This window comes from Trichosurus vulpecula, chromosome 8, assembly GCF_011100635.1.
Source record: "Trichosurus vulpecula isolate mTriVul1 chromosome 8, mTriVul1.pri, whole genome shotgun sequence".
Taxonomy (NCBI): domain Eukaryota; kingdom Metazoa; phylum Chordata; class Mammalia; order Diprotodontia; family Phalangeridae; genus Trichosurus; species Trichosurus vulpecula.
This window is the reverse complement of record NC_050580.1, coordinates 168,076,767-168,365,124: the sequence shown is the minus strand read 5'-3', so window position 1 is coordinate 168,365,124 and position 288,358 is coordinate 168,076,767. Positions and strand designations below refer to the sequence as shown.

At 38.5% G+C, this 288,358-nt stretch overlaps 4 protein-coding genes and 1 pseudogene across 6 annotated transcripts; 3 read left to right on the top strand and 2 right to left on the bottom strand.

Annotated features, from left to right (window-relative positions):
• The first annotated feature begins 7,960 nt into the window (after nucleotides 1-7,960).
• Nucleotides 7,961-11,766, top strand: LOC118829659 (annotated as a pseudogene).
• Nucleotides 11,767-48,079: 36,313 nt separating this feature from the next.
• On the top strand, nucleotides 48,080-129,113 carry GLDN (gliomedin). Its single transcript, XM_036736940.1, has 10 exons — nucleotides 48,080-48,442; nucleotides 81,227-81,278; nucleotides 88,456-88,473; nucleotides 88,864-88,971; nucleotides 105,792-105,947; nucleotides 108,925-109,062; nucleotides 114,039-114,122; nucleotides 114,216-114,341; nucleotides 120,383-120,533; nucleotides 128,628-129,113. Exons 1-10 carry the CDS (start codon nucleotides 48,080-48,082, stop codon nucleotides 129,103-129,105), a joined length of 1,674 nt encoding a protein of 557 aa, XP_036592835.1. The 3' UTR covers nucleotides 129,106-129,113.
• A 9,361-nt stretch (nucleotides 129,114-138,474) lies between these two features.
• On the bottom strand, nucleotides 138,475-264,311 carry DMXL2 (Dmx like 2). Of its 3 annotated transcripts, XM_036735670.1 has the most exons (43): nucleotides 264,186-264,311; nucleotides 261,759-261,830; nucleotides 260,198-260,276; nucleotides 258,847-258,994; nucleotides 258,119-258,185; nucleotides 250,467-250,642; nucleotides 247,339-247,522; nucleotides 228,903-229,077; nucleotides 226,574-226,810; nucleotides 225,913-226,184; nucleotides 222,684-223,365; nucleotides 222,117-222,238; nucleotides 220,418-220,507; nucleotides 214,982-215,099; nucleotides 213,239-213,358; nucleotides 200,956-201,177; nucleotides 196,373-198,043; nucleotides 194,122-194,232; nucleotides 191,591-191,760; nucleotides 190,082-190,179; nucleotides 189,474-189,639; nucleotides 188,112-188,376; nucleotides 180,693-181,741; nucleotides 180,225-180,416; nucleotides 177,842-177,918; nucleotides 175,723-175,853; nucleotides 170,609-170,857; nucleotides 169,171-169,349; nucleotides 167,060-167,190; nucleotides 164,788-164,873; nucleotides 161,799-162,000; nucleotides 160,074-160,191; nucleotides 159,037-159,099; nucleotides 158,105-158,191; nucleotides 157,895-158,016; nucleotides 153,548-153,686; nucleotides 149,297-149,357; nucleotides 148,836-148,963; nucleotides 148,139-148,216; nucleotides 144,709-144,800; nucleotides 144,013-144,065; nucleotides 141,916-142,133; nucleotides 138,475-139,962 (listed from the first exon to the last, which is right to left on the bottom strand). In XM_036735670.1, the coding sequence occupies exons 5-43, from the start codon at nucleotides 258,161-258,163 to the stop codon at nucleotides 139,753-139,755; spliced, it is 8,589 nt and encodes a 2,862-aa protein (XP_036591565.1). In that variant the 5' UTR covers nucleotides 258,164-258,185; nucleotides 258,847-258,994; nucleotides 260,198-260,276; nucleotides 261,759-261,830; nucleotides 264,186-264,311; the 3' UTR covers nucleotides 138,475-139,752. The 3 variants fall into 3 exon arrangements, with proteins under 3 accessions (XP_036591565.1, XP_036591566.1, XP_036591567.1); XM_036735671.1 differs by lacking the exon at nucleotides 159,037-159,099; XM_036735672.1 differs by lacking the exons at nucleotides 138,475-139,962; nucleotides 141,916-142,133; nucleotides 144,013-144,065; ... (7 more) ...; nucleotides 159,037-159,099; nucleotides 161,799-162,000 and having other exon boundaries at nucleotides 160,070-160,191.
• LOC118828805 (60S ribosomal protein L27a) lies at nucleotides 246,099-246,620 on the top strand. Its single transcript, XM_036735673.1, has one exon. The coding sequence runs from the start codon at nucleotides 246,140-246,142 to the stop codon at nucleotides 246,584-246,586; it is 447 nt and encodes a 148-aa protein (XP_036591568.1). The 5' UTR covers nucleotides 246,099-246,139; the 3' UTR covers nucleotides 246,587-246,620.
• Nucleotides 264,312-274,141: 9,830 nt separating the features above from the next.
• On the bottom strand, nucleotides 274,142-274,649 carry LOC118828806 (40S ribosomal protein S19-like). The gene has a single exon (XM_036735674.1). The coding sequence runs from the start codon at nucleotides 274,618-274,620 to the stop codon at nucleotides 274,183-274,185; it is 438 nt and encodes a 145-aa protein (XP_036591569.1). The 5' UTR covers nucleotides 274,621-274,649; the 3' UTR covers nucleotides 274,142-274,182.
• Between the last annotated feature and the right edge of the window lie 13,709 nt (nucleotides 274,650-288,358).

The following is a 288,358-nucleotide window of genomic DNA, read 5'->3' as shown; positions in this document are numbered from 1 at the left end:
GGCCACCTCTTTATCCAGTCTAGGGTTTCTTAACATGGGGTGTATGACTTTTAAAAAAGTGCTTTTTAACCACTGCATTTCAACATAATTGGTTTCCTTAGTGGTCCTATGTATTTTATTTTATTCATTTAAAAACAGTATTCTGAGAAGAGGGCCACAGGCTTCACCAGATTGCCAGATGGATGACCAAAAAAAAAAAAAGTTAAGAAGCTTTGATATGGAGCAGAGGAGGAAAGGATGGGGGATGATTACAGAGAATTCTCTTTCAAGAACTGATTGGAATAGATGGATACTGAGATCCATTCCAACTCTGAAATTCTATGCTTCTGGGACCTCAACATACTATTCACTTTTAGTGATTTTGAATCCTAAAAGAAAAGTTCCTCCTTGTTCATCTCAGCAGCACATACATTAAAAATAACTTTCTTTTGAGCATTTCAGTACATACTATGCTTACTGCTTAAATAATAATAATTGTCAAAAATTACAAAGCATTTAATATTAAAATCCTACCTACAATATGTCAGGCACTAAGCCAGGTGCTAGTGATGCAAAACCAAAAATGAAAGTCCCTGCCCCAAAGATCTTCCATTCTATCACCACAAACAACATTTCTACCTGCTTGCCTAACTATATTGTTCAAATTAATTGAAAAATTAATTACCAATAAACAAATGATATTTACAAATCTACTCTATCTCCTGTAATATTTGTACCCAGAGGATTTTCAAAAATAATAAAGCATATTCAACCACATTGCTATCACTAAAAAGATTGTTAATATTTTATATCAATAATAAATAAAATATTTTAAAATATTGTTTATTCCATTTTAGTTCATGCTTTAAAAAGTTCCATATGTTCTGAAATATGTATATTAGTACAGTAACAAATATACATAATAAATATCTGTTAGGGAATACATGCTCAAAAATATTTTACTGATTGGGGTATGTGATCAAAAAAGGTTGGAAACCACTGCTCTAGATTTTTCAACCTTTTCCATTCTGTAGCTCATTTGTTAATTGTTCTTTCAATGAAGACAGCCAATGAAAGTCATTTGCAGCTTGATTGGTCCAGTGATAAATATCAGGAAGCTAGAATATAAGTTCTTTGAGTGCAGGGACTATTAGTCTTTGTTTCCCCAGAACGCAGAGTAGTACCTAGCACATCTTAGGTACTTGGAAAATGTTTATTAAATTGAGTGTGCCCTTCATAATGCTAATAATTGCAAGCATTTATATATTACTTTAAAGTTTGCAAAGCACTTTGCAAATGTTACTTCATTTTATCCTCCTAACAGTCCTAAGAGGTAGGTGTTATTATTGTCTCAGTTTTATAGATGAGGAAACCAAGGCAGACAGAGGTTAAGTGACTTATCCTGGGTCACAGCTAATAAATATCTGAGGTCAAATTTGAACTCAGGTCTTCCTGGTTCCAGATCTAGGACTTTATCCAGTATGCCACCATGTCTGGAGGATATTTATTTCTGCCTTCCACAGAGACCCATATGTATATTTGGGGTTACCTCTCCTTAATCCTAATGCTAGGAATTATCACATTAAATGGAATACTAAGGATTCATAGCAATTATTCTTCAAAATACAATAACTCTAATCATTTTCAAAGAAATCTCTTTCCAGTTCCCTTTTAAAAATTATTTGTTACAAGTATTTATTATCTCATCTTCCCACTGTCTTTCCTGCCCCACCACTAGATACTTTAAAAAAGGAAAAGAAAGGAAAAGAAAACCCTCAAAACAAATATACATAGTCCAGAAAAACAAATTCCCACACTGGTCATGCCAAAAAAAGTGTTCCATAAGTCCATCACTTCTCTCTCAAGAGTTTAATGACGTAGTTAATCTTCAGTCCTCTGGACTTCTGGCTTATTATTTAACTGATCAAAATTCTAAAGTTCTTCAAAGTCGTTTCTCTTTATAATGTTATCATCATGGTACAAATTGTCCTCCTAATTCTGCTTCATTTGTTCTCATCTATTCTTAGAGATCTTCCCAGTTTCCCCTGAAACTATTCATTTTGTCATTTCTTTTGGTGCAATAATATTCCACCACATTCCAATACCACAATTTGTTTAGCTATTCTCCAATGGGCGGGCAGGTCCATGGTTTCCGGTTTGGGGCTACTCTGAAAATAGCTACTATAAATATTTTTGTACACATAGAATCTTTACCTCTTTCTTCTTTTTGCAGTTATAAGCCTAGTAGTGGTCTCACTAGGTCAGAAGGTATATACAGTTTAGTAACTTTTAGGGGATAGTTCCAAATTGTTTCCCAGAATGGCTGGAATAATTCACAACTTCACAAACAGGGCATGAATCTGCCTGTTTTCCAAAGCCCTGCCAACAGTTGCCATTTCCTTCTTTTGTAATCTGTGCCAGTCTGATAGGTGTGAGGCAGAACCTTATTGTTTCAAGTCTGTTTGTCAAGTAAAATTTGATTTAAAGTCCTATTGAGTCTCTAGGTCCTGGGAGAGTTTGGTACGATGGGAAGGATGCTAAATAGAGAGCCAGAGGACATGAATTCTCATCTCAGTCCTGGATGACTGGGTAAGTCAAATAATTCTCTCTAGGTTTCAGGTTCCTCATTTTTAAAATGAGAGGGTGGGAGTAGATGATTCTAAGGTCCCTCTTAACTCTAAATCTCTGACTCACAGTAGTAACCAAACATGCTCAACAAAGAAGCTTGATAACAAATTGATTCGAAGTGTGAAATCTACATTTTTTTAAGGAGGAGGGGGCAGGAATGATTGAAATGATGCTTTTGGAAGGGCTAAATATAAACACTTACTATCTGAAAGAAGCAATTTAATCTCTTCAGTCATATAAGATAATTTCATTGGTGGTAATATTGATAATGCTTCATAAGAACTTTGCTGATTTTGCCTTTACATATGAACACCTAAGATATTTCCATTTAAAACTGGTTGCTGGGATACAAAATTAAGGTTTAAAAATTTGTTAAGTTCACTTTTTGGTTTTTTTTTGAAGAGGGTATTGGCCTTACTAATAATGTTGCATTAAATTTCCAAGACAAAGGTAACCAGAAGTAATTATTATACAAATATGAAAGTGTGATGATCAGAAAGGATATCTTGCTTTAAACACACATTTTAAAATAGTCTCATTTCTCAGTGATCTTTTTTCCCCATCTATGAGTCTAGCAAGATGATATAGCTAGCTTCTGAAAGAACACCAAACAGAAAAAAACAAAAACTTAGGCAGCAATTCAATTTATTTTATTAAGATATATGTTATATACATATTAATTTTATGCTTGTATATATACATATATTAAATTACATATTCTAAAATATATTACTGAGTCTCTCCTTGTGTTATTGCAATAGCCTCTATCCTGTTGCCACTTGACCTCATGCCATGTCAATACCTTTCTCTCTTACCTGGTCTCTATTACTATACATACTCTCTATCCTACCTAAAAGGTTATATACCTTTTACCTAGCTCCCTCCTTATGGCATGAACTCTTACTACAGACCAGGGGTTCTTAATCCTTTTTTGTTTTTTTAGGAATGGGCTCATTTGACAGCCTGATGAAGCCTATGGATTCCTCCAAATAATGCTTTTAAATACATAAAATAAAATGCATAGATAGGACTACAAAGGAAGTTATTTATATTGAAATAAAGATGTAATTTTTTTCTCTAGGTTAAGAACCTCTGCTGTAGAATATTCCCATATTGTGGAGACAACAGTGGAATGATGATCTAGTGAGTTTAAGAAGCAAAGAGTAATTCATTCATTGTTTAGGCATCTGTCTGTGGGTGTATTTTTAAAAATTGGATATATCATTATAGGGAGCTTCTGGTGAGAAACTTCCCCTCCCTCTGTCATTTGTAGTCTTTGAGAGTTACCTGAAATATTGAGAGGTTTGATGATTTGACAAGGGTCACACAGCTAGTATGTGTCAGGAGTGGGAATTGAACACAGATCTTCCTCAATTCAAGACCAACTCTCTATTCACTCCGCCATACCGCCTCTCTTAGGAGAGATAATAACCGACTAAATTGAAGTGAGGCTTGTTCTTTGGGAAAAGTTGATCATTCATTGAAAATAGCAACTATGGCACTCTTGCTAGGAAAAAAATAAATGGACAATTTGCTTAGACCATGAAGCTCAATCAGTATGTTTTACTTACAAACTGTAATTGTGATAATTTGGTTTGACAAACATAGATAAAGTCCCTACTCTGTGTAAGACACTTTGCTGGATGCTGGAGTAAAGGAAGCAGTGTGCTGGTGAATATTTAACAACCAGCTCTCCAAGGCGGTGGGGAGGGGGAGGGAAATGTACACAGGACATGCTTTTAAGTTTAATTTGCATTATGAACATTCTCTCCTTTACTTTCTTAACAATAAAGAAAACAGTAAGTCAAGCTCTGGTCTGTAGCATTTACCAGTTTCTGGCAAATATTTTGGTAAATTTCAGTAAATCCGGTAAATAAATGCTTACACTGAAAATCCATAGTTAGCTCTCAGGAGTCTTTGTTGAACAGGCTTTAACTCATTACTGTGTAAAGGATATGTTTGCTATGATAGATACACAGTCCCAGTCTGGTGGGATCTGAGGGATCTGTACCTAGATAACTATGACAAGAAAGGAATGAGATAAGAGCAAAGCAAAGGTCCTGGCAAAGAACTGTTAGAAATTCCAAGAGGGAATAATCATTTAAAATCCCAGTACTGCCCCTTATTGTCAGCTAGACAGTGCAGTAGATGGAGTGTCAGGCCTGGAGTCTGGAAGATTCACCTCAGACACTTCCTAGCTGTGTGACCCTGGGCAAGTCACTTAACCCTGTTTGCCTCAGTTTCCTCACATGTAAAATGAGCTGGAAGAGGAAACAGTGAACCACTCCATGTCTCTGCCAAGTAAACCCCAGGCAGGGATATGAAGAGTTGGACATGATTGAAACAACTGAACAACATCTTTCACTTATTACAGGTGAGACCTTGGGTAAGACTTACAAAAAAATAGAGAGGATTGGGCTTGATAATCTCTAAAGTCTCTTCTAGCTCTAAATCCTATACATGTTGGGTGAGAGCCAGGCAAAGGAAGTGCTTGGATTGCAAGCTGAGGGTCACAGAATCACCTGCCTCAGGTCCTGCCCCTACCTGAACAAGAATCCTCTGTAATTCACATGACAGTCAACCAACCTTTGCTGGAAAACCTCCAGAGAAAGGGAACCCACACTCCCTGAGACAGTGCATTCCACTTTGGAAGGCCTGTTGTTTTACTTTTACCAAGCTTAAATTTGCTTCTTTGCAACTTCTATCCCTATTGTTTCCAGTTCTCCTTTTGAGGTCAGGCATTTTACAAGCATTTAAGTGCCTACTGTGTGCCAGGCACAGAACTAAGCACTGAGGACAAAAAGAAAGGCAAAAAACACCAAATAAGTAAATGAATAAATAAAATACCAAAGAACAAAATTAAATCCAAAACAGTCCCAGGTCTCAAAAAGTTCCCAGTCTATTGAAAGGACAACATGTGAGTAACGTCATACAACGAAGATATGTTAAGAGTAGAACTGGAGATAATCCACAGAGGGAAGGTACTAACTTATTAAGGGGGAATCAGGAAAGATTTCTTGTAGAAGGTGATGTTTTAGTTAGCACCTGAAGGAAGCCAGGTAGATCAGGAGACAGAAATTAGGCAAGAGAGATTTCCAGGGATAGGGGACAGCTGGCAAAAATGCCTGAAGTTAGAGATGGCTGAATAGCAAGGAGACCAATGTTATCAGATTAAGATTACATGGAGGGAGGGGGAGTAAAATGTAAGAAGACTGGAAAGTCAGAAGGGCCCATATTATGAAGGGCTTTGAAAGCCAGAGGATTTTATACTTTATCCTAGAAAGGATAGAGAATCATTGAAGCCCTACAGAACATGTTTAATCTCTCTTCCATGTGAAAACCCTTCAAATTATGACTGATATGGAGACCAGAGAGAGCTCCCTATGCATCCACTTCTATGTCTTTAGACAACCCCTTCTTCCTTTTCTTGAGAATTGCTTTCTTTTAGAATTTTATTCTGGAGAGCTTCTAATTCTTCCTATGCTGACTTTCCATGTCCTATCCTTTCTCTGAACTTCAAGAATAATATGGGGGAAAAAATTGGTCCCACTAGTAAAGGAAAATACTGAAGAGGCACACACTTTGAAATTAGCCCTCCTGAAATCTAGGCTACATGACAGGCCCTACCTGACAATATATCTGACAAGTGTGTATTTGGACTTTATTCTACATGCTGAGGTGAATCCTTGAAAGTTTTTGATCTGAGGAGTGATGTAACCAAGACTGTGGTAGTGAGATGGTGAGGGTGTGGTTATGGGCAGCTAGGTGGCACAGTGGCTTGAGTCCCAGTCATGAAGAACTGAGTTTAAAACTAACTTGAAAAACTTACTGGGTGACCTTGGGCAAGTCATTTAACCTCTACTGGACTCAGTTTTCTCATCTATAAAATAGGGATAATAATTGCACCTTCCTCCCAGGGTTCTTGTAAGGGTCAAATGAGATAGTAAATGTAAAGCACTTCGCACAGTGCCTCATACATAGTAAGTGCTAGATATAGATGCTGACTGTTATTATTAGCAGTTCTGGGTTTGAGGGGGAGAAGGTGAAGGCATTTAGGGGCCCATTGCAAATGTACAAGTTTTGTGCAGCGGTGATGAAAATAGCAAGAGATGAATGAATGCAAGAGGAAAAATTAACAGGATCTAATGACTTTAAGAGAGGAAGATAGTGAATCCAGCCAACCTTCTCTGGGCTTGGCATGAGCCCTTGCATGGTACTAGAGCTAAATGAATAGTAATGATAATGTTGGTAGTGGACAAATGGGCCCATAGATAACTCTTTTGCCTTACAGAGGGATGTGATTGTACACAGGCTCACACTGACATTTTCACAGAATTAGTTCATGACTAATTTGAGCATTTCAGATCTAAATTGGTCACATCTGGAACAGTTCATTGTAATGCCCTGAAAAGGCTTCTCCTCTCCAGTGGATGCCAGGGCTTTAATAATAACGGAGCCAGGAGGCTGGTGTAGGCCAACTTTTAAAGACATTCTTTAAATGTAAATTTTGTTATCAAGAGAGTATGTCCAAGTACAAAGTTCTAAAGCAGGAAGTTGTAAATTATCTCTCAAAATGCTTTTCGATGCTATTCAATCACCCCGTGAGCTTAGGGCTGCTAGACTTCTCAAAATCCCCTCTAATAGAGCCATAGAAGGAAGGACATTGGGGAAAGTGCTTGTGTCAACCCCTATTTCTCTGTCAGTATACACGTGACACATATGGGCGTCTACCTATTCTACACCAAACTATGTTAGTTATCACCCACCCACAATCCCAGACCTTGAATTAGATAGCACTTGAGCTGCGCCATATTCCATTGGAGTCAGAGGACCTCAGGTCAAATCCTGACTCTGCCATGTACCAGGTGTAATTTGGGCAAGTTGGTTAACTTTTCTAGGCCTCAGTTTCTTCATCTGAAAAATGAGAGAATTGGACTAGATGACCTCCAAGTTTCCTTCAAACTCTAAATCTGTAATTCTATGACATTTATAACCATCAAAAATGACTGGCATGAACATTATTTTAAAGTTTGCAAAGCACTATTTGAGTCTCACAACAACCCTGTGAAATGGGTGCTACAGGAACTATTATTTCATTTCATGAATGAGGAAACTGAGGCTCATAGAGAGAAATTGACTTGCTCGTGTTCATACAAACTGTATGAGTGAAAAATAAATTATTGTGTTTGTTATGTGCCAGCCACTGTCTAATCCCTGAGGATATGAATACAAAAGTGAAACAGTCCCTGCCTCAAGGAGACAGCACAAATGGGGGAGTGGCGGCCAGAGAAGGGAGATTTTGTCTGGGAAATCCTTGGGATGGTTAAGTGGAACCCTAGGACAGCCAGCTGACATGCCCTTTCTAGAGGCAATAGTGGTATTGATTGATTACTATGCCCAGAGAAAGATGTGGAAAGAGGGATGTGGCATGTGAGTGGAAGCAGAGCAGATGGCAAGTTCTCTGGGTGGATGGCCCTATGGGAGGCATGATCTGGTCTGGGGCCATTGAGAGTATGGACCAAGTGATTTTGCACTCACATCAATAAAGACGGCTCAGGGCAGAGTTGAATGGATTAATTCCCCTAGGACAGGCATGGTTTCCGGAGGGTGCTATTTTAGGTAAGAAGTGGGGCATTAGAAGGACAGATAGCAAGATAAACAAATTGGATAACTGACTGGGGTGTGGAGCTTGGACCAATCTGAGGCTAGGTAGATTGAGTGCCTAGATATAATGAACATCAGAAGTGAGGTTTGAAATCTAGGTCTTGTTTCAAGTTCAGCATGCTATCCATTTAATCATGTTTCATTTCTATAACCAATGATGATATTTACTCCAAGAACACTGAGTATATTTTATGTGCTAATGTCGAATTATTTGCATACACAAAACTTCAATTATTTGGGGCTATTTTCCAAAAAGATGGTACAACACGAACCCATATAAATGGTGCTATTTACTCCATTAAAAACCATGGTGATTACTCAGTGTTCTTGTCTCTTTGGGGCTTCTTTTCCCAAGAGACTCTTCTTGATCTGTGGGAGGCAGTGGACAGAGCCCAGCCATGTCCAAAATATAAGTTCATTTCGTAAAAGAGAACATTAGAAATAAAATATCATAATGGGAATATTTTTTTGTGAGACCCATGTTTTCCTTGGTGCTCCAAAACTCCCTCCATGGATAGAATCAGATATTTATTTGGAACTTATATATATTAGTTGGCTGAGGCACTGAGAGGTTGTCTTGCCCATGGTAACTGGTAAATGTCGGTTAGTAAATGCCAGAAGAGAACTTAAACCCACGTCTTCCTGACTCCAGAGTTGGTCTTCTGTCTACCATGCTGCCCCTCAATAAGACTGGCCTTATTAAATTATTTATTATTAAATAATTGATTTTATTATGTTATTATTAATAATTATAATACAATAATATTATTAATATTGTTTATTATTATTAAATAATTTATTAAGTTTACCAAATTTATGTTAGTAAATGTTAAATTATTTAGTTATTAATTAAGTTATTTACCAATAAACAAAAGAGGATGCTAGAAGATAGGAATGGAATGAATAAAGGGAGGTAAACAAGGTGTTAAAAGATAAACCTTATGGCTTCTTACTTTTCCATAGGTCAGCCTTGCTCACAATCTTCTACAGACCAAGCAAAAAGTCTTTCTTCCTTTTAGGAAATGAAGCCCAAAATAAACAAGAAAAGTGAATGCTTGCCCTGGGGAGCATTGAAAGGCTGAGTTGGGGGTGGGGGAATAGGGAGTGAATATAGAAGTACAGCAATATATATCTACCAATTAGAAATTTTGAAGGATGGAACACTTTGGAAGAGATTATGCTGGGGTGGGTTTCTATTATTTGCTTTTGAGAGCTATGTGGCATAGTGGTTAGAGTGCTAGACTTGGAGTCAGGAAGACTTGAGCTCAAATTCTGCCTCAGACACTTATTACCTGTGTGACCCTGGGAAAGTCATTGAACCTTCCTCTGTTTCCATTTCTTCATTTGTAAAATGGGGATAGTAATTGCCTCCCCACCTCTCAGGGCTGTTGTGAGGATCAGATGAGGTAATATATGTAAAGTGTTTTGCAAACTGCTATGTAAAGATATATTTTTAAAAATTGCTTGTTATATATGTATGCTAACTCATTTTCTTCTTTTGAAAATCATAGAGTTGGGAAATGCCTGAAGGGAGAGGAGCAGTAGAAAAATGGGAGAAAAGATAGAAAGGGAGGAGGGAGAACATCAAAAATTCAAGTTGTCCATCTATTATCTAGGCTTTCCTCTTATTATGTGATTGTCCCCCTGGCTTTTCCAATTGTACATTTCCTGGACAATATCTTTATGACACTTGTGTACAAATCATGATTGGTAATATACTATCGATGACAAATCCTAATTGGTAATATGCTATTGATGATTTATACCCACCATGCATTGCTCACCTTTTGGCCACCCATAACTTTGATCCCTCAGAGAATGTGATATTCCATGATTCAAAGTCCTACAGCATCACTAGAAGAATATTATCCTCTTGTGTTCATGGGTCTCACTGTCCTTAGCAAGCAAAAAAGTGGCTTAGTTGCTAACTAGCTATGTGCTCTATCTAGTCTCGGCCCAAGTCCATTGGTCACCAGCTGTGGAGCTGCAAAACTCTTCAATAATAGAGAGAAGAGCCCCAAGGACAAGGAGGAGAGTGTGATCTGCAACTGAGCCTTGGTGAAGGAGTTCAAAGAGATCTCCCAGACGTTTAAGGCCCAACAAGACCAGCTTGTCCTGATCTTCATTGGCAAGATTCTCAAAGTGGCAGACACATTGAATTAGCATGGGGTCAAAGATGGGCTCACTTTCCATTTGGAAATCAAGACCCCGCAGAAGGCCCAAGATCATGCTGCTGTTGCGATAGCCACCCTGCTGCTGCTGCTGCTGCTGCTGCTGCTTCCTTTGCCCCAGATACTGCTTCTGTTCTAACCTCAACAACTGTTTCACCCACTGCTCCTGCTCAGACATCCACCTCAAACAACACTGTCCCTCATGCTGCTAGTGGAAACCAGAGAAGCAGTGGTGGTGGTGCAACCTGGGGATGGGCCTCCTAGTGATCCTGCATTGGGAGATTCTAGGGCTGAGCAGCATAGGCTTGGGTTCAGCTCATTTCATGGAGCTACAGCAGACTGCAGAGGTAGCTGAAGTCCAATGCTAAGATGCTGTCCCAGATCATGGAGAACCTCCTTCTGCACGACATGATGTCCAAGCCTGACCTGATGTGCTACATGATCATGGCCATGCAATAGATGCAGCCCTGATGGAGAGGAATCTGGAATTGAGCTGCATGCTCAATAACCCAGAATTAATGAGGCAGACCATGAAACTGGCTTGAAAGCCTGCCATGATGTAGGAGATGATGTCCAACCAGGACTGGGCCCTGAGCAATTTAGAGAGCATCCCTGAGGGATACAAAGCCTTGAGCCACATGTACATAGATATCCAGGAATCCATGTTCAATGCTGCTCAGAAGCAGTTTGGCAACAGTTCCTTCTCATTGGTAGGGAACTTTGACAGCTTCTCCTCCCAGCCTCTCTGGACTGAGAACAGGAGCCCCTCCCTCACCCCTGGAGCCCCTCAGCCCCCACCTTTCAGGCCCCAGGGCCTGTTGGGGAGGACCCGGAGGCTCAGGTACCAGCCAGGTACACCCAACATTCTCCAACCCCTTTGGGATCAATGCAGCTAGCCTGGGGTCAGGGAGGGTTAATAGCTCTGAGATGCAAGGCTTTCTCCAGCAAATTTCAGAGAATCCCCAGTTAATGCAAAACATAATTTCTTACCCATACATATGAAGTATGATGCAGACACTTGCCCAGAACCCCAACTTTACTGCTTAGATGATAGTGAATGTCTCGTTGTTTGTGGGAAATTTCCAGCGGCAGGAGCAGTCTGGCTCCAAACTCCCTGTCTTTCTACAGCAGTTGAAGAACCCAGACTCAGTGTCCATTCTCAGCAACCCCAGGGCATGAAGGCCCTGCTTCAGATCCAACAGCTATCCAACAGCTGCAGACAGAGGCTGCAGGATTGGTGCCCAGCCTTGGCCATCCCAAAGAACCCCAGATCCCTCCTCCCCCTGCAGGAGGTTATTCCCAGTATCCACAAGGTCCCTGTTGACTACATAACCCCCAAGCACAGAATGTTAACACCCTTCCTCTTCCCCTCTGACATACCTACCATACCTACACAGACATAAACATATTCTCTATGTGCTCAGGACCTGCCAGGGGTTTCTCCAAGTCTGAAGTGACCAGTACCTTTGGCCTTCACCTGGGAACTAGGGTTTGTCCTAGAAGGGGACTAAGGTTTCTTCCCTGTCCCTCAGGGATGTTGTAGGAAGGAGGGTCCTATGTTCTTGTTTTAGAACATCTCCCCCAAAGAGAAATGGGGGTTTTGCTAGTCTGGGGGTGGGATGGGAGTAGCTGGCATGCAGAAGTCTTGATACCAAATAAAGATGAGCATGCCCCTTTGAAATGGGGCAAGGACATCACCCAACTATTCCCAGCCCCCTCACATATGCAAAATCACCAAAATGCTGAGTACTAGTATACACTTTGAGATCATAGGATTGCATTTCAAGTTTGGGAAATAGCAAACTAGGTAGGTCAATGTGGCTGGAATACAGAATTCATAAAGGTGAGTGATGTGGAAAAAGTCTGGAAAAGATAAGGCTGGGGCTGAGTTAAGAAGAACTTCCAAAGATAGAATAAGGAGGGGGTATTTTTATCTTACAAGCAATAGAATGCTAGAGGAGATAGATAAATTGTCATCTGTGAGGTGGGGGCAGTGTATGAAGCAGATTAGGAGCCAGAGGAGTCAGGGAAGTCTTCGTGTATCCTTAGGACCATTAGAAGCCTCTAAGTGAGCCCACTAATTTTACAGATGAGGAAACCAAGGCTCACAGAGATCAAGTAGAGAAGACTCTTGTTTGTTAGCATTAGATTTTGTTCACAAGTTAATAAGTGACCAGTCCCTTCTTTCCAAATGCTGTGCTCTTCAATGTTAAGAGAAACAAAAACAAGACAACCCTTAAGTGAGACGATTCTGAGTCATTGAAAACTGTAGCCGTTCCAAAACACACAAAAGCCCAGAGTTTCCTCTGGAGACTCTTAAGGACAAAAAGAGGCTCCGAAGCAGATCCAAGCAGGGGTAAAACGAAAGATTCAACAAACCATATTGGTGCATTGGAAAGATCATTGTGGCTTGTATTCATCTGTCCCTTTTGCTGCTTGTAAAACACCTTCGCACAGCTACCCTGGGAGGTGAGCTGTGCAAGTATTATTATACTCATTTCACAGATGAAGAAACAGGTTTGGAGAGGTTCGTTGGCTTGCTCACAAACACTTGACTCGTCAGTGCCATTTGGGACGCAAACTCAGGTCTCCTTTCTCCAAGTCCAGAGCTCTTTCTGACATCCTACTTCTGGGCAGGAGCCAAGAGATCTGAGTTCTAGGACCTTTTAAAAAATTATTTCTTTTTACCAACCAACTATGTGACCTTGGGATGGTCACATCACTTCCTTGGGTCTCCACAATTTCCTGTCAGATGGGAGGGTTGGACTTAGAGGCTGAACCTCTTAAACTCTGTGTCTCTCTAAGCTAGTGACTTGTGCACATGACCTTTCCCCAGGCCAAAGTGAGAAAATTATGGCAATAATTAAAACCTAATGCTAAGAAACAAGAAACAACTTTACTGCCAAGAGTCTTCTCTACCCTTTTGTAACAGAGCGGGGGCCCAAGGAGAATGGCAACAGCTCAGAACCAGAGATGTGAGTCTCATAGCAACCAGAAAGAAAGAATCTGTATTTCCCCCATTAGCCAGGCACACAGTTTTCTAAGAACCCGAGGAGGCCTGGAATTCATCCCAAGGAAGACTAAGCCCAAAAGAAAACTTTACACTATAGAGAAAAGCATTTTCCATTTTATTCTTTAATTTCCCAATTGCTGAGGAACTAACAGTAATGAGCCATTGCTTCAAATTCAGAGCGTGGTATCTGAAAGAATCGTTTGGGTCCATTTTTCCTTATGCTTATGGATGTAAGCACATTAGGTCTCCAACTTTCTGAATGAGGAAGGTGAAAAATAGAATCTTAAAGTCAGAAGAGACCAGAGGGATTATTTAGTCCAAGGGTTCTTAAATTTTTTGTGTCATAGTCCCCTTTGGCAATCTGGTGGAGCCTATGGACGCCAACTCAGAATCATGTTTTTAAATGCATAAAATAAAACACATAGGATTGGAAAGGAAAACAATTATATTGAAATTTAGTTTTGTGTGTGTGTGTGTGTGTGTGTGTGTGTGTGTGTGTGTGTTTGTGTGTATACCACCAAGTTCACACACCTCAGGTGAAGAACACTTCATCAACATCAGCTTCCCACCCAATAGAGAAATCATTTCTAAAGGATCCCTGGCAACCGATTCACGTCCTTGCCCATGTGCAGTGGCAGGAAACTCACTAAGGTAGTCATTTGCTGTTGCTCTGAATAGTAAATATTGATGCAGCCATCAAAAATATATGGGGCACCTATGATTGGCTAACAGCTATAAGAGCTATAAAATGAAATGAGAAGTTGTCCCTTCCTACAAAGAATATATAATCTTTTTTTAAACTTTAAATTATTTTTTATTTATTTAATATTTTTTTGTTTTCAGCATTGATTTCCACAAGAGTTGGAATTACAAATTTTCTCCCCATCTCCACCCTCCCCCACACTCCAAGATGCCATATATTCTGATTGCCCCATTACCCAGTCAGCCCTCCCTTCCATTACCCCACTCCCCCCCCATCCCCTTTTACCTTACCCTCCTATAGGGCAAGATAGATTTCCATGCCCCATTGTCTGTACATATTATTTCCCAGTTGCATGTAAAAACTTTTTTTTGAGCATCTGCTTTTAAAACTTTGAGTTCCAAATTCTCTCCTCTCTTCTTTCCCCACCCACCCTCCCTAAGAAGGTAAGCAATTCAACATAGGCCACATGGGTATCATTATGCAAAACCCTTCCACGATACTCATGTTGTGAAAGACTAACTATATTTTGCTCCTTCCTGTCCTATCCCCCTTTATTCAACTCTCCCCCTTGACCCTGTCCCTTTTCAAAAGTGTTTGCTTTTGACTACCTCCTCCCCGCATCTGCCCTCCCTTCTATTGTCCCCTCTTTTTTATCTCTTTCCTCCTTCTTTCCTGTGGGGTAAGATTCCCAGTTGAATGTGTATGTTATTCCCTCCTCAGGTCAAATCCAATGAGAGCCAGATTGACTCATTCCCCCTCACATGCCCCCCTTTCCCTTCCAATGAACTACTTTTTCTTGCCACTTTTATGTGAGATAATTTACCCCATCCTATCTCTCTCTTTCTCCCTCTCTCAATATATTCTTCTCTCATCCCTTAATTTGATTTTAATTTTTAGATATCATCCCTTCATATTCAACTCACCCTGTGCCCTCTCTCTCTCTCTCTCTCTCTCTCTCTCTCTCTCTCTCTCCATATATGTGTGTGTATGTATATGTATGTGTATATATATATATATGTATATATATATATATATTCCATTCAGCTACCCTAATACTATGGTCTCATGAATTATACACATCATCTTTCCATGTAGGATTGTAAACAAAACAGTTCAACTTTAGTAAGTCCCTTATGATTTCTCTTTCTTGTTTACCTTCTCATGCTTCTCTTCATTCTTGTTTTTGAAAGTCAAATTTTCTATTCAGCTCTGGTCTTTCCACTGAGAAAGTTTGAAAGTCCTCTATTTTATTGAAAATCCATATTTTGCCTTGGAGCCTGATACTCATTTTTGCTGGGTAGGTGATTCTTAGTTTTAATCCTAGCTCCATTGACCTCCGGAATATCATATTCCAAGCCCTTCAGTCCCTTAATGTGGAAGCTGCTAGATCTTGTGTTATCCTGATTGTGTTTCCACAATACTCAAATGGTTTCTTTCTGGCTGCTTGCAGTATTTTCTCCTTGATCTGGGAGCTCTGGAATTTGGTGACAATATTCCTAGGAGTTTTCTTTTTGGGATCTTTTTCAGGAGGTGATCAGTGGATTCTTTCAATTTCTATTTTACCCTCTGGTTCTAGAATATCAGGGCAGTTCTCTTTGATAATTTCTTGAAAGATGATATCTAGGTTCTTTTTATGATCATGGCTTTCAGGTAGTCCAATAATTTTTAAATTATCTCTCCTGGATCTATTTTCCAGGTCAGTGGTTTTTCCAATGAGATATTTCACATTGTCTTCCATTTTTTCATTCCTTTGGTTCTCTTTTATACTATCTTGATTTCTCATAAAGTCACTAGCTTCCACTGGCTCCAATCTAATTTTTAAGGTAGTATTCTCTTCAGTGGTCTTTTGGACCTCCTTTTCCATTTGGGTAATTCTGCCTTTCAAGGCATTCTTTTCCTCATTGGCTTTGTGGAGCTCTTTTGCCGTTTGAGTTAGTCTATCTTTTAAGGTGTTATTTTCTTCAGTATTTTTGGGGTCTGCTTTAGACAGTCATTGACTTATTTTTCATGGTTTTCTCACATCACTCTCATTTCTCTTCCCAATTTTTACTCCACTTCTCCAACTTGCTTTTCCAAATCCTTTTTGAGGTCTTCCATGGCCTGAGAGCAGTTCATGTTTTTCTTGGAGGCTTTTGATGTAGGCTCTTTGACTTTGTTGACTTCTTCTGGCTATATGTTTTGGTCGTCTTTGTCACCAAAGAAAGATTCCAAAGTCTGAGTCTGAATCTGAGACCATTTTTGCTGCCTCTTCATGTTCCCAGCCAACTACTTGACCCTTGAGCTTTTTGTCAGGGTATGACTGCTTGTAGAGCAAAGAGTACTTTGTTCCAAGCTTGAGGGGATGCGCCGTTGATTTCAGAGCTATTTCTACACAGCAAGCTCTGCCACACCAGCGCTCCTCCTCCCCAAAAGAACCAAGAACCCAGACCAGAACTCAGATCTAATCAGGCTCTGCACTCCTGCTGTGATCAGCCACTTAATTCCTCCCACCAGGTGGGCCTTGGGCTGGAAGCAACTGCAGCTGTAGCTCTGTAAGCAGCCTTAGAGCTGCACCACCCCTGCTGCCCCAGGGGCGGACCCCCGAACTCCTTTCACTCAGTCCCCGCAGTTTTTTCCCACTAACCTTCTCTGTTGTCTTTGGTGTTTGGGGGTTGAGAAGTCTGGTAACTGTCACAGTTCACTGATTCAGGGCACTAAGGACTGTTCTGCCCAGCTCCTGGTCTGGTTGGTTTGGGCATGGCCCATGCTGAGCTCTGCTCCACTCCCAGTACATACGGTGCAATAGACCTTACCCAGTGACCATCCAGGCTGTCCTGGGCTGGAGCCCTGCTTCCCTCTGCTATTTTGTGGGTTCTGAAGTTCTAGAATTTGTTCAGAGCCATTTTTTATAGGTGTTTGGAGAGTCCTGGGGGAGAGCTTTAGGCCGGTCCCTGCTTTCCAGCTGCCATCTTGGCTCTGCCTAAGAATATATAATCTTTGTTCTCCTTCTTGCCTTACTTGGGGAAATGTTGGAATTCTGATGGTCCTTGAAGAATGCTCAGACTCTAGGTAGAAAGTTTTTGAATCTCTAGTACATAGCACAGTGTTCTTTAATTTGTAAGCACTTAATAAATGCTTGTTGATTGATTGATTGATAGTCTGAGGATTTGGAATGAGGATCATTTAATACCATTTCATATCATTTTTGTAATTTCAATAAGACACAGAGCCTTTTACTAATGATCAGCTAGAAGAAGAGCTGAACCCAAGCTTCTTTGTTCTCTGAGTTTGCCCAGAGAATGCCTCTTCTTATGTCAACAAGCCCAGATGGGACTGATTTAAGAGCATTCTTCCCTCTGTCCATGGCCATTGAGGGTGAGAACCTTGACCCCAGACACTATCTTGAATTATGTGACTTTTTCTTATCTTAATATCTTATGGGAATATACTATGTTATGGAATGTTAATGGTAAATTAAGCACAGAGATCCTGGGTTGTAATTCCAATTAACACTTTGTTAACTATCCTGACTTACTGTATTTACAACCTATTCCATTAAGGAAAATCCTTGTCTTGTATCATGGTTAAACATATATGGAGGTCATAAAAGTGAAGTAATACAGACATGCTGAATTGTGACTGTTCTAAAATTGTATATAGGCTTTCTCATCTCCTTGTTCAGCAGTCAGACTTCATCTGGCTCCATGATCGTGTCTGTCTGCTACGCTTAAGGGAATAAATGAATAAGTAATATAAATTTTTATATCATCAAGCTCTGTTTGCCTCCTTTAACCAAACTCTCAGGTCAACAGATAGTATGGTCTGTTATTCTGGCTTATCATGAATGGCTATGGGCACTGTCATACTCATACCTAGGACCTTTACTTCTTGAGTTAGCGGAGTGGAAGGGAAGAAATCCTTGTTCACATCTGGATTGTTAATCATTGAAACACTTACTTTCATGACTTAGGGAAAGTCACTTAACCTATACCTCAGTTTCCCCATTTGTAAAATGAGAAGGTTCAATTCAATAGCCTCTCAGGACCCTTCCTGCTCTCAGTCTATGATCTTACGAATGGCAAAGCCATCAGCATCTGGAAAGCCACAGACAGACTGACAACTAATTCCTCTTTCATCCAGAGGCTGGAGTCATTAAAGATCCACCCACCCCCTCTTAGCCATGCTTTCTGGCCTGCAGCAGCAGCCCCATTTTCAATAGGGCTGGTGAAGACCCACAGGGGTCCACTCTATTCTACTTCCACTATATGAGGGCCATGCTACTTTCTAGAGGGGGAAGGAGAAGAGAGATTTTCCTTTCTTCGGACATAGCTAGCATTCCTTTCTGTGTGTATGTTTCTCCTCTCACTCTGCCCCCTATTTAAATGTGCTTAATGCTAGATATTTTTATTTGCTCTCATTTTGCCATTACATTAGTCTTTTTATATATTTTTGTTGTTTTAGCCCCTGATTCTCCTTTTTTTGGCAGAGGCTCTTTGCTGCTAGCTGTCTTTCTTTTTTTCCCTCACAGTTTTTGTCATTTAACTCAGCTCCCATTTTGTGTTTGATTTTTGTGGGGTCACAACCCCCTTCCCCCACTCCTGAGCCATTTTTGGCTCATTTATTCACACATTTCCCCTTAGCATTTAAGCAAAATGCAAAATAACCTTCAAGTGAGTTGATTCTTAGTCACTGAATACCGTATTAGTTTTAGAACAATAGGAAGCCAAAAGGTGGGAGGCTTGTTTCAGCAAGCAAATGAATAGTCTTCCTTTCTTCTTTTTCTTCTTTTTTAACCAGTGATGATTCACATTGTCTTAGTCATGGCTGCCTAAGGTTGGCTGATTCTAGTACAACCAGACAGCAGTTTTCTATTGGCATCTGGGTAGAGCAGCTACTTATACGTGGTCAACAGGTCTCAAAACTAAGTGTTTGGGACAGGTGTGAAGCCATAAAGTTGAGAGACTGAGGAGGAAGGGACAGAGAAAAGGGGGCCTGTGAGTGCACTCACCATTTCCAAGTCATCAAGCTCTTCCCTAGGAAGCTTTGAACCTCAGCCTCAAACAGGAGTTGGAAATGGTTGATTTGGCCAACTCACCCCCATGCTGGAACAGAAACCTCCAGTTTACATGCTTCTGCCTCCCCATCAGGGCTCCTCACTAGGATCAAGGACAAATTAGTTTGCTAACTGGCCCCTGAGCAGCCTTTGTTCTTTCTTGCCTGTTTGCCTTTATGGAGAAGGACTGTCATTCTGTCCATATAGAATGTCTTCTCAACTCATGGTCCAGTAGAAAGAACAATGACCTCAGAGTCAGAAGATCATAGATCACAGACCTAGAAGGGATATCAGAGGCTAACTCCCTAATAAGTCCAACTCCCTCATTTTAAAGATAAGAAGGGACAATCTAGGTGGTGTAGTGGACAGAGCACTGGCCCTGGAGGCAGGAGGACATGAGTTTAAATCAAGCCTCAGACACTTAGTAGCTGTGTAACCCTGGGCAAGTCATTCAACCCCAATTATCTCAAAAAAAGATGAAAAAACTAAGGCTGAGGGACTTGTTCAGTCACCCAAGGAATAAATATCAAAAGAGGATTTGAACCCAGGTCTTCTGACTTATGAATGAATGCTCTTTCTATTACACCACATTGTAGTTCTTTCCAGGTTATTATGAAGTCTGTATCTTCCCCGTTTCTTATAGCACAATAATATTCCATTACATTCATATACCACAACTTGTTCAGTCATTCCTCAATTAATGGGCATCCCTTTGATTTCCAATTCTTTGCTACCACAAAAAGCTGCCATAAATATTTTTGTACATATGGGTCCTTTTCCCCCTTGTATGATCTCTTTGGGATATAGCCCTAGAAGTGGTATTGCTAGTTCAAAGAGTATGCACATTTTTATAGCCCTTTGGGCATGGGTCCAAATTGCTCTTTAGAATGGTTAGATCAGGCACAACTCCACCAACAATGCAACAGTGTTCCAATTTTCCCACATCTTCTCCAGCATTTATCATTTTCATTTTTTTGACATGTTAGCCAATCTGATAGGAGAGATGTGGCACCTAAGAGTTGTTTTGATTAGCATTTCTCTAATCAATAAAAATTTAGAGCATTTTTTTCATACAAGTATAGATTTCTTTAATTTCCTCTTCTAAAAACTGCCTTCATATCCTTTGACCATTTATCAATTGGGGAATGACTTGTATTCTTATAAATTTGACTCAGTTCCCTGTATATTTTAGAGATGAGGTCTTTGTCAGAGACATTGGTTGTAAAAATTCTTTCCCAATTTTCTGCTTCCCTCCTAATCTTGGTTGCATTGGCTTTGTTTGTACAAAACTTTTCAATTTACTATAGTCAAAAGTATCTATTTTGCATTTTGTAATGCTCTCTGTCTCTTGTATAGTCATAAATTCTTTCCTTCTCCATAAGTCTGAAAGGTAAACTATTCCCATCTCTCCCAAATTGCTTATAGTATCAGCCTTTATATCTAAATCATGAACCCATTTTGACTTTGTTTTGGTATATGGAGTAAGATATTGGTCTATGCCTGATTTCTGCCGTACTATTTTCCAGTTTGCCCAGAAGTTTTTGTGAAATAGTGAGTTCTTATCCCAGAAGATGGACTCTTTGGGTTTATCAAAAAGTAGATTACTATATTCATTAACTACTTTGGTTTGTGGACCTAACCTATTCCATTGATCCACCATTCTATTTCTTAGCCAGTACAAAGTAGTTTTGATGATTGCTGCTTTATAATACAGTTTAATATCTGATATGGCTAGGTCTCCTTCCCTGGCATTTCTTTTCATTAATTCCCTTGATATTCTGGATCTCTTGTTCTTCCAGATGAATTTTGGTATCATTTTATCTAGCGCTATAAAATAATTTTTTGGTAGTTTGATTGTATGGCACTAAACAAGTAAATTAATTTAGGTAAATTTGTCATTTTTAATATATTAGCTTGGCCTAACCACAAGCAACTGATATTTTTCCATTTATTTAGATCTGACTTTATTTGTATGAGAAGTATTTTGTAATTGTGTTCATATAGTTCCTGGGTTAGTCTTGGCAGGTAGACTCCCAAATATTTTATAGTGTCTACAGTAACTTTAAATGGAATTTCTCTGTCTATCTCTTGCTCTTGGGCTTTGTTAGTATTATATAGGAATGCCACAGATTTATGTGGGTTTATTTTATATCCTGCAACTTTGCTAAAGTTCTTTATTATTTCAAGTAGTTTTTCACTTGATTCTCTAGGATTCTCTAAGTAAATCGTCATGTCATCTGCAAAGAGTGATAACTTAGTTTCTTATTTGCCTATTGTAATTCCTTCAATTTCTTTTTCTTTCCTTATTGCTAAAGCTTTCTAGCACCAAATTGAATAGTAGGGGTGATAGACATCCTTGCTTCACCCTCGATCTTATTGGAAATGCATCTAACCTATGCCCATTACATATAATGGTTTTAGGTAGATGCTTCTTTTCATTTTAAGGAAGACTCCATTTATTCCTATGCTTTCTAGTGTTTTTAATAGGAATGGGTGTTGTATTTTATCAAAAACTTTTTCTGCCTCTATTGTGATAATAAGGTTTCTGCTAGCTTTGTTGTTGATATGATCAATCATTGATCCAGCCTTGCATTCCTGGTATAAACCATGAGTTTTACTTCTTATAAGGATTTCTTATAAGGCATATTTATTATAGGGCTTTTCTTTCTCTCTTTTTTTCAATGGCAGGAGAGTGGAAGGGAAAGAAAATATATTTTTGTTAAAGAAAAAAATTAAAGCCTAAAAAACCTTCCACTAATATAAGTGGGTTGGACTAAGTGATCTCTGAGATCCCTTCCAATTCTAAATCCTCTCCAACTGTCTAAATCTTACCCACCTTTCAAGGGCCAGGTTAGGTCACCTTAATGAAGTCTTTTTCTTCAAAGTTCTTCTTCTGATCTCATAGCAGTAATAGTCTGTACCACTCCTTCAGCATATAATCAAATCCACGATAGCAGAATGATAGGAAGCAATTCAGGGAACTCCCCCCCCCACATACACTTCCTCTAACTAATCTAGAAATTCCTCCAGACTGAATCCAGATAGGGAAATCCAGAAAAAGTCATAATTAGTCCTTTGTCTAGTCCAGCTCAGCATAGTGAGACAGACAGGGATGTCTGTGGACACTGGAGACAGATAATGTTAGCAACACAATGTGTGCAATACACTCTAGCACCTAGGGAGAGGCTGTGCACCAGGGCAAGAGGAAATCTCAGACCCACAATGGCACCCCCAACCCACACTGGGTACTACTTTGAGTGACAGGTGCTAACTGGCAGCTGTATTTCTTACTATCTATTACTGGGTTGCAGATCCAGGGCTGAGTGAGAAGGGTACCTGAGTGGCAGTGGTGTTCCCCAGTCAGGAGGTCCTGGGTGGTATTAAGGAGAAAGGAGGCAGATCAGAAGCCAGCAGCAACAGCTGCAGTAGCAGTGATATAGCTCAGACCTTGGGCCCAAAGTAGGGCCTCACTTTCAGTGTCTAGTCTAGCATGCAGAGGAATAACCAGATCAGAATTCTACTCTTACTCTGACCCAAACCCAGGTCAAGAAATTGTGGAGCTCAAGCCATGGTGAAGCAATTAGACTTTGCCCTGGATCAGACCACTTTAGAAGCACTGAAGGCTTGCAGGTCCTTAGCCTATCCCTGAGATCCTAGAATAACACAACACTCAATACCCCAGAAAGCAATAACAAGACCAGCACAGATATTCTCTCCAGAAGTGATACAGAACCCAGAAAACAGAAGAAAGGACCCTACCATAATGAGCTCTTATGATAAAAGGGATGCTCTAGACACAAATGCAAAAGAGGATGACTCCAAAACAGTTACAAGCACTGGCTCAGAGAAAAACAGCTTGGGCACAAACCCATCTAAAACTCCTGGAAGAGATAAAGGAAAAGTTTTTTAAAACAGTTATAAATATTTTTACAAATGGAATGAAATCATTTGATTAGAAAAGAAATGAGAAGAATAAAGAGCTGGAGTAAGAATTAACAGCTTGGCACAAGAGGTACAAATCTTGCCCAAGTAACAAACTCTCTGAAAATTTGTATGGAACGAATAGAAGCCAATGACTTCATGAGTCAACAATAAATATTAAAAAATAGAAGAAAATCTAAGGTATTCAATACTGAAAGCAGCTGACCTGGAAAACAGATTGAGGAGAAAAAAAATCAGAATCATTAGGCTACCTGAAAGCCATGAATATATATCAAGATATCCTGCTCAGATCTCCTAGAACCAGAGGACAAAATAGAAATAGAAAGAATCCACCAATCACCTCCTGAAACAAATCCCCAAATTAAAACTCCCAGGAACCTCATAGGCAAAATCCAGAGTTTTTCAGTGAAAGAAAAAGTAGCAAGTAGCCAGAAAGAAAGAATCCAAGTACTGAGGAACCACAGTCAAAATCATTCATGACTCAATAGCCACTACTATAAAGGAGCAGAGAACTTGGAATTTGACATTCCAGAAGGCAGAGGATATGGGCTTGTAGCCAAGAATAACTTACCCAGCAAACCTGAGCATAAAGCTATGGGGAAAAAAATCATTTGATGAAATAGAGGACTTCCAAACATTCCTGAAGAAAAAAAAGACTTCATGACGTAGAAGATGGTCTTTGCAAGTGAACTTGTTTTTTCAGTATTTTGGCAATGAGATTTCAATGTAATTAGTTTCCTTTATGACCTTATATATTCTATTTTATGCATTTTAAAGCATTATTTTGAGAAGGAGCCGATAATGTTCATCAAACTGCCAAAGGGATCCCAGACATACAAAAAGGTTAAGAACTTCTGTCCTAGAGATATTAAAACAGTACCATTAGTGCAATAGGAGCTTAATAATTTTTTTGATTATACGCTTTCAACGAGAAGGTTGACCCAGGTCTTGCTTTGTTTGTTTGCACTGCAGGGACTATTTTCTAATATTATTTCCCTTAAGATTTATGGCTCTTTGAACTATATGCATAAAGACCCAAATCAGTAAGACCTGGACCAAGTACTGGCTTATCATTGAGTCTAAAACATAGGGAGACCCAGGTCCCTCCTTCACATATGAATGGGACATAGCTTCAGAGTTATTAGTTGGGAGGAGATGGGCCAATAGCTTGGATGGCAAGGGGACCAGTCAGTTATGGGAAGCTTAGTTATCTCAGAAGCTTCCCACTTCTTCCAAGCTATCAGTTATATGACAATTTGGTAAAGATCCTAGGAAGGTTCATGTAGCTAAAAGAACAGTAGACAGAGAATTGACAGAACTGGGCTCAAGTTTTATTTCAGCTTCTATGTGAACAACATGATGTAGTGGAAAGATACATGTACTAGAGGCCTAGATTCAAGACCCAATGTTGTCATTAATTAGCTATGTAATTTGGGGTAAATTATTTCACCTCGTGAGCCTTGGTTTCTTTGTCTATAAAATGTATTAGATTAGGTGACCTTGTACCTCTAACATTTTATGTTTAAGTTAGTCTCTCTAGGACTTAACTCTCCTCTTTAAAAGTAGAAGACTAGACTAGATCAGGGGTTCTTAACCTGTAGTCTACAAACTCTTATGGGGTCCTCTGTAGATGTGTACTAGAGCCATCTCAAACTGATTCATGAGAGCTGATTGCTAAATTTCCAGTATGAGCATTTACACCTTGGAAATTGGAAAATGATACAAACCAGGGATTGATTTATCATCTTGTTGGTTTCTTTAAGAAAGTGATGGGGAAAATGTTAATAATGCATGTTAAACTTAAAAGTATGTTGCAGGTACATTTTTTTTTCTGGAGAGCCAATTGTTAAACATTTACCGGTACACCACTGGTTCCTGGTTAGATTTCAAGGGAGCCCTGAACTTAGATGAGAAAAAAAGAAATCTTGATTTTCACTAATCTCTAACTGAAATTTAGTATTTCTTTCAATTTTGAATTTAAGCAACAAACATTATTCTGAGAAGGGGTCTGTAGCTCTGCCAAAGGAAATCATTAACATGTAGAAAGTTCAGAACACCTAGACTAGATGAACTCTAAAGTCCATTCCAGTTGAGATTCTGTAGTTTATTCTTCTCTACGACAAAATCTTGGCTTTGGACTGTTAAGTCTCCAAAAAGCCAAAAATCAAGGTGCTCGCGTCTTATCCCATAGAGCAAAATTATATTATTTTTTTTGCTAGGGTCCAAGAAGAGAAGAATGGTGTGTTAGATTGGTAATTTAATACTTTGACAGGAATGACCAAAGGGAATTTGGGTAGCTCAGAAGAATGCTAGGACAGTTGTCAAAAGCTTCCAGGTTTGCACATCCTCACCCTGTCCCAAAAGTGGTTACCCGTAACAACAATTTGAAGTCTGAAGGGCTCTTAATGCAAACCAGGGAAACCTCTTCCATCAGTGGCCATTTTAAACTCTCCACAACCTGTCAGAGAACAAAGCACCTTGCTTGTCCATAACCTCATTTGAAGTGGTTTTAGGTGCTAGTGACTTTCTTCCTGACTAGGTCACAATTACATTAGCTTCTCTCCAGGTTCTGCTCATTTCATTCTCCATCAGTCTTCAAAATTGTTTTTATAAATATTGATATTATAATATAAATTGATCTCCTGGTTCTACACACTTCACTCTGCATCAGTTCATAAGCATCTTTCCACATCTCTTTTGAAATTATCTATTTCCTCATTTCTTATAGCACAATAGTATTCCATCACATTCATATACCATAATTTGTTCAGCAGTTCTCAAAATGATGGGTATCTCCTTAGTTTCCAGGTCTGTTGTTTTGGGGTTTTTGCCGCTATAAAAAGAGCTTATAAATATTTTTGTACATGTGATAACTTTTCCTCTTTCTTTGATCTCTTTGGGAGAAAGACTTAGCAGTGCTGTAGCTGGCTCAAAGGGCATGAAATGTTTAGTAATTTTTATGTACAATTCTAAATTGCTTTCCAGAATGTTTGTATCCATATAGAACTCCACCAGCAGTGCAACAATGGCCCATTTTCCCATAGCCCTTATCACATTCATCATTTTCTTTTTTAGTCATCTTTGCCAATCTTATGAATGTGAGGTAGAACTTCAGAATTTAGTTGATTTGCATTTCTCTAATTATTAGTAATTTGGAGCATTTTGACATGAATATTGACAACCTGGGGTTTTTCCCTTGAGACCTTACTGTTCATATTTTTGGATCATTTATCAGTTGGGGAGTGGCTCTTATTCTTATAACTTTGAATGTGTTCCTTACATAAGTTGGAAATGAGATCCTTATCAATGAAACTTGCTACAAAGATTTTTCCTGGTTACTTATTTCCCTTTTAACCTTAGCTTTATTAGAGTTGTCTGTGCAAAAACTTTTAAATTTTATGTAATCAAAATCATCCACAATTTATGCTATCACAACAACATTGTAAGAAGAATTTTTAAAGCTGTAAGAACTTATCAACACAATGGCTATCTATGATACTAGAGGATCAATGGTGAAGCATGCTGTCTGCCTCCCGGCAGAGATGTGATAAATTCAGGGTATAAGATGATGTGTGTGTGTGTGTGTGTGTGGGCATGTGTGTGTATACACAAACATATATACATATAGTTTATCTATATTATATATATATATATACACACATATATAAATAATCTGTTATAATATATAATTTATTATGGTTTTTTTCCTGGACATGGTCAATGAGAAAATTTGTTTTGATTGACTATGCATATTTGCTATGAGGAATTTGTTTTCATTCTTTTCCCAATAGGGTAGGGAGTTAAGGAAGAAAATAGGTCTATTAATTTTAAAATAAATTTTAATTTTAATTAATTTTTAAAATTTTAATTTAATTAATAAAGCTTTGATGTCTCAATTAGGGTAGCAGCTTCCTATCTTAAGAAATTATTCTACATAGTCCCCTGTATCTGATATGAAATCAATGGTCTCCCAAAGAGGCATGGCTTCCAAATCTCAGCATGCATATGTTACCATGACTACTTTGGCAGAGGCATCCTGCTGGCTATGTTCTTTGGGTAATTTTAGGGCATCCCACTGAGTTTGAAGTTTCCTAGAGTCCCCAATGTTAGGTTTAGAGTTCATTGACTCCAGAAGTCTGTTTCATGGATTGGGGACACTCTTTTCTTTGTTTTCTTCCCATTTTTGAAGTGGTTGGAATGCATTTGTTAAGTCTCTAAAGCACATTCTTTGAGCAAATTAATTCCTTATTGTTGCCAATGATAGGAATGTAGTGTTCTAATCTGTGGTTCATCCAGTAAGCTTTTTTCTACTAAAGTAATAAGTTCTTTAAAAATTCCATATCCCTTTAAATTGGCCATAATAATTTCTTTTCTCTCATTTGCCAAAGAGAGAAAGAGAGAGAGAGAAAGAGAGAGAGAAACATACAGCGTGGAGAGAGAGGGAGAGAAGAGGGAGAGAGAAAGAGAGAGAGAGAGAGAGAGAGAGATGATAAGTTCTAGTTGGTAGAGTTTATTTTCCTCCTGATCACAGATATAGAGCTTGGAAGGATGTCAAAGGCCATCTAATACAAATCCCAAATGTAATAGTTGAGCAAATTGAAGTCCAGGGAAACTGTGACTTGCTTTAGATCACACTTAACTATTAAGTGTCAGAAGTGCCATTTGAACCCAGATCAATGGGAAAGGTAGGCATCGTCTCTGTTGTCCAAATTCTTCCCTTTTCTAGGTTTAGTTTCAAGTCTACTATAACACTGGGAGTGGAAGGGGATCCCTAGAAGAGAAAGTTCTTTGCCAAAGCCCAAAGATACACAGAAGATGAGATGAAAAGATCATTTTCAAAGAAGTACGGAGAATTTACTGTTGTTGTTGTTCAGTTCTGTCTGACTCTTCATGACCCCACTTGGGGTTTTCTTGGCAAAGACATTGGAATGAATTGCCATTTCCTTCTCCAGCTCATTTTATAAATGAGGAAACTAAGGCAAACAAAGGTTAAGTGACTTGCCCAAAGTCACAGAGCTAGTAAGTGTCTGAGGCCGATTTGAACTCATATCTTCCTGACTTGAGACCCAACACTCAATCCACTGTGCCACCATGCCCTATTTCTACCTCAGTAGATTGGACTATACTTGTCATGCTTGCAAGCGTCATGAATTTATGGGGCTACAATCTTTAAATGCTGTTGGGAGTGGGGTAGGAAAAATTGGAGATGTCTGAAATGATTGATAAATTTTTAGATTTCTTTTTGGGGACAGCTAGATGTTGTAGAGAACCCACTGGACTTGGGTTCAGGAAGACCTGAGTTCCAGTTCCACCTCAGTCATTTACTAGTTGCATGATCCTGGAAAAGTTGTTAACCCTTTGAATTTCAATTTCCTCAACTGGAAAAGGAAGGGGTAGAACTCAATCTCCTCTAAGGTCTCTCCCAGCTCTAAATCTATGATCCTAATTTGGTAATATTAGTTCTTCTTGTCTTCTTTAATCTTATCTTGGTAGCAAGAGACTTTCTTGTTATTTTCTCTCTGACAATGGAAATCTTCTGAGAACTTGAAGATGGAAGTGGAGGTGGGGATATGTTGGCAGTATTGAGAAAGGAACACATTCTTGGAGCACATTACCATTCAAATAGTCCCTGGGCATGGAAGGTAGGAGGAAAGGGACTCACAGCATCCTATTCTCTCTCCATGGGGTCATCCTTATACACACATCCCACAGGAAGCCTTCTTTGAGTAGGAAGAAGAAAGTTCCTGTCCCCACTTGGCTTGAGCACACTAGTGCCTGCTGCCACCCTTACTCATAACTGTGTAGTTTGTATCTCGTCAGCACCAGATAATTTAATCCTTCACTTTGACTTGGTCATTCATTTCCCCTTTCCTGTGAATCAGCACTGAGTCACCTCAGATGGGACAAACACCACTGAGGCCTTTAGTGTCTAGAAGGTGACAGTGAGCCAGCTGAACTAAAGTTAATTCATTAGTTAACAAAATCATCCTTGTTCACTAGGAGGACACAGGGAAGAATAAGAAAGTCTCTGGCCTTAAAGAGGATATGATCTATTTGAGGAGACAAGATAAAATATATATTTGGAGGAGGAGAGTGACAGACCTAAGATTTCACTCATGTAGGGAAAGCCCAATGAGAAAAATATCTTTGGTCAATGCAGATCTATATCTACCTGGGAGCTTACAGTCTAAAACGGTTACCTGGGTCACTGAGAGATAAAGTCAAGTCAACAAGCATTTATCAAGCATTATTAGGTTGTGACTTGCCCAGGGTTTCATGGTCCCTTCTTCTCAGAGGGAGAACTTGAACCCATGTAAGTTAAAACACACCCTTTTTGTTCAGTGGAGGTAGGGCATGTAGATAAACAGCTAAGGTGATTGACAAATATCGATGATTACATTGCCTGACTTCAAAGGAATTCTGCCAGTCCTCACACTTAGATTAACTCAGTATAAACTTGGAATAGTGGATAGAACAGTGAACTTGAAGTCAAGAAAACTTGGCTCCAAATACTTGCTATGTATATAGCCTTGGGCAAGTAACTTAACATCTCTCAATCTCAGTTTCCTCATCTGTAAAATGGGGAGAATATTAGCACCTACCTCAAAGATAATTAATCCAAACCTTCTGCAAAATACCAAGAAAAGTTCCAAAAGGATAAATGACATAGATATAAAAGGTTAAACTATTAAAAAATTGGTAGAACAAAAAGACATTTCCTTTCATATCTATGGATAGAGGAAGAATCCATGACCAAAGGATAGAGAGGCTCATAGCAAACAAAATGACAATTTTCATTACATAAAATTAAAAGGTTTTTCTACAAATAAAACAAACCCCATTAAAATTAGAAGGGGAAAATATTTTTAAAGTTTTTTAAAATTTTAAAAAGAGAAAAAAAATCCTTGCATGAAGTTTCTGTGATAAAGGTCTAATTTCTCAGATACAGAAGGAATTGATCCAAATTCATAAAAAGTGATTGCCATTTATCAATTGGTAACTGGTCAAAGTATATGAGCAAGCAGTTTTCAAAGGAAGAAATCCAAGCTATTGATAACCATATGAAAAAATACTCCAAATAATTAATAGAGAAATTCAAATTAAAGCAACTCTAAGGTTCCAAAGTCATTCTCACAAATTTGGTAAAGCAAACAAAAAAGGAAAATGGCAAATGTTGGAGAGATGGTGGGAAAACAGGCACATTGATGGACTGTTGATAGAATTTTGAATTGATCCAGCTATTCTGGAAAGTACTTTGGAACTTTGCCCCAAAAGTCATTAAACTGTATGTACCCTTTGACCCAGCAATACTACTATTCAGTCCATACCTAGCAGAGATCGAAGAGATCAAAGAAAGAGGAAAGGCACATTGTTACAAAAATATTTATAAGGGCTCTTTTTGAAGTTGCAAAGAACTGGAAATTAGTGGCAGGGGAGATGTTCATCAGATGAGGAATGGCTGAACAAATTATGGCACATGATTGAAACAGAATACTATAGTGCCATCAGAAAAGATGAAAGGGATAGTTTGGAGTAACCTGATAAAACTTATATGAACTGATGCAGAATGAAGTAAGTGGAACCAGGAAAACAATCCATACAGTAACAATAACATTCTAAAGACAAACAATTTTGAAAGACTCTCATCAATGCAATGACCAATCACAATTACAGAGGAATGATGATGAAGCATGTTACCCACCTGCTGACGGAAAAATGATAGACTCAAGATGCAGAATACAACATATATTTTTGAACATGGTAAATGTGGGAATTCGTTTTGCTCGACTATGCATATTTGTTACAAGGGTGTTCTTTTTAAGGGAACAGTTGAAGGGGGAAATGCTTGTTAATTTTAAATTAATTTAAATATCAGAGAGGAGGATGAAGGAGGGAGGGAAAGAGTGGATATTCATGGACCTAAGAAGGGAACTCAAAGGAAGATTGATTTAATCACAGCTTTGTGGAACTCTCCATGGTCAACAACAGTTAATAAGCATTTATTAAGCATTTGTTTTGTGTCCTGCACTGTGCTAAGCATAATGAATAAAAATACAAGCAAAAAGACAATCGATGACCTCAAGGAGCTTACATTCTAATGGGGAAAAGCAGCATATAAAGGGAAGCTGGAAGAGTAGACAAGGGAAAGGTACCCAGCATAGGGGCATGATGGAGAAGTAGTTCAGAGTGGGCCTGGACACCTTCTTACATGAAGATATTGGGAGGAACCTGTACAATAGAAGAGGGAGGACCTCAGGGGTGGAGAGTACTTTTGATGTGTGAATTCCAGGACTGAATGCATCTTCCAGTGTAAAGAAGTTTTTGGAGCAAGATGGAGCTGTCCAGGGTGTAGCTCAATGAGAAATGATAGGACTAAAGGAGGAGTCCCTCAGGTTCCCTAAAGGGAATGGAGACTTAAAGGCAGAAAAGCACAAAAGTTGGCAGAAGAACCACAAGGGCCATTGAAAGTTGTATCTGTCTCAACTTCTTGTATGAAAGTGGTACCCAGACTCATGAGTGAATTGTAATATTTCTTAGACTTTCAGCCAACAGCTCAAAGACTTGAATTTCTAACCTATGAACCCATTTTCACTCCATCAGAGGGGTTTGGGGAAAATGCTTTACTCTGGTGTCCTGACCTCTTCAGAGTCACTTTGTGTGAGGTGTTATTATGTTCTCCTACAATCTCCCTCTTAGATGGATAATCAGAATAGCAAGTGGATAATTTTTTTCCTACTCAACCGTGCTGTACCTTTACCTAATTTGAGAGCACAAAGAAAAATTAATAGATGGCCACTTTATGTAAATGCCTCTCTCTTTTATATCTTATTATATTTCAGGGAAAGGAACAGCTCTGACATTTAGAGAATGGAGAGGTTTTTCTATGGAAATTTGTTAGAATGTGCTTGGCAGTAATGGTTTTCCTTTGTTAGGGTTTTCTGGGAGTCTGTGAGTGTGTGTGATTTTGGAGACCTGAATCAGCTCAGGGTTAAATTGATGCATCTTTGAGGAGTAGGAGTCTGGAAGGGACCATTTGCCAGCCTTCAGGATCATCTGTTCCTAAACCATCATTAAAAGAGGGTCAAAAACTGTGGTTTAATGAAATTCCAAGTGTTCTTCCCCAGTTAAAGCTGGTTCTTGGATTATGAAATGAAGCAAGATGCAAATGAGCCTGGTAGCTTAGTGTTTCTCAAAGCAAAAGACTTCAGCTACTGGGGTAAGGATTCGCTATTTGATGAAAACTATTGGAAAAATTAGAAATTGGTTTGGCAGAAATTAGATTTAAACCAACTCCCTAGCACCAACGGTCTAACCACGACAGGCAGGGTATACTATATATGCTATATAGAGACAGGTAAACAAGACAGATATAGGGGTGTGCTGCAGCCAACTCTAATCACATCAAGAGCCTACTGCTAAATTTTTAGTGTGACCATTTTTACCTTATAAATTGGGAAGTTGGCAAACACTGCAAATCAGGGCTTGATTTTTTTCATTTTTGAATGTTTAGACTTAAGAAAGTGATGGATAGAATGTAAGTAGTATAGATTAAACTTAAAAGTATGCCTCATGTATATTTTTTTCCCAGAGAGCTAATTGTTAAAACATTTTCCAGCATACCACTGTCTAGGTGTGATGATTTTTTTGTTGTTGTTCAGTCATATCTGACTTTTTGTGTGACCCCATTCGAGGTTTCCTTGGCAAAGATATGGAGTGGTTTGCCATTTCCTTCTCCATCTTATTTTATGCACAAGGAAACTGAGGCAAATAAGGTTAAAGTGACTTGCCCAGAGCCACATGCTAGTAAATTTTTGAGGCCAGATTTGAACTCAGGAAGATAACTCTTCCTGACTCCAGGCATGGCACTCTATCTACTGTGCCACCTAGATGTCCTGCCATGGTTAAGGGAGGTATCGTATATTCTCTGGTCCCTCTTCCTTTCCTTTCCTTAGATTTTTTTTGAGGTTATCAAGTCCAAGTTACTTAATCTTTTGGTGGCTCACACAACTCTAAGACTCTATTATATGCATGTATTTACATATATATCCATACATATATAAATATTTATATACATATATGCACACGTGTATATATGTATACGAATATGTGTGTATATAATATATACACATATATACATTTATATATACATACACACACATATATACCTCTGTGTGTGTATGTGTATGTATATGTATATCAGCATTTTAGAATCAAAAAGGAGACAAGCTCTGAAGTACCTTCTTTGTCCTATTAGAATTTCCCCTTCCCAGCGAGGTACCCAGAATTCTCATGCCTTTCTTTAGTCCTTTTCAGGAATGCTTACTGTGCTACCCTACTCAAGCCTACATAGAAAGCTCTCTTTACACTCCCTCAAACTCATAATCTTTTGTGCACACACATATGGATATATATATATATCCACATGTGTATATATAAATACATGTTTCTACGTGTACATATAAATATGTGTAGGTATATATGTTTACACATACATATATACAAAATTCTCCCTAAAACCAACCTGTTCCCAGCCCTAACTTAGAAAAGAGGTGATGAATTCATTCATGGTATGGTTCTAATAGCTAGTGAGAAATTAAATATACATAAAAGAAATAATATTTTAAGCCCGAATAATCTGAATGACTGAAACTCTAATTTGGGAATTTCAATAGAATTCCGGCAATGGAGAAGATACTTTGGGGCAGGGAGTGTCTTTCCAGCATCTCACATAAGACTGTTGTTTGTCCTTTGTTTTCGAAGAGGACCAATGATATCACAACTTGCACATGAAGCAGATTTAAGTGAGGCAGAGTTGCACAAAGTCATCAGCCTCACTCTTTCTTCTAGAGTCATCGAAGTCCAGTGGCAAGACAAAAGTCAGGAAGCTGGATGATGGCCCGGGATTCAGTGGATGACGTTGGCGTCTTCGATGTCTGACCAAGGTCTAAGCGTTCAGCACCTGCTTCCACCACCTTTGTGGTTGTCGGAACAGGTTGTTCTCATCTGCCCATTCTGCTGGGGGAAGTCTTCACACACTTGGGATAGACATTCCCCTAACACACCCACGGATTCGAGGCCCATCAGTTATCCTCAACCTGGCTTAGCCCATCTGCTGAGATGGTTTTACTGGGGGTGTGGCCACTGCACATGGTTCCTGGAGCCACAGATGAGAGTTCAGGGACAGGTGGACACCAAAGGCAGATGACAAGCCCTGCAAAAGGCTCAGCAAGCCCTCGCACCAGAGGCCCCAGGCTTCAGAGGCCATCTCATTCAACCTCCTCATTTCACATCTCTTTCACTTTACATAGAAGACAAGGGAAAGAGGAGAAGCCCATGGTGGCTCATATAGTGCCCATTATGTACCAGGTACTGTGTTAAGCACTTTTACAAATATTATCCTATTCGGTCCTCATAACAACTCCATGAGTAGATCCTGTTATTATCCCATTTCACAACTGAGGAGACTGAGGCAAACAGCAGTTAAGGGACTTGCCAAGGGTTATCTAGCTAGTAAGTGTCTAAGACTGGATTTGAATTCAGGTCTTCCCAACTTCAGGCCTAGTACTCTATCCACCGGATGACTTAGCTGCTTGAAGGAACCAAGGTTCAGAGATTTTAAGCAACTTACCCAGAGTCACACAGATAGTAAGCAATAGAACCTTGGTCCTTTGATTCCCATGTCAGTGTTCTTCATAGTAAATCATGCAGCCTCACTGCCTTTCTCTTTCTCTTTCTTTTTTCTTCCTTTCTCCTTAAGCTTCCTTTCTCTTTCTTCCTTCCTTCCTTCCTTCCTTCCTTTCTTTCTTTCATTCTTTCTTTCTTCTCTCTGTATGTCAGTCTCTTTCTGTCTTTCTTGCTTTCTTTTTAAGCTCTCTTCAGGCCTAACTTACTGCCCTTAATATTGCTAAAAACAAAAAGAAAAAGAAAAAGCAGGAAAAAAAATAAACATTCTATTCTTCTTTCTAATCTCCAGCTCTTTCTCTCTGTCCGTTTTCCTCCACCCCCACCTCACCACAGGTGTTCTGGATGTTTTTAGCAGGGAAACATTCAGCATCCCTTAAAAATCCCAGGCTGAACTTCGAGTCACAGTTTTTATGTGCCCCTGCTATCTAGTGGAAGTGGCCTCCAACAGATGGGAAAGTGTCCCACCTCATAGCCTTTGGAAGATTAAAATGGAATGATTAAAACAGAGACAGAAGCATCCACAGAACCTCCATGGGTAGATATTGTTCAAGATTTGATCTTAATACAGAGACAAGTAGCCTGTCATTCCTAGTCAAATCCCAGTATCAATCAATTCATCAACGATCATTTATGTACCCATTATGTGCCCGGAGCATTCTAGGCATGGGGGAGACGAAGAAAAAAATAAACAGTTCTTGTTCTCAAAGAGTTTGCAGTTTATGGAGGGCAAATAGATCATACCATGTCTCAGTCCCTTTAAAAGGTATTGAAGCAAATTGTAGATTTTGCATATTCTATACAAAGGCAAGATGCTGATCCTCTTATCTTAAGAAGAGAGCAGTATGGGTTAGTGGAGAATCAGAGGACCTGGATTCAAATTCTCCCTCTGATACAACCTGCATAATAGTCACTTAATCTCACTGGGCCTCAGTTTCCTCATCTTTAAAATGGGGAGGGATTGCACTAGATAGCCTTTGAGGCACCTTCTATCTTTAACGCCATGATCCTATAAACTCTCAAACATTTATAACCATCAGAAAATGGAATGGATTGCCTCCATGACTGGTGGGGCAGTGAGTTCTCCTCCAAAGGAAATGTTCAAGTACAGACTAGTTGATCATCTGTCAGTGGGACTGTAGAGAGGGATGTGGCTCATATTTCAGGTATTGATTGGACTAAATGACCTCTGAGGTCATTTATAGCTTTGATTCTGTGACTCTGACTTTATTGCACAAAGCCATGTGACCCTTCCAGCTCTACCTTCCATAGTTTACCCTCTGAAAACAGGATTGGTATCAAAACCACCAGAAGTGAAAGACAAATTCATGGCTAGAGCCAGTGGCTAGAAAGACAAAGGGCGGAGGTGAAATAGTAGGCAGCCAATTTTTAATTGTAAATATGGATTCTAAAGGAGAGCTGCTGTACCCCAGTCACCAATTCATGTTGCCAAAAAAGGAACCAAACAATCCAATTGCATTTTAAATCAGTACAGACACATGAAGCAATTTAGGAAATCGCTAAATCCAAATCTTGTCTCTAATTGTGATGAAAAAGCAGGTGACCACACAAGGTTGCTGTGGAAAATTCTTAAAAATCGCTGCTGTTGTAAAAATCATGCTGGAGATAGTCTCTGAATCCAATTCAACAAGCACTTAATAAAAAACTACTCTGTTCCAGGCACTGATGACATAAAGACAAAGCAAAACAAAAAAAAATCAATTACTGCCCTCAAGAATTCTACATTCTACTAGAAGAATACAGTAAGGTAGACAGATGTGTATATACTGTATAGTTGATTCTTTGAGGAGGGAGTGAGCACCAACAATCGGGAGGATCCAAAGAAACCTCCCATAGGAAGTACTACATGAGCTGAGTCTTGAAGGAAATCAGGAATTCTAAGAAGTGGCAGAGAGAAGAGTGTATTCCTAGCATGGGACACAGCCTGGGCTAAAGCACAGAGGTGAGAAATTGAATATTGTGTTTGGGGAACAGCAAGAAGGTCAGTCTAGCTAGAACATAAGAGTGCATGTAAGAATATAAGCTTAGAAAGGTAGACTAGAAGCACACTGTGAAGAGCTTTAAATGCCAAGAAGAGGAGTTTGTATTTTATTCTAAAGGCAGCGGAGAGACTTTAAAATTTTTGGGACGGGTTAGTGATAAGGCATATCTTATACTTTACTTTGGTAACTGAGTAGAAGATGGAGTAGAGGGAAGAGACACTATTGGGCCATCCATCTGCTGCTCTGCCTGATTTCAACTCCAGGGGCCACAATGCCCTTCCCAATTTAAACCCACCACATCTAGTCTCATCACCTTGTTTCTCACTCAAACCTTGACTGACACCACCTCCTTCAGCCTCATCTTCCTTCTGACTGGAGGGCTGGGGATGGAGCATCAAACTCCTCCCAATGCCTTCCTTTACAGAGGACAGAAACTGGAGTTGTATTTTTGTTTTTTTGTTTCTTTGTTTGGTTTTTGCTCACTCTACTCTGCATCTACTGTTCCCCTTGGTTTCAACTCCACAGATAAGATGCCCTTATAATGGATACCCCCTGGTGTCCTCCTTTTTACCCCCTTTTCCCACCTCCTTTTGTGTGTTGTCTCCCCGCCCCCCAATTAGTTTGTAAGCTCCTTGAGAACGGAGACTGTCCTTTTTATTAACTATATCCCCAGCACTTAACACAGTGCCTGGCACATAGTAGGCACTTAATAAATATTTATTGGATTGGATTGGAACCTGGGAGTCCAATTAGGAAACTGTCACAATAGTCCAAGCAAGAGGTGATGAATACCTGATTGAAATCTTTTATAAAGGATCTACTATGGTGCATTTAAAAAAATAGCAGAGCAGCTAGGTGGTGGAGTGAGTAGAGCACCAACCCTGGAGTCAGGAGGACCTGAGTTCAAATCTAGCCTCAGACACTTGACACACTTACTAGCTGTGTGACCTTGGGCAAGTCACTTAACCCCAATTGCCCTGCCTTCCCCCATTCAAAGAACAAAACAAAACCAAACATAAAAAAGCACTAGATTTGGAGTCAGGGATGTTGGGTTGGGGTGCCAGTTCTGCCACTTCATATTTATTCTCTTTTGGGCAAATCACTTAAATTCTCTGAGTTTCCGTTTCCTCATCTATAAAATGAGAGGAATGGACTAGATCAGAAGTGTCAAATTCACTGTTCACAAAGGACCAGAACCAAATCAAAAAGTAAATTTGGGAAATGTTTAACAAAAGGAATTTTAAAATACAACATAGATAATGTTAATTTGTCAATATGCAGCAGCAGGTAGGTGGCCCAATGGATAGAGCACTGGGCCTGGAGTCAGGAAGACTCATCATGTTCATGAGTTCAAATCCTGCCTCAGACACTTGCTAGCCATGTGACCATGGGCAAGGCACTTAACCCTATTTGCCTCAGTTTCCTCTTTATAAAATGAGCTGAAGAAGGAAATGGCAAACCACTTCAGAATCTTTGCCAAGAAAACCCCAAATGGGAGTCAGATATGACTGAACAACAAATATGAGGCCCATAGGAGTCCATTTCTATTTGAGTTTGACCCCACTGGACTAGACAATTTCCAAAGTCCTTTTCAGCACCACCTCTATCATCCTCACATCTCACTAAAATCCTTCCTCCAGATCTTTTAATGCTCCATGAGTACCATTGCAGGATTCCAGCCATCCACTTGTTACATGATAGGCCTATCCTTTTTTTCCAATCATACATTTACTTGATTGTATGCTTTACACAACCTGCTATATGCCCAAGTCATGGTTGGAGATGAGCCGCAGATTGCTAAAATCCACTACTCACCTCTTCATGGTCCTTTGTATCACATGCAATTTTAATTCTTTGGAGATTAACAGGATCCCATGACTCATATTTCTGCCTAGCATCACTAGAGAAACAGTGAGGTTAAAAAGAGATTATTATCTCTTCAAAAGAAGGTTAGCTCTATTATATTTTAACCAATGTAATAGTCCTGAGGGAGGCTTGAATTTCAATATTGTAGCTACAGCTCCCTGCCTTCCCAGGTCCCTACAAAATGAGACTTAGAATGACTGAGAAAGATCTGAGCCTGAGACAGCTTTGTTAAAGCTTAAGAAAAGCAATCTGGAAATAGGAAAGAGATGTCCACATATACCTCCTCAGACACATTAATCATGGATCCTAGAATGCCAGAGTCAGGAAATCAAGTCAGATTGTCTAATGAATCACTATCCTCATTTCACAAGCAAAGAGACTGAGTTTCAGAAGGACCAAGTGATTTCCCCAAGGGCTACAGAGCCAGTAAGTGGCAGATCTGGACCTAGCATCCCTCTCTCTCTGGCTCTTTCCATCATTCTCCATCTTAAGTTCAGCTAGGCCTTCCTGTGAGATTGCAAAGCTTCAATTAATAATAACAACAAAAATAACTAGCATTTCTATGGCACTTTAAGATATTATCTCATCTGATCTTCATAAGAACTTTGGGAGGTAGGTACTATTATTATCCCCATTTACAGATAAGGAAACTGAGGCAGATACAGGTTTAAGTGACTTGACCAAAGTAACACAGTCACGTCGCTAGTTAATATCGAAAGCTAGATATGAAGTTGATCTTCCTGACTCTAGGTCCAGTGCTCTATCCTCTGTGCAATATCAATTCAATCTTTATCCACCTTTACCTTTATTGTCATTGTTTGGTGGTTTTTCTGTCATGTCCGACTATTCGTGATCCCATTTTGGGCTTTCTTGGCAATGATACTGAAATGGTTTACCCTTTCCTTCTCCAGTGCATTTTACAGATGAGGAAACTGAGGCAAACAGGTGTAGGTAACTTGTCCAGAGTCACACAGCTGGTAAGTGTCTGAGACCAGATTTGAACTCAGGAAGATGAACCTTCCTGACCCCAGACCTGACACTCTATCCACTGCACCACATAGTTGCCCCGACCCAAACATTAATCATTAAGGAAATGATTATCCAAGGGATAGGGGCAGCTAGGTGGTAAAGTAGATAGAGTACAGGGCCTGAAGTTGGGAAGACACATCTTCCTGAGTCCAAATCTGACCTCAGACACTGTGTGATCCTAGGCAAGTCATTTAACCCTATTTGCCTCAGTTTCCTCATCTGTAAAATGAACTGGAGAAGGAAATGGCAAACCACTGCAGTGTATTTGCCATGAAAATCCCAAATGGGGTCACAAAGACTCAGACATGACTGAAAAACGACTAAACGACAAACATGCATGGGGAGGCTATGGCTCCTTCAGTGTTGGAAAGACAGTAACAATGTTTTTGATTTTGTAGCAGTGGATGTTGAAGGAAAAAAGATTGGAAGTTTAGGAGCTGTGGTAGAAGAGGGAACATTTTAGCAAATGACAGAGGGATTTTCCACCCACCACTTAAAAGGAGGAATGAGTGGCAGACAGATGCAAAGAGGCTGTATTTCCAAGGCCCATAGCTATTCAACACTTGTTTGCTCATCTCAGAACAAAATACAGAGAGGCCAGACCTTAAAGGGAATAAAAATTACTCAATTCACAATCAAATGAAAATGCTATGGGCTCAAAGCCAGAGAATGTTCTTGAATTGGACTTTTTTTAATGCCCTAAATTTAACCAGCTGGATTTCTTTTTAAGTACCATTCTATTTAACCTTTTGAAATGAAGCATCTGCCTTTTAATGGGAAATCTACATTTCATTGTAAAGATAGAACAGAAAGTTTTTGACTTAGTTACTTTACAGAAAAGTGATTTCAGATACTTCCTCCTGCCTTCTCTGTGTCTTGAAGCCACCATTACAGTGAAACTGGCTTAAATGGCAACCACTGTTTGGGGAAGAAGGAAGAAAGAGGGGACTAGGATTCTGGCCATTACCAGACCAGGCAGCATGTGTAGATGTAACTACTGCCTAAACAGTCCCTTCAAGGCTCACAAGTCTAGAGACTGTACTGAGTGAACAATTTAAAGCTACAATCATAGTATAGCTCAAGGGTGGGGAACCTGGAGCCTCAAAGCCACGTGTGGCCCTCTAGGTCCTCAAATGCAGCCCTTTGACTGAATCCAAACTTCACAGAACAAATCCTTTCATTAAGGGGATAGACTAGCTAGACTCTAGCTCTAGCCTGCTCTTATTCCATTCTCTAGGGCATGGGTCACAATTTGGGTATGATTACTAACTCAACCATTCTGTTGATTCAGAAAAGATACTTACAAAACATTAGTAGAAAATGAGAGGGAGAGAAGAGAAAGGAAGGGGTGGAGGGAGAAGGAGAGGGAGAGAGGGAAAGAGAAAGAAGGGGAAGAGAAGGAAGGAGGGGGAGAGAAGGAAGGAAAGACAGAGAGAGAGAAAGAGAGAGACACAGAGAGAGAGAAATCAAGTATTTCTAGAACTCCTACTAGGTACAAAGTGCAATATGCTACATAGGAGAATGAGGTCCCTTTCTTTAAGGATACTACAATCTGATTATATGATAATGACAACAACAACAGCTAGCATTTCCACAGCACTTTAAGGTTTTAAAAACATTTTACATATCTTATTTAATCCACACAACAACCCTCTGAGGTAGATATTATTATTATCTCTATTTTACAGACGAGGAAACTGAGGCTGAGAAAGATTACATGATTTACCCAGGATCACACAACTGAGGCAAGATTCAGTCAGTCAGTCTCGCTGCTAGGTACTATGCTCAGCACTGGAGATGCAAAGAAAGGCAAAAGCCAGTTCCTGCTCCCCAGGAGCTCACAACATACAAACACCCAGGTACAAACAAGCTTCATGCAGGATAAATTGGAAACAATCAAGAGGGAAGGCATTAGAACTAAGGGGGATAAGAAAAGGCTTCCTATAGAAGATAAGATTCTAGCTCAGACTTCAAGGAAGCCAGGGAAGACAAGGAAGCCAGGTAAAGATGAGGCAGAAGAGCATTCCAAACATGGGGCATAGTTATTGAAAATCCCCCATCAGGACATGAGTTTTCTTGTTTGAGGAATAGCAAGGAGGACAATGTCATTGGATGGGGGAGAGGGGGCCCATAAGGTGTAAGAAAACTGGAAAGGTGGAGGAAGTGCAGGTTATAAAAGGCTTTGAATGCCAAACAGAGGACTTTCTATATGAGCCTAGAGGTGATGGAGAGCCACTGGAATTTATTGATTAGGGGAATGACATGGTCAGATTTGTGCTTTAGGAGGACTAATTTGACTGCTGAGTGGAAGATGGACTGAAGTGGAAAGAGACTTAAGGTAGGGAGACCAACAATCAGGCCATTCTAATAGTCTAGGGATGAGGTAATAAGGATGGGCACAAAGATGGTGGCAATGTCAGGATAGAGAGAGGCATCTGCAAAAGATGTTACACAAGTAAAATTGACAAGTTTTAGTAACAATTGGATATGGGGAGTGAGAAAGTATGAGGAGTCATGGATGAGACCTCAGTGGTGAGCTCCAGTAACTGGGAAGATGGTGGCACCTTCTATAGAAATATAGAGAAGTTAGGAATCAAACTAGGGTCTTCCTAATTCCAGTTCCAGCTCTCTATTCTTTCTACCACCTAGCTGCCTTGAATGACATCTCACTGGGGAGATAAAGCATAGACACATGGGAAGATAAATAACCAAACAAGGCTTGTATGATAAATGGCAAATGGTGGCACAATTACTGTAGGAGTCTAGAGAAAGGCAAGATTACTTCAAGTTAGATTGGGTAGAGGGAGATTCAAAGAAGAAACAGGATTTGAGATGGCTTTGAAGGAGGGCATTATAAGTATGTGACAAAATAGAGTTGCTAAGGCTATATAGCCTTAATGGCCATAGTAAACAAGCAGACTTTAAGTTATTATCCTCTGCCCTTCTATGTGACTCACCTAAGGGAGCCTAAGATGTCTGGTATGCAAATGAACTAATCCTAAGGTGACTTGGAGAAGACTGTTGGGCCCCCTACAGCTTTGACCTGTAAAAATCCCCCTTCTCAACCCAGTTCTTGAGAGTGATAAAATCTCCCAAGGCTGGCATCCTGAGGCCTTATAACTTACACCCGTTCCTCATGAATGGTCCTACGTGTCTGATGTGCTATCTGTGTACTTCTTCCTTCTCCTTCCTACCTGCTAACCCCATGTCACTTCTACACTTTTGCTTATGCTATGTGCCATGTAATAATAAATTGAGTTGCAATTGAATCCTGAAAATGCATTCTCCCTGAATCCTTGATTCCCAAGTAGGCTGAATCTTGAGCTTGAGGCATGGAACCTTGGTCCCAGTCCTCTAGCCTTGGAACCCTTTGACTCATTCTAATTCAGAGGGAGTTTGGATTTTAATAGGAGAAAAAAAGAGGAGAGTACTCTAAGAATAGTAAAGAAGAAAAGGGGGAAGTATAAAGGGAAACAGCCAGCTAGGTAGCAAGGTGGATAGGGCACCAGACTTGTAGTTGGGAAGACTTCAAATCCAGCTTCAGACACTTTCTAGCTGTGTGACCCTGGACTGTTTGCCTCAGTTTCCTCATCTGTAAAATGAGCTGGAGAAGGAAATGGCAAACCTCTCCAGTGCCTTTGCCAAGAAAACCCCAAATGGGGTCACAAAGAGTTAGATACAATTGATGTGACTGAACAACAATAAAGGGAAACAAGTAGAAAGCATAGGAAAAAGAGGAACTGGAGAGAGAGGTAGAAATATAAAGAAGAGAATAAACCATCACGTCCCCATTAGCTGCCCCCATAATAATCCCAGAGACCCACACCTCTCATCCTTCTTAACCTTGTTTTCCCCAAACTGCCTAGTAGCCATTTATCTTATGGCCATTTCCAAGTCAGAGGCCTCTGCAATGTGCCTTAGAGATGCCTGATTCTGTGGTACTGCATTAAGAAGGGTGGACCCCAAATCCTGAGGCTGGTTGGCTTTTTTGCTCTAATGCATCCGGGGGAGGTGGCAGAATCACTGGATTTCTTTGGCCACCATTCTTTCTCCTTCAGATGGATTAAAGAGTGAACTTTCCTGAGGAAAAGATCCCAAAGGAAGAATAGTCAAAGCCTACTCTAATTGCCTTTACCTGCCCCTTATTCTGTTCTCTTGGGTGCGGGCCTCAGTTTGGGAACCATTGCTATAGTTTTAATTTGGGAGTTCACAGACAAAATTCTACACAAGGGTTCTCTTCCTAAAACATACTAACTAGTTACATTGGGGGAGGGGCTCCATCTCCTATATTTCTAGGCATAGCAAGTAATTTTGGGGCAGCCATCATATGTTCATGGCTGAAGTATATATCCTTAAAGCTAGGAGGAGCTTACACAGGGGAAAATACAGTAAATGTTGTTGCAAATACTTTCAGATCAAGTAATATGTCTCTAAAAAAGTGCTCTTTTTTCGTCTGGGAGCCAGGTGGGGGAGTAGCTGAGATTATAGGTAGGGCATCATTAAATCAAGATATCACATTAGATTCAACGAGTCTTTTATGTGTCTAAAGAACCAAACAGCAACCAAATTACCATTCTAAAAGTCTGCCTAAAGAAAGAATTTCTTCACTGAGAAATCAGGCAGAAAAAAATCTGCAACAACTGTGACCCCCTAAATGAGGAATTTCTTTCTCAACCCAAGTCTCGGTGCTGTACAAAGCAGCAGTCATGCAAATTAGCTCATAACCACTCAATAAGGGTATCCAAAATTAGCCCCTAGGAAAGGAGACAAAGCAAAGGTTATCTCTTCCAGATCTGGGAAATTTTAGCCTAAGTAGAAGAGTTATTACCTTAGTCATTGGCTTCTTTTCCTTTTAATCAAGTTGCAGCCCTTTGGTAGAGTGTAGTCATAGACATAATAGAATCTGGGGATAGGAAGGCACTCATCCTCTATCCCAGTAAGATGGCCTATTGACTCTACTTTTTTTTTTCAACATTCTGTCTTCTTCCTCTGTAATGGTCCCTTCCATCTGGAGCGCACTCCCTCCTTGCCTTGGCTTCATGGCACACTTCAGGTGCCACCTCCTCCATGATGCCTTTCTGCTCCTCCCAGTTGGTAGCTTTTACTTCCTCTTGACATTGCTTTTTATTTACTTATCTACAGATATGTTCTACTGTTCTTTCCCCACCTCAGCTCCAGTAGGACTCAAACTACTTTAACATAAGGACTGTTTTGTTAATCTTTGTTTCTCTTAGGTCCAGCATAATCCCTTGCATCTAGTAGGTGCTTTGTTATTGTTGTTGTTGTTAATTCTTTGTTTTCAAAGAAGACAAAAGACATCATGGGGTAATGTCTTGACTTGCATGTGAATTGGATTTAAGTGAGGCCGAGCTGAATAAAGATGTCTCTTCCAGAGTCATCAAAGTCCAGTGGCAAGATAAATATGGTTGATGACCAGCAATGCAGTGGATGACCTTGGCATCTTTGATGTCTGACCAAGCTCTAAGCACTCCACAGCGCCTGCTTCAGCCATCTTCTTGGCTGTTGGAACAAATTGTTCTCATCTGCCCATTCTGCTGGGGAAAGTCTTTGCTTGCTTGGGGCAGACATCTCCCTAACTCACCAATGGGTTGAAGCCTGTCAGTTATCCTCAGCCTGGTTTAGCCCACTTTACCAGGGGGTGCCTGCTGTTCATATAGTAGCTTCTTGGAGCCATGGGTGAGAGAATTGAAAGAATTTTACTTACAGGTCATCTAGTCCATTAAATGCAGGAATCTATTCTATTTCATCATCTATCCTCCGCTTGAAAATCTCCAGTTACAGGTAGCTTATTACTTCATAGATTGGTCCATGATTAGACAGCTCTAACTGTTAGGACACTTTTCCTTAATTGTTTTAATTTTACTTTCTGGGACAAAAAGAAGGAAGGAAGCTAAGCATTGTGCAAATATTCACCAATATTATCCAATTGGATCCTCACAACAACACTGGAAGGTAGATGCTATTATTATCCCTGTTTTACAGTTGAAGAAACTGAGTCAGAGAGAGGTGAAATGACTAGCTCAGGGTCATACAGGTAGGAACTGTCTGAGGTTGGATTTGATCTTAGATCTTTCTTATCCCAGGTCTAACACTCTGTCCACTGAACTTCCAGCTGCCTCTAGTCTCTGGACACACCATTCACATGTTTGAAGAGATAGGTGTATCACTTGAGCTTGAGGGTTCTGAATAGCAGTGGGACTAAAGCCAATCAGAGATCCATACTAAGTCTAGCACCAATGTGATGAACCCCTGGGGGTAGAAGTCTGGTTGCCTAAGGAAGGGTAAACCAGCCCAAGTCAGGAACAGAGCAGATTAAAGCTTCCATGTCAATCTGCATTGGGATCAGACCCTTGAGAACCCTCTCCACTTCCGGCCTGGGTGAGATAGGGAGACCCAGCCTCCAAAAAAAGTGAAGCTCATAAGTCAACACAGTGCTCCTAATTTCAATGCATCTCCAGTGTTCCCTTTGTTCCTCAGTAACTCTGGCTTATATACATACTCACAGACCCAACTGCTATCATTGGGGCTTCTCTGTGTTCAAGGTCTACCTGTAAGAAATGGAATTTTTATATCTTAGAGGGATATGGCTTCCGAGTCCTAACCAACCCCCTGAAAACATTCCCCAAAGTATGTATGCATGCTAGCATGGCCTTGTCCTTCCCACTCCACTTGTGCTTACTGTGATTTTTGGATTCCAACTGCTTTTGGCAGCTGCAAACCTCTTGCTCCTTTCACAAAGGGGAAAGGAGGAATGTGTTATAGAAACAGCAACACTAGTTGAAAACTAGTTCTTTCTGACACCACCAGGGCCTGGTCCCATTAGTATGAAACCCACATAGACTTAAGTAATGATAAGAAAGGCAAGCTGAGAAATGAAGAGCTCCATGGTTCGGGGGGGAAAAGGAGACAGAAGACATGTCTTGGTTTATAAAAGGTATAGTCACATAAGAACAAGAAGAGAAAATTTCGCTCTCCCCAAGACTGACAGTAATTAAAAGGACTTGGGCAATTTGGAGGAGATCAAGTAGACAAGAGAAACTGTGAGAGTTTGAGTGGGAGAAGATAGGTGTCTGAATGCAGCATCTACCCAAAGTAGAAGTACCATGGATAGTGCCTAGTGCTAAAGACAGAATCATCAGATGTTTTACAGCAAGCCCTTAGAGATCATAAAATCCCATCCATTCATTGTCAGACAAGGAAACGAAGTGCTGAAAGATGAAATTGCCCACCCAAGGTCACACAAGGAAGTAATGAATGAATCCAGGACCGGAATCTAGGCTCCCAGCTCCCTGGTCAGTGCTCTTTCCACTAAATCACACTACTTTTCTGTTGATGACTGCAAAACTGAACATTTTTTCGACCTAATGAATTCTGGAAGTCTACCTGCAGGGCTGCTTTACTGCACTCTCTACTGGGTTTCATCTTCCCTCTTCTGACTTTGATGGGCTTTGTCTCTAAGTCCCCAATGTCTAGCACCTTGTGTCTTCCTTCTTATCTCTGGTCCTTAGCTTCTATTAATATGAAGACAGAAATAGGCATTTGTCAAGTGACTATGGGGAAATGGAAGAATGGAATGGTGAGAAACTGGCAGTAACAAAATCCTAGGTCTTACCACCCCTGCCAGGGTGTAAATTAGTTAAAAGCACAAGAAGACTTCAAGAGTAACACTGAGGTTTGTGAGCAAATATCTCTTATGAGTAAGCCTTCATTATGGACCACCCTATTGAATGCAAGCTAATGGACTCTTTCACCAAACTCCCCTTCTGTTCTGTCTTGGTTCCCCTCAACCGTACTTTATCTGTCTTTCTTATCCTTTTTTCATCTGCTTTTCTTTTACAATCCCTAGTTTTCTCCATCTCTACCTATGAGGCCCCCAACAGTGTTCAAAGACCAGGAAAGGAGGGCGACTCAAGTGCTGAGGAGCAGATGTTCTAAAGGTGGGAAGGGAGAGGAGGGGAAAATATGAAAAGGTTTGCTTTGGTACCAGGAACTTCATCTGGTGCCACTGTTCTGCAGCCAATGCCTCTAGCTTGGTTCTGTCTCTTGACCCTTCCCACTGATCCTTTCTCCCCTTCTTGTCATCCATCCCTAGGGGTATCTACTTTGCCAGGGCTGCTCATCTCCAATCCGCCCTGCTCCCTTGGCCAAAGGGCAATGTGACTCACAGAGCTGCCACCAGCCCACGGCTTTTCAGAAGCTTATAAGCCCGACTAGGGGAAAACCGGCTGAGCTTCCCCGCGGCCCGGCCCTGCCCCCGCCCTATTCTCAGAACTTGGCGCACTTGGCCTCCAGCCGTCAACCTCGCAGCCGCGTCCTGAGGCCCGGCCGGGGCTCTAAGAGGAGAGGATGAGCAAAACAGAGAAGGGGAACGGGGAAGCCAGTTGGGCTCTGCGCGGCGCCCTGGCCGCTGTGGCGTTGCTTTCCGCGCTCAACGCGGTGGGCACGGTCTTCGCGCTGTGCCAATGGCGCAGACTGAGCGAGGCGCTGCGGACGCTGGAGGCGGAGAGGGTTCAGCAGGCGAGGGAGGACAGCGCCCTCCGCACCTTTCTCCAGGAGCTGAGTCGAGCTCGCCAGGACATCCCCGGCAACCCCGAATCAGATCTCCCCGGGGCGGCGCGGAACAAGCGCAGTCATGCTGGGGAGCCCCAGCCGCATATCCGGGCGGAGAACCAGGACATGCTGATGATGATGACTTATTCCATGGTGCCGGTAGGCGTAGGCGCTGCTCCCTTCTGCCCCCCTCAACCCGTGCTCCACTCGGGTGGGCGGGAAGGGGGAAGATAGAAAGGGAAGACGCGCTAAGTTTGCAAGTTCTGGGACAAAGCTTTGGGCCTTTGGGGGCCCACACTAACCCAACCTAGATGCCACCTGGACGCTCTTCCCAGATACATGTTTTAGTCTTAGTACTAAGAGGAAAGGACATTAATGTGGGGGCGTACTCTTGAGTGTCTATTTCCCTTACCTAAAAGTTTTCGAAGCTTCATCTCTCTGCAGAGAACCTATGTTGGCATGTAAGATAGTTGCATATATATATCTGTAACATTGCTCAGGTATTCGAGCTTTTTTAGGTTCAAGGGTATATAACTGTATCTGGCACGAGAAGAGATTACACTTTCAAAAAAGTTCCGGATGTTTAAGTACAAGATTCCTAAGATTTATAAAGAAAAAAAAATGTCGTTCCCCGCCCCCCATCTCTCTCCTGCCCAACTACCGTAAAAGAAACATTCTCTTTGCCATGGGCCAGCTGGTAAGATTGTCTGACTTCCATTTAGGTGGGTAAAGGAGAACAAAATTTCAGTGCTCTCAATATTGCCCGTGAAAAAAGAGAACAGGGCCTAGCTGCCCACAGCTATTGGGGGGAATTTCAGTGGATGGTTGGTTACTGCTATTCTAATGCTTGAGATGTTCTTGAGAGTCAAATTTGAACTTTAGATTGGCAAAGGAAAAGAAAGTTTAAGAAGATTAAATTCCAGGTTTATATATTGCTTTGAAGAGGAACAAATGAACCATAGAAGGTTCATTTTAGATTTTTGGATCATAGATTTAGAACTGGAAGAGATTTCAGAAATCATCTGGTCCACCCCTCTTCCTCATTTTACCTCTGCAGAAACAGGGAGAAGTGACTTGCCAAAGGTCACACAGGTAATACTAGATCGATGGGAAATTTGAACCCAGATCCTCTGACTCCAAATCCAGTGCTTTTCCCACAGCTGACACAAAAAACAGTTCCTTAAAATATTTCTTTCAGAATTTAGAAATTTATTTAGCCTTTAGAAATGCATTGTTTTTGCAATTTTAAGTTAGTGGGCTACTTTGCTGATTTTAATTTAATAATTACCCAGCAATTACTTGTAGATTGCATTGACCTTTCCTATTTCATTTCATTATTAATTATAATTACTGTGGGTTTATTTCACTTTATAATTAGAAGGAATTCAGTTCTGTCATCTGAAGTCAAGGGGTGTAGGAGGTACTTTTGAGTACAAGATTCGTGAAGATGTCACCACTTGAAGTCTTATTATTATACAGAATTTTAATATCTAACACAAACTAAAATAGTCCCAAAATTATGAGGAAGCAAAATTCATGCTTGGATGATCTCTTTAGGTAGATGACTTCCGGTTCCAACTTTGCTTTCAACCAATACCATATATTTAAATTCTGAGCCCCCACCTCAAACAAAGATTGCAGAAAGGACCCCTTTGCTCTTCCTCTGTTGCAAAATTAATGCCTCTAGGAAAGTCTCTCTTCTCCCCTGTTTTTTTGCTCATTGGTCTAGCTGATATTCATAGTCTGTTTGGTTTGGTTAGTTCTCCCAAATGCTTCCACCCTTAAAAATAGATCAATAGAAGAAGAATGCTATCAAGTAGAAATTGTTTTTTAATAAATATATCAAAACTATCTCCTTATATCATAATCCATTAGGTGCTGCAGACATGATGAAAGGCCAGAGCAACATATAGTCCTGGAAGCCAGTCTTCCTAAATTTTCTTTCCTTTGCCAATCCAAAGTTCAAATTTGACTCTTAAGAGGACCTCAGACCAATGGCACTCTAACATAGCAACTTGTTTAGAAAGAATTCTGCTAGCAAAAACATCAAACTTGTTAACCAGTTTGCAAGAATTTATTTATAAATAACTTCTAAAGGCATTTCTTTACTTCCAATAATATGTTGAGCATCATTCTCTAATAGAGCATGAAGAAACTGCCCTGAAAACAGAAGATGCTACTGACTCTCATGAAGTCAGATTTGGCATTTCTTTACAAGAGTAATCAGTTATGCCATGCCAGACACACTTGCCTCTTTGTTCTCCCTTGTAGGGCATGGCATGCATTAAAAAGGAGAGTGGGAAGAGAGGAGGGATACCTGATTACCAAGGAGGCCATGGCATATTTTCAGGAAGTATTATATTTACTCTTGGGCCATGCTCCTAAATTCTTCTCACTTTCACTCTCTACTTTTCTCAGAAAAGAAAACTGATCTCTCTCTCTCTCTCTCTCTCTCTCTCTCTCTCTCTCCTTCCCCCCCTCCCCCCTGCATGTGCATGTGTGTGAAAAAGAGACAGACTAAGAGACACAGAGAGAAAAGGAAGAGAGAGGAAAGAGAGAGGGAGGGAGGGTGAGAGAGAGAGAGAGAGAGAGAGAGAGAGAGAGAGAGAGAGAGAGGAGAGGAGAGAGAGTTTCCTTGGTACCACCCCTAGCAACATAAGATAAAAATATATTAATCTAAGTAGTGATGGAGGTATAAAGATATTGTGATGGAATGAACAATTTCCATGCTGAATCAAAAGCAATAGTAGTGAAAGCTTGGATGAGGTTATGCCAGTGCCTGGAATAGTGAAGAGGAATAAAAATAGGCCTTTTCCCTCATAGAGAAACCTATTGGCTCTCTTTGGTCTCTTTCTTATTCTCCCCTCCCTTTGAGTTCTTTCCTTTCTCTGTCTTTTGCTTCCTTTGACCTCAATCTCTTTCTTGACCCATGGATATTTGCCTTTCCTCTTCTCTGTAGCACCTAGCACAATGAAGGGCTCATAATAAACACTCAATACTTGTTGAACTAATTATGCATTAAATATGCATGCTGAAATGCTAAAGTAACAACACAAATTTCGTAACATAAATCTGACCATACTCTGATTCTGGACCAGGGCTCATGCAACCATGTCAGTGTGGTGAAACCAAAAGGGTTCTATACTTGGAGTAAGGATATAGGTGTGAATCTTGGCTCTACCTGAGACTCTCTACCCAGACCTCTACTTGTGTGACCTTGGGCAGGTCATTGAACCTCTCAGGTTCTCATTTTCCTCATCTGGAAAAGGACGGCATTGTCCTTTGGCAAACTTGTGTTGACCATAGTCAAGACATCCATTGGAGTATGAAAGTCATATTTTCTTGGTCAAAAAACTGCCTATTTTTCCTACTTCTGAATTAATTTCTTTCAAAGGTATATTAAAAAACATATTATCAAAGATGTGTTGGTAGTTTAAAAAAAAGAAAAAAAATTAAAGGATTGCCCTAGAAGGCCTCTAAATTCCTGCTGTAAATTTATGAAATGTTTGCTTTCCTCTTCAAAAGAGTAACATGGGAAATTAAAGAAGCTAGGCCATTAGCAGCATAAGCAGTGAGGACTAAAAACTAGGCCTTTCTCCCTTAACTTAATACTGCCATAACTTAAAACTTTTTTTTTACTTCCTTTTTGGAAAATGACTTCAGTACTAGTTTCTGAGACTCACCAGACAAATCAGTCTCCTTCCTTTATAATCATATCTCACTTTTGACCAAAAATAATATAACCCAGATTAATCTCCCACTCATTGCTACAGCCTTAGACACTGAGCTCAGTTTAGGGGCAGTGGGAGGAGCTGACTCCAGTCTTCTCCATTCCCCCTCCCACACTGGCTGATGGGAAATGGAAATAAAAATACTCTGATTTTGCTACTCCAGTCACCCTATCTAGGAATAGTGGTGCACTTATTCGTGTTTTATTAATTCCTAATGGAAAAAAGATCTTAAAATTAGGAAACCAACTTGGCATAAATTTGATATAGTTTCTCTTTAAAAAGCAAAATGACTGCTTTCCTGGTTCCTTGGCCCTGACCCCCTCCCCCCAAATCCATGACCAAATTCATTTGACATTAAGACTTGATTTGCATGCATTTTATCTACAGACTAAAGGTCATGTCATTCTAAACAAGACAAGCTTTTAGATTGAGATTAAACTACAAAGGGAGTATTTTTCAGCCCATCAGAGGCTTTTATATAGCTTGTTAGGGGTGTAATAACTATTTTAAATAGATGCAATATGGGAAAAGTATTTGGTTATTTCTTAAATAAAGTTCAAGTCACAATTTTCTTTCCTTAAAAGAGTGAAAGCAACAAGGTCAAGTAACATTTTTTTAAAAGTATTTTGTGGGGTTTGTGCATTTTAGCATTGTAGCAGATTAATATGTGCAGCACCAGATGCTGTGGGGGATACAATCAAGTTTAAGGCATAATACCTAATCTCAGGAATATACAGACAGTTTGGAAGATGAGACTAATATACATGAAATAATTAGACAAAGCTAGTACATATAGCTCATGACCAAGTTGCAAATAGTACGGTATGGATAATAAAGGTGATAGTTCATCAGAATAGGAAAATTCCTTAACTGCTGTTATGCAGAAAGAATTCATAGAGGAAATAAAAATGGAGATGGGACTTGGAGGCTGCATGGAATTTAGACAAGTGAAAAAGGAGAAAGAAGGCTATATTTTTAAAATTTGCATAATAAGATCAATTTTGTAATAGAAATGAAGAAAACTAAACAAGAACTGAGTTTATACCACAGAAATCTACCTTAATGCAAATAAAGTTGACTTCATGACAAAGATTAACAGAAAAAAATTTTAATATGGATGAAATTTAAAGCAGTTCAATAAATGGATATGCGCCTAAACATCATAATGAGAATGGTATGTTCAGAGACTAGAGGTAGCTGGTAGTGGATAGAGCACTAAGCCCACAGGCAGGGAGACCTGAGTCCAAATGTGGTCTAAAAACTTACTAGCTGTGTAACCATGGGCAAGTCACTCCACTGATGTCTGGGTCAGTTTCTTTAACTGTAAATTGGAGATGATAGCACCTATTTCCCAGGGTTGTTATGAGTAATCAAATGAGATAATATTTGTAACTGTAATAGAATAGTGTCTGGCACATAGTAACACACTATATAAATGCTTATTCCCTTCCCTAGTGAGGTGATATATTTGCCTAGAATAAAAGGTTCATGTTTAATTCTACATTAAAATAAGTGTCTATTATATGCAAAGGACCATTGAGGAATAGTGCAAAATAAGTAATATGGTAGAATGAGACTATAGGGAACCTTGACTACCCAAATGAGAAGTCTGCAACTCATCGAAGATCAATTGGAAACTATAACTTATAAGTTTCAGAGAAGGGGAGAGACATGAAAGAATCAGTGTTGGAGAAAGATTTGTTTGGTGAAACTTAACTATAATTTGGAGTGAGGAGAGAATGGATATACAAAAACCAATTAGAAGTTTATAGTAAAATCAGACAAACCCAAACCAATAAAGTCTATTGCACTTATCCAGATGAGAATATTGGAGCCTGAACTAAGGTGATACTGATTGATAGGTACAGAGATGAAGGGAATAAATTCTAGAGAAAGGGTTCTTGAATGGGGTCCTTGAATGGTTTTTAAAAAATATTTTAATAACTGTATTTCAATATACAGTAATTGTTTTCTTTTCTATATTTTATTTTATGCATTTAAAACCATTATTCTGATGAGGGATCCATAGGCTTCACAAGACCTCGCAAGGGCTTGTCCTAGAGATAGTTGGAAAGAAAAATCGACAAGGCTCCATAAAGTTTCCTTGTCTATACAATGCATATAACTTTGCCTTCTTTGCAAAGTTGTAAGGATCGAACGAGGCTGTAGGTTAAGTGCTTCCTAAATGTCAACTAGCATTCTTATCTTTACTCTCTCTCAAGCTCTTTTTTTTCTTTGTTTCCAACTGAATTCCTAGGGCTTATGATTTTAGTTCATTCTGATCCTGTTAGTTGGTGAAATTGCATTTGGGCAGGGCTCATCTTTCACACTCTAGAAAATAAAAGTTCATTTCTAAAATATTTGTTTTGCTGCTTAATGTGGTCAAAAGGAAATTTTTTCCAATCCCTATGACTGATACAAACATTTGGTTTAGAGCTGCTAATTCTGCCAAAAAATGTGGGCCCTTGGAGAGCACGTTATATTTCAAGTCAAAAGACCTGGGGCCAAATCTAGGTTTTGCTTCTTATTAGTGGGAACTTAGGCAGACTACTTCACTTCTCTGGCACTCAGTTTCCTCATTTGTAAAAGGAAGGATTTGAACTAGATCTATCCTAGTTTTAAAACTCATCAACCTATAATTTGAAAACATTGTCTATCAAAAATATCAATAATAACTTAAAAAGAAAGGTTAATTGGGAGGAAATGTGGTTGTTGCACTAAGATGTTTTCAATAGGAGAGGAAAAGTGATGGAGTGTTGAAATTGGAAGCAGGAAAGCCTGAGTTTGAATCTTACCCAAGACATTTTATTAAGACCCTGGGAAAGTCACAAAATCTCTACAAGCTTCATTTTTCTCATCTGTAAAATACAAGTTAGGATGCCTATACTGCTTTCCTCCCAAGGTTGTTATGAAGGTCAAATGAGATAAATCACATTCAATACTTTGCAAACACTAAAGTACAACATACACACACACACATACTCACATACATATACATGTTACCAAAAATTTTTAACTGCAATAAACACCTGCAGGTACAATAGGATCATGTCATGTACTTGGAAATACTACAGTGTGAACTAACAATGCTTTGGAGTAGGGTTTTACCTTGTACTTTCTGCAGTGTGTTATCAGACATATTACTTAACTGTGCTTTGCCTAAAATCTCATTTAAAGATCCTTGTTGAAAGGCACTACGTGGACATAAAATGTTATTCTTAACAGTTTCTGAAAGGTTCCTCCGGCAGCTTTCCATCTTCAGACCACTCTGCTACTGGCCTTCGGTTGACAAGTGATCCTTAAAATGGGCTAATAATACAAGATTGGAAGCTGCCCAAGGCATTGTTACATTAATTCTCTTCAAAACACTTGGGAGCTGAGATGGGACAGTGAAGCAATGGAAATAAGCTCTGTCTGTGCTTTAGCACCTTTTATGCTTCTTCTCAGTGCCACAGAATTCCCATTTAATTATATATATGCTGTCTTGTTCTCTGGGAGACAGGCTGCTTGGTATAGAGGGTAGAATGCTGGACTGGGAGTCGGGTGGCTCTATGTTTGACACCCACCTCTGACAGTTACTAGCTATGGAACCCTGGGAAAAATCAACTCACCTTTTTTGAGCCTTAGTTTCCTTCTTTCATCAATGAGAATGATTATAATAATAACACCTACTCATGGAATTATTGTGCAGCTTAAGTATTTAAATGCTAGGTGTCATCCTCTCATTTGTCTCTGTGTTAACTTTTGTCTATTCAATGATATTGTTAGCTTCTTGTGAGAAGGGACTAGTCTTGTACTTCTTTTATGTCCCTCCACATCCCTTAATCCAGAGTTGAGATGCTCAATAACCCCACATCCTTTAACACAGTGTTAAGATCCTCGGTAAGTATCTTCTAGTTGATTGGCTGTAGATTGATTATAGAGCTGGTAATCAAAATGCAAATTCAATCCTTTCAATAATGCATCAACTTCTTAAAAAAAATAGTCTGACAACAGAGCTCTAGACTTCTGGGGACGGCTCCAGGGCCTGCCTGCCCCCTTGACTACACAAGGATTGTTCACCTTCCCCTGCCATGCAGCTGGCTTACTCGCTCCTGGTTTTTTTCCTCCACTCCAGGGTAGAACAGGTCAACTTTTTGTTGGTTCTTTGAAACTTAACTAGGGATCTTGAGGTGTGAGTCAAAACCTAGTAAGGCTTTCTAATTGCTTCCTAAGAGATCTGAAGTTTCGCCCAGTTCTTGGTCCATGGTCCTTTGAAGTGATTTGAAAAATAATCCTTCTGTCAGTAAGCATTTATTGTGTGCCTGCCATGTGTTAGGTACTGTACGAAGCCAGGAATAGTTTTGTTGTTCAGTTGTCTCAGTTGTGTCCAACTCTTCATGACCCTATTTGGGGTTTTCTTGTCAAAGATACTGGAGTAGTTTGCCATTTCCTTCTCCAGCTCATTTTACAGGTGAGGGAACTGAGGCAAATAAGGTTAAGTGACTGGCTCAGGGTCACACAGCTATTAAGTGTCTAAGACCAGATTTGAACTCAAGAAGATGAGTCTTCTGATGCCAGGGCTGGTGGTCCATTCATTGTACCACCCAGTTGCGCCGCTGGGGATATGGAGAAAGGTAAAAGATGGCTCCTGCCCTCAGAGGAACTCACAATCTAAAAGGGGAGATAACATAAACAACTACATACAAACAAAGTATATGCAGAATAAAATAGAAAGTAATCCACAGAGAGAAGGCTCTAGATGAATTAAGCATGATTAGAAAGGCCTCTCATAAGATTTTAGCTCAGACTTGGAGGAAGCTAAGAGGCAGAGGTGAGGAGGGAGAGAGCGTTCTAGGCATGGGGGATAGCCATTGAAAATGCCCTGAGTTGGGAGATGGAATGCCTTGTTTGATGAACAGCAAGGAGGCAGGTGTCTATGGTTCAAAGATGGTGCCAGGCATTGATAATGTTGTTCTTACACATAAAAGACACTCATTAACTGTTCTTGAACTACAGTGATGGTGGATTAGACGAAAGTTGTACAGGATAGATAAGCATGGGTAGTCTGTGATCAGATCACAAAATATCAGAGATGATGATGACAGAACATCTCTGAGGCATGCTATCAGACCTATCTCAATCAACGATCTAATGGTTGTTTCATTTTTAAAATATGAAGCCTACCTAATAAACACCAAAATCCTCTTCTAGTGTTTCACCAAAGTACAGATGTGACCCATAGCAGGCTGTGGCAGTGGGGCACGATTTCTGGTAGATTCTTGGAGTTGGCTCTGCAGAGCTGGTTTGTCAAGGACCAGGCAGACTATCTAAGTTCATACAAGCTCATCATCAGGTTATTAGCAACTATAGCTATGTATAATTACTTACAGCAACTCACAAAGACTACTTATTAAGCAGTGGGTAGGATAAGATTTGTGTCAATGACATGAGTACCTACACCAAAGAAACTGTGGATCCCTGAAGTACTGAAATACAGAAAATTAAACAAAAATCAACTGTATTACTCAGTCTAAAAATTGTACTCAACAATTATTAAGTACTTACTATATTCAAAACATTGTGCTAGGTATCAGTGATGAGCAACACCATAGTTGGTTCCCTAAAGAAGCTGACAATCTATGAGAAATGTTGAGACACACACTCAAATAAGTGAGATACAGGCTATAACATGGTAGGAGCAAAGAAGGTCCAGACAAAGTGCTATAAGAATCAAGAGGAAGGAAGGAACACATCCAAAGAGAGAATGACAGAAGACTTCCTGAACTGAGACTTGAAAGGGAAAGGAATGGGAGAATCTTCCTAGGCAGATGCTGATGAGCATCGATGAAATGTCCACAAGCCACTGCTCTTTAGAAGCTTCTTGTGGTGAGTATGGGTAGCTAGGAGGCAAAGTACATAGTGCTAGGCCTGGAATCAGTAAGACTCCTTTTCCTGAGTTCAAATCTGGCCTCAGACACTTACTAGCTGTGTGACCCCTGGGCAAGTCCCTTAATCCTGTTTGCCTCAGCTTCCTCATCTGTAAAATGAGCCGGAGAAGGAAATGACAAACCGATCTAGTATCTTTGCCAAGAAAACCCAGAAGTCACAAAAAGTCGGACACGACTGAAATAACTGAACACCAAAAAATCATCATTATAGAATAAACTTGAGAATCCTCACTGCTGCTAGAAAAAAAAAATCTCATCATAGGCACCATGAGGGCCCAGGACAAGGATAATTCTCACCTTGTTCAGTACTCATTAGAAAGTAAAGGGGCATAACCGTTCTCCTCTGGCTGCCTGCCTGTTACTGTTCTAGCATTCTGTTTCTCTTAAATAGCTATACATTTATTTTCTTCTCTTTCACACATATAAAGCACAATACAATTCAAACTAAATTGAGTTTTGCTATACCTTGGTGACAGATTAACATGTTTCATTTAATTGAACATTCCAGAGGGTTTAGTTCCCTTTGGAGCTTGGTTTAGGTTCTCTTCATAAAATTCTTTTTCACTGACCCACAGATTCACAGAATCATAGAACTGGAGGGGATTTCAAAGCTTATCTAAGCTTTGCTTCTTCCTGAAACATGAACACTTTGCACTATTTCTTAAAAGTGGCTTGGACATCTTTAGTAATAAGGACCCCATTACTTCCCACGGGTGTCCAGTTTTGGCTAGCTCTAATCTTTGGTAAGCTTCTCCTTATATTGGGCTGAGTCTTTCTCCTTTGCAGCTTTTATTCCTTAGTTCTACTTCTGTGACTGAATAGCTGTTGTGTTAAACATTCCAGTTTCTTGGACTGATATTTGGATGATGAGACTTCAAAGCCCTTTAAAATCCTGGTCACTTTGGTCTTGGCATGCTTTAGCTTGTTCTTATTCTTCCTAAAATATGGTGCCCAGAACTGAACACATTATTCTAAATGTGATCTGACCATTTCAGAATACATTGGTATTGTTGTTGTTCATTTGTTTCAGTTGTATCTGACTCTCTGTGACCACATTTGGGATTTTCTTGGCTAAGATACTGGAGTAGTTTGCCTTCTCCAGCTCCTTTTACAGATTAGGAAACTGAGGCAAACAGGCTTAAGCGACTTTCCCAGGGTCTCATAGCTAGTAAATGTCCGAAGCTGGATTTGGACTCAGGGAGATGAATCTTCCTGACTCTGGCCTGGCGCTCCATCCACTGCACCCAGCTAATTGCCCTTCGTTGTACATTGGTACTATCATGTCCCATATTCTGGATCCCATGTCTTTTTAATGGAGCAGCTAGGTGGCACAGTGGATAGTGTGCAAGGACTGGAGTCAGGAAGACTCATCTTCCTGAGAGTAAATCTGGCCTCAGACCCTTACTAGCTGTGTGACCCTGAGCAACTCATTTCATCCAGTTTGCCTCAATTTCCTTATCTGTAGGAAATGGCAAACCAGTCCAGTATCTTTGCCAAGAAAACCCCAAATGGGGCCACAAAGAATCAGACATGACTGAAACAACCAAATAACAAAATGCCTTTTAAAAGCAGCTAATAATGGTATTAACTTTTTTGGATTCCACATCACACTTTTAACTAATTTTGAGACCCCTAGGTCTTTTTCCATACAAACTGTTGTTTGGCTCCTTCATCACCATGTGATACTTACAAAGTTGATTTCTTGAATGAAAGAGTGGAAACTTTTATCCCGATTAAATTTTAATCTTATTCTGTTCAGCTCAATACTCCAGCCTGTTGAGATATTCTTGGATCCTGACCCCGTCATCCAACTTGTTAATTCTCTCCCTCAGCTTGATAAGCCTGCCCTCTTACATTTTGCTTCCATCAGCTTTCCTTGGTGGCTACTCAAAGATTTTTTTGACTAGTGATTCCAGAGTCCACAGATTCTAGATCAGTTAAGTGTTCAAATGGAAGAGGCAGGGGAAGAACTGGGTGATGTTCAAGTGGCATTTGACAATGACCTTCTGAGTCAGTTTGGTACCATTTTAATCACCCAGAGAGGGGAAAAATAGGGCTCAGAATTCCGTAGGAATCAAGGACCATTTTTAGTAAGATATTACCATGTTTTTAAAGTACTGCTATGTTTACCGAATTTGTACTATATACAAACAGTTGAAGTTGACCATAGAAACAGAAAGGAAAAACATAAGCAGGAATAAAGAAAGAAATATCAAACTAGTGGCCTTGGGAGGGGATATGCGCAGAGTACATTAATCTCCACTCTCACCCCGCCCATATGACCCCGGAAAGTCCCTAGATCTGTTTGCCTCAGTCTCATCCTCCTCTAAAATGGGGATATTAATAGCACCTACCTCCCAAGGTTGCTGTGAGGATCAAATAAAATAATATTTGTAGAAAGTGCTTAGCACAGTCCCTGGCACATAGTAGGTGCTTTATAAATTCTAATTCTCTTCCTCTTCCCTTCCTATGAAAGGGAATATGAGGTTGGGGATGTGCATGCACATTCTTTCTTTGTATTTAGAGTAGGTTCTGGCACTGGGAAGCTGGACCACTAGAGGACAGCTGAATACACCTCCACTTGGGATTCTAGGAGTAACCCAAGGGTTGTGATTTCAAGTACTATCTATCACTCACTAACTCCTATCTGGTAGGTTCCCTCCGGTATCACTTAACTAGTTAACACTTCCCCAATATCAATGGGACAATGAACGTCAATTAGCTTTTACAAATGGGTATAAGGTTTTGCAAGGAGTAAAGTACAACATTTCTGCCCCACCAAAACCAAGAGTCTTATTCTCTCATCTACACATCCATGTGGTCCCTGGGGAGGGTCAACATAAATTTTAAATGGTTGCCCCAAAACATCCTCCCCCAAGTCATTTTTTCCCTTCAAGGAGTCTCTAGCAAGTTCACTTCTGGGTGTGGCATAGGCAATAGATGAATTCATTCCCTCCCTCATCTAGGCTTGCTCTTCACCCCATGGCCATGGTCAGGCAGGTGTACCCTCAGAGATGATTCTTCACCAGTTTGGGCTGCTGTAGCCTCTGACAAATTGCTACCAACTCCAGTTACTAGAAATCTAATAGCTCTTCTGGCCTTTCTAAACTCATAAGGTTGTAAACCGGTGCATTCTATCTCTGGATATTCATCCACCTAATATCAGGAAACAGTAAATACAAGAGACAAAAGAAACAGGGGCTCTGTGCCTTCATATCTACCTGGAGCCTGTGTAGGGAGATAAGGTAGCTCTGGGTCACAGGCGCTACCTCTTTCCCTTACTCGGAGACCCACAGAATTTCTTCTTCCTCAATTAAAAGGCACCAGGGGAGAGAGCAAGAAATTCTCTGCTTGAACCTTTTATATACAATCTCAGTTCAAGCTCAGCAGCCAATTACAAAGCTTTTCATTGCTACACAGTAAGCTGACAGGAAACAGTTGGATGATACCTGCTCTTACATTGGGGGGAAGGGCTCTTCCATTACACATACCCAGAAGAAGGCCCCACATGGGATGGTCTAAGTTCAAGCATATTACACAAGCCAATGGGACTGGGCCGTCATTGGCCAGTCTCCCATTACAATCAAGACCAAAATAATTTGTTGGTATGCTGAAGAATTCTAGTGAAAGCTGGAAGACCACTTACTTATATAGCACATTATAGAGAGGATTCTTATTTATATGTGAACTAGATGACCTCTGAATTCCTAAGATTCTGTGACTGTGATTTCCGGGATTATATCAACTTTGAAGAAACTACTATATAATTTTATTTTCTAAATACTGTGCTCAAATATATTTAATATGTTTGGGGTAGGTTTGTGGAGTGTTTTTCCTCTAAGAAATAGGTTGGTTTGTAAAGGCTACAAAAATTCAGAGCTTAGCCAAAAAAAAAAAGTGATATTCAAATTGAGTTTTGATAAGGAACCTAGAGAATGGGTTCACCAAGAGAATAACTTTGCTGCTAAGCACATTCAAAAAACATTTTTCTGATTTGGAAAAAAAAATCATCACAGACACAGATTCGGACTTTACCTACACATAGCAAAACACTATAAAGCATAAAAATGTGCTTTACGTAAATTATCTGATACACAACTAGTGGACTAGTTCAGTGACATATGATGATCTGAGTTCCTATCCAACTTCAGATGATAATCTAAGCAATTTGCATCTTTTATTCACTTTGTTTTAGCCAATATGCATAACTAAGATAATTTATTTCAAGTGATTATAGATTTCACTGAGGAGGAGACTTTGTAGTCTTCTGGGGCTTGAGGAAATTAGTATACGGTTGTCGAATGCCTAGCACCATACCCTGAATCTGGAGTCATTTAACTCAGAGTCAGTAAAACCCGACTGAGCTCAAATCCAACCTCAGGCATTTACTAGTTATACAATCCTAGGCAAATTACTCAGCGCCATCTGCTCCCTCATCTATCACATGGGGATAATAATAGTACCTACCTCCCAGGGTTGTTATAAGGATAAAATGGGATATTTGTAAAGTGCTTTGCAATCTTAAAGCACCATATAAATGCTAGCTATTATTATCAATAAGCATCCTTTGAGTTGAATTGATTTGAATTTATAAATAACATTTGAAGAATCTCAGCATTCAGAGGGGTCCTTCTTTGGGTGGATTCTATACAGCACATCCTCTATGGCACCAGCAAACATTCCAGATGAGACAATTGCAACCACAATGATGACTTGCTTCAGTGGTTTGCTAAATATCAACAAGAGAAGCATAAATAAGAATACATAAGGAAGGTCATTTGTTGTGTTCAATGTCATAAAGGGTGAATTAGAACTCAAATAATTTATATTATTTTAGCAAAAAGCTATATTTTGATAGAAAAATAAATAGCTGGATCATATGTTTTTCCTAGTTTTCTCAGTTATACACTGTAGATGAAAACTTAGATAATGTGCCTATGAACTCATTAACAGGCAGCGACATGATTAAAACTATTATAATTATATTCATTATGCCTTGGAGAAAATAATCAATCTCTGTAGCTATGACTTTTTTTCTTCTTAAATGATATTTTATTTTTCCCCAACTACATGTAAAAACAATTTTTAACATTCTTTTTTTTAAGTTTTGAGTTCCAAATTCTATCCCTCCTCCCCCTCTCCTCTCCCTGAGACTGTAAGCAATCTGATATACATTATACATATGCAATCATGTAAAACATTTACCTATCAGTCATTTTGTAGAAGAAAACTTGAACAAGAAAGAAAGAAAGAGAAAGGAGGGAAAGAAGGAAGGAAGGAAGGAAGGAAGGAAGGAAGGAAGGAAGGAAAGAAAGAAGGAAGGAAGGAAGGAAGAAAGGAAGAAAGGAAGGAAGGAAAGAAGGAAGGAAGGAAGGAAGGAAGGAAGGAAGGAAGGAAGGAAGGAAGGAAGGAAGGAAGGAAGGAAGGAAGGAAGGAAAGAAGGAAGGAAAGAAGGAAGGGAAGGAGGGAGAAAGGAAGGAAGGAAGGAAAGAAAGTGAAAATAGTATGTTTTGGTCTGTATTCAGACACCATCAGTTCTTTCTTTGGAAGTAGATAGCATTTTTCATTATGAGTCCTTTGGAATTGTATGACCTTGTATTTCTAGGTTTATCAAAGAACACATTTTCTGAAGCTAGGCATGGTTCCCTGCTGCTGCCCAGGCCCTAGCACCCATGATCCTAGCTTCTGTCATGGTCTTCCTTTGTCCCAGAGATGAAGAGCTGTGGGACTTGTTTCTTCATCTGGCCTTGGCTATGATCTGTGAGGGGACCTGAGCTGAGCTTGTGCCCTCTGCTACTGTTTCATTTCCCACAATCTTTGAACGGGGAGCCCCTTGATAGGGTTCAATGCCAAATTTTAAACCTTCTAAATCATTTCCTTTCCCCCATACCAGTGGTAGTTTTCTTATCTAAAGAAGGCTTGAAAAGGATATATATTATTATCCAGAGGTGTGTGATGAACTTGTAAATATGTGAGATACAAAGTGGAAACTTGTCAGTGCTTGTTCTTGTTCCCGTTGCTAAGTCGAGCCAGGTAGGCAGCTTGGGCCACCTCTGATAGGCTGCTTTACTTTGATGGGGCCACCATGAGGTCCAGGATCTAGTCCTTCAGTCCTAGGTCTAGAAATTCAATTATCTGCTTTTCCGGAGGATGACCAAACCACCTTTGTTTGAGGAAGCTGGCTTATATCACTCAGACTTGCACAAGAACCCCATGGAAATATTGAAGTGGGAGTCCCCCTGGAAATGGGACCCTGAGCTAGTCGCAGCTTTGGCAAGCCTACTTCCTTGTTATATAAGAATGCTGAGGTGAGGGTGAGTTCACAGCACCATAGATGTAAGGTCGAAAGGGGCATTAAAGGCCATCTAGAACAATGCTGGCATTTTACGGATGAGGAAACTGAGGCTAACTGGGTTTAGTTGACACAGATGGTAAACTGGGGGATAGACAGATAGGAGGATTTCTGGGTGCCAGTTTCCTCATCTGTAAAACGAGGGGATTGGACTACAGGATCTTCCATTTTTAAATCCTATTCAGTCCTAGATTGGAGTGGTGGCAGTGGAGCTAGAGAAGAAGGAGCAGATAAAAGACATATTCCCTAGAAAGAATCAACAGTGACTTACTCTAAGATCTCTAGCCTGGGGTCTTGGAAGAATGATGGTCTCACCAACACAGATCAGTTAGTTAAGACATTCTGGAAAAATCATCTGTGCTAACCAGGTTCACCACATGTTCTTGTTATCTAACCAAAACTCAATGGAACTGAACCCTCAATAATATATTAAAATTCTTCCATTTTGCTTTCCTTCTTTCCTCTCTCCCTCCCTTCTTCCCTCTCTCCATCTCTCTCTCTTTCTCCATCTCTCTTCCTTCCTTCCTCTCTTTTTCCTTCTTTCCTTCCTTTTTCCTTCCTTCCTTTCTTTCTTCCTTTCTTTCCCTTGGTAATTCCTCTTGGAACTTGTCCCATATATTACTCTAACCTCATCTTCAGTCTTCCCAGTTCTATTGATTCTTTTCTTGCTGCCTAAAAATAACATGGTCCTAATTCTTCATCCTAAAAAATAAACAAGTAAAACCCACAACTTCCCTTGATCTCACCATTCTCTCAAGATGTTAAGGAAGTGTGGGTTCCCTACCTTCATGTGTTCAGCATCCACTGATTTCTTAACCCCTTACAACCTAGCTTCTGATCCTAGCAGCTACTGAAACCGTTTCTCTCTAAGGTTATTGATGACCTCTTATTTCTCAGTCCTTATCGTTCTTTGCCTTCCTTTTTTTTAATTTGTATTGAATATTTTTGTTTGTTTTTACATCTCCATTTCTATATATAATCTCCCCACCCTTATCAAGCGAGGCATCCCTTATAGGGATAGAGACCGGACTCGTGATTTCTTCAGTATAAGGAATTCTCAAGTGAACAGACTCCCTCAGCCTGCTCAGGCGAGTGTCTTCTCTGCAGCTTTACAGTCTCAGAGTTTCCTCAGGCATTGAGAGTGTAAAGGACTGGCCCAGGGTCACAAAGCTGGCATGTATCAGGTACTGAATTTGAACCCAGGTCTTTCTAGCTTTGAGGCCAAATCTATAGGCACTATCCCACATTGTCTCTTTTAACAAGGAACAAAAAAAGACAGTTCAGAAAATTAAACTAACACATTGACTACATCCAACAGCATGTGCACTATTCCATACCCACAGTTACCCACTTCTGCAAAGAAGGGAATGAGATGGATATGATTTGGATATACAGAGGAAAAAAAACCTTTACTACATATGCTCCCAATTCTACTCTGTTGTGACAATAAATTGTACATATTCCAAAAAATGTATGACATGAAATGAATATACATATAAAAATGTCTAAATAAAAAGAATTATGCCCCCAAAAGAGGTGCTTCCATTGGCACCTTCCACTAAGGAATGACCAAAATCTTCAGCTGGAGTATCTTTTAAAAGCATCCATTATACCTTTTGGTGCTTGATATCATCAGAGAAATGAATGACTAGAGGGAAAAGTAAATGTCACATCACAAGGAAAAAGGATAATCAATAAATAATCCGCCCAGTGGACTGGTTCCACTGATTGCCATTCTTTGTCAAGAAATCTAGAGGAAAGCTCCCATATTGGGTGGAACTCTATGGTACTTTTATGGGAAGACATGAACAAAAGTTGCCCAGAAGAGAGAGGTATAGATGGCTTCCAGACTATATCATGGAAGAGAGTACCTCCACCAATTCAATCACAGATCCACTGACATATCAAAGTATTAAAAATGCAGAATTGCTTAGAATTGTTCTTTTCTTTTACCAATCATCATTAGCTTCTAGCAGGCACCGTGGTACGGCAGAAAGAGCACCAGCTCTGGAGTTATAGTGTTAGAGTTTTATTGTATTCAATCACTAATTTGTACTAATTATCATTAATTTATTATATTATATGTAACTATATTAGAGTTAGAGTTCCAAGTACCCCTCTGATTCTTTATGTGACCTTGAGCAAGTCTCTTAACCTTCCGAGGTCTCAGTTTCCTCATCTGTAAAATGAGAGGCGGTTAGACTGGATAACTTCTCGGGTCCACTCTAGCATTAAGATCCGATAAATCTAGGCACCGTGAAAGCTGACCCATAAAGCACAGCTGAAACCAAAGTCCTTGAAAATAGCCTCATGACTACTCTCTCAGGACAAGTGACAATTCTTGCTGGGCAGGTTTTTGAGAATGCTATGGAAATGAACTTCATTAGCTTCCCTCTTTCTTCGGAATCTCCTAGGAAAGTACACGAAGCTCTTCCCTTTTCTCTCTGTTCTCTCACCTAGATTTCATGCCTTCCCATGACTCCAACTGTCACCTCCATACAGGTGATGCTATATCTATATAGTCAACTGCAATCACTCCTCTGAGCTCGAGCTCCATAGCTCCAGCTTCCTATTGGGTATCTCCATGTGGATGTCCTATGGGCCCCTCAAACACATTATGACTAAGATGAACTTATCTTCTCCCCCCATCCCCACCAGCCCTCCTGTTCCTTCCAATTTCCCTATTTCTATTAATCGCACCACCATCATCCCAGTCACCTAGACTCAAAATCTTGGGCTCCTTGATCCTTCAGACCCCACATCCAATCAGTTGCCAAATCCTATTGACTCTATCCCCCCTACAATATCTTTATATATATATTATATATATATATATATATTTATAATATTTTATTTTTCCTGATTACATGTTAAAACAATTTTTAACATTCATTTAAAAAAATTTTTAGTTCCAAATTCTCTCCCTCCCTCCCCTGCCCCTCATTGAGAAGGCAAGCAATTTGATATAGGTTACACATGTCCTGCAACATCTTTTGCACCTGTCTCCTCTCATTACCTCTCACCTAGACTATTAAAATACCCTACTAAGTCTCCTTGCCTCCAGCCTCTCAGTCCTCTAGTCTACCCTTCACAGAGAAGCCAAGATAATTTCGTTAAGCAGTGAGAAAATGATCTTCCCTCTGTTCCTTGCAGAGTTGGGGGACAATTGATATGGAATGTTGCATGCAATCATCCATCAGATTCAGTTGATTTGGTGCTGACATTTATAGAACCATTTTTTTATCTCTTTTTTATTCTTTGTTACAAGGAAAAACTTAGGGAAATGGATAGGGAAATGTGTGCATATTTGGGGGAGGGTTCTACTTAGAAAATGAGGTGATGTAAAGACAATAGATTGATAATTTTAAAAAAATTTCCTAAAGAACAAGTCTAATCATGTTGCTAACTTGCTCAAAGAGATGGGATGGCTACTTATTGCCTTCAGGCAGGTAAAATAAAATTCCTTTTCCTGACATTTAAAGCTCTCCAACTTCTCTTTCCAACCCTATTCCACACTTCTCCTCTTGACTTACTTTCCATTCTAGCCAGATTTGACTACCAACTGATCTGTATTTTTGTGGCACCAAACATTAGTTCATGCCATTCCTCATGCCTGGAATATATACTTTCCATGTCTGTCTGCTGAAATCTTCTTTTATCTTTAAGGTAAAATGCCACTAGGTGGCACAGTGGATAGAGTGCCTGCCTAGAGTCAGGAAGCCTCATCTTCCTGAGTTCAAATCTAGCCTCTGACACTTACTAGCTGTGTGACCCTAGGCAGGTCACTTCTGTTTGCTTCAGTTTCCTCATCTATAAAATCAACTAGAAAAAGAAATGGCAAACCACTTGAGTATTTTTGCCAAGAAAACTTCAGATGGGGTCATGAAGAGTGGGACATGCCTGAAAAATGACTGAAGAACAGAAATGCTTTGCATACCTTAAAGTGCTGTGTAAATGGTAGCTATTATTATTAGAGACCCATTAAAACCGAAGTAAAATCTCAAGTTGAATTGAAGACAATTCAGTTGGAAGATTCTGAGCAGCCAAAAATCACATAACCAACTACAAAACAGGAAGTCCTGTAGACCAGACTTCAAGGATTTAAGATGCAGAAAAGATTTTTAATTTGCTCAGCCAAAATGTCTGTTGTTCAGTCCCTAACTTTGGCTCCTCCAAAGTCAGCATTACCAGGAAAAGGTGTGTCTGATTTCTTTGTTCCTATGCCACTGGATGTCATAATTTTCATCACAAAGCAAGCTTTTAACACACAAATCGGCTGGAAGAATTTTCCCTGGATGAGTTTAACTCTTACCAGTATAGAACTAACCAAAATTTTATAAGTACATATAAGAAAATGAAAGACCACCACCTAATGAAAGCTCATTTTTGTTTGTTACGACCGTTTTTCAGATGTAAAAGGAACTCCCTCAATCCATGCAGTTAAGCATCTATTTTGTGACTTAGAAGGAGAGAGCTGTAAGGTTAATGGGGAGTAAGATCTTCCCTGACCATCATTAGGCCTCATGTGGAGCCCATTAAGGGAAGCTTGCTGCTTGTAGGAAAGCTTACACACCTTTTGCTAATTTCTAATTAGGCATTGAGTCAGGAAGATTGTGATGCCTTCTGGCTCTGAGCCTGTTAGCTGAAAGAGTATGTATATCCTGAGAGGTGAGCTTTTGCTTTGGGGGCTCACTTACAAAAAGGATCTTGTGATTCCCTGGTCGAGACTCTGAGTAGCCATATGTTCAGAGGTCCCTGACTGCTCAGAGGTAAAGGCTATCTTGATCCAGTGGCAAATGTAAAATATATATGGCAATATTGTTTTGATTCAGGCAGTAGAGCCCTGTCTGTTGGTCTTTATTTCTCTTCTCTATATTTTCTCTGTTTGCATTTTATGTAATTAAAGAAGATTGTTGATGCCCGAAACAGCTATCTTTCCTAGTAAAGCAGATCTAAGAACCTGTGCTAGCAGCCGTCCTGGGTGTGCCGGCGTGGTTGCCATTACAAGAGCTGCTTCGGCATGGGGAAGTTAGGTGAATTGCCCAGGGTGATATAGCCAATATGTATCTGAGGGATGATTTGAACCGCTGTCTTCCTGACTAAGGCTGGCTCACTATCCGCTACTTTGCCCTGCCTGTATTATACCCTACTCTGCCATTATAATACGCGTAAACGCTCTTCTCTAGAAGGAATTCTCCAGACTACTTCTGGATCTAAGATTAAAAGGTTAATTACGGTTTATTTTCTTTTTGTGTGACTTTTGTTATTTCACTTTCTGCATGCTGCGCCTGGCCTTGCCTACGTATAGTTCATCATCATTGGCTTGAATAATTGAAAGGGGAGTGGCGGAGAAGGAGGAAGAGTCAGTATCCCTTAATGGACAATTATTAAATTTTCTTCAAAATCAATACAATCTGTAGCATAGATACATAGTTAGTTCTTAAGATGACTGAAAATATTGAATCGGTGTTTTTTTTCTGTAAGAGACTTAATTTTTCTTTCTTTCTCTATCATCCTATGTGTTGCTGTTCAGTTTTTAGTCATGTTTGACTCTTTGTGACCTCATTTGGGGTTTTCTTGGCAAAGATTCTAGAGTGGTTTCCCATTTCCTCCTCCAGCTCATTTTACAGATGAGGAAACCAAGGCACGGGGTTAAGTGACTTGCCCAAGATCACACAGGTAGTACATGAGGTTGGATTTGAACTCAGGTCTTCCTGATTCCAGGTCCGGTGCTCTATCCACTACACCATCTAGCTGCCCTAAATATTATTTTGCAGTTTCCACCAAAATTTGAACCCAAATGTCTGGATTCAGAGTCCAGAAAGCTAAACATTACATCATGGAACCACCAAATCATTCTATAATTTCACAATTACTCCTCTGATTCTTCTTTTTACTAAAACACACTAGTCAAAGAGATAGAACTAGGAATTTTTTTACCTAGGACAAAAGCAGCTGAGCTAGGGCTGAAAGCAAGATCTATAATACAGACTACAGTCTAACCAAAGTGCAGGCATGCAGGGAGAAGTGCAGTCTAGTCTCCACCACCCTGGGAGCTGTATATAGCAGATCAGGGCTCAGTGCAGGGGTGGCTAGCGCCACTGAAAGGAAGTTCCCTCCCCCCATGTTGGTGCCCTAGAACAAGCCCTATCTTGTTCCGTACTAGTAACACCTCTGGCATCAATTTTGCCCTTCAATACTACCAAAAGTTGACAGTTTTCAGTACCTACTTGACAAGTTTATTATGGAAAAACACTGCCACACTCTTGTGCAGTAACATCTTAGAGGGGGGAAAGAAGCAATCCTGTTTGAAACAACTAATTTTCCTCATCTGTACAAAGGGGGTTGAACTAAATGACCACTAAGAACCTTTCTAGCTCCCGACCTGTGATCTAACTTACTTATCAGATGCTGACAATAACAAAGAAAATTAACAATATTCTTTTTCTAAACAATAAATATGGTCATGGGAACCACTTTTAGGAAATCTGATAAACCTTGAGTCCAAAAGGTAGAGGCTGATGTCATAGCCTCTGGCTAGAGAACTGACAGTATTTGCTTGCTTGGCTTTGGATCCTGTAGTAAGCAAGTACTCAATTTACTTATGTATCTATCGTTTTCAATTTCTACTTTGAATGTACTCAATTCACCTTCTTGGAAGCTCTAAAATAAGGAAGAGCAATCTGGCCACTTGCTCTCAAGGCCCTTGCTACTGTCCTATTTGAGGGAGGTTCTCTCTCCAGAGATCAGAGTTATAATTACCCAACTATATGTACTCACCATATCCTTTCCCCTTACTCTTTACAAGATAACTAGAAAAGAGCCAGTTATTTAGCAAATGACACATCACTTCCATTCCCCAATGTCAAACTTTAACTTTCTCTATTGGACGTCTTACTCATAGACTATAATGGATCTATGGTCTCCTCAATTTGGAAGTTCCCTTCAAAGATGCAGATAGTAACACATCCATGCCTTCCCATTCCATGTGACTCTTATCCACATCTTCCTCTAAGTTCACCACAGGGTGCCCCTCCAACATGTTGGAGGTCTTCCTCTTTTTCTCCGGTGGAGAAGCTCTGAGTGTTCATCCATCATACCTAACACCCAGTCTTCTCATGTCATACACTTCCTTGATGAGATCTTTCATTCCTGCTCTTCAAAGATCCTCATTGGTTACATGTTGGACCCTGTTCCCACCCACCATATGCCTCTCCATTTTTAATTTTACAAAATGAGTGATGCTTATTTTTAATCCTACAAATACTTGTAGTCCGTGTTTCATTGTCATACTCTAAGGTTCCCATAAAAGCAAAGGAAATTCTTTTATAATATGCACTTTGGGCAAAAAAGGTACCTACCTCCATTGATAGAGAGCTTCTCCATCCAGGGAATTCCCTATCCTGGGAATCAGAGCTCCAGTCCCTATTTCTATTCATTAGGCACTTTATGCCCAGAAGTGAAACAGATGCCATTATTTTTGTCTCTTTAATTAGTACCAGTGAGAGAGAAGTTCTGGGGTGGGGGTTTTCTCTGTGTCACCTTTTTTCCTTCACTAGAGAATTATTTCCTTTGAAGAATAGCCTATTCAGAAGAAAGCCATTCATATCTGTATAAAATGAAAAGTTATGTTGAAAGGTGAAGTTCCTTCAGAATTTGTGAATAAGTAAGTTTTTATTACTCTCCCCAGAGATACTATAGTGGGAAGTCTTCTGGAAGATTAAGTACAAAGGGTAAAGACTGTTTAAGAATGCGTAGTAGGGGTGATGCAGTGAGTAGGGGGCACAGTGAGTAGAGCACCAGCCCTGGAGTCAGGAGGACCTGAGTTCAAATCCGGCCTCAGACACTTGACACACTTACTAGCTGGGTGACCTCGGGCAAGTTACTTAACCCCAATTGCCCTGCCTTCCCCCTCCAAAAAAAAAAAACCAATGCATATGAGGAACAGACTAGAGGAGAATGGAAGGAGAAATGGAATACCTTTTCCCACCATGGATAGGAAAGAGTTGATGACCAAACAAAGTATAAAAGGATCACAGAAGATAACATGGACAATTCTGATCACATAAAATTGAAAAGGTTTTGCATAAAATTAATGCAGTTGGAATTAGAAGAAAACAATTAACAGAAAAAAAAGCTTTGAAGAAAATTTCTTTGATAAAAGGTTTAAATATTTATGTGGAGAATTCATACAAATATATGAACCAGAGTCATTCCTTAATAGATAAACAGAAAAAGGATATGAACAGGTAGTTCTCAAGGGAAGATATCTAAACTATTAACAACCATATGAAAAAGTGCTCCAAATCACTACTCAGAAGGGAAATTCAAATGAAAACAACACTGAGGTTTCACCTCAGACCCATCAGATTGAAAACAAATTGTTGGAAGAGATGTGGGAAGACTGGTACACTAATGCATTGTTGGTAGAGCTGTAGGAGAACTGGTACACTAATATGGTGTTGGTGGTGCTATGGGAGGACTGGTACACTAATGCATTGTTGGTGGAGCTGTGGGAAGACTGGTATACTAATACATTGTTGGTGGAACTGTGGGAGGACAAGTACACTAATACTGTGTTGGTGGTGCTATGGTAGGACTGGTACACTAATGCATGTTGGTGGAGCTGTGGGAGGACTCTTACACTAATGCATTGCTGGTGGTGCTGTGGGAAGACTGGTACACTAATTCATTGTTGATAGAGCTGAGACTCAATCCAACAATTTTAGAAAGCTATTTGGACTTATACCCCCAAAGTCACTAAACTGTGCCTCCCCTTTGACCCAGAAATGTCGCTAGTATTCTTCTCCAGATTAAACATGCTAAGTATATTCCCAAAAGAGATCAAAGAGAAAGAGTATCTATATGTACAAAAATATTTGTAGTAGAATTTTTTATTGTAGCAAAAACCCGGAAACAACTGAGCAAATTACAGTATGTTAACTTAATGGACTATTATTGTGCCACAAGAAACTTAACAAGGGATAGATTCAGCTAAACCTGGAAAGAATTGTGTGAATGCTGATGCAAAGAGAGTAAAGTGTATAGAACCGGGAGAACTAGTTGGACAATGACCATAGTATTAAGAAGAAAAGCATCTTTGAAAAACTTGGGAGCTTTAATCAATGCAATGACCTATCACCGATCCAGAAGACTATGAAGCTGACTCATGCTTCCCGCTTCCCGATGGAGAGGTGATAGACTGACAGTTGGGGCAGAATGAGACCCACATACATTTTCAGACATGAATCAATACAGTATGTTTGTTTAGTCTGATTATACTTGTTATAGGAAGAGCTTTTATTGGCCATCTAGTTTGCACAGTTAATAGAATGAATGCTGGGCCTGGAGTCAAGAAGACCAGAGTTCAAATCTAGCCATTGACACTTCTTAGCTGTGTGACTTTGGGCTTCACCTCTGTTTGCCTCAGTTTACTCATCTGTAAATGGGGACTTTAATAGCATCTACCTTCCAGGGTTGTTGTAAGGCTAAAATGAGATAAGATTTGTAAAGCATTTAACACAGTGCCTGGCATATAATAAGGCACTATATATCTATTAGCCATTATTCTTTGAGGGAAAGAGGTTGGAGAGGTGGTTATGGTTATGTAATAAAAAAGAGGGTCAATGACTTTAATAAAACAGAAAAGAGCAGGAGGAAGTTCAGAAAGAGACACAGATTAGCAGGGCAATGTTGGTACTACCACATTCAATTTAACATATTTTTAAAAACCAAGTCATGTAATAGAATTCGTGATTTCATATATAATTACCTTTTTCCGGCTCCATATGCACATGGCCTGCATGTGAAAATGCTCATGTCGGTTGATGACTTTTCTGGTTCATGGTAATTTTTTAACAGTACATACAAGCGAGGAAGTTTGGAAAAAATTAAGGGCTACTGTGTACTTAATTGAGATCAAAGGTGTAGTTTTGGCCTCACTGGCAGAGATACAACTAGGACCCCAGCATGATGAAATTGTGTGAATTCTGATAGCATGTGAACTTCTTCGGCATCGTTGAGACAACTTAGCTTAGTGTCTAATGACAAGAATTTTTTTATTTATATCAGTCCTGAGATTTCCGATAGAGAACTCCCAATGAGGAAAGTTTCTCTACCAATGAAGACTGGTATTTGCCCTGCAATTTATAGTTGGTTAATAGAGTTGCCTGGGGCACTAGAAGGTTAAGGGTCTTGCCCAGCATATGTCAGAGGTAGGATTTTTTTTTGCAGGGGGGAAGGCAGGGCAATTGGGGTTAAGTGACTTACCCAAGGTCACACAGCTAGTAAGTGTGTCAAGTGTCTGAGGCCGGATTTGAACTCAGGTCCTCCTGACTCCAGGGCTGGTGCTCTACTCACTGTGCCACCTAGCTGCCCCCAGAGGTAGGATTTTAACAAGACTTCCTGACTCCAAGGCTCCCTATCTACTCTACCACACTGTCTAGCTAACTAATAACAAGAATAACTGCAAAAGGAAAGGTACCAGATGGCACATTTCCTTCTCCCACCCCGCCTCCCAACAGCTACCAAACAACAGCAGCCGCACTCCAGGCGAGCTTCTCTCTGGTCCCTTCAGGTCCTGCATCCTACCCCCTCGTCCTCTGCTCTCCCCCTCTGCAGTGGTATCTAGCAGTCTACGCACATAAGCTGACGTTCCAGAGCCTCTGCGTCCTCTGACGTTGCCTTGTGTCCTGCAGTCTTTTACCCCTTTCAACTAAATTGATTTGGAAAAGAATTTTGTCTGGCTCAGACTCATTATGTTCTCCTTGCTCTGAGAGCCCAAGTTGCTTGTTATAGTTCTGTTCGCCAGGCATACTGGCTGAAGCAAAATGCTTAATGTCAAGAGGAAGGAGAAATGAGGACAGAGTGGGCCTGAGAGATGAGTAGCGTGTTGGGAGTAGATGATGCCGGGCTTTGGAAAGTTTGAGGAGTTTGGAATTTATCCTGATGGCAATGCATAAACTGTTCGAGGTTTTTGAAAGGGGGCGGGGAGAGGTGGGAGAGAGGCTTAAAGGACCTACAGTACCACTCCCTCATTTTTTCACATGAGTTTGTTGCTGCCATTCATCCTCCATTCTCCAAGAGGACCAATGACATCAGGAGGGTGATGTCTTGACTTGCGACTGAATTGGACTTAAGTGAGGCAGAGCTATGCACACTCATCAGCCCCAATCTCTCCTCCAGTTGAGTTTACTGAGGCTCAGAAAGGCTAAATGTCTTGTGAAAGGTAGTAGAGGGAGTAACTGAGAGTGCCAGGAATCGAACCCACGTCTTCTGACTCCAAGTCTCATTGGCCCTGCCCTCTGCAATTTGCTACCTACCAAGTATTCAGTTTTCGTCTGTTTGTTTTTAAAGAAAAGTGAATATGAAAGCAGTGAGTGAAATGAGTTAGGAGAGAAAGAAAGGGAAAAGGGAATCATATATAATACAATATGCCAATGGACTCAGATGTCTTGAAAAGCCATAGGTCACATAGGAAAGAGCTACACAGGGGCCATGATCTTAGATTTATGCTTGGGTAACTGTCCCAGCTTGGGCTGCTGCCTTGAGGAGACCCTGGGAGCAAGCAGCAGTTCTTCCCACCTCACCAAGAATGCAGAAGCCCAACTGGAGGGAGGAGGCTTCTGCTATGAAAATCTTCCAGAAGAGAACACACCCATTCTAGTTCTGCTCCAGCGTGAACTTCCTTTCTGCTGGATCTGGGAAGAAATGCATGCAACTCCCAAGGTCTTTAGCCGCTTAAGCCCTCCCCAGGGCTTATATAATTTTTGAATCAAAATAGGAATAATGACTTTGCCGCTTGGGCTCTATCTAAGACTGCATGAAATAGTTGATATCATTGAAATCAATTGAACCATTAACTTGCTGAGCATCTGACATAAGCCTAACACTAAGAGTTCTAGAGAATGCTGAAGAAGTCAGTAAGACAGTCCCTGGGGCAGCCAGGTGGTGCAGTGGATAGAGTAGCAGGCTTAGAGTCAGGAAGACTCTTCTTCCTAAATTCAAATCTGGCTTTAGACACTTACTAGCTGTGTGACCCCGGGCAAGTCACTTCACCCTGTTTGCCTCAGTTTCTTCATCTGTGAAGTGGGCTGGAGAAGGAAACGGCAAACCGCCCCAGTATCTTTGCCAAGAAAACACCAAATGGGGTCATGAAGTGTCGGACGCAAGTGAAAAATGATGGAATGAAGACAGTCCTTGTTCTTGAAAGTGGCAGGTTACTTCCCCTCTCTTGATCTCGATTTTCTCATCAATAAAATGGAAGTTTGAACGAGATGATCTAAATACCTTAGGAGTTGTTTTTCTTCCCCACTTTCTGAAGAAGCAGGAGCAGAAGTGGAGGGAGGAGTCTCCCACTATAAAAATCTTGCCAAAGAAAACACACTCACTCTCAGATTCCTAGACCCCAGGTCCCTTCTATATTGGAGTTGGGAAGACCTGGGTTTGAGTCCTGACTTAAATACTTACGAGCTGTACTACCCTGGGCAAGTCACTTAACTTCCCCAGTCTTCAGTTTTCTCATCTGTGAATTGCAGAGGTTGCACTTAAGATCTCTAAGGTCCTTTCCGGCTTTAATAAATCTATGATTCTATAACTACCTACAGCGGAGGAAGTAGCAGAATATAGCGGAAAAAAATCATTGGACTTTGTGTCAGAAGACCTGAGTTTGAATCCTCTCTCCAGAGCTTGCTGTAACTAAACAATTCAGTTTTCTCCTCTGTAAAGGGGCTAATAATACTTACATTATTCACCTCCCAGGTTATTGTGAAAAGAGAGAAATGTCAATCATTAAGTAACATAGAATTTTATAGCTTTTGGACCTTAAAGAGGATCTAACTCAGTATTCTCATTTTGCTGATGGGGAATCTGAGGCCCAGAGGCGTTAATTGACCCACCCCAGAGTTACATATAAATAATAAATAGCAGGTCTGGAATTTGAACCCAGATCTTCCAAATAATAATAGCTGACATTTATATAGAACTTTAAATATGTCATCTCATTTGACTCTCACAAGTGCCATTTAATATTCCCTTTCTGCAGGTTAGAAAAATGAGGCTGAAAGTTAAGCGACTTGCCCAGGTCACATAGGTAGGATTTGAACTCCAGTCTTCCTGATTCTAAGTCCAGCAATGCCTCCACTGTACCACCTAGCTGCTTTTCTATTTGAGTGCCTGTGCTTATAGTATGCTTCTGCGACATCACTACAACGCATCGTTTGGCGTAAAATTAATGGACACTAACCAAATGTTTGCATCAGTCAGAGGGAGTGGGAGACAATCTTCCAGAAAAATAATCGACCAGAAAACAAGTGTTCTCAAAACGGACTGTTTTCATTGTTAATTTCCATGGCCAGAGAATGTAATGTTCGGGGTACCTGAAATGTCTATTTAACTGATGGTGAATAAAACTGCCTTGGGACAAGGATTTCCACATTCTCATCCATCCTTCTAAAAATGTAGAGATCTGTGGGAATTTTAGTGCCTACCCAGGGGTGGGAAACCTGCAGCCTCGAGGCCATATGTGGCCCTCTAGGTCCTCAAGTGCAGTCCTTTGACTGAATCCGAACTTCACAGAACAAATCCACTTAATAAAAGGATTTGTTCTGTAAAACTTGGGCTCAGTCAAAAGGCTGCATCCGAGGACCTAGAAGGCCACATGTGGCCTCGAAGGTTCCCCGCCCCTGGCACACCACGGTAGACTGATCCCTTGAGTTTGTTGGGGTCTTTTGCTTGCTTGTTTGTTTAAATCACTTTAAAAAGCATGTGAATGTGCTATTGTTGGAGCTGTGGATTGGTTTAACCATACTACAAGGTAATTTAGAATTAGGCTAAGAAAGTGAATAAAATAGCAATTCCTTTTAACTTAGAGATCCCCTCCCCTCCCCCACCCTGTAGATTACTACTCCAAGGAGGTCAGTGATAAAAAGAAATGCCTCATACACACCAGGATATTTATAGCAGTAGCACTTGCTAATAGAAAAACTAAAAACAAAGCAGATACCCCGTGGTTGGCTAAATAGGTAGTGATATCTAAATGTAATGGCATATTACTGTCCTATAAGAAATAACGAACACAGGGAAGCACAGAAAGACTTAGATGAACTGATACAAAATAAGCAGAACCAGGAAAATAACACAAACAAGGATTATAATAACAAAAACAGGGGGGAAACTGCATACATCAACATAACTGTCAAAATTGAATATTGGGAAATTCTAAGAAGAAATGTGAGAATGCACTTTCCTCCTTCTTTGCAGAGCAAGAGGACAATGGGTAGAGAATACACTATATAATAGCAGACATGGTTGACATGTTGACTAGTTCGCTCAGTTATCCCTCCCTCCCCCCACTTCTTTATCAGGACAGTTCCCTAGAGGGGAAGGAGATGGTGGAATGTGTCTGGAAATGAAAATTGTGTAAAAGCAAACAAAAATCAGCACTTCACCAACCATGAATATTGTATCCAGTAACCAGATTATGGAAGCCACGTCAGCTTACTTTAAAAGAGGTGAAATTGAAAATAGGAAATGGTTGATGATGATTTTAATCAGAAATGTAAAGTTAAACCTTTCTGCTAAGCTTCAGATGGGTAGAAAACACAATGCTTCTGAAATCCGTAAAAAATAATTAGTTCATCTTTCCAAATTGAAGTCCCAGTAGAAATATAAATAACGTTGTTATAGGCAAAGCTAACTAACATTAGGAAGTATTTTCAAAAAATAATTATGTTGATAGAAGTTATGAGGAGCTTAATATACACCTGCTTACTTAAACAAAATGCAAATCTGAAATTTCTCTGGATTTCTTAGCTACCATTTGAACCCTAGTCCAAAGACAGAGCTGTGTTTTCCCAAAAATCAAAACTGCAGTTTCTAGAAGTTGAAAGCGGAGGTGTTAAACATTTCTGAAGTTCTTATGAAATAAGTCATGAGTTAAACAAATCAGATAATTTGCTTTATTAACAAGCCCCGCATTAATAAATCATCATGTCTGGCTTCCTTGAGAATTCTGGGTTACATAAATAAGTGGGAAAACTGAGGGGAAAAAATAAAGAGAGAATTTTAATGAAGGTAGAATTGGGTTATTGAGCAAAAGTTTCTTGGCAAAGATGAATTCTGATGCTACACAAAAATTAGTTAGCCTATCTTATATTCATCATCCACCCCCATCCTGCTATAATACATATTGCTGGTTTTACCCTGGGATTAGCCAGCAGGTAGGTTCTATTTCCCTATCTTATTATCCTCAATAGCTATAATTAATATATGAAGAATCTTTTAAAGAGACATCTGAAACCTTTTTGGCTTTTGGCAGATAATATTTTATTGTTGTTTTTGAGTCATCTCAGTTGTGTCCAAATCTCCATGACCCTATTTAGGGTTTTCTTGGCAAAGATACTAGAATGGTTTGCCATTTCCATCTCAAGCTCATTTTACAAATGAGGAATTGAGGCAAACAAGGTTAAGTGACTATCTAGTAAGTGCCTAAGGCAGAGTTTGAACTCAGTTCCTCCTGACTCCAGGCCTGGCACTCTATCCACTGTGCCACCTACCTGCACATAGGTAGCATTTTAGAGGAGTTTAAATCTAAGCTACAGCTTGCTGGATTTAGTCTCTTCTTAGCTTTTCCCTTTCATTTGTGTGTTCATTATGTCCTGCCACCTTGAAGATTCTGGATTACGCAAGTAATCAAGGGAATTCAGGAGGGACAGAGAGACAGAGAGAGACAGAGATAGAAAGACTGAGACAGAGACAGAGAGGAGAGGAAGGAGAGAGATGATCTTAATAAAAGTAAAATTGGATTAATCAGCAAAGGTTTCTTGACATAGGTAAACTCTGATCCTCTGCAAAAGACAACAGCCATGGGATTAACAGAGAGGGAGTTCATTTCAAGTGGTTTGAATACCATGAGCCAATATATATGGAATTGTGGATTTAGAAAGGACCTTAGGCATCATCTAGTTGAACCCCTTATTCTACAGATAAGAAAACTGAACCCCATAAAGTTTAAGTGACTTGCCCAAGGTCATACAGGCAGCAAATCCAGTGTTTGAACCCAGGTTCTCTGACTCCAATTTCATTGCTCTTTCTACAGTACCATCAGTCTATGAGCCTCAGAATTGGGGATAAAATAATATTCTTCCTCCTGCTTGTTAGATTCAATTGAACTGGACTAAATTATGCACAGTCTTTGTCTAGACGTATCTCAAATAGAATCCAGTTCTTCATGTATATGAGCACACAAGCCTGTTAATGAACCCCACAGGTATAAAATCCCATTCTTTCTTGGAGCAGTATAATCCTTCACCTCTAGTTACATTGAGTAACTAATGTCAGTTTAAGTGTTAACCTGTTCTAATCTAACATGCACCATTGACAGTTGGCTTAACTCTTACAAGCCACTCTGTTAATAGAAGTATGGTGTCTGGAGACTGTACCAGACTTTATGACCATGGAATGAATGATTCAAGCACCAGCTTATTATATAATATGCTCTAAGTCATTTTCCATCTCTAGAGTCAGTTTCCTCATTTATAAAATGGAGGAGCTGAACCTCATAACCTCTAAGGTCACTGCTAACTGTAAAACACCATATTTCTTTGTGAGTGTTAAGTCCAGATTTAATACGACCCCAGCCAACTTTCTTTATTTCAAGAGAGCACAACAGAAATTTAAAAACCAAAGTCGATTACTTCTTCAGCTCCATAACAAACCTTTCCTACCTGCTATTTTAAGGATTTTTAAAAGTTCACACATTTTGCCCAGCATTTAGCTTTGCAAATTCCACTGACATTACCAAATATTTTCTCTAATATCTTTCTGCTTGTTAGTCATTTTAGAATAAAAAGCGAACCAGTAATCTTTTTTTCCAGTCCAGAGTTCGCTCTTTTGTATTTTGTGGTTAATTTCACTCTTTTTATACTTTTAGGTTCGGGTGATGCTGGATTTATGTAACAGCACCAAAGGAATCTGCTTAACAGGTATGCATGCAGATTTAGTAAGCTGTTCTGTCTTACATGTCAAAAATGCACGCTAGTAGAATTCTCAGTGGCAGAATTATTACTGGGAGGAAAGAAAGAATCATTCTGAAAATGACATTTTGGTTTACTTGCAGAGATATTATGTAATTTGGGGAAGATATCCTAATATGGATAGTCACTATAAAATGTCACAACATTTTCAGTATTGATACTAAAATGCAAGGGGGTTTTTACTTACAGTAAGAGATCACTAATTCTGACAATAATTCAGAAACTTGCAATAACTTGAACAAAGCCATGGATTTTTGTTTTGGTACTAAGCAAAAGAACCTTACTAATAAACCAACAGCATAAATGAGATGTCAAAAGCAATGTTTACCAACTCAGGAGGAAGAATGCCTTTCAAGCTTATTAAAGTGAACATCGTTTCTGTATGTGCAATGTACAAAACAATCATAAAAGTCAAGGTTAATACTACTTAGGTTGGATCTAACCAAGAGGTCAATCAAAAAAAAAATCAAACCCAGTTTTTAATAGCCTGCTGTGTGGCCAAGCCTATGCCAGGACCAAGGCCTCCCCTAGGATAAGTGGAACAAGTGAAATTCCAGCCTAGTTCCCCATCATCTTTGCAGAAATCAGGTTCGAATGAACATAAGGAAAGTGCTGAATAGGTAATGAGGTCACAAAGGGGCAGCACAACCTTGGGAGAAGGGAGCATAGAAGGGAATGTAATAGTCGTGGGGGTTATAACTGATGACACCACATTCTTCTGGACCTTTTTCTGTTCCTTTGACCTCTCCTCTGTTACTTTCCCTGATCTCTCTGCTCTTTGAATATAGGATGCTCCCTTTATGACCTCATCCACCCCCATAGCTTCAGTATTACCTCTACAAAGATGAGTGCCAATAGTCAAGAGAATGCTGGAATTGGTGACAGGGAGTTCTGGGTTTGAGTCCTGCTTCAGATACTGACTACCTGTGTGACCCTAGGCAAGTCACTTAACCTCTTCAGGATTCAGTTCCTTTACCTGTAAAATAGTGATAATGATATGTGTACTACCTAGCTCACAAGAAAGCTTTAGAAACCTTAAAGCACTATAAAAATGTAAGATGCGATTGTCTGATTAGATAATACCTCATTGATTATCTAATCAACTATAAAGTCTTCTTTCTTCTACCCCACAAATATCTCTTGCATCCATCCCTTCTGTTCTATTTCTACTACTACCATCTCCCTCTTTTACCTCTCACTTGAACCACTGTAAGGGCCTCCTACCTGGACTCTCTACCTGCAGTCTCTCTCAGCTCCAATCCTTCTATGATCCACTACCAGGTTAATTCTCCTAAAGTACAGCTCTGTCTTATCATTCCTCTTACTCAGTAATTGCCAGTGACTTCCCAGAACATACAAAATAAAGTCTAAACTTCTTATTCTGACATTCAAGGCTTTCAATAGCCTGGCTCTGAAGCTGTCCTCCCGTATCTCCCAAAGCATCCTTTCACAAACCCTATGTTCCATCCATGGAGCATCCAGGCAGCACAGAAGATAGAGTGCTGGGCCTAGAGTCAGGAAGACCTGAGTTCAAATCCAGCCTCGAGCGCTTACTAGCTGTGTGACCCTGAGCAAGTCACGTAACCCTGTTTGCCTCAGTTTCCTCATCTGTAAAATGAGCTAGAGATGGAAATGGCAAATCACTCCGGTATCTTTGTCCAGAAGCCCCACCCCCTCCAAAAAAAATATCATAAAGAGTCAGACATGGCTGAAAAAAAAACTAAACAACAAATGCTCCATCTGAACTCAAACTGTTTGTTGCTCCCAAACTCAGTCTGTGCTTTTCTGCCTCTAGGGCCTTTGCTTATACAGTTCCTACTGTATGGAATGGCTGTCCCTTCCCCTCCCCCTCTCCCTACCTCTCCCCACCTCTTCAAGTGAATCAGATCCTACCCATCCTTCTAGGTCCAGCTCACACCCTCCCTTCTTCTCTATGTGAGCCTCACTGTGACCTCTCCAGCAAGAGGTAGCTTCTTCCTCTGAACTCCCAAGACACTTTGTACTTCTGTCATAGCATTAATCACATTTTGCCTTGCACCACAGTTATTTTATACATTATCTCATTTTTCCTCTTCCTCCTCCTCCTCCCACCCCAACTAGACAACTAGACTGTAAATTTCTTAAGGGCAGGGACTCTGCGTTAGTATTTTTATCCCCTGGAGTTCTTAACCTGGCATCCATGCACCAACCTCACCGCCCCCAGGGGTCCATGAATAGATTTTAGGGGGTCTGTGAACTTGGATGGGAAAAAGTAATACATCTTTATTTTTACTAACCTTTAACTGAAATTTAACATTTCCTTCAATTACAGATTTTTAAAAATGTATTTACAGATTTTTAAAAATATATTTATTCTGAAAAGGTGTCTATGGACTTCATCAGACTTCCAAAGGAGTTCATCTCACGTAAAATGTTATGAACATCTGGAATACTATAAACTGTTAATGTTTAGTGACTGAAATAATGTCTGTCTGTATGTGTGCCTTAGGGTTTTTTTGCGGGGAGGGGGGGAGATTTTTCACCAACTAGTGATAGCTACCTTTTCTGCCCAGCAGGCTGCCATCTCAAGCCAATGTAGATACAGTGGTGCAGCAGTTAGATCACTGGACCCAGAGTCAGGAAGATCTGAGTTCAAATTCTGTGTGAGATACTTAGTGGCTGTGTGACCCTGCGTTTCCTCATCTCTAAAATAAAGGGATTGGACCCTGATGACCTCTGAGTCTGTTTCCAGCTCTATTATCTATTATCCTATAGTCCTATAAATTGGGGGGGAGGGGAATAGGGGTCACAAGGGCACAAAGCCTTGGATTAAAGAAAGGTACAAAAGAAGGAGAAGACACGATCTTTGTATTTAGGGGCTTACACTAGAGATAAGATCATCCCTCTATGTACATCATGGCAGAAACACTACCAAGCAACACTTGGGTGAGATTAAGTGTAGTTACCATATTGTTCACATGATAATTCTGCATTACCCTGAATTTGGCAGGCTGATAAACAGGTAAAAAATCACCCAAATCATCAACAAGCTTTTATTTTTTTGAGGCAGGGTCACACTGCTAATAAATATCTGAGTTCAGATTTGAACTCACGTCTTCCTGACTCCAGGGCCAGTGCTCCTATGAGTCAACTCCACATCCACAACATGCCAGGCTAGCTATCCCAACAAGCTTTTATTAAGGGCCTAGAAGAGCCCTTTAGAGCTTTAAAAGGTTGACCTTAAAAGTCAACCAGGCTAACCCTTCTCTTTTTATATTTGGAGAAACTGAGCCTCAGAGAAATGATTTGATTTAATCATATCACACAGCTAGTAAGCAGTAGAACCAGGACTTTCACCCAGCTCCTCTAACTCCCAATCCAGCACTTTGTGAAGTCATATAATTGGTTTTAAGAATACAAAAGAGGCAGCCATAGAGTTCAGGAAGCTTACATTTTACTTTGGCAACGTAGTTGGTTCACGGAGCAGGCTCAGAAGCTAATATATGGTTCCCATTCATTTTATTCTGCCCTACTAATTGTTGGCACATAGTAGGCATTTAATAAATGTTTATTGATTATTGACTATTGATCATGGAGGCTGCTCAATAAATATTAATTGATCTAAACTAATGAAATTTCAGGCAGCATAATAAACATCTTTGGGGGAAAAATATCTATTTTTCTTTTTTTTTTTACCCTAAGATTCTGTGGCTTGAATATCTTCCATCTCTGCCTTGGCATGTGACCATGATGGTACTAAAGAATGAGTGGATAAGTGAAATTACAAGCACAAAATCGCTGCTGAAAGAGAAAAGCCGTTTCTTTCGCCCTTTTCCCAATTTATTTTATGATTATAAAATGGCTTCTGAGCTAAGCAGTGAATGCTGCGTGATGAGGCTATTGAGAACACTTAGAGCTGAATTGTGATTGTGCGAGGGGGTGGGGAAGAGGAATCATATCTTTGCTGGAAATTGGTTGAGGTTGTTAATACTTGGCACCTCAAAATGCTGTGAAAAAGCCGGCTCTTTCTGCTTTCCCCTCTGCCTTGAAAATGGGCCTGATTTTACTTGGAAAGCTCTATAATTAAAACTTAGCTTTGCAAAGTACAAATCTGAGAGATGAGTGGGTGCCAGATGTCTCAGAGCTGACCTGGGCTCTAGGATTTCAGGGTGGGAGTCTTGGACAACCTAGCATGTTGTGGACATGGAGTCGACTCACAGGAGTTGTGGGTTGTGGCCCTGAGCAGGTTCAGCTGTATCACGTGAGAACCATAATCACAGGAAAAAGCAGTTACCCAGGAAAGTTTATTATTAGAGATGGAACAGACCGAGGTCTCCTCATTTTACAGACTAAGAAATTGAGGCCCAGATAAGGTAAGTCTTGCCCAAAGAGGTTAAGAAATTGCCTAAGGTCACACTGGGAGTCAGTAGCAGAACAAAAATTTGAACTCAGAGTCTCTGGATCCAAACTAAACACTCAGTAGTTAGGTTGCTGAGGCTGAAGAAACCAGAGCAAGGAGATGGCTGAATTTGGGGACCAGGGTTAGGGAGGGAGAGTAAGTCCCGACTTTGAACCAGAAATTCCCTTTAGCAGGGCAGGTCCTTGTAGCTTGATATGGGTCCTGTTAGCTGTGAATGCAGATCCTGCTCTTTTCCCTTCCCTTGGGTCTCTGTCAGTGGTTGCTATGGAGATAAGAACAGATACTGAAGTTAGTGTGGCATCCACCACGAGGCAAGTACATGTGTCTAGTTATCTGTGGCACAGGCTCAAATTACATGGATGCATTAAGTGCATCTAGATGCATCCAGAAATGTAAGGGGTGAGAATTCCTGCTATGCTCAATCCTGGGCCGACAACATCTGGACTAATAGATTCGATTCTGAGTTCCACATTTTAGTAAGGACTTCAGCAAACTGGAGAGCTTCCGGATGAAGGGTGACCCAGGTGGAGAGGAGACTTGAAATTATGTGGTACAACGATCAGTAGAAAGAACTGAGAATGCTTAGCCTAAGGAAGAGAAGACAAGAGGGGGGTCAGGGTAGTTGTTTCTAGGTTTTTGGAGGGTTGTCAAGCAGACAGTTAAGCTCTTCTGCTTAGGGCTAGAGGGCAGAATAAGGAACAATTGAAAAGTTGGGGAAAAAAAAACTTGAAAACCTTCCCAAAAATCAGGAATTAGATAGAAGCCTTAGGAGGTACCATACAGATCATAGGATCATAGCATCATCCATTTAGATCTGTAAAAGGCCTCAGAGGCCATCTAGTCCCGTCTGCTCGTTTTATCAGTAAAGAAACTAGCACTCACAGCAGTAAAATGACTGGCCCCAGGTCACAGAACTAGGACATGGTAGTGGGGCCCACCTCAGAGGCCTTTAGGTAAGGACAGGATGACCCTTTGTGGGAAATTCCGTAGAAGGTCCCTATGTCTCTGAGACTCTATGATTTTCTGAAGTGCTGCAAATAGCTCAAGTCAACGGAGACAGTGGTAACAGTAGAGAGAGATCTGGGCTTTCTAGTCAAGAAAACCCAGGTTCAGATCCTGCCTTTGAGGCTCACTAGATTTGTGACCCAGCACAAGTCACAACCTCTGTATGCTTCAGGGAACTTGCTAGGGCTTATCTACTAAGTTATAGAAGTGTTATAACCCCCATAGTTTCCCCTACTAGATTGGTACGGACTGTAACTCATCTATAATTTAGTAGATTTAACTGCATTCATCTGTCAATTCATTAAAACAACTGATTTCTTGGATTCCCACCCTCCCCCGCCTCCACTCCCGCATCCCCACTGATCGCCTATTTGCCTGGAATGACTGAATTAACCATTTGTCTTAGTATTGCATAGGTTTAACCTCAGACTCTATATGAGGTTTGAATTGGCCTTTAGTGATGAGTGGTTAAGTGAATATGGTACTTGTGTGAAAGCCGAGACTTCCACTTTTGCCGCTTAATGGCTCTATCCACATGCACAAAGAGAGCATTTGCTATCCTGTCTCTTACGGGCTGTAATAACACAGGGAGGAACCCTGAAGGAATCCTTTTATGGGTAGGAGAATCAGGCATACTGACTTCTTCAGCACAGACCTTTGGGGAATGAAGTGTGTGCATGAACTCTCATCTTTTCCCAGCTCCCCGCTCTAGAATGCCTGGTATGACGTCTGATCTACACTGGCTGTGTGACCCTGGGCAGGTTACTTAACCTCTCAGTGCCCTGGGAAATTCTCTAAGACTATAAATTGCTGAGAAGGTGCCAACCTTTATTAAGAGATGGAATTTCCTCACCCAAAAGTTCCCTATTTTATTCCTCCCATACCTGGGCTATAGCCACACGTGAAGCAGGAGTTTCTTAAACACTCATTTTATGAATAAAACGAGTAACATATACACAGATGAACTTATGGAAAGAACTTCCAGCACTCAGGGTTATTTTTATTACATAGTCTTTGAAAAAAACAGGAGTATTTATTTCTGTTTCTCATGTTTCAGTCTCATTAACTTGCCTGAGCACCCAAGAAGAATGATTTAAAGTAAGGCATACCTATTTGTGACAGCAAGAATTTGTTTGTTGGAATATTTATAAATGACTGATCTGGATCCCTGAAATCCCTTGCCAATTATGCACTAAGGAAGCTCTTTGTTATCTGATACTGACCCTAACTTTTCTCATACAACTTAAAAGGATTTTTAAAAATGGAATCCCTGGAGAACTGGGTTATGCCACCATTAGCTTGACCACCTTCATAAAGAAAAGCTCTTTTGATAGGCTAAACAATTTAAGCAGAATAGTTATTGGCCACTTAGGTCTATGTTTATGAAGGATAAACACTTGTGTGATGAAATCAGTCGTGAGAAGAGAATAGAAAACCTTCTTTGTCAGATGAAACTTAAGCAAAGATGGATTTCTATTGGCAAGGCGTGGTAGTTGAATTGCTCACAGGGTTCTTTCAACACATTTACTTAATGAGCTCTAAACAAAAGCTATGGTCTCAATCGCTGTAACCAGCTAAATGTTTAGTAATAAATCTTAAAAGGGGTTGGGGTGGGGGGTTGTTAAGTGGGAGGAGTGAGATGCCCTGCTGTTTATTGATTTTTCATACTAATTTTACTTCTGCCGCCAATTTTCCTTCTAATATACTTTTTTTCTGTTTTAGGTCCACCTGGACTACCAGGTAAGATACCGTTGAATTCCCAGTAACATGGGAAGGGTGACTGGACGTTTCCTCCACCAGGTTTAAACAAAGCAGGAGTGGGGGGAAGGGACCTGGAGTAATTCCACAGCTCATCCCCCTTCCCCAGACCATAAGTCTGACAATTCTGAGCATCCTATTACCTCTCTACTGCCTGGGAAGGAAAGGAGAGGGAAGGAGAAGGAGCTAACTCCTATTGTCAAATTGTCTCTGACAGCCTGGCTTCAGCCCATCAGCCTGCAGCTTTTCTTACTAGGGGTTTTACCCTGCCTTTTATATAATGCATATAAAAAAGATTGCATTTGTTCCAGCCCAATTAAAACTAGTGCTAAATATTCTGCAAATATCCACTAATTTTGTGCTTTGGTTTAGGACCCCCAGGAATGAATGGGTTACCGGGATATAATGGATCAGATGGATTGCCTGGCATTCAAGGACCAAAGGGAGAAAAAGGAGCAAATGGGAAAAAAGGAAAAATAGGTATTTTGGCAAAATTTTATAAATATAATTCACAAGTAATTTCCTTATTCCATATCTTTGTGACTTTTTTTGGAGAAAAATGAAAAGTGGCGGTGAGAAACTAGGGAGCTTTTGATTCAGTGATATCCTGCAAGCCTTTGTGATCTGTTCTGCAGGCTCTTTCCCTCTTCCACCTCACCCCCAGCCAAACCTTGATAAATTCTCATTTAAGACTTGGGGAAAGTGATCTCTCCAGCTGGTTTCTGACCCCCCAAAGCTGTCTTGCCTCCTGGGGTGGTGGCTGACAGAGGACAAGAAAGCAATGAGTAGAATATCGTGAATAAGATCAGCCCTGAAGCCCCCCACTTTTTTCTCAGTTCAGTGCCATTGGTGCCCTCTCTGCTCCCTTCTGTTTCTGCTATCCTTCCTCCTTCACCCTAGATCCTTGTGTTTTGACTCAAGTTTTATTCATTTCAATTCAGTATACATTTATTAAGCATCTATTAGGTACAGGATACACCCAGGTCTAGTAATACAAGGACAAAAATGAAACAGCCCCTTCTCTCAAGGAGATGACATTCTACGGGGTGATGCACACATGGAAAAGACATAGAAAGTATTCAAAGTCATTTCAGGAGGGAAGGAGCTCTAACAGCTAGGGAGAACAGGAAAGGTCTTATGTAGGCAGTGGAGCTCCTGAGCTGTGCTTTAAAGGAAGAGAGGGGTTGGAGGCAAGGACAGAGTGCATTCCAGATGTAGGGGACTGCTTGGGCAAGGGTATGGCAGTGGGAACGATTCGGGAAAAAGCTAGAGGTCCATTTCAACCAGAACACAAAGCATGAAGGAGAATAATATTAAATATTAACATTAAATATGACTCTCAAGGTAGGTAGGAATTACATTGTAGAAGTCTTTGAATTTCAAGATAAGGGTTTTCCTTTATACAATAGGCAGTAGGGAGCTATTGACATAGATGAGTGACGTACTCAGTTCTGTGTTTTCAGAATAAAAATTTGGCAGCCATGTGAAACCTCAAATGGAGAAAGGGGAGACCAGAAGCTGGAGTCTAATTAGGAGGTTATTGCAGTAGTGCATGTGAGAGGTGAGGAAGACTAGAATTAGAGTAAAGAAGACATATATGTGCATATATACTTATGTGTATATGTATATTATATAGTCTAATACATGTAGTTATAGTCAGTTTATACATATGTGTGTATATGTATATATTTGTTATAGTTTCTAGTTCTAGTCAGTATTTATATTATATACATATATAAACATATATTTGTTATAGTTATGTTGTTGTAATTGTTCAGTCATGTCTGATTCTTCATGACCTCATTTGGGGTTTGCTCAGCAAAGATAGTGGATTATTTACCATTTCCTTGTCCAGTTCATTTTACAAATGAGGAAACTGAGGCAAACAGGGTTAAATGACTTACCCAAGGTCACACAGCTAGTAAATGTCTGCTCAAGTTGTAGTTATAATTATAGTCCGTCTGTATCCTAGTTTAACCTTGTCACTATGCCTCACTTCAGATATGTTTTTCTATATTTCTTTGTATAATTTGTACTTATTTGTGTTTACAACAGCATAACATTTCATTCCATTAACTTTTTTTAACGACATCTGCGATTTCATCAATACAGGGAAGTCCTGGTAAGGAATATCCTCTCTGCCATTGCAGACCAGCACCTTCTCTTCACTTTATGTAGAGGCTTCCCAGGAGGCTGTAGTAGATTGACATGGTGGGTCACGCGGCCAATCTGGGACAGAGCCAGCAGCTGGACCTGGGTCTTCCTAAGTCCAAGGCCAGCTCCCTATCCACTACGCCGTGATGCATCTACATTAGAATACCATCATTTACCCATCTGTTTCCCAGTGACTGGACATAGAGGTCATTTCCAGTTTGTTGTTTTCACACTAGATTCTTGAGCTAATCTCTGAATTTGGTATCAGAGATCCTGGGTTCAAATCCCTGGCTCTGCCACTTACTACCTGTCTGACCTTGGTCAGTTGGCGGTTTCATCTCTCTGAGCCTGAGTTTCTTTATCTGAAAAATAAGAGTTGTATTAGACTACTCCTAAGGTCCCTTTCAGCTCTAAATCTAAGATCCTAAAATAAGATTAAAGCATGTTTTAGGGAAGATTAGTGAGACGTAAAAGTGGATAGAAGGTTAATCTCATAGTCAGAAAGACCTGGGTTGAAGTCCTATCTCTGATATTTATTGGCTTGGCAATGGTGAGGCAAGTCACTTAACTTCTCTATAACCCGGGCAATTCTTGAAGACCACAAGTCGCAAAGTAGTTGCCCATCTGTGTCACCGAAGGAAGACATTTCAACACAGGGAGTTTCCATGTGTGGATTCACAAGCTTGGAACTCCTCTCGCACTCCATTTCTCCTGCCACTAAAAAAGAAAAAGGAAGAAAGGAAGGAAGGAAGGAAGAAAGAGAGAGAAAGAAAGAAAGATGGAAAGAAGGAAAGAAGGAAAGAAAGGAAAGAAGGTAGGTAGGAAGGAAGGAAGGTAGGAAGGAAAAGAAAAGAAGGAAGAAAGGAAGGAAGCAAGGAACAAAGGAAAGAAGGAAGAAAGGAGGGAAAAGAAAAGAAAGAAGAAAGGAAGGGAAGAAAGAAAGAAAGAAAGAAAGAAAGAAAGAAAGAAAGAAAGAAAGAAAGAAAGAAAGAAAGAAAGAAAGAAAAGAAGGAAGGAAAAGAAAAAAGAAAAAGTAAGTTGTCAGTATACCAGATATGTTGGAGAGAGGTAATATAAGAATAAAAGCCAGCTTGATAGGTCAGCAAAGATACAGACATGAGATGGCGGAGAAAATGGAACCTAAGAGACATTTCAAAGAAAGAAATTCCTGACCTTGGTGATTATATGGATGTAAATAGAGGATAAAGGAGAAGAAAGAGACAAAGATGACCATAACACTTCTAGAATAGAAAATAAGGAAAATGTGAGATTGCTATGAAAAATTGAGAGCTGATTCATAGAGACAGATAATGAGGCATTCAGTTTGGAACATGTTGAATTTGAGAATATGGACTGGTATGAGCAAGTGGGAGCATCCTATAAACAGCTGGAAGTACAGGTCTGGAGTACAGGTCAGGGACAGAGATAAGGATTTGTGAGTCACCATCATCAGAAGTGATAATTAAAGCCATGGGAGGGGATGCGTGCGCTGAGGAAGTTGCCAGTGGAGAAACTGCAGGGGGTTGAGGACAGAGTCTTGGGGAGGGAACTTTAGTTAGGAAACAGAAGGAAGAAGAGTCAGCAAAAGAGACCAGGAAAACCAGGAGAAAAGTGGGGGAAAGATTTTTTTAGAAGGCAGAGAGGGATATGAGTAATGCCTATCACAGAGACAGTCAAAGAGGTAAAGACTAAGAGAAAACTACTGACTTTGTCAACAAGGGTTTCATTAGTGACTTTAAAGAATGGTTTTAGAAGAACCACAGAAGTCACATTGCAAGGAATTCCCAAGGAAATAGATGTTTAGGAAGTGGGGGCAGTCAGAGTACACCATGCATTTGAAAAGCTGGGCAGCAAGAAGAAAATGATTCCTGAAATGCAGCAAGGCCAGTTAAAGGGTTGTTTGGTTCTGGGGGGTGTTTTTTGTTTTATTTTACTTTTTTTAAGATAAAGGAGACACATAACTTTGAGTTTTGAACCAGATCTTGAAAGATGCATGAGAGAGTGAAAACAGAGAGACAGGGAGAGATAATAAAGTGGCATGTGTCTGTTGTGCCTTTCTCATGATAAGTTCTTTCTCTAACAGAAAAACAATTATATATGTATGTGTGTGAGAGAGAGAGAGATTATGAGGCATATGCCATTGTTATAGTTAATGAACCTTTGCTGGGTTGTAGAGCCATAACTAGGGTAAGGCAGATGACCAGGCACTGACATTGAGAACATTGTTCCCCTTTGTTATCCCAATGTACACAATCTTCTGTTGCTTTTATCTCCATAGGGAGTGGGGGTAAAAGGCAGGCCCAGGAGTGAATGAGACTGCAGAAGTAGATAGCCAGTGGAGGTTAGGGGAGAAGGAGAAAGGAATGAACCACTCCCTTTCTAAGCACTAATGCACCTGTGGTTAAAGCCCTTGTCCACAGCCTGCCTGCATCCCTCCTCCCCAACTGAATTTGTCCCAGTTCCAGGATTACAGTTCTCCCCTCCCTCCCCAACCCTTCTCTCCATTCTCCTCCTCTCTCTCTCCCTCCCTCCCTCCCCCCCCCCCACCTCTCTCTGTCTCTCTGTCTCTCTCTGTCTCTGCCTCTCTCTGTCTCTTCCCTCTTTCTCTCTCTCTCTCTCTCTCTCTCTCTCTCTCTGTCTCTCTCTCTCTCTCTGTCTCTCTCTCTCTCTGTCTCTCTCTGTCTCTTTGTTTGTCTTCCTCCATCTCTCTGGTCTTTCCCCTCCTCCCCCTCTCCCACTCTCTGCCTCTCCTACCCTCTCCCTTCTCCTTCTCTGCTTTCCCCCTCTCCTTTCCCTCTTTCTCTCTCTGTCTCGCCTCTCTTTCTCCCTGTATCTGTCTGTCTGTCTGTCTGACTGTCTCTCTCTCTCTCTCTCTCTCTCTCTCTCTCTCTCTCTCTCTCTCTCTCTCTCTCTCACACACACACACACACACACACACACACACACACACACGGATTTTAGTACTAGGCTTCTAACACCACACAGTTTAGGAGGCCACAGACTTCCAGAGCAGTATAGGATTTTCTAGACAATTTCATCAGGTCTTCAATGGAATAAAAATCTTAAACAAACATATTTTAATTCTCCTCCCCCCCCCCCCCCGCCAAATTAAAAGTGCAGTGTCATTGTTAACTACAAGGCTTTGAACTCAAACTAATGACTATCTTAATTTGAGTTTAATGAGAAAACATTTGTATCCTAACTATCCTTCCACTTTTTTAAGTAAAAAGGAAATCACAGATCACAGGTGGGTAGTAGATATGTCTCGCTCAGAAAATGAGCTCTGAGAATGAGAGAAAAACAACCACGTGCAAAAAAAAAAATAACACCCTGTGGCAGAATTATTGGATCTCATTACCAGTTGGCAGGCTGTCCTCCCCTGCGTGGCTTAGCAGGAGCCCTCTGTGAAAACGTGGTGTACAGAAATAAGGCAGAGTTCCCAGGTCAGTTCAGTCCAAGAAATTACAATCACAAATTATTCAGGATTAACTGATACTTATGTGTATTATAATAATTATCAAAAAATATCATCACAGAATAATGATGATGGGTGCCTCTACAGACCATTTGGCTTGTCCCAAGAAACCACTAAAATTTAAATCAGATTTACTTCCTAGATGGATGAGATGTCATTGCACAGCATTCAGTCAATCAGTATTTGAGCAGTGTCTGCTCTGTGCCTAGCCCTATGCTAGTGCTGAGATGAGGAGAACGAAAGAAGTATAAGATGTGTCTTTGCCCATGAGAACGCTACAACAAAAACTGGTTAGTAAATCTGGCCAAAAGTTAAATAATAGGACACATCTATGGGCCCCTGTATATCTGGGGTGAACACGCTTCCCAGAGTTTCAGATTGACATCAACTCTTTGGTTTCCTGGTGCTATGAAAGAGATAGGAAAATCATTGAGCAGTCAAGAAATTATGTCATTAGGAATTCTTTTCTGTAGAAACTTTCCATCTCAGGGAAGAGAGAAGCACTGTAGAAAACAAGGGAATGTTTGAAGCTAGATAGAAAGATGACAGAACTTTAAAGAACCATAGAATATTGGAGCTGGAAGGGACTTTAGAAATCATCTGGTTCAGTGGTATCCAGCTAAAATAGAAACAGGGGCCACTAAACTATCCCCAAGGATCCCTATGGGCCACATATTGACTTAGTTTTCAAATGTAATGTTATCTATGTTTTATTGTATTTTATTATTCATTTGTTTTGCTATTTAATAGTCTTTATTATAGTAATTTTATTTAAAATAAATTATTTATATTAATCATAGTTAATATAATGATATTGCTATATGTCCTATCCAAATTATTTAAATTCTTTTTCTATTATTGAAATAATTCTTTTTAATAATATATTTATGTTTATGTTTATAATAATAGATTTATGTTTATTTGTCAATGTATTTATTTATAGACTTATTTATAATATATTTATATGTAATATATTTACATTTATTTGTCATATACTTATTAATTACATTTTAATCTGGTACAGGGCAATGTTTGACATCCAAATGCCCTCATTTTCCACATTAGGAAATGGAGTCCCAGATAGGCGAAGTCACTTGTCCAGGATCACCCACCTAATAAGTGGAAAAACCATTTATAAACATATGTCCCAACATCAAAACTATTTCAAAGTTGAAAAATCATTCTTTAATTAAATTAGACCCAAGTTATGTCAATCACCAGCTTCAGGGAGGGAGGTTTTTAGAAGCTTTTGAAATGTCCACAGATATATTAACCCAGCCGGAGTCCCTGCCCTTGTCCTACTAGAAATAAAATCCCAGACAACCAAATCATCCAAAAAGAAGAGGAAAAAGCCACTTGTGACCAAACGTTCAGATTCCTGAGGACATGAAACTTCTGTCAGAGTCCCGAGTCGAGTTGGAAAATGTGGTCTTCCTCTCTGACATACCATATTTTCCTGTGAAGTGAAGATAACTTCCCATTCTCAAGGGACTATGCTCATCATAACTTAGGATCAGCATAGTACAACGTCAAGAGCCTTCACCTGGGGGCCACAGAACTGGATCTAAATCCTACCTCTGGCAATGACATTGGCCAAATCACTTCATATTGTGGGGCTTCAGTTTCCTTATCTACAGACTAGGGGGTTGTACCACAATCCAAAAACTATATAAACAAAATTATAAAAAAAACTTTTTATACATATAAAATCAGATTTAAATAATTATGGAAATATTCGTCATTCAGGGGTAGGTTGGGTCAGTATAATAAAAGTGACAATTTTACCTAATGACAATTTTACCTAAACTAATTTATATATTCAATGCCATCCCAATTAAATCGCAAAAATTTTTGACTGAATTAGAAAAATAATAACAAAATTCATTTGGAAGAACAAAAAATCAAGAATATCAAAGAAAATAATGAAAAAATGTAAAGGAAAGAGGTTTAACAGCACCAGATCTTAAACTATATTACAAGGCAATAATTACCAAAATTATCCAATATGCTTTCCAGCTCTAAATACGTGATCCTATGAATTAGGAAATATCCCTTTAATAACCACAGTTCTGCCTGGATGGCATGGTCATCTGAGTAGCCCAGAGACTACAAAAGCAAAAACCCACGGTTCTCTGATTCTCCAAGTCAGAGAGACCCTTCTTTCACAGCACTGGATGGCTTGAGTCTGGCAAAGCGGCCCAGAACTTTCTGCCTTCAGCTCATGTTGAACCTTGCCCCTGTTTGTCTGGCCTAATGTCACCCACCGGCCTGTGTATGCCGCTTCACCCCAGCTCCATCCCCCATTGACTTCAGCAGCCATCTCCCCACGTCCCCACCATGGCCTATAGGGAGGTCCCTGAATATCCTCAGGACTGGCAGCTCAGCTTTCCGATCTAATCCTCAACAGCAGGTACATCTTTGTCATTGTAGATCTCCCCTTTTTAGAGCTGTTAATTTCTGGAGTGATTCTGCAGTGATAGGCACCTCTAATCTCTGGGACCCGAGACTGCTTCAACCCATCTTGGGATTGCTTCCAGCAATGGAAGCCTAGTGAGGGGTGAGGCCCTTCCAGAGTCCTCCACTATATCCCTCCACTGCTTCCTCTGGGGAATGGAGGGGGCCCTCCCTGGCCAAACTTCTTCATTGTTTCTAATTCCCTCCTCTCTATAACTTGGTCCTCCAATTATATGATCATAGATTTAAAGCTAGGCATCTTAAAGATTGTCTAGTTCAATCCCCTCATTTTACATATGAGAAAACTGAGACCCAGAGAAGTTGACTTGCCCAAGACCACAAGGTAATAATAACAGCATTTATATAGCACCTATATGGGCCAAGTACTTTACAAATATTATCTCACTGGATCCTCACAATCCCAGGAGTTAGATATTATTATCTTCATTTTATAGCAGAAGAAACAGAGACAAACAGAAGTTAAGTGACTTGTGCAAGGACACACAGCTAGTAAATGTCTGAGGCTAAATCTGAATTCAGATCTTCCTGACTCCAGGTCCACTGCCCTATCCACTCACTGTTCCATCTATCTGTTAAATGATTAAGATGGAATTTGAACCCAAATTCTCTGCCTCCAAATCCAGCAATTTTTCCATCATAACTCACTACCTGATCTGCCCTCAGTCATCTTGCCTGTGTAACTGAGGGCGCTAGAATGATGGAACAGTCCCCATCATGTGAGACGGGATCCTAATGCATTGATTTATATAGAGCAAGAGGTTAAATCGACCTAATGCTAATCATTAAACCTTATTGTGACCAACAGGGGGCAGTGAAGTAGAAAGCTGAAGGTGTAGTGTTAACAGATATTAGGGGCAATGTCCCGTTCTTAACTAGGTTGCTGCCCAAGAACTTTTTTTTTCATTTACAGCTAACACCAGGGAAAGGAATATGCCAAAGTTTGGGGAGGGGAGAAATGGGGGAGGTCGAAGTCACATCCCTTGGTGCTAATATAGTTCAGTGGATTGCCTAGAGGAAATAAAACTGTTGAAGTCAGAACTCTATCTCTCTGGCCAAGGAGAGTTGGAAGGATACTAAAGCCTGAAGGTTGTGAAAGTTCAAGAATGCTTTTAGAAATTTTTAAAGCATGTAAATTAGGTAGATAGGCAGGGGAATGCTGGATTCTGGAGAATCCTAAAAGCTAGACCTACATAATGAATGCAGCAATAGGAAGAAGCCTTTGTAGGGTCTTTATTTATAGGATTGTAGGTTTAGAGATAGAATGGCTCTTAGAGAATATATAGTTCAACCCTCCGATTTCACAAATAAATAAGCTGAAGCCCAGAGAGTGAAGTCATTTGCCCAAGGTCATAGAATCACAGACTCTCCAAGTGAACAGAGACTTCAGAGGTCATTTAGCCTGGCTTCAGGCTGGACAATGAAATAACAAATTTCTCCGGGGCTCAGTTTCCTTATTTGTGAGATAAGGGATTTGTACTCAATTGCTTCTAAAGTTCCTTTTAGCCCTACATTATGTTCTTAATTATTCAATGTTTCCCTAGGTACTTTTATTCCCTCTAAAATCTTAGCTCATCATCCCCTCCTCTAACCCCTGCTTGCCTGAGATTGACCTACAAGGGTGCTCTGGACAAGAATAGCAACTGATATTTATTTAATGTTTTAAATTTACATAATTTCATTTAATCATTTGACAATTTATCCATATTCCAATTCTAGTTTCAGTCTTGGAACAACTAGTTGGCTCAAAGGATAGAGCGCTGGGCCTGGAGTCAGGAAAACTCACCTTCCTGAGTTCAAATCCAACCTCAGACAGTTACTAGCTATGTGACCTTGGACAAGTCGCTTAACCCTTGTTGCCTTGGTTTCCTCATCTGTAAAATGAGCTAGAGAAGGAAATGGCAAACCACTCCATTATCTTTGCCAAAAAAACCCCAAATGGGGTCAGGAAGAGTCAGACACAACTGAAAAAACGACTGAACAAGTCTTAACCAATCAAGAAACCTCTTGCTCTATATTTTGTCCTTACATGATAAGAACAGATTAAAGAATGAACTAAAAGGAGGAGACGCTGGGAGCAGAAGGCTCAGCTTGGAAGCAGATTTAGTAATTCAGGCATTAGTGAATGAGGGAAAGCAGCCAGAAATAAAGAGTGCAAGTACCAAGGATCTATAATCAGGATCACACAAAACCCGATAGCTATCACGTTGAAGGAGAGGAGAGCTTTACCTTAGACAATGTCAGAAAAATTAAGTATTTCCCCACTTCTAGAGTAAGGAAATGGAATTGTCCTCAAGCCCAGAGAATTATAGGACTATCTCAAGTAAATTTAAAAAAAAACAACAACCTAGGTGGAAACATTCTCCATGAATGCAAATCACAGGCAACTCATGTGTAAGGCACTGAGATATTAAGTGAACAGGATCACACAGCCAGTGTGTGCCAGAAGCAGGACTGGAACCAAGGTCTTCCTAACTCTAAAATCGACTCTCTTTCTCTCCACTGCCTTTCTCCCCAGACACTCATGCTAATAGAACTGCAAAGAGTGGGCAGACTAGAGAGAAAAACCAGAGTTCTAGCACTTGCACCAGGCAAACAAAACTCGTGGCTTTCTTTTCCCTGAAAAACATGGTCACTACAGTAGCTACAAGTCATAGGGCCAAACAATGGAGGGCATTCATTAGTGACCGTTATATCAAACTTGCAGACCTCACTTTCTCTAAGTAGCGTGGAGGCAAAATGATTGAGCCACAGCAGGAACTTTTCCTGGGAAATGAAGACTGGACTTTGTTGTACTTCTAACACTCCATTCTTCTAGCTCTGACAAATAAAATTTTCCCCAAGAAAACATGTTTTGGTGAGGCTTGCTTGAGGAAAGATTTTTCTTGCATTCCATTATCTAAAAATTGAATTCCACACAAAAATAGAAATAGACAAAATCCTTACCCATGCTTTGGGGATTGTGTTTTTTTATGTTACCACTCTCTAAGCAGCACTTTCCTCATTCATAAAATAAAGATAATATTAACTAGCGCTTACCTTGCAGCGTTGTGAGAATCAGATGAGAAGATATACATAAAGGACTTAACAAAATTTAAATCAATACATAAATGGTGGCTTTTATGTAATTATTATACAGTATGTAATTATACTATTCACCATATATAATCATGTAATAATAATACTTGTTCCCTTCTCCTACCTTAGACTGTTTCAAAAAAAAGATTAAGAGGCCACAGGCAGAATTATAAGGTGGCAAAATCCTTTCACTCTTATAAAACCTTTAAAATGAGAGTCCCCTACATGGTATGTACATACACACACACACACACACACATATGCACGCACGTGCGCACGTGTGCGCATGTACACACGCATTTTAAAAAGCTGTATTTTTTTAATTTTAATATAATAGTCATTTGGAGTGTACCTCCAACCTAATCTCTTTGACTGCTTGTAACAAAGAAAAAAAGATTCAGTAAAATCAACTGAGACAGTGACCATGTTTGGCAGTGTAGTCAACATTCTACACCTACAATCCCCCACCTCTCCATCAAAAGGAGATGCTTTTCATCATTTGCTCTCCTCAAGATAGCTCAGTATGCTCAGAGTTGTTGTTGTGTGGGTTTTTTTTAACCTTCTCAGGGTTTTTTCCTTCTTCACTCTGTATCAATTCATTCAGGTCTTCCTACCTGTAATGATACATAGTGAAACACATCAAAAAATAGTCTTTAATCCTGGACAGCTTGGCTTCTTGGCTATTCAAAAAAATTTAGATTAAGAAAATGATTAGGGGCAGCTAGGCACAGGGAATAGAGGACCAGCCTTGGAGTCAGGAGGACCTGAGTTTGAATCTGGCCTCAGATACTTAACATTTATTAGCTGTGTGACCTTAGGCAAGTCACTTAATCCCAATTGCCTTGCCTTCTCCCCTCAAAAGAAAAAGAAGAAAATGTTTAACTTTTAATAGCTGAAATCAAGCATGAAAGCTTTGCAGTTACATATACAAACTTTTTAAAAGGGAAAAGACAGAAGAATGAAAGAAAATAATCAGAAATCAGACACTGAGGAGGAAAAGGTCTTTGTGAAGCCAATAAATATCTTGGAAAAATATAATGAAGTAAGCACCAGATAATTTTCCCAAGCTCTGTTACATCTAGGTCTTATAAAATCTTCAGATGGTATTAGTGACATTCTTGGGTCAGTGTGTTTGGATTCTATGGCAACAGTTCTCATCTTTTGTCCCCAGTAGATAATGTGCCTAAATTTATATTTAAGAATGCTGTATCATACAGAGTTACCCTTCCTCCTTACACATACGGACATAAGGGCCTTTGCCAAACGGGTGAGTCACTGGGTAGGTTGAACTTGGTGATCTCTAAGGTTCCTCCTAGTTCTAGCATCTCATGAGTCCGTTATTGATTGTCCAGCTATACTGTATAAGGGGCAGCAGCTAAGTGGAACAGTGGATAGAAATTAAGCCTAGAGTCAGGAAGACCTAAATTCAAATCCTGCTTCAGGCATTTACTAGCTATGTGACCCTGGCCAAGTCATTTAACCTCTTTCAGCCTCAGTTGCCTTATCTGTAAAAATGAAGACAATAATACCTCACAGGGTTATTGTAAGGATCAATAAGATAACATGGATAAAGAACCTTACACACCTTGAAATTCTATATACATGCTAGATATTATTTTAGCGTAACTCCTTTCTAGCGCTGGTGTCAGGAGACAAGACTAACCCCTAACCAAGTTGCAAGGGTTTCAAGGCAAATGTAAATTGAGTGGACTCTGGGCTTGTCCAAAGACTGGCCTAGCTAAGGTCCCACAGAATAGCACCACCTTGGATGAAAGGTGGCGGATTTTTCAACTACTACAACCACCTACTAAGTTACATAGGGGCTACATGTATACTACCTAAGAGATTACAATTATTTGAAGTGCCAAAATAACTATGATTTAGGGATTAATTGTATTTTAATGCAACATAAATTATTTGAATGCAATTTGCCAGATTCCCCCAAAGTAATGGTGTTCCTGGCACAGGAAGTATTTATAGGCTAATTAAGCAGTTTTAGAGCTAGTAGGGGACTTAGAGATCATTAAGTCAAGCCCCCTAATTTTAGAGAAGAAGAGACTGAGGCTCGGAAAGGTTAAGTGACTTGCCCAGGGTTACCTAGCCAGCCATTGTTCGAGCCACGATTTAAAAGTAAGATGTTCAGCCTCTTTTCTGGTCATGGCTTTCAAGTAAACTAATGATTCTTAAATTATTTCTCCTGATCTGTTTGCTAGGTCATTTTTTTATAATAGATACCTTGTGTTTTCTTCTGTTTTTTAGTCCTTTGTGTGTGTTTTAATATTTCTTGTTTCATGGAGTCATTAACTTCTATTTGGTCCATTCCAATTTTGTCATTTGGGTAAGGTTTTGTACCCCTTGCACTAAACTGTTAATTCTCTTTCCAAGTCTTTCTTCCCTCTAGCATTCTTGTTTCATTTACAAAATCATTTTTAAACTCTCTTAAAAGTTCCTGCTTAATTTATTTAAGGAATTCTAGTTGAACTTCTGTCAAACCTATATTTGTCTTTGAGGCTTTGTAGATGTTTTGAAGTCATTCTCTTTTGGGGGTATCATGTCTTGGGTATCACTGTCATCTTAATCCGTCTTTATGGTAAGAGCCTTATTTTGCTCATTCTTCTAGCCTTACTTCCTGAATTAAGCACTTCTGGAATGTCTGGACCTTGCTTGGCCTTGTTTTGTATTTTCTCAGTCCTACTTGTCTAACTGTTCCTCCTCAGTCTCCTTTCCTGGATCTTTGCCAAGGAAAAGTAGGTGTCCCCCAGGACTCTGTGCTGGACCCTCTTCTCTTCCTCCTTTATACTATGTCACTTGGTGATCTCATCAGCCCCTGTGGTTTTAATTATCATCTTTATGCTGATGATTCTTAGATCTACTTACCGAGCCCTAACTATTCGCCTAACTTCCAGACTCATATCTCCATTTGCCTATTAGACATCTCAAACTAGATGTCACATAGACATCTTAAACTCATCATATCTAAAGCTGGACTCATTATCTTTCCCCCAACATCATCCCTGTTTTCCAACTTCCCTGTTACTGTCGAGGTCACCCAGGCTCACGACCTGTGTGTCATCCTCAGCACCTCACTCTCTTTCATCCCCTATATCCAATCTGTTGCTAAGTCCTGTCAATTTTATCCTCACGATAGTTCTCTCATATATTCCCTCCTCTTCTCCAACACTACCACCACCCTAGTGCGGGCCCTCATCACCTTAGACCTAAACCATTGCAGCAGACTACTGATTGGTTTCCCACTTCAGGTCTTCCCCCACTCCAATCCATCCTCCACTCAGCTGTCAAATTAATCTTCCTAAAGCACAAAGAAAGGCAGAGAAAAAAAGACTAAAAACTTATTTCTTGAGATAAGTGAGTTTATCCTTGTCTGGCAAAGAAGCATATAGAAACGTTGTGAAAAGAGACTGGTATCCTAGAAGAAGTGAATGGTGGAGTTGTGTTTCCAGAATTTAGAAGTCATCAGTTGTAGTGATGGCTAAAGGGAGATCTGGGCTATGATTTTTCTCACAACTGACATATTTATTTTGAATCATGTGTTTTTGTTTTATTATTGATTATTCATATAAACTAATATAAATAGTATACTATGGTCAGTAACCTGCATGCTTATTTAAGCCTAGGAGATCAGGGGCTTCGTTATATAGATAAATGTCTATATATTTCTATTTGTATAGATATCTACAGATATATATACAGAGAGAGAGAGAGACAGACAGACAGGCAGGCAGGCAGGCAGGTAGGCAGAGAGAGACACAGAGAGAGAAAGACAGAGACAGAGGAGCAAAAACTTAGGAGAAAAAAATTGGCTCAATTAATTAAATAATATTTAACAAACTGGGGTGTGGGCTCAAAGATGAATGATTAGTGAGAAATGTTGTAATTTTAATAATTAATAAGAAAATATGAAAACACACCTATTGATTGTCTTAGAATCCAGAAAGAGAAAAATGAATAAGTAAAATGAGTTAGTCCCCATGATTTTGAGGACCACTTTTGATAGGGCCCAAGAAAGTAGGGAGGCTTAGATTTGCTAGTTCCCATTGATGCTCACTTCTAAGCTTTTTCTTTTTAAAAATAGATTTTTTTATATTTTCATATGGCCTACATTTGCCTTTCTATTCCTCCCTCTCAGAGAGCTGTCTCTTTTTTTTGGGGGGGGGGGAGGGCGGGGAAGGCAGGGCAATTGGGGTTAAGTGACTTGCCCAAGGTCACACAGCTAGTAAGTGTGTAAAGCGTCTGAGGCCGGATTTGAACTCAGGGCCTCCTGATTCCAGGGCCAGTTCTCTACTCACTGTGCCACCTAGCTGCCCCAGAGAACCATCTCTTAAAACAAATAACTTTTTAAAAAAAGAAGAAGAAAAAAATCAGCAAAACCAATGAACACACAAAAAATATGAAATTATGTGTAATGTTCCATGAACTATGGTTTCTGCAAAGAAGTTGGCAGAGGTATCACTCATATCTCTTCTTTGGGACAATCTTAGTCTTTAGAATTTTGCACAATTCAATTTCAAATGTTCTGTGGTGGTTGCTTTTTCTATGAACGCTATTGGAGTTGTTGTGTAGGTTGTTTTCCTGACTGCTTACTTCACCTTGCATCAGTTCATATAAATTTTTCCAAGCTTCTCTGTCTTTATTGTTTGTCATTTCTTGCCAAACAGTGATATTCCTTCCATAATAACAGCTAATATTTGTATAGTGTTTATTACCTGATAGGAACTGTGCTAAGCACTCTATAATGATTATCTCATTTGATTCTCACAACAACTCTGGGAAGTAAGTTCTATCATTATCCCCATTTTTCAGATGAAGAAACAGGGTTAAGTGACTTGTCTAAGGTCACATGCAGCTAGTAGGTATCTGAGGTCTGATTTGAACTCAAGTTTTCTTGACTCTGGACCTAACATTCTATCCATTGTGCCACCTAGCCAGCCATCACATTCATCTACCATAATTTGTTTAACCAGTTTCCAATAAATGGGCATCTATCTTATTTTCTGTACTTTCCTAACATAAGAAGTGTCATAAACATATTAGCTATCTGGAGCCTTTCTTTTTGTCCATGACCTCCTTGGGGGATAGGCCTCACAATGGACTCTCCTCTTCACTGGTAACTCTTCTCTGGTTGGTGCTTGCCACTGATGATGCTTCACCATTTCCTCTAAATGTTTTGGGTTTCCTTGCTCTTGGGGGCAGCTGGATAGAGTGCTAGGCCTGAAGTCAATTCCTGAGTTCAAATCTGGCCTCAGATACTTACTAGCTGTGTGACCCTGGGCAAGTCACTTAACCCTGTTTGCCTCACTTTCCCTATCTGTAAAATGAACTAGAGAAGGAAATGGCAAACCACTCCAGCATCTTTGGCAAGAAAACCCCAAATGGGGGTCACAAAAGTTGGACATGACATAAAACGACTAAACAACAACAAACTTCCTGACTCCAGGCCCTGCACTCCATCCACTGTGCCACCGACCTACTTACTTGTTTATAGCCATAAGTTTTTGCATTTGTTGTATGTATGGTATTTAACCTTACAGTTACTGCGTTACCCTTGCCTGATTCTTTCTCTTTCCTGGTGTCAAAAATCTGACCCACTGTGAGATCATTTCTCATCCTCTTTCCTCCCAGATTGCCTAAATGTCACATTTATTTGACTTCCAACCTATTTTTTATTCTAGCCTGTCTTATTTTCTAAGACCTCCTCAGGAGATGCTTAAGCTTCTTTTCTGGTAAAAATCATTAAAAGTTTCCTCAAAGGAGATCCATCTTAGTTGCAAATTCAATGTCTTTTATTACCTACATGTGACAGTGTAGTCCCTGTTGAAGTGGATTCTGATTTTTTTTGTCTACTTCTGTCATGTAGGTTCAATCAAAATATTCCGGGGAAACTGAGCCAATTAGAAGCCTAATAGAAATCAAATTCTTTCAAGTAAAAACTTTGCTAGCTTTGATATATGATTATACGTCTAATATTTGGGACTGCTATATATTATTGTCATTTGTTGGAGGAGGAGCCTTTCCCAAATAGAGGTTTGGTTTTTCTTCAGAGTGCACAAGAACTTTTTGGTAATCCTTTGCACTGTATGGCTAATGTATCATTTATTCTTAGGGCTTCCTGGGGCCATAGGACATCAAGGGGAGAAAGGAGAAAGGGGAGACCCTGGTGAATTAGGCTTGCCTGGAAATGATGGTCCCCCAGGAGAGAAAGGCGAAAGAGGAGAAAAAGGGGACAAGGGCGACCCATCCAACGATGTGCTTCCTACAGGTAAGGGTTCAACCACTTTGGCTCATTCAGTTACGATTATTTCTATTCAGATAAGAGGCAGACATAGCATAGTGGATAAGGAGCTGGCCTCCGCAGTATGCAGAGAAGGTAAGGTCTGCAAGCTTGCTTCAGTGATCACTAGTCAACTATTCAACGACCGGCCTGATGACCTGTAGCTGTTATAGACAGTGGGGGTTTTTTTAGAGAAAAGAAAGCATGGGTTTTTGTCTTGTTTTGTTTTGTTTTGCCAAGTGGACACCAAGGTCATCCTTTGCATCCCAGGCCGTTGCCAGCCATCCTGACTTTGTCTTGCCCCTGGACTTTGGTGACTCTGGAAGAGAGAGTGAGGCTGACAACTTTGCAACTGTGCCTCACTTCAATTCGCAAGCAAGTCAGGACATTATCCATGATGTTATTGGCCTTCTTCAAAACAAAGATGAGCAACAATTTTTTTTTGCTCAGTCTGTGTACTAGAACCTTGGCTTCTCCATGCCCGCTCAGTGCAGAAAGTTTTACAGGCATGAGAGTTTGGGGAACAAAACAGTCTGGTATAGAAAATTGGGGCAACTTTGGTTTAAGGCCTGTCTCTGATACATACTGACAAGTCACCTACCCTTTCAGAGTTCTGGGAAACTCTCCAAGACTATAAATGGTGGGGAAAGTTACAGCTTGCATTGATAGAAGGAATTTCATCATACCTCAGTTCCCTGTATCAATAAAATCACAGATCTAGAACCTATCGCCAATATTTGAATAGCTAGAGCTTTATAAGTATAACATAAATATCCTCCTAACCAACCAGTGAAGTAGGTAGTGGAAGTGCATTATTGCATGATGAAGAGGCTGAGACCCAGAGAAATGAAGTGAATTGTCCAAGGTCCCACAGGTACTAAGGGATAGAGTCAGGATTTGAATCCAGGTCTCCTGAATCTGGTGCTTTTTTTTCTTTACAATATCACAATAAATACAAACACAGTGCGAGCAAGAAAAGCTGCCCTAAATATAAGATCATGTGATTTAATCAACAAGTCAGTTCAACAAGCATTTATTTATTAAGGGCCTACTATGTGCCAGGCACTAGGCTAAGTGCAGGGTATAAAAGAAAGGTTAAAAACAGTCTTTGCTCTCATAATCTAATGAAGAATTTGACATGTAAACAACTATGAGATAGGATAATTGGAGGAAATCTTGTAGGGAAGGAACTAGCACCAAGGGAGATCAGGAAAAGCTTTTTGCAGAAGGTGGAATTTTATTTGAGATTTGAAGGAAGCCAGAGAAACCAAGAGGGCAGCAAGGCTGTGCAATGGTTAGAGCACCAGGCCTGGGGTCAGGAAGAACCATCTTCCTGAGTTCAAATCCAGCCTCAGATACTTCCTAGCTGTGTGACCCTGGGCAAGTCAGTTCACCTCATTTGCCTCAGTTTCCTCATCTGTAAAATGAGCTGGAGAAGAAAATGCCAAACCACTCCAGTATCTCTGCCAAGAAAACCCTGAATGGGATCATGAAAAGTTGGACACAGCTGAAACAACTGAACAAAAGAAAAGGTTGGTTGGGTATTATCCCCGTTTTGCAGATGAGAAAACAGGTTATCTGAACTTCCTGCCTAGTTTAGAAGCACAGATTAGAAGAGATAGGATAGACACAGATAGAGGGAGAGAAAAAAAAACGATAGTAAATAGGGAAGAAGGAAACATCTCTATAAAAAGACACAGCCACCTAGGTCATCTTGTGTAGGAGTGTAAGGCCCTATAGTGTCTCAAGTTGCTTGAATTATAGCATGGTACAGTACCTGATGCTAATAATGGTAGCTCTGAGTCATCATGGAAAGGTTACATTATGTGCAATACATGCTGTTTTGGAAGGCAGGAAAGTATGTGGCACATTTTAGGAAGATTTCTATCTAAAATACCTTAAAAAGTAAGGCTTGGGAGGATAAAGTATTCCTTTGGAAAGGATGAAGCAATATATAAACACGGGATTTTGGAGAGGTAGCATAGTACAGTGGTAGAGTCATGGGTTTGAAGTTAGAGGACCTGTATTCAAATCCCGGTCCTACAACTTACTCCCTGGGTGGCCTTAGGAAAATCACTTAACCTTTGGGGGCTTCCGTTTCCTCCTATATATGTGACCTTGGGTAGGAGGGAGAGAAGGAAGGAAAGAATGAGGAAAGGAAGGAAGGAAGGAAGCATTTATATAGCACCTATTATGTGCCAGACACTGTGCTAAGCACTTTATAAATATTATCTATATGATTTTCACAACAACCCTGGGAGGTAGGTGCCATTATTATACCCATTTTACAGACAAGGAAACTGAGGCATAGAAGAAGTAAGTGACTCGTCCAAGCTTGCCCAGCTAGTCAGTGAAAGAGCCAAGATACAAATCCGGCCCTTCTGATCGCGAGACCAGTGCTCTTTTCCACTGTGCACCATTGCCCCTTAAAAAGAGATTTCAATAATTAGATGACTAACAGATATCCTTTAGAATGTACCTCCCCGCTCTGAAAAGAATCTGTTGGAGGTCCAGCGCCTAGCCAGTAGGTACTAGTTTAGCCTTTAATGGAATATTTATTTGTGATGAAATAGATTGATCCTTTGCCCAAGTCCTACGTCAGTGTCTCATCAGGACAAGGACGTGGCCCAGGGTTTTTAAAGGTATGGGGAAAGCAGCAGCTGGGAGAGCCTCCCTTAAGAGGCAGAATGGAGGATGGGACATGGAATCAGGAAGACCTGAGTTCTGCCCCCACCTCAGACACTCAGTAACTGTGTAGCCCTGAGCAATTCATTTAAACCTTCTGGGGCTCAGTTTCCTTGCCTATAAAGTGAAGGGGTCAGAGTCATTAGTACCTCAGGCTGCTTCTGGGTCTACATCTATGATCCATTGAGGAAAAAGCTTCCCAACCTGCTTCTACTGTGTGGAACCAAAGCTCAGTCCATGACCATAACGTCTCTCACTCTCTTTTTCTATTTCTCTCTAGGTGCCAAAGGTGATCAAGGTCCCCCAGGCCTCCCTGGCCCTCCTGGACCCCCTGGCCCTCAAGGTCCGCCTGGCCCACCTGGAAGTAGAAAGGCCAAAGCCCAGCGCCAGCCAAATATGTTTAATGGCCAATGCACAGGTCACTAGAGCCCCTGGCCCCAGCTTGCCCTTCTTTGTTTCTTGGGACTTCAGTACCTCCCAATTACATATGCGTTATTAACCTCATTTTGCAGATGAGAAAACTGAGGAACACTAGGGTTAAGTGACTTGCCCAGGCTTGCCCAGCTGGTTAAACACAAATCCAGGTCTTCTCACCCCAAAGTCATTTCTCTTTCCACAGCACCACACTGCTCCTTGATGACCGAAAGCAGTAGTTGGAGGGCTAACAGATGTCCTTTAGAATAGACTCTTAGCCCCCTCCACCATTACCTCCCAAAATTCTATGTAATGCTCAGTAGATATTAGTTCAGTTTACCCTCAGGCTTTGTAGGTAAATGCAGAAAAAGTCAAACTGAAAAGATTCTTATCCAAAGGTAACTGCTTCCCCATAAACAAAGATGTTTATCAGAGACTGAAGCAGGAACAGCCAGGGACAAATCACAGTTGAATTCAAATTTGTACCTAAGCCCTCTTCTTCCTTGCCCGGCAACTCTACTGGATCCTTCAGATTCCTTCTTTCTTTGCCCAAATACATGCCCCCCCCCCTGCCCCAAACCCATCCAAATCTCTCCATTTCTGTGTCCTTTAGAGACTTTGTGCTTTCCAAGGAAGGAATGGGCCTGACTGGGGCATCTGTTATTTTTTGTTTACATATACAAAGCTATTAGTGTGGAAGATATAAGCCCATATTTAGAGATGGAAGACCATTAACATCAAGACTCCCTCAGATCAAGAGGACAGGTTTGTTGGCCAATTTGAAAAGCAAGGGTTTTTTTAATTAATTAGGAAGAGAGAGACTATTTCGATTTAAAAAAAAAAACCTCTTAGGGAAGATAAGATGTAGAAATACATGTCTCAACCCTACTTCCCACATGCTAGGGACCATCTTAGACAAAGCTGGGTATATGAAAGCCTATTAGCATGTGTGAACTGAAAATTCTCTGGGATGCCTATAAAAGGACCTCTTAGGTCAACATACTGAAAAAACGATGATCCCTGAGACATAGAATCCTATGGTTGGATCCAGACAGACCCATAGGATGGTTGGATCAAGACAGACCCTTAGGATGGCTGGTCTCTTCCTTTGCCTCCATATTGCAGCTGATTTCAGAATCTGCCTGTGGAGTTATCATCCATTTGACCCAGTGTGCAATGCTGGTACTCAGGGAGCTGCACCTCCCCCTTCTTTCTGGAAGACGCATTAAGGCAACACCCAGCTGTTGGTGAATGTATGTTTTAAAAGATGCCCTCCCCTCAGTGAAGCTGGATTACAGTGCTCGTCACCAGTCGGGAATCATTTTCTCTCTCTGCATAACTACACCTTTTCTGATATTCAGCACTACCCGCTCCATTAACATTGTCCCCCTTTGTCAAGGCTTCTTTCAGAGAATGAACTGCAGCAATCAACTCTGGGTGAATAAGAGGGACTTTGCCAAAGCATTCGTGGAGTTTTAATTTGCCAGATGCATTACTAGCCAGTGATGGTTGGTTCCCGGAGAAGCTCTTTATGCCGCTTAGTATATCGACAAAGAGGCAGGGTCAGTTGTGTCCACCCAAGTATTGTGGGGGGGAGGGGGGAACTACTTTCAGTGAGATGCTATTATCTCCCTTCGTCTTTGAGGTAAATGCATTCTATTCTCCTTATCAAGCCTCCTTCATTTGAATCTCTCTCTCTCTCTCTCTCTCTCTCTCTCTCTCTCTCTCTCTCTCTCTCCCTCCCTCCTTATCACCCTCTCCTTCCCTCCTTCTCTCTCTTTCCCTCCCTCTTTCTCTCTGTCCATCCGTGTTTTTCTCTGTGTGTCTCTCTGTGTCTGTCCATCTGTGTCTGTCTCTCTCCTTCCCTCCCTCTTTCTCTGTGTGTGTGTGTCTCTCTGTCTGTCTCTGTGTCTCTCTGTCTGTCCCTGTCTCTGTCTGTCTGTCTCTCTGCACACACACACACACACACACACACACACACACACACACACACACTACTATTCCCTCCAGCTCCCAACCATAATGATGGTTCAGATTTTTCCATGCAACAGAAAAGGATCATCAGTTTCTAATCTGCTTGCTTGCCTTAGGCCCAAGGCTAAGGTCAAAGCTACTGAGGGTAGCCTTGCTGGTAGTGATAGAAGGCTCCTGATGAAGGCTTACAAGAACATGATAACTACGGGGCAGTCACAACAGAATCCCCAGAGAGCTGTCTTCAAGGAGAGAAGTACTTCACAAAGAATTTTGTCCCTGGAAGGGACCTTAGATACCATTTAGTCCAACCCCCACTTTTTATGGGTAAGAAAATGACTTACTTTTGCTATGAATTACCTCTTGGCATCTTAGACTCGTAATTCTTGTTGGTAAAAGGAGCCTTAGAGATCATCCAAACCTCTCACTTTACAGACAAAGAAATCGAAGCCCACAAAGGTGAAGTCACACTCCTGGGTATGCAGGGAGTAACAGAGCAGAGACTTGAACCCCAGTGTCAGAGCTCTCTTTCAAACACTACGCTATTTTGCCTTCTTAGTTTCAGTGCCTTTGGTATGACATTTCTCAAGATAATGGAAGGTGCTCCACAGTGAACAGAAGTATTAGCTGATGGAGCCTAGAAACTGAGACCACTTCCTTTGGCTGGGATTCTCCAGCTTGTTGGCCCCTCGGTCTGAGGAGTCAGTTCCTCATCTTCTCCACATCATATATGGGTCCCAGACTTATCCATTCATCACCTAGAGGATGGTCAGAGACATTATTATTTGGGGAGGTAGCACCCCTCTTTCCACCATGACTCAGGTACCAAGAAAGCTTTTTTAAGCTCTCTAATGACTCCCACTCACCTTTCATCATGTTTCCGGGCACTGGTGAGGTATGTAGACAATGAGGAGAAAAGTGCTTTAATGTAGAGTGTGTGAAGGGGAGTCATGTGAAATAAAGCTATAAAGGTAGGGTAGTCAGATTATGTAGTGGGTTAAATGATGAATTTACACTGAATGCAAGGGTTTATAGGGAGCCACACAAGGTGTTTGAGCAGGAGTGAAATCCTATTCATTTCAGGCATGGGGCACTCAGTACAGAGGCAAGGGGTAAGAGGTATCATGTGTGAAGAACAGCAAGAAGGCCAAGGCATGTGTGTATTGAAAATTCTCTGCGATGCCTGAAAAAGACCAATGTACCTAGATCATAGGGCATGTAGAAGTGGGCAAAAATTAAGAGAATTGAAAAGGAAGGAAGGGCCAGGCTGTGAAGAGCTTTAAATGCTAAACAGGGGACTTGATACATCATGAAGATCACTGTGCGTGGGTCTCGCTAACTCCCTTGTCCTCCTCTGCCTGGGTCATTCCAAATGAACATTTGATTGGGAAAAACAGAGCCTACAATAGGGAAACATCATGAAATGTTGGAAACAGAGCCTCTTTCTCATTAGGAAATGAAAAGCATTGAAGCCCACGTTCAGAAATGGATTTGCACACTTTGAGCTAATTCATCTCTTTGAGAACTTGTTGTCTTTGTAGCGTAAGACCTGGAACCTGGGGGAGGAGGGGGAAGGGATGGGGAAGAGGAAGAGATAGAGGGAGGGGGAAGCTCAGCTTTCAAGGTTGGGCTTAGCCTTTTTATGTAGCATAAGTTCTAAAAAGCATTAGAACCTCATTATATTCCTCTCCAAAGGCAGACTGTCTGTCTCTGTCTCTCTCTCTCTCCCCCCCCCCTCTCTCTGTCTCTCTGTCTCTCTCTTTCTCCCCCTCCTCTCTCTCTCTCTCCCTCCCTCCCTCCCCCCCCCTCTGTCTCCTCCCCATTTCTTCCCTCTCCTCCTCCCTTCCTCCCTCTCTCCCTTCCTCCCTTCCTCTTTCTGTCTCTCTTTCTCAGGCTATGGCTCTTTGTCTCTGACTCTCTCTCCCTTTCTCTCTCTGTCATCATCATCATCATCTACCTATCTACCTACTATTTTCTCTGTCTCTCTGTCTCTTTCTGTCTCTGTCTTTCTCTTTCTAGCTGTTTCTGTCTCTGTCACTCTGTCTCCTTCTGCTTATTTTAAGTTTTGGTGATCAGGTCATACCCAGCTTCCCCAGTAACACACCAAACAGTGTTAGACTATAGAGACCTGACTGGCTCATTGGATGGCCCCAGTTGTCAGGATGCTGGGCAAGCCTAACTGATCTGGGGCGTGGAAGAACAAGGCCCTCCTTGCATTCTGCAATAATTTATGGAACAATTACTGTGGATGAGGCACTCTGCTAAGTGCTGGGGATGCAAAAATAAATGCAACTTAAGCTTTGCCTTCAAGAAATCTACAATCTGATGGGAAGGGGACAAGCCCATAGCTATGATAATAGGAAGAGTGAGAGAAGTAGGAGGAAGAGTGCTACAGAAATTTTAGGAGCTAGTTCAGTAAGTATATAAATTGAATTGAAGGAGAGATTACTTTCTCTTGGTTGTAAGGAGGAAACTAAAGAGAAGGCTTCAAGAAGGAGGTGACATCCTTTTATGATCAAACACTAAGACCTTTCCCCTTGTATAGCTAAAAGTAGGATAGCTCATGCTCCAATAAAACTTAGTATTATAGTATTTTAAAGTTCAAAAGACATTAGGCACCATCTAACCCAGCCTCCTCCTTTTACGGACAGACGAGGAAACCAAAACCCAGGGAAGTAACATGATTTCTCCAAAGACCCAGTGGGAGTGAGCGGCAGAGCCAGGCTTGGAACCCTCAATTTTCTCACTGCAATCTGGAGCTTTTCCCTGGGAGTCAGAATCTTAAAGAACATAGAACTGAATCTCATTGGCTCATTGCCCAGATTATATCCCACCATTCAAATCATGACCCTATAACACAGCCTAATAGCTCCATTCCCACCAAAGGCCCAGTGTACTGTGGTTAGCCTATAAGGGAGGTGCTAGTCTGATTCCCCAAAGACTATATTATAACAGGAACCTACTACATTAGCTGGATCTGTTTTGTCTTATTTTTTTTTAACTCTTTAGGTGACGCATGTGCAGTGCCAAATGATGACACGCTGGCAGGAAAACCAGATGAGAAAGCCAGTGAACACCATTCTCTAAAAGCTGGTAACAGATTCTGTGTTCCCTGTTCTGAAATTCAGAAAGATGATGCCTCAAGGTCACAAATGATGGTAATGCTCCCTTTTGCTCTTTTGGCAGAATGTATCATTGCATCGATTGGAAGTCCCACCCTGGTGATAAAAGTGAAGAACACATTTGGAACCTGGATGAAAGAATCAGTGAACAAGAGTGATGAACGAATCTGGGTGACTGAACATTTCTCAGGTATCGATGCCTGCTACACGGATAAACATCTGTCTTCCAACTATACTGTTAAACCACTTTCTATCTCTGTTTAAAACTCTTACTGAGTTTTATTTAACAGTTATTTAATTAAGAGAGGGAATTGGTTTCTAAAAGCATAACTGACTAGAAAAGAAGTTCAGCTTTGACTTGCAATGGCTACCTTCAAGGGCTGCTGTGAAGAAAGCATTTTGTAAACCTTAAAGCACCATATAGATAGGAGTTTTTATTGTTTTTCTCCATAGAGGGGGTATGGAAGATCTTGGAAAAGAATCCCACAGCTGGAGAAAGCATAGATTAGCAGCAATCTGCAATGGCGAAGGAAGACTTTACTCCAGTTAGATGGCAGATCTATCTCAATCAATCAATAACTGATAGATTATTAAATTATTTTTTTAATGAAAAAACACTTATTTTATACAAAATCCCTTTATTGGGTTTCTCGACATCATTAATTAATTTATTTTTGGTTTTCAACATTCACTTCCACAAAATTTCAAGTTCCAAATTTTTTCATCTCTCCCCTCCCCCCACACCAAGACAGTGAGCATTTTGATTGCCCCTTCCCCCAATCTGCCTTCGCTTCTATCACCCCTTCCCTTCTCTTATCCCCTCCCCTTTTAATTTTCTGTAGGGCAAGATAGATTTCTATACCCCATTGCCTGTATATCTTTAATAAGTATTTATTAAGTACCTATGATGTGCCCTAGTACACTATGCTATTAGACTGTAAGTTCTTCAAGGGCAGGGACTATCTTTTGCCTCTTTCTGTATCCCTAGCACTTAGCACAGTGCCTGGCATATTGTAGGTGCTTAATAAATATTTATTGTTTGGTTGATGGATTGTGCTATCCACTAGGGATAAAAAATTAAGAAACAATCCTTGCCTTCAAGGAGCTTAATTCTATTGGGGGAGTTAAATATGTATGGAATTAGACTCTGGACTTATTCTCCCAACCCTCACGTGCACGAGCAGGTCAAGTCCTCGGAACAAGGTTGATTACATCTGCTTATCAGGGTTCTAGGGGTAGATCCGAGAGGCAGTGGGGTTCTTCTAATGCTATCAGCTCAAGTCCTCATCTGGTGTATTCCCTCCAGTATCATTGCCAGTGATTAGCACTCCAATATCATTTAACCCGTTACTCATCTCCTTGATATCACTGAGAACCAAGTGATATCAATTAACCTTTACCAAAGTGTGTTTACTAAGAAGATGTAAGAAGTATACACACACCCTCCCAAACCAGGGGCATACCGTGCCCTCTCCCTCCTCCATCTCTGGGGGGAGCAGGCTCAGATTTGAAGTAGCCGCTACAAATATTCCTCCCACCATCAAGTTCATTTCCAGGTACCATAGACAAGTGACCCCCATGTTTGGGAAACATGGCATCTTGGCTATCAGGTTTATCTACGCTGGATGGGGTTAAATGGGTCACCCATCAAGGCTGGCTCCTCATGGGGCTCGTTGGCAAACTCTGCTGGGTCTTCCAACGTTGAAAGTCCACAAGATCATTCTCTCTCTAAAACTTCTCCACCTAAGATCGAGAAAGGATAAACCCAACACCAAAAGAGAAGGGAATCAGTATTTGTGTAGCACCTGCTGTGTTCCAAGGACTATGCCTAGTGATTTTTACAAATATTATCTCATTTTATACTCACAACTGCCCTGCAAGGTGGGTAATATTATCACTTCCATTTTACAGTCAAGGAAACTGAGAGAAACAGAGGTTAAGTGACTTGTCTAGGGTCACACAACTAGTAAATTTCTGAGACCAGATTTGAACTCAGGTCTTCCTGACTTCAGGCCCAGCACTCCATCCACTAGTCCACCAGCTAGCTACCTTGTAGAAGAAACAGCAGAGTTATGCATGTGTGGACCATGTAGCAGTCCAGAAGCAGCGATAAGGGCCTGAGGCTTCTCTCTCTCCACCTAGAGGCATATAGTATTTCTTCATTTGATTGCCACAAGGAAAGAGAAAATTTCTTCTTCGGAGCCTTTTATGTGAACATTCAGTTCTGACACCACAACCAATTAAAAATGTTTGTTATTGCTATGCTGTAAACAGACAGGCAAGTCACAGAATACCTACACATGTTCTGAAATAGAGGACAGGGCCCTCCTTCACATACTGTCATAAATTTCTGGAAGCAGGTACTCCAAGCATGGAGCTCACACCAGGCAGAAAGCCCACCGTTACATATATGCATATAAGCATATAGAGAATAACTATAAAATAAATATAAGATAGTTACAAAGTAGTTAGGGGAAGAAGGCATTAGGAATTGGGGGGATCAGGAAAAGCTTTATATGATAGGTAGCACCTGAGTTTTGTCTTGGAGGGAGTGAAGCTATGGGGTAGAAATGAGGAGGGAATACATTCCAGGCATGGGAAATGTTCAGTGCCGAGACATACAGATGGGAGCTGGAGTGCTCCGTGTGAGAAACAGAGAGATCCGTCTGACTAGACCACAGAGTATGGGAAGAGGAGCATTTTATAATGAAGTTAGAAAGATAGGTTGGGGCTAGGTTCTGAAAGGCTTCAAAATGGGAGAATTCATGTTTTATCCTAGAGACAATACAGACACTTTTGTGTTTGTTAGTAGGAGAATAACAAGGTCACATCTGTGCTTAAGAAAATTCACTTTGGGAGCTATGGGAAGGATGGACTGGAGTGTGGAGAGACTTAAGGCAGGAAAACCAATTAGGAAGTCATTGCAGCAGTTTAGGTGAAAGGTTATGAGGGCTTAGATGAAGGTGGTGGCTGTGTAAGTAGATAGAAGGGGTCAGATGCAAAGATACTGTGGTGGTAGAAACAGCAAGAGTTGTTCATTAATTGGTTATATGGGGTGAAGAAGTGTGAGGAGCCAAAGAGTGTGCATTTAGGGGATTGGAAGAATGGTGATGCCCTAAATGGGATTAAGGAAGTTTGGCATATATTGGATCTTGCTTTGGATATACCGAGATGGAGATGTCTTTGGGACATCTAGTCTGAAATGTCCTGTAAGCAGTTGGTGATGCTGGGCTGGAGCTCAAGAGAGACTAAGGCTGGATATGTAGTCCTGTGAGTCATCTGAATAGAGATGATAGATCCACCCTCCTAAATATGAAACCAAGCCTATATATCTTATCTCCCCCAAGTAAATTGTAAATCTCTAAGGGTGTGCCTTTGTTGTCTTTATCTTGGTCTTCTTTGGACCACATATACCCAACTGGCAAGACCTAGCATTGTACTCTGCACAAAGTAAGAACTCAAAAATATTGTTGATTGAATGTCCTATTGAATGTTGATTGAATGAGTGAAAGTCCTATTGGTTCTTCCTTGGTAGGGTCTTTCTAACTTGTCCCTCCTTTTTCATTTCTACTGTTAACATCCTAGTTGTGACCCATAGACTTAGAATTTAAAGAGACTTCAATACAACCAAACCCTTCATTTTTACATATAAGGAACTGAATCCCAAAGATACCAAAGATATAAAGAGATTAGTCTATCATCACACAGATTGTAAGTGGCAGAGCCAAGATTCAGACTAAGGTCCTTTGATTCCAAGCCCAGGGTTCTTTCTTTGGCACTATGCTATGTCTCCATGTCTCATGCGATAGTTACCTAACTGATCTTCCTAATTTTAGATTCTACTCATTTCAGTTCATACCACAGGCTGCTGCCACATTAATCTTCTTAAAATGCTCCTTCATTATATCACTCTGGTGCCTCAAAACTTCTCATAATTTTGTTCCAGAGATAAAATAAAAATTCCTCAACCCCGGATTCAGGGACCTCCATAATCTGACCCCAAATCTGCTTTCTAGTCTTATTTGTGACTTCTTTACAGGTACTCCCTTCCTCAGGCAGACTTCTCTATTCATTGTTCCCAGAATGAACCTAAAACTGTGCTGCTTCCTCAACTTTGCTCATACTCTTTAACCCACTCAGAATCCTTCCCCCTTCTCTTCTCTGTGTCATTCCTATCTATTCCTCAAAGATGAGCTTACATCTGCTCTTCTTCCTGAAGAGTTCCCTGGGCATTTCAGCTCACAATTGTCCTTCTCTGAATCAGCCCCCCACCACCAAGAGCAAGCCTGTCACTTTTATCACTTATCATACACTTGTACTGTTAGCTTGCCTTCTCCCTCTATTTAGATAGTGAGCCCCTTGGAACTGGTTAGGGACTATACATCATGCACTTCTTAGTTTCTCTCATAGTACAGTACCTAGTCTAGCACAATCCCCTAAACAAAACAGGTGTTCAGCAAAGCTTGATTGATTGATTGATTTGAGCCAGTGCTTCCCAGTCTCAGATGCATTTTCAATATGAAGATGACTTGCAGTAAAATGGGTTGATTAAGTTTTATAGTCCTAGACAAGCTTCTGTGTATGTATAGGCACATGCAGGGTTCAGGTTTCTGAGTGTCTTTGCCATTGGCAGAAATTGGAATGGGTGAAAGATCCTTGGATGGGATCAGATGAGTATGAAGGCCTGGGGTCCTTTCATCAGTCAAATAGACTTTCTTTTTTTTTGGTTATAATATTCTTTTCTCAATTACATCAGGTAAACTTTCAAGAATGCTAGTGGGTTAAAACAAAGTTACCTGATAGACTGCTTTAAAAATAAGTCATAGGTACACTCATTCATTATTGATGGAATTGTAAATTTGTACAATAATTTTGGGAAAAAAATCTGACAACATACAGTAAAAGTTATAAAAATGAACATGTTCTTTGTCCAACAATGGAATTATGGGGAATATACCCTGAAAGAAAACAGAAAAAGAGTTACCTGTTAAATAAATTGTGGCACATTAATGTAATAGAATACATTGAAGCTATTAAGAATGACAAGAATGAGGAATGTAAATCAATCTAGGAAGACTTTTATGAAAAAAAGAGAACGCATGTTTCCATTGACCCTTTTTATTGTTGCCATTGAGATCTATTATTTCATTGGTGCAGGGAATTTCTGGTGAGAAAAATTTCCCACTAGCGATGGAAGTCAGTAACTCTTCTACATCTTGTCATCTTAAAGAAGTGCCTGAGCAGCTAAATGACTTACCTAGGGTCATGAAGCCAGCAAGTGTCAGGGGTGGGGCTCAAACTCACATTTTTCTGACTGTGAAGAGAACCATCTCCCCACTGTGCCATTTAAGAAGGAAAATGAGTAAGAGTGAATAAACAAAGAATCCTGAGGTCATCAAATGAGAGAAAACCCTTTGCAAACTTTAAAGCCCTAGTTAATGCTAGCTAGCTAATGGGAACTTACAGAGAGTGACCAAAAAGTTTTCATGATCTTTCATAACACTGAAATTTCTAATGTAAAGTTACTAAGAAAATTTAGTGGTTTGAAGTTCCATGTTAAGTTTTTAATAAAATGTATTTTTAAAAAAAGTTTGAAACAAATCTCACAACTTCAGAGTGGGAAGGGACCTCGTAGCCATCCAAGATTTCAAATCCTTTGATCACAAATTAGAGCTGGAAGAAAGTTTAGAGATTCCCCCACAGCAATCCCCTCATTTAACAGGAATAGAAACTGAGATACATGGAGGTCATGGAGGTAATAAATAGCTGAGATTTGAACTCAGGCTCCCTCTGCTGTGCCACTCTGACTCTGCCCAGAGGAGATGACCTAAGCTTTCTACATCTAAACAAATGCAGTGGTTTTCACTGTTTTCTAGGTGACATAGTGGATAGGCCCCTGGGAGTGGAGTCAAATCTGACCTCAGATACTTATTGGCTGTGTGGCTCTGGGCAAGTCACTTCACCTCTATTTGCCTCAGTTTCCTCATCTATAAAACGGGCATGATAAAAGTCCCTGCCTCTCGGGGTTGTGGTGAGGATGAAATGAGAATATCATTGTCGATCACTTAGCACAGTGCCTGGAGCATGACGAGTACTGTGTGAATATTGGCCATCATCCCCCCCGGTCTTCTTCATTAATCAAAGTCTTCCCCTTGAACCGCTCATGTGTTCAATTGCAGGGCGCGTGGCTGAACACCGCGGCTTCCTTTTCTGTGCATTCTCTCTTCACAGGCTTCAGCGTGAAAGAATTTAAGGACCAAGCCTCCCTTCTGAACGACAGTTACAGGCCCATCAACCTCAGGCAAATTTTCCAGGGCTGTGGGCACGCTGTCCATAACAACTACCTCTACTATCACAGAGGAGGCTTCAATATCATTGTGAGGTAAGTGCGATCTAATCAGCGGAAGAGGCGTAAGGGCCCTGCCGGGTCGTCTGGCCCAGCGGCTCCCAGTACTTTTGGTGGTGTTGTTAGTCCATGATCCCCTTTTAAGAGCAACAATTCAATACACCACTCATAATATTCCTCACGATTTTTTATTGCTTAAGGCACCATTAAAAATGTCTTAGCACCGGCCCCTTTGAACATTGTCTAGAACATCCGAAGGGTTAGCAGACCACTAAATGGGAGCCATTGATCGAGCCTATTCCCTTCATTTTAAAGATAAAGAAATTGTGCCCAAGAGAAGTGAATCAGAATCCTAATAGCTGACACTCATTTAGCTCTTTAAGACTTTATTTATTTATTTATTTATTCTTACCTTTGACCTCTGAGGTAAGCACTACAAGTATTATTAGCCCCATTTTATTGATAAAAAAATTTATTGATAAAAAAATCTGAGTTCCATAAAGGTTAAGTGACTTGCCCAGGGTCACACAGATACTAGAGGTTAGAAGTAGTGTTTGAAACCACATCTTCTTGACCACACATCCAGTACACTAGCCCCTTACACCCAAGGGTGCAGGAGCCAGTTATAGCTTTGCTACCATTGAGGGTTTGATTTATTGCTTTGTTGCTTGTCCAGGCTTAGGAAAGCAGTGAAAGAAATTAAATAATGCAAATTAAATTTAAAAGGGGGTCATGTGTACATGGTTGGGGAAGACGGTTGTTAAACATTTACCAGCACCACCCCTGATCTCATTGCCTCTCAGTGGCTTGCCTTTGGTCACATGACAACATGACCAGGATTCAAGTCTCTTAAGTCCCAATCTTGTGCTCTTCCCACTAGTGTGCTCTGTGCTCGTGAGAGCCATATCCTCAGCTGGCGCTTCAGTACTACAGCTGTGAACAGCTGCTTAGAGGGGCTGCTATTCCTGGATGCAGTATCCAACAAGCAGAGCACCAATAGCTATGAGAAGCTAGAGGGTCACTAGCCTTTGAAAGGGGAAACTTTTCGTGGTATTAGGAAGAAACAGCTCCTTCTCAATTTTGTTTTTGTTGGATTCCTAAATACCCCTTGATGTCACTGGAGAGCAAAAGGTACAGACGCCACAATCTCCGTCTTAAGATCAGTCTCTTCCTTTGACCTGATACTCACTCAATCACTATGGCTTAAAGAATAACTGAGGGGAAGTAATGGGAAATCAGTGTGGAAAGATAGCTAGGAGCCATATTATATTTAAATGCCAGATAGTCATTCAGTCAGTCATTATAGAGATAATTAAAACTGCTTGATTAAGAGAGCTAGGGATGGCGACAGGGGGTGGGCTTGTTGCTATAGATATGGAATGTTGGGTGAACTTTCAGATGAGGTCACACTACTATTAATTTTACCTAACTGCTTTACTTTGTTACAGAGACCTCTCATGAAGTGAGAGCAATCTGTAAATATTTGTAATATAAAAACAGAACAATAAAATTGAAAAAAGCATGCCAAAAACTGCTTGATTAGGGGAATAACATGGTATCAATTTATTGTTGTTCATCCTTTACTATCTATGTGAAGGATATATTGGAAAGAAGAGAGTCTTGCTGCAGAGACACCAACTGAGTGGTTCTTGCAATGGGGCAGGTGAGAGGCGATGAGGATCCGAAGTCAGATGGTGGCACTGTGAATGCAGAGAAAAGGATGATTTTGATAGGTGTTTTGGAGACAGAATCCATCAGACTTGAGAGTGAAGAATTGAAGATGATCCACAGTTGTAAATCCAGGTGGCTGAGAGAGTGGTGGTACCCTTAACAGATATGGGAATGTTAGGAAGAGGGCTGGGTTTAGGTGAAAAGATAAGTTTGGTTATGGACATGTGGAGTTTGAGGGGCATATGGAGCCTCGGGGTGGAGAGGTCCAGTAGGCAGTTGGTGATGTAGGACGGGAGCTCGGGAGAAAAATGAGAACTGAATATATAGCTTTGGGAGTCATCTCCATTGAACCCTTGAGAGTTGATGAGATTATCAAGAGAGTAGTGGTCCTAGAATAGATCCTTGAGCATAGGGAGGAGGATATCAGTGATGATCCAGCAAAAGACACCAAGGAGTGTTGGACAGGTGGGAGGAGCACCAAGAGGGCAGCATCACCAACACCCAAGAAATCATTAGTTCCTGGGAGGAGGGGGTAGTCAACATGGTCAAATGATGCAGAGAAGTCAAGGAGGGTGAGAACTGGATTTAGCAGTTAGATTGATGGTAACCTTGGAGAGAGCAGTTTCAGTCAAGCTGTGGGGATGGAACCCAGATTGCAGGAGGCTGAGAAAAGGATGAGAAGTGAAGAAGCAGAGGCAGAATAGAAAGGACATTTTTCTAGGAAGTTGGCTGTGAAAGGGCAGAAGGGTACCAGACAAGAGTTTGTCCAATCGCTTGTCTAGCGACCACTGAGGTAAAGTAAAAAGCACAGATCATGTAATTTGGGGAAGTAGATAAACTGACTAGGGTGTTCACATCGATATGTATACTGAAGTTCCCTAGTATGACAGTAGAAGTTTGGAGGTGGGGAAGAAGACATGAGCCAGGTGCTGAACTCGAGAAAAGAAGAAAGAATGATGTGGAGGAAAGTAGGTATAGCAACCGGGACCTGGGCAGGGTGATCTAAGTGGATGGAGTGAACCTCAAAGGAAGAGAATTGCTGAGTAATGTTGGTCTGGAATTGGTGGTGAGGAGCAAGGAGTATGCCTCCTCCTCCTGGGCAAGTTGGGCACATGAGGGAAGATGCATCCTATACTGGAGAGACATGTTACCTAGTCTGCCCTGACTTTCTGAGTCCTTTGTGCCACTAGAGCCCCCTTCTGTAATCTGGTGGAAGTCAGGCTGTGGCTCTGCCTGACCCTGAATCCTGGATTTTACTAGAAATTCAAGAAAGTCTCCCAGGGCAGGAATGGAGTCATTAAGCAGCCACTATTGGTTCAACTCAAAATCAAACCTGACTAGGGCTCGAAGAAATCTTGTCCTTACTTTTCAGTACCAGAGGTAGTCTGCTGTTTTCTGGTGTAGCTGAGAGACAGATAGTCAGACAGACAGAGACGGAGAGAGACAGAGTTAGAGAGACAGAGAGAGAGAGACAGAGGGATAGAGAGATGAAGAGACACAGAGACAGAGGACAGAGACACACACAGAGTGAGAGAGAGAGAGAGAGAGAGAGAGAGAGAGAGAGAGAGAGAGAGAGAGAGAGATGACGACAGACACAGAGACAGAGGGACAGAGAGCAATGAAAATAATAGACATTTACATAGTGATTTAAAATTTGCAAAATACTTTATATGCACTATCCCATTTGAGCATCACAACAGCCCTGCCTGTTGTCACACAGAGTCAATGTCAGAGGAAGATTCAAACCTGACTTCAAGGTCAGCACCCTCATGCTTCATAAAAGGTGAAGCTCTCATGTCCCCCCCGGAATGGAGGCAGCTAGATTAGAAATGGGTCCTTGTACTTGGCTTCTACCTCTGATTACTGAATACTGATTGATTGATTGAGAGAGGGGAGATTTCCCCCGCCCCCCCCCACACACACCTCTTTTGGAGACAGCCTCTTTGGAATCATCGAGTCACAGAAATACAGAGATGGAAGGACTTTGGAGAGAATCTAATATATAGCTTCTTTGTGTTACAGATAAAGAAACTGAGCCCCAGAGAGGAGACTGGTCAAAAGGGAGAAAGATGGGACACCTTAGAATACCAGGAAAGGGGCTGCCATTCCAATGGTCCTTCTGTCCCTGCTGTCTCTCTCCCCAAATATGGACCAGCAGCCTTTCCTGGCTCCTTATCATTCTGTGCTATTATTCCAACAAGGGCCGTTGTATATGGGACTAAAGGAGAGCCCTAAGGGTGGAGGAGAGTCCATTGCAGACAATTGTCTCTGCAGACTAGTCCCTTTGAGAAGTCTTAGGAGTAATCCCCCTACATTTGTAGTAATTAGCTGAGCCAGAATTCAAACCTAGTCCCTTTATGAAGTCCATAAAAAGTGTGGAAAAAAAAGAAAAAGAAATCACGGGGGTTTGTGTGTGCGTGCGTGCGTGCGTGTGTGTGTTTTGTTTTGTTTTGCTTTGTTTTAAGGAAACCATACTCTGAAATGCAGTTAGCCAAATGTATGAAATACCTGCTTCATGCAGGCCACTCTGATGTAGAATACAGGGGTAACTGTGAACTGTAAGATATACATAGTTCCTGTTCTCAAGGAGTGTCCAGTCCTGTTGGGGAAAGAAGGTACTCCATGAGAAGACCGACTTACTCAGCTTAGCGTTGTTAGTTAAGGGCCCAATGGGCGGCAGAGGTAGGAATCATAAGAGCAGCGAGCTAGAGCTAAAAGAGATCACTCAATTTAACCCCTCGCTTTACAGATGAAGAGCCTGAGGTCCAGGTAATCACCTGACTTGCCCAGGGTCTTCCTGACTCCAAGTGCAGCGCTCTCTCTCTCTCTCTCTCCCTCTCTCTCTCTCTCTCTCTCTCTCTCTCTCTCTCGCTCTCTCTCTCTCTCTCTCGTAGAAAGGACTTCAGAGATAGAAGAGGTCACCTTGGGCTGAGTCAAAGAAAGCTTCACAGAGGCATTCCTTTCATCTGCTTTCTTCTCACTACTATCTTAGCCTCAGAGCAACTGCTTTCCAAATCCATGGAAAGGCAGTAAAGTACATGGGAACGAGCCCTGGGCTCGGAGTCACAGACCTAGTTTCCTATCCCATCTGTCCCTAATGCTTACGAGGGGCATGATCATGGATGAATCATAACATCATGGAATTAGAGCTGGAAGGATCCCCAGAGGCTGGCTAATCCAATCCCTTCATTTTCCGGATGAGGAACTGAACTCCAAAGAGGTAAAATGACTTTCCCAAGGCTTATATGGCTGAGGCAAGATCTGAACCCAGGACTTCCTGTCTCTAAGTCTAGTACCAAAAATCATTACACCAGAGGTGTCAAACTCTCTGCCTCAATCCTCCTGCAAAATTCCTGAACGCAGCCACATCAGATTAAAATGTAATTGGAAAATATTTAACAAAAAACATATAACACAACATAGATAATGTTAATTTGTGGCGTTTTAAGTCACAACACAGCTTGCAAGGTTACGTATGTTCAGGTTAGTGGCCTCCTTTTCTAAATGAGTTTGACACCAGTCGGCTACAGCATCTTGCTACCTTGTTTCTGCACACGGGACCTCTTTGAGCCTCGGCTTCCTCATCTGTCAAGTGGGATACTAGTGTCTGCACTGTCGACATTACGGGGTTGCTAGGAGGGAGAGAGCTTTGTAAATCCTAAAGCACTGGACACTTTTCTCAAATTTATACAAAGTGATTTCTGAAGTTTCTTTTGCTGCTCAATGTCTCCCTCTGGTGTCCGTTTTGTGATGACAGCCCTTAACTGAATTCCCCAGACTTCCATCTCTCCAGCTAAATAAGCTGTTGACTGTTGACTCTAACCCACCTTCCTCATCACTATTTAGATGTGAATTCCTCCAAGAACATGGAAAGGGTAGGTCAGCCAGCCCCTAGATTCTAAGAAAAGGAATGGAATAAGCATATATGTAGCACCTACTGTGTGCTAGGCCTAGGGCCAAGGGCTTTCCAGACATCTTGTTTGAACCTCACAACAACCCTGGGAGGCAGGCGCTATAATATTAATTCCCATTTTATAGTTGAGGAAACTGAGGCAAATAGCAGTTAAGTGACTTGCCCAGGGTCACACAGCTAGTAAGGGTCTGAGGCTGGATTTGAAAGGAGGTTTTCCCGACTCTAGGCCCAGCACTTGACCCACCCTACTGCCAGCGACCTCTTTTCTTGTTAAATAGCTCTTAGTGTCTTATAGTGATTTGTCACAGAGGCAGCATGGCCTGGTTGAGAGAGAACCACCTTTGGAGTCATGAAGACTTGGGTTCAACTACCATCTGTGACAGACCAAGTGGCTGTGTGACCTTAGACAAGTCACTTAACTCTTAAGCCCTCCTAGATTGTAAATGGCGCGACAGATGCTGATCTGTGTTGGTAGAGGGAGTTTCCTTCACCAATGAAATCAGAGGTCGGGATTTTTTTTTTAAGATTTGGTGTTGTTGTTCAGCTGTGTCCAGCTATTCATGAGTCCATGGACCATGCTGTCCATGGGATTTTCTGGGCAAGGATACTGGAGTAGTTTAGCATTTCTTTCTCCAGTGGATTAAGGTAAACAGAGATAAAAATGACTTGCCCAGGGTCACACAGCTAGTAAGGGTCTGAGTCTAAATTTGAATTCAGGTCTTTCTGACTCCAGGCCCAGTGCTCTATCCATTGAGGCTTCCATTGATACCTGCTTCCTTATCAGGACAGTGGTGGAAAAAGCATTGGATTGAGTCTAGCTCTGCTTCTGCTGCTCACTTGGTGCTGAAGTCCTAAGCCTCCTTTGAGATTGCCTCTTTATATCCATATCGCTATTTTCTTGTAAATAGTCACAATAATAAGGACCCTTTCAGCTTACAGCGTTCAGAGTTCTCTGAACAGAGAAGGACCAGGGTATATTTTAACGAGACCCAATTTGGAGTCAGAGAATCGGGGTTTGAGCCTTGTCTCTGCCCCAACCCTCTACGTCACTCCTTGTTCTCATTTTCCTCATCTGTGAAAGGAGAGATTTGGGCCCGATGATCCCTCTGCTCCTTTTCATGTCTGAAGTGATGATCCTCAACCATTCCTTTCGCCTGACAATCTCCTGACCAGCGTCTCAGGCACCATACTCGGAGGAAGAAAAACTAAGAATCAGAACAAAGCCTAATGTCATCCTGGGGCCTCAGACCACAGGAAGGGCACAGAGCTAATCAGCTACATGATGCCCATGAGTGATCTTCTCTGGGCATGCCTTATCTTCCACCATTCAGGGATTCTGTCTCATAAATCGTGCATCACCATCTGCCAAGCTTTGACCCGTCGCTATAATGCTTTTGATTTGTGATGCTACAAAATAACGGAGAATGGAATCTTCTAGTGTTCAAAATACGTACATTTACAAAAAAAAATTATATTTAAAGCATCCTTCATTGGGTTTCCACACATGTTCATATACTGCACTGCCTAGGTGACTGAGTACCTCGCCAAGCCCAAATCATACCGCCGATTTCAACCAGTTGTCACTTCATAGAACTTAATAAAAACTGTGTTCCTGAATCCTAACTGAAGCCAGGCGGTGCAATGGATGGAGCACTGGCCCTGGAGTCAGAAAGATTCATCTTCCTGAGTTCAAATCTGGCCTCAGACATGTCTTAGATGTGTGACCCTGGGCATGTCACTTAACCCTGTTTGTCTCAGTTTCTTCATCTGTCAAATGAGCTGGAGAAGGAAATGGCAAACTGCTCTAGTGTCTTTGCCAAGAAAACCCCAAATGGGGTCAGGAAGAGTCATATGTGACTGAAATGACTGACAACAACACACAGCTATTAAGTCTCTTAGTTTAGATGTGAGCTCGGGTCTTCTAGCATTTGTATAGTACTTTAGTATTTACAAAACACTTCACAAATAATATCCCATTTGATCCTGGCAACAACCCTGGGAGGTAAGTGCCATGACGATCCCCATTTTAAAGATAAGGAAACTGAAGCAAACAGAGGTTAAGTGACTTGCCCAGGGTCACGTAGTTACTAAATGCTTGAGGCTGGATCTAAACTCAGGTCTAGCTGACTCTAGGCTCCCTGCTTCACATATATGTAATGGTCGCTGTGTCACAGACCACGTGTGAGGGTGGGCTTGTGCTGTGGCCTCTTCTGATGACAGGATCAGTAAAGAAGACTGTGTCTGCCCACAAAATGAAAAAGAAAATAAAAGAACTACTGAGCCTATGCCCTGGCCAAATAGGGCCTGCCCTCGAGGAGTTTATACTCTATTTAGCAAATGAATGAGATATGTTGTGGATTCTCCATAAAGGGCTTGTTTCTACCAGAGTGACGTGGTCAGAACTGTGCTTCAGAATTTCACTGTTATCAGCCAGTCTCTCAGGTGGCTTTGTCAGGATGATGGAAGTATAATACACTTGCGTTGCACTGGGGGTTCTCCTTCTCTGTAGGAAAATACTGACTTTTCTTTAAAAAAATTATTTTCAGATTTGAATTTGCAACGGAAACATATGAAACACTGAACATTGAAAATGCCCTGTACAACGGTCGAAAATATCTCTTCGTAAACTCAAAGACATACTTCAATTTAGCAGTTGATGAAAAAGGCCTTTGGATTATCTATGCTTCAAGTTTGGATGAGTCCAGTATCTTTGTGGCCCAGCTAGAGGAAAGTACCTTCTCAGTCATGCAGCACATCAACACCACGTACCCCAAATCCAAAGCGGGCAATGCCTTTGTTGCCTGTGGCATCCTCTATGTCACCGACACCAAAGACATGAAGATAACCTTTGCTTACGATTTGTTAAAAGGGAGACAGATCAATGTGAGCTTTGACCTAAGAACTTCACAGTCTGTTCTTGCCATGTTAGCTTACAGTTGGAGAGATCAGCATCTATATACCTGGGAAGATGGCGAGTTAATGCTATATCCTGTTCAGTTTTTGTCAGCCATGCGAAACAAGTGATGATTCTTTCAGAGTGGCCCAGGATCCCTTCGCCCCTCAGTAAATTTTAACTTCGATATGAAATATTTCCACCCCATCCTAAAATGTGTCATCTAGGGTAGCTGGGTGAATAGAAAATAATCCAGTGATTTATACATATGTATGTATAACAAAAATCTAGCAATATATAAATATGTGGTAAGAGTTTAATAATCACTTGTAGATTGATTGATTTCCCAAATAATCATAGTTTATATAGAGATGGCTACACTCTTTATATATAAGCTACAATGCTTGGTTGACTGGGAAATCAATCAATGAACAATTATTAAACTCTTACTATATGCCGGGTACTATAAACTTTAGGGATACGAGGACAACAGTGGAATAGTGCCTGCCCTCAAGGAGATTATATTCTATTTAGCAAATGAATCAATCTCCTTTAAAATTTGATTCCTTAGTGGTGAAACTTTGGACTAAGTCAAAAGACCAAGATCATAGTCCCAGGTCTGACTCTTAACTCTCTCTGTGATCTTGGACAGAATACCTCACCATTGTGACCCTCAGTTTCTTCATCTTATCCACTGAGGGGGTTGGACTAGGTGGTTTCTATGTAGGGTCCCTTCCAGCTCTGACAGTCTATGATTTGATTAAGATTTCACATGAATTAATGAAACTGCTTGCTTGAGTAATGAATTCTCAAGTACCTGGTTAGGAACTGGTTACCTTCGGAACTTGTCTTAACTCTTTGAGGCTCCCAAAGTCCATCATGGAGCTGATTTAGTATTCTATGTGGAATTTGTGCAAGTGGGGGAGAAACCAAATCAACTATACTTTTCTGTCATGCTTAATTTACTCACCTCCATGAATAGCAGAAACCCAGAAGAAATTATATTTGCTCCTTGTTCAGCGGTCAGTTCAACAGATAGATGTTTCTAGGTTTCTACCAATTTGAGGATCCTGTAGGTTTGTGGTAGCAAATCATTATGACTGAGGCTTTGGGTCATTCAGTTCTATGGTTGTATCGCTAGGTCTATCCTGAGAGTTTCTAAAATGCGACCCTAGTGAGCTGAAATCTGGTTCAGTGTACACATGAAAGCACTTTTGTATCCATCAGAAGAAAGGTATTCTGTATTATGAGTAAGCCTAATTCTCTGACTTATTAATCAGCCTGGGATTTCATAAACCTAAAGAGGAGAGCCCTCTGAAGGTTTCATGGTATAATTTTTTTGATGTTTTTTGGGGGGTGGGAGTGGGGCTTGGAGGGAGATAAGGGAGAGGGCAGAATAGGTTAAAAAGCGTTTGCCTTCCCCTACAACAAGAGTGGTCAGCGGAGGTGGTTTTCTCCCTTTTTCAACTTGGAAAGATATAGTGCTGTGCCCCCCAGAGATGAGAAAAAATAAGTAAACTAAAGAGCATTGCCATTATCTCTATCTTCTGCTATTCAGATAGATGTTCTCTAGATCTGCACTGTAATATACCCAAAGGGAGGAAAAAGATGACTTCAAATCAACATAATTTCATTACATTTCTTGGCATCGAGACATCTGAACTTCATTTGTTCCAACATTCTGGCCAGAACTCAAGCTCTGAATAATTGGAATACCCTACGTTTTAGGTGACTTAAAGCTAGCTAAGTCATGTTCCTTTGCCCAGACCCAACCCCCAAGCAACCCGTTGATTCTCGTAAAAGCCAGCCAGATCAGTTATGAGTGATGCAACATTCAGTTGCATCGGCTGATTTTTTTTTTCTTTACAATCACTTGGGTTGATGTCGTGCTGACACAGCTTAAAGTCATTCTTTTCAACAGCATGTTGTGTAACCTTGAACAATGCTGTCCTGTGTCCAAGGTCACTGTATCTAGTATTTAAATTTTCATATCATGGTATTTTTCTCAGTTTCACTTCCAGTTAACATTGGTGTTATTTTCAAATATTTTAAGAGATTCCTTGTTAAAATTCTTGTGTGGAGACATGAATCCTGTATGTTACTGGGCAGTTATTTCTGTTTTAATACAGATGACATATAAATCAAAGGAATGAGTTAATGAACACAAATTCAATTCTGGAAAAAAAAAGAAGGTACTAGATTCTATTTCTCAAATATGAATGATCTTTCAATCCAACAAGTATTTAGCTTATTAAGTACTTGCTCTACACGAGGCAGTGGATATGAATGACCAAACCTAAAGCCCACTCTTATTCTCAAGGGGTTTGTGTTCTACTGGGACAATAAAACACATATGCAAATGATATTGTTACATGATCATTTGAGACAAAGGGAAAAAACCACAATGAGGCTTCCAGTAGAGGCTTCCAACGTGTGAACTAAGTGCTGAAAGTAATAGGATCCTAAGAAACAGATCAGAAAGGAGTGCACTCTAAGCATGAGGAGGCAGAAAATGTTCAGGGAACAACAAATAGGACAGTATTGTCCCCTTAGCTGTGGATGAAGTATCTGCATTCCTTTCTGTACAGTTCATCACTTGAGACTAGAGTTCTGTTGACTCAGTTGATTAATGATACCTTTTCCCCCTGTGACAAAGTAATGAGGTCAATTGAGTCTGACCATGGCTGAAAAGTAAGAGTGGATCATTTTATAATCTGGTTGACTAAGAAAGCTTATATTTTCATTCATATATGTTCTTGTTTTCCCGCATTGGCTATAAATCCTTAGGTTTCCTTTTAAGGAAAAAAAAAGAAATAAGCAGTCTAATTTTGAAAATTCAAGGAAGAACTTTAATGTTGTTTCAAATGATTTCCATCATTCCGACCTTTTCTGTGGATCACTTTGGAAGCCCAGTGAAGTCCATGGATCCCTTCTTAAAATACTGTTTTAAGTACATTTTAAAAATACCTAATATTACAAAGAAAACCAGTTATACTGAAATTCGGTTATTAAAATATTTTTAAAAGCAATCTCACAGACACACACCCCTTAAAAACCCTTGGCTTAGAGATCTTATTAGTTTTAAGACATCTGAAATTTATGAGTTTCTTGGAACAGTAGAACCAAGCCAAAGAATTCCCCAGTACTGGATTAATCTAAAGCAGATAGTGTCACATTTAAAAATAAATAAAACATTCCCTCAACACCTAAAAATTATATCAAGTTCAATCTTCAAAAGCCATTTTTCTTTATACATGGAAAGCCTCCTACTCAAGAAAGGTGGCTCTGCTATCTACTTAATCCACTGAGTACCAGGTGGTTATAGCTACAAAGAGTTTCTGGGCCCAAACAACTCATGGAGGAGGTTATATGTATATATACCACAACCACCTGCAATCTTCTGACCTTCATAAAAAATGTCCGGGGAGGAGGGTAATCCAGGAACTAAGGCTACAAGTGAGACATGCTGATCCTTTAAGAGTTAGTTGTCACTTTGCTATCATTTGCTGGGTTAACTTCACTAAGTCTGTTTTGGCTGTATTTCTGTGATGACAGAATATCCAAGTGAAAAGTGATTGATGGGATTCTCACTTCTCGGCCAGATGTCTCCCTCCTGTGTATCATGCAAAGCCATAGACTTCCATCTGTGATCAAGGATTATGCATGGCAAGATGAGTAATGGTGAATGGGTTGTTTTGGCTGGATTTCATGTTAACATTAACCAAATTATTTAATAAAATGCTGATGGATGGGCACAGCGTTATTTTAAGATAAGCGTTTGTTGTTTTTGCCTTCTGACCTTTTAACATATAACTTTCAGAAAAAAAAGAAACTCATTTCCTACCACGGTGTTTTGAATAATGGTGTAAGTTCATTGTTCTTTATAAGATCCTAGATTTAGAGCTGAAAAGGACCTAAGACACCACCCAGTCCCATCTCCTCGTTTTACAGATAAGAAGGCTGAGGCCCAGAAAAGTGAAGACCTGCCAGGCTCACGCAACTGGGAATTGACTGAGGTGGGATTTGAACCCCTCATCCTGACTCCCCATCCATTCGCTACACTATAGTGGTTCTAAATGAGTCCATAAAAACTATCATCCCTTCTAAGTTAGAAAGCTTTGTTACATAAAGTGTGTTTCCTGTGGCCCCAAAGGAGAAAAACACAAACACTGCAGAGGACTATCTCTACCCAGTATAAAATAAAGGGCAAAGCTGGCAACCAATCAGTGTAGACAGCCACCATTTAGGCCACCAGATTACTCTATCTGGCCAATTGTTACCTAATTGATCAATTTTATTGGGATGATAAAATCAAAGACTTAGACTAGGAAGAGACCCTTAGAGGTCACATAGTCCAACCATTTCATTTTACAAATGAAGAAACTGAGACCAACAGAGGGTGTGGCTCACCGAGGTAACACATACAAGTAGCAGAGAGTTAATTGGATCATGGGGGCAACTGAAACAACTGGTCTCCTCACCACAAAAACAAAAAAAATCTGTCTCTCCACCTGTACAAGGCATCTAAAGGGGCATTGAGGATGAAGAAACAAAATGAAGAAAATGGTCCCATAGAGGTGCTATGATTTACTATATGTCTCCCCACTATCCCACCTGACAAACTCCTTATTATGCCACAGTCAAGCCCTGCTAATGTCATTTGTATTTATAATATTTTAAAATGTCAAAAAAAAGTGGCAAAGAAAGCAAATGGATGGAATGAATGATCCTTTGGTTAAGTTTGACCATTCCCACATTACTCATCCCACTGTTTATTTTAAGAATATTCAACATCGCTACAGAGAAAAAAACAATCTGTTATGACCCTCCTCCAGGACAGGAACAATTTAATAATAGGCGGGTGAAATCCAAAAGTGACAGCATTGGTTTCCAAAAACCAGTTTGCCTGGAGTCTCCTTGGTGTAGTAACCCACTTGTCTCTGAATTTTGGCCACATCCTAATGTTTCTTCCTTAGTCTCTGAACTCTGAATCACAGAACTGAAAAAACCTAGTCCAATTTAATTTTACAGATGAGGAAACTCAAGTCTAAGTCAGGTGACTTGGACAAGGGCAAACTAGAACTCGGGTCTCCTAACTTCCAGCTTCCTTCAACCGTAACACCCTACTTCTCCTAAGTTTCCCCTTTTATCACCAACCTCCTCCTTCTAGGTGCAAACTCATAAGTGGGAACTCACTGCTTGAGAAGACAGCAAAAAGGAAATTCTAGTAAAATCAGGAAGTCTTTTTCCAAGTAACTAGTAGTAACTAGCAGGCAGGGAAATTTAGGAGACAAATCCTCAAATCTGAAGCTCTCTTTTTACCTACAGCAGCTTATGTTTGGCAATTTGCAGTCCTGTTTATTATCTATTTGGCATAAATTCAGTTCAGTCAATGAAAAGTCTTAAATAATGCCCATAGGAATCGAAAGTGTGCTATTTAAAAATCTGAGGCCTTATCAACAGAATTAGCTCACCAATGTCATAAGAGACATGAATTGATTGTATAAGTGCCTCCTTCTCTGTTACTTTTAAAGCGTTTGACAGGCCTCATCCTATTGTAGCAAATACCTTTACAAAGAATCATTCTGCACAATTATTTTCATGTCTCTGTGGATTTCCTAAAAACAATCCTTTGTAAATTCAGTTACAGTAAATTGTAGAGATCAAATAATCTTGTACATTAAGATCTGATAAACTCATCTATTTGATCCTAAGCTCTTTGTGATCATGTCTTCCCCATATTTATACTCCCTACACAACTTAGCATAGAGCACTACCCGTGGTTGGAAATACATAAATATTTACTGAATCAATATTTAACAGTATGTAAGAAAATATTTGATAGTGCACCTCTTGAGAGGCACAGCAGAAGCAACAATTATCCTTTAAGTCATCTCAATCCTTCCTACACAAACATCCCAGGGTTGTATTGGTAAATGTTTAACTACCAGCTCTCCGGGGTGAAAAAAGTGTTCATAATACACTTTTAAGTTTAGTCTGCATTTTTAACATTTTCTTAATCACTTTCTAGGGGTAGCTAAGTGGCACGGTAGAGTGCCAGATCTGGAGTCAGGAAGCTTCATCTTCCTGAGTTCCAATCTGGCCTCAGACACTTACTAGTTGTGTGACCCTGGACAAGTCACTTAACCCTGTTTGCCTCAGTTTCTTCATCTGTAAAATAAGCTAGAGAAGGAAATGGCAAACCACTCCAGTATCTTTGCCAAGAAAACCCCAAATAGACTCACAAAGTAGGACATGACTGAACAACCACCATTTTCTTAAGTCAAAACAATCAATAAAAAACAAGACCGATTTGTCATTTCTCAGGTGTATACACTGAATTACACTTATTATACACTGAAGCTTTCAACACATCTCTGCAACCACCTAAATAAAACAACCTTTTAACACCCCACTAACACACCATCTCTCTCATTAGATTGGGAGCTCCTTGACAGTAGGTACCGTTTTTTTTTCCCTTTCTTTGGATCTCTCCTTGGCTAAATAGAGTCCATGGCAGGGAAGGTGTTCAAGGAATGCTTCTCAATCGATTGACCATTTGAAAAGATTGAAGACAGAAGAGGAAAGGGTAAGGGTGGTATATACTTCCCTTCTTCTCTACTAAATTCAGAACATTTCTTACTGATTCAGGAGAATCAGCTCATCAAAGCTGCTCCATCTCTTAGGTCCTAGAGATGGGGAATTTGACTATTAGCAATGCGTTCACTTAAAAAATTTTAGGTATCTTTTGCCTTTATATGCATTCATTCATTTCTGACTATAATCACTCCCTCACTCTTACAACAAATAATAAAAAACATTCAGCAAAACTAAGCAACTCATCGAGAATCTGACAGTAAATGCAACGTCCCACACTCAAGTCTCTCACCTCTATAACGGGAAGGGGTATATTTTCTCATCTCTTCTCAGGAGCCAAGATTAATCAATATAATTACATTGTATTCAGTTTCACTTTTCCCCATCCATTTCCTTTTTGTAGTCGATGTGTATGTAGTTTCCCTGGTTGTTTAATTCACTCTGCATCAACTTATACGACTTCCCGTGTTTTTTTGAATTCTTCCCAATCATTGTTTTTCATGACGCAACACACCATTTAGGTATCAGAATTTGTTTGGCCACTTCGCAGTCAAGAGGCATTTACTTTGTTTCCAGTTCTGTCACCACAAAAAGTCTCATTATCAATACTTTGGTGTATAGCAACAAGTCCTGGATCTGTAATTTCATTTTTATAAGGAACTCCCAGATAAGGAAATGCCTTTCTCTACAAAGCATAGTTTTAGTGAGTTGCTTGGGGCACTGAAAGAATAACTTAAAAGGTCAACAGGGCTATTAGCCACGTTTTGCTGGCTTTGTGGCCAAACCTCTATTGACTATGCCATATTGCCTTTCTGCTTTACTGTCTTTGACTTCCTTGCAGTATATGCCTAGCAGGAAGAGATGTGTCAAAGGGCAGGGACTTTTTAGCTACTTAATCCCAAAGTGATTTCCAAAATGGTTGAACCAATCCCCATAAACCCTCCAACATTTACTATTCCCATTTTTTTGGTTACCATTGTCTATTTACTGGGTGTGAGATGAAACCTCAGAGTTGTTTTGGAAACAATCTTTTATATGGTTGTTCATAGTTTTACAATGTTTTTGAGAACTGTTTACTCATTCTTTGACTACTTGTCTATTGGGAAATAGCTCTTGGTCTTACATATTACCTATATATCTTAGATATCAGGTTCTCATCAGAGATAAAGTATCTCCTTGGTATTTGTTTTAACACAATTTTAGCAAAACAGTTTGGAGTTCCTTCCTTGTTAAGATTCTCCCCAAACTCATGAGTGGGTCCTGGGGAGATCATCTTCTACATTCAATTCTGTTTCAAACTGGCAAGGACAAGATGCACTCCACAGTTTGGGTTTGATAGCTTAAGCGAACTACTAATTCTTTCCATCATTATTAAATGTCTATATTTACCCAAATTTTAATGATATCCAGCAGTTCTAAAACTGCTTTTCCTTAATGGTTAAAATAATTGAGCTGAGCAGGCAGATCTGGGTGTTATCTTAGATGTACCTTGTTTTCTTAATATTTCTTGGACCCAAGACTTAACTAGAGCAGCAAGAGCCAGATAAGAAAGGATCTCCCGAGGAAGCTTTAGACTAGATAAATCCTGACAAGAAAAAGTTGTAGTATATGACAGTGATGGAATACTATTGTGCTGTAAGAAATGACAAGCAGGATAGTTTCAGGAAAACCAGCAGCGTCGTATGTGAAATGATACAAAATGAAGTGAGCAGAACCAGAACACTGTACACAGTAGCAGCAATATTATAAGGATGACCAAAACCACAGAGACGTAGCTACTCTGATAAACACAATGATCCAAGACAATTCCAAAGAACTCATAATGGAAAAACACTATCTACCTCCAGAGAGAGAACCAATAAACTCTGCATGCAGATTGAAGCATTTTACTTTGTTTTCTTTGTAACATGGCCAATATGGAAATATGTTTTGCATGACTTCACATGTCCAATGTCAATATGTGGTTTTCTAAGTCAATATGAAGCCACAGGGCTCCTTTTGAACAGTTTAGTGGTACCTGTTGCTACTGGAGTTTGACACAACTGTTGTAGAACACTCCTAGGATAAAGTAGAGGGCAGAAAAAGCTGAACAGGAGGATAGAATTGGGAAGTTGATTGGCTTTTTTCAGATTTTCCTTGATTAGCTCTCGTGTGGTTTCATTCTTTCGTTAGAATTGGCAGAAATTCTCCAGTTACTCTGGACCCATATTAAAAAATAAAAACCTTATTCCATAGCCACATTCTAAAAATCTGATTGATAATTCAGACTACCACTCCCTTCTATTTCTATAAATTGGGTTGGTGATAATTTTATCTTCTAAAAATGTTGAGAATGAAAAAGATGGGATTTTGAAAATAAAGTGCGCTATTGAAGTTACAAATACCTTCTTCCTTGAAATTGTCAAAGACCTATTTTCAACACTTTGTTGTTTCTGTTTTCAACTTAACATGCAAGAAGATCCCCAGTCTCTCTCTTTTGCCTTTTTTCTAAGTACTATTGGGTATGAATTTCCCCAAGGTTAAAACCCCAGAGGTTTTAAGCAAAGGATTAAAAAGAGATGGGATTGGCCACCTCTAAAATCAGTTTCTTTTAAACCCAAGAAGTAGGTTTCAGTGACTACTTTTGGGTCAAATGTCCATGGTTACTTGGAGATAAAAGCAATCTCATTTTCTTTCAAATGTTTGAAACTGTTCTCCCACTGATATCAGGCACCTAAAACAGTATCCACACAGCAGACTTCTCACTTGTTAAGCCTACTAGCAGTGGATACTAAAGGAAACTAATGAGCTCAGCCTTTATTCATTTGAGGCTCAAGAAAAATGAAAAGTTGTCCCAGGTTTTCAAAGTAGCTATAGGCAAAGGGTGGTAAAACTGGTCTGCTTGAATTTAACAAACTTACCAAGGTGAAATTTTAACAAACAACATTTATTTTTCTTTTACATATGTATTTCACAGCCTGTACTTCACATAGCTTTCAAAGGAAGGTGCTGCTATGCCATTGTATTTTACTACTATTGAACAAGCATTGACATTCTCATTAACGTAGTAAGACAATTTGCTGGTTAACATTTAAATACACAGACACCAGTGCCAATATCTCAAGAACATTTTTGGTCATAACCAAGGAATTACATCAAAATATGACAACATTTGCAAATATATTACAAGCAAATAATATTTAACTCTGCATAGTTTATACAATATGTGGTGGTAATAAATAATATCACCAGTCTCATCAACTATTTGTTAACTGGCCACAAAAAAGCCCAACATTCATTCAATGTGTGGCATTGTACGCTCTATTGGTGTGATTTTAATATAGCTTTAAAAGTGGTGTCTTTTTTTTCTTGGATACAAGAAAAAAGTACTAAACTGGACTAAGAAAACAAGTTTTGGTTCACTTACAAATATTCCATGTTCACATGTTACATTCCTAATGTGAAGGCAAGTATTTAAATAGAAAATCTAGCAGTCAAAAAAATGTGAATGTATGAACTGGAAAGAAAACATTGCGTTTAAGTTTGAGTTTATGTGCAGGTTACAGTACTAACCCAGTAGAAACACTAACAGGAAAAAAACTTCAGCAGAAAAGAACAGATGGGTCTCTCTCTGCAGTACACGGGTTTACTCTGTTCCATACTTCAATGATTGTTTTTTGTTTTTTGTCTGGTGACCTGGAACTCCTAACACCTTCATTAACAAGATCCTATCCTTCATTACAACAAATAAGAAAACTGCAGGCATGCTTTCAATCAGTGGCAAGCACTGGAAGAGAAACCTGAATCAGCATCAGTGTTTTAGGATTTCATTTTCTCACAGTGCTTTTCACCACTGTGGCCTGTTACTATCTAATTGCTTTCTGAATCAGGTTGCTAAATGCCATAGAGAATGCTAATCCTTCACTACACTAAGTATAATTTTTCAATACATTAAGTCATTACAATACAGTGCATGCACAGCCATCCTACCTGCCTATAGTCAAAGGCAGGCAATGCTCAAAATAAGTCAGCTGCTTTAATCAAATTTGATGTGAACAAAGATTTGCAGAATTTTGTACTGTTTTCAATTTGTCAAAAACAGCTCAGAAAGCACAATTAGTTAGTTCTCTTACTGGATACTACTGCAGCTTTGTTAAAAATTGAAAGGTGTATATATAAAAATAATGCCCAGAACCTTAAGTTTACAGAATGTCAAAAATGCTATTGGGGATGTTAAAAGCACTGGGTAAAACCCTCATCTTCAGTGTGCCATCTGCTCCACAGGAGAAGAGTCGATTGCCCGGAACTATTTCAATCTTCATGACTCCAGCCCCAATATTTCTGAATATGGATTGTTTCGCATGTTCATTTTTAAATGAATGAATTAAGCCATGGCCTGTCAATCTCCACACCTATTTGAAAAGAGGGCATCATAAAGTTAGCTGAAGAAACTTTCAGTTATTAAGAATCTAATTTAATTAAAAAATGAAAAATTAGAGACTGTTAATGTTGTTCTAATCAAGGTTCCCTTCCCCACTTTCCCAACTGTTCCAATTCAACTTCCACATTCCCACATGGTACAGCCTCTCTAACACTGACACGCGTCTTTCCCAAATTTACTTAGCAACAACTTCAAGTCTCAATAACAATCCTATGAAGCTTAAGATCCTTCACTCACACTTAAGATTACACAGAAATTATTCAATCATTGTTTTCAGTTCAAAGATCGTCCCACTTGATTTATTCTTAGACAGTCTATCTCTTCTGACAATGTAAGATATAGATAAGCTAAAGAAAACATTTCAGACGGAAGACAGAACATGACCAATCAATCGATGCATGTTTAGTACAAGCCTACAATGTGCCAGGGGCTATGTATGAGCAAAGGAATAAGCATGGAGTGTGTGAAGGAGGTCAGTTGGAATCGACCAGGGCCACCTTCCAATAACCACCAAGCTGCCACTGCTCTTCACTGGTCTCCCACTCTCTGTGCTATGGCAGCAGTGGTAGGAGCAGAAGTATGGCTGAGTTGCTCTTATGCTCTGACCTTAGAGGCCAAGGCAAGGTCAGTAGCATCCACTACTTGGGAGAAAGGTTGCCTAGTTCTCTCTGTCCCTTAATGGCAAATGCCACAGCCTCGGGCAAGGACAAAAAAATGACAAATTGCCAAACAACTCTTATTTTCCCAGAGCAACTGATACATGTTTGTTTGTTTGTTTGTGGGGTGGGGTGGGGATGTGTGTGAAAGGGACCTTCTGACTATTGTCTGCCTCTTAAGATGACAACATAGGCTCATCAACAGAGAGTCAGGAATAATTAAAGCAGCACCTACAAATATATCACTAAGGATAATAATTTATGTGTTATTAGGTGATTCTAAATCCTGAACAATCATGCAGAATTCTTAAAAGTTCACTAAATTGGTCTTGGCATGGATGATGGGCCCTACCAAAACCAATTAGGATCATGTCGTCAGTCGGTCTCCACTTCCCTGATTTTTACTCTGGAACTCTCTGGAACCATAGTTCTATTCAGTGACATACTGAGATATGATATAGGGAGAGAAAGTGAGAGGTCACACACAATAGGTTAAGGCATTCATAAGAATCAAGTAGGCCAAAGAGAAAGTCTAGAGAGGTCAGCTAAGGCAGGGATAAGAAATCCAGAGGAAAATGAAGAACAAATGGTCAGGGACTCAGGAAAGAGATGGGGCATGAAGAGTATAATAAGCCAAAAGCACGAGCAGCAAAAGCTGAGTTTGCTCTGAGGTAAAAGGCTTTGTGAGTGAAGGGTTCCTTAAATATAGCTCCTGCTCAGGACCAAAACTAGTCTCCAAGCACCAGCAGGCCCAGCTGGAATGACAGGGTCTCATAGTGTCAGGCAACTCCTCCTGACCCTGGGCTTCCCTCCCCCAACCTCTACTGAAAGAGTTCTTTAAGAAAATCTGCCCACAAATAGTTGGGATGTTGAACCAACTCACACACACTGATCTGGAAAGTACAAACATACATTTAACAGGTGAAATCAGTCATACTGGTACCAAATAGACATTCAAGCATCTTTTTAAAATGACTAACCTGTGGGACACAGTTAAGAGGCATACTTGCCAATAATCTAAAGGAAACTAATTTTGCAACTTAAACATTTTAAACATATGGCCACAGATCAGTGTTTTCTGCAGCAAGTCGCCACATTTTGAAAGCATTTTTCCCCAGACTATGTCCAGCATTACATAATCTAATGATTTGTGTTTTCTAAATTATTAATAATAGTTCAAAATTATATATCATTTCAAGGGTTAAAAAACACTTCCCAAGCATTATCTTCTTTGATTTCAACAGTGAACCTGAACCACATGGAATTACCTTTATGTTCCCCTCTGCTGATCCTGTAGTAAAATATTCCTCACAGGGGTCCAGAGCCATAGCCTTAATAGCTGAGTCATGGGCTTGGAATGTATGAATTATCTGTCTCTGCCGGATGTCAAATATACAGACCCATCCTTTCCTGCCTCCAGAGATTAAAAGTTGCTGCTTAGGAGCATACTGAAGCACTGTGGCACCATGCTCATGGCAGGTAAAGCCTAAGGAAGAATGTAAAGAAATGTTTCAGACATTAACATTTCTACTGTGGTAAATTTGATGAACCTTAATATCTATTTTTAATATTTTGCAGAAGCTACTGAATCTTTTTTTTCAATTCAGAAGCATATGTTTTTTAAATAAATTGTTATTTTTTTAAATAAGAAAAATTAAAGAAGAAAAATAGGATGCTGTGAAATGTTAGGAAAAGCAAAAGATATTTTAACGCCCAAAGTACAAACTGAAGAAAAATCTGGAGGCAGCAGATGTTTCAAAGATGGGGGAAAAGACACCAAAGAGAAAAAGACCTTCTCAATTCTGAACTACTGCCTCAGATATACCCTCTGTCAATTTCAAAACAACCAGTTCTAAGCAATGGATCTTGGCCTTTTTCAGAAATAGTAGCAGATCTAGAATGAACTGACACCTGGCAAAGACGAAACAGGTGAGAAAGTGAACACAGTTGAACTCCCTGGCATCTCCAGAAAGAGCAAGGGAGAGACTGTAAGGATCAATTAAGATATAAGCAAGTCATCCATCCCACCTTGTGTAGACATCTCCTTGTAAGGGAAATGAGAAAAGGCCATCTTTCATTATAAATGAAATTGTAAGATATAAATTGCAACAAAAGAAAGGCTCTCCTTGGAGGGTCAAATAATGGAGCCGGTTGGCTTCCATCACTTAACCAAAGAAACCTAAGGTCATGGGACACTTGGTCTTCTTTTCTTGCAATACTCATGAGGAGCATAAGCAAAGAGACCACCATAAAGATTACTGAATCTGACTCACAAACATCTGCAAACTAAGTTAATGTACACCTAAAAAGCTGGTGATTTCAATGTAAAGGTAAACATACAGGAAGACAGCAAAAATATGTTGGAAAACATATTTCAGAATTAAGAAACAAACAAACATTAAAGGCTGAAGGCTTATACGACTATACAGAGGCCTCACACTTCTTTTATCCTATTCATGAATACTTTTTTCCAATAGGAGAGTTGGAAGACTGTAGAAATGGAAAATACGGAATATCATAAAAATGAAATTAAATATAACTTAATAAGTAGGAAATGACAAGTTACTGATGTGTGGATAATTTCTGAATCAGCCATCTGTGCTAACAAGCCATCAATTTAATAAAGCAAAGATCAAAATCAACATTAGATTAGAAGATAAACATGAGATTATAGGCGTGAGACTATCACAGATATTGGGTTTTTTTTTAATTGGATGTCACTTCTAGCAGTATGTTTATAATAAAACAAAGTTATAAAATGTTTTTGAAAATTATAAAAGTGGTAAACTAAATGTATTATATTTTGAAGCCACTGAGTGAAATGTGGGCTCACACCACTCTACATATAATCTCCATTCCATCAACTAAAATATACCTAATAGTGACAAACAATTCAATTTATCTGGCACTGAGGTTTTTTTTTTATTTTTCTCATAACAATGCTATGGCACAGTGTAAGTACAATTATCTTTTTTTTAAAAAAAAAAAAAAAGAAAAGAAACTGAGGACTGGTCACTTGCTCACACTCACATCTCTAGCTTTGACACAGGATTTTAAATCAGGTCTCCAGACTCCAAGTCCACTACTCCATACTAATTCTTACTCTATTAAAGGTCTACTTTTCCGTATTTATTGATGAGCACAAAACTAAAATACCTCATTTTAGGCAGTTTGATTTTCTATGGCAATACCTATGTACCACAACAAGGCAGGAATTTTAAAAAGTCCCTACTAGTTTCAGTTTTTCGGTCATGCAATGTAAACATACCTATGAACATACTTCCCAACTTGATTCCCTAATCAAAATTCAAATGAAGAAAGTACTTTTCAGTATATCATTAAAGCTCAAGTCTTAATTCACTTACCATGAATGAGACTGTTTGCAGGTGATATCAGTGTATCCCAGAGGCATACATTTCTTGTAAAAACAAACAAAAACATAAGCACCACCATGGGCAAATACTGTCTTAAAAAATATCCTCTTATTTGTAGAAGTTTCCAATGAAACATCTGAATTACTGAATTGTATTGACATCTATACATGGAATGTAGGTCACCCACTTTAAGTATCATGGTAACTGTAGTATTAACAGTAGCAAACGAAGTGTTTGTTGATGATAGGTCATTTTTTTCTTACAGGGAAAAATCTTTGTGATGAGACATTTCCCAAGAGGCGGTTATATTGTCACTGTAAGACAAGTCTTTTTTGTTGCTGATAATTACTCTAGTGGAGGGAAAGCCCTTCACCGAAGCAGACTATAAACTCATCTGTAACCTTTAGTTTCAGAAAGTTGTCCATGGTACTGAAAGGTATATAACTTGCCCACTTCCATACACCCTGTATGTGTCAGAGACAAGACTTGAGCCCAGGTCTTCCTAACCACAAGGCCAACCCTCCAAGAGCCTACCCCATACTGCCACTAAGATATGAAGATAGCTGTCACTATGTCTACTTTCCAATAAGAACTGCTTTTTATTAAACCCTACTTACTTCCTATTGTGTTTATGGAATGGGAGGGGGGAGGAGAGGAAGGAGGATGTGGAATGGTTGTCCAACATACCTGCTGTCATTGGACTGCCCAGATGTGGCAACTAGACTTGAAGAGGTAATAAATGCAAAGTCACTTGTGGTTTTACTGTGGCACTGCCAACTCTGAAGGAAACAACGTGATCTGTCTTAAATATATATCTAAAATATCACTTGATATCAAAATTCTTTAAAACAGAATATGTATACAGTTCTACTAGTAACACATCAATCACAGTGGCTACAACATCTTTTTTAAATTCATTATTACAGAAAGGAGAAAGTGGCATAAAGATAGATCACAGTATTTGAGAAATGTGCAACAATATGGCGACTAAAGGGGATCTGTAAGCATTTAAAAACCTAGGGCACGCTGGGGGGTTACTCTAGTCCAGTGTCACACACCACACAAACATTGACCAGTACATTCTTTCTCTCTTTTTGCACGCTTAAATGAAAACATGCTTGCCTTAAGTTATAAATGCTTTAATAGGATGCAAAGCATTATTAGTTAATCCTATGGTTAGACTGGTTTGGCCATTTATTATTATTTTGCTAAGATTCTGGGGGGAAATCCAGGTGCTTCTGAATTAATTTCTCCAAAAATGTATTTTCTCTCAAGCTGTCACAGGTTCCTTCATTCCTGCTGACTAATCAAGACCTATTCTATGCACCTGATAACTTCCCTGTCTAGTCCTCAAGGATGGATGGACATGTCCTATTGAGCCATTTTTATGATTGCTTATGCCTGGGGGAGCTTAGAGGCCTTAAAGAATCCTTCACTCTTAGCATTCATAAGGGATTTTACAAGTCATTTAGAGACCATCTTAGAGACTCAGTTATCTGTAATATCCTTGACATATGATTAAACACCTTCAAATACTTATCCTGACAGGGAATTCAGTACCTTACAAGGCAGCCCGTTCCCTTTTTTGATAATTTTAACTAATGGAATTCACTTATCCAACAAGCATTTGTCTTTACAGAACCGTGTGTGCTAGGCACAGGCATAAGGCACAGTCTAAAACTTCATGAAGTCTAGCCACCCAGGAAGGAGATAAGACATAAAGGGAAATGGAAATAAGGCATTCAAAGAGTTTTTAAAAAAAAAAAAAGGAATGTGATGTGAAGTTCAATGGGGAAGGAAACGGCATCAGTGAAAATTTCATGAAGTAAACAGCACTGAATTTGGCTGAGAGACACACAGAGATAGGAGGGAAGGGAAGGGGGAGGGAGAGGGGAAAGAGAAAGACAGGGAGGGAGTTTAAAATTTAATTTAAAGTTAACAGGGGTTAAAGATTTTTTAATGGAAAAGTGACATGACTAGATCTGTGCTAAAAAAGAGATTAATCTCAAAGCAGAATGAAGATGGACTAGAAAGGAGACAGTGAAGGTGGATAGACCTATTAGGAGACTATGGCTCTATTTCCATGATAGTGGCAATGAGAGGCTGTAACGCGTAATGAGAATAGAATGGAGGGGGAAAGAACATGCTGAGACATGTTACAGAGATTGAATCAACAAGCATGTAACTGGGTATGAAATGTGAAAGAGGGAAAGGATCAAATTCCAGGGTTTCAAAAATGGGACAAAAAAGGGTAGATGGTGATACCACAGAAAAGAACAATCAAGTCAGAAGACCAGAGAAAGAAATTCGAAGTTTATCACCTGCAAAAGGTGATATCTAAAGCCACAGGAGTAACCAATGACAAGAGGGCCAAAAACAAACCTTTGGGGAATATCTACATTAAACATAATGGGTTACTAAAGACAAAAAGACAGCAAAGAGGCATTTAAGGAGGCAGAAGAAGAACCAGGAAAAGGTGGTGTCTCTAAAATCAAGGACAGAGAATATCTAGTCAAAGGGGGTGACCGACAGTATCCAAAGCTGCAGAAAGTTGAAAAGGATGAGGATTGCAAATGGGATGTTACATTTAGAGATTAATGTGTCATTACTGACCTCTGAGAGAATAGTTTCAATAGGGTGGTGGTGAAAAAACCAGAGTAGAAGCTGAGGAATGAGTAGTGCGGAAGCAGAAGCATTTGATTTAGACAATTTTTAAAAGTTCAACAGTGAGGCGGAAAATGGAGAGAATATGGTAGCTGGGTGGGTAAAAGAGGCAAGGATGTTCTTTAGTTTGACCTGAAATCTGCCTCCTGTAAACCTCTACTTCAGAGTTTCTAATTTGACTCTTTGGAGCCCTAAAAATTTAATTTCCATTCCAAATAAATGGTCCTTCAATTTTCTAGGGATATTGAGGACACACTGAGGGGGAAAGTTTACATAACAGTTGATAACGACAAGCTTTCCATTTTTGATGATTTATCAAAAAATTTGTAAATTACCATATATTAAATATGGATTAATAAAAGGTTAAATTAATACATGTTACCGAAATCTGTCATAGTTAAAAGTCAGAGAGGAACCAGTCAACTAACAGAGAGAAAGGAGCCAAGATCAGTATAAGTTAGCCAAAAGGAAAGGACTCGAATTTTAAGGAGCCAGGGAGAATACTGTCAAATGCATTAGAAATCCAGAAGACAGAAGACTAAGAGGTTCTTGGATTTGAAGAGGTCTCTAATGAGCCTCGACAAAACCATTTCCATAAAACAAGAGGTACAAAAGCCAGATAGATTGCAGAAGGTTAAAGAAGGAAATGGAATGATGAGATAATGTGGACAGGACAACGGGCACAGGCCAGCAAGTCTGGCAGTAAGGGAGAAGTAAGAAATCATTGGAAATATTTAACTAGGGGCTAGATAACCACTAGTCAGACTGTTGTAAAGGGGACTCCTGCTCAGATATTGATCAAACTATATGACTTCAGAGATTCCTTTCAAGCTCTGAGATTCTATGATACCTATCTATATGCACCCTTAACGTGGAAAACCCAAATAAATCCCTCAACAACAACACGATCAGAAGCAGGAAATCAAAACTTTCTAATGTAGATAAAGCCTGAATAAAAGTTTACCAAAGCAGAACATGGAATCATAGAATGTTAGAACTACAGGGGACTTCAGTGATTACCTGTCCATTATCTGAAGATTATGATAACAGCTTTCCTTTTAAAGTGTGCTGCAGCTTTAAAAGGCAAATTTAAGCAAAGATCTAGCATTTTAAGGTTAACAGGTGCTCTCTTCCCAATAACTCTGTGAGGTAGAGTCCTAAGATGATCTTAGTAAGGCTCAAAGAGTTTAAGGAATATGTGAGACTGCAGAAGCAAGGACCTGACAGAATGGCACAGAATGAAGTCACTGACCTAATTTAATCGCGATAGTCACTTGTCAAGCTTTGAAGAGAGATCAACAGACGCAATCAGGGACTATATCTAGGACAACATTTCAAAGTAGCATCTGCAGCTAGCTCCACGTCTCCTGGTTCAGATTATTCTCTCATTCTAAGGACCTTAACAAACAAAATGTCCTGTGAATATGTCATGGGTATGTTTCATGTCACTTACCAGATAAGGTTTGGGATTGGATGCAGTTTGATTTACTTGCCAAATACTTAGAAAACCCTCTCCATCTGCAACACCACACTGCAAGAATGATAAAACATTAAAAGATCTATGTTATCCAATCTTTTATTCTACTGACTGAAATATTTATGGGGAAAGCAAGACATACATATTCAACTTTAATAACATTTTCCTTCATAATTCCATTTTGCTATCATCTATCCTCCCAAATATCTAAGTATAATAAGTCTCTATCATTCCTAACTGCTTTTCCTTACCTACTTGAAGTTGTCACTCTGTTCCAGATCAAATGGAACTTTAGACTGAGATCTCTTTCAAAAGTCTGACCCCACCCCACAGTAGATACAGTAACATCATCCACCACATTGCCCAGAAGCAAAGATGTTTTTTAAATAAAAAGGATTTTAATTCCTCTTAATTAGTTACCTAATTAAAAATCCATGTCAGACATCATGGATTTACATACAGCTCTACTTAAATAGCACATACAGAAGGTGAGCTCCCTGAAGGCAGTAATTACTTCATTTTTGACACTGTATCCAAAAGGAAGGCCCTTAATCAATGCTTGTGAATTGCCATCTCGAAGGCCATGCTATTCCTTTTCAAATTTACATCCTTACTTAGTGCCATATGGGTGCAATTCTTAGGAAGATTTAGACACTTATCACCAAGAACTGACCTTGTTCCCTTGTGAATTGAAATACATTCTAGTAACTCTTGCGTTGCCTGCTTGGCGGAAGCACACCAACTGCTGTGGTCGAGACCATTCAAACATTCGTACACTGCCATCCTGAGCTCCTGTCAGATCTGAGACACAGAGAAGGAAATCAGTAGTGATGAAACAAAAGGTATTTCCAATATAACAGCTCATATTCATATGGTGCTTTACATTTTACAGTTCCACCAGATACACAGGCCCATCCTCACTTTATAGATACGGCAACGAGAGCTCACAAATGTCATTATAAGACTCCCCCAAGGAACCACAGCTAGTAAGTGGCAAAGTAAGGCCCCATGAACCCACACCTTCTGCCTTGGATCTAGGACTTGGGAGTAAACCAAAGATCTTCCATTCTGTCTCTGTCAAGGTGAAGAAGATATTTTTACCTGTATTGACTATATGATAAATAAGAGACTTACAGTACTGATGGACAGGATGTGAAGTCATTCTCTTGACGTTATGAAGATTTCTTTTCATAAGCTTCAAAGGGAACATATTAAAGAAATAAATTTGACTCGTGATTCTCATGAAAAGATGAGAACAAGCTTCTGGACAAATTTTAATCTTGGCATATGTGCTTCCCCACAATTTACATGCAGTATAGAAATCACACCCACTCCCCTTTAAACCACCCAATTTAAAACCATTTTTTTCACATGGCTCAAAACCCATTCCCAAGCCTCAGGCAGGCTTGGCCTGAAGAAGCAGTGCTCTGGTGCTCTGAGCTTACCAGGGCAAATCTACATCAGACCCACAGCTCCTGCCTACCCTGTTGGCTTTAAAAACATCTTTCCCTTTAACCCCAACTGCTACCCGCACTAAACAAGGAGGAAGAAAAGGTTACCTGAATCACAGAATTTCAAGACTTAGATGGGACCTCAGAGGCCATCTAGTTCAACTTTCTACTCAACACAGGCACCTCCTCTACAACATTTTGCTTGTACTTGAATACTTCTGGTGACAGGGATCTTACTAGCTTACAAGACAAACTATTCATTTTAGGAAAAAGGTTTAAGAATTGTTCCTTTGTAATGAATGAAAATATGCCTCCCAATTACTAGGTGGAAGTTCTGTTGGAATCTACAAGAAGGAGCCCTCTTTTCCACAACGAGTCCTTCAAATATCTGAAGACAATGATCAGGGTCCCTGAAAAGTCTTTTTCCTTAACAGGACTGGTCTTTTTTCTTCCAGGATAAATATACCAAACAACAGGTTTAGAAACTTTTCCAACAAGTCAAATCACTACTGATCACACTACCTCTCAAAATGAGATTATGTAACTTCACAACTAGTATCCTGTCAACTATGTGGAGTTTCAGGGTTTTGTTTTGTTTTTTTAAATAAAGAAAGGCCGCAAATGGTACAAATCTTCACTCGCATGAGGTCTTCGTATTGTGAGTTATTATTTTCCTGCACGACAGACTGCTCAAGTACAGTCTCCTTAGAGTCAATTTTGTAATTGTAACTCCTTACAGTAAGTTTTGCTAAGGATAAACAACATACAACAATATTCTTTAATATGTTTTATATATAATACTTTTAGTTTCATTAATGACTTTCTGGTTAGAAACAAAAGAAATTAATGACAGACTTAGTGAGCAGGTTTAACTACACAAATATTCCTCAGCTAAGTTCATGCATGTAAAGATAATGTTTTCACATGAGATTTTTGAATCACTAAAGGTCATTAAAGGCTATGTGTAATAAATGGCTCTTGAGGAGCCCTAAATGACAACTTTGCAACTGATGTGAGGTCTCTTTGAATTGACTTAACACCATTAAGTTAATTAAATATCAGGGTGGCAAGCTTACATTGTATGGTCCCTGAAAAAGCTGTCAGCCATAAGGAAGTAAACAGCCCAGCTAAGTAAAAAGAAAGGATCAGAGAATCATGGTAGGAGAAATGTGAAAAAAAAGGGAGGGATGGTAGGCGAGAGGGGAGGAAGAATCATTTGACATGACTCTGATGGGGCTGGCTGAGCCAAAAGTATAAATAATCGCCTACATGGTATGATTTGGGGAGTATCACAAGTAGGACACTGACTCTACAGACCCCTATAAACAGCTGACTACAAATTCCTACCATTAACACGAAGGACACAGGCAGATTGCCTCCTAACAAGCCTTGGAAGCAAGGGACTCTTTAAAATGATATAAAAGTAAAGCAGCTGAATACTTATAACTGCAAAAGATAATTATGGGGCACACACCGCTGATAGAATGAGGCACCTATAACAAGTGGTGAGGAGGAATAAGAAGGGCCTTCCAGGATACTCAGCAGACCACAAAGGCAAAACCAAGGACTTAGCAAAAAGCAGACTAGGATAAACAGAGTGATTATAAGAAATAAACTCTTTGTACCATCCTTTAAATATACTATTTGGTTGTGTTTAATATATTGGGTATAATACATATTAATATATATAATAGCATGTAACATATACTATAGTATAGTGTGTATATTATATATTCTATAGTGTATACATAGTATACACTATATACCATTATACTATATAGTATATATGCAAAATGGCATATACTATATACTATAAATATAGTAGTATATATAATAATATACTAATGGCTGTATTTAATTATTTTAGTAGTTTTATTTTTTAAAGGGAGTAAAAATGATGCTAATCTGTCTGTTAATTCGACACGCCTATGACTAAAATTTGGTTGTTTGAACTCAAGGAAGTAATTAAGGCGCCTGAGGCAATCCATTCCAACAGAAGGCAGAGTGCTTAGGAAAACATTAACAATCTTTCAAGGGCTGAACTTGTAAATTATATTATAACGGACAATTATAATTCCTAAGCACCTCGAAAGTGGGTGTTGATTCACTTTTGTTTTAATATTCACCGGGCCTGGCACACAGTTGCTATTTAACACGTGGTTTCTGACTGATTATTCCTCACAGAGTGGCAGAGAGCAAATGAGAAGCTGTGATAAAGGACAGTTAAGTTTCCGCTGAGGGTTAGGAAAGGTTATAAACAAAGTGGCGCTATAACCCATCTAGAAGAAAGCAGCCTTCTAAGGGAAGGTCCTGAATGGTCAGCATGAAGGCTGAGGAAGGCAATCCCGCGGCCAGGAGAGACACATGATGATAAAACAAACTAGGGAATGACACCCCTCTCCCAAAAGAACCTAGCAGGCCAAAGGGCAAAGGAGTTACTTTATCCCTACTCCATTTCCCTTTATTATACAATTCCTCCTTTTATTCTAACCTTCCCATCCTACCCTATTTCAGGACAAATTATTGTCCACAACTTAAGGCATTATCTAAAAGGGCCACATTTCAAAGCTGGGCCAAGCTATGTTAGTGTTAAACTATTTGCAGCAAGTATAAACATTCCTATATCATAACAATGATGTAGCATAAATTAAAAATTTTAATAAAACAATATTGTTTCATTTAAATTTGTGATGTCAAAACATTAAAATTGATTTGTATCAAGTTTATTTGTCAAAAGGAAGCCCATGGCTTAAATAACTATTAATTTATTCCATATAGAATTTAATAGTTTTCTCAGCACTTTCACACATACTAGTATTCATTTGATTCTCATTACAAACTGGTGATGTACATAGAATAGGGAAGATTAGCTCCACCTGACGGCTAAGAAGCCAAAGAAAGATTAAGTGATTCACATAAGACTGCATAGCTAGTTAATAGCATAACCAGGACATGAAGCTAGATTTCGGGGTTGGTGTTTTTTCTTTTTAATCCCCAGGATGGACACTTTCCATTATATGAGACTTCCTTTTTTAACTACATCACATTAAAAAAGGTTGCTTGAATTTCAAGTGGACATTTCATATAGAAACTATTATCACATCTCAAGTGAAAAATAAGGAGTTCATTTTTACAAGTTTAATCTTAAGTCTCATAAAATGTTATAAAACAAAACGAAACAAAAACCATTGCTTTAAAACTAGCCACCAGATTGTTGTTGGGTTTCTGCTTTGACTAACCCAATGTTGAACTGCAGGGGGTTCATTCTAACATTTGCAAAGCAAAAAAAAAGCCCACAGGAAATCCTCAGTGGACAGCAGTGAGTGCAGCCAACAAGCTGGTCCTGATGGCAAAAATAGAGACAATAAATTCAAGAAAGGTTCTTGTTTTAAAATGCTGAATTACCCACATAATCTCCCAGACAAACGCAGATAAAGTTCCATGGGTGTCATCTGTCCCTTCTTTATTTTTGAGCATTCTTAACTGGAGCACTGTGGGTCTTCCTAGAGACTCTACACTCGATCAAATCTACCACTTCTCAATCCTCTATCATGTGTCTCTTTCCTGGACAGCTATGTGCTCTCCCCACATCTGATCACCAGCTATGGCAGTCTGAAATTCTCCTACTAATCAAGCTGTCCCTCCTTTAATACTCTACTACAGTAACAACCTACTGATTCTTCAGAACAAAACGGGAGAATGGGGGAAAATTCCCCCTGTCCAACTGCCCCATGAAGCAATCACATTTTACATTCCTAACATTCCTAATTAGTAACACTACTGATAAATTTTCTTGAGCACTATTAGTAAACATCAGTTTCTTAAACTGACATTGCTACTAGCAAACACAATTTTCACCCACTAAACCAACTGCAGATTATTTTAAAGGAAGACTACGTTCAGAAACAGCACCTGAAGTAAACAGCATACATACCACACCAGCTCCAGTGCTTGTTTGTCCACTGCCTAACCATGGCAAAGAGGAAGATGGATGCACCTGACTCACTGTAAAGGATGTCGTGGGGGCCTGAGAAAGAGTTGTAGTAGAACCACGATAATCAATGTCATCAGAACTGTGTGGGAGAGGGTGGGGGAGGGAAGGATGGGGGAGAGGCAAAGCAAGAGGGGGAAAGGGGGAGGGGGGGAGAGAGGGGTTGAGAGAGAGAGAGAGAGAGATCATTACTCTGGAGTTCCATTTCCCAATTATAATGCTACTCGGACCAAATATGGTACCACCCATTGGGAAAAGAATGAATCCTACTGGAAAAAATATGAGATTTACAGATCCTCCACTAATTGTTTGGACACTTGGGAGACACCGATGGGCCATGTTTATGTAGCTAGGAGTTTTATATATATATGTGTGTATATATACATACACGCACACACACGCACACACACGCACACACACACACATACATACACACACTCAGTATACTTAGGGTTTCCCCATCTGCTTATATGAACAATTAACCCAAGTTTGTCCTCTCCCTCTCCTTCTCTTTCTCCTCCTTCTCCTCTCCAAAGGAAGGTAAATTTTGATGGCCACAAGCTGCCCACTTAACTTGGGGTCTACTGGCTAGATTCCTAGATTGATTCCTTCCTTCCTTTCTTAAAACCTTAAACCCAGTTCACTCTGAAGCTCAAAGTTTGGACCACAATAGGTCCCTGCCCAAGCTCCACTTAATGGCTGTTATTTTGGGCCCTCCTGGTTTAGAGTGAATGTCAATGGTAACTGTTTCTCTTTGGAACAGCAACTCTGAGAGTCTTCCCCTCCCAGCTTGATTATTTTTTTTTTCTAATTAAAGGGGCCATGCATTGACTCATTTCTTAAAGAAGCCTATCCACTGAATGGGCATTATCTCACTCTAAGTGAGTAAAGGAAAAGGCCTGAGCCTACAAGGGCCTCGGTCTCCCATTGCATCCTGGGCCATCTCCAGTCATCCTGATGAATATCGGGCCACTGGATCCAGATGGTTCTGGAGAAGAAAGTGAGGCCGGTGACCTTGCACAGCCCTCCCTCACGCAAATCAAAGTCAACTGCAAGTCACGTCGTCATTTCCCTGATGTCATGGTCCTCTTCGAAAACGAAGGACAAACACAACAACAGTATGAACAATTAAAACATGGGTGGTATTTTTATAGGCATGAATCAGCTAGAAAAACTGTAAAGATAAAAGCAAGTTTAAATCAACATAATAAGTCTCCTCATGAATGCTCCAATGATTCATGCTTTATGGAACATGTAAATAAAGAATGCTTTACTAATGTGCTCTAATAAAGCTGCTGAGTAAATTTCTGTAAATATAGTTTCTCCATTATAAAGTAGTAGATAAGGGGAAATTTTTCATGGGGAAAAATCTCCAAAGACTGGGTTGAAAAAATTTTAAAACATGAGTTCAGCTCATTGTCGTGTCTGTGGCACGCTGGGTGTTACTGTATCATCTATAGAATTTAAAACCATTTTCTTAACACTGAGACCTCCTTTTCATACGTCAGAGATTATAAGATTATAGATCTAGAACCTCTCCCTTGCTTTTTCCCCCGTGCTTAGAAATTCTCTTGACTCCATACTTGAAACTCTCAGAACTTTCTTGCGATCCTTTAGGTATCACTCCCTCCCCCTCAATTCTCTGATTTTTTACTAGCAACTGATAGAGCCAAGCTACAAATATCACATTTGCATCAGTAGATGCTATCAACTATGTGACATACTCCATATTCATGGTCTTTAATTTAATTAAAGGCATGAGGTTAATGTAAAATGGGTCACAGTATTAAGTCCATAAATTTGAAATTCGGTAAAATAGTTCTTTGACAGAAGAGGCATCTGCACTATGAAAAGAATACATAATATTACATATGTAAAAAATATAGAATGTATATAGTTTACACATTTGTGCTTATACATAACACATATAACCAAACAGATAACAAATATAATGAAAGAAGAATCTATATTAAGGGTGACCAGTCATACATATTTTTTCTAACTTACTGAGCAGTAAGACTAAGTGAACCTGAATTCTGCCTGATGATCTCACAAGATGAGGTAAAAAAATCTAGATCAGGAACAGAAACTGAAGGTTACAGAGAAATAAGGAAAACAGAATCACAGAACTCTGGCACTCTCAAAGATCTTAGAAATCATGAAATCCACTCTTTCATTTCACAGATGGAGAAACTGAGGCCGAGAGGCAAAAATACTTCTGGAAATGCATAAACTTCCCAAGGGAGTTATCCAACTATAAAGAAGCTAATATAATTCAAGTAATTTCTATACAGATTATTTTATTAATATTATGGAGTTAAAAACAGGGCTAGAGAGTTTCTTTTTTTTAATACTAAAACTTCAATACTGTTTTATGGATTAAAGTCATACCCACAAAAGCCATCTGTGTTGCTTAGGATATTTTGCTGTTTTACTCAGCCAAATAGCATAGAAACTCAATGTTTCATCGATGATCACTCATTTAAAAAATATTTAGTGCCTTACTACTGGTAAAGTATAAAGAAACACTATGGCACTTTGCATAAACAAAGACACTTTCTGCCCTTGAGGCATTTCAAATCAAGTAGGGGATATGTCCGAAAATGCATATAAATTACCACGATACAAAAATAAATTCAATCAATCTAGTAGCTTTGGCCAACAAAATTAGGAATACTCTGCTGATATCTTCAAATAAGACGAAAGTAGCCAACTATGAAAAACCAAGCAAGGTCCTAGAGAAGAGATGAGGAAACTCTCATGGCATAGAAAATGTGGATGGACTACTAGGACAGATTTGTATTCACCCTCAAACAAAATTTCTCCATCTCATATGGTAGTAAGGATGTAAAAAAGTTTGTTGAACTAAATTCCTTTGTTTCCATTCACCTATTCTCTAGCTTTACAGATTCCCTCAAAAGGCAAATTCAAATAATTGATTAAATAAACTGTGTATATAGGTAGTGTCCCACATTCAAAACCAACTAACAAGATCTCTACACCTAGATATCTTTATTAGGGTATGAACATCTCTTTGACTGATTTACAGAATCAGAGACATAAACCTGATGTGAATAAGGGCCATAAATCTCTATCAAATCAATCAAAGGTGCAAACTAGGTAGAACTGAATGAAAACAAATGTCACACAGGAAACATGCTGTGATTGATAGAAGAGAATCAATCATGTCCTGTGGGGCCTTGGACAAAACAGCAACCCAGTTCAGAACCCAACATTATAGTAGCAAGTCAGCCTTGTGATGGAACAGTTCCAGCCAAGCCCATAAGAAGAAACTGCTTTGGTGGGTGGAAGTTAAGGCCTCTCTTCTCCCTAAACCTTGATTGGTAAATGACCTTGCGAACTTTTAAAGATCAAAAAATTTGGATTTCCTATTGGAACTGGTAGTAGCATCCTCAAAACATCAGTAGTTGATGAAAATGTCTCAATCAAGATGGATAACTCACTGGACACCCTGAGGAAAAACAGCTCCTAGGCCTCCAAGGGCACCAAATCATCAGAGCCTAGCAGAGAGCTACACAGAGCCAAAGGGAACTTCATGGGAATTCCACATAGGGAGAAGACTTCCAATAACCTGGAGACTGCTGGATACCTCTTTCCTACACATGTGCTGTCTGAGCTCACTTTCCCTTGCCCTTTGTATGCACTTGGGAGCAAGTATAGCCCAGAATTCTGGGGAGACAGTTTTATGACAACTGCTTTTACTACACCACATTAGCAAATACCCCTTTCCAAAATCTCATTGTCTGTCTGCTTGATAATCAGTGGGGATCAAATCAGATGGGGGCTCATGAACGATAATACTATAAACACCTCAGTTCCTCAGGTTTACCCCTAGAGTCTTCAGAAGTAGTCAGCCACTCTCTGGGGACCCAACCTGTCAGCGGAGATTGGAAAAATGAGTTCTACAGTGAGCAGATAGTTGAATAAAATCAGCTGTTTTACTAAAAAGGCAGGGTGCTAGGAAATAAGACACCGACTCTTCTATGATTGGAGATGATAATCTACTTACTTAAGGATTAAGGTCTAAGATGGCCAATAGGAAAATGAGAACATAGTCTGGCCTATGAGGCAAATAATTACTTTGGTGAAGGTAAAAGAATGTAGTTGATTCACCAACCAAAGGGCTACCCACTAAAATAATCAAACCAATCAACACTTCTACTGTATGAACACAGAAACACAGACATACTTTTCAAGATGACACAAATTTCTTTTATGATTATTTAGTGTGTTTTCTGACTTTAAATAAACAGCACAAGAAAAACAAACCTTTTTGATTCTCTGTCATATTCTTCTCCAATCCATATATATGACTGACAGGCCAACAAAGAAGTAACATCAAGTTCTTGTACATCATGAGTTGATGCCAGGACAATTTCATTATTATTTGCCTGTGGGGGAGAGATAATTATGAGTAAAGAACTTGAATGGCATATTTATTTTAATGTTTAAAGTTTAAATTAAGTACATTTTTTTTACCTTATTAACTGCAAATGCCATAATCATGTCGGATTCTTTGTGGATGATTTTTGCTTTCCCTCCTGGGTAGCCAAGATCAGCTTCAACCTACAAAACATGTGCCACAAAGCTTTAACTGCAGGTGTGTGAAAAAATATGCACAAACTAACAAAGTGAAAAATAAATACATGCAAGAAAAGGTAAGCGGCCTCAAGATTAACCTCGACAAATTTGTTCAATTTCCTCAGTGCCTTAAAAGCACCCAAATGGCAAAGGCTTCTCTTTGTGATTACAGGATACTGATGACCAGGTGACTGTCACAAAAGACATCAAACATATCTTTTGTTGCTGGTAGTCTATTATAATAATAGACCTCTCCAGTCTGTTCCAAAAGTGTGTACGGCCACTTAAGGATGACGGTGTGAACCTCAAGGAGCCCAAAGTAAAAAAGGGGAATGAGCAATAAAGGAAGAAGCTATGGCAAAGAGCAACCTTGGAAAGTGATGAGAGGTAAAGAGGGAGAAGAGGAAAAGGATAAAAGAAGCAGGGCTGAAAAAAGTTAATAGGAAAGGAAATAAAGGAAAGGTGTTACAGATAGAAAAAAAGACAATGGGAGGGGAAAGGGGGTCAAGGAGGGGGAAAAAGATAAAACTTTTAGGAGCAGACTGAAAAATCAAAGGTGATGTGAACAAAGAGAGAAAGGAGGAGAGAAGACATAGAATCTAGGCACTTGAATGTAACTGATTCACTAGACATGAATAACAATTAGAAAGGAAAAAAGACAGAAGTAGTAAAAAATAAAGTACGTGACTGAGTTGAGATGGAAGGAGCCACTGTGCTTCTGATTAGTTTGCCAAAGTTTCGTGAGTCTCTGTTAGTATTACAGAATAAAGAGGTAGTTCCTTGGAAATTTTATAAAGGATCTTAATATAGGAGTTTCGGACACATACTACCTTGTTTAGGCAATCTTCCACTACGAAGTTTTGTTTGACCTGTTCTTCAAGATCTTCTACAGACTACACAACATCACACAGTCACAAACACAAAACACATGCATGAAATAAATTTTTAAAAGAAATGAAAGTATTACAATGGAAATGATCACCCCACCACTAAAAGAAAAAGATAATTATAAATTCTTCTTTTAGAAGCACAAAAATAAAAAGGAAAACAATTTGAAATGTGATGTCAATTAACACAAAATGTAGTGAAGGTAGCAAAATAGATATCTAGGAACACAGCACAAACAAGTTCAAAAACAGTTTCTTTTAAAAGTCCCTGTACTCCTATTTTCTGTTTTTTTGTGTGTAACTTATATTTATGATTGGGACTATAATTTTTAAAAGGAAACTTTTGGGGTGAGGTCGGGGCAGAATTAGTACAATGCAAATAGATAAATTTTACACCTATTGTGAACTTCTATGTCTTCCTTCATGAACTTAAGTGCTTAACATTTCTATAATTTGAAATAGATTTGTATTTTAAACAGTCCTAAAACCTTTTCTTGTAAATGGAATTCAATGGTGAAATTTCTGTGTAGCCAAGTTAAAGGAAAAATATTCTTTGACTTCGCTGTAATAGTTCCATCTTTGAACTATTATAAGCCTAATGTGAAAATAAAATCATATAGACTTTAGTTTTGACACAGTTGCTGGGAGTCTCAGATGTCTATGAAGGATTGTGTGTTTCAGTAATTAGCTAAACAAAGTGCTTAAAGATTTTTTTAAAAATTTAACTACAATGAAAATTTAAAATGTAGTAAATAAGAAAAGTAGAAGAAAAAAATGGCTACAAAACACAATATAAAAGTATTTCTTGGGGGCAGCTAGGTGGCACAGTGAATAGAGCACTGTCCCTGGAGTCAGGAGGACCTAAGTTCAAATCTGGCCTCAGACACTTACTAGCTGTGTGACCTTGGGCAAGTTACTTAACCCCAATTGCCCTGTCTGCCCCCCTCCAAAAACAAAAAGTATTTCTTTTATCCAATTACCTCACTCTGTTTTCTTTTCTTAGTAAATATATATCTAATAAATGTCTCTTGAAGGATTTCTTGTTTAACAAGGAAGTGCCAGAGTCGTTTAGCTGGAAATGCAGAGGAATCTCTGGATCTAGGAAAAAAAAAACAAGTATAGTTATTTTAGTTGAAAGAACACAGTGTCCATCTAGCAGTAACTTGCTATATTCAGAGATTTCTGGGGAACAATGTAGAATGGTCCTGCTCAATTATTATAAGTTGGTACATTCATAGTCTTTTATTTGTACTAATATTAACAACCTGCAATTTGGAAGATCCAGCCCCAGATGAGGACCAGTAACTCATGACTTTGAGGTGAGGAAATGAATGGATCCCTAAACAGTCTCTTTGACCCTGGGGTAGTTAGGATGGCCAGTCACATCATACAGTGTAAAGTGAGGAGTAAATAGTCCATTAAGAGCTGATGTCATTTGTAGTCCGCTTCAAAAATGCAGCCAAAATCAGCAGGCAAGGTGAAAAGCAGATTTTTATGAGATCAGGAAATGCAGACTTCTAAGAGAGAGTGAGGGAAGCATTAAGGCCTGACACTCAAGGCAGAGAGAGGGGTAGGGAGGAGGTGAGGCACTAAAGGTGGCTTTAGGGTACAGACAGGAAAGAGTTGCTACTCTTAAAGAGAAGGGGATGCAGGGATAGCTTTTCATGAAGCATTATTCAATGATCAGATGAAGTGACCCAAAAAGACCAAACTAAGCGATTACGTAAGGGAAGTTGTTGCCTAGGGTCAGAGTCCCAGATGCCATATTGAGAGCTGGGGAAGTAGATTTCAAAAGACTGTAAATTCTGGCCAGCCAAATCCCTAATCGTGGTACTAGAACTGAGTTAATATTGAAGCTCAAACTGAGAATTTTAGATGAGAAAACTAAGGAGAAAAGGCAAATAAATTCAGAGCAGGAGGGGGAACCAGGATTAAAACTATAAGAACATTTGTAAACTATGAGCTGCTGACCTTTTCATCTCAAATGTCTCCTGGCAAATCCCCTTTAAATACATAAAAGTCCATATTATTCCAGAAAAGGGCTTGGGGAAAAGGGAACTATGTTGTCTTCTCTTAGGGGGTAGGGAATATCAGTAAACAAGAAGTAGTGTAAGCTGGAAACCAGAAGGGAATATCCTACAGGTTTGATCAGAGAACTGAAATCTGAAAAATATCAGTTGCTTGCCTCCGGCACTCTGAAACACCCTAAATACGGGTGGATTTCGAAGATACAGCACTTGATTCAGGAAAGTTTTTTAGGGTCCCCCCACTTAAAGAAAAATTATCTTGGAAAACATGTCCTTTCAACAGAATACCTGTTACTGTAATTCAAGTATTAATTAAAATATGCTACAATGCTTAAGTTGTAGATCAAAAGATGTCATGTTTTTCTGTTTACTTATAATTTATCTTTGCTTTGTTGGCTAGACTATATTTCAAATGAAAGTAATCTCTAAACAAGCTAATTAGTTTTGTTCTTTTCAAAGCTATCAGCTGCACTCTAAACTACTGCCAACTGTCTGGACTATATTATATATTGGGGTCCACACAATGATGGAGTGTAGACTGAACAGCACAAAATATATTTGCTACTGAAAAGACGATTCTGAATGCCTACACTAAGCCTTCCTAACAATAGGTTTGTGACAAGTCTATATACATGAGGAGAATATCCCTCCAAAATAATTCTCTACAAGCTTTCTTACTTGAATGGAGTATTTTCAGGGTCTAACATTGCTTTATTACGAAGGGTAGCTGGTCCTGCTCCTACTGAAGTGTCACTAGGACAGGTATTGATGTAGTTGGGAGGTGGCCCCTCAAACTGGTCCATTTTCTCCTGTAATATCTGTTCCCAGTTTTCTAAATTTTTTATCACGGCAATGCCCAATGGAGAAGTTACAGGAAGATCTAAAAAAAAATGACAAAAATCAATATTATTTTAGCATCAATGAAAATTATAACAATGTCTATCACCAAATATATTTATAAAACCATAATTCTTATAGCTAATTTGCTAAAGTGAATATGAAACAAAAACAAGGAAAAAAATAAAAAACTTCAATCTCCATCAAGTTGACTACTCAAGAAACCAAAGTCATTACAATGCTATTAATACTATTTTGTGGAATAGGATCAGGAATGGACCTGGGATTTCATCGGTCAAGGAACTCCTAGGTGAGGAAGCCCCCTCTACTGAGGCAGGTTGGGGCCTTCTCTCCAACATACAGTCTTTGAGAACTGACTAGAGCACCGAGAAGTTAAGGAACTTGCCCACGGTCACACGATCACTATATGTTAAGAGAAACTTGAACCTAAGTTCTTTTTGGCTTCTATCCACAATGCTACACTGTCTGTTGATATTATTAACTAATTTTCTTCTTTAAAACAACCATGAATAATGTTCTTTTTCAGTAAATAACCTACATTTTCTACCATAATAAAAAACTTTAGTGCCACTTTCCCAAGAGTTGGAAGTACTTTTTTATGTCTTCTCATTTCCCCCTTAACATCTTTAGCTAGAGAGATCTTCCTACAACAATTTACCTCAGACTAACCTAGTGTCAACTCAGTGAATTCTGAGAGAGCCAGATACAGAACCCAGGTCTCTGTGGCTCCTAGTTTGGTATTCTATACAGAGGAGTTAACCATATAAAAAAAAATTAGAAGCACCAATTGAAGCCAAATATATCACAAGTTGTTTCATAAAAGAAGTTATTTTCATTGCCTTCAGTAATTAGAATGTGTACTGATATACAAATTTTGACCAACAGTTAATTCCTATCTATACGTGTCTATCTGCATCAATTATTCTTATTGGCTAGAAAGCATTCCCAGTCGCTTACCCAGTTTTCCTTGACAAACATATGCCGATTTTAGGCTATGGACCTAATTTCCTAGGATATAGTTCCCCACTGCCTAGGACCACGCCCAAGATCCAAGAATACTGGATTATTAGTGTCAGTGTTGCTCTCCCCTGGCTTGTACATGTGACTTATATGTACTTTAAAAGAAAAGCTTTCAAAATTATAGGTACAAATATAACGCATTTCTATACTTATTAACTGAGAACAGTAAAACACAATATAAAAAGTACAAAAGGCATTCATTTTACTCTGAAGTGGGAAGATGCAACATGTAGGAGCCAGGGACAGATACATGGTTCCTGAGTGCTAACGGATGGAAGACAAGCAAACAGGGCCCAGACATGGGTGGAACAGGGCAAAGATCTCTCTTGATATCAGAGGTCTCAAACCAAGCCCCAGTCTGGTGGTGGCAGTGGCAGTCTCTCCATGGATCTGTTCTACTTTCACTTGCTGGGGTTTCTTTAAAAGGGTTTTTTTTGGGGGGGAGGCACAGAGCTCTTAATCAAGAGGCAGAAGAACAGAGAGAGAGTGAGAGAAAGAAAGAGTAGAAGAGAGAAAAGAGAAGGGAGGGGAAGGAGGGAGAGAGAAAGAGAGAGAAAGAGAGAGAGAGAGAGAGAGAGAGAGAGAGAGCGCACAATACTGTATGAACAACTGGGATTTCACAAGACCTAGCAGCTTCCACATTAAAAGACTAGATCTTGGAACATTATATTTCAAAGAGCACAAAAGAGCTGGGATTTCATGAAGAATGACATATCCAGTAAAGCTGAGTATAACGCTAAATGAAAAAAAGAGGATATTTGATGAATTCAAAGACTTTCATGTATTTGTAACGAAAAGACCAGAACTCAATGAAAAATTTGATATAAAAGATCCAGAATATGAGGAAATCATCAAAGACTAATAATCATAAGACACTGATCAATGTCAAAGAGTTTACTTACGATACATGAATATTATTAATACTAGTAACTATTAATTATTAGTAATAGTATTCTTAAAACTTATCATTAATAAGGCAGTATGAAAGAAAGGTTGCGACTGAGTTGTATATGATGAGGTGATTCTAAGAAAATAAAATTGGGTAGGAAAAGGTAAAAAGGAGCAATTATCTCATAAAAATGGGGTGTGAAAGGAAGAACTAATACAGAGGAAGCAGGTAGGGCTGGAGAGCTGGTGATATTAGAACCTTACTCTCATCTGGTTTGAAGAGGAAACAAAGTATATATGTGAAAAGATCTAAAAGTCTTCTGAACTTCTAGAGAGGTGAGGAAACTGGAGGACAGGGTGGGGGAGGGACTTTTAAAATAGGGTTTAGATTAAGATGAGGAGGGTGGGCTGAATAAGAGAGGGAATTTTAGAGTGGTAGGTAAAATAAGGAATATTCCATTAATTAAAAAAAAATTTTTAAGTTAACATAGGTGTTTTTTGTGGAAAGCAGATTCCTTTCAGAATTCTTTATGTAAAGTTGAATTTGTGTAATGCAAATTTACATAAAGCAAGAGCTGTCTACGTACTGGAAGATGTTTGTCTAGTAATATGCAGGTTCACAATACTTCCCATGAAATTATGAAACCACACTTAGGCTTCCAGAATAAACAAGGAAACTATCCAACTTCCCGCAGAGTGCCTTTGCATGGGTCCAATGAAAAATTACTTTTGCTAAGAAAGAAAAATAGATAACTAAAGTTTAAAATAAGCAGTGGTTCATTCAATCTTAAATTCAAAACTTTTCCCTTTAAATCAAAAAAAATTTTAAGAACTCTGGAAAGGCCAGTAATTCCTGAGAAATAATTAAAGTAAATTCCTCAAACACAAACACAAAGCTCACCTGAGAATTCCAGACCAGCAACAGGAAAGAAATTTCGGACATTGTGAAGTGCGAGTTTAACCATTGCCAAATGTATAAGGGCCCAGCTGTATAAAGAAAATGATCTCCATTAACTCAAAAATAAAAGTTAGTTCTTGCTGCGGACTTCCCCTGCTCTCTTTCCCCTTTAAGGAAATTACATAACAAAATTCCTAGACAGACCGTTACAATCAAATTCAAACTTTCTCCATGTTCCCAGGCCAAATTCCAGTTTCAAATACTGTTCAAAAATTGTTTCAAATATTTCAGATATTCAAATATTTTGTGTACGCTGTTTCAGCCCAACTCTCCCTCCAGAGATGTGTGTGTTTTTTTTTAATGGGATTCATGGAGTCTCTGAAAGCATAAGGAAAGGGAGGAAAATGTGATATGTTCATAGAAAATGTGATTAAATAATTCTAACTCTTTCTTTTACCCCTTCTACTTTCTAGCGGCTTATACCTATCAGTCATTCACAACTTGGTATGAATTAATCAAATTAACTTCTGACCGGCAACACTCGCTCTCCTTCCTTCTACTCCGGAGGAAAATTAATCTTAGCTCCTCCTACCTCCTCCAACACTTTGCTCCACTATCCATCTCTCTCTCCCCTTTTCATTACCAAAGTTTCTGAAAAAGTTGCCTAATACCCAAGGCAGTGTATCTTCATCATCTGCTTTCTCTTCAATTTCTAGCAATCTGGTTTCTATCCATTTTTCTAGTCTCTCAGGTATCACTCTTGGGTCCTCATTCTCCCGATAATTGCCAAATCTTGCCATTTTCGCCTCTACATGTATCACATACGACTGACTTATCACTCTAATGATATCATATCTTCATCACCTCTCACCTAGATCACTGCAACAGCTTCCTAACTAGTCTCCCTACCTCAAGCTTTTCCCAACTTCAGTCTATCTTCCTATGTCAGCTACGAAGTTGACACAGTGATTTTCTTTGAATGCAAGTATGACTATCCCTCCCAAGTCCTCTCCCTCCTCCTCCCCCCCTCCACACTCAATAAACTCCAGGAGCACTCTATTACCTCTAGGCAAAATACAAAGTGTCTCTGTCTAGCTTTTAAAGCTCCTTAGGCCCTTGTTCCAACCTACCTTTTCAGAATCATTTGCCTGTTACTCCCCTTCTCATACTTTACTATCCAGCCAGACTGGCCTCTTCTCTGTTCCTCCCACAAGGACCCCATCCCATCTCTCTGCCCTTGCACTGGCCATCTCTCATGCCTAGCATGAACTCCCTCATCACCTGTACCTCCGAGAATTCCTCTGCCTTCCTTCAAGATGGAGTTCAAGTACCACCTTCTACATGAAGCATGTCTTGATTCTTGACTGCCACTGCCCTCCCTGCCTGAAGGCTTATTTATAAATAAGGTATTTATCATTTATAAATAGCTTATTTATTCTATTTGCATATACATGCACGCATGTGCATGCACACACACACATGCATACACGATTCCCCCATTAGAATGAAAGATTCTTAGAAGTAGGTAATGTTTTATTTATAATTTATAAATACCTTATAAATAGCTTATTTATTCTATCTACTCACACACTCACATACAAACACACACACACACACACACACACACACACAATTCGCCCATTAGAACTGTATCTGTATCAGTCACCTTCATATGCCCTCTTGGTTCATACGTTTCCCAACTGATGGGAACCACCTTAGTTTTCAGTTCTTTGCCACTACATAAAGAACTAATATAATTTTGTATGTATGGATCCCTTTGATCTCTTTGGGCTGTCAGCCTAACAATCACACTGCTTCTCTATGCCTGGAATCTAGCCTTCCTTCTACCCTCCCACACTCACCTGTAGAATACCTGCTCAATTCACATATCACATTCATTATGAATCCTTCCTTAATTCTTTCTAATGGCAAAGACTTACTGGCTCCAGGACTCACAATATACTTTGTTTGCTCTTCTTTAATTCACTTATCATGTTATTTTGTGTTACAGTTACCTATGTGTGTATATATATATATATATATGCGTGTGTGTGTGTATACACATACATATACACACACACGTATATACATACATATATATATATATATATGTATGTATATATATGTATGTATATATATATATAAAAAATATTCCCACACCAGACTGTAAGTTCTATAACTGCAAGGAGTATGTCTGATCTAAACTCTGTATTTCCCTCAGCTGCTGAGCAAAACGGATTACGATCAATATCTACAGACTGCATTGTTCACTCACCTGTAGGAGTTTGGATCTCTATGTTCCTGGATTTGTGTGTCAGAAAAAAAAGCATCATCCTCCTCTTCATCACTATGAATGCTTTCATCTGAATCATATATAAGGCCACTATCAGATAAAGGTAGAAATGGCTGCAATGAAAGGTAAAATTATTTTTAAAATACAAAATGAGCCCACTTTCTAATTTAGATGTGACATTTAAATAATATCAGTCTCAGACTGAAAATTCAAAATGGGGTTTACTGCAATTTGGGTTCTTGATACTAATAAGACTCTCATGGACGGAAAACATATGAACCCTCACTGACCAAAATGTCATTCTGAGTGTAGTAAATATGGCAAATAATTAGAAACTTAGAGATTGGAATGCAATAGGAACAAGAATGGAGCAGACACTTAGGGCAGAAAAATTTCCCAACAAATCCCTAAGAGTATTTTTAATCCCTGGTTTATTATTCTTTTCTTTTTTGAGGGGCCGGTGGGGGGGTGGTAAGGAGGCATTCAGGGTTAAGTGATTTGCCCACATTCACACAGCTAGTAAGTGTCTGGAGCCACACATTTGAACTCCTGACTTCAGGACCAGAGCTCACCCCACTGGGACACCTTGCTGCCCAGAATCCCTGGTTTATTATTTCATAAGACTTTAAAAGACAAAGTCTCCAGGAGGAGATGACACAAACTCCCTCAAATAAAGTATTTCAGTAGCAGTTAAATGGGGTAGACAATCAATGCCCTGAAATTATCAAAGTGAACCCAAAATACAAATTAGAATACAGAGAGAGATTAAGCCTAAAGATTTGGATTAAAAAGTTGTCTTTTTGAAGCACTGGAATTTAAAAAAAAAAAGCTTCAAGAGTCACTTAAATATTCTGATCCAAAGGTTTAAAAAACTAAGTGGGACTTTTAAATAGCACCCAGGCCCATGCCTTTATTTGGCAGATAAAGAAGAAGGCTCAAGGTCACAAAACTGGTTAGCATGGAAGTCAGGCCTACAAGTCAGGTCTTCCAACTCCCAATATATTTGATTTAACAAACATTTATTAAACGTTAAATATGCACAATGCCAGACAACAGGAGAAACAAACAAGCAGAAGACCGGGTTCATGTCTTCAGAGTTTACAATCTAGTTGAGGAAGACAGATATAAACAACCATAACATAAATCAGCAGATGCTCAGTATCAGATGAGCAAAGCAGAGAGTAAGTAAAATAGAGGAAGAGTTTATGTGCAGTTTGATAGAGAAGGCGACACCTTAACTGAATTTTAAAGGAAAGGCAGAATTCAGAGAAGTGGTTAGAAAGGAGAAGACCCCTCTACATGGAGGGACCAACAATGTGAGTATGGCACAGAGGCCAGAACATGCCTGGCACATTCAGGAGACACCAGCCCAAGCTAGAAAGAATGGATGTATTAATAGCCGATTGAATACAGAGACTAAAGTAGTAGGAACGAGTCAAAGACAACTCTTTAGGAAGAACAACATACACAGTGGTGACAGCCCAATAAGTGGAAAGATCAATGCACAGATTATATGCAAAGCATAGCTATCTCTTCTCAGGAAAGAAACAAGGGATTATGAGGGAAGGGTCTCACATAAACTATTAGTAACTTTATCAACTGTTTTTGTTTAATTGTTTTTCTATGTTATAAGGAGGGTGGAGGGTTCTAATCCCAGGGCTAGGATAAGACCCAGAAACAAATGTGATCTAAAAGCAAGGGCATTCAAAAAAAAAAAGCATGTGGATGTGATAAATATATAGAGAAAAAAAGAGGGACAAAGACAGAAACAGAGGAGGGAGGAAGGTAAGGTACAGACATGCAGTTTGGCACTAAAATCCAAGGAATTCGTTAAATCCATGGATATTTATATTTCTGAAAGTGTCAGATTTGACTGGTTATGTAGTGTTATACTCTAAGAAATTTTCATTAACTACTTAAGTGCATTAAAATAACCCATACTTTTCAGTCATAACCCAGATTGCACTGCATGTACTTAAGTGTCTTACCTTAAGTGATACAAGACCCCAGAGCAGATGTAGGAATATAGATTTTTGTTACTTGGCTGAAATAGCATCTTAAGAGTTAAAATTTGCATTCTTCATATACCTTACCTTTGCAACAAAATAATCCCACATACTAAGTTCTGGAGGGATAAATTTTTCTCTGTAAGATGGTCTTTCTGCAGGCACTGGTGGTGGTGTTGCATCTTTCACAGGTCTTCCAGGTACTAGCATTCTCATATTAAAACGTCTCCGATGCTTATCTATTTCTTCAGAAGGAACAGGAGGTGCTGATTGGGAAGGAAACAGAGTTCATTTTCTACTATTTGTTTAAACAGTTCATACTTTTCTTCACCCTACTGTTGAAAAATCATAGTTTGACCAAAATTAATTAGAATAGCATTTGAAGGAGACTGTTGCAATTTTCCCAGGGAAATACCAGCCTGTCAACAGCATAACAGGGCTTGGGCAGACATTACAAAGGCATCTTGCCCCAATATGGCTTGCACTTTTCAAGTGGAAAGAAGCTGAATTAAGAATTACTTAAACAAATATTACCGTAGGTCCTACAGGTATCACAAAGAAACATGATGCCTGCCTATTAGAATTTGCACAGTCAGGTTCTAAATTCAAAAGCAATATAAATTGAATAAATGAATGGTACTATTTTCTGTACCTCTTTTCCAATACAATGGTACTTCTCCCAATTTCTATGTTTCAAATACCTCTGACAGTGGCTCAGGAATCACACATTTCAGTTCCTCAATGACCCAAGGATATAGGTTATTTGGCTCAGATGATTTAAATTTATGTAGAGCAATCAGGTGCTCTCTTACCAAATATCCTTACTTATCTCTGGTACTTTCTGTTAGTCATTCGGGTTCTATCTCTCCTAGGGTAATGGTCAGTGTGGGTTTAGAACCCCCAAAGAAATGTAATGGACTTGGAAACATAGTGGTTCTAGGCAGTAGGTAGGAATTGCTTGATACGAGAAGCATCAATGAATGAAGCACTGTGTGATGGTATTTGTGACACAATTACAGTACTATTTACAGGGGGAGAGGCCAGAATGCTCTATCACACAGTGACTTAATTTTAGAAAAAAAGGAACAATAATAAAACGTGAACATTAGAAACAAGCATGCTGGATGTTGCTTAAAAACTTTGGACTTGGATCTGGGTTTAAATTTTTGATATACTCTCAGGAGCTGGTTATAATTCTATCAGTAAAACATTCCTTTTCTCTTGAACATTATACTTGAACCTTTCTGCTTCCTTGTTTGCATCACTCAAACATGTTTACATTTTCCCAACCTGAAAATATCTAGACTACAGATAACAGACTTTCAAAAAACCATGTTATTCATGATTATCAAGGATCAGTTGTTCATTGCGGTACTAAAGGTAGTCAGTGTAAATTGTGTATCAAGGATTTAATAAGGCAATAATTTTTTAAGTTCCTAAAAATAGGAAATTGAAACTGTTTTACTCTAAAACTCAAATTATGTACGTTCACATGCAAATGCTAATGGCATCAAAGTTATCTCACCTGAAATATTTTCTGATTGTCTTCGAGGCTTCACTACAAGTTTCACTCCACCTCCAAACACAGCAGCCCACATCCGATTGTTTAATGGGTGGGCTGCTAGTCTAAATAATTCATTGAAAGAATTTGTGGCAAGGGCATGTATCAATAAACTTAAGTAGACAGCAACAACAGCTTCACACAACAAGATGTTCAGTTTTGGTTGGTCTTCATCTCGAGCAGAGCTTAATAGATTGATAAGGGAGCTCACACCTGCAACATTGTGGGACAATCAGTTTATAGTACAGAAAGAAAAATATACAATCTCCTGGGTATATGCATCTATAACAGACAAAGTACAAACTTTTCTTGAAAAACTGTGCCATATTTATTGGGATCATTATTTTGCTTAATGGCTGAAATTTTCATTCTAAAAAGCAGTTGATGGTGTTATAAAAGTATTTAGGTTCTAGGCCCAAAACCACCCCCCACACACTTTCATTAAGATTTAATGTTTTCAGCATCTAGAGCATGGGTTCTTAATCTTTTTTGTTGTCATGGATTCTTTTGGCAACCTGGTTAAGCCTATGGACCCCTTCTCAGAATGTTTTTAAATGCATAAAATATATAGATTATAAAGTTACCAAAATATTTAAAAAGCTAAGTTCATAGACCACAGGTGAAGAACTCCTGATATTGAGTTACACAGGAAGTGGTGGCAAAATTAGCTGGAATTTTTATCTACTATATCTTCTTCATCAATCAATACTTGGAGCAAAACTGCTTCAAATGATTTAGAGGATTTCATCATATGGCTGTTGATTACTTGAATTTATTGCTTTAAAACTGCCTCTTCATAGAAAATTTATCTATTGGAGAATGGTTCTTGGTCTTGTACATTTGAATTGGTTCCTTACCTATCCTGGATATGAGACCTTTATCAGAGAAACCTGAAATACAGATTTTTTCCTAGTTACCTGCTTCCCTTCTTCTAACTTATTACATTAGATTTGTTTAGGCAAAAGCTTTTTAATTTTAAAATTTGTCTATTTTTTATTTTACCCTCTCTATCACTTCTTTAGTCTTATCTTCCCTTATCTATGGATCCAAAAGGTAATTTCTTCCTTGGTCCTTCTAATCTGTTTATATGTTTATATCTAGGTCATGTATGCATTTGGAGCTTATCTTGGTATATGATGTAAGGTGTTGGCCTAAACCTAATTTCTGTCAGATTGCTGTCCAATTTAAAAGCAGTTTTTGTCAAATGTTGGGTCCTCCCCCCAGTAACTGGGGACAAAAAAGAAGCTGCCTATAAGGGAACAATGATGTAGAAAAGAAACTAACATTTACCTGACAAAAAGCCATGAATTATATTTAGGAATTTTTTCCCCTTTCAAGGTCTCAAATTTGGAGCTTCAGTACCTTTGGTCTAGGAAAAAAGATCTAGGCTGATCATAGCATCAGACAGGGAGGGAAAGGAGAAAGTTGGTAAAAAGTATCTAGATCAGGAATATTAGATTTCTCATTCCTGGGCTCCAGTAAGAAGGCTTATATTTAATCCACCATAGGGAGAAGAAAGCATATTCCTTAGATAAGCTTCTGCTTTTAGGTCATAGGATCATAGATTGAAAACTGGAAAGGACCTCAAAAGGCATTCATTCAATTCTTTCATTTAACAGAAGGAAAACTGAGGCTCAGAGAGGTTAAAGGACTTGTTCAAAATCACATAGGTAGTGAAGGGCAGAGATGAGATGCAAACTCAGATTTCATCGACTCCAGGAAAGAACAGTACTCTTTCTATTACACAATATTGTCTTTCTAGTTGCTTTGGGAGTCAAAGGAGATACAAAATGGATATAACTTAGGTCATTTTCTTCCTTTTATTTTCTACTTTAATAGGGGTGAAATAAAAGAAATTACTTCTCCCCTCCCCCTTGACTCCCATATTTTCTGTACCTCAACAATTCTGAGAAAATGTGAAGGTTTTTCCCCCTCCATGTTACTCTTCCTGATGAATTATTTTGGTTGTCAGCAACAGTAGGAAACCTGAAGAGCTAGTAGTTGAAATGTATTAATCACCCTGTTTGCTAAAATAAAAATACAAGATATAAACAGTGGTTACCTGCTCTAACCAGGAACTAAGCAGGTTTACTCTGGGTCCAGACCTGTGATTTTGCTGGTGTGAAGAATTCCCATTGTAGAAACTCTCTCAACTGAGAGAGACTGACTACTTGTCTCTGTAACTTCTAATCTTAAGGTGCCACATGGGGCACTGCCAGTGTAAGAGACATGTCCAGGATTACATAGTTATTACTTCTCAGAGGCAGAATTTAAAACCAGGTCTTCTTCATTCCAAGACTAAACCTCTAGCCACTAAACCACACTATCTGCATGCTGACTTGTTTTACCAGTAAACCAGTTGTTAAGGAGAGCTGAACTCCCATTATATAGAATGCACTGGAGTTGAGTAAATTAATTCTATTCATATCTAATTCCTTACACTGACATCATAAAGACATAGATGAGACCTATGCATGCCCCCAGTGAAAGGGAGCAGAGAATATTTTAGTACTTTTCATGAATGAGAAGAGAGTTAAACTAGGCAACATAATGAATAAAAATTAAAATATTCAGAAAGTGAGGTTCTTTGGAAAATAATTTTCATTTTTCCAAAGGTCAAAATACATAGTGTTCATCATGCTTTGGAGCTTCCAAAACCAGAAGGCAAGAAGGAACAGCTTCCCTGGAAATAGATCCTACAGAATGGTGAGACAATAATACCTGAAGGAATATAAGAAGTGAGAACTAGAGATAGTGGCAGCTATCCCCTCAGGGCAACAGCAGAAGTCATCCTTCTTCTTCATACAGATGGTCTGTGATCTTGCCCAGAAAAAAAAAAATGATACGGAGAATAATATTCTCAGAGCCCTTTTCCAGAAGGATTACCTCACATACTAAGAACTGAATCTGAATCATGGCTGGGCACACTAAGATTTGTGATCTTTTCTCTAGGTAAAGATTTCTAAGATTGCTTCTTCTGTATCTATGTAGCACTTAGAAAAGAAGCATAGTATTTCCACCCGTGTAGAGGTAGAAAGCAAAACCATCTATAAATGAGAGATGAGGTGGAAAACAATAGGGTACAAGAGGGAAAAGTAAGTTCACACTATAAATTCTAGTTGGGAAGCCTAAGAACTCTGGTTAAGAGGTAATGGATCTACAAACCAAGAACTGGGAACTGCAGAAATTAAAAGTCCTCACCAAGAATTCAGTTACATGAGTGCATATGAGGGAGGGGAAAGCCAAAGAGTATGAATAGCTGGGTATCAGTCACTGATGTCAGAACTCCAATACTTAGTCTGAAACACTGTTTTGCCAAAGGGAGATGAGATCTAGCTTCAATGGACTATGTAAGACTTTGAGTAGGCAGCACTTTAGAGCCTTGAGTCTTGAACCCAGGGCTGGGAGGAAAGGAATATATTATTTGATTCTGGAAACACATTTATAAACACTGAAAGAATGACATAGGCTTGGCAAAACTGGCTAAATTCAATAAAAGGGTTGGATTACACGACCCTTCCGGCTCTAAATCCTATAACCAAAGGAAATGACTCATTATGCCAATATACCAAAGAGGATTGCATTTGGCTGAGGGGCCTGGGTACTCTCCTGTCAGAAGGAACTTAATAGGGTAAATGTAAATTAGGTTTAAAAAAAAGTAACTGAACAAGCACAGGGTGGGGGAAACAAAATCAGATAATTCATACTAAAAAAGACTCATGAGTTACATAGTGGACAAAAAAGTTAATTTAATTTTAGGCTACATTAATAGAAGCAGAGTGTCCAGAAGGAGAGAAGCACTCTATTTTCCAACTGTACTCTGTGCCCTGGTGAGACCAAATTTGGAACACCATGTTCAGTTCAGTTCTAGGTGCCACATATAAAGAAAAACACTGACAGCTGTAAAGTTCCTAAAGGAGTTTTCAGGGTAGGGAGAGGTAGAGAACCAGGATGCTGAAGGGACCCAGAACCATGCCATGAGAGAATCTATTTAGGTTGGAGAAGACTCAAGGAGAAAATGCTAACTGTCTTTAAGTATTTAAAAAGCTATGTAGAAGAGTGGAAATTTGTTCTTCCTGGTCTTAGAGGGCAAAACTAGAAGAACAAAAGATGCAAGAAGTAGTAGCAATTAGATCTGAACATCTTTCCCACCCATTAATAGGCCATGTGACCTGCTTCCAACACAAGAAGCCTAAGTTACATGGTGGGATGACCTTCCTGACAGGAAAAGGAAGTTATGTCACAGGAAATGCAGAGAGAGAGAGAGAAAGATATTATGGCTGCTAATAACCGACCTCATGATTGTTAGAACTGAGCAGGCTGACTTAGCTGTACTGTGAGTTTGTTTTGGGGAAGACCCCAGCAGGGGGTCAGAGAGGTTTTGGGATGGTGAGGCTCCAGACTGTTGTATTGTGTATTGAATGTTTTGGGTTCCTTGCTGTTATGATGAAGTGGGCTGACTGGATAAATGGCTTGTGGGATATGGCTCTCTGGTATCTGAATAAATGGTTTACTACTTCTACCTTCTATGTGGAGAGTCTCGTATGCTTTGCGATACAGAACTACATAGGCATTCTGACAATTATCGTCTACATTGTTATTATTGCCTTTACTGTAACATAAGGATGCTGCTTTTGGTTCAATATAATAAGAAAAAATCCCGACAACCAGACCTGTCCAATAGTATAATGGGCTGATTCAGGATGTAGACAGTTACCCATCACTAAATGTCCTCAAATAAAAAGGCTAAATGAATGTTAAAAGAAGTCCTGGTCAAAAACTTTCACAGTTTCCTTTGATTTTCATAAAACCCACCTACCAGTCCCTTATGGAACTCTTTTCTGAGATATAAACTCAGAAAACCTGAAGATAAATAACAACTCATCTATAAATGGACATATCATCTTTTTTTGTGCTTTGTTTTGTGCAGTTCACAACAGCAAACTTGCAACTTAAGAGTTCTAATTCTCTGTATTTGATGTCACTGAAAATCACTCATTCAATCTCCTAATTTTTTAAAAAGAAATTGTCATATTGCAAGCAAAAAAAAAACAAACCACCACATAAATTCCTCTTACCTGGCCACTGAGCAGGAGATGAATTTGGTGTTGCATGCTCATCAATACTTTCCGTTCTTAGTCTTCGACGATCACTTAAAAGAAGCCCTTGGTAAGCCATTCCAGTAAACTGATTTGCCTCGGTTTGGCTACTAAAAATAAATGAAGCATTTCTAGTGGGAATCTGAGAACATTCTTGAAATGAAATTCATTACAAATGTTTAATTATTTGTATTTTCAAAACTAAGGTGCAGAGGATGTAAGTTACACTGTATTATGGGAGGCTATCTAATGACTTTAACATTCTTTACACTACTTGTTCTTAACAAAGAAATAAGGGTGGTAAGCAAATCACTGTCACATTCTGTTATATTTCTAAGCCACTAACCTATTCTGGCAGTAATATAGGGCAGTAAGTTTATCCTTAAACTGAAAATAGAAAGGACCTTTAGAGAACTGTATTTTAAAAATATTTAATCCTCAGGTAAAATGTTTCCAAATAATTTCTTCTCTGTAGTAGCTATATTTTAGTGCTAGAAGAAGTAAGAAGCCATCAGTGACATAATTCAGTGGTGGTCAATCCAAACTTTGGTCTGAAAAATTTCCCTCAAAACTAAAATAGATCAGTTGATTTGTTAATAGGCACCCTTTTGGGCGGTGGGGGAAATCAGTCAATATGCTTTTATACATTAAGATGCCCCACAGTCATATGAATCAACATTCTTTTTTTTGCATTTTCAAATGTTTATTTAGTCTTGCTTAGAAATGGTCTAATTAAATTAATATTAATGTATAGCCCATTCTGAATTAGCAATTCTTCATATGGTACTTTAAAAAAAACCCTTATGTAAAACTGCTAATTTTCAAGGAATAAATTCTACAAATGTAAATTTCTTATATTTTATCTAGTTTATTGAGATTTTCAAAAATTATTGCTTCTAGCATTTAGCTATTCATACTTTAAATTAAGGGGTCAGAGCCTCAGGCCCAAATCCCGCCCACTCACAGTTCTTATACAGCCTCAGAAGCAAAGAATGGTTTTTATATTTTTTAAAATGACAATTTTTTAAATGTAAAAATCATTTTTAGTTCTGTGTGGCATAAAAACAAGAGATCTGGATTTGGTCCACAGGCTACTGTAGGTTGTCAACCTCTGCTTTAAATCATGCACAGAATCTCAAAGTTGGAAGAAAGCAGATAGGCTAAACATTTCAACCCATACCTAGTTATGAATCATCTCACAATATCCTGTTAAAATGGTCATCCAGGCTTCACTTGAAGAGTTCCAGCAATGAGGGACTCATTAATGAATATTTTTAAATGAAATCTGGGCTATGTATTCATGTGATTTAATTTCTCTATAATTATTATATCCCAACTATCAGAATTCAAAGTATACAAGTTATAATGAACACCACTTGGCATTGAGAAAATGAATTTTTTTAATCATTTCTTCTCATTGATATATCCAAAGGTATACAAATTATGATTATGTCCCACAGGAATACAAGTTTTATTCTTTAAGCCAAATTTAAAGAATATCATTTTCCCATTTTTTCAAAAGGATCTTCCATTTATAATGAGAACATGAAAGAAGCTTTAATAAAACAAAATGAGAAAAAGTCTCATAATTTTCCATGAGAGTGAAATCCAGCCCACTCTATTTATTTATAAGTTTCTTTCTAGATGCCAAAAACTGATGATTAATGTGGAACTCAACTTCAATGCCATTTTGTCATCTTCTACACCGTCTGTTCTTGGCACTTTTTAAATAAGAAAGACTAGCTCTGAAAGGAACCTTTTTGGGTTATTTGGTTGTTGTTTTTTTAAAGCTACCTATTTAAAATATCAATTTTAAAAATGCAAATGCATACAAAATACTTCCAAATTATCAATCATATTTAGAGAATAAATTATGTATCAAGTATCTACACCAGTTTCTGGTGCAGAAATCTAAAGTAAAATAAATGATGCTACAAAAGTGTGAAGTGAGCTTCTCCTCTGATTCTCCATCCTTTATTACAATACATATAAGGACACAGAACCTTATTAAAAACAACAACAACATAATTCTGAAACAGATTCATTCAATGTGGTTTTTGTGTGTCTGTATTAGTGCTATTTGTTTAGGGTTTTTTACCTGTAGCTGTGACTGTCACATAATGCTTGGTAAATAGATGCAGAAAGGGAAGCTGCTAGTGAATGAAGTGTGTGCACCTAAAACCAAAACAGCCAAAATTATGTTTTGTACTAACATTTCTATACAACAGTAAAATACTCAGAGATCAAAAATTAGCCAGATTCTCATTGTTGTCATAAATATAGTTTGATTAGTAACACAGGTATGGATTTAAGTAAGATAACCAGCCTCCCCAACACTCTGGACTGATCTAATCAATATATGTTGATGCTACGGGGGCATTTCTCACTAATGCTAAAGATGAGTTGAAGTACTAATGAATAACTTTCACTGGGTTCTAAGGACAACAAAGTAAAATGAGAATTAACCTGGAAATAAATGATTGGTTTAACATAGGCTTGTCCCTGAAGATACCCCAAGCAGAAAATAACAGTAATAACACCAGTGAAAATAGAAAAAAACAAACCAACCTTTATTTTTAGATCAGCAGAACTGGATCCATTTAGCAAATTACATTTACATCAAACTGTATTAGAACGGTACTCATGGTCCAAAGGAGATTTTAAAGCATTTCCAAAAGTAGGGCAATCTATTCCAATGAAGAAAGTCTATCCTAATGTTTTAAGGGTAAAAAGTTTCAAATCCACCAGAGCCAGTATATCAATTTGAAACCTATTACTCAGCTGAATCAATTTCTCTAGACTTACAGAATATCAGTGCTTTAGGGATCCTCAGAAGTCTAATTCCATGATGTTTTTTGAAAGTTATATTCAAATCATTAAGAACCAAGAATGTTTATTATATTTTCATATATCATTTCAAGCTCTCCTCTTTTCTATATTTACCTAACCAGTATAATTGTAATCAAGATACTTGCTACATACAATTAGAACCATGATTTCGCTGGTATAGGTAACTCTCTGGGGAGGAAACTCTCTCTACCAATAGAGGTCTGCACCTTTTCAAACTTGTATCCTAAAGAGATGATCAGAGTGTTGAGAAGTTAAGTACCTTCATCAAGGTAACACAGCCAGGATGCGTCAAAGGCATAATTTGAACCCAGGTTTTCCTGGCTCTCAGGACAGTTCTCTATCTACTATTTCATAGTGCACCTAACTATACTAAATATTAATAGAAATTAATTAATTTTATACCTTTTCAGCGTATACTCATAGATAGATGAGGCATCCCCAATATAGTAATGTTATCAGTCAATGATAGATCATTTCTATCTTACCCCCAATTCCTTAGGGCCTCCACTTCTGACCAACATTTTTGGCTTATGCATGTGGCATGAAATCTTCTATCTCCCCTTCCCCCCAGCATCCTCACTACAGTTTGTCGATAAACACTTCTATCAGGAACTTTATCAGCAGATGCATACAGGGGATCCCTCTCATATGAACAGAAAAGAGAACTCGGTCCTCTAAATAAAGAATGGTACAGGGGAAACCTGGTCAACTCTTAGGTTCCCACCCAGCCCCCTGTCCATTCTTGGCATGACTCAATTGTTTAATTCCTCAGAGTGGGAAATCAAGGTTATGTTTTGTGGTACTATGGGCAACTAACTCCAATCTTCCTTAGCTATTGCACATGACATTCCAGGACCAGAAGGGAACTAAAGAATTGCAGAGAAACACCCAAGGAAGTTTCCTCCTTTCCCAGATACCAAAAAGGCTAGTCATTTTTGATATACTGATCATCAGTCACTCACTAATATTTTATTTGCCTGGAAGGTATGAAGAAGCAATCATACTTGCTTGCTGAATTAGTGCTTCGCTTCAAGTCAAATATATAGAATGAAGGAAGTACAAACCGGCTAATAAGTGACAAAGGTGATTGTCACACTTATTAATGCTAGCCAACTGTTTTCTCTGCCTTAAAGAGAGAATACTACTTTTTGAGAAATATTCAGAGGTGAACAGAATCCTTGATACTAAAATTTAACGGAAAGAAGTATTGAAAAGAACACAAGACAAATCAGACAAAAATCACTATTGGTTATTTCCTCTAGATATTAGTTGGAAATAATTTTTTAAAGTGTGTGTACATATATATGTGTGTATGTGTGTGTGTGTACACACACACACACACACACACACACACACACCCCACAGGGTATCTCAAAAGTCTTAGTATAGTTTTAAGCTATTGAGTATTAAAATACTTTCATTTAATTTAAATTATTAATTAAATTTTTATTATAAATTAAATTCCATCATTAATTTAGATTATTAAATTACTTTAAGATACTAAAGGTTTAAACTACACTAAGGCTTTTGGACCACCCTGTATAATATGTATATATATATACATATATATGTATGTATATATGTATATTTACAGAACTTATGAGATCAAATGATAATAAACTTTGCATTACCTTCACATCTTCAATATTGGGATGTGGCGGCACTTTCATTTGAACAATGGTATAAAGGATATCATGGATGTGATTATTTAGATACAATACAGGATTAGCTATCACCGTTTTTGTTGAAGCAATACTTGCTGAAAGCAGAGGTAGTGTTGTGGGTAATGGTAGTGGAGACTGGAGTTGCTTCACTGTAGTTTCCTATTATAGTTTTTAAGAAAAATAATAATTAAAATTGAAGAAAACTAACAAAAGCATCAGTGACCTGACAAAAAATACTAGAGATGGTTGAAATTTAATTATAATCAAGTTTAACTGAATTTTTTGGTTAAAATACTAATATTTTTGGCATGAATGTCTTGACTTTTTAATACTATAAAAACAGAATTTGCTTCTGTTAACCCTAAGCAAGGTTGGAGCTGAACACATGCTCAAATTATTGAGCTGAGAAATTGGAAATTTAAGAAATGGTCATACCTGTTGTGATTCTTGAAGCAAAAATTTGAGTTCCATTCTTACTGAGGCTAGGCCACCACCTTGTGCCCCATGAAGGCTGCAATAGCTAAGAAATACTCTTAAAAGATCTTGGTTTTTCTGTAGCCACAACTTCCGCCTTTCAGCATGTTCTCGTTTGGCTTGTAATCTTCGTCTTTCTAACTGGTGGCGCTCATATGAGCCAACTTCTGGTTTGTCTATCATTTCTTCAAAATCAAGGATATCACCATCTATTTTAGAGTACACTTTGCTGGGGTATTCTTTACCGCTTGACTCATGATTACATATTTCATGCATGGCAGCAATTTCTTTTTCCAGCCAGTTATAGAGCTGAAATCTGAGTTTTCCTCCATCTACTTCATAACCTGTAGCCAATGTCCTAAGTTCAGTCATGAGGATCTTTAAACATGCTCTGAATTTTAGTTGTTCAGCAATCACATCAACTTCAGGGTCGCCTTCATGAGATTCCTCTTCCAGGGGGGTAAGTAACACGTTGGGGTCTGAAACGCTCTGATCTTGTTTTCCATTTCTCTTTTCCAAATCTGAACTTTTCATTACTAAACCCGTATCACCTTCCTCTTCTAAAGCACTATCTTGGTCGTCACCCCAATCAAGAGTGAGTGGCTCCTCATCAAGCTTTAATGTTGTTGCACCCCAGTCGAACTGAGATGACTGCATGTTGGCTGAACTCAAGGGAACGCTTTCACTACTTTCACTCCATGCTTTGGATTCAGAAGCCCCAAGGAGGTCTTTGTTTACAGAAAAGCTTGACTTCTTAGTTACTTTTGGAATTTTGGAAAGTACCTCAAGAGCTAACACAGGGCATCCAACTTTAAAGTGAGCATTTGCGGTGGTAAAGAATAATTTTCTCTCTATAAGGTTAATATTACCAACAAAACTTTTCTCACTTTTGAGACCTAAAGTTGCTAAAGTCCCTTCAGGGGAGCCAAAGTTTCTTCGTAGAAGTAAAGGGTGAGTCCGGAGGTAGTTGTAAAAACTAAATACCGCAGGATTGCAAGATTTAATAATAACTATGGAAACAAAAAATATATATCATTTTTTATTCAATAGCTGCAAAATATCATATTCAACAATGATTAAAAGTATACAGCATTGTATCCATTTGTGCTTATCTAAAGAAACAAAATATGTCTGATATTCTTCCAATATAAAGATATATTGAAATGATGAACTGAAAGCTTTTCCAACTAATAAAAGGACATAGAATACTACAGAATGTGAATATGATATCATAGTCTCTAGGACTAACTGCTCTTCTTTGTAACAGTTTTTAAAACTTAAATTACCTACTATAAAAGATTTATGACAGCACAGCTAACATTTTCAAGGCCATTCTATCAAGTTAACACATAACTCATTCATGGTCAATCACTCCCACAAACATTTTTATTTTTGTCAGTAAACAGCTGTATGATCAAAGAGAATTTAGGTAATTTAGAACCTAAGATTTATTGACATCTAAGAAATGAGTAATACAGTATTTGTCTTATCTGACCTTAAAGAATTATTGTAAAAATACAATGAGATCATATATATGAAGCGCTTTACTTGGAATATTTTAGAAGTCAGACTACACATTAACCTCCATAGTGGTTTTGTATAAATTTAGCACAAGAATGGCTATCTAAACTACGACAGCATAACAAACAGGCTTAGTCCAATAAGAAGCTGACTTCCTCAGTGAGGACAGTAAGAACATTCATAGCCAGGCCACTTATATACCATAGTCTACAAGTTCCCAGGCAATTCTGAAATTCTCAAAACTATCCTAGGGCCCCAGCTTGGGCTTCCCAAAATGGTATAGGCATCCCATTCAACTATGTCAGTGTTCCAAGGGGAATAGGCTAAAGAAAATGTAGGAAATTATCAGGGGTCTGGAAAGTGATATTACTCCCATATGGAGCAGGTTCTAATTGACTCTAGGTTATCTGGCTAAACTAAGACCTGTCTCCTCTCTATCCCACCCCCTAAAAAAAAACCCAGATCCACCAGGAAAATGCTAATCCTAACTTTCAAGGGATCTCTATCTCAGAATTTAGATAAAAAAACTTCTCTCCCACACTTGGAACAACCAGACTTCCCAGGGCTACCTCAAATCCTAAGAACCTCAAGAGCCATTTATATATAGGGATTGAAACACAAGATGGAGAATACAGCAAGGCCAATAAACCTGAGAAATACCTTTTTCATGGAAATGGAGAACTATTAAAAATTAGCTTCACCTACCCCTCTTCCTTTATTATGAATATCATGTTCTTCCCTCTATCAGGCCTTGTGGACCCTAAGGTATTTTGCCCATGTATAAAAAGATCTAACTGTTGGAACTAGTCTATACAACTGGCATTTTCTCTAAGATATAAATGAATCTTACTTGAACTTTTAGAAATTAAACTAGCCATTATTATAGCACACCTTTCTGTCCTACTGTAGGGTCTAAGAGATCTAAATTCTAGAGGGAAGAATATCCTAATGACCTAAGATGAAAGAAACTTATTCTAGAAGAGGTAGATAAGGCTAATTCTCAAGAATTAAGAAGTGGGCAAGTAAAGAAAGTTAAGAGAACTATATGTCCTAGTCTCACTTACAATGCAATGTAAATAGAATATATAATTGGCTTACTGAAATTTCTTGTAATTTTCTCTCTTTTTTCCTTTAAAATCTCTATTTCTCTGTATTGTTAGTAATTAGGTCCTCTGGAAACCTACAAGAGGATTATGTGCTTTTTCCTAATATATCCCAGTAATGCAAAAAATGGGAAATTGTATGTGTATATATCTATATATTTACGCATATATACATACATATGTATGTGTGTGTATGCATGTATGTGTGTGTGTGAGAGAGAGAAATATCCTCAGATAAGTATAAGAACAAAAAACCCAGGTATCTACCAGTTCTCTGGCTGGGTTAGGGCAGGAAAATAGGAAGAAGAAGGTGAAAAAGGAGAAAAGAAACGCCAAAGCTTAGGAAGTGGCTTAATGCTAAATACTAATACTAAAACCCCTGTATCCCCAAAATGCCTAATCCCCAGAGATGATTCATCATATTCAATGCTGCAATTAAAAGTTAATAGTAGGTGAGTGGACTTCAAGGTAATCTAATAAAACGAAAGAGTAGATATTTTCTCCATTTCCCATTAACTCTATTTAAATTAAAATTAAAAAGCAAAATAAAAAGGATTTATGCATCAGAGGTGAAGCAATTAACAGCTGAATCCATAAGATGAGAAAGGCAAGAAACTCACAAGGTAACAGTCTTATGAATTAAAAGTGGAGAATGCGGCTTGGAAGTGGGGGGGGGGGAGAGGGCAGGGTGGAGCCAAGATGGTGGCTGGAAAGCAGGGACTTGCCTGAGCTCCCTGCCAGGTCCCTCCAAAAACCTATAAAAAATGGCTCTGAACAAATTCTAGAACTGCAGAACCCATAAAATAGCAGAGGGAAGCAGGGATCCAGCCCAGGACAGCCTGGATGGTCGCTTGATAAGGTCTATCGCACACAAAGCGAAGGGGAGCGGAGCCCACCGTGGGCAGCAGCAGGACTGACCAGACCAGACCAGGAGCTGGGCGGAACAGGCCCTAGCGCCCTGAATTAGTGAGCTGTGGCAGTAACCAGACTTGTCAACCCACAAACACCAAAAACAACAGAGAAGGTTAGTGGGAAAAGCTGCAAAAGAGTTCACAGTTCAGCCACCACCCTGGAGGCGCGCGGGGGGGGGGGGGGGGGGGGGGGGGGGGGGAGGGTGGTGTGTGCAGCTACAGAACTACATCTGCAGTTGCTTCTGGCCCCAGGCCCACCTGGTGGGAGGAATTAAGTGGCAGATCAAAACAGGAGTGCAGAGCCTCCTTGAGATTTGCATCAGGTCTATGTTGGCGGTTCTTGGGGAAGGAGGAGTGCTGGTGTGGCAGAGCTGGCTGTATAGACACAGCTCTGAAATCAGCGGGCGCATCCCCTCAAGCTTGGAACAAAGTACTCTTTGCTTTACAAGCAGTCATACCCCAACGAAAAACTCAAGGTTCAAGTAGTTGGCTGGGAACATGGCCAGGCAGCGAAAACGCACTCAGATTCAGTCTCAGACTTTGGAATCTTTCTTTGGTGACAAAGAAGACCAAAACATACAGTCAGAAGAAGTCAACAAAGTCAAGGAGCCTACATCAAAAGCCTCCAAGAAAAACATGAACTGGTCTCAGGCCATGGAAGAGCTCAAAAAGGAGTTGGAAAGGCAAGTTAGAGAGGTAGAGGACAAATTGGGATGAGAAATGAGAATGATGCAAGAAAACCATGAAAAACAAGTCAATGACTTGTTAAAGGAGACCCAAGAAAATACTGAAAAAAATACTGAAGAAAACAACACCTTAAAAAATAGACTAACTGAAATGGCAAAAGAGCTCCAAAAAGCCAATGAAGAGAAGAATGTCTTGAAAGGCAGAATTACCCAAATGGAAAAGGAGGTCCAAAAGACCACTGAAGAAAATACTACCTTAAAAATTAGATTGGAGCAAGTGGAAGCTAGTGACTTGATGAGAAATCAAGATATTATAAAACAGAACCAACGGAATAAAAAAATGGAAGACAATGTGAACTATCTCACTGGAAAAACCACTGACCTTGAGAACAGATCCAGGAGAGAGAATATAAAAATTGTTGGACTACCTGAAAGCCATGATCAAAAAAAGAGCCTAGATATCATCTTTCAAGAAATTATCAAGGAGAACTGCCCTGATATTCTAGAGCCACAGGGCAAAACAGAAATTGAAAGAATCCACAGATCACCTCCCTAAAAAGACCCCAAAAAGAAAACTCCTAGGAACATTGATGCCAAATTCCAGAGCTCCCAGGTCATGGAGAAAATACTGCAAGCAGCCAGAAAGAAACAATTTGAGTATTGTGGAAAAACAATCAGGATAACACAGGATCTAGCAGCTTCCACGTTAATGGACCGAAGGGTTCGGAATACGATATTCCGGAGGTCAATGGTGCTAGGATTAAAACCAAGAATCACCCACCCAGCAAAACTGAGTATCATGCTCCAAGGCCAAATATGGCCTTTCAATAAAATAGAGGACTTTCAAGCTTCCTCAGTGAAAAGACCAGAGCTGAATAGAAAATTTGATTTTCAAACACAAGAATCAAGAGAAGCATGAAAACGTAAAGAAGAAAGAGAAATCATAAGGGACTTACTAAAGTTGAACTGTTTTGTTTACATTCCTACATGGAAGATGATGTGTGTGATTCATGAGACCTCAGTATCATAGTAGCTGAAAGGAATATGCATATATATATATATGTGTATGCATATATATACATATGTGTGTGTCTATGTATGTATATAGGTAGGTGTATATATAAATATAGACAGAGGGCCCAGGGTGAGTTGAATATGAAGGGATGATATCTAAAAAAAAAAATCAAATTAAGGGATAAGAGAGGAATATATTGAGAGAGGGAGAAAGGGAGAGATAAATTATCTCACATAAAAGTGGCAAGAAAAAGCAGTTCTGTAGGAAGGGAAAAGGGGGCAGATGAGGAGGAATGAGTGAATCTCGCTCTTATCAGATTTGCCCTGAGGAGGGAATACCATACACACTCAATTGGGTATCTTACCCCACAGGAAAGAAGGAGGAAGAAGATAAAAAAGGGGGGATAATAGAAGGGAGGGCAGATAGGGGGAGGAGGTAATCAAAAACAAACACTTTTGAAAAGGGACACGGTCAAGGTAGAAAATTCAATAAAGGAGGATAGGTTAGAAAGGAACAAAACATAGTTAGTCTTTCACAACATGAGTATTATGGAAGGGTTTTACATAATGATACACATGTGGCCTATGTTGAATTGCTTGCCTTCTTAGGGAGGGTGGGTAGGGAGGGAAGAGGGGAGAGAATTTGGAACTCACAGTTTTAAAAACAGACGTTCAAAAACAACAACAACAAAAAGTTTTTGCATGCAACTAGGAAATAAGATACACAGGCAATGGGGCATAGAAATTTATCTTGCCCTACAAGAAAGTAAAGGAAAAGGGGATGGGAGGGGAGTGGGGTGACAGAAGGGAGGGCTGATTGGGGAATGGGGCAACCAGAATATATGCCATCTTGGAGTGGGCAGGAGGGTAGAAATGGGGAGAAAATTTGTAATTCAAACTCTCATGAAAATCAATGCTGAAAACTAAATACATTAAATAAATTAAATATATTTTTAAAAAAGTGGAGAATGCTAACCCAGAGATTTAAAAAGATACTTCCCCCTTTTCCTTTTGGGTGGGTGGGTGGGTGGTCCACAGGTGTGGAAAATGCTCATGTCAAATATTTTTCAGGTACTGATTAGTTTTGTTGGGTTTCAAATTTTTTTCTTTATTCAAAAAATTCTTTGTTACAAGAGATAGTTCTCAGATTGGGAGGGACAGAAAGACAAGGGGAAATTTATCTAACATAAAAGCAAAAGAAATCCATTTTTTAAAACATCACTGGTGGGATAACCAATCCACAAAGACATTCTCTCTTGTACAACTACTAGCACTATTGGTTGTTTTAGATGCCCTCTACGAAAATGCCGCTTGGAAGTTTTTTTCCTAGATCAAAAATGAAAATAAGCAAAAGAAATATTGTATTGATCTTCTAATTCATTTTCATTTTTAAAAGAAATATTTTGAAAATAAATTATTTTTAAAATGAGATCTTAGCCTTTACTAACTAAAGTTACAAAAAGAAGATGTAGAATTTTCACAGTTTCATTATTAGGAAGAGCAACCATTTCAGCAAAAATTTAAAATTCCAAAGTAATGCAATTAACAATTTTTTTAAGGTTCTTTATCTTACACATTCATGTACCTGTATTTTAAAGGTGATATACAATCACAGTATTTTAAGAGATAAAAGGAACTTTAAAGATCATGTAAGCCCAACCCCTCAATTTACAGGTGAGAAAACTAAGGCCAAGAGAGAGTGAGAAATTTTCTCAAGGTCACAGAACAAGTTAATGGCACAAACAAGAACCCAGGTCTCGTGACTTCTGGGTCAGGGCTCTTTCTATTGCCATCTTGTTTACTTAAGAATCTGCCTTATTTCTCAACATCTGGTGACACAAGAAATATTTTTAATTTATCTACCTTTAACATCTGCCAAATATTGCAACATTATTATTCATAAAAGTTGTTTACAATATAAAAAATAACTCGTTTACTTTTCAAATGATAGCCCAAAAGATTTGCTTTACAAAATACAGCTAAAAAAAAAAAATTAGGTCCCTACGGCATCATAGAGAAGAGAGATGGGGAACATATGTCAAAATTTCTCTAAAATGGAAAATAAGTTTGGCCATATTTTACTTTTTAGTCTTAAAATGAATGTGTAATTTTAAAATACAATATATTTTAAAAAAAACTTCTCACCTTGATTTTCATCATCTTCCTTCGGTGTTTGTTCCAACAGCGTATCCAGAGCCCTTGTGTAGTCTTTCATAACCCAATAAGCCAGACTACGCAGGAAGGGATCAGGATGTAATCTACTACAATTGAATCCTGAGCTATCTTTCTGACAACCCAGAATCTTTTCATACAGAATGGATATGTAAGTGGATGACGTCTCAAATTCAGATTCATACAAACGAGCAATAATCATGGCTAGCTGAATGTCTTCCATTTTTTCAAGGCACACCTGTAAATAATAATTTTTAAAATTCCTAAATATTGGTTTTTAAAGAATTTATATATCTTAACAATACAATGAATGTAAACTTTCTGATGGCAGGAACTATTTTTAGTTTTTCTTTGCTTTACCAAAACTTTGCACAGTGTTTGACATGTAGTAAGTGTGACACACAGTAAATACTTAATAAATTTTTAATTGATTGATATTAAAACAATCTAACTATTTTGTATCAAAAACCAAATCGGAATAGTTACATAACTGATTAGAGCAAAACAGTGGATATTATTATTTGGCAGTCTACAAATTTAACAAGTTTGAGCCAAAGAACAGAAAACTTCTTTTTAAAAACCCAGGCTAATGTAAATTAACAATACAAATTCATATAATTTTAATTTAAAAACACACATTTCTAAATTCCCAAGGAGTTCCCAATATAATCATTTCATCAACTATTAAAAATACATCAGCACAAACAAGGAGAGATATCTTACCAAGTAACTAATAAAAATATCCTGCTCCCAAAGAGAGCTTGCTGTCTAAAGTTATTTTTTCTTTTTTATTTGCGACAAACTTTGCTAACTTCAGTATCTACAGGACAAGGAGATCTAACCATCATGAGTTTTAGCATTTGTGAATTTGGTGTTCCCCGGAATACGAAATTTTAAGAACTCCCTAACCTATTTGGAAACAGCCCAATAATTAAGTGACTGTATAGTACTCAAACTACTACAAGATGAACCAGGAAACCAATAATATCATGTCATTACTTGGTCTATATTTATTTACAAGCAATCAGCTGAAAAGAAACTCAGAATTCCCATACCCCAACACCTATTGTTTTACCAGTGAGCCCCAGAGAGCATAAGTGACTTGCCAATGGTCTACAAATTATGAAGGGGCTAAGCCAGAGGGTGAACCCAGATCCTCAGATTCTAAACCCAGAACTCTTCCCTGCAACAACACTGCCTCTTCATAAAAGTACTGAACTTATGAAGCACCATCTTCTTCCACAATACACACATACAAAAAAATGACAAGGCCCCATTCTATGATCTCTCAGGCTAATGTTCTCTAATCCATCTTTTAAAATATATTATTCATACCTCTATGGCATCTTTCAAAGAACCAGCCAACAGGAAAAATGCTGCAGACTGTTCAAAACGTTGTTTTCCTAATAAGGAAAAGGCATTTTTCAAAGCAGCCTTACGCCACCTATCTTCACTAAAATTGTGGCTGAAAAATGCAGTCATTTTTTCATCATGTTGTGACCTACAAACCAAAAGAGAGTTTAAATCAAACTTATGTATATTGTTTCATTCACAGAGTCCTGATTTAAGTCAACAATGGAATTTGGGAAAAATGGGGAAAAAAATCTCTACAAATAAATATTTACTTCAGTAAGAAGTATTTAACATAAGGCTTTTTCAGCTTCTCTTTGCTTCCTGAATTCTTCTGACAGAGAAAGCTAGTATTTTACATTCTTCTAACACTTGTTACTTTTCAGAGCATTTTTACAAGACTATCTCATTATCTTTGCACAAAATTGGTAAAAACCCAATTCAAAGATGCGGAAACTGAGATGCAATAAGGTGAAATGATCATTCAAGTTCACATAGCTAGGTAATGGAAAAAATTAAATCCTAAACTTCTAAGCCTCACACTCAAAGAAATCTTCTTTTCACGTAACTTATTTCTTTTCACTGTAACTTACCTAAACAGACCCCATACCACTGCCTTCTTCTTCATAGCGAGGTAAAATAATGCAGCATCCAAAGCATCATTGTTCCTCTGGAAAGATGCTTTAGCAACCTAATGAGTAAGTAAAATAAAAATATTCAATTCTGAGAAAATTCAACTTTGCAGAATATTCAGCGACAGGGAAAGAAAGGGTAGAATTTTTCATTAAAGTTCCACATGGCCATCCTTTCTAGTGCTTTGTAAAATATCGGTGCCCATTTCTGCAATTCATGAAACTGCATGTTAATTTTTATATGAATAGTGGCTTACATATAAGAGGCACTCAAATGCTTCTAGAATGAATAAATTTTACAGATAGAGGTTGCTGACTTACTGTATTAAAATTTTAATTTACTTTGAAAAAAGAAGCTACCGTGAAAGAAAAGGAAAATATTTCTAATTACTTGTTTAAAACACATCTTGCCCTTCTCTAGCACATTTCAGTCATGAATTACATTTTATATCACCATGTCAAAGATTAAATTTGAAGTCTCTTTGAATAAGCAACCTCAAACAACTGAATATGCCTCCACCACATTTTTCAGGACTTATAAATTCAATCTGTAGGTACTGCAAGAATCTAAAATACTGCAAAAACACAATTCCCTATGATATTCTAGGATTTTGCTTCAAATAACACTATGTAACTAAATTACACAATATTCAAGTCAACTCAAAATACTGAATAAAAGTCATTAGTAACCCCCTCCCAATTTTTTTTAATCATAACTTATCACATACACAAAAATACTGGAACAGTTTGTGAATTATCTGGAAATGAGGAAAGACTTTATTAACAACCTATGGGAGAGTACAGAAAAGAAGAGCATGAAAAGGAAAGATGGCTTGCAATCTGTATCCCTGGCAGGCATCCCCACATCTATGGGATCACAAGATTTCGTGGTAACATGAAAATAGGTGCCTTGTTTTATGCAACAGATATATGTTCCTGAAAAATTTTTGTAAATTTATTAAATTTAGATACACAAGAAAAACCTGCTCTTTTATTATGCAGAGATCTTCCTTTGAAGTGAAAAACAACACAGGTCTACATTTTCAGACAGGTTTTCTTAAAGGGAGACATGCCTGCTTTAGGAAAAGAACTGTGCTGATCTGTAGATAAAAGATGTCCCAAAAGTCTTAGTGAAGTTTTAAGCTTTAACAGCTACATATAGTCAGTCTGTTTGTCTGTCTCTCTCCCTTCCCCCCCCCCCCCACCAAAAATTAAGTAGCACAGACATGAATTACGGAATCAAGTCAGAAAAGCGTTTGTTTAAAAAAAAAAGTCAAGTACTTATCTTGTAATATGTGTTTTGCAATCTCTAATAGCTTGGAGATAAAATTCTGGACCTCCACCCAAGAAGTTAAAATTTTCAATGTATCAAAGGAAGTTGCATTTCCCTTAGAAACGTAGATTTTTCACCCCAAAATAGGCAATGTATTTAGTACTATATTTATTTACTCCTTAAATAAAAAAAATTACCTTTTCAATGCACCTTCGAAGTGTGTTAATGTTCCTGACCCACCAACCTATCCCCATAGCTCTTAATTCAGACCATTGAGGGTCTCCTCGCTGAATAGCAGGAATCATATTAATTAGTTCTTCCTCAGCCTCAGAATGAAAAGCCCAGGCAAAATGACATGTGGACACACCTGAAGAGGCATTAGACAATATATATTCAAAATTACCATATGTCAAAACAACCACAAAATAAAAAATCTTTTATTACTTTAGGGTTCTTCATTTATTCAATCATTTCAAAACCAGTACAAATGGGAAGGGAAGCCAGTAGGTTCTAACTATATAAACTTCCTTAATATAAAAGCCAAGGAGTAAAGAACCTGGTAGAAAAACACCTAGCTTTTCCAAAACCAGAAGAAATCTGTTGGGTCTTCAAAAGCACACACACTAATTACTTGGAAGAGTAATTTGAGTAAGGCGATTAAGAACTATGATAAACACACAGTAAACTCTGAAATAGTAAAAACTAAACTAAGTTAAAAAGCCACTTACTATGCACACATGCCCTGGAATTATTCCAACAATGTCACCTGGGCAAGTGCTATTATACTATGCTGTCCTATACAAATACTGCGTACTCAACTACTCCCCTCTTCACCCCATTCTAACCATGCAGCATTTATCACTGGTAGAATAAGGGTCTGGAATGGAAACAGAGCCAAAGGATACATCAATTTCATTGTAATTCAAAGCTGCAAGTCTTTAGTTTAACAAATCATAAACAAGGAGCAAGAATGTTCAATAATTTACTATCCCTTTTTTGCTTTCATTTTCACATTTGCTTAATTATATATTTGAATACTTTTGATTTTAGAAAGGAAAATAAAATGTATTATAATCAAAAGTCAGAAGTAAACCTCTAATTCTGGTTCTACTCTAGATTTGGACTTTTAAAAAGAACTTATGAATCTAAAAGTAGTCTTCTGGTGATGCTTGAGCTGGGAAACTTTTAGCTCTGGAAGGCTGAAGCTACAGTTTAAAAGCCTTACCTTGAAAAAACAAAATAGGGCTTAATTATTTCCTTCATCAGAAATCTGTCAGAAACTATTAGAATTAATACACGCAAAAAGAGTGATTAAAAGAACGAGTTTAGGAACAAAGCAAAATCAGGACCAATCTGATAATTATCCATGAGAACTCACTCTAGAGGCAAAGAAAGGGTCTATGACAACTAAGCGCAATCCTTCAAATCTGATAGTCATTAATAGGATTCATTTCCAAAATTGTTCTCCAATATGGCAGAATTTGCATGTAGTTATTAAAAATGTCCCGACCAACTATCATTTCATGTTTTCATTTAAAAATAGTTTTAAAATGACCTTATGGTTAGCATTATAAATAATAGTTAACTTTTACATTTTTAAATAGTTTATTCCTATTTTCCATGCTAAAGACTGAGACACAGTTGGATGAATGATAATCTTCATTCAACATAGATTTTTTTTCTTGAAACTGGGTTGTACTGGATGCACCAGAACAGTAACACAATGGACTCTGCTTTGATATTATCAGCTTAGAAAAAGACAAAAAGGATTTTAGCAGTACCCAGACCCAGTTTTACAGTGTTTTTTTTAAACTTAGAAGACAATGTACATGACATATGTTGGATTTTTTCAATATTTTGGTTAACTTCACTGATCTTTTTTTTCCTTTTTTTATTCTTCATGATAAGGGCTAGCTCTGTGGTTGGATGGAGTGAAGGACCCATTGGAAAATGTAGATAACATAAAAACAAGAGATGATCAATAAAGTATACTTTTTAAAAAGATAATTCATCAATTTTTATACTCCTTAAAACTCTGGCTTGATTTTATTTAAACGACTCTCCATAGCTGAATTTATGCACAAGAAATTACAAATAGCCTTCATTATAGCAATATGTAGTATTCTGATATTTTAAAAACTATACTTTAAGGAACAAAATTAATTGATATTTTAAGTCCTCCTTTGTCGAATTTTAAATTTCTAAACTTCTAATTTTTAAGTTGGAAGAGATTACTTAAACTCAGGTCTTTGGGCTCAAAGTCTAACATATGATTCCACTACAAAACAGGCTCCTCCTCAAATAAAGTTATCAAAGATGAGTACTGATAAAGTAGTGCTAAAAACTTACCACTTATGTTAAATACTCATTTTGTGATATGAGAGTGCCATTAACTGCTTATTAGTAAAACACTGCACAAACCACAAAAAGCAATACAGTTACACATGATGTGAGGATGGAATTATAGTGAAATCTGAAAATTAAGAGTTTTGCCATAATTCAAGCCTTTTGAAGCTCATGATGAGATACTAGCTGAGTTATTTAATCTCTTTAAGTATAGGAGTAGGCACTACCAAGCTCCAGGTCTATTAATAGCCTATAAGACTTTAAGGTCAACAAGAGGTACATGCATAGACAGTTATATAACTATTTTTATGGGAATATTAAAATGACTTCAACACTAACCATTATTCAAAAGTTAAAATATTTTCAGTCAGAAAGGAAATACCTTGATGAAGTAGTTGTACTCGATATAAAGGAGGCAATGATGTCAAAAGGCATGTGTGTAACCTCATTGCCAATAAATATCTCAATCCACATTCATCTAACGTATCTCTTCCTATAGGAGGGGGAAAAATATATTTGAAGAAATGAGCCCAAATTATTGCAAATCTTAAGAAATATAAAAATTATCATCCAACATTAATTTTAAATGGGATAACTGATAACAGAACTTTTGAAAACATCATTGGCTAAACACTTGGAATATATTCCCCAAAACTCCTCATACTCTTTGATAAAACTAGATAAGAAAAATGGAAAAATTATATCTTTCAACTTCAGGCAATTAAAGCATATAGTACGTGAAAATAAAGGATGCAATCTTTAAAATCCATAATGGCAACAAATAAACTATGTTTCTATTACTACAAATAATGTTTTCTCCAAGAAGTTTATAGATGAGTCTGAAATGATACAGCTCAAGTTAAAATGATTTTCCATATCTGACAAATCTTCTTTAGTAAACATAACTACCTAAGCTGCTTACTTCAGCTAATAGCATGGGGCCACTGAAGTCAAGATTTGGGATCTGAACACAGGAAAATTAGTTTTACACAGAGAATATTCTTTGTCATAGTCAAAGACCTAACAAACAGCAAACCCATAAATGGCATACTAGTCACAGGAGCAACTAGGCAAGAAAGTATGGTAGCACAGACTCATCACCTAGAAAGACAAAACTCAGGCATGTTTTAGGGATGATGTCAACAGCCTTTGTTTCTCTTGGAAAAAAAAAAAACACCTGAAAATAAAAGGAAAATATGTTGCTCTTATATGAAAATGATGTGACTTCTTTACAATACAGGGTGTCCCAAAAGTCTTATTGTATTTTTAAGCTATTAAAGCTTAACTATTTTAAAGGTATTAAAACTTTTAAATGCACTAAGACTTTCAGGACACCCTGTACGCTATTTGTGGGGTGGCTATTTGACCAATACATAATTCTGCATCAAAACTTAAAACATTTCTTGCATATTTCAGTATGCCTAATTTCTTTAGGAATGAAAAAAAGAAAAAAAATGTATGTAGCAAAAAGCATAAGACAGTTTCAGTGAGTTTTATTCCATTAAACATTTCTTTGCACTACATTAATGCAAAAAAATAGTGCCCTAGGATATCCTAGAACATGAAAAAGATGAAGCTATAGAGAACTAAATGACAGTATTCATTTATATTCTGAAGAGCTTAGTATGGGTGGTAGAGGTAAGTAATTTGCCTTTACATCCAATTCTTAAAGAAGGAGCAACAAAGTTTGTTATGGAATGAAAAGATTAAATGTAAGAAGAACTTTCTAAATTATGAGGCACTGAAACATCTAAAATACAGGTGAAGAATCAATTTCTCTTCTCATTTTGAGGCATGAGATAATTATTAGAATCATATTAAACGTAGGCATGCCTAGAAGCAGAGGAATAGCTTAACTGATCTCACAAGGTTCTTTTTTCCAGTTTTATGAGTCTATGATAAAATTCAAAATTGGGCTATTATCATAGAAATAGCATCTATACAAAAATAACTAGAACAAGTAAATGGAGGGGAAAAGTACAGTTAGTCCATGAAGAACTATGAATCACAAACTGTTTTAAGTTTGTCAAAGTATTCCTTCATACAATTCTTTTGTCTTTCATGCAATTTCTAATCAAAGATCAGCATTTTTTCAAGGATAAGCACTGAACCAAACTACTCAGTCTTAATATAAAAACAAGTCATAACATACATGAAAACCAGATTTCTATAACACATTCTGATTAAAGGCTCACTATATACTGGAAAACAGAAAGAAGACACCTAAGCCACAACGCTCGACCTTCCCCTTTCAGATACAGCACATTCCAGAACACTAAATATTTAATAATGAAGCTTGAGGTTTTTGGTTTCTTTCTGCGGGAACCAGACTAGTTAAACTCCTGTACTAAAGTAGATTAATATTTACCATACTAACATAGTCTTATAGTGGCCTGGGTCACTTGTCCAGGATCACAGAGCCAGTATATCAGAGTTAAAATCTTAACCCAGAGAATTCTTGATAACTACACCATGCTACCTCGTCTACTAATGAAATTTTAAGTTTATAAATACAGTAATTCAATGATAACGTTCGAATCCTAAAATTGGAATGTAGAACTCAGTATTTTCTTTACTTTTCATAATTATATATTTCTAATAGTTAAGGCTTTGTATTTAATAGAAATACTAACCTGAGTGACTCTTGTCTCTATGTTCATCAAGTTCTGTGCTAGTGGTAGCCACAGTATCAGCCAAAGCTACAAGGAACATCTGCTCCAAACGGGTAAGGCCTGGAAGACTTGAGTGCATAAGATGGCTTGAAAGTACACTGGCATGTTCTTGACCAAAGTAAGCTGGCCCATACTGAGAAAGATTAATTACTTTGGATTTGCTTTCTCTCTTTTCTGGCTCTAAGTCAATAAAGTCATCTGTTGTTATGGCCTGGATTTGGAATAGGTCTGAATACTGGTCTTCTTTTGTGCTGTCTTCATAGTCCTGTGATATTTTAGTACTTTCTTCAGAAATTCTGTAACTTGTATCTTGATCTGCCGCAAGCAGGGCATACAACGGGAGTGGAGGGATAGAATCAATCTCAGTATAATCCCGAGTACCATCTTTTCCTATTGTGACCGTATCCTTTGCAGTGCTGCCACTTACACTAATGGTTCGAGAAAGATGCCTCTTAGCTCCTTCTCCAGTCTCGGCATCCCTAACTATTGCAACCTCCCCTGCAATACATTTAACTAAATGAGAGAGGATGGCTTTAGCCCTGCGAACTTTCCCTAAATCCATCAATTCCAATAACTGGGTTGGATGATACTGTGGAAGAGTTGGGGAAAGTACGTGAGCAGCTTCAAATAAGCCACCATCTTGAACTACAGCTGGTGTGCCAAACACGTCATCTGTAATAGCTGTTCCTTCAATTATACTTTTCCTCATCCCCATGCTAGATTTAGAAGATGCAGGAGGGTCCACTGTAGACTCTTCAGCAGTAGGAATATCAGTTTCATTGTCACCAAATTTGATGGCATGTTTCCATTGTGCATAAACGTGCATTTCACAGTCCATTCCCACCACCAGTATACCATCTCTTACCCAAGAAAGAGAAACTGGCAGTGAAGGTGTACCATCGACAGAAGACACTAAGTCTATTGATCTCAGGAGAACCCACCTTGACTTTATTCCTTGTTTGATACTACCACCTAATGGCAAAGTAATAACAGCTATGCCATCTTTGCTGTTTGTCTGCTCTGTCACAATTCCAGAAAGCCGCCCATACATGAAAATGTTAGCACCAACTCCCACTGTGAGTATATGAGAGCCATCCTCTTTTGATACCCAGTCCAAATGCACTAAATGCTTGATGTTAGGCATAAGATACCGGTCTTTACTCAAAATGGCTTCTGATTTACTATATACAAAGAGATTACTATCAACACTAACCCTTGAATCAAGGACACTACCAACCTTAATTAAATCATCAAGATGGACTGTTTGTTCTAAAACCCATTCTGATCCTCCAGTGGATTCACACTCAAATATACACACATGCATGGAGAATTCTTTAGAAACAAAGCCATTGTGCTGGACAGGCTGCTTGTAGGCCACTGCAAGCCGCCCTGTATAGGAACAACTAACAGCAACTGGTCTTCCCACAATGCTCACTGTACTGCTGCTATCTTCTCCTTCATCATTCATCAAAGGCCATTTACTCCAATGATAGGTTTCTTTGCCATCACTTCTGCCATTTTGTTCTCCTTCTATATGACATTTCCAGAATCGTACTCGGTTATCAGAACAAGTTGTAACCACTAAATAAGGTGCAAGGCAAACAGGGTAAATTGAAGAGGAACTCAGATGACCTATAAGAGAAATAAAAGTTATAATATTAATGCCATAAATTAGTACACAAAGTCAATTCTGATTTGTGTGGGAAAGTCCAAAGTCACGACTGTCAGTATCTATCTTTTGTACAAAACTTTCACACTGCCCTCTACTGGTGTCCCATAATCTTTTTTAACACCAACTGCAAGCAAGTGACTGTCAGCCTATAAAAGACTGAAATGTTATATATCACCAAAAATAGGAATTTTCAGAATTATTCTAGTCTATTTTCAGATTGTAAATGAAAAATGAAGCTGGCATTCAACTTGTAGATTTTAAAAGCAACGAGCCAAAAATAACCAACTTAGCTATTCTCAGCTATACAAATGATCTAAGACAATTCCAAAGGACTCATGATGAAAAATGCTGTCCATCTCCTGAGAAAGAGCTGAGGGAGGCTGAATGCAGACTGAAGCAGGCATGCTATTTTTCACTTTATTTTTTGTGATTTTTTGATCTTTTTTTTAATAATATGACTAATATGGAAATGTTTTCCATGATTGCACATGTATAAGCTACATCAAATTGCTTACTATCTCAGGGATGGGGGTAGAGGGGAAGGAAAGAATTTGGAACTCACAATTATTTTTTAAAAATGTTAAACATTATTTTTATATACAATTGGTAAAACAATTATTTAAAAAACTCAGAATCAAATTATTCCCTTTCCCAAATATGTCCTTAACATGAGCTGCTTTACCTCAGACTGTGGTCAGATCTACCCTAGACTACTTCAATCAACAGACTTGAAGAGTAGTAAGATCACAGAAAATAAAATCACTTAGAACTGGAAGGCACTCTTTGCAGCAACCTAGTCTAACCTCTCTCTTTTTGAAGATGAGGAAACTGAAACTCAAAATGGTTAGATGACTTACCCAAGGTCACAGGGTGACGGACGCAGGATTTGAACCCAGGTCCTCTGACTTCAAAGTCAGTTCTTTCCACTGTACTATGCTGCTATTTCTGCTTCTACTCTATCCTAAAATTTATACCAATTTGTACCCATCTCCTAAACTACCTTCAGACACACAGATTCAACTACTTTCCCCCCCACTCCAAAACTCCCTTTTAACATTTAGTAATAGCTTTCCTTCTATAGATCCATTACCTATTTGAGTCAATCTAAAAATATTCATTATCTCCTCAAAGATAGAGTTAAGATAAAGGGCTAGAGCAAAATCAGCTGAAGTAAAAAAAAAAAGAGAGGTGGCAATCATGACCCCAGACAAAGCAAAAATAGACCTGATTAAAAGAGATCCTCAGGGAAGGTACATTTTGCTAAAAAGTACTATAAACAATGAAGTAATATCAAAGGCCTCATTTCTCAAATATATAGGGAATTGACTCAAATTTATAAAAATAAGAGCTGTTCCCCAAATGATAAACAGTCAAAGCATATGAACAGGCAGTTTTCAGAAGAATAAATCAAAGCTATCTATAGTCATATGCTTTAAATCACTATCGATTAGAGACTATCAGATTATCTAATAAGACAGAAAAGGAAAATGACATGTGCTGGAGATGATGAGGGAAAAATAGGGATACTAACACACTGTTGGTAGAGCTGTGAACTGGTCCAACCATTCTGGAGAGCAATTTAGAACTATGCCCAAAGATTTATAAAACGATGACTACCCTTTAACTGAGCAATACCACTACTAGATCTGTATCTCAAAGAGATTGAAGACAAAAGAAACTATATGTACAAATATATTTATGGCAGCTTTTTTTGAGGGGGCAAAGAATTGGAATTGAGGGGATGCTTATCAAATGGGGGATGGGTGAACAAGTTGTAGCATACAATTGTGATGGAGTATTAATGTGCTGTGGGAAATGATGGGGGGGGGGGGTGGAGGGAGAGTGGTTCAGAAAAACATGGCAAAACCTATATAAACTGAGACAAAGTAAGGTGAGAAGAAACCAGGAGGTCATTTTGCATAGTAACAGAAATGTTGTAATGATGATCAACTGTGAAAGACATGGCTACTCTGATCAATACAATGATCCAAGACAATTCCAAGGGACTCGTGATGAAAAAATGCTATACACCTCCAAAGAAAGAAATGAAGAACTCTGAGTGCAAACAAGTATAATTTTCTCTCTTTATTTTTCTTGATTTTCTTTTGCAATATGGCTAATACGTAAATATATTTTGCATGATTTCACATATGCTTGCGTTTTCAGTGGGCGATGGAGAGGGTGGGAAGGAAAGAGATAATTTGGAATTCAAAATTTAAGAAGAAAAGAATGTCAAAGATAAATAATGTTTTTTTTTAAAGAGAAAGAAAAGTAAAAATAAATAGCTAACATCCAAGAAAATTAGACAAAAAAAGACAGACTAAGTGTGAAGTGGCCCAAGAATGACAATAGCCTGAGAGATCGAGAGAGTAAAAGCACAGGAGGGAGATACTTTGTGGTAGGAAAAATGACAAGGTTCCTATCATGAATTTATTGGCTATTAATTCAATATTAACCTAGAACAGATGAATTAGAGATAATTTATCTAATCAAACATATTTTTATGTACTGCATATTTTTAAGTTCAAAGTCTTACTCTGGCAAAACAGCAAACATGAAGAGACAAATATGGTGTTCACATTTTTTAGTCAAAAATATCCTGTATTATCATGGTCATCCTAATGTAAAAAACTAAAATAGGGTAAGAGGCTCTCACCTTAACCAATTTAATTTCAGTTAAGCTAATACAATTTATTTTAGAGAATTATTTTTAAGAAGTAAAAAATATTACCTGGCAGGAGGAAAATACTTCTTTCCAGTAGACCATGAGGCTTTGCAACAGTACAACTTAATAATTGTATATAACAAAACGATTCCATTACAATCACCAAAAATCACCATTAAGCATATTAGGTAACAAATACTAACATACCTGCTGAAGGTGTTGCTCTAATTACTTCAACTCCATCTGGAAGATCAAGTGGCTGACTATAGACAAGACTAGAACTCAGAATGAGTTTGCTAGCAGTCTGGAGATTAGCAATAGATGAAGAATGTGGCATAGAACTTATACTAGAAGTTTCTGGAGAAGAATCTACGTTCTTTTGCCCAGGCACTGTAAGCAGACTCTCTGATGAAGAAATTTCAGTTTTAGCTTTGAGAGATTAAAAAAAAGTACACATTTTAATTAGATTTACCAAATATATGAGGCACAAAAATATTCAGTACTCTACCCTCTTTAAAGTATTTTGGAAATATAGAAAACTTTCAATTATTCCAAGGCTCATGATCCAATCTCTGGATTCCCACTGATTCAATAATCTGGTAACTCACCTCTTAGTCACTTCCCTTTTTCTTTCTTTTTCTTTTTTTAAAGCAGCAGCATGGCACGCAATCAGGGCAGTAAATTGAGTGTCAGAGGACCAGGACCTCAAATTCCAGTTGTGCTACTTGCTACTTGTATGACCTTTGGCAAGTTGAAAAGTTCTTCATCTCTCTGGGCTTTCTCGTTTTCATCTAAGTCAGTTTCTTCTTTTAAAAAATGATGGTATTAGGCTAAGTAACCTTTTAAGTTAACTTTCAAATCTAAAGAGTCCTACCATCTTCACAGGGATGGTATCAGGACAGAACAACAAAACTACAAAATGGTGAAATAGGTCAAGATCTTAAAAGTTTAAGTCCTCATTTTGTAGATTAAAAAAATGAAACACAGAGAGGTTAAAAATAATACTGATAGATGGAAGAGTAAAAGCAGGGATTCTCCTGAACTCTCCCCAAAGCCTCTATAAATACCTTTGAATAATTACTCTAAACAAATTCTAGGGCAGCACAACCCACAAAAAGATGGAGTGAAACAATTTTCTGGCCCAAGACAACTTAGAAGGTTTGTAGGAAAGGTCTATTGCACCAAGGTAAGGGAAGAATGCAGTCCAGTGCAGGCCATGCCAGGTCAGACCAGGCCCAGCAAACCAAAAGCAGGCTTTAGGGCAATTGAATCAGGGGCAACACTGGCACTTTCCAGGCCTCTCAGTCCACAGATGGTAAGGGGATCAGACAATGGGTCAGTAGGAGACTTACGAAGGTACCTTTGCTGGCGCCAGGGGCAGGACTCCATTGCATTGCTTATGCTTAGTTCTAGGTCACAGTCCTGAGTCAATCCCACTGTGAGGAAGAGCACTAGCACAGCAGAGCTTTTGGCCAGCTACAGGGGAACAGGGACACTGGTCACAGTTCCAGGGTTGAAAAGAGTGCTTGTGGTCACTCACTAGTGTACCATACAGGAGATTAGGAAACACACGTCTACTTAGATCATACCACCTTGGAAGAGCCAAAAACTTACAGCTCTCCAGAATTACCTCTGAAAATAGCTGTACAAAAAACCTGAAGCTTGGGACAGCGCCCCCTCCACTTGGGAAGCAGAGCTTCACTTTAGCACAATTACAAGTCAAGAAATAGGCTGGAAAATGAGCAAACAACAGAAAAAATTTCTGACCATAAAATGTTGCTATGGTGACAAGGAAGATCAAAACACTCAGAAGAAGACAACAAAGTCAAAATTGCTGCATCCAAAGCCTCAAAGAAAAATATGAATTGGTCTCAGGCCATGAAAAAGCTCAAAAAGGATTTTAAAAATGAAGTGAGAAAGATAGAGGAATAATTGTGAAGAGAAATGAGAATGATGCAAGAAAATCATGAAAAGAGTCAACAATTTGGTAAAGGAGGCACAAAAAAAATGCAAAGAAAATAACACTTTTAAAAACAGAATAGGCCAAATAGTAAGAGAGGCACACAACTCCAATGAAGAGAAGAATGCCTTGAAAAGAATGGCCAAATGTAAAAAGATATACAAAAATTCACTGAAAAGAAGAACTCCTTAAAAAGTAGAACTGGACAAATGAAAAACGGGTTACAAAAGCTCACTAAAGAAAACAGTTATTCCTTAAAAGTTAGAACTGGACAGGTAGAAGCTGATGACTTTATGAGACATCTAGAAACAATCGAACAAAATCAAAAGAATGAAAAAAAGAAGAAAATATTAAATATCTCATTAGAAAAACAATGAGCTGGAAAACAGTTCCAGGAGAGATCATTTAAGAATTATTGCACTACCTGAAAGTAACAACCAATGAAAAGAGCCTAGATATCATCTTTCAAGAAATTACAAAGGAAAACTGCCTTGATATTCTAGAACAAGAAGGTAAAATAGAAATCCCCTCCTGAAAGAGATCCCCAAATGGAAACTTCCAAGAATATTATAGCCAAATTCCAGACCTCCAGATCAAGGAGAAAATACTGCAAGCAGCCAAAAAGAAACAATTCAAATATCGTGGAGCCACAGTCAGGATAACACAAGATTTAGCAGCTTCTACATTAAATGATCAGAGAACTTGGAATATGATATTCCAGAGGGTGAATAAGCTAAAATTACAACCAAGAATCACCTGCCCAGCAAAGCTGAGTATAATCGTTCAGGAGGAAAAATGGACATTCAATGAAATAGAGGACTTTCAAGCATTCCTGATGAAAAGACCAGAGCTGAATAGAAAATCTGACTTTCAAATATAAGAAGCAAAAGAAGCCAAAAAAAAAAAAAGTAAACAGGAAAGAGAAATCATAAGAGATGTGTTTATATTCCTGCATGGGAAAACGATATTTATAACTCCTAAAAACTCTCTCATTATTGGGGCAGTTTGAAGGAGTATATATAACAGGCAGAAAGCAGAGGTGTGAATTGAATATTATGGCATTATTATCTAAAAAAATAAAATTAAGGAATGACAAAAATGCACTGGGAGAAGAGGAAAAGGAGAGATAGAATGGGATAAATTATATGACTTGAAAGAGATTTTACAGTGGAGGAGAAAATGGGGGAAGCAGGGAAGGGAGCACATGAACCTTACTCTCATCAGAATTGGCTCAAAGAGGGAATAATTCATTCCCTCAAAAGAAGGAATAAAGCATTCAGTTGGGTATAGAAATCTATAGCCATACAGGAAAGTAGGAAAGGAAGGAGCTAAGAGAAGGTGGGGTGAGGGAGAGCTGATAGAAGGGAGGGCAGTTTGGGGGAGGTAAAAATCAGAAGCAAAACACTTGAGAATGGACAGGGTAAAAGAGGAGAGAGAGAGCGAGCAGGAAAAATGGGTAAAACAGGATGGAGGGAAATACAGAGTTGGTAATCATTACTGTGGAAAAAAATTTACAGTGAGTTTCTCTGATAAAGAATTCATTTCTCAAACATAGAAATGAGAGTCATATTTCTAGAAATAAGAACCATTCCTCAAATGATAAATGGTCAAATGATATGACCAGGCATTTTTCAGACAAAGTAATCAAAGCTATCCAAAGTCGTATAAAAAAATGCTCTAAATCGCTACTGACGAAAGACAAGCAAATTAAAACAACTCTGAGCTACTACTTCACACCCATCAGACTGGCTAATAAAACAGAAAAAGAAAATGACAACTGGGGGGGGGAATGTGGGACAATTAAAACAGTATTGTACTATTAGTGAAGCTGCATACAGATTCAACCATTCTGGCGAGCAATTTGGAACTATGCCGAAAGGCCTATAAAACCATGTATACCCTTTGACCAAGCCATACCACTACTAGGTCTGTATCCTAAAGAGATAAAAAAAAAAGAAAGAAAGAAAGAAAGAGGACCTATATGTACAAAAATATTTATAGCACCCCTACTGGTGGTGGCAAAGAACTGGAATTAAGGGAATGTCTATCAAACATGGGAAGACTTAAATGAACTAATGCAAAGTGAAATGAGCAGAAACAGGAGAACACTGTACACAGTAACAGCAATACTGTATGATGATCTACTATGAATAACTTAGCTATTCTTGGCAATACAATGATCCAAGACAATTCTGTTGGACTTATGATAAAAGGTGCTGTCCATTTCCAGAGAAAGAACTGGCAGAGCCTGAATGCAGATTAAAGATACTTTTTCTTACTTTCTTTATTTTTCTTGGAGTCTTTTTTGTCTGTTTTCTTTCACAAAATGACTTACATGGAAATGCGTTTTGCATGGCTATACATGTATAACCTATATCAAATTGCTTACCTTCCCAATGGGAGGGAAGAAAAGGAGGTAGAGAATTTGGAACTCAAAATTTGAAAAAAAAAAAGGGGGGGGGAGTTAAAATTGCTTTTACTTATAATAGGAAAAAATAAAATATTAAATAAGAAAAAAATCATACTGATAGAAATGCACTTTGAAAAAGGAAAAAAGTGTTCCACAACTATAAGGGACAGTTATTATTGCTATGTTGAAGAAGGTGAATTAATGACTTAGTGAATTATACTTGTCAAATGTCACAGAGTCAGTGTCAGATCCAGAAGGAAAACCCAGGTCTCCTAACTACATACTTCAAGACAGAGAACAAGACTTCCTTGAAATGTGTAACAGTTGAAATAACATGAAAGAGAGAATCAGGAGACCTGGTGTGATGCTCAGCTGGACCATGAGCTAGATTTGTAACCTCAAACACATCACTTAAGCACTCCATGACTCAGTTTCTTTATTTGCATAATAAAAAGGTTGGAATAGATGATCTTTACAATCTGTTCCCAATTGACATGACCTACAGTTCAATAATTTAACCAAGAAATTTCAGATGATTCTAATGAAGGATATAAATTTCATATAATATAGAATTTGCTAACATTGATCTTACACAAGTAAAATCAGAAAACTTTTGCATTTTCAATAAAAAGCTAATTTTCAAACCTTAAACTTCACAGAAACATGAGGTGGCATTATCATCATCATCGTTATCATTCTTCCAGCTTCTTTCAGCTTGTTTGTGGAAGCCTTACTTTTGAGTTGCAAAAATTAGGAATTACTATTCTAACAACGTCTCTTGAAATCACTACCCAGATAACAATTTGCATCTCCAGATGACTTTTTAGACTTCAGCATCACCTCAACTGAAATCTTATCCTGGAAACTCCCTCAGCATCCAGGGTCTGCTCATCCTGGAACATCCATCAACCCTTACGTCTTTGTCACAGTGGAACTTCTGTCCATTATGCTCATACTTTTCTCCCATTGGTGAATTCATCTAGGGGACTCCATTCTTCTCTTGGCAATGATTCTGACTTTCCAGATTTCAGTATCATGCTCCACACAGGTCCACCCCTATATGTTCTGTCTCCAAACCCAAACCCCCTCCCCAACCTTTCTAGCTCTCCTTAGTGCTGTCTCCCTCTATTAGAATTTAAACCCCTTGAGAGATAAGACTGTCTTTTCTTTTTACTTGTATTTGTATCTCGCAGTTAGTAGAGTATCAGGTATGCACTAGGTGATTAATAAATATTTGGTGCCTTGCACTGCCTTGTCTTTCCCAGAGAAAGCAGGACCAGATCTTCCCATGAATGTTCCTACTATTGTTCCTTTTAGGATAAATGTCAGGAAAAAAACACAAATGAGACCTCTGTACTCTTGGTCTTTCATATCTATCTCACAGTTACTCTTAAGGTAAGAGTTGGAAATTGCTTGAGTATAAGAGTTTTCTGTTACTCTGTTAAGGGACTGCTTACCAGAATCTCTCACCAAGGAAAGTCTGTGTATAAAATAATAAATGTCTCTGCCAGACTTTTGAGCTAAAATAAAGAGCATAGACTTTCTTCCACACACCTTATAAAGATAGCTTGAGTTTATTTAGATGTGAAGGTCAACCTAAAGGAGTAAATCCCCAGGAGGCTCTCCAAACAGAGGAAGCCACGACCAACGAGGTGCTTTCTGACGGGGGTTTCAGGGAACTTGTTATTGTGACAAGTTGGTTCCTCTGGACCTCCTAACACTGCCATCATGATTGGGTTCCTCTAAGAGCAAAAAAGGCAAAAATTGGTGTGGCTATTGGTAGTATCCATCACTACAGTATAGTGGCTGAGGGAGTGTCTAGTTTCTTGACCTAACTACAACCCACTCTCCCCAGCCACCATCATCCTTTTTCTACCTCTAGAATTCTGTACCACGAAGCCCACACAGACGGCACAGTCTGCTAAATCCTACAATGCCACAGGACTCTTCGTTATGGTTATCATAACATAACTGCAGTTATAAATGTTATGGTCATTTTTAGGTGCCAAAGTAGAAATTCAAGGGAACCTGGTAATCTAGGTAATTCTAACTTCACAGATACCAACATAAAGAAATCTTCAAGTCTTTGGTCTAAGAGAAACAGCCAAATGACCATCATTTTATTAATAACCTGCTACCCTTATTAATAAAATTTAATTAAGCTACCCAGAAACTATGTCTCTCAAAACTTTTCAATCATCACAGTTTCTTGTATATATTGTCTCAATGAAAGAGAAGACATGCTTCCTCCTGGTAAAGCAGTTTTGTATACTTGGAGTGATCCCAGAGACTCTAGATAACTGACCTAGAAATGTGGAGAGAGCCACAGTGAACTAATTGAAAAAGATGACATATTGACACCAATAAATTTGGGTGGGAAAAAGACCATTTATTTAGTTTCTTTCTTTGAAGGTTTGCAACACATTTTTTAGTCACTGAAGATCCTAAATTATTTAAAGTGACATATGGAAGTGTAAAAGCAGAGTTGGCAGAGCAAGAAATTGTGTTTTCATTACAAGATGTTGGAATTTCATTGGCTAATAACTATACAATACAAGAAGGAGCCTATATTGGCAACACAAACTTGGATGTAGTTTGGGAGACAAAACCAAAGAAAGCAAGATGGAGACCTCTGAGAGTAAAGAAAACTGAAAAATTAGAGAATTTGAAGAATACATTGCGATTTCACCTTCAGAAGATGAGATTATAAAAGTTAGAACCTAACGTTTTGGTTTGTTTAACATCTAGTGGTAATAATACAAAAATTCTACAACCACATGTTATAACTATATGAAGAAACTACCTGCCAGCAGTACAGTTAGAATATAGTACATCTGCACATCAGACATCTTTCAGAGTCCAAATCTATAGGGTACAGGTAAATGTTCCTGAAGAACACTAGCCTCTCCCCTTCCTCTGCTAAATATCAAGTACAAAGAAATAGGACTAATCAGAAATATTGCCTATTATTCATTTTACTTGATATTAGGGGATGGGAATACCATGGATAATCCTCAAGCTTTTTATAACTTACCTTCATCTCATAAACAAATTATACCAAGATTTCTTATATATAATAAAACTAATTCTTTGATTTAAAAAAAGAAACCTTTATGGAGTTTATATAGTGGACTATTAATTCCTTGAAAGCTGGGATCATCTTATCTTTGTAGCTTTTCTAAAGACTAACCAGGTACCTCACATAATAGGTATAATACTTTGCTTTAATATTTAATGAAGATTCCTTTCCTACTGAGGTGCTATCACAGGATCATAAATCATAAAGAAACAGCTAGAAGAAGCCTTAGAGATCCATGGAAGTTACCTGACTTGCCAAAGGTCACCCAAGATAGTTATGGGGCAGAAGCAAGATTTGAACCCAGATACTTGACTCCAAATCTAGTGCTCCTTCTACTGTACCACACTGCATCACTAATCCTGAATCACTTGAATCTCCATCTCCCTCCTTTCTGTGAAGTCCATATAGCTCGAAGGCCCAAAATCAAATGCTGGGAATTCAGGCAAAATTGGAAGATTTGTACTGTCTCAAAAAGAAAACAATCACGTAGCAAGGCTTCTATTTAGGTACAAGTCAGGGGGTGGAGAGGAAGGAGTGCACATTTTTTTTAAATCTAGCCTCTAAAACATGAAACAACGTCACTAATTCCATTCATGGCATTCTCAACTTCTGATACATGATTATGTTGCTCTTCAAAAATTGAGACAAGAAATAACATGCAACCATAACGGGAACCTACAAAATGTTATCTGATCTAAAATTCTAAAATAACTTGGGTCAAATTTGGTCAAAATTGAATTATGAATAATGATGATGATAAATGACTATACAACAATTTAAATTTTGCAATAACACTTTACATACCTTATGTGAAGCAGGTGCACCAGAGGTAACAAATTTACTTTCATCTTAAAACTTTTTCCTTCCTTCAATCTTATATTCAGTAAGACTCGGTTTAGTTTGATGATGGCACACACCTGGCCATCTTCCTGGAACTTGCTTTATTTTCATCCATATCACCACTGCCCACTCCTCCCCACGCCCTGCCACCTTGCTGCCCACTAACTGGCATGGTGGGGGAGTCAGAATACTCATTGTTCCCCTTGCAACTTACAGACTCTCTCCATCCATCATCCCGTAACCTCTTCCCTTTGAGGTCGTTCAATTCATATTAATCACCTCCAATATGTACACTTCCCTTTTTTCCCTAATGAGGTCAGTGCCTGACTCAGTCTTCCCTCCTCAACTCCAAACTTTAGCCTGGCAGATTTCAACATACATACTGATATTCCCTCCAACGTGTTAAGTTCCTCCACTTCCTTTCTTCTCACTCTCTTAACTCTATTCTATAGTTTGATTTCCAACATCATCACTCAACTAAAATCACTTTCCGCAAAGTAACCAGCGATCGAGCTCTGAGTTGCCAAGTGCCTTTCCTCCATCCATATCTTTCTCCACCTCTCTGTAGAATTTGGCACTATCGACCATCTTCTTTTCCTTGATGCTCTCTTGTGTCTAGGTTTTCATGTCACTGTCCTCTCCTGGTATTCCCCCTGCTGACCATGCCTTCTCAGCTTCCTCTGCTGACCCTTCATCCATGTCACACCCACTAACCATGTCCAATGCCCTCTTCTCTTCTCCTCTATGCTCCAAATTCCCAAACTGTGCACTGTTGGACACATAGGGATATTTGACATCTGTTGGATAATGCTCTAACTACTAGCTCAGGATACTACTACTAGCTCGCAGTTTCAAAATTAAGTTGTGTTACATGATATTCTCCAATGTTTGAGATGTTTCTTGTTTCCTTGTACTTTCAAAAATGCCAGTAATTCCAGTAACTCCCTCATTTAAGAGATCAGATTTTTGCAATGCTGGATTTTCAGTGGTTGCTATGTTTAAAAGCAAATACCACATCAAAATCAATGTGGAACAGGAAAAGAGAGTGGAGGTATTCCATCCAATTCCAAGTTTTGAAGAGTTGTACAGTGCCCAACAGGCACGGACATCCTATTAATAAGCAATCATGGTTTTCAAATAATGATATAAATTTTTTTTCTTTCAACCTATGAGTATTGTTTTAAATAGCTACCAAGATATTAGGATACAAATACATATCAAGGATTTGGAACCCACTACTTGATAAACAGAACTGTTAGGTATCTCTTTTGGCCTAAAGGCGCTGTGAAAAAATTACCAAAACTCTGAGGCAGAGCTTCCAAAACTTTTTTAGCCTACCATCCCCTTTTCAAAAAAAATAAATTACTCAGCACCACCTCCCCTAAAAAATCTACTTTCTTTAACTCTTTGATTTTTTAAAAATTTGCTTCATTTCAAAAAAAATAAAATAATTTTTAAATGACATATCTTAAATTTATAATTTATTGTAAATTTGTGGGGTTTTTCCTGCATTGAAATTTTGATGATGCAGTACTGCATCATGTAACTGTATAGTATCATATTGTAAACAAGTCATTACATGTACATATTCCTGCTGAGGCATGCTGGACTTCCCAACAATGCACAAAACATTCCCCTGCCAACACTTGCTTGTTAAGACCTGTCGGCAGACTTGACCACTGATCAGTTATAACTTGCATTTATTATGTGTTCTTGTGTATTTATTTGGAAAACAATATAATCGCTATGACTTTAACTCTGTTACACAACAGGCGAAACATATGAATAGTTTTTCAAAATTTTCTTCTCTTCTTTCCTTACGCTTCAACCACCCCCTTATTTTTATTCTGCCCCCTGCCCTGGATCATTCTATCACTCCCCAAGGGGTGTTATCACCCACTTTGGGAACCTATGCTCTAAGGGTTCCACAATTCAACAAAGTTTGGGAACCTCTGTTCTAAACTATTTCACTTGGTGATTATCATCACCTATGGATATAATTATTATCTGTAGGAAAATGATTCTCAGATTTATCCAGCCCTTACCTCTCTCTCCTGACATCTCCAAATGCCTACTAGACATCTCAAACTAGATGTCAGATAGACATCTCAAACTAAACATTTCCAAAACTGAACTTATTATCTCTTCCCCAAAAACCTCCCCTTCTTCATAACTTCCCCACTATTGTCAAAGGCACCCTTGTCCTCCCAGTCACCCTAAGTTTACAATCTAGGTGTTGTCCATGACTCCTCCTTTCATACTCCCCACCCAATTCTACTTCTGCAACTTCTCTCCTCTGCCACCATTACTACTCCGGTCTGGGCCCCCTCATCTCCTCAAGCCTGAACAACTGAACTTGTCTTTTGGTTGTACTCTCTGGCTCAAAGATCTCCCCACTTTACTCGGTAATCAAATTATAACTATATCATTCCCTTATTCAAAAAATTCCAGTAGCTCCCTATTACCTCCAGAATCAAACATAAAATCCTTTGTTTTGGCTTTGAAAGTTCTTCATAACCTGGCCCCTTCCTATCTTTCCAGTATTTTGATATCTGACTACCCGCCAGTGACAATGGCTTCCTTCCTATACTTGGACAAGACAGTCTGTGTCCTGACTGCATTTTCACTGGCTATCCCCATGCCCAGAATTCCCTCTTTCCTTGTCGATGATTCCTCATTTCCCTAACTTCCTTCAAGTCTTACCTAAAATTCTGCCTTCTGAAACAAGTCTTTTCCAGTCCCCCTTAATGCTAATTTCTTCTCTCTATGACAATCATTTATACAGATGTGTGTGGGTATGTACGTATATGTGTGCACATATATGTACATATAATATATGGAATACATTTCATATGCATGAGGGAGAGAGTTTGTACGTAGTTGTTTGCATGTTGTTACCCCCATTAGAGTGTTAAGTCCTTGGAGGCAACGACTGTCTTTGTCTTTCCTTAAATCCAGAATCTAACATGGTCCCTGGCCCATAGCTGGTGCCTGGTAATTGCTTGTTGACTTGATTTGATGACATATATTACTTCACAACAACCCTGTAAGATATGTATTACGGGTATTGTTCCATTCACTTACTAGATGAAGAAACTAAAATGCAGAGTGATTAACTGACTCTCCCAAGATTTCATAACTAATCCTACATCTGACACTAACTGACTCTCCCAAAATTAGTTATGAAACCTGTTCTTCCTGACTCCGTACAGTCTCATCACTATTAAATATTTCTGTCCCTTTTTAAGTAATAACAAAAATAATTTTGAAATATTAATAGTGTAAAGTTAGACTTAATTCTTGAATGAATCAATTAACCAACAAACACTTATTAAGCACCTACTACGTACCAGGCACTGCGTTAGGTACTGAGGATAAAAAGCCAAAAAGGAAAGTTTACTGACTTAAGTTGATTGTGATAGCTACACAATTCTTAATTTGCCTCTCAAAGAAAGGTGTATTCAGAAGAAAATATATCTGCCAGTTTCTATGAACTCCAAATTATAGACTTCCTTATCTAGAAAGTGATTAATATTATAGAGACAGCTGACACAGTGAGGAAAATTTATTAATGCTATAATCCTGGTGTTCTGTAGTCATTGTTAATTTTTGTTAATATTAGTAAAAATAACTATTTTGTCTGTAGAAATAACTATCATATAGTTATACTAGAGTGTTATAAAAAAAATTTAAGACAACTTTGTTATTCATTTAGCGATTCCATTGATGACACATTAATAACCCCAAAAAGTATAGTATTAATTCTATTAAATTTCCATTAAAATTTTTATAAGTATATGGAATGATTTCCTTTAAGCATAGCCTAATTTCTTTCATCAATGGATTCAGTCTCTTTTCATATTTAAAAGTTTGCTACAAACAATTTGCTTCTACTCAGTTGTTCAATTTACAATTCTTAGGCTCTGCAGGAATTTTTAACAATTTTTTATGTCATGAACCCCTTTGGCAGGCTGGTGAGGCCTATGGACTCCTCAAAATGACAGTTTTAATGGATAAAATAAAATACATAGGATTGGTTACAAAGGAAACTAATTATAATCAAATATAATTATAAGGGTATTTTTAAAAAACAGCTCATGGACACCAGGGAAAGAATTTCTGCTTTAAAGAATTATCTGATAAAGTACATTCATAACAAATTCATTTCGCAAGATATATCTATAGAATTATAATTACTTACCTAAACATGCTTGTACAGATTTAAGATGAAGATGCCACATGTGAAGAATAGAATAATTATTACTATCTTTTTCAATTACTACAAGAAAGAACTTTTCTGAAAAAGGTGGTGGACGATATCCTATCAGTAAAATAAAGAGATGCTTCATTAATTGTTTTCAAAACTTAAAAAACAAATACCAGTGACATTATGCACAAGAGGACAAGGAATTGACTTTTAAAAACAAATTGATGTAATCTCATGAAAGAATACTATTTGTGGACATAACTATTTATTTTGCTAAATCTCAAAAAATTAAAGCCTTTTTCAAAAAGAATGACTGTCAAACAGGAAGATGAATAAAAAAACCTCCTTGGTTGTCAAACTCTTGCCCAAGAGCCTTTGATGTAAGGTCAATCATTCAAATCAATAAACATCTCTGAAGTGCCCATTTATTATGTGCGAGGTACTGTACTGGGCACCAAAGTTACAAAGATGGAAAATGATACAGTCTCTACAAGAAAAGAATACAATAGGTACTGAAATTAATATAATTAATAAAACATGGAATGTGACGGGAACAAAAAGAAACCTAGTCAAAGAACGCTAGAAAATTTGAGGAGGCAGAAATCAGAGAAGGCTTTATGGAGGAAGTAATTCTGGAGGTGGGCCTCCAAAACAAAGGATTTCAACAGGTAATGATGGGAAGTGAGTATGTTTGAGGATTTAAATGCCAAATTATGGAATGTGCACGCTACGCTGTGAGAATGAAGAGAGTCAGGAGACAGCAAGATTAAGGAATAGCTAGCAATCAAGTCTGCCTACAATGGAAAAATGTATAAAGGGGAGTAATGTGAAATAAGTAGGATCATATAGTTAGAGTAGGAAAGGACCTTAGAGACCTTCAAGTCCAATCCTCTCAGTGAGGAAATTGAAGCAAAGAAAAGGTAAAAGTGTAGGAGGCATGATTTGAAACCTAGTTCCTTCCTGACTCGAAGATCCCGCTTTTTATCCACTACTCCATGTTACCTCCCATAAGGATGAAGCCCACAGAGGGCCTTAAATACCAAGTTGAATTTGTATTTTATCTAAAATGCAACAGCCTCCATTAAAGTCTTGTGAGAGCAAAAAAAGTCAGACCTGTGTATTAGGAAAGATTATTCTAGCATACAGGTAACGGATGAACTAGAATGAAGAGAAGCTAGAGACAGGGCAACCTAGAGACTTTGGAGAAAAGGCAACAAATGTGAAAAATTTTTGAAATGTAAACCAAGAGGATCTCTACAAAATGTCTTCTGAGGTAAGTGTTATGTAAACCTTAAAGCACTACACGAAAACAAGTTGTTATTTGGGGCAAAGACAATACTCTTTCGCATCTTTGTATACAAATACCTCGCACATATCAGAGTAGGCACTAAATAAATATTGGGTTGCATTAAGCTGAACATACCCAAAGCAAAAAGCTAAAAACTTAAGAGGGAGACAAGAACTTGGAACTTTTGTCTAATCTCTCCACTACTCCATGCTTAATTACTTTTTATTACTTTTAATTTTACTTCAAAAAAATATGATTTTCCTTGATAGAGAGGCAGTACTGATACAAATCTGCTTACTGACCAAGATTAAAGTCATTTTAGCCAAATTGTTTAGTGTATGTGTCATAAATTATTCCAGGGATTTCTAGTATTTTATAAAGGCCATACATACAGTGAACTTTTTTTTTCAAAATTAAAGAAATTTAATCTAGACTATGTTTGAAGGTACCTTGAGATGGTTGGAAAAATATCTCTGTTTCCTTCTGCTCCATGTCCACCTTAAGTGGCTTATATCCTATAATGAAATCTTCTTGAAAAACATGAAGTAACTGTGTATTTGAGCCACACTATGAACACCAAAAAAAGAAAAGTTAATATTTTTGTACTTCAGACCCCTGCACACACACGCTCACTCGCTCTCGCTCGCTTAACATAAAAAAAAAGGATTGCTACTGACTAGGGATAAAAAAGACCTTGGATATCAAATCACCTCTTACTTTTAAAGGAAAACAATTCTACATACATTCAAAAGTTTAATAAATTTCTCAATCAGGGAAAAAAAAAAAAAAAGGCTATATCCCAGAATCTGAGACTGAATGCAACCTGAGAGTTTAAAGATTTCTAAGACAGAAAGGCAGGCCAGCTCATTGTTTTCCTTAGAAGTAAAGACATATTTTCTGATATCCCTCATTTACTGAATATATTGTATGCAGTCCCTGGAAATTCAAGAATCACAAACAAAGGTCTATAGTGGTCCTGACAGATTCGAACATCTCCTGTTGCACTGCCCACTGTGCAAAGTTAGTACACTGCTTCTGTCCAGTGACAGTTAATAAACTGTTCAGTACTAGGTTTCAATTTTCTCCATGAAGAAGGGGTGAATTTTTGCCTCCTAATGTGCTGACCTGCTAAGCAGCAAAAGGAAGATGATAAAGAACTTTGTTTTCCAGAGTCTCTAGGAGGACTAAGGAAATATTGGCCCCCTTTAAGTTCAATTAAGTAGACACTGAAGCCAAAGACAGCCCAGCTTGTGACTAGCCTAAAGGGAAAGCTATTATGTATACCTGCTTCTGCATGCACCTCCCCTGAGCTGAGAACAAGGAATGCAGTAATGACTTTTTTGACCTTTCTGAAGATTAGTAATTTGAGACTGACTGCCTCCAGTCCCTTTTAGTTCCGGGTCATGAGTTCTGCTGCCCTGAGTAGGGATCTGGGTTCCCTTCATCCTGTTAGAGAAAAACAGCCATTTCTGTCTAAGGTACCTCAGATAAATGAGGAGACATAGCAGGGCCTGGTTGAAGGGTACCTAGGGAAACCAAGATCCTGTTGGTTTTGTTTCAGGTTTTTTTTGTGCAAAATATTTTCAACTCCCTTGCCAAATAAGTATTTCCAATTTGGGAAATAATTTTGTAAGTCATGGTTTAGAATTCAAATCCTAGCTCTGCCATTTACTACCTGTGTGACTTTGGGCAAGTCACTTAATCTCTGGGCCTCAGTCTCCTTATCTGTAAAATGAAGGAGATGTATCAGGTCCCTTCCAGGACTTAATTTCTAGGGACCACCAAGACAAATCAAACATGTTATCTAGTATCTCTGGTCATCTCTGTATTTCTAACTTCAAGTACAAAGCATTTCTTGTATCTTACAGCAAGAGGATAAAACCTATTACTTCTTGAGCTATGTTTAGGAGGGTCTTTTAGTCTCTCAAGGATAGAAAGAAGGCTTGCATAGCTCTCTGCCACTGACTGCCGTACATGCATATTCAGTTACCTTTGGTTGCCTCAGTGAAGAAAGCCTGGTGTGTCTAGCCACAGAAATCTAACTGCTTGAAGACTAAGTCTTAAAACTATAATCCTGAAAGCTTTAGAAGTCTCATCATACCTACTGCTCTGTTCTCAGGTTGGTTATAAAGAGAAAAGGATGTACCTGCCTTGGGTACAATCTATATTATACACCAAAGATCAGTTTGCAGGTGCCACAGTAAACCTGATTCAGTACATCTTTTAAGACTAAGGAGACAAAAGGCACCTTTGTAGAGTAAAGGAACCTGGATCCAACCAATGTCTGTCAAAGATCATCTACAACATGCGTCAAGGGAGAACATAACAATCCACTCCATCTTAAGTAACAATCTGAAAAACTCCTTTGAGTTCCAGGTTCTCTTATTTTAAGTTATTAATCCCAAAATGATAGACTGCTATTCTCCAATGGAAAGATATGTGAATATTTCCTGGGACAGCTGAGATAACAGCCTAAGTTAACCAAGGATACCGAAATATCTCTAAATCTTGAAGGGTTGCATAAAGTGAAGAAGAATAAAGGTGAAGGCTCATTCAGCACCAAGTATATCAATATTTCCCTAACCTAGTTAAGTTCCCCCAAATTCAGAGAAAGGGCACAAGACAGGTAAGGCCTTAGACTTTAACAGGGCTACATGTAGGGTGGCAAGATCTATCTTTATGAGGCTACTCTCCTCCAGGACATTCAGTGGCATGCATCTGGATGGATTTAACCCTATATTCAAACTCTGTTTACAAGTACAGGGTCACCTGGGCTAAGCCTACAGCTACAGAGGACAAATGAGGCACTTATCTGGATAGTGTGTGTAGGAATTCTTTACTTTGTAACTATAGCCCTGGGCTAAAAAAAATAGATACTCTTCCTAGCACTGAATGTGCCCCCTTCCCACTTCAGAGGGGAGAACAAGGCTGGCTGGTGGCAAAGGGGAGGGCCTACTAGCTGGCAAAAGTGGGAAAAGAATAAAGACATCTACCTTTTCACTCTTCTCCCCGCCTAAATTCCAATGTACTCAAGGATAGTTCCTTAAGAGCAGAATAAAAAGAATTCCCTTATGATTATCACTCATACTTCCCTGGTATCACAAACAGCTAACCAGGGACTTCAGTGGGTAGAATGCTGAGCTTGGATTCAGGAAGACCCGAGTTCAAATCTAGTCTCAGACACCGGGCAAGTCACTTAAGCTCTGTTTGCCACAGTTTCCTCATCCATAAAATGGAGGTGACGGCAGTACCTACCCTGCAGGGCTCCCGTGAGGATCAAATGAGATGGCTGCAAAGCAGAGCGCCTATCGCACGGTAAGTGCCATATAAACGTTAGCTGTCATCACTGTTGCTACTGTTATTTTTACCTCCGGGGGTTGCTTTGAGGATCAAGTGAAAAATATTTCTAAAACATTTGGCACAGTTCCAGCTACATAGGAGATGGTTATGTAAATGCTAATTATTATTATATTAATATTAAGATAGGCAGGTCGTAAGATAAAAGATAAAGTGTAAGACAGTGCAGTCAGGACCGTTTTAGCTAATTTAGCATATAATGGTGATGATTCTTCCCTTTTTAGAAACATTCTCACATATAACCCCCAAAAAGGGGCAGGAGTGGAGGAATAACAAAATTTTTAGCTCTCATGGAGTTTTTGCTAGCTCTCCACTTCAGCAAGGAATTCCTTATAAAAATCATTAAGGGCCAACAAAAGTACTGTAAAGTCCTACTTGAAGGTCAAAAATGTGGTTTCTGTGGTTGCCCCCTGATGAACTTAGAGCCTTACGGCAGTCAGTCTCTTTCCTCAGTAATGTCACAAGCCAGATCTGAGCTTGAAGGACCAAACAGGAACTAAATTTTCCTTGGTGCCAATGATTATCAGGCCTTAACCCAAATATTTTTTTCATCACTTAACAAACATTATTAGTATCTATTACATAATGATAGTTCTGATATTTATGTAACACTTTAAAATCTACAAAGCACATTATTTACATTTTTCTTTTCACCCTCAAGAGCAACTGCTCTGGTTTACTATCTGAGGAATCTGAGCAAGCTTCTAAATCCCCCAGAACCTCAGTTTCTCTACCTGTAAAATGAAAGGATAAGCCTAGATGGCCCTTGATCTACTGTCCAACTCTAGGTGTATGAACACTGAAAAGTATTACAAGGTATTATCTCTATTTTACAGTTGTAAAACTTGAGGTTCAGAGAGGCAAGAGTCTTGCCCAAGGTCACACAGCTAGAAAATGTCAGAAGCAGAATTTGAACTCAGCTCTTTCTGACTCCAAATTCAGCACTCTGTTCACCATACCAGTCTGCATGTAACTCCCCACATAGTTAGCCCCTGGGACTGAGTGTTCAGATTATTTTATTGCTTAGGAATCCTATATTTGCATACTGATAAACAAAACACTAATTTTTCTAAAACTCAGCAAGATACCTCACCCTCTTTTACTTCACCCTGACCTAAATTCTTGACTGAAATTAGAATAATTTAGGCTCTCTGATCTAAATCTAAAACCACAAAAAGAGAGTTGAATTTTTAAATTCTAACACAACATAGCGATGCTTAATATTATTTTAAAATTTGTTATTCACACTATGATTTCACATTTCGTCACGATTCAGCATCCAGGATATTTACTTTCTTCTGTTACCCTAAACTAGAACACAAATGCCACTTCCAAGCCTTTCCTCATGAAATACCATGAAACTGCCAGAGTCACTCTCATTATTACATAAAGTTCACAGGAATACAATTCTGTGCTTGGCTAGTGAGTGGATCTCTTTCTATCAAACTTCTCATGTTTTGATCTTGTTAGCTTCCACCAGTTTTTAACTGGATCACAATATTTTAGAAGAGAACATGGAACTTGGAAGAGAACTTAAAAGATACAAATAATTAGTCTAACCCTCTCTAGACCAGGGGTTCTTAACTTTGGGGTCTGGGAATTTCTTTTTAAAAATACTTTGATGACACTATTTCAACATAATTGGCTTCTACATTTCATTTTATGCATTTAAAAACATTATTCATCAAAGGGGTACATTATACAAACACGTTTAAGAACCTCAGTTTATATACCATGCTGTCTACTTTAAATAATAAATTTTAGAAATATTTTTATATATATATTTCCTTTATGTTATCCAAAAGCATGTATCTAATTTAATGTCCCCCAAAACAGCTGTTTAAATATAGCCAACATATTCAAGAATATACCAATTTATACCTATTTGAGTTTATTCAAATAACATGACTATTTTACTGTGATAATAAGCATAATATAAATATCATTAGGGAAATTAACTTATCTATATATAATTCTGTAGGTCTGTTTTGATCTTTTATCACATGTTCCAAGTTTCACAACTGCTTTTTTTTTTTGATGCCTCGCCATTTTGATAGGCCAGAACTCGGTCTTTAAGGCTGATCAATATTCGTGTAATTAATACTAAAGTTTAATTCTACTTGCATTTTCATACATTTCTTCCTGAAAAACTTTCAAGTGATTTAAGCCAAAACACTATAAGCCAGGGTTTCTTCTCACTAAAATAAGAAAGCTCCTCAAATTAGCTTCCTTTCCACAAGAAAAGACTACACAGTCTGAGCCTAAATGTAGTCTCAAGGACCAGAAGGACCAGAGTCATAGCTATTCTACTCCCAGAAGCCAAATTCCTTTACAATAGGCAACAGTCTCACAGCCCCAAGCTAAAAAGAGAATAATTCCTGAACCAGTCACAAACTACACCATATTGCTAACCAGGATTTGACAGGACTTGGAATATAAGAAGATTGTTATGAAGGTAAAATTCAATAATAGTTATAGAAGCAATTTTTAAGTATATTTATACCATCATTTCATTAGCATTTATTTACTTGATTAGTTATTGCATCGAGCTCAATAATGCATCCAGGTCGAGCAGTAGACTGCTGGCTCACAATATTAAACACTTCTCCAATAAGTTTCTGAAACGAGATGATACAGATTAAAAAATTATCATTATATTGTTATTGTCAATGATAATCTAATTACCTTACACACAGTAGGCATTTACTATCTATTCACTGAATAATAATGGTGATTGTGCACGAAAGTCACTACCCATTAATAATAGTAATAAAATTTATAACATTCTCGTTAATAGAACCAATAAATATTTTTTTCCATAATAATCATTAAATAAATCAGCAGTTAGCATTACATTTTACATACTACATATAAAGCAAGAGGTATCTTGTCCATAAATTACCCAGCCATGATAGTCCCCACATTAACTTTTGTGTCACACAGTTTTTCACTCATATCAGTCAATAGCATTTATTAAGTGCTTACTATATGCTGGACATTATGCTAAGCCCTAGGAATACAAAGAAAAATAAATAAATGACCATCTCGGCTATCAAGGAACTCCCAGTCTAATGGGGGAGAGACAGCATACAAACAAGGTATAGACAGGACAAATCACAGGTAAGAGGAAAGGGACCAAGATCAAAAAGGTCTGGGAACAGTTTCTTGCAGGTGAGTCTTTAGTGAAATAAGTATCATTCTCTTCTTGCTGAAATATATATATATATATATATCTGGCCTTCTCAATTAGATCGAGAGTTACTCAAGGGCAAGAACTATGGCTTCTACTTCTTCTGCATTCCCCTCTGTACCTAGTACAGCAGACTAAGAACACAACGGGCAGCAAATAAATGTTTGCTAAAATGAGCTGAATAATATTTGAGGTGCAGAACTGCCAATAAAGTCTAGATTTCCTTCTTTCAAATTCAAACGCCATGCAAAATGCTTGGTTATGAAAGGGGATGGATAGGATGCCACAGGGAATGAGCAACGGCAGATGCTGGTGATACACAGAAGCAATGGCTCACCATGGAGGCTTGAAGAAGCTGATTTGGAATCATGAGACCTGGGTTCAAATAATCCTTTAAGACACTTGTTATCTGTACAACCCTGGGATGTTACTTTACCAGAGACCTTCTCCATAAGATAGCAATAACAATACCTACCTCACAGGATTATTTCTCAAATATGAATTACTAATAAAAAATGCTGACCACAGTTTGGGCAATAGGTGAATCTTTAGCAAAATAAATCAAGCCTACAAGTGAGGAGAGTAATACGTGAGACATAAATCATGGTACTTTAGAGAAAAAAAACAATTTCCTCTTTCTCCTTTATTTAAAATATCTGTGGTATTTGTTTAAGCACTTCTACATCTACTTTGTATAAGCTTCTTGAAAGAAGGAACTGTGACATTTTGTCTTGTCTTTCCTTCACTAAATAGCACAGTACATCGTATATGTCAGGTTCTGAATAAATGTTTGTAGAATGAATGCTGAATAAATGTTATGTATGAATATTATTTCTATAAATGTCCCTTGGTGCCTTCGAACGGACATTGCAAGAAATAACGAACTGTGACATACATATGTTCATGAAGAACAAAGCACATGAAGGATAGTCATTCAAATACAGACTAAACAGAGGAAGGATTTTAAACATGTAAATATGGAATCTACATACCCACTCTCCTCATGCCCCTCTCCACCAAAAATAATGAAAACTTACTGAGGATTCTGGGTCTGAAAGTTCATCAAGCAACTTTCTGGCATCTACTACAGCTTGATATAATCTCAATTTTTTTCCATCAGAAGCAACAAAGCAAGCACTAGCAGAATTGCAGTATGTACCTAAAAAGAAGGGGTAGGGGATATTTGCATTATCAAATGGTTTCTTTTTAACTCCTAGGATAAATACTACTGTATAACTCTGTTGAAATAATTATACCACACCTCATATTAATATTAGGACAAACACAATCAATTCTAAAACAATAAAAAGAATAATGACAGCATAAATTCATGAGAAACCGATATATTTTAAAAAACTGAATGAAATATTGACATATAGCTAAAAATGCATGCATTTTTAAAGTTTTCCTACCACCTGAATTAGGATAGTGTCCTTTTAACACTTATCAACAAATTAAAACTATTTTGTTAGCTACTAGAGGGGCTTTTATTAAAAACATTAACAATTATAATTGTGTCATAGAAATTCATATTTTCAACAAAAAATAGTTATTATAAAAATAATAATCATCCCAAAACACAAATATTTTAAGATAGCACTTACCTAGGCAATAGCTGGGAATAAGAGTTGGAAGCCAAGCTACATTAGAAAAGGCAGAAGTGTGGAGAGAGTTGATTCGTGCCAATTCAGATACTCCCCCAGTATATGACAAAGGTCCTATTGGGTCTACACGCCACAGAATTAGCTCACTGTAGATTGCATTTGGGTCATGAAATGTACGAGTGGCTGCATTTCTAAGAGGTTCTTTAGATGAGCCTTTAATATGCTTTACAAGATCCGTGACTCTACTTGGTTTAGTATCTGACTCCCAAAGACTATCTGATTCAGGGGTCAACACAGCATTATGATGAGAGGATGTTAGTAATAATGGCAAAACTGAATGACAAGCCAGATCATTGAGGTGAAACCGGTGACCACAATATCTGAATTTGTGAGATACGGTTAGCACAGTAGTAAAGGCAGATTTATCAGCAAAAGTAACTGCCCATTGATTTAAAGATCCATCGACATGTTTCGAGACCATCATTACTACGGGAACTGCAACGTTCACATTCATGCTATCATGTCTGGAGCTTGGTTGGGATCCAAGAACATCATCAGTACTCTTCTCCTGATGCCACAGGGTGTTAGTCATATCTTTAGCAGCATACATCATAATATTTTTGCTGAGAGAACTGGCATCCCCAGAGGGAAATGCAACAGGGATCCGAGAAGAAAATGAAACCTAAAAAACACAATTATAACCACTTATAAAATGGTTTCTAAAAACAAATTATAAAGTTGCTATAAAAACAACTATAAACCAATATATCATGTGAGGCAATAGTCAATAAAAGAACCAGCAATGAAATCCATAGCTTCGGATAATTAAACATAAATGCACAAAATAAGGGTAAGACAGTGAACTAGAGTGCCTAATGCAAAATAAATCATAAGAAGCAATGGAGAACCAGAAATAAAAATACATGGATTCAAATATTTATTTTAAAAAATATACTAAGTTTGACAAATAAAGTAAAAAAAGATTCCAAGAGAAGGACATCATAGATCCTGGAAAGATCTACCTCACTCAAAAGGAATAGAACAGAATGTTTTTACAGGGGGAGGGCTCAGGACAGAGTAATGTTGAAGGTATAAACCCTACTCAGTTGACAAGAAGATGATTACTGGATGATGGCAATAATCTGAACTATTTAACTCTTATTTTGACCCGGTTTTCTATTTTAAAGAGGAAAATCTTTTGACTGTGAAAAAAAGAACAAAATAAAACAGTGACAGCAAGAGTAGAAACCCAAGATAACTGAGGAGACAGACAATATTTAGTTACCTTCAATAAGGTCAAGACACCAAATCCAAATGAACTACATCTTTGAGCACTACGGTATATGTGATTGTTCAACCACTGGCAGCAAACTTTAAAAGATTTTTAAGAACAAAGGTATATCAAGAATAGACAAGAAAAATGCCCTAATATTAACAAAAGGGAAATGTCAGTAAGGCATGCCTAAGTCAATTTCTGGCACATAGTAGGCACTTATAAATGTTTGCTGACTGAGTGACTTCCATTAATAGCAATATTTTAGAACACATTATTAAAGAAAGGGATAGTTTGTGTAGTAAAGAGCACTAAAATCCAGCATGATTCAACCCAAAACGGATAATGCCAAACTAACCTCATTCCCTTTTCTGACAGAGTAAATAAAGTGGCAGATCTGGGGAACACTATAGGCATGATATAATTAGATACAAGCAAAGAACCTGACAAAGTGCCTCATGATACCTTGCAGGCAAGATGGAGGCACAAGGGCTGGATGATAGTACCATTATGGACTCAGAATCGGCTGAAAAAATAGACTCAAAAGAGAATTATTAGAGGGATGACATTAGCTTGGAGGGAAGGCTCTAGCAGAGTACCCTAGGAAATGAACCTAGGATCAAAACTCCAAAGAATAAGAAAAAATTTAATAAACATAATCACTTACAGTTTAGTTTAAAAAACTAACTCCACAAGATCTGCAGGTAGAATGTGATCAGTCAATATTTCCTATAGAAAAAGACCTCAAAGTTTTAGTAGACTATTAGATTAATGTCAATCACCAGCGTAAAATTTAAACTGATAAACTTAATACCCTCCTGGATATGATGAAGACAGCCACAGTGCCCAGAACAAAGGACTTAAGAGTTCTACGATACTCCATCCTAGTTAGACTACATGTGGAATACTGTGTTCTTGACTAGGTATATTTTTAACAAGATATACACAAGCTGGCACACATCCAGAAGAAGGTGACCAGCACAACAAAAGAATGGAAAAACATGCTACACAAAGATCCATTAAAGAAAGTGGAGATGTTCTGCCTGAAGAGAAGATTCAAGGAGAATATAAAAGCAAGGTGAAAGTATCTGAAGGGATTAAACTGGTTCTACTTGGCACCAAAAGCAATGGATGCAACATACAGATGCTTCTAAGAAGCAGAATGAAACTTGATGGAAAAATAAACTGTCCAAAAGGGAAGGGGGATATTTTCAGAATTGGGGCTTCTCCTTCAACAGTTGCCTTCGAGCTGAAGTGATAACCTCTTGTTGGAAATATATAAGAGTTTCAGTGCATCTGGGGGTGAACTAAGCCTCTGAAGTACCTTATAATGCTGAAATTCTGCATTAAGACAGTAAAAATATTTTATTTTTTCATGAGTCTTCTAGAATTGGTCTTTTATAATGTTCCCTTGATAAATCAAATGTTGATTACTCAAAAATTGTCAGCATCTTGTATCTACAGCTCAGCAGGAGCTGATAGGGAAAGAAGCTTGAAGTTTATATACCTTCCAAAAATACATCAGAACCAGAAAAAGACAAGTTCTAATCTTGTTGGGGAAGAAGGGAAATATCTGCCTAAGATGGTGTCAGAGGGACAGTTTTCTGGCTTCTCAAGAGTGAGGTTTTCAGAGTGATTTATGATTTATTTTATTTGAAGAGTTAAGAATTCACAGCCAGATATACATATTCAAAGTTACTTACACAAAAATATGCCAAAGTAAAAAAAAAAAAAGAAATGGTTGAGACTTATCCAGTTTTATGTGAACCAATGTTTACCTTTAAGTAGTCTGGAAAATTAAGACTTAATGATATACTCTTGTTTACGGAGTTTGTAAACATGTTAATGGCTACAAATGAAATATTTTGTTAGTTTTGAAAAACAGCTCATATACATATTTTAGAGGTTGATTATTTTTAAAAGAAATACAATATTTGCTTCTTTGGAAAAATATACCTGAACTTGTCTGAAAATTCCTGGGTTGTATTCATCTAAATACTTTACATGCCACACCAGAAAGGTACCATCAATGGGGTGAATTGTAAAAAGCATATCTGGATTCCTGTTCCATTCAGCGAGCAGCATTTCAATCTTCCGATCTAGTAAGACCGTAGGAAGTGGCACTGGCATACTGGCTCGGGCATAAGCTCTAGGACTCCCCTCTCGTTCTCCATCTTCATGTTCCGATGATCCCGTGCCTGTTTCAGATTCTCTATCCAAGGATAATTCTGAATACAAAGAAATAAAAAGGTACACAGCATAACTGATGCCAACACATAATAAGGAAACACTGTACTATAAGGAAAAGCTCACTCTCTCGAATATTCCCCATCTTAGTTATAATCTGGAAACAAGGAATGGCGATAATGTTCTCCATACTCTTTCAACATGGTAAATGGGCTATTTCCCACTTAATATTAAATATTTCAAGATATCATCGATAGTAATAGTTTCACAAGATAATGCATAACTTCTAAAGTCATTAAAATAATTTAATGAGGCATTAAAATTCACTGTTGGTTCCAAGTGCATATTTTGTTCATTTAGCACTTTCATGCAATATAGACTACTAGCAATCTTAGTACTACCAAAAAAAATTAGAACAAAGGATACCAACCATGATCTAGCTTCATATGTAAGCCCCTTTCTCTCTCTTCTTGCAGTTCCTCCTCATCTCTATCTCTATAATCATTTTCATGTTCTACTTGCAGGTCAGAAAGCTTTCTTAACTGTTGCATAAATATTTCAGTAGAGGATGTAAAATGGAATTCTTTGTTGTTTAGCCAATGAACCACAAACCCTCCATTTCCTTCATCAAAGTTAAATGCTGTTCCAGCTAGAACTGATGGGATATCTGTGGAAATAAAAATGAGACTTAAATATACTTTTTATTTTAAAAAAAATAAATGAGACATAAATATACATTTTATTTTAGAAAATATTTATTTTTAAATGCCCTATACCTAACGAAGAAAGAATTGTGAATTATATAGATAAGTGAGTAAATAATTACTCTAAGTTGGTTGTTGTTTAAACCGGCAATATAGAACTTCATTTAATATAATGGTGAATGTAATTTTGAAAATTAATCATCTAAGTCATAGTAAATTTCAAAGAAAATATAAACTTCCAACCAGGACTGAATTTTCTCCTTTGGGTTAACTGGAATGGATTATCTGAAATGGTTCACATACTAAATGCATTTTAAAGTTAATTTTGGTTAATCTCAGGTTGCATGTTAAATAACCTCACCAGTAAGAGACTTCTGTTTTAGAAGTACATAAAAGACTGGTATAGAACAACATTTTGCCAAATACCACTAAAACATCCAGTTACATACAGCAAATATACATCCATGTCCTCACCCACAGGTCATACTAATGCTGCTTTGATAGTAATAATAAAGCAAGAGTTGATAGACCACCAACAACAACTGGGCCTTTACAGATAAAATTCCCAATAGGTTCAGAACAACTTGAGTCTCATTTTCCAGGCTTCTAACAAAATCTCCACAATGCCAGGCACAAAGACAAATACTTTACTTAATGAACCTGAACATCTAAATAAATCTCTTCTGAAAAACTAGAAGCACCATAATAAAATCAAAACAACAAAACCAAATATATTTGCAAGTCACTCTTTACTGAGCAGTTAAGCTGTTTAGTAAAAATGTATCCTTTTGGTGTGATAATCACAAAGTATGTGGAGCAGGGAGAGAGAGGGAGATGACTCCAGACTCTTGAGGCAACTAAGTTAGGCGGCTTAGTGAAGCATGCTGGTCTAGGGGTAAAAAAAGACCAAGTTCAAGTCCTGCTTTTTATTAAGTCCTGATATTTAATAGCAAGTTAAGTAACTTAACTGCTATCAGCCTCAGTTTCCTTATCGGTAAAATGGGAATAGGAATTGCACCTATCTCACAGTGTTATGTCAATCAAAATAAGAACAAAAATAGTTTTGCAGACTATACTATTTGTTATCACGTACCTCTTTTATCCACTACGCCAAGCTACCATATGTGTGCGTTTGCATACATACACGCGCAATATTCTGAATAAATTCTGACATTCCTTCCATAATGTTATGTGGCAGATTTGGAGCAAGGGACTTGTTGAATTATGGATGGATGGATGGAAGGGACTGGTGATGAATCATGAAATACTACTGAGTACAAAAGTCCAGCAGCTATGAAGGTTCAGGGGCCACAAATCTGTCAGGAGCCCTGTCCACAATGCTAAGGCTACAGGACTTTTGACAATGCCCTTCTTTAAGAAGCTCTTTCTTTGCCAAACTGGCCTTTCATTCAGTGAGACCATAAGATTAAAAATCCCACCTTTCTAATAGGATTTCTCTAGTCTTCATCCAACACCCAAGGGAAGTTTCCGTATCACTAGAATTATGTCTGAGACTGAATCTCCACCACAGTTACCACAACAATTTATGCTGCCCCTTCCCCCATAAAAAAACAAATATCAGACTAGAAGGGAGCCTGCTCTACCCACATTTCTTAAACAAAGTGAAATATCAAAAAGGACATACTACCCAACTAAATAATATAAATTTTAAAACACTAGCACCCTTGGCACTACAGTACTAGATTAGAAATGGTAACAATAAAGAAAAGAAAGCAAGAAAAATGAAAAGCAAGGAAAATATGAAGTATTAAGGGACAAAGTCGTATTAGTCAACCAGTGTGCCAAGGGGAAAGCCGAAGCTCCAAAAGCCACAGTATCCTAAGGATTTACCTGAGCTTCCCAAGAGACTAGACCATCCTAATTTAAGAAACAAAACCTTAAGATAATATGCATCAATTTTAATTAGGAAGTATTTCAAGAGACAACACAAAAACATAAGCAGAAATATGAAATGTGCCATATCCTAAACAGCACTATTTCTGAAGAAGGCTATTGTATGTCAATGAACATAAAAGATACGATACCACTTTTTACCTGTGACAGGGTTGATACTTGCTGCAATATGAAAGTGACACAATGCATTAGCATGATGGGAAATATGTCTTTGAACTTCATGGGTTCCCATCTGATCAGGCATTAATTCGGTGTGAGTTACAAGAACGGAAGATCTTCTTTGACCTTTCCTTAAATTTTTCAAATGATGAATGGTCTGAAATAGTTTAAAAAAAAAAGTAACTTTTTAAGTAATTCTGGAAAGTCAGATACATAATTAATCACAGATTTTTGCAATTCTCTCAGTTTTTCTCAGCAAAACTTGGGACCACCATCAACTGGGCTTTGACAAATAAGATTCTCAATAGGTTCAGAACAACATAGGCCTTATTTTCCAGGCTTCTAATAAAATATTCACAATGCTAGGCACAAGACAAATGATAGCTGAACTTCACAAATCTTTTGTGTAAAGGTTAAGAGCACCACAATTTGCACTATTTGGGCTCCCTTGGGTCATTAAGTAGAGAAGGAAATGTCTCCTGAATCTCATTATAAGGAAAAAGAGGCTTTCCTCTTGCCAGTGTTCTCAGATGGTTCTCGGCAGTCATCTACATAGGGAAAGATTATCTGCAATGTGGGCAACTGAACCAATACTCAGTTTTGCTGGGCAACACAGTTACAGACTTTATGAGTGGAGAGGAGCTTAAGACGCCATTGATTTCCACCAACACAGAAATCCCCTCTACAACGTCCCTGACAAGTGACTGTTTAGCCCCTGCTTGAACACTAGTAGCAACATCAGAAAATAACAATTCTAAATATAATTCTAGAGTAGGGCTTATTGCCTACGCACAGTGCCTTGAATCTGGTAAGCAAGTAATCAGTAAACATTTGCTAAATTTAACTGAACATGGGAATAACATGAAATATGTACCTGCTGTATAGTATAGAGAAACAAATCAATGAACTATCAAAAAGAAAAATTTATTGATTAAATAAAAAAGAATTTATTAAGTACTTATTACTATGCTAGGCACTAGATGCAAGACAGTCCCTGCTCTCCAGAAGCTCACATTCTAGTAAAAGAAGACAGCACATACAATGGAGTGGTGCTCAGGGAGGACTGTTTTAGACAGAAAAGTGAGTCAGTCAAGAAATACTTAACTAAGCTCCTACTGTAGAGTGCCAGGCACCGTGACCCGTTCTGGAGATACAAAGAAAGGCAAAAAGGCAGTCCCTGCTTTCACAGAGCACACGGTCTAATGAGGGAGACAACATGAAAATAACAAAATAACAGCTGGATAAGCAGGGGACAATGAACAGAGAGAAGGGACTTCCATTAAGGAAGATCAGAAAAGTCTTCAAGAAGACTGGATTTTAGCTGGAACTTGAAGGAAGCCGGGTCACAGAGAGGATGAGGGAGAGAATACTAGGCAATAGAAACTGCCAGAGAAAATGCCCAAGTGGGGAGATAGAGTGTCTTGTGGACAAACATCAAGGAGGCCATATTTCCTTAGCATAGACCTTCGCATCCCTGAACCTTCCTAAGTCTGCATTAACATACTTGGGCAAATCACTTAATGTCTTTCAGCCTCAACTTCCTCTGCAAAATTCCATCTGTAAAATGTGAATAATAATAGTACAGTAGTGTGACTTATCAATCAACTTATCAATCAATTTCTAATACAGCAATCTTCCCATAAAATTAGCTTGCCTGTGATATTTGTATCACTTTGTAGGGCTACATCGGCAAAGTTAAATTCATAAAGACTAGCTTATTTCTATCCACAAACTATATCTTCTATTTCAAGAGGTACTGCCAGGTTTTCTTCTCCCCTCTCCTTTGATCTGTCTCAGGGGTAACATTGGGAGTGGTAAATTAGCATTTAAGTCAATTAATTTTACTTTTTGCCTTTTTTTTTTTTTTTTTTTTTTGCTTTTTGGCAGGGCAGTTGGGGTTAAGTGACTTGCCCAAGGTCACACAGCTAGTACATGTGTCAAGTGTCTGAGGCCGCATTTGAACTCAGGTCCTCCTGACTCCAGGGCCGGTGCTCTACTGACCGCGCCACCTAGCTGCCCCGACTTTTTGCCTTTTTAAAAAGGAACTTTTTAAAGAAAAAAAACTCATTAAAAAAAGTTTAAAGAACCACAAACACAGATCAAATTAAATAAATAACTTCTCTTACTTCAACTTCAATTATTCGTTATCACTGCAAAACCTAGCACCATAGAGTCTCATGAGTTAAAAGGGAACTTAAAGGTCATCCTGATCCTCCACAACATCTCTGAGTGGAGATCATCTTGCTTGAAAATTTCTAGTACACAGCTTGAGTGCTCCTTACGCTAGTCTAAGAAGCAAACTTTTAGTTTATTTGCACTTATTTTGAAAAGCCTACTGTATATAAAGTTCCCAGACACTTGAAGCTTAAGAATAGTGTCAAAGTCCTTAGCTGTATTTATTTGTTCATTAATTCCATGCTTAATAATTCTAATTAGAGTAAAAGTCTTTTCTCAAGTTGATTTCTGCCCCTTTTCTGAGGAAAAATTGTTTTTCCCTCCCCAACTATTTCACTTCATTTCTTTTTGCTCTTCATTTATCCTTCAAGTGTCAAGTGAAAGAAGCTTCTCTCCCCATTTCTACCCTCAACCTGTGCTTAAACAAGGTCAAGAGACCATGTCAGCCCCAGGGCTTCCCTGAGAGCCTATTAAGATGTCTTCCCTAATCAGGATAGAATTCCTGCTTTGACTGAGCCCCTTCAACAGAGTTCAAGTTCATTAACTACTAGCATCTATATACAGAATGGGATTCTCCACTATAGTAATTTTTACAACAAACTTCTTTAAAATTTTTTTCTTGGAAAATTTCAAAATATACCTTAAGTTTATGAGTTTATACAGAGATTTCTTTAAAATATCATTCTTGTCTTCTGAAAAGGATAGACACTTACTCAGGGAACCTGAGTTTCTGCTTCTGCTCATTCTGAAGAGATCCAGAGGCCACAAAGTTATAAGGATTGAAATGATAAGTTTAGTATTACTCCCCACCCCACTACTCCATGAAAGTTAGGCTAGTTTTTCCTTTAAAAGTATTGAGATATTTCTCAGAAGTTGGTTGGATCACAGGACAAAGTCTTGCCCGTTGATAACATTGTCTTATCTACATACAAAGCAGCTATGAGAAGCTTCATGGGTCTCTGAGACTTGGATGGTAGATCAAAATGGATAACTCAAGCAAAGAACTTTGACACAGATGAACCATCTCTAGGTGTCCTTAACACCTATCTTCACTGAATATCCTTCTCCTGCTATAGCTAAATAAATCTTTTGTTAAGCATTCAAAGACTCAAGAATATCCTGTTTTGCTGTAATATTTAAGCTAAATTATCAGAGAACTGCCCTGAGTCCAAGACTAGACCAGAACAAAAGAAGATCAAGTCTATATCCAATAGGTTAAATCTGGTCTACATCTCCCCTGTCTGTACTCAACATGCTCCTTCCTAATTTTTAATTCTGCACCATATATATACTTTTCAATTGCTGAATATATGAAGTAGCCTTTCCCAGATTCTAGTAAAACACTGAAAAGAATACTAAGCTGGCTGGAAACTAAAACATCTATGATAATCAAAGTTTATCACAGATATTTTGCTTTTGCTGCATCAATTTGGCCAAAGACAGAATCCCACCTATGCCTCTTCCTCTATACAGGCCAAAGCCTATCACCAGGGCTATAATAATAATAATAATAACAATTACAATTAATATTATTATATTTGTATGTATATAGCCCTTACAATATGCCAGGCTAAGTGCTTCATAATTGATATTTCATTTAATTCTCACAACAATCCTAGGAAGTAGGGACTATTACTATCCCCATTTTACAGATGAGGAAACTGAGGTATGCAGAGCTAAAGTGGCCTGCCCAGGGTCACATTAAGTGTCTGATGTCACATTTGAACTCAGGTCTTCCTGACTCCAGGCCCAACAAGGATATTCCAAAGGAATGAAATGAATGATGACAACAGATGGATAAAACACATAGGAAAGGCCCAATAGTGTATTGTCAGAGGCTCCAGGAAGATTTTAAGAACTTAGCTCCATAACAGCAGAGGAAAGCCATTTAATTAAAATAATTGATCTTTGCTACACCACACATAAAACTCCACCAATACAAAGGCGATCACTGTACCTCCAGAGACAAGGAGTCTGTGGAAGCTGCTCAGAAATCCCAACAGAGTATTACCCAAGAGACCTTCAGCTTGGACTAGGAGGGACTTTTGGTGCTACATGAGAGGTCAATGGCTCTTCAACACTGCATTGGAAATATCCTTGTTCAAATGATATTATTTTCCAAACTCATAAAGTATATTTGTAGGGAAAAGGCAAGTTCACTCATTATTTTCAATATTAAAAACTTAAATAAGAGTTAACAAGGTAATTAAATGAAACAACAAAGAGGAAGACTTTCTGATTTGTATAACATAGAAATGATTTTCTGAATGAATTTTACCTGGGTTTCAAGAATAACCTTATCACTGAAAATCCTAAGGAAAAACAGGTCATTTTGCAACATAACATACCTACTAAAACAAGTACCTTCCAAGAAAAGAATATGAACCCACAGAATCTCACTGGTTCAGTAGATCCTTTATTGACCACAATACAACAAAAATTATATTCAAAGCCCTTTGAAGAAAGAATTACTTCACTGGAGACTAAATAATTTGATTTTAAATTGGTGGATCAAAGAACAAATAATAGAAACAACGGAGAATTTCATCAAAGAAAATGACAACAATGAGACGATGTGCAAAATATAAGGGATGCAGCTAAATTTTATATCACAAAACAAGAGAAAGAGCAAATCAATAAACTGAACATGCAACTAGGAAATAAAAGCACAAATCAACCCCAAACGAAGCACCAACGTAAAAATACTGAAAACCTAAGAAGTTATTTTTTAAAACAAAAGCTATGTATGTATATGTGTGTATATACATATGTATACATACATATTGTATGAGAGAGAGAGAAAATAAGTAACTCTAAGAGCTATTTTTAGTAGAAAAGAAACTAATAAAATAGCTACTTTTTTTAAAGAGAAAAACCAAACTGCTCATGTTAAAAATGAAAAAGGAAAAATTATTTTGTATAATTATATACTAACAAAATAAAAAACTTAGATGAAATGGATGAATACTTACAAAAATATAAAATACCCCAATTAACAAAAGAAATTGGATAGTTAAATTACCTGACATAAGAAAAAGAGATTAAATGAGCCTTAAATGAACCCCTAAGGAAGAGAGGGGAAGAAGAGAACGGGGAAGAAAGGGAGAAGGAAGCAGAAGAGGACAGGGAGAAGGTGAAGAAGTGAGAGAGGGGAAGTAGAAGAAGGGAGAGAGGGGAAGTAGAAGAAGGAAGAGAAGGAGGAGGAAGTTGATCAATGTAACAGATTAGGCAACCGGTATATTGAAGAAAAAGAAAATGATGTTTGATAAATCCAAAGACCCCAACAAAAGACTCACCATTTGGCAAAAACTATTAGGAAAACTGGAAAGCAGTGTGGCAAGATTAGGCATAGATCAGTCTCACATCATAAATTAGCAAGATAAATTCCAAATAGACATGTGACTTGGACATAAAAGATGATATCATAAGGAAATTGCAGCAGCAATGAAGAAATTATCTATTACATCCATCTAGGATGGAAGAGTTCATAACCAAACAGTAAACAGAGATCACAGAACTAAGATATAAAAGGAATTGATTCAAATGTATAAAAGCCATTCCCCAAGAAATAAATGACCAAAGGATAGGAAGAGACAGTTTTCAAAGTGAGAAACCCAAGTTATCCATAGTCATATGAAAAAATATTCTAAATTACTAATAAATAATGAAATGCAAATTTTAACAACTCTGAGGTTTCACCTCACACCCACCAGATTGGCAAAGATGACCAAAAAAGCACATGTGGCAATCAGAGGAGGTCAAGGAAAACAGATACATTATTGATCTGGCCAATCGGTATGTGTTAGAATATTTATCTATGTCTCTTAAGATACGCAGAAGCCATAATACTATGCTTGAGACACCTGAAAATATAATTAACTAGAGGGCCTAGAATTTAACTCATTTACCCTCATTTAATACTTCATCTGATAACATTTTTTATCATAGTTCCTAAGCAATATGTCTTCTCTAACCCAATTTTTCCTTGAATACAGACACAATTAGGAATTTCATCTCATCAATAAAATTTGCCTCTCCTATCCTCCCCTTAAAAAATCACAACCATTTAACAATTTATAACACTAACCTTAACTACCCAGTCAAAGGAAAATTTTTTTCACAATTTCCTCTCAGCTGATAATTAGGCACTCAAGTTGGTTATCACCTGAATCTACCTAATCACATACAGTCAATCCTCAACTTTTCCTGGGCTAACATTTCTAGAAAATAGCAGTAGTAAAGTAAAAAACATGAATGATACATTGAACCTATGGGAAATAGGGGGTAAGGCTCCCCCCAACCACCAAAAACTGTAATCTTTCACTAGAGATTGCTGAAAACACACTTTTCTGCATACAATTCTTTATAACAAAACATTAATCCTGATAATGTGCACTTTTCCTAACACGGTAACCATGAAAAATAACCTACAAAGGAGGGGCAGGGGCAACTATGTCAGAAAAACCCTGAGGTTAAAGAAAAGGGGGGGATGGCGCAGCACCTGCCATCTCTCATCTCCCTTTCTGCCACTAAACTGTTTCTGGAAGAAAAGCACATGTGTGGGGTGAATGCCTAGATCAGTCTGACTTTCATAGGCTATCAGAAAGGCAGACCTAGCTGCACAGGGAGGAGGTAGGCCCCTCACTAGGCTGAAGGATTAAAGCAAAAGCGTGGAAGTAACCACTAACTTATTTATCCACAAACTCAGCCACTTCTCCATTTTCTGAATTCCCTCACTGAGCACTAGAGAGGGACTCTAGCACTTTCTGGAGAGAATTCACAAACACTTCTGCAAAAACTTTCCTCCTTTTTGTGGAAATAAACTTGCACATCACCTCTCATTTTTTTTTTCTCTATTGCCCATACCTGAGAATGTATTTGGTTGCCAATGTGAAAGTAAAAATGAGGTTACTAATAAAATAATACTTGAAATCACAAAAGCTAAATGCAAGTATGTTGAGGATTGAGTATATAACCACCCATGACTACAATCACCCTCTGCCTCTCCCTGGAGGGGCTAAACTAGGAAGTCCTTATCTTTCCCATCTTGAAGAATTAAAATATGTTGGGCCTAATCAAAATTATCCATTTTGCATTTTGTAACGCTCTCTATCTCTTGTTGGGTCATGAATTCTTTTCTTTTCCATAAATCTGATAAATGGACTATTCCTTGCTCTCCCAAATTACTTATAGTATCGGTAAATGTTTTTGTACAAAAAAAGCCAATGCAACAAAAATTAGGAGGGAAGCAGAAAATTGGGAGAAAATCTTTGCAACTAGTATCTCTGATAAAGGGCTCATTTCTAAAATATACAGGGAACTGAGCCAAATATATAGGAACACAAGCCATTCCCCAATTGAGAAATGGTCAAAGGATATGAACAGGCAGTTTTCAGAGGAAGAAATTAAAGCTATCTATAGGCATATGAAAAAATGCTCTGGATCACTACTGATTAGAGAAATGCAAATCAAAACAACTCTTAGATACCACATCTCTCCTGTCAGATTGGCTAAAATAACAAAACAGGAAAATGATAAATGCTGGAGAGGATGTAGGGAAATTGGAACATTGTTACATTGCTGGTGGAGTTGTGAGCTGATCCAGCCATTTTGGAGAGCAATTTGGAACTATGCCCAAAGGGCTATAAAAATGTTCATACCCTTTGACCCAGGATTACCACTTCTAGGGTTGTATCCCAAAGAAATCACACAAGCGGGAAAAGGACCCATATGTATAAGGATATTTATAGCGGCTCTTTTTGTGGTAGCCAAGAATTGGAAATCAAAGGGATGCCCATCAATTGGGGAATGGCTGAACAAGCTGTGGTATATGAAGGTAATGGAATATTATTGTGCCATAAGAAATGGGGATGATACGGACTTCGTAACAATCTGGAAAAACCTACACGACGTAATGCTGAGTGAGCGGAGCAGAGCCAGGAGAACATTGTACACAACCACAGATATATGGACTCCGTGAGGACCAACCCTGACATACTTCGCTCTTCTCAGCAACGTAAGGTGCAAGGACAACTCCAGGGAACTCACGATGGAGAATGCTATCTTCATCCAAAGAAAGAACTGTGAAGTTTGAATACAGATTGAGGCGTACTACATGCTCGCCTTTTTTGCTTCTCTTTTGTTTTTGTTTTTGGGTTTGTTTTTTTTTTTTGGTTCTGTCTCTTCTTTCTCATGATTCATTCCATTGGTCATAATTCTTCTCCACAACTTGACTAGTGTATAAATTAATTCAATGCGAAGTTATACATGGTAGTTATATGAGATTCCAGGCCATCTTGGGGAGGGAGGGGGGAGGGAGGGGAGAAAATCTGGAACTCAAAATTATGTAGAACCGTGTGTGGTAAACTAAAAATAAATAAATAAATTTTTAAAAAAAGTACTATTAATAAAAAAAAAAAGTTTGGCCCAGGTAAAATAGTCCAATTCTAGGCTTATTATTAGTAGCTATCTGATTTTTGGAACCAGATATACATTTTAAAGGCCTTCAAGGAGTTTCAAATTACATCTTCCAGTGACTAAAATTTGGATCCTGGAATGTGACAGGGCAGGGGGAAAAAAAAGCCTTACCTAACCCTCTTCTCAACCTTTAACATCTATTTATAAGAGATCTAGCTTGCAAAAATTTAATTTCCTCATGCCGAAGGCTGAAAATCTTTTTTTCTCATCTAGCCACCTGGCAAAGCAATTTTGGTATTTTATCTAGTAACAATGACCTCAGTAACTATTGAGGTAGAGCCAGCACAAGGTGTAAAAACCCCAGGCAAGGTCTGAAAATGGTACCCACTGGGTATGACTGTCTAGTGAGGACTTTGACCCTTCATTATAAAACATGTAACTTGATTTATTACAGAATAAACATCCACATGCCTGGGAAAGCAGAATGTCCTAGAATTCAAAACAGGTGCATTCATAAAGAAGAATAGCAGAAAGTGTCTTTCATTGCTCCATTGCTCTCCTCGTAACTAGATTGAGGGAAGATGGGAGATGGAATCAAGGAAAGAAACCATCTCCTCCTAAAAGTTAGGAAGCTATTATAATAGTCCAGGAAAGATGGGATGCAGGGTATAAAATAAGTTGATGTCAATTTGCATGAAGAAAAGGTGACATGCTAGAGACGTAGGTAGGAAATCAAGAGTACTTCGCAAGCAGAGTAGCAAGGTAGATAAAAGGAAAATATTTCTGAAAAGTTATAACCCTTGTTATGCTGGACGTGTCTGAACCTGTCAGCTTCCTCCTCAACAAAACACTTGTGTAGGTTGCTAAATCTAATCTTGTGGATAAGGAGAAGGATGTGTCAGTCAACTATTCCTCTGCTGATCATAAATAAGAGCCTGCCACAGCTCAAAACAATAAACAATCTAAAACTTTTTGAAGTGTCCACCAATTATGCTCCTTCAACCAAAAAGCTCACCTTTGTTCTCCAAATGATGGTAAATGACTATGAATCATGGAATATCAGGATCTCAGGAAATTCAAAATTGTAAGTGGACCACAATCAACTAATAAACATTTATTAAGTGCTTACTATGCTCCAAGCACTGTACTAAGGGCTGGAGGTACCAGGACAAAAGTTTTTGTCCTGGGGGAGAGGGGGGACAATACAATTTTTAAAAATATACAAAACAGATACAAGGTGATTTGAGAGGAGAAGCCATGAGGAAAGACTTCACAGAAAAGGCAGTGCTTGAGCTGTTTATTCTCAACAGTATCAAATAGGAATGTGTCAGCACCTCCCTGTCCACTTATAATTAAACCATGAGGGCAGCTGATGAATGATGTGATTTTTTAGTATATCTTAATTAGAGGTAAATAAATATGAGGTTCTACCTCACACCCATCAAGTTGAAAAAGGTGACAAAAAGTGAAAATGCCAATTGGTGGAGGGGCTATAAAAGGACAGAGACACTAATGAACTGCTGAGGGAGCTGTGAATTGGTCCAACCATTCTGGAAAGCAATCTGGAACTACTCCCAGCTAGGTAGTACAGTAGAGAGGACACTAAAGTCAGAAGAAGCAAGGTCAAATCTAGCCTCAGGTACTGGCTGTCTGACCCTCATCCACCACAACAGATCATCTGCCAAATGGAGACAACAGCAGCTCTTACCACCCTGGGGTGTTGTGAGGACAAAATGAAGCAACATTTGTAAAGTGTCACATAGCTTAAAGAGCTATGTGAATGCACACTAGTATTACCCAAAAAGCCACTGAATTGTGCAAACCATTTTACCCAGTAATATCAATACTAGACATATAGTTCGAGGAGGTCAAAGAAGGAAAGGACCCAAATGTACAAGAATATTTCCATCAGTACTTTTTATGGTAGCAAAGAGAATAATAAGAAGCAAGATGGATGCCCATAAATCGGGGAATAACTAACCAAACTGTGGTAAATGGATGTAATAAATGACAAATATAATAAGATTCACAGAAACCTGGGCAGACTAATATGAAGTGGCATAAAAGTGAGTCAAAGCAGGAGAACAACTTGCACAATGATCACAAAAATGTATGAGTAAACAACTTTGAAACATTTCAAAACTGATGTATTCAGTGACCAATCATGACATAAGAAGCCTGATAATGAAGCAGGCCTACTACTTGGCTGAACGGCCATGAACAACAGTTGCAGAATAAAGCAAACATTTTCAAACATGAACAATGTGGTGAATTTGTTTTTCTCGACTACAGTTATTTGCTAAAAAGGAAAGGTTTCTATGGGAGGAAGGGGTCTAACAGATAGTGACAGAGAGGCCAAGAAAGACACTTCCATCTTCTTCTCCATGTATACTGAAATGTTCATGTTTAATGTTTAAGTTAACAAAAAAGAAAATCTGAAAAAATTAGAAATGAAACAATTCAACTGTTAGCGGTTTATTATAAACAATATTAAAACTATGTGTTAAACTTTTTTTCCACCAATTAAATTAAAATTCTAAATAACCCACCCAACAAGTGCAATTCATTTAACTATCTGAGGATGCACTTTGCAGATCATTTATCTTGGCAAGCCCAATAACGCTCCAGGAGTCTTGTTCAAAATTAGATGTTCAAGAGGATCCAGACTGAGGTTCTTTTGTGGTTAAAACATGTGTCTTTGAAATTTTTCAGGATAAAACTGTCTTGTGAACATACCATAGTACAAAACTCCCATGACACAAACAAGCATCTGTCCAAATGCTCACATGGGAAATTTCTGTTTGAGAAAAATTAGGCCCAAACTTTAGCCTATCAACCTTCCTGCAGAAGTGGGCTGGTCTTCCATCTGAATGAAAAGACAAGCCAGGCTCTTACATTTTCCTAACAAAATGTCAACTTTAGCTCCCGCACATCTGGTCTCTAAAACACATGAGCACCTTCTTCATAAATATACAGAACAGCACAACATCAGCCACCAGAGAATAAAATCACAAATTAAGTTATAAAAGAAATGGCCCTACTAGTCATGATAACTATCAACTTCTCTAAATCTACCTCACAGAGCCCATCCTTCTAAGAGGCAGCTCATGAGCCATCTTCTTCAAGTCAGTGAGTCTGGAACAAGTATTTATGAAGCACCTATGTCCCAAGCATATGATACATCGGGGACACAAAGAAAGGTAATAGACAGTTGCTGCTCTCAAAGCTCATAAGTCTAATGGGGAAGACAACATGTAAATAACTATGTACAAACTAGATAAATTAGAGATAATCAACAGTGGGAAGGTACTAGCAATAAGGGAGATCTGGAGAGATTTTTTGCAGAAGGTGAGACATTAACTGAGACTTGCAGGGAAATTAGGAGGCAGGGATGAGGAGCAAGAGAGTTCCAGTCATGGCAGACAGCAAGTGAAAATGCTGAGATCTGGGAGATAGAGTATCTTGCTTGAGGAATTGCAAAGAGACCAATGTCACTAAATCACAAGACTCCCTCCTCCACACAAGGAGTAAGAAGACTGGATCACTAGAAAAGGAGCAGATTACAGATTAGGAAAGACTATCTTTTACCTCTCTTTGAATTCCAAGGGCTTAGTACAGCACCTGGCACACATTAGGCAATTAATAAATGCTTACTAAGTGACTAAAAATCAAACAGATTTATTGATTTTTATATTCAGTATCTAACACATAATAGGCACTTAATGTAGATTGATTCATCAAGTACAAATACCAGAAAATATTATACCTGGACCATACTGCCTCAAGACCACAAAGAAACTTCCTATCTTCAGTTTTTATGGAAGGTCAGGTAGGAAAGCATCCATTTGAACAATGTTTTGGTGTTTACTGAAGATATCTATTGAAATGTCCAATGTATCCCCTATTCTAATGCAACAAGCTTTTACTCCACACCTAAGTGCAAGTTCACTGAGAATCCAGAAGCAAATTTTAAAAGTGTCTTCCCTCTAACTTTCTAATAAGGGAGGTAGGTAAGACACCTAAACCAATACATGCCAATTTGAGGAGAAAGAAAGTACTAAAAAGGAGGAGGAAGAATCAGGAAATAATTCCCATAGAGACCACATTTAAGCTGCATCTCCTAACAGGCAGAGGGGAAGAATGAGACCATTCCAGGCATGGGGAACACTTGGTGCTAACTTAAAAAGCAGTGAAGCCAGTTTTGTGCACTGTAGCAATGTACCAGAAGGGGAAAAAAATGTTGACCCTCGAGTCAGAATACGAAGGGTGTTCATTTGTATTTTATCCTAAAGGCAACAGAAAGCCATGGAAGGATTCTGAGCAGGGGAATGACAAGGCCAGACTTGTATATCAGGAAGCTTATTTTGATGCCCTTGCAGAGAATGGATTGGAAGGGTAAGAGAATGGAATGTTGGAATCCAATAAGGCTGTTGAAATTGTTAGATGGAAAAGGCAAGGAGGGCCAGAATTAGCATGATGGCACACAAGTGGAGAAAAAGGGACAGGTCAGAGATATGTTTCAGAGGTGGGAACTCATTGGATATATGGAGAAAGGGGGGGAGGGAAGAGTTGATAACAATTCTAAAGTTACAAAGCTAGAAGGATTATGGTACCCTCAACAGAAATAAAGAAGATGGAAGAAAAAGCAGGTAAAAAGAAACACATAATAAAAATGAATTTCGAGACAAACTTTGATCCTGTAAAAAGAAAAAACAAAAAATAAGCAATAATACAAATACTTACAGGAAATTCAGAGCTAAATTCCTTGCAGTAATGAACTTATCTCAGGCACCTGGCAAAATCAATCTCAATCTCTCTCTCTCTGTCTCTGTCTATCTCTTATAAATGGTGTTGTACTATTTTTATTATCCTTGTTTTACACTGTATTAAGTAAATAATTTCCTATGGCACTTAACTATGAAGTGAAGACAGCAGATACTCAATGTCATTGGCTTAAAATTATTAAATAGAATAGAAATATAATTATTAAAATTATGAAATTAAAAAATACTAAAATTATTCTATGTTGTTAGTTCTGTCCTTTACCATTAATGCGAAACTCATTTTTGCATCATTTTAGACTATGTTGCCCTATTTTCTTTCCTTTAAGGATAAATAATGAATGCCTGAGTAACCTTCCAGAAAAGAAAAGGCTAAGTTTTCTATTTTATCTTTATAATTAGTAGAGTATACAAATGAACTTTAATACCCCCTTTTACATACATGTATAACCATCCAATTCCATTAACCCTATAGTAGAAAAACAAAGATAGTCTACTTCAAAAGTTAACTTTAAGCTTATTATCGCCCAGAATTGTAAAGGTAAACAAAGACTAAATAATTCAGATATAACATATTGTCATTAAAAAAAAAAGCAAATGCCAAATATTTGTGTCAAATAAAACTGATCCAAAAAGAGACAGATAAATTTTGAGAACTTAAGTTCCCTGACAATAGGAATTATTTCATTCTTTTTACTTGCATCTCTAGAACCAAGCACAGTACCCGGTACATAGTAAGCAATCAATAAATACTTATTTAATGATTTCTAATCATCACTGTAAAATATCGTTAAGAGGTCTATTTCCCAAAGAGATCATAAAAATGAAAAAGGACCTATATGTACAAAAATATTTATAATGGCTATTTTTGTGATAGCAAAGAATTGGAAATTTGGAGAATGCCCATCAGCTGGGGAATGGCTAAACAAGTTGTGGTATATTAACGTGATGGAATACTATTGTGCTATAAGAAAAGATGGGCAGGCAGATTTCAGGAAAACCTGGAAAGACTTACAAGAACTGATGCTGAGTGAAGCGAGCAGAACCAGGAGAACAGTGTTCACAGTAACAGCAATATTGTGCAATGATCAACTGATAAACTTAGCTCTTTTCAGCAATACAATGATCCAAGACAATTCCAAAAGACTCATGATAGAAAATGCTATCCATATCCAGAGAAAGAACTATGGAGTATGAATGCAGATCAAAGCATACATTTTCACTTTTTTGTTTTTTTTCCCCATGGTTTTTTTTTCCTTTTGTTCTGTTTCTTCTTTCACAACATGACTAACGTGGAAATACATTTAATGTGATTGCACAGGTATAACCTATATCAAATTGCTTGCCGTCTTCGGGAGGGGGAGGGGAATGAGGGAGAAAAATTTGGAACTCAGAGTCTTATAAAAAATGATTGTTGAAAACAATCTTTACATGTGGTTGGAAAAAATAAAATACTATTTACAAAAATAAAATAAAATACTGCTAGGAATTATCTGAAGGTTTTTTTTATCTGAGGATTCAGATGAAAACTGACCTATTTCAATTCTGCTTTATAATGTCAATGAAAAACAGGTATAACCAGAAAATACTTCAAAGTAAACCCATTCATGTATCTTTATTTTCTGGAAAAGAAGGCAAACTAACCAAGGTAAAGGTAGGGTAGATTTCTACAAAGTTTTGAAATGTCTCTCTTCACAGCAATCCTTTGCTATCCGTGAAGGAAAATGAGGCAGAAGACACATAAAAAAGCATTAAATAGTGCTATAGCTAAGGAAGAATAGCCGAATTTTACAATTTGGATACATACAAAAACTCTCTGTCTCTCTCTCTCTCTCTCTGTCTCTCTGTCTCTCTCTCTCTCTTTCTCCGCCCCCCTCCCTCCCTCTCTCCTCTGAACTGGTTTCTCTGTCCTAACTTTATCTGGTGCCTAAAATGGATGATGCAATTAATTTCCAGTGAATGTGTAACCGATTTACAGGTGCTTATTAACAAGTAGCTTAACAAATAATACCAATGAAGTGCCAAGGACCTCTAATAAATGTATAATAGAATGTCTTATTAATCACATCTGTTTTAAAATATGACTGATGAAATTTTAAAATATATGCTGTCCAAAAGGTAATGTCTAAAAACTGAGCAATATTCTCCTTATAAGCAAGACAAAACAAGGTAAGTCAGTATTACATAAAGGCAGAATAATAGATCTTAAGAACAGACACCTTCATTACTTTTATTTGAAAAAAATTAATTTTAAAATTTGCTTTTTACAGGACAATTGAATCTATCCGCATTCACTTTTATCATCAGCATAAAAACAGCTAACATTCTTGTTAATATCTGAATTCCTATCCAACACTTCACCATATCTAAAGATCAGTAATGACAGATGTAATAAAGTTGGCCCACAGGCACTAAAAGATCTTAAAGTAATATAAACCATCAAAGAGAGATTCAGGTATGTTTGGCACATTTTTAATGCAGGATGTTCTATATTAATGGCTAATTCTTTGATAATTGTTACAAGTTAACTGTTAAACTAGAATACCTGATTAATCTCAACACCCCATTCCCCAATCCTAGTGCATGCATAACAAAGTATAATGAGCTATAATTAAATTGAATTTAACCATAATTAAACCTTATTTCTCAATCACCAATGCAGCAGCTTTGTTCTCATGCATTTTTCATAAGTTAGAAAACACAGTTGATTTTTAAAAAAATAGTAATCCATGGAAATGTTAAAAATAGTCATCTAAAATGCACTAAATATCTTAATAAGTCTCCTTTAAAATGAAAAACTAAAATACTATATTTCCCTATGTATAAGATGCACCCTTTTTCAAAAAATTTAGGGTCTAAACTTTTTTCACTTGCATTTCCCACTTTTTTGCGCTTGTTTTTGCGCTCATTATTGTAGATTTTTTTACTTGCTTTCCCACTTTTTCGCGCTTGTTGTCTTTGCACTCATTTTTTTACATTTGTTACTGGTATATTAGGTTATGTTTTGCCATGTTCTGCACAAAAATGGCTCAGAAAAGATTTTTGTACAGTGCTGAATTCAAGTTAAAAGTGATCCAGTTTGCAAAAGTGAATGGAAATCGTGCTGCTGAATGTAAGTTTGGTCCTCCTCCAACTGAGAAAACAGTCTGAGACTGGCTACAGGAAGAAGAAACCCTACTGAAAACACCACGGCAGAAGAAGGCCATGAGAGATAAGTCAGCAAAATGGCCTGATTTAGAGAGGGAACTGAAGATACGGGCAATTGGAATTCCTGTGTCCACAAAGATGGTTCAGCATAAGGCAAGAAGTATTGTCGATGAAAAAGAAGTTACTGATTTCAAAGGAGGACACAATTGGTGCTTCAGGTTCATGAAACAGAATGGATTAAGCATGCATACATGCACCAGACTTGCCCAAAAGATGCCTGAAAGCTATGAGCAGATGAATAAAACTTGAGTTCAACTTTATGTGATACTTTTTTTTTTTTCAAATTTTGGGCCCCAAAATTAAGGTGCGTCTTATACATGGGAGCATCTTATACATGGGGAAATGATAGTCTAAAATCCTTGAAACAATAAAAATGGAATTTCATTTTCATAAAACATACTATTTTTAAAAAGGTGACCCAAATTCCAAAAACACACATCTTATTCTTAAAAATAATTTATAGCTGAGAGTGTTACAAATCTAAGGGACAAAGTTACAGAATTTAAATTTTGATTAAAAACAAAGATCTGTGATTTTGTTGGTACGAATATTCCTTCCACTAACAAAAACAACTACCACTGGCTCTTCTCGCGACACTTGCGGCGCAGCTTCCTTTTCTCTTTTGCGGCGGCCTCCAGCATGCCTTCCCGACTAAGGAAGACGCGGAAGCTCCGCGGGCACGTCAGCCACGGCCACGGGCGCATCGGCAAGCACCGGAAGCACCCCGGAGGCCGCGGGAATGCAGGAGGGCTGCACCATCACCGGATCAACTTCGACAAATATCATCCAGGTTACTTTGGGAAAGTGGGTATGAGGCATTACCACTTGAAGAAGAACCAGAGCTACTGCCCAACTGTCAACCTTGATAAGCTGTGGACGCTAGTCAGTGAGCAGACCAGGATTAATGCTGCCAAAAACAAGGAGGGGCTTGCCCCTATCATTGATGTTGTACGGTCGGGCTATTACAAAGTTCTAGGAAAAGGGAAACTCCCCAAGCAGCCAGTCATCGTGAAGGCAAAGTTCTTCAGCAGAAGAGCAGAGGAAAAAATCAAGGGTGTTGGTGGAGCCTGTGTCCTTGTGGCATAAAAATCTAATGTTATCAATTAAAACAAATTCTTTATTAAAAAAAAAAAAAAAAAAAAAAAAAAAAAAAAAACACAAAACTACCACCGTATGATTTATCAAATGATCTTTGAAAGGTGCAGTGTCAAAAAGTTTATTACTACTGTCTAGTCATCTTAGTTATGGTCTCTCCAAACTTAGCAGGGCTGTTCCTCAGATGAAAGAAATATGGCCAATCAGTAGAAAGGCTGTTAGAAGTCTTTCCAACTGGTAGGACCTTCCAGGGCTTAGGCTTTACTGGCCCAGCCTCCAAGACCCCAAGATCATCTTCATGACACAATGAGGTATCAGAGTAGTGTTGTATAATTATATTTTACCCACAATGATTCAGAGAGGTATGTATACATAGATACACCCATTTTATAGATGAGAAAACTGATGTTCTGAGAATTAAATGACTTGTCCTATGGCCACAAAGCAAACAAGTGATGAAAGTACATATCCAAGCTGCATTTCAGAGTGATGTGTGAGTCCTTGTATTGCTAATAAACACTCTTTAGTTAATAAGGCAAGAATATGTAAAGAAGTAGATGTGCTCTTAGAGGTATGAAAAAGATTAAAATCCATGACTGTTTTAATTTTAAACATGCCAGATCCTGTACAGACCTTTGTCTGTGAGCTTCTGGTCAGATCCTTATGTCCCTATGAAATAGTGTACACACACACACACACACACACACGCAATATGTTAAGTGCCAACACAAACATCACAGTACCTCAAGAGCATGTTGTATTCTGTCTTTCTGTCTTCCAGAATGAGAAAGATTGCTGGAAATGCTGGAAGTGCTTGTCTCACAAATCTGTTCACCAAGAAGACAGTCTTCTGGCAATACGGTTTCTGCCCACAGACGGCAGATACCATCCTGGCATGAGGTTAATAGCACATTACAAACAGAACCCCTGTAGACAAACAGAAATAAACAAGAATTACTATATATATTGATATGTATATATGTGTGCATATATACATACATGTGTTTGTATATATATATATACATATATATTTTTTTTAAATCTCATTTTAGTCAACATTAGTTAAATACCTAATGTGCTACCCTTCTCTTACAAAGGCAATAACACTACCAGAAAAGAGGTTTTTCCCAGCTGTGGTGATAAATTTACACTGATTCATTCAGGTTCTTTCACCCCCATTCTCTCTTGTGAAGATAATAACATAAACCGCTATAAAGATGGGAGGACAAGTTCAAGAATACAGTCTGTTGCCATAAAACTGAGCTAAGTTAATTGGACTTTTAAGAAAGAATGATCCAGGTAGGAAGGTCTAATTGTTATAGAGGATCCCAAGTTCTCACTATCCCAAAATAATCCAAAATAAGGCTTTCAACCTTATCATTCCATTTCAATTGTTCTCTCCAAAATTAAAAATGATCTCTTAGCTGCCAAATCCAACAGCCTTTTTCTTCCTTCTCCTTGACCTCTCTGCAGCCTCTGACACTGCTAATCACTCTCTCCTTGATACTCTTCTTCTCTCTAGGTTTACTCTAGGGTCTTTCTAGGATCTGTCTCTCCTGGTTCTCCTCCTACCTCTCTGATAACTCCTTTGCTGGAACCTCTTTCAGATCACGCTTTCTAACTTCAGGGGTCCCTCAGGGCTCTGTCTTGAGGCCTCTTCTCTTCTCCCTCATTTCCTGATTTCATCATTTCCCATGGATTGCATTACCATCTCTACCTTTTCTGCCTCAAACTCCCTGCTGACCTCCATCTTGCAACTTCAGCTGACTTCCAGACCTCTGGAATTGGGCGTCCAGGAGACACCTTAAATTCAACATGTCCAAAATGGAACTCATTATCTTTCCTCCTAAACCTTCCCCCACCTCCTCCCTTCCCTATTACTGCAGAGGGCAACATCATGCTCCCAGTCCCTCAGGTCTGCAACTTAGAAGCCATCCTGGATCCCTCACTATCTCTCACCACCCATAGCCAAGCTGCTGCCAATGCCTATGAATTTCACCTTTGCAACATCTCTCATCCCTTCTCTCCTTGTACACTGCCATCATTCTACCAAAGATCCTCATTACTTCACATCTGCATTCTAACAATAGCCTGATAGTGGGTATCTCTCTATTCTAATCTATCCTCCATTCATCCATTAAACTGATTTTCCTAAAGCTGATCATGTCACCTTCCCCAATAAACTCCAGTGGCTTACTACTGCCTCCAGGAGCAAACACAAAATGCTCTGTTTGGCATTCAAAGTGCTTCATAACCTAGCCCAGGGCTGTCCAAAATTCAGCCTGCCCTGGGCCTACAAGCATAGAAATTTACACAAATGCTTTAGTAAACAAAGCCGAGCTACAGCAGAGCTCTCACTAAAATGGCAAATCAAAATACACTGTCTATTGGTTTCAATAAAAACCTAACGTTGGACAACCCTGACCTAGCCCATTCCTACACCTTTCCAGTCTTCTTATACCTGATATATATTCTTCCCTCACATATATTCTTCAATCAACACTAACCCCCTGATTGTTCAATGAATAAAATACTCCATCTCTTGGCTCTGGGCATTTTCTCTGGCTCTCTTTCATGCCTGGAACAGTCTCCCCTCCTCTACTCTGATTACTGGACTCTTCAGCTTCCTTTAAATCCCTAGCTTCTCTTAATTCTAGTTCTTTCCCCCAGTTAATTACTTCCTATTTAGCCTATATATAGCTTGCTTTGTATATATCTGTTTGCATGTTGTAAGTTCCTTGAGAGCAGAGACTGCATTTTACCTCTTTCTGTATTTCTAGCACTTAGCTCAGTGCCTGACACGTAGTATGTACTTAACAAATACTGATTGATCGATTTCACCCATCAACCACAACCCCAGAATCATCCTGGACATTAGAAACTACCTAGTGCCACCATCTAAACATAAATCAAGAAAGCCAAGTCAGAGTGTGCCTAGAATACAACTATGAACATAAATAAAACTAGGAAGTTCTCCTGTTCTGGGTAAATAAAAGTGCTTTTTTCATGCTACCTTGACATTCCTCTAAGTCATTTAACTATTTTATGAAAAGAAAATGTTTCCCCTCTCAAAAAAGTATTTGAATAAAACCTGACTCAATTTACAAGAAAAGTATTTAGCAAATATACTTTCAATTAAGAAGTATACTGTTGGGGCAGCTAGGTGGCGCAGTGAGTAGAGCACCGGCCCTGGAGTCAGGAGGACCTGAGTTCAAATCCGGCCTCAGACACTTGATACACTTACTAGCTGTGTGACCTTGGGCAAGTCACTTAACCCCAACTGCCCTGTCAAAAAGCAAAAAAAAAGAGTATACTGTTAATTTAATATCCAAAAACAAAAAATAAAGTAGAAAAACCAAGTCTCCTGACATCTAGTTTTTTGGAGTTTTTTTTTCAGAATAGCCCTCCTCTCCTTCCTCATCACCATCTCTCTGCCTAATTTTCTATGCTGCTAATTTATTTTCATTTACATGATTTGTGCTATATTTCCTATCATCTGCACTAATTTCTCAAGTATGGTTGGTGAAAAGGTTCCCAGATAAGCTTTTAAAGCATATGCTAGTTAGCTGTTCCTTAAAAATCCTTATGGTATTCATGATCAAGTTTAACTAATATCTTTAAAACTATCAGACCAGCAGAATAATCTTTCCTTTGAAAAGATCCTTATCTAAGATAAGGAAAGTGCATAATGAATACTTTCCTCTATTCCTCTACATCTATCCAATGCTTTATTACTATTGCTAACCTAATGTATCACATTCACTTCTCATGATTTATGTTTTCCTGTTATTTGAAACTCAACCCTTCAAGGCCCTAGAAAAAAAGAGAAATCGCCATTTCTTTTACATTCAAAAATAAACAGTTTTCTAACCTGGGCATGAATTTGCTAGTGTTACGCCACGAGAAACCTGTCACAGCTCGAGGATGTGCCAAATAAACAAAGGAAAAGTTAGTAAATATCTGTCTTCTTTTCAATTCTTGATGTTCTTGAGGTATAATAGACTTCCAACCAGTCATAGGATACCACACTTTCAAAAGACAATCGTCCTGCAGAAAAAGACAAACCAACATAAAATTGATATTTTTTGTTGTTGTTCAGTCATTTCAGTCATGTCCTATTCTTTGTAACCCCATTTGGGTTATTCTTGGCAAAGATCCTGGAATGGTTTGCCATTTCCTTCTCCAAAATTTGTACATGCACAAATCAGAAATCTGCTAGTGAAACAGAACACTTAAAAATTAACCAAATAAGACTATGTGATCTATATAGTATAAATAAACAAATCTGAAAGGACTCTTCTTAAATGGTTGGAAGAACCCTATAAGCAAATAAGCGGTTTGTAGAATTCCTCAGAGGAAGAGCCAGTATGCTGCAACACAGTGGTTGCAAAACATTAGTAGAGGACTCTGAATTCCTTCTAACCCTATTACTCTGCTAAAAAAAATTATACATAACTGAGATTAATGTTTTTACCATTTCTAGTTTTTCAAGGAACGAGGGAAAAAGTTATTTAAGGGAAGCATAAGTTTAAGAAAAAGATAAACATACAAGTTTAAGACAGAGAGCTGAAGAGACAAAAGTATAGGTTTAAGCTTATGACATGCACAGGTTTAAGATATGACATGCAAATAGATTTAGGGTGTAAAGAAATGCTTAACTAGGGAAAAGTCTCATGGAAAAAAGTAATACACACACACACACACACACACACACAATTTAAGAATCTTCTCCCAAGACTCCCTTGATCCTAGGACCAAAATAAATCTGAAATGGAAAGAAAACAATCCTAAAATACCATGTTAAAAAAAATCAGTCCTTAAAAGAAAATCTAATCAAAGTACTTAATGAACTATGATTTTAAAAGTCAATAAGGAAGCTATGAGTTTGAGTCATGTGTAATTTTAGTGAAGGATATTTTATCATTTGAAGCAGAGTCAGAAAATACCTCCTGGCTATAGATCACAACAGCACCATCTGCCTCAATCAGACCATCTTGGCTCCTCTAACATTAGCAGAGCAGATGCAGACTGTGCAAGAAATCAGCCCAACACTCCAGAGCTGACTTTCAGTTCTTTCTTAACCAATAAGATCTTAATCAATGCAACATCTTCAATCCCACAACATGCTTGTCCATCCCTAGAAGCATCTCTATTCATCCTCAACTGATAAGTGATCCCCACTATCTCCCTACTGATAATAATGATGGAGCAAGAATAACTCTCTGAAGCCCCAAGAAGTTAACTCAGAAGCAGTATATTCAATCAAAAAACATTTACTGCACAACTGTATACGCCCACTCAGCACTATAGTAAGAGATTACAGTACCTGAATGCAACAAGAATACAATGTACTTGTAGTCAGCAAGATTTATAGAAATGAAACAAGAAGATACAAAATTCTCCCACTTCACCAAAGGACAGATCTGATTTTGAGTTTTTAAAGGCTATCCTAACACAAGGTCTATAAGGATCAACCAAGCCGTAAACACTCTGAATATGGTCCTAAGAGATCCTGTCTGTCATGGAAGGAATCATCAATCGGCTAGTCAATAAACATTTATTAAGCCTATTATGTGCCAATTCAAAGCATAAAGATCATAAATTACTTAACCATGGCCATCCATAAAGGAAATGAAATTTATAAATGATTTTCAATTTTGTGTGGACTCCTTCACCCAATTATATGTCCAGACTCTGGTAGGCTAACAGAAAATAAGGAAGAGGGTACTCAGAATCATAAAAATTTGTCCAACCTGCAGGAGTACACGAATGGCATCATAACAAAATCTTTAATTTAAATGAAACCAGAAGACAAGAACCAGTTGTAGACAAATAGAAGAACAGTTTATACTCTATAAGGAAACTAAGAGAAATAAAGTACTTAACAGAATTGACTTCTTCAAAGGGAGGAAAAAATATATCATTAGGACACTGGATCACATTCTTGCAGTTTTTGAAAAGTATATGCAAAAAGATCCCATCACTGTGATGTGAAAATTACAGCAACCTTCAGCTTTCCTACTTCTACAAAGCTGGCAGTAGAAAAAGTCAAAAGGGATCCTTGATCCTAACATCCCTTTCAAAATCAGCATCAGAACAAGCTGCATATAATAAAGATTCAGTTTCACAAATAATCATCTTTATGAGTCTTCAAATGTGGAAATAGTCAAGTTTGTTGATGACTCTATCAATTTTCTAAGGGCTTTCCATTGTTGTTGTTTTAATGTATAGACAGTTACCCAGGGCACTGAGAACTTAAATGATTTACATGACTTGAATCCAGGTATTCCTACTCAAGTGTGGATGATCTATCTCCATGGCAAGCTACTACTTAGGAATTTATTATGTATTATTATGTGATATACCCTCCTAGCAAACAATAAGCTCCATGAGGGGAAGGTTTGTATCTTAATCAAATTTTTGTATTTATCCTCAATGCCTAAGTAGATACTTGCACATAGTAGGTGATTAATAAAAATGTTTCTTCGATGAAAAAAAAACAATATGAGAAATGAAAAACAGAAAGAAAAAAAGAAATCACAATTGGTTTTCAAAAGAAAACTGGGTTTAGAAAAAAAATTGCTCAAAAAAACTAACAATTTTTTAAAATTATAATGATATTGAATTATAATGATAATGAAACATCATGGTTTATCCAGAAAAAATACAAGCAAAACAAAAGACTTAGTTAAAAAAAATTACTTCGGTGAAGGACAAAATTGCAGAAATAATTATAAGAAGAAAAAATATATCCAGGAAATTACACACCAGGAAAAAGTTCTAGAATCCATGCTAATGAAGAAGACAGACTTGAAGAACAAGGCAAGACGAGAAAATTTTTAATCTAGGCTACCTGAGAGAACTGTGAAGAACAGAATCTAATCTAAATCCAGGAAATAAGAAAATTTCTCAGAAACACTGAAAAAGAGGGACAGATTACACACTGACAAAACTCATGGCACCAAAATACAGGTAGGTAAGCCTCCGATTCAACATTCCCAGTCATCTTATCTTCCATATTTAACACTACAATGACAAGGAAATAACATTATGAATAACCAAGAAAAAAGGCAATCACAATTTTTAAAATTCAAATTGCACAGGTTTTCTACAAAAAAGCAGAAATGAGAGTAGTAGTTAGTGTTATACTAAAAGTTTTACATTATATGATTTCATCCCAAAAGAGGCTCTCCAACAAAATTAAATATTCTTTTTCAAGAACACATTTTGATGAGTGCTTTGTAGTATAGTTTGTAATAATATAGTGGTTCTCCTAGGCCCTTTCCCTTCCTACTTTTAAAAATTATTTCCTTTGAAATCTTTCACTTTTTGTTCCTCTGGATAAATTTAGGTATTATTTTTCTAGCTCTGTAAAGTAATCCTTTGGCAATCTGACTAACACTAATAATTAAAGTAGTAATGTCATTTTTATTACATTGGCTCAGCCTACCCATGAATAACTAATATTTCTCCAATTATTGAGGCCTATTCTTTTATTTCTATAAAGAAAGTTTTGAGGTTGTATTCTTATAGATCCTGTGTAGTCTCGTTGGGTAAGCTCCCAGGGACTTTATACATTCTGTAGTTATTTTGAATGGAATTTCTGTCTTTATCTCTTCCTGTCAGGGTTTTGTTTGGGTTTTTGGTTTTTTGGTAATTTAGAAAGATGCTGATGATTTCTATAGATTTATTTTATACCCTACAACTCTGCTGAAATTATTATTTCAATTAGATTTTACTTGAGGGTTGTCTAAGTAAACGATCATCTCATCTGAAAAAAGCGTTAATTTTGTTTTCCCTTTACATAAGCTTATTCCTTCAGTTGTTTTTTCTTAACTTATGGCTATCACTAGCATTTCTAACAAAAGTGGTAACAATGGATAGTCTTCCTTTACCCCTGGTCTAACTGGCAAGTATTCTAGTACCCATTACATATAATGCAAGCCTCTTGGTTTCATAAGATACTACTTGTTATATTAAAGCAAGATCCATTTATTCCTATGCTTTTTAGCATTCTTACCAGAAATGGGTGTTGTATTTTACCAAAAGCTTTTTCTGTATCTATTGACGTAATTTTTATTTTCTTGCAATCAATTCAGTCTACTCATAGTTTTTCTTATATCAAATCAACCTTGCATTGTTAGTATCAATCCAACCTGGTCAGAGTGTATCATCTTTTTGATAAATTGCTGTACCCTCTTTGCTAATTTATTCAAAACTTTTGCATAAATGCTTATTAGGGACATTGATCTAGTTTTCTTTCTCTGTTTCGACTTTCCTTGGTTTAAGTATCAGACCATATATCTATCACAGAAGAAATGTGGTAGGAGACCATTTTTTCACATTTGTTTAAACAGTTAATAAAATACTGAAATTATGAAATACTTTTAAAGAAGTATTTGGACCTACTGTCATTTTCCCTAAAGCTCTACATCTAATTAGGTACCAAAATATAATATTTCAGCTGATACAGAAAATCAATTTTTGTGCCCATATACCCACACTGAGGATTTAGCTCACTTGGGGCTCTCTGTAAAGTTCCCAGAGCAAATGGCATCAATTACTGGATATGGAAACAAATTTCTAGTAAGGCATTCCTAGAGAAACACTACAGACATAGCTCTTAGTTATCATACCATATTAGCATTTTTTCCCTTCATCTTCATCTAACAACAGCTCCTTCAGAGTCATTACTGCTGTGAAGATCTGTTAAGTCAATATTCATTAAACTTCTACTACGTTGAGAATCAGAATGGTGTACTAGATAAAGAGGTTGATCTCAGAATCAAGACGACTTGGGTTTTAGACCCACCTCTGACACAAACTGACATGTGACCCTAAGCAACTCAGTTAACCATTCTGTACTACAGACAACTCTCAGACTACATGGTGCAGAGAGGGAACTTAGTCATATTGAGAAAGGAATAGAATATGCTGAAAAATCTACCACTTCAAAGCCAAGGGATAAACTTTTCCACATTTAACTGGGCCAAGCTGGTGCTCCTCTGACACAGCCTTCAAGAATCAAGGGTCAATAATTTTTGGACATGACCAATTTGTTTTGCTTGACTATGCACATTTATTACAAGGGTTTGTTCCCATTTTTTTCCAATGGTGTAAAGAAGGGGAAAAATAGCTTTTGTTCATTAAAAAAATTAAACTAATTTTTTTAAAAAGAAAAAAAGGTAACCTCCACACACAATCATGAAGAATATAAGTAACATTTTACAAAAAAAAAAAAACAGACAGCAATTAATCAAGTGATAATTTACATAGCATTGACTGTAAGTGCTATAAGAGCTTAGAGGGGAAAGAAAAAACAACAAACTCAGTCTGGAAGACTGGCTTTGAACAAGAAGACCTGAACAGGGCCTTTAAGGATGTGCAGAATTTAGAAAAATGGAAGACAAAGGTAGAGTGCATTCAAGACAGGAATAGAAAAGAGCTTTGGGCTTCTGTGTGTCCTAGCACTAAAAACCTAACCTACATGTGGAATGCATTTGAGCCTCACAAGAACTGAGTTGGGGATGGGGGAAAAGAGGGGAGAAGGCAGAGAGGATAAGCTGTTCCTAGTCTAAGGTCTACATGTTAGAAGTCAGTAGGAACAACAATAGTCAACTTACACCTTGTCATCAGTATGATCAAAAAGTGTTCCTTCTTTCATTTTATGCAAAAACATAGACTATCAAATCTACCTCCACTAAACTGCTGAGAAAAATATTTGAATTGAGAAGGTACAGTAATAGAAGTAGGGCACTTTTGTCCCATATTCTGCATCTCCTTAATCATCATAATTACTTCCATATGATATAGGAGATGTGAAGGAAACACTGGTTCTTAAGTCAGAGGACCTGGGTTCAACTCGTGCCTCTAATACTACCTGTGTGACCTTCCTAAACCTCAGTTTTCTCACCTGTAAAACTGGGGAGGGGGGGGAACTACATGACTTTTGAGGTCTTTTCCAGCTCTAGAATTAATATCCTATGACTATCCTCAATGTAGCATTAATTCCAGTACTAATTCCAGAGCTCCAAGAGAATTGATATTCTTGGCAACTTCATATAGGAGAAAATTTTAAAAAAGGAAAACTGTCATAGCACAGTTCACTGCTCTTACAGGTTCAGATAACTTGTGGACTTTACTTCAGCACAGTACCTTGTATATAATGGACACTTAATAAAAAATAGGATCTGAACACATACTCCCAAGTGAGAAATACTGAATTGGTATTTCAATGAGTTAAACAAGGTCTTCCCCCAAGGTGTTATTTTAGGGAAAGGGTGCTTCAGGTGATCTAAAGGTTTTCAGGCTTCACAGCCTATTTCCAAGATAGCAATGGGTGCCTTCCCTCACATACCTTATCAATTTCTTGATAAAAGTTCAGAAGTGTTAAGAAAAGGAACTTCATCTTCCAGGTCTAAATCAAAAGCATTTAAGGCCCTGTGATCACCAGAACGTATAAAATAAAAGAGTTCTCTCAAGAGCCCTATATGGCAGTCTCAAGAGCCCTTATATAGTGACAAGGCTTTTTATGTAAGGCACCTAGAGAATCTCCAAGGGCAGTCAGAAGACAGCAGATCAAAGTATATCCCCTGAATTCCTAGTTCAAAATTCCATTTAATTCAACTAAACATATTTTTATTGAACATCTATTGTATGCAAATCACTCTGCTAAGGGAGGGGGAAGGACACAAAGATAAATCTTCAAGAAGACTGTAAATTTCTAGAAGTCAATGGTTCGGAAATGTTCTTGGATGAAAGAATGCCTCAATTCTTATTCTCAGTATTATTTGCATTTGAGCAATCAGAATTTTGCACTTCTCCAAATTCCTAATCAGTGTATGTGATGTGGATACAGCATAGTACCCTCAGGGTTAAAGAGAATGTTAAGGGCTGCTTTTCCAGGACTTTATGAGGCCCCTCCTGAGGGGGGGGCTCATTCTGTAGCTCATCCTGGAACTTCAGAGCATCCTAAAGTCCTTTCCCCCTTATCTTGAAACACCATAAAACTTCTCCTTATCTTGTACCATAAAATTCCCATAAAATTCTTTCTGTCTCCCTTATCCTGGACCTCCTTACCGTGAACCACCATAAAACTACACCCTCATTCGGGACATCCATAAGCTGTATGGCTTTCTGCCAGAATTTTGCTATATAAGCCTAGCTCCCCCAAATACCAGTTGCCTCAATTAGCTTTCTTGCTAAAGGTCCATTTGCTTTCACATTAATAAAAGCTCTGGATGGCTAAAGAGAATGTCTAAGTGAATTCTTTCATGCCTGGAATCTGACCTCAACATATCGACGTAGCTAAAATCACTTAAAAGAATAAAGTCAGGTACACTATACACCAAAACCCAAGTATCATTTATTAGGGGGGAAGGGAAGACAGCAGTAAAGGACGACTGAGGTAAAGGAAAAGCAAAGCACTTACAAATCTTACATGTTTGTTTTTTGTTTGTCAAGGAGGGAATTTTCACAGTTTTAAAATTTTCATGTTTCCTTAAGTTTTGTTCTTACCCTTACCTTTCCAGCTGTAGCAAAATATTCACCATCAGGGGACCATTCCATCAAGTGTACAGACACTGAAGTCCTAAGAAATGAAGATAAAGTATTTTAACATACACAAATGATCCAAAACAGTTTTTTATAGTTGCATAATATTTCATTTTTTACTTCTCTTAAAATATGACTTTTTAGAAATATATTTCTTAAAACAAAGCAATAATGAAAATTTAATTCTGCCTATCAAGCAGAAAACATCATGTTTATATAGAAAAGCTCTACTCAGATATCCCAACCACTGAAATACAACATGTCAAGAACTGAGCTAATGATCTCTCCCTAAGCTGGTCCCATTCTCGACTTCCTCATCACTGTCAATAGCACTGCAACCATCCCAATCACTCATGATCAAAACCATATGCCCATCCATTAACAAAAACTATAGAGAAGCCTCCCACTGCCCAACTAAGGTCTAGGGCTACTGCTATCATTAACTATAAAGAACAATCAAGTATAGCATGGATTGAAAGATTACATCACATAGGGTTTCTTCTTTCAGAAATGGTACTCTGTGGATTAACATATCTAAATGAAATGCAGCACAAAATTTCAAAAGTCACATTAAGGAGAACATCTCTATTAAGAAACATCGATAAACTCATGAACCCTCTGTTAAGTCCCAGAATCTCAGTAGAGACCTTAAGAAGTTATTTAGTCCAACCACACAGGAAGCAGAATTGCTAACTTACTTGCATTGCCAGATGCACTTCCAATCATTTAAAACAGGAGGAATTTTATTATCTTTGACCTGATCAATTTCCTCTTCTTCTTCTAGAATGTCACTCTCTGGAGGAGCCCATAACTGTACCAAATCAGTTGCTGTTAGCAATCTGTTACCTGAAAATTGAAAAGTTATTTAATGAGTATGCAATGGGATTACACCCTGAGAAGCCTTCCTTTAAAAAAAAAAAAAAAAGGAGAATACACTAGGAAAAGACGCTATTCTGGAGCCATTTTGTTACTCCAACAAAGAAAAATACAGACCATATTTGTAACACGTTTTGATTATAATTAGCACTAGGGAATTAGTTGAGGCAGTATTATCTGTGGCAAGAAGTTTTTTTAGAAGATTCACCCTTCCAATACAAGTTTGTAAAAATGTTCTGTTACTATGGAGGAAAACAGTTTGTGAAAGAAATTAGAAGTATATTTTATTTCTCTAAGACTCACCTGAGAGTAAGAAATACTACTAGTCAAAGTTTAGTCAAAAAAACAACATGGAAAGCCAGACATCCATCAATATGTATATGTCTTGAGAATATTATAAAGTATAAACACAAAACAGTGAGACTGGTTTTGTGTGTGGCTTATAAAATCAACCAAGCCTTCTTCCTTGTCACAGCTTATGGGCTTGACTAATCAGTCATTTACATAATGCTCTATTGTTTACAAAACATACTATGTTCTCACTTGATCTTCACAACCATCCCTATAATCTTAACATTACAGAAACAGAACATGAAGGTCAGAGAAACTGAGTGATTTACCCAGGGTCACTCAGCCAGCAAGTGACAGACAGAATTCAAAAACAGGTCTTCTGCCTCCAAGTTCAGGGCTCTTTCCAGTACACAAAAGCTGCCTCTTAAGAACTCCTCACTGTTCTCCAGTTACTAAAGCCTTAGTAATGACAGAAACTTCATTTCTAAACTAAAGATGCTAATTTCCTGGAATATACGTGAAAACAAAAGGAGGAAATTTTCTTCCTACTACGTACAATGTTTTTAATTCTGTCTCATAGAGAATACATTAACAATAATATACGGTAAAAGTCAGCTGGGGAAATACTTATCTAATATTTTTCATTCTTTTCTAGAATATACATTTCATAATGACTAGTACCCATTACAAACAATTATGTAAAGACATGCATACAGTATTGGAAAGCATAAATACTTCTTTATTGTCCCCCAAAAAAAACTAGATTCTGTTGATATTAATTATCTATATTAATTATTAATTTCAACCAAATAACCAAACATTTAAAGTAATGTTTGACTACAAATTGAAACAAACTGTTGGTATTTCCTCGTTTCTAATTACCTTGGGGATCCCAGGCTAAGTTGTAAGTCACAGAACTTAGAAAAAACTGTCCAGTTTTAAGCCACTGACACTTGACTTGCTAGAATACAAAAAGAAAAAAAAAACACTATGTAAATCCTAAAAACCAAGCAAACAGAATAACTGTCACTGCATTAGCACTTTTCCCCCCTTGGGAATAAGGTACAAGAAAACCAGACCAAAAATCAATGTAATTTCATAAGGTTTCCTAATTCTCTTTCAGCTCCATAAATAGAAATGCTTAATGTTTACATTTTACTATTATTCTACAAAACAATAATTAAATTTAAAATATCATGTGAAAGGTAGATTGTTTAGCTTTTAAATAACATTTTGAACTTTCAATTGCTTCACTTGGTATATGTTTGCTACAATGGAAATGAACACAAGCCTCTGGATTCAAGACCTAAACTGAAATTGGACTTGAAAAGAAATCACAAGAGTAGTAATATAAGCATTAGTACTATAGTATATTTACTTGAATAAGTTGTTTGTTTTCTCTTTGATATTTTCATTTTCAAAGATGGAAGTGGGGAACAATAATGGAAGAGAATAAAGGGAAGAATTATCACATATTGGGTTTTGGTTGGCCTTCATTCTTTTCAAAAATAAGTCATTTTAATGCCTTTTAAAAAATATTGTCACCATTTCCAGATATAACACTCTGCTCTGGAATTGAATGCTCCCTTATAATACAGAAAAGGTTAGCAAAAACAACCAATGAAACATCTGCATCTAACAGTGTGTGCAACATTATGTCCACACCTCTTCAAAGAGAAGTATGCTTCCATTCTTAACAACCTTCATTCCTAGATCTCGTTCATTTTCATGGGTTCATTTGTAGCTCTCCAAAATCAACTTCCAAATCTACATATCCAGCCCACATCTTTCTCCTGAACTCCAATACAACATCTCCATTTATCTACTAGGAATCTTAACTGCATGACCTACTGGTAACACAAACTCAAACTCTCTAAAACTTGAGAGGAAAGGAATGGAAAATGAATGAAATTGTTCAAAATGACAGAGAATAGAGAAAAACTAGGAATATAGCACATAGTACTATATTTCATGCCAAGGATCTGTAACTTCATTTGTGGGGCTAGTTCCTGCACTGATATATACCACAACTCATCTAGAAATGTGGGCAGTTTGTCTATACTTGAACACTTTACTACTTCACAAGGTACCCTATTCTGTTTTGGGACAGTTATAATTATTACATATTAAGTTCTAATTATTACTTTATACTGAGTCAGAATCTGCCTCCTATTGATCCTCATTCTGCCCCCGCTAATCCTCATTCTGCTCTCCAGAACTACAAAGAAGACTCATGCCCTTTCCAAATGACAGTACTGGAAGAGAGTTACCGTTTCTTCCCATGCATACTATTAAAACTTCTTTCACTTCTGAAACTAAAAACCCCTTAATTTGACTGCTTATAAGACCACCAGTTATCAAGAATCAAGCAACTTCTCCAGGAAGTTGACTAAAGTTCAGATAACTTAAAAAACCAAGGATTTATGCTGCATTAATTACTTACACAATTTCTCTTGTGAGAATTGATACCCAAGGGTTCAAAAATGCAAACGGCATTTCCATATGAAGCTGCAATCTGAAAAAAGAATAAATATTTAATTTTAAAAAGCAATAAAAGTATCTTCTAGATAGACATATAAGCTAACTGTACATAATCACAAAACTATATGAATGCCCCAAAAAGTTCTAACTATTGGATCATTTCTTATAACACCCCCAAATCCCTTCTGTTATGGGAAGAACAAAGCAGGATTTTCCTTCCTGAGTTCACAACTGACTTATTCAAAAAGAATATTATTCTGGTCTACAAGAAATACTTCCATTTTTCAAATCCTAAATACAGTAATATCTTTATTACTTAAAACTGTATTTACAGCACACTATTTTGTTAGAAACCATTATAACACAGGTAGCATAATTATGGACATTCTGGGATATCACATAAATCATCAAGGTACACCAAAGGTACACCAAAAAGAAAAAATGTTTATCTGGGAGTCTTTGAATAAACAGAGAAGAGAACGACAAAGGAAGGAAGGGGATTAAGCTGAGGCAAGAGGAGGCAGATGAAGAGGCAAGTTCCTCTATAACCCACAGCTCCCAGAATGACGGCTTTTGGTTTATTCTCAGAACAAAGAAGTGGCTAGAGGTCAGGTATACCTTCAGAGCCAGCTGAAAAGACACAAAATAATTTCAGCTTCCCTTAGAAAAAACAAAACACTCTTCTCTTGCTTACTGAATAATGAAAGTATTTTAATGTAGAAAAAAGATTTCCCTTCATTGAAGCATAAATTTAGAGCTGGGAAGAGGGATTGAGAAGGTCATCGAGTCCAGCCTCCATTTTACAGATGAGGAAACTGAAGCTTAAAGATGAGTGACTTGTCCAGGGATCATAAGCTAGCAAGGGTCCGAGTTAGGACTTTTTCCACAGGGGAATTTAAAATGTAAAGGCTATTTAAATAACACCTTAATGTGGATGAATTTCAAAGTATAAATAGTCAATTAACAAAGGTAGAAGACTTACATAGGAGGAAACTGAGTAGGGAACTGAGTACCCAATTTCTTTTTTTGAAGTGGAAAAGTATGAGAAGCTGCCACTGACAGTAAAATGTAAAAAAGGAAACAAACTGCTCAAATTTCATGATTTTGCCTGGGTTTGTTGTTTTTGTTTTATTTTTTTAAAGGGATCATGGAGAGAATACATGTTATTATATTTCAATAAAGGTGACTCTGTATTAAAAAAAACTGTATTGCCAAGTTAATTGTTAATATCGGTATTACTTTAGACACATGGCCCATAAATAATCTACTGAAATTCCTTTGTTGAATATCATACAATGAACTGGTTTTTCTAGGAGTCTCCTCAGGCAACCTTACTTACATGCAAAAGTAGAACACTGCAAAATGAATGAGAGAAATCTGAAACCCTCCATACTTCCCTGCAACGGGCTGACAAAATATAGGGAGAACAAGCTAGATCAAAAGAACAAAAGAGTCATCAAAGAAAACTGAATAATAATTATAGTCATATGCTAAAATATTAAGTCTGTTTTCAATTCTGCAGGTTGAATTATGAATACAAAATTTTTCATTGGGCATTTCCAGTTTTTAACAGGTTAATCAGTCACAGTTATTTCAATAGACTCTAAATTTAATAAAATTTGAAGTCATTACGTGATAATAAGCAGTTTCTTAAAAACTGAATGTTTAAACATTATTTACTGCAGGTAAAAATCCTATTTTAATGATCCAGAAGGGCCATCTAATTGTTATTTTACCAAAGTCATTAAAACATAGTCTTGTCTGCCCCTGATTTTTTTTCCATTAAATCAATGTTTGTTTAACATATACTGAATTTATAAAAATCCAATTTGGGTCCAAGATGCAAATGAGGATATTAATCCATTCCAGAATAACCCCTTCTGTTATAGATACAATGTTATAAAATATTCTTAATTAATTATAATGAGATTTTTAAAATGCGTTAGCAATTTTTCAGGGGTTTAGAAACTGAAGTTTAGTTGGGTTCCCTGGATCTCTGTGGCATTGATGTTGGAGTTTTGGTTGAGGGCTTCTTTGGAGGGCGGTGGAGAAGTTAGAAAAAGGGAAGAAAAATGGAAGGACAGGACAGAAATCAGGATACATTTTAAATCTGAAAGAGGCTATAAAAATGATATGAAAAAAAGATGGGATGATTTCAAGTTCTATCCAGCAGGAAAGTGTCAGAAGCCCTCTAAATTTCTTTCTAAATTACCATATCAGTGGCTTACAGTACCTCACAGTTTATCTCCATTCACAGAATAAAGGTTTAGTTCTTTTGTAGTTCCTGCAACATTTCCAACAGCAGATTATCTTTTACAGTTTGCTAAGGTTGTCTGGAGTTTTGGGTTTTGTTTTTTGTTTTTTTAAACAAAGTTATTAAATTCCTTACTCTTCCATGCTGGTTAGAGCACTCCACACAGCTGACTTGGATGTTTCCATGTTTAGCACCAGGGATTATCTGCACACATTCAAAGTCATTGGCCAAAATAACAATATCACAGCCTGATCCATATGCCTAGAAAGAAACATTTTGGATTATACAATCCATACATTTTACATAATGGTATAATACTTTAAAGAATTTCTTCCAAAAGACTTAGTTCAATGTATATTTTATTACATATAAAATTAATATAGTGATACTGTCAATTACAAAATAAGAGTTTTAAAAGTTACACAATAAAACAAACAACTGTAAAAGCATTTAAGATCCTCAGTCTTCCTAACGCGCAGACATGGCAACAAAAATATTTTATGTAATATAGAACTGAACTGCTGGGGAAAGTCCCTTTTCAACACAATTATAATGCACAAACCACATGGTTGGACTAGAGTATTTCTAACGTCCTTTCCAACTCTAAAATTCTAAGTTTACTTCTTCCTATTTCCACATTTCTCAGCACCCCCTCTTCCTCTTTTGCAACCATATGAATTTGTATGGTACGAAAACACATAAAAACATTTCTTCCAAAGGCTACCTGCTACCTCTGATTTAATCCTCTAAACAAGTCTTTTTTAAAAAATACTAAAACTCGAGACCCACAAGTAACACAAATTTAAAAATAATATGGGGAATCTTTTACAAGGGCCTACATTTTTCAGAACCAGGGCCATGACAAGACAGAGATCTCTAATAGCCACCTTTTGCACCACTCTCTGATGATACCCAAGACACGCCCATAAGTAGCAGCTAATAAAAAAAAAATAATGCCTGGGCATTAACACAAATAGTGTGACCAAAGGAAGTTCGATCAACGACAGGATTACCTAAATCCTGAAGAAATTAATATGCCACAACTTCAAACTTAATTTAAGAGAAACAAACCACAGGATCATAGAATTACAACTGGAAAGGACCTGAAAGACCGTGGGATCTGGGCCAGAAGGGTTAAGTAACTTCCCCTGGATTATATGGCTCACAGGTGTCTGTGCCACAGTTTCAACTGAGGTCTTCCTGACTCTATGTCTAATATCCTCTCCACTACAGGACAATGCCTGTGTGTACAGACATTTATAAAAGACTACATTATGATTGGATACCAATAGTAGGTAAATTAATGTACAAAAAATTAATGTAGAAAAGTCCCCATCAATTAGGGAATGGATGAATAAACTGTAGCATATAATGAGACATGCAATTTCCAGGTATGACCTATATGTAGATTTGTTTTACTTGTCTATATTTGTTAAGATGGAGGTTTAGTTGTGGGAGAAGAGAGAATAAAGTTATATATGAGAAAACAAAGGACAAAAAAAAGTATCAATGAAATTTTTTAAATGTACACAAAAAAACAGAAGGAAGCTGAAAAGGACACAGATAAATATTGGCACTACAATGTTAAATTAAATACGTACTTAAAATTAAATACATACTTTTATAAAGGAAATCTGTGCAGAACAGAGTCATATAAAATTTTTTCTATTCTTCATATATGAAAATAATAATAGCTAGCAGTCATAAAAGCCAGCACTTTTATAGGCTAGTTTGCAAAGTGATTTATAAAAATTACCTCATTTGATCCTCACAACCACCCCAAGAGATAGGTGCTATTATTATCCCCATTTTACTGATGAGGAAACTGGCCCTACCAGGGTCATACACGTAGTAAATTTCTGAGGAAAGAGAGGAGCTCAGTCTTCCTGAGTCCAAGTCCAGTGACCTACCCACTGTGCCATTTGGCTGCCCTGTTCCATGTTCATGTGTGTTCATGTTTGTCAAGATGATGATTTTTCCCCCAAAAAAAGTCATTTCATAGATTTAGAATGGAAGAAAACTTGTTGATCATCTTCCCTCACTACCTCATTTTACATAAGATGCTAACGGTCATACAGGTAGTAAAGTGAGTGGCAGAGTCCAAGTCCTCTGACTTCAAATGCTCTGCTCTTTCCACTCTATCATGGTAGCTCTTAATTCAAATTTGGTTTTTTTTCTCCCAGCACTTGTATCACCACTACAAACCAAGAAAGCAAAACTGGAGAAAGAAACAGTTAAAGAATGCTATAAGGACATCACCAAACTGTGCCCAGGCACTGCTAAGCATCTTACAAATACCATCTCTCAGTATCCAGTATCCTCTAGTATCTTAGGGCCTGAGGTATTTAAGAAGTCAAGACAAGTCTGCCATTTGCCCTAATTTAAAGACCAGATAAAGTCAAAAGATTTTGTCCCAGTTCTCCAGGTTTCTAAATTAATCAATCAACAAGCATTTGACAGACAACCGTGCTAAGTGCTGAAGAGACAAAGAAAAGCAAATACAATCCATGCCCTCAAGGAGCTGACCTTCTAATCATCCTAATAGGAGAGGAGCCATCAGAATATACAAGATAAGGTAATCTCTGACAGGTTGGGGGGGGGGGGGGCGGTGAGAGCCAGGAGTGAGGCAGAAAGACCAGGAAAAGACTCCTAGAAGAAGAGGTCCTTGAGCTAAGTCTCAAGAGAAGTGAGGATTTCTAAGAGTCAAAGGCTGGAAGAGAGTGCTTTCCAGGCATACTGGCAGCCAGTACAAAGGCACTGACACAGAAAATGGAATGGTGTGAAATGAGCAGTGGAGCAGTATGGCTGGATTGTAGAGTAAAGGGAGGGGGAAGCAGAATGTAATTAGACTGAAAGCATAGGGAGGGTCCAGGTTATAAAGAGTTTTAAATGCCAAACAGAGGACTTTTCATTTGCTCCTCAAGGTAACAGGTAATAATCATTTAATATCAATTCAGTAACTTCACTAAGGGCCAGAGCCTGAACTAATCAACTGGAAGAAAAGCCTGGACCTAACAACTTCTTTGTTCTCTGAGTAAACTCAGAGAATATCTCTTCTTATGTCAACAAGCCCAGATGGGGCTGACTTAAGAACATTCTTTCCTCTGTTCATGGCCACTAAGGATGAGACCCTTAACCTAAGACATTATCTTGAATGATGGGACTTTTTCTTATCTTAATATTTTATGGAGATAATACTATGTTATGGTATGTTAATGATAAAGAAAATACAGATGTCCTGGGTCGTAATTTTAATTGACATTTTGTTAACTCTCTTATTGTATTTACGACCTATCCAATTAAGAAATTCTTTTCTTATACTGTGATTAAACATACATGGGGATCATAAATTTTGAGTGACACAGACATGCTGAGTTGGGACTATCCTGAAATGCTTAAGCCTTCTCATTCTTTTGTTCAGTCAGTCAGATTTTATCTGGCTGCATACATGTATGTATTCTGCTAGCTTTAAGGGAATAAACAATATGAATTTACATATCACCTAGCCTGTCTGCCTCCTTTAACCAAACTTTTGGATCGACAGAGGGAACTACTGGAGTTTATTGAGCAGGGAAGTCATATGGTTATGCCTTGCAAATATTAGTTTGGCAACTAAGTGAAGGATGGATTGGAATGAGGAAAGATGTAAGACTTGAGACAGGGAGAACAATCAGAAGGCTACTTCAATAATACAAATGAGATGTGAGGAAGAGAAGAAGTGTGTACGGCTGTGCGAGTGGAGAGACGGGGATATATGCTAAAGATATTAGAGAGAAATTCTGTTGTTGTACTGTTCAATCATTCAGTCACATCCAGCTCTTCATGACTCTGTGTGGGTTTTCTTAGCAAAGATACAGGAGTGATTTGCCGTTTCCTTCTTCAATCATATAGAAAAAGAATACAGCAATTGGATGTGTGAGGTGATCTATAGAGAGGAATCAAGGATGACACAGATTGTAGAACTGGGAGACTGAGAGGATGCCTTCAACAACAGGAAATTTCGGAAGGGGGAGTGCTTAGTAGGGAAAGATAATAAGCTGTTTTGGACATGTCTGAGATTCCTACAGTCCAAAATGCCAACAAGCAGTTGGTGATGCAAGAGTAGAGCTAAGGATAGAGACTAGGACTGGATATATAAATCTGGGAATCATCTACATAAAGGTGATAATTAAAACAGAGCTGATGAGATCACTAGCTGAGAGTTTAGAGAGAAAACAGAAGAGCACCCAGAAGAGAACTTTGGGGGCAGTCATAGTTAGAGGGAGTGACTGATATAGATGGAAACAAAACAAAAGAAACTGAGAAGAAGCAATCACAAGTATGAGAATCAAAAGAAAACAGTCATGAAAACCCAGAGCAGAAAGAAAATCTAGGAGCAGAAGGCAGCATGGTCCAGTAGAAATAGCCCTGCCTCTGGAGTCAAAAGACTTCTACTTGGCATTAAAAGCCCTTCATAACCTACTTCCCTCCAACCTTTCCAGTCTTTTTATATCATATTCTCCAACACTTACTCTTCAATGCAGTGACTTCCTAGCAGCTCCACAAACAAAACACTGTAAGTCCCGGCTCTGGGCATTCTCTCTGGTTGGCCTCATGTCTGAACTCTCTCCCTCTTCCTCTCCAACTATTGACCAATCTGGGTGCCTTTAAGTCTCAACTAAAATCCCACTTCCTATAAAAAGCCTTCACCTCTTAATTCCAGTGCCTTCCTCTGTCAGTTATTTCCTATGTACCTTTTTATAACTTGTTTTGTATATATTTGTTTGCATGCTGCCTCCTCAATTAGACTGTAAACTCCTTGAGGGCACGAACTGTCTTTTGCCTTTTATTTTTTTTATCCCTAGTGCTTTGTATATTGCCTGGCTTATAGAAGGCACTTAATAAATGGTTACTGAATTTAATTGAACACATAAAATGAAAAGGTTGCACCAGATGACCTCTGCGCTCCCTTCCAGCTCTGAGTTTATAATCCAGATCTAAGTTTATGGCCCTATAAAGAAAGTCAAAAGTGTCAAATACTGGAGATGATTGAAAAAATGCCATCAAATCTAGCAATTAAGAGACTACTGGAAACTGGCAATTTCATTTAAATAATGAGGTCAGAAGCCAGATTACAGAAGGTTTAGAAGAGAATGAATGAGAGGAAAGGAAGGAAGAACTGACTATAGAAGACTTTTTCAAGGAGTTTGTATGAAAAGAGGAAGAAAGATATAGGAAAATAGCTAGCAAACATGGTAGGATCTGATGAAGGTTTTTTGTTTTTAAAAATAAGGGAGATTTGGTTATGATTATAGGCAACAGTGAAGGAGCTAGTAGATACTGAAAGGTTGAAGATTCAAGAAAATGACAGCACTTACTAACAGTATGAAGATAAATAAAATGCAGGCCTTTCCCTCATGTAACTTACAATTTAATAGTAAGATATATGAATAGCTACAATATAAAACAGAATATATGCACATAAGAGAAAATCAAAGTTCTTTGAGAGGACAGATGAGGAGAAAATGGTTTCTGAAGCAGTCAGAAAAGGTTTCCCTGCAAGCAATGACATTTGATATGGATCTCAAAAGACAGGCAAAATTTCATTACCCACATATAATATGGGAAGGTGGGAAGAAAGAGGTAGACGCCTATCTTTCCCAAGGAATTTCTGGGATAATATATCCTGTATCATCCCTAGGTAAGCATGTATACCTGCCTCAGCTATTTCAGGTTGCTAATTCCTGACACAGCAAGTGAAAAAGAAGGGAGTTATCTCTGACTTGAATGATAAACTAACTTCCTATTGGAGGAAGGAAAAGAATCACTGCTGGAGGTCATTAGCAGAGCGACCACAGGAGCTAAGCAAAATTATTTGAAGGAGCAGAATCCATTTATGATGTCCATTCTTTCATGCTTATTAGGTCTCATCTTGCTCAACATGCTCCTTGTATAAACCTGTTAATATCTTCCCATCTCCTAGCTTCACTGGCTTCCTTCAATCACACTGAAAAAAATTTCACCTTCAAGAAGCCTTTCCAGATTCCCCTTAAATGCCAGTAATCATCTCCCATTTATCCTGTACACACCTTGTTTGTATGTAGTTTATGTTTTGTATCCCTCATTGCACCGTGAGCTCTTTAAGAAGAACATAGACTATCTTTTGCCTTTGTTTGTATCCCTAGCACTTCACACAGTGCCTGGCACATAACAGGTGCTGAACAAATGCTTGCTGACTTGACTATCAAAAAATTGTGAACTATTCCTTCATCCTCATTTCTCCCTACTCCAAAACTCCCCCTTGCAATAATCTTCATTTAAGAGAGCAAATCTGATTAGATTAGGCAGAAATCTGCTGCTCTAAAGAAAACTAGGTTGTGGAAAAACACCCAGGAAAACAATTTGGAATTATGCTAGAAAAATGACTACACTTTGACTCAACTATGAGGTCAAAGGGAAACACACACACACACCCTACATCCTAACGCTTTTTGTAGTAGCAAAAAGTTAAATGGGTGCCCATAAACTGAGGAACTGCTGAATAGATCATCAAATATGAATGTAATGGAATATTATTGTGGAGTATAAATTCAGAAAAACTGGGAAAGCCTTTATAACTGATGTAAAATGAAGTAAACAGAACAGAGAAGAACACAAAATAACTTCAATAATGTGAAAGAAAACAACACTAAAAGATAACAAAACTCAAATCACACAGAAATTGACCATCAATTATCAAATGTTCCTTGCCCCAAAAGTGATGATGAGCTACTTGAAGGAAATGAGGGATAAACTGTCAAACTTGGTCAATAAGTTGGTTTGTTTTGATTAACTGTAACTTCTCTGTTCCAGAGTGTTCCGCTAGGAGAGAGTTGTTGTTGGGGGGGTAGAGAGAAGCACCAACAAAACCTTTAAGTACAGAACCCACTACAATGGAGATGTTATTTTTACAATGCACATAAGTAGGCACTGCAATCGCCTACAAAGCAGGACACTGGCAGAGAAAAAGAGGAGAAAAGCTCTGCGAGAATTGGAGCATTAGGCAAAATGTCATCCTAACGAAGGAATAGAGAGGTCCTCTGTGGAGAAAGGGAAGGAATCTAGCAGATCAATCAAGTTAAGGGTACCAAAAATTACAACTAGGAAAGAAGGAAAAAGGAAAAACTGAAAGACAGAGCATTTATTAATAAGTACTTACTATGTGCCTGGCACTGTGCTAAACATCAGAGATATAAATACTAGCAAGCAAGAGAACCTCTACCAACAGCCAGAAAGTAGCATAGAGGCCTGGGCCCTGTCAAGATCAGGAGAAAATTCAACTAATAGGGGAAGGGGAGCAAGGGATGGAGTCCAAGGTTCTGGAGAGAAGGGCATGAGTATAATGGCTGAAAATTAGATGGCATGGAGAAGAGGCAGCTAGGAAATACAAAGGCCCAGAACCAAAATACTGAGCTGAGACAAACTTGATTTCTGCACTTTATTAGGTAACCGATAACTAAACAAATAACTAGACCCAAACTAAAAAGTATAGATGGACCTTGGCTAGACAGTGGAGAAAAGCAAGTGGTAAATGTATCTCCTCTTTCACTGGAGAAACTATGCAACATAAAAATCTCTACTGCCAAAGAAAACAAAAAATTTAAGTTGAATGTATAATAATTATAATCATAAGTATGGATACCATACAAATTGTCTTTACAAATTTTGGGAGTTCAAAGAGTAAACAAGTTATAAGAAATGAAAATAGAGATCTCTGTAATGGTAGGTTTTACTTACACAATACAGGATACTGATTCAGTGTTATTAGGGTTCTCTAAGGTCCCATAAAACAATGCACTCGCATTTAGTAATCACTTCAACTAAACCTTCAAACTTACAAGCTTTACCTCCTACCAGCTACTGTTACTAGTAGTTACTATATAGTTCTAGGTCCCATTAGAAATTTCTAAGTCTTAAATTCCATGGGGCCAGGCACTGAATCTGATTCTTTATTTCCCCCACCAGGCATTCTACATAGTAGGTATTAAACAAAGTTTACAGAACAAATGGAAAACAAGCTAAAGGCAGAGAAAGGGGATACAATGTAGTCAATCAACAACAAAATAAATATCTAAGTTCCTCCTTACTCTCCTCTTCCTACCTCCACAACCAAAACCATTCACCAGTAGTGGTTACAACTAAGACAGATAATTAAGTTCAACAAAGTTACCTCTTCCTGGAAGCCTTCCCTAATCTCCCAGTTACTAGTACTCCTCCCTCCTCAAAGAACCTTATCTTTAAGGCACCTGGAGAATAAGGCTTTCTTAGTTACCAACCACAGTCCTGTGCATATAGGTATTTAAGAAATAAATAAAAACGTATTTATTAAACTCTAAACGCACCAAATACAAGGATGAAAATACAAAAGCAGGACATTCCCTGCTCTCAGAGTTCTTATTCTAATATGAGGAGACAACACGGAGAAGCGGATTCACTGAAAGCAGGAAAGGTCCAGTGATCTTAAAATGCAAGGTCATTAGCATGGCATTTGAATGGCCAAGAGATGTGAGCTCCTTGAGAAAAGGAACTATTTTCAATATTTTATTTGTATCCCAGAACTTGGTAATATAAATTTATTAAGCACACAGCTTGTGCTTAATAAATGTTTTTTCATTCATTTATTTAAATACCTAACTGCAAGGCACTGTAGTAGGTGCTAGGAAGTCCCCTAGTCTCAAAGAGCTTATAATCTACTAAAAGGATACAAAGTGTAGAAAAACATGTGGCTGTCTGAAAAAGAAAGGGCATTGAGGAAATGAGGGAAGTCTTCATGTAAAAAGCAGCATTGTAGTCTAGAAGTCAGTCAGGGTATCTAAAAGCAAAGATAAAAAGGGAATGTACATATAAGGGAACATTTGAGCTAATGCACAGTAATGAGATGGCATGGCAAATAGAGGAAACAATTAATAATACAGTTTGGCTGGAATGGAGACTGCATGAAGGAAATGCATGTTAAAAAAAAATGGTCAGTTGGAGCCAGATTATGAAGGCTAAAATCCTAGAGGAAATAGGGAGCCACTGATAATTTTTGAGCAATGAAGTAAGGGGCAAGATCAGATCTGTCTGTACCTTAGGAAGATGATTTTGGCAACTACTCACTTGCTGGATTAGGGAACGAAGAAAGTGGATACAGGGAACCCAATAAGAAAGCCATTACAACAGTCCTGGTGAGGGGTAATAAGAGCCTTTCTCTGGCATCCATGACCTTCCCTTATTTCACAAAGTCTAGTTTGAAAGTGGAAATAAGGGGATGGAAGGTGATGTTGAAAAAATATCCTCCACAAGACCTGACAGATGATTGGAAATGGGGGATAAAGTGAGTAAAGAATCAATGATGACTCAAGAATCCTCAAACTGGGGTAACTGGAAATAGAAAGGTTCCTTCAACAAAAAGTGGAAAGTTTACAGGAGGAGGGTTTAATTGGAAGAAAATGGTGACTATGATGAATTCAGTTTTAGACATGTTAAATTTAAGATGCCAACATGACATTCTGGTGGAAATGTGTAAGAGGCAGTTAGCATACAGAACTGGAGCTCGGGACAGAAATTAGAGCTACACTTATAAATATAGTAATCCTTATAGAGCATATCATCACGGGAGATTGTAGTGAAAGAGGGGAAAAAGGCTCAGGACTGCACTTTGAAGGACCTCTACAATCAGGGCATGATGCGGATGACAATGCAACAAAAGAAATTAAAAATAAGCCACAACAGTATCCAGGATAGAAAGGACAAAAATAAGGACTGAGAAAAGGTGACTGAATTTATCAGTTAAGAGATCACAGCAATTTGGAACTATATCCAGTCATTAAACTACTCATATTGCCATTTTCTCAAAAACTAGAGCAAAGGAAGAGGACATGTGAAGACATAAAACAGTTTTGAAAGCAAAGTTCTAAGTGGAGAAGATGGAACTCATGGCAGATAGCATTGATTTTCTGAGTAAACCAGGAAGTAAGGACATTTGATCAGGTGGAGTACAGGGATGACGTGGCCCAAGGTAGGTAGGTAGGAAAGTGGCTAGAGTGCTGGGCCTATAGTCAGGTAGAACTGAGTTAAATTTTTTTTTTTAAAAGAACAAGGCAATTTATTAATGAATCTGGTCTAGTTTGTCTTAATGTTTCTTGTTGGCAGCTGCCACCTGTCCGGCAATTCTGTCCAGGTTTCTCTGTCCCTGAGGTGTCAGCTTCCGGCCCCCATCCTGGTCCTTTTCCACCATCTTGAGGCCTTCCAAGGCTTGCAGGACCCTCCGGGCCACGCTCTTGGAGCCCCTGCTGAAGTGACTGGGCATGACCCCGTTGCGCTGGCGCCCCCCGTAGATCTTGGTCATGGATCCTACGCCGGCCCCGCCTCGGAGGTAAAGGTGCCGGGCCGTGGAGGCAGCCCGGGTGTAGAACCAGTTCTCGTCGTAGGGCGCCAGCTCCTTATGTTTGGCCAACTTGACCGTGTCCACCCATTCGGGGACTTTCAGCTTCCCTGACTTTTTCAGAAAGGCGGCCAGGGCCCGGACGAACTCCTGCTGGTTCACGTCCTTCACCGTGACTCCGGGCATCGTGCGGGCTCCGCGCAGCCAGCCAGGGGAAAGAGAACTGAGTTAAATTTGAGTCAGACAGATTAGCTGTATTATCTTGAGCAAGTCACTTGGCCACTGTCTGACTCAGTTTCCCAAACTGTAAAATGAGGATAATAACAGCACCTACCTCACATACATATATATCAAATGAGATATTTGTAAAGCACCTAATAGAGTGAGGGGCACATCACAGGTGTTTAATAAATACTTGCACCTTCCCAAGAGTGTTTCCCTTTAGAAATGTTTCAAAAATATAATTTCATTATATTAATCTTTCCAATAGTTGCAGTCTAAAAAAGCATGATGCTCCTAATTCTTTGACATCAGTAAAAATTTCAGAATATCAAATTCACAACAACACTGTTCCAGGTGCTGAAGACATACAAAGTACAAAACCAGACAGTGAATGCCCTCAAAAACATCTATTCTACTGTGTAAGAAAATTTTTTTTAAATTAAAACTTACCTAAAGTAATAAATATCTTTGAACTGGAAGGCAGTAATTACAATAACAATATTATTCTACTTTAGTTTGGGGATTTTAATATCTAAATAAATACATTGATACTTGAGTACATTGCTGAATAATCATAGTATTCCCACCCACTCTTCTCTATTTGCAATGAATATTTAAATCTTGACAATACTATAATTACTCTTCCCCTCCATATCCTGAAAATACTAGTTTTCTGATTTTTAAGACTTTAAATCTTAAGGTACCGAAGATGGAAATACAAATACACTGCATAGAACAATCTTCTGTCTCTTTTCTTAGAGCTAGATAAAATGGTGAGTTGCATCATCCTTTTCCTTGGTTTAAAGCAGTTTGATGCAGGCTCAAAGTCTAAAGATCACTCAAACTTGTAGTTTCTGAAGTTACTACTAAAGAAAATCATGACACTCCTGGAATTTAAAGGGGAAAAAAAGTTCACTTGATAAAAAGCCCAGTAAAAATAATGTTAACCAAGGGTGGAGCCAAGATGGCAGCTGGAAAGTAGGGACTTGCCTAGAGCTCTCCCCCAGGACCCTCCAAACACCTATAAAAAATGGCTCTGAATGAATTCTAGAACTGCAGAACCCATGGAATAGCAGAGGGAAGCAGGGCTCCAGCCCAGGACAGCCTGGATGATCGCTGGGTAAGGTCTATCGCTGGGAGCAGAGTGGAGCACAGCCCAGCATGGGCTGCACCTGGACCAAGCAGACCACAGTGCCCTGAATCAACAGAGACAACAGAGAAGGTTAGTGGGAAAAACTGCAGGGGACAGAGTGAAAGGAGTTTGCAGTTCAACCACCGCCCCAGGGCCAGCGGAGGAGGTGTAGGTACAGAACTACAGCTGTAGTTGCTTCAGGCCCCAGGCCCACCTGGTGGGAAGAATTAAGTTGCAGATCAGAGCAGCAGTGCAGAGCCTGCTTAGATCTGAGTCACGATCTGGCTTGGCGATTCTTGGGGGAAAAGGAGTGCTGGTGTGGCAGAGCTTGCTGTGCAGAAATAGCTCTGAAAACAACAGTGCAGCCCCTCAAGCTTGGAACAAAGTAGCCTCTACTCTACAAGCAGTTATACCCCCACGAAAAACTCAAGGGTCAAGTAGTTGGCTGGGAACATGGCTAGGCAGCAAAAACAAACTCAGATTCAGACTCAGACTTTGTAATCTTTCTTTGGTGACAAAGAAGACCAAAACATACAGTCAGAAGAAGTCAACAAAATCAAAGAGCCTACAACAAAAGCCTCCAAGAAAAACATGAACTGGTCTCAGGCCATGGAAGAGCTCAAAAAGGATTTGGAAAAGCAAGTTAGAGAAGTAGAGGAAAAATTGGGAAGAGAAATGAGAGCGATGTGAGAAAACCATGAAAAACAAGTCAATGGCTTGCTAAAGGAGACCCAAAAAAATACTGAAGAAAATAACACCTTAAAAGATAGACTAACTCAAATGGCAAAAGAGCTCCAAAAAGCCAAAGAGGAGAATGCCCTGAAAGGCAGAATTACCCAAATGGAAAAGGAGGTCCAAAAGACCACTGAAGAAAATACTACCTTAAAAATTAGACTGGAGCAAGTGGAAGCTATTGACTTCATGAGAAATCAAGATATTATAAAACAGAACCAAAGGAATGAAAAAATGTCAGACAATGTGAAATATCTCATTGGAAAAACCACTGACCTGGAGAACAGATCCAGGAGAGAAAAGTTAAAAATTATTGGACTACCTGAAAGCCATGATCAAAAAAAGAGCCTAGATATCATCTTTCAAGAAATTATCAAGGAAAACTGCCCTGATATTCTAAAACAGAAATTGAAAGAATCCACAGATCGCCTCCTGAAAAAGATCCCAATAAGAAAACTCCTAGGAATATTGTTGCCAAATTCCAGAGCTCCCAGATCAAGGAGAAAATACTGCAAGCAGCCAGAAAGAAACAATTTGAGTACTGTGGAAACACAATCAGGATAACGCAATCTAGCAGCTTCTACATTAAGAGATAGCAGGGCTTGGAATATGATATTCCAGAGGTCAATGGAGCCAGGATTAAAACCAAGAATCACCTACCCAGCAAAAGTGAGTATCATGTTCCAAGGCAAAATATGGATTTATAGAGGACTTTCAAGCTTTCTCAGTGAAAAGACCAGAGCTGAATACAAAATCTGACTTTCAAACACAAGAATCAAGAGAAGCACGAAAAGGTAAACAAGAAAGAGAAATCATAAGGGACTTACTAAAGTGGAACTGTTTTGTTTACATTCCTACATGGAAAGATGATGTGTATAATTCATGAAACCTCAGTATTAGAGTAGCTGAAGGGAATATACATATGTGTGTGTGTGTGTATACACATGTGTATGTATATATATATATATATATACGTATGTATAGACAGAGGGCACAGGATGAGCTGAATATGAAGGGATGATATCTAAAAAAAATCAAATTAAGGATGAGAGAGGAATATATTGAGAGAGGGAGAAAGGGAGAGATAGAATGGGGTAAATTATCTGACATAAAATTGGCAAGAAAAATCAGTTCTGTAGAAAGAAAGAGGGGGCAGGTGAGGGGGAATGAGTGAATCTTGCTCTCATCGGATTTGACCTGAGGAGGGAATAACATACACACTCAATTGGGTATCTTACCCCACAGGAAAGGAGGAAGGAGATAAAAAAGGGGGGGACAATAGAAGGGAAGGCAGATGGGGGAGCAGGTAATCAAAAACAAACACTTTTGAAAAGGGACAGGATCAAGAGAGAAAACTGGATAAAGGGGGATAGGATAGGAAGGAGCAAAATATAGTTAGTCTTTCACAACATGAGTATTGTGGAAGGGTTTTGCATAATGATACACATGTGGCCTATGTTGAATTGCTTGCCTTGGGGGGCGGAAGGGCGTGGTTGGGGTGGGAAGAGGGGAGAGAATTTGGAACTCAAAGTTTTAAAAGCAGATGTTCAAAAAAAAGTTTTGGCATGCAACTAGGAAATAAGATAAACAGGCAATGGGGCATAGAAATCTATCTTGCCCTACAAGAAATTAAGGGAAAAGGGGATGAGGGAGAGTGGGGTGACAGAAGGGAGGGCTGACTGGCGAACAGGGCAATCAGAATATATGCCATCTTGGAGTGGGGGGGAGGGTGTAAATGGGGAGAAAATTTCTAATTCAAACTTCTGGAAATCAATGCGGAAAACTAAAAATATTAAATAAATGATTTGAAAGAAAGACCTTATTCTATTCAATGAGAATCGATATAGCCTACTAAATCAAATTAAGTTAAACTCTGAACCTCATTCCTAGAAGATAAATTCTGACTGCTCTAAGTCTGTCCTTCTAGCTCTTCTAACACCATCGAAAGCTACTATGAGCTAGAACTTAAGGAAGAAAAAGAAAAGCAAAGTCCATTCTACCAGTCCCCAGCCTTTTCAAGTATTAGGTTGCCTTTTTAAAGTTTAAAAAAAAAGTTCACGTTCACACCCGTTAGGGTAACACATATACTATAAGTTTCTACTAACTGAGAAAATATATAATGACGAAACCAACTAGGAATTCAGTTAAAATCTCCTCTAACCTCCAGAATGCATGTGTAACTACCTATTAGACACCTCAAACTGGTTGTCTCACAGACATCTCAAATGCAGCATGTCCAACACTAAACTCATCTTTCCCCCAAACCACACTCCTTGTGAACTTCCCTAGTACTATCGAGGGGACTGCAATTTTCCCAGTCACCAGGTTCATAAAAGTTCCTTTCCATACATTTTTACTTTCTGTTACCCTAATTCTTCTCTCTCTTTATTCATTCCTATTTAGGCAATGGGGTACCATGCAATTGGTTTATAGCTTTGTTAACTTCTAGATGTTATTTAGGAGCAGGTAGAAACTAGATGTTTATTTAAAAACTCCATTAATATAATGTTAAAGAAAGGATTTTGTTCTTAATACTTCAATGAACTGTGAGCTCACTGCTGTAGGCACTCCTATTGTAGGAAATGGCACAAATCACAACCCAATTGTGCTTTCTCATTCTATGCAATTATGGTCCATGTCCTCCTATAAATCAATAGAGATTTGGAACTTAGAGACCATCTAGTCCAAGCCTTTCATTTTACTGATAAGGAAAATGAGACTCAAGAAGGTAAATGATTTGCCCAAGATCATACAGGTAACTAGGGGCAGAGAGCAAGAAATTGAACCCAAGTCCCCTGCACTATGCTTCCTCCTTCTCTCCTTCCTCCCTCCTACTCACCACATTGGAGGCCTTTTCTAAATCTCTTACCTTTCCATGGGTACCAGGATGGCTCTCTAGCCATCCCTCTCACTACATAACCAGCCTGTTCCCATCTCCTGTATCTATTGTACATTTTCTGTATGTTGCTTAATGGCACTTCATGAGTGTTTATCTTTGATAATGTTCTACAATCCATATAACTCCACAAAAATTCTGCTGCCATGTCTCACTGTGCCATGCAGGTAAGACTGTGAGTTCTTGACAGCTAGGCCAATAGAATACAAAAACCTCTGGCAAGTTTTACCAAGCTAGAAATGCTCTGAGCTGGCTCCCAGCAAGTGTCTGCTGCCCAATGACTAACCAAAGTATAAAGCCATTCATCGCTAGAAGGCAGGCCACTTAGCAATAAATTCTTTAACATGAGAGTCCATTTTATTCTCAACACTTAAGAAATGACCCTATTTTTGCAGTGCCTGTCTATACCATACCTCTCCTGCCCATCCTTGTTAGTCACCTACCAGCATCCAAGTCACTCTCCCAATTATTTTAATAACATTAGTACCTGGTTCCTTATCTTCCTCTATAACCTAACATGATCTTCAGGGACTTCAAACATTCATACTGAAAATCCTTCTAATAATCCAACCTCTCGCTCTAATTCCTCAACTCCAACATCTTATCATTCCCCCCTTCATTCATTCTCAATGGTCACATGAGACCTCATTTCTCAGAACTGTACACCACCTGCAAACTCTGGAACTCAGACCATGAGCTCAAGCAATCAAATACCTAAGTATCTACTATATGCCAGACACTGTGCCAAGGAGTGGAGTTACAAAGACAAAGGTGGAATGATGTATGTAAGGGAGCTTACGTTCATTCTATTAGAGCAACTCTGATCCTTCCCCGCTTTCTCATTCATGCTAAAACTACTCTTTGCCTTTACTGTGAGTTCAAATTCCTTAGTCCATTCATTGCCTATTCTCCCATCCCATCTTACCCATTCTCCTGTCATTTGCCTCCCTATCAGCAAGTCTTGATCCCACAGGACAGCTACTTATATGTATCATTAGATAATAATATCCTCAGAACATTCCTGCCCTCCTGACCTTTTGCCACTGCAGACCTGCAATTCCTGCAATACCTGGGGGTAACTACCACCATCAAATTTCTCAACTCCTGCTCCAGGGTTGCTGAGTATCAATGGGAAAACCACTAAGTCATGCTGACTTATCCACTACAAATGTAATGAGCTAGGCTTCGACTGGTTGCTTAATAATCCCTCTACTCAACTTTATTCTAATCTCTCAGTCCCCAGAGTATTCCAAACCTTTTCTTGTCTCTTCCCTACCCCTCCCTGAACCTCATTCTATCACCCTCATTTTCATCCATTCAAATAATAAGGCCTTGGCACCATGACACTATTGGAGACAAAGGTAAAAAAAAAAAAAGACAAAAGACAGAACACTTGTCCCACATGTAAAGCAGATGACCTAAGGCTCCCCTTCACAAAAACACTCAGGCCACAAAGCCAGTTTAAAGTCTCAGACCTCCTCCTCCATCATGCATACTTTCGGGCCATTCCTTCCCCTTGGGTCCAGAAAAGGTATTCATCCATATTGTGATTACTCCCTTGAATTTGTCCTTGATCTTAGTTCTCTTCTATGTCTTCTAGAACTGAGCTCTGGGTAGTCATCTATTCTATTTCTGATACCTCCTCTACTGCTCCACTCTCCCAGCCTACAAACATACACAGATCCATCACACTGGAACCACCTCACCTCAGCCCCTCTGCTCCGATTAGTTAGTTCCTCTCCAGGACCACTATTTCAAGAAGTACTCAGGCCATACATACTCACTTCTCTCCTGGCTTACCTCCTGACTCTCAAGACTTTCCAGTTTCCTTTTATGTGTTGTCCTCCTCTGTTAGGATATAAAGCTCCTCGAGAGGAGGAAGTCCCTTGCATTTGTATTCCTAGCACTTAGCATGGTGCCTGTCACATAAGCACTTAATATAATGATTTATCTATCTATATTTATATATGATAGTCTCCTAGTCCTTAAAAAAAGGCAAGAAGAGAAGCTTCCTTTGGCACTTCCAACCATGAGGGTCTCCTACTCCATGTATCCCTTCCACTCATACTTTTTATTGCTTAACTTCTTGAAAAACCCCAATTACTCCATTTCCACACTATTCATGCTCTCTCCCTAATCCTTTGCAATCAAGCTTCTTTCCCCACCTTTCTACTGAAAATTTTTCCCAGAGGTCACCAACGCTCCTTCTTCTGACTTCACCTGACGCTCTCTATCCAGTCATCCATGTCTGAAAACTTATTATCTTTGACTCTCCTCTATCCACCTCTCACGTCCAAGAAGTAATAAAAACACACACTCTCAGAGTTAGAAAGGAATTCAAAGGTCCTTTAGTCTACCCACATTTCCAAACAAGAACTATTTCTATAACAAAGGCCAAAAAAGAAAACAAAAGTCTTTCGGCCTTCACACATAAACCTTTCCGGAAAACCAATTCTCCCTCCTCCAAGGAACTACATTCCATCAGTGACTAGGTCTAATTCTTTAGTGCTTTCCACCCTGCTCCCCCCCTCACAAACCCGCCCCCCCCATTCACATCTAAATCTGCCTCTATAATACCTTTACTTACCATTACTTTCTTTAGGCTAAGCAGAATAAGTCTAATCTCTATTCTACAAGAGAAACTCTCAAAAACTTGAAAAGCAAGAATCATGTCTTCTTCTCCTCCCGCTCCATCCTACCACCTCACCTCCCACCCTACCCCCACCCTGCCCCAAACACATAGACACACATTAGGACTTTTGTTCAAGCTAAACAATCCACAGTTTCTTCAACTGGCCCATCCCTACAGGACACAGCTGCTTCACCATTCTGATCGCTATCTTCTGGATATTCCTCGGTTTATCAATGTCATTTCTAAAATGCGGTGCCTAGAACTGAACATAGCAAATCAAGTACACTCTAACCAGGGTAGAATACAATAAGACTACTGAATTTGGTCAAGATGGCTACCTGAACAATCAAGCAGCTCGGTAAACCCACACTTACTATAGCAACACCCCCCCCAAAAAAAAAATCACACCAGACTAAATAATAAGCAATAAATCCAATAAAAAACTATAGTAAGTAACTTCATCTATCCCAGAACTTCATAAGGCTGAGGGCTCAGTTGTAGTAGGAAAAACTGCCTGAAAAGCCACCACTCACATTGAGGCAAACAAGCTCAAAGGCTGCCACTGAGTCAGTCAGAGTCAATAAACATTTATGAAGCACCTACTGTATGCCAGGCACTGTATTACCACTGAGAATGCAAAGAAAGATATGAGAGGAAGACCACACAAAAAGAAACTGAAAAGCAAGAGGTAGCAGGGAGGTTATTTGACATGGGGACATGATGAAGTCCTGCAGCAGGAAGGGAAATGATTCGAGGAAGTGAGTTTCAGAGTTGATTTCACTCATAGAATGATGAGTTTCTGGAGATCATTAAATCCAGGAAAGCAGCCAGGTACGAACTGATGAGGTAAGTTTCCTGGGTGCCCTTCTTTAATGGTGGAGGACCAGGGAGGTCTCCAATGATCATCCTCCACTCCTCCAATTAGAGGCCAAGGGGTACTGAGGAAGTGTTAATTTCATCTTGCATACTGATACATTTCTGGAGATGATGAAATCCAGGTCACAAGAAAGTTCAGTCATGAACATTAGAGGCTCAGGTCTTTAACACTGTCCTGAGATGTCTTAGAGGACCCTAAAGATCCAGCTCTTTGAATCTTCAAGTTTCAAGGGGTTCTATCCCAGGGAGATGGAGGTCAATGAAAGAATTCAGATGTCTCAGGCAGAGACCAAAGAGGGACAATCACTCCCCCCAAAAGCACAACAGGGGCCAGAATCTGGCCCTGGCACAAAGTCCCAATTCCAGAACTTGAGGTGGAAAGATTAGTAAATAATATTTGAGAGCAGAAACAATGGGTTTTTACATTTGTTTTTATATCCCAGCACTTAGCACAGAGTCTGGTGCATGGCAGATGCTTAAATAAATGCTTGTTAAGTTGCTGACTTACCCAAGTAATGGACCAGTTGAAAAATCAGACCAAAAAAAAAATTAATGAGTCCATGGGAGAGGAAGATACATTAAAACAAAATCAAAGTATTGGGGGAAGGGAGGAAGAAACTCTACAGTATCTGGTATCAAAAACAATTGACCTAGGAAAAGGTCAAGGAGATATAATCTAAGAATCATCAGAATACTGAAAAATATGACTTTTTAAAAGAACCTGAACACCATATTTCAATAAATCAAATTTACTGCCCAGATCTATTAGAGAGGTCAAAGTGAAAACAGAAAGAATCCAACAATGATGTCCTGAAAGAACCCCCAAGACAAAATGCCTGAATAAAGCCCTGGCCAATATCCGTTGCTGCAGTGTCTAAGGAAAAAGAAGTCAGAAAGCAAGAATCCAAGTGCCAAAAGAACAGTTAGTGTACACATGGCCTACAACTTTTCCTATAAACAAAGAAATCTTGAAATATAATATTCCACAAAAGACATAGGTTTAAATGACTTGCCCAGGGTCACATAGCTAGTAAGTGTCTAAGGCCAGATTAGAACACAGGTCTATCCTGGTTAAGTCATTTAACTTCTCTTTACCTCAGTTTCCTCAACTGTAAAACAGGGATAATAATAACAGCACCTATCTTATAAGGTTGTTGTGAGGATCAAATGAGGTAATATTGGTTTAAAAAAAAGTATAAGAAGTAATATTTGTAAAACAGTGCCTGGCACATAGTAGGCACTATACAAATTCCTATCCCCCCATGCCCCCAAGTACAAAAACACAATTCAAAGGAAACCTACAAAGGCAAATTTGGTTGAGCAATTGGAAAGGACTGAATGATGATGAAGGGCTAACATTCTAATACTAGAAGAATCATATCCCTTGTGAACCTTAATATCTTCAAAGGATATTGAGAGAGCTAGATAAGAACAGAGGTCCTGGAGGTGAACTGATTCCATTCTGAAAGTTTTAAAAGGGAAAAGAAAAGGAGAGTAAAAGGAAATACTTAGATAAGAAGAATGGTATAGGACTTGCTAGTTTTCATAATGAAGGGTACATGAGAAAAATGTACAAACACTGAGAAAGAGTAAAGGAGTGCAGGTATCAGATAAACCTCATACTTAACTAAAATGAACAAAAACGTTAGACACACAGAGATTTAGCATAGAAATACATGAAGCTCAAGTATAAATGCAAGGATAGGGAGGTAGGATTAAGAGAGAGAATAATACAGGGGAGGGAACAGCCAAAAACAAAATACACTTTGTAATCCCAAAGATAGATTTTAAAAAATGAACAGGAAACTAAAGGGGTGTCTATCAATTGGGAAATGGCTGAATAAACTGTAGTATATAAATGTAACTGTGTGTCAGTAAGGCAATGATAACAATGTAGATGATAACTGTCAAAATGACTGTGGTTCTGTATTGCAAAGTATATATATCGCAAAAAAAATTCTCTACATAGAAGATAGAAGAAGTAAACCATTTAAAGATAGAAGAAGTAAACCATTTACTCAGACACCAGAGAACCATATCCCACAAGCCATTTATCCAATCTATCAGAGCAGTAAAATATTTCATACATAATATCACAACATGGAGCCTTGCCATCCCAAAATTTCTCTGACCCCCTGCTGGGGTCTTCCCAAAGACAAACTCACAGTACTAAGTCAGTCTGTTCAGCTCTATCACAAAGGCCATTAGCAGCCATAACTTCCCTCTCCCTCCCCTTCCCCATCCCCCTACCCTGCCCTCCTGCTCCCCCCCCATCCCTCTCAGCATTTCCTATGACATAACTTCCTTTTCCTGTCAGGAAGCTCCTCCCACCACACGTGAGTTAGGCTTCCCATGTAAGCAGGTCACATGGCCTATTAATGGGTGGGAAAGATCTTCAAGTCTAAATTGCTATTACAAACTGCAACATAAGATATTATTAGAGATCATTTTGGAGAATCTGGAGAAGCAGAAAATGATGCAGAATGAGGTGTGACAAAGGAGTACATTTGATACACTGACAACACTGTAAAGAAAAAAACCTTGAAGGACTTAAGAACTCTGATCAAATCAATGACTTTTAAATATATCTCCAGACCACTTACACTGCAGCATGTTACTCAGCTCCTGTGTTATAGGAGACTTAAGATTTTCAGAAATGAACACTATATTGATTTGTTTGGCTTGACTATGCTTATTTGTTGTTACAAGGGTATTTTTTTTTCTTGTTTTTTTTGTTGAGACGTGAAGAAGAGTGGTGATGGTGATAATAAATAAGAAGAAAAGAAAAACTAAAAGAGTCACTTAAACTTTTTTTTCAATGCACAGAGTACAGGAGACAGTTCAAAAGATAGCACAGAAAAGGCCAGCTTTGAAAGGAGTGATCTGAAAGTATTATATACTTTTTAATTAAACAAGCAGCACCAGATAAAGATTCAATTTTCTACATAATCCTCTTTTGGGGTTCTTTCCTTGTGTATGGAAATGTTTGTGTTTTGTTCTATTTTATTTTAGTGTTTGTCAAGTTCAGAATTTTTTAAAATTTTAAGAAAAAAATGTTTTTAAATGCAAGACTATTACATCCCTAGTACTGGGCACCAGCACTCTGATAATATTCCCAAGACTGATGTAATCAACCTGCACACATAAGCAGTTAGAAAATTTCACCAGTTACATAGGAATCTCTCTTCAATCTGGCCGCCCTGTTGAATCTACTTTACAATGATCTTTTTTATACCTGAATTGGTGTTAATGATCACAGGGTCACCCAGAACACAGTATCTCTGGTATCTTTAAAAGAATTTTGCATAATAAGCTTGTTGAAGGAGGGCCTTTGAGTCAATATTTCACTCTACTAAATTAAATGCTTTTTTATAGTCAATAAACAATGGAATCTTATATTCAATAGTTTTGATTAACTGTGATAGTAAAGACATAATATACTACGGAATATCATTTCCAAAATCTCACCTGTTCCCTACCAAAACACTCAACCAAGAATTCCTTCAATGAGTATATACTCATTTAAAAAACATATTATTCAATCAGCACATTAAGCAGCTACTATGTAAAAGGCACAGGAGATATAGACAAAAACCAGATCAGACAGAGGGATAGATAGATGGATTCAGTGGAATACTCAGCCAAGGCCTCTACTATATTATGAAAATTAGGAATTAATGTTGTAATATTGTTGTTGGTATGGTGTTCTTATCTCTCTCCTGAATTAGGGATCTTATCAAAAGTAAGGAATGTGCTGAATTCCCCAAAGAAATCAGAATGATGATAATCTCAAAAGAATGTCCTTTTATCTACCTACCCTGAACAGGCCAGAAATCCTCATTAGTTACCCAGAGGGAAAGACCTTCTCTTAAGGGTATGTATCATAGGAGGGCTTCACACAAATGACTCCTTGAATTTGTAATAAACATGCACACTCCAAAACACCTAAGTATGTAAATAACTTAATTGTGTAGATCTGCAAACCAGATCTAAGTATGTTGGTTAGCTTGGTCATTTCAGCCCTCTTGGGATGGTAAGACTGTTTTGGATAGCTTTTTATTCTCTTCAGCACCATTTTTTTTTTTTAGCCTCTCTATAAATACATCTAGGAAAATGACATGAGAACTTTAATGTGGTGGCTCCACTGTGCTGGTGAAAAGTTGTTAAAAAATCTTTACAAATCTTTTCCATCCTTTGTGCGTTTGCTGCTTTCCTTCCAATTTCATCCTTACTGCGTGCTTGTGATGACTTTGTTCAACTGGATCTCCACCAATCTTTCTTTAGACTTTCTTTAAACCTACTTCTGTTTTAGGAGATGCTACTGCTCATAATCTTATACCATCCTCCACAAGATTTTACAAAGTATATTCTAAACTAGTATTGTCTTTGGTTGCTGTGTCTTCCACTTGGAAAATAAGTGTTTGTGGACTAAGGCTCTTTTTAGGTTCTTTAGGTCTCCTCATTATGACCACTGATTTACACTGGTTAAATTTCTAAATGAAATTATGGTAATTGGTTCTCTCTTCTTTCTTCCATCTATTTCATTTTTCCTACATCAATAACTCATTCAATAGACCAGACTGGACTTGTTTTAATTGAACTTTCCATTTTTTAATTCTTTGTTTTATATTTCTTTGATCTTTACTCCAAAAAGTTGGTGTTCTGACTAAACGACAACTGATTCAGGAATAATATTTAAATTAACGATAAGTTGTTTAAGTATAATCATTTTTGGTTTTGTTATGCTATTCTTCATGTCAGAATATAGTCTTGCAAAGTGCTTCATAACTATTATTTCATCTGAGTATTAAAAATACATAGATCTGAGGCTTCTGCTTAATCTACAGTCTTTCACCTCTCATTCCTTATTTCTGATCCATATTTGCCAATTTTCTTTTTGCTACCTTCACCTATTCTTACTTTTACATGGAGGTCATAAATATCATAGTGTGTTTAATTTGAAGTTATTCATAGAATTTTTCTATCTCTTTACCCTCTACGACAGATGCTGATATATAAGAATTATTTTAAAAAGTCTTTTTCTTTGTCTCATGGGCTGGCATGGCCAAAGAATTTGTCAAACAGCAACCAGCCTCCTGGGGATGAGCCTCTCCATACTTAGCTAGACTGGTCCTCAGGAAGCAGGTGCTGTCACAAAGTAGAAACTATCACAGCTTGCTCTCCACTCTCATAACTTTCAAGGACTCAGTCACCTCTAAGAATCAGAGAAGGATGATAGAGGTCTAAACTTTATTTTTCATTATCTATGTCCCTGTCATAGGTCCCAATAGAACTCTTTGAGGACAGGGACTGTTTTCTATTTCTGTATCCCCAGCTTCTGGCCTAGTGATTCACACACAGTGTATATTTAATAAATTAATAACTGAAAATCATGGACTCACAGAATCTTAAAAGTGGAAGGGGCTTCAGAGGT

What these genes read in the sequence shown, in the direction of transcription:
- GLDN (XM_036736940.1), top strand. Translation starts at nt 48,080, where the DNA reads ATGAGCAAAACAGAGAAGGGGAACGGGGAAGCCAGTTGGGCTCTGCGC. An exon ending in ACACCATTCTCTAAAAGCTG is followed by an intron (nt 114,123 to 114,215) that starts GTAACAGATTCT and finishes CTCTTTTGGCAG; the next exon opens with AATGTATCATTGCATCGATT. An exon ending in GGCTTCAATATCATTGTGAG is followed by an intron (nt 120,534 to 128,627) that starts GTAAGTGCGATC and finishes AATTATTTTCAG; the next exon opens with ATTTGAATTTGCAACGGAAA.
- LOC118828805 (XM_036735673.1), top strand. Translation starts at nt 246,140, where the DNA reads ATGCCTTCCCGACTAAGGAAGACGCGGAAGCTCCGCGGGCACGTCAGC.
- DMXL2 (XM_036735670.1), bottom strand. Translation starts at nt 258,163, where the DNA reads ATGGAATGGTCCCCTGATGGTGAATATTTTGCTACAGCTGGAAAG. An exon ending in TGCTTCAAGAATCACAACAG is followed by an intron (nt 180,417 to 180,692) that starts GTATGACCATTT and finishes AAACTATAATAG; the next exon opens with GAAACTACAGTGAAGCAACT. An exon ending in TGGCATTTGCAGTTAATAAG is followed by an intron (nt 158,017 to 158,104) that starts GTAAAAAAAATG and finishes TCTCCCCCACAG; the next exon opens with GCAAATAATAATGAAATTGT.
- LOC118828806 (XM_036735674.1), bottom strand. Translation starts at nt 274,620, where the DNA reads ATGCCCGGAGTCACGGTGAAGGACGTGAACCAGCAGGAGTTCGTCCGG.